Source organism: Oncorhynchus kisutch, linkage group LG13 (genome assembly GCF_002021735.2).
Source record: "Oncorhynchus kisutch isolate 150728-3 linkage group LG13, Okis_V2, whole genome shotgun sequence".
Lineage (NCBI taxonomy): Eukaryota > Metazoa > Chordata > Actinopteri > Salmoniformes > Salmonidae > Oncorhynchus > Oncorhynchus kisutch.
The window spans coordinates 61,999,956-62,286,146 of record NC_034186.2 but is presented as its reverse complement, the minus strand read 5'-3'; the positions used below and the strand labels follow the sequence as shown (position 1 = coordinate 62,286,146).

The 286,191-nt window shown below is 41.8% G+C and overlaps 15 protein-coding genes, 5 long non-coding RNA genes and 5 other non-coding genes across 45 annotated transcripts in view; 10 read left to right on the top strand and 15 right to left on the bottom strand.

Moving 5' to 3' along the window:
- The window catches only part of ccne2 (cyclin E2), a 5,553-nt gene extending 3,845 nt beyond the window's left edge, over positions 1–1,708 (bottom strand). Inside the window, exons 1-4 of one of the 2 annotated variants that reach the window (XM_020498001.2) lie at positions 1,626–1,708; positions 691–752; positions 486–564; positions 318–368 (exon numbers count right to left, since the gene is read on the bottom strand). In XM_020498001.2, coding sequence (XP_020353590.1) covers positions 318–368; positions 486–564; positions 691–710 — 150 coding nt within the window. In that variant the 5' untranslated portion in view covers positions 711–752; positions 1,626–1,708. Of the gene's footprint in view, positions 1–317; positions 369–485; positions 565–690; positions 753–1,455; positions 1,563–1,625 lie in introns of those variants that run through there. The other variant, XM_031786840.1, reaches the window with a different exon arrangement.
- Positions 1,709–4,739: 3,031 nt separating this feature from the next.
- On the bottom strand, positions 4,740–16,699 carry tp53inp1 (tumor protein p53 inducible nuclear protein 1). The gene is made up of 4 exons (XM_020498004.2): positions 16,466–16,699; positions 14,017–14,334; positions 8,770–9,229; positions 4,740–7,589 (listed from the first exon to the last, which is right to left on the bottom strand). Exons 2-4 carry the CDS (start codon positions 14,222–14,224, stop codon positions 7,328–7,330), a joined length of 930 nt encoding a protein of 309 aa, XP_020353593.1. The 5' UTR covers positions 14,225–14,334; positions 16,466–16,699; the 3' UTR covers positions 4,740–7,327.
- A 4,896-nt stretch (positions 16,700–21,595) lies between these two features.
- On the bottom strand, positions 21,596–41,645 carry nagpa (N-acetylglucosamine-1-phosphodiester alpha-N-acetylglucosaminidase). 2 transcript variants are annotated; one of them, XM_020498005.2, is made up of 12 exons: positions 41,451–41,645; positions 39,443–39,654; positions 39,026–39,293; positions 37,798–37,937; positions 37,222–37,330; positions 36,471–36,599; positions 36,080–36,285; positions 35,906–35,953; positions 35,367–35,495; positions 34,515–34,646; positions 26,514–26,592; positions 21,596–25,788 (listed from the first exon to the last, which is right to left on the bottom strand). In XM_020498005.2, exons 1-12 carry the CDS (start codon positions 41,531–41,533, stop codon positions 25,542–25,544), a joined length of 1,782 nt encoding a protein of 593 aa, XP_020353594.1. In that variant the 5' UTR covers positions 41,534–41,645; the 3' UTR covers positions 21,596–25,541. The 2 variants fall into 2 exon arrangements, with proteins under 2 accessions (XP_020353594.1, XP_031642699.1); XM_031786839.1 differs by lacking the exons at positions 21,596–25,788; positions 26,514–26,592 and adding an exon at positions 33,776–33,934.
- A 140-nt stretch (positions 41,646–41,785) lies between these two features.
- ndufaf6 (NADH:ubiquinone oxidoreductase complex assembly factor 6) lies at positions 41,786–54,793 on the top strand. 5 transcript variants are annotated; one of them, XM_020498006.2, is made up of 9 exons: positions 41,843–42,084; positions 42,409–42,512; positions 47,210–47,343; positions 47,667–47,723; positions 47,819–47,921; positions 50,671–50,804; positions 52,167–52,268; positions 53,499–53,555; positions 54,319–54,793. In XM_020498006.2, exons 1-9 carry the CDS (start codon positions 41,894–41,896, stop codon positions 54,445–54,447), a joined length of 1,011 nt encoding a protein of 336 aa, XP_020353595.1. In that variant the 5' UTR covers positions 41,843–41,893; the 3' UTR covers positions 54,448–54,793. The 5 variants fall into 5 exon arrangements, with proteins under 5 accessions (XP_020353597.1, XP_020353595.1, XP_020353598.1 ...); XM_020498007.2 differs by having other exon boundaries at positions 41,846–42,084; positions 42,409–42,508; positions 47,210–47,332; XM_020498010.2 differs by having other exon boundaries at positions 41,849–42,084; positions 47,210–47,332.
- Positions 54,794–70,474: 15,681 nt separating this feature from the next.
- Positions 70,475–94,179, top strand: plekhf2 (pleckstrin homology domain containing, family F (with FYVE domain) member 2). 2 transcript variants are annotated; one of them, XM_020498014.2, is made up of 2 exons: positions 70,475–70,633; positions 90,660–94,179. In XM_020498014.2, exon 2 carries the CDS (start codon positions 90,671–90,673, stop codon positions 91,415–91,417), a length of 747 nt encoding a protein of 248 aa, XP_020353603.1. In that variant the 5' UTR covers positions 70,475–70,633; positions 90,660–90,670; the 3' UTR covers positions 91,418–94,179. The 2 variants fall into 2 exon arrangements, with proteins under 2 accessions (XP_020353603.1, XP_020353602.1); XM_020498013.2 differs by lacking the exon at positions 70,475–70,633 and adding an exon at positions 76,837–77,190.
- Positions 94,180–95,503: 1,324 nt separating this feature from the next.
- LOC109901718 (serine/threonine-protein kinase pim-3-like) lies at positions 95,504–106,429 on the top strand. The gene is made up of 7 exons (XM_020497691.2): positions 95,504–95,573; positions 101,621–102,004; positions 102,090–102,184; positions 105,102–105,152; positions 105,300–105,678; positions 105,883–106,059; positions 106,205–106,429. Exons 1-7 carry the CDS (start codon positions 95,504–95,506, stop codon positions 106,294–106,296), a joined length of 1,248 nt encoding a protein of 415 aa, XP_020353280.1. The 3' UTR covers positions 106,297–106,429.
- A 9,226-nt stretch (positions 106,430–115,655) lies between these two features.
- Positions 115,656–129,505, top strand: LOC109901719 (T-cell differentiation antigen CD6). 8 transcript variants are annotated; one of them, XM_031786836.1, is made up of 14 exons: positions 115,656–115,764; positions 115,884–115,972; positions 117,699–117,779; positions 118,796–119,095; positions 119,362–119,676; positions 122,551–122,610; positions 122,756–122,899; positions 123,414–123,527; positions 123,654–123,770; positions 123,914–124,060; positions 124,306–124,389; positions 124,512–124,640; positions 124,842–124,943; positions 128,718–129,499. In XM_031786836.1, the coding sequence occupies exons 2-14, from the start codon at positions 115,921–115,923 to the stop codon at positions 128,858–128,860; spliced, it is 1,788 nt and encodes a 595-aa protein (XP_031642696.1). In that variant the 5' UTR covers positions 115,656–115,764; positions 115,884–115,920; the 3' UTR covers positions 128,861–129,499. The 8 variants fall into 8 exon arrangements, with proteins under 8 accessions (XP_031642696.1, XP_031642693.1, XP_031642697.1 ...); XM_031786833.1 differs by having other exon boundaries at positions 122,753–122,899; positions 124,506–124,640; XM_031786835.1 differs by having other exon boundaries at positions 115,657–115,764; positions 115,862–115,972; positions 122,753–122,899; positions 128,718–129,505.
- Positions 128,904–133,431, bottom strand: cfap418 (cilia and flagella associated protein 418). The gene is made up of 6 exons (XM_020498015.2): positions 133,082–133,431; positions 132,725–132,821; positions 132,365–132,414; positions 131,850–131,915; positions 131,272–131,367; positions 128,904–130,251 (listed from the first exon to the last, which is right to left on the bottom strand). Exons 1-6 carry the CDS (start codon positions 133,261–133,263, stop codon positions 130,092–130,094), a joined length of 651 nt encoding a protein of 216 aa, XP_020353604.1. The 5' UTR covers positions 133,264–133,431; the 3' UTR covers positions 128,904–130,091.
- trnas-aga (transfer RNA serine (anticodon AGA)) lies at positions 132,194–132,275 on the bottom strand. The gene has a single exon. It is a non-coding gene; the product is annotated as a tRNA-Ser (tRNA).
- On the bottom strand, positions 133,425–133,506 carry trnas-aga (transfer RNA serine (anticodon AGA)). Its single transcript has one exon. It is a non-coding gene; the product is annotated as a tRNA-Ser (tRNA).
- Positions 133,507–134,488: 982 nt separating this feature from the next.
- Positions 134,489–134,560, bottom strand: trnae-cuc (transfer RNA glutamic acid (anticodon CUC)). The gene has a single exon. It is a non-coding gene; the product is annotated as a tRNA-Glu (tRNA).
- An 861-nt stretch (positions 134,561–135,421) lies between these two features.
- Positions 135,422–146,329, top strand: LOC109901977 (uncharacterized). Of its 2 annotated transcripts, none has more exons than XR_002256806.2 (5): positions 135,422–135,653; positions 143,650–143,742; positions 143,826–143,908; positions 144,020–144,179; positions 144,685–146,329. It is a non-coding gene; the product is annotated as an uncharacterized LOC109901977 (long non-coding RNA). The 2 variants fall into 2 exon arrangements; XR_002256805.2 differs by having other exon boundaries at positions 135,423–135,653; positions 144,020–144,175.
- trnas-aga (transfer RNA serine (anticodon AGA)) lies at positions 137,292–137,373 on the bottom strand. Its single transcript has one exon. It is a non-coding gene; the product is annotated as a tRNA-Ser (tRNA).
- On the bottom strand, positions 137,953–138,024 carry trnae-cuc (transfer RNA glutamic acid (anticodon CUC)). Its single transcript has one exon. It is a non-coding gene; the product is annotated as a tRNA-Glu (tRNA).
- A 19,366-nt stretch (positions 146,330–165,695) lies between the features above and the next one.
- Positions 165,696–167,954, bottom strand: LOC109901978 (CD83 antigen-like). The gene is made up of 5 exons (XM_020498017.2): positions 167,829–167,954; positions 167,599–167,735; positions 167,212–167,449; positions 166,963–167,063; positions 165,696–166,826 (listed from the first exon to the last, which is right to left on the bottom strand). Exons 1-5 carry the CDS (start codon positions 167,854–167,856, stop codon positions 166,674–166,676), a joined length of 657 nt encoding a protein of 218 aa, XP_020353606.1. The 5' UTR covers positions 167,857–167,954; the 3' UTR covers positions 165,696–166,673.
- Positions 167,955–179,846: 11,892 nt separating this feature from the next.
- Positions 179,847–180,365, bottom strand: LOC116353115 (uncharacterized). Its single transcript, XR_004202492.1, has 3 exons — positions 180,250–180,365; positions 180,115–180,150; positions 179,847–179,888 (listed from the first exon to the last, which is right to left on the bottom strand). It is a non-coding gene; the product is annotated as an uncharacterized LOC116353115 (long non-coding RNA).
- Positions 180,366–184,068: 3,703 nt separating this feature from the next.
- LOC109901981 (CD83 antigen) lies at positions 184,069–187,119 on the bottom strand. Its single transcript, XM_020498021.2, has 6 exons — positions 186,920–187,119; positions 186,548–186,728; positions 186,321–186,457; positions 185,934–186,171; positions 185,681–185,781; positions 184,069–185,544 (listed from the first exon to the last, which is right to left on the bottom strand). The coding sequence occupies exons 2-6, from the start codon at positions 186,573–186,575 to the stop codon at positions 185,392–185,394; spliced, it is 657 nt and encodes a 218-aa protein (XP_020353610.1). The 5' UTR covers positions 186,576–186,728; positions 186,920–187,119; the 3' UTR covers positions 184,069–185,391.
- A 13-nt stretch (positions 187,120–187,132) lies between these two features.
- On the top strand, positions 187,133–192,418 carry LOC109901982 (uncharacterized). The gene is made up of 4 exons (XR_002256808.2): positions 187,133–190,348; positions 190,661–190,792; positions 190,969–191,103; positions 191,207–192,418. It is a non-coding gene; the product is annotated as an uncharacterized LOC109901982 (long non-coding RNA).
- A 540-nt stretch (positions 192,419–192,958) lies between these two features.
- Positions 192,959–212,651, bottom strand: LOC109901985 (collagen alpha-1(I) chain). 2 transcript variants are annotated; one of them, XM_031786828.1, is made up of 33 exons: positions 212,546–212,651; positions 211,882–212,351; positions 209,258–211,207; positions 207,468–208,975; positions 207,230–207,351; positions 207,025–207,128; positions 206,741–206,900; positions 203,443–206,569; positions 200,858–200,942; positions 200,508–200,573; positions 200,270–200,403; positions 200,030–200,167; positions 199,765–199,818; positions 199,612–199,665; positions 199,320–199,373; positions 198,974–199,027; positions 198,188–198,241; positions 197,847–197,900; positions 197,521–197,574; positions 197,334–197,387; positions 197,127–197,171; positions 196,740–196,793; positions 196,586–196,639; positions 196,346–196,399; positions 195,805–195,876; positions 195,670–195,705; positions 195,395–195,439; positions 195,240–195,272; positions 194,781–194,927; positions 194,457–194,633; positions 194,275–194,365; positions 194,044–194,121; positions 192,959–193,837 (listed from the first exon to the last, which is right to left on the bottom strand). In XM_031786828.1, exons 8-33 carry the CDS (start codon positions 203,461–203,463, stop codon positions 193,626–193,628), a joined length of 1,974 nt encoding a protein of 657 aa, XP_031642688.1. In that variant the 5' UTR covers positions 203,464–206,569; positions 206,741–206,900; positions 207,025–207,128; positions 207,230–207,351; positions 207,468–208,975; positions 209,258–211,207; positions 211,882–212,351; positions 212,546–212,651; the 3' UTR covers positions 192,959–193,625. The 2 variants fall into 2 exon arrangements, with proteins under 2 accessions (XP_031642688.1, XP_020353612.2); XM_020498023.2 differs by lacking the exons at positions 211,882–212,351; positions 212,546–212,651 and having other exon boundaries at positions 207,468–207,971; positions 208,325–208,405; positions 208,539–208,975; positions 209,258–209,539.
- LOC109901462 (U11/U12 small nuclear ribonucleoprotein 48 kDa protein-like) lies at positions 206,549–209,401 on the bottom strand. The gene is made up of 8 exons (XM_031838089.1): positions 209,258–209,401; positions 208,862–208,975; positions 208,539–208,599; positions 207,468–207,659; positions 207,230–207,351; positions 207,025–207,128; positions 206,741–206,900; positions 206,549–206,569 (listed from the first exon to the last, which is right to left on the bottom strand). Exons 1-8 carry the CDS (start codon positions 209,399–209,401, stop codon positions 206,549–206,551), a joined length of 918 nt encoding a protein of 305 aa, XP_031693949.1.
- Positions 212,652–212,842: 191 nt separating the features above from the next.
- On the top strand, positions 212,843–215,808 carry sri (sorcin). The gene is made up of 8 exons (XM_020498024.2): positions 212,843–213,126; positions 213,927–214,037; positions 214,178–214,247; positions 214,390–214,433; positions 214,750–214,897; positions 214,990–215,103; positions 215,198–215,256; positions 215,380–215,808. Exons 1-8 carry the CDS (start codon positions 213,079–213,081, stop codon positions 215,404–215,406), a joined length of 621 nt encoding a protein of 206 aa, XP_020353613.1. The 5' UTR covers positions 212,843–213,078; the 3' UTR covers positions 215,407–215,808.
- A 16,282-nt stretch (positions 215,809–232,090) lies between these two features.
- On the top strand, positions 232,091–242,633 carry LOC109901987 (atrial natriuretic peptide-converting enzyme). Of its 3 annotated transcripts, XM_031786826.1 has the most exons (11): positions 232,091–232,621; positions 232,834–232,923; positions 233,026–233,199; positions 236,760–237,122; positions 237,376–237,393; positions 237,582–237,645; positions 237,738–237,781; positions 238,003–238,153; positions 239,956–240,069; positions 241,952–242,028; positions 242,199–242,633. In XM_031786826.1, the coding sequence occupies exons 1-11, from the start codon at positions 232,244–232,246 to the stop codon at positions 242,220–242,222; spliced, it is 1,497 nt and encodes a 498-aa protein (XP_031642686.1). In that variant the 5' UTR covers positions 232,091–232,243; the 3' UTR covers positions 242,223–242,633. The 3 variants fall into 3 exon arrangements, with proteins under 3 accessions (XP_031642686.1, XP_031642685.1, XP_031642687.1); XM_031786825.1 differs by having other exon boundaries at positions 232,834–233,199; XM_031786827.1 differs by lacking the exons at positions 237,738–237,781; positions 238,003–238,153 and having other exon boundaries at positions 232,834–233,199.
- A 1,643-nt stretch (positions 242,634–244,276) lies between these two features.
- LOC116353114 (uncharacterized) lies at positions 244,277–245,191 on the top strand. Its single transcript, XR_004202490.1, has 2 exons — positions 244,277–244,586; positions 244,757–245,191. It is a non-coding gene; the product is annotated as an uncharacterized LOC116353114 (long non-coding RNA).
- Positions 245,192–249,408: 4,217 nt separating this feature from the next.
- LOC116353113 (uncharacterized) lies at positions 249,409–250,348 on the top strand. Its single transcript, XR_004202489.1, has 2 exons — positions 249,409–249,698; positions 249,869–250,348. It is a non-coding gene; the product is annotated as an uncharacterized LOC116353113 (long non-coding RNA).
- A 10,219-nt stretch (positions 250,349–260,567) lies between these two features.
- herpud2 (HERPUD family member 2) lies at positions 260,568–274,810 on the bottom strand. Of its 3 annotated transcripts, XM_031786822.1 has the most exons (9): positions 274,685–274,810; positions 273,546–273,930; positions 267,956–268,033; positions 267,416–267,532; positions 266,589–266,746; positions 266,305–266,430; positions 265,851–266,171; positions 261,483–261,594; positions 260,568–261,252 (listed from the first exon to the last, which is right to left on the bottom strand). In XM_031786822.1, exons 2-9 carry the CDS (start codon positions 273,690–273,692, stop codon positions 261,076–261,078), a joined length of 1,236 nt encoding a protein of 411 aa, XP_031642682.1. In that variant the 5' UTR covers positions 273,693–273,930; positions 274,685–274,810; the 3' UTR covers positions 260,568–261,075. The 3 variants fall into 3 exon arrangements, with proteins under 3 accessions (XP_031642682.1, XP_031642684.1, XP_031642683.1); XM_031786824.1 differs by lacking the exon at positions 267,416–267,532 and having other exon boundaries at positions 274,685–274,796; XM_031786823.1 differs by lacking the exon at positions 267,956–268,033 and having other exon boundaries at positions 274,685–274,796.
- Between the last annotated feature and the right edge of the window lie 11,381 nt (positions 274,811–286,191).

Here is a 286,191-nt window from a genome sequence, read left to right as displayed (position 1 = left end):
GTATACATATGAACTTAACATAGAAGAGAAAAATGATTGACAGAAACGGGTATTTATGAGAGGTTCCATAGTGTATACAAAGCATGTGATGTGATTTAGATTAGGCGGGTAGAGGAGAAAGGGACAGACAAAACGCGGGGTTATTGCGCAGTCTAACCCACTGACACAGTTAACGCAGCTAGTTTATTCTCATCAATAATTACTTCGACATCAATGCGAATTTGACCATAGTTCACCCCTAAATTCTCCCACATGATTTACAGTCATCAATCACTGGCACAACTTGGTAAAGTTAATTGAATAAACAAGCAACCAACCTGAATTTCATAGCTTTGTTTCTTCACTGCGGGTGGAATCTTTTTGGATGGCTGAAAAGTGGACAATACAGTTAGTTAAGATTATAGTTCTTATTTGACGACAAACCAATAAAAACAATACCGCTACACTAACAGTTAAAAATAACACAGCTAGCTAATTGAACAAACCTCAGATTTTCTTTTTCGTCTGATCTTGACATTCTCTTCTGGTGCGTTCTCATCTCTTGCTTTCAATGTGATGCGACCACTGAAAGGACAGAATTTTTAGCGACATAAAGCAGTCACCATACCAATTGTTACAAACATGTACAAATAAGCAATGTTATAGCTAGCTTGCAATCATGCTTGTTGATAACATGGCTTTATCCCATACCTGCGTCTAACGTTAGCCATTCTGTCAATTGAAGGCTTCAGAGTTCCACCGAAAATGATCCACTGAAACGGAGACAGGGCGAAAACATTGTTAAAATGGCAAAGATACTCATCTTTACAAGTTCAAAACACGATTGGATAATAAAAGGCTGTTTTTTCCGGCGGTAAAATGGCATGCCAAATGGGTTGAGCTTGTGAGTACCGTCATTTCATAAAGAAATCTACCACAAATTGCATAAAGATCAACTTTATGCGTAGTCCCAGTGTTATGTCAGAAGCCCTGGTAGTAACTTACATGGTTATTGTTAACAAAAGTAACCATACGATAATTATTTGATGGTTTGTGAAACCCAACTACGCGCCAATTTCTCGAAGCGGGAGGATTTGGACAGTCACTATGGCTAGCTACAGTAGCTCACCAACTAACCAACTGAGCCAACTAACTCTAATACAGCAACATAAAAGTTTAGATAAAGGATATAATACTTAAAGAATGTATTGCCGCAGCAATAATTCAACATTGGTAGGTATAATTTGCATGAGGATGTAGTTTGCTGGCTAGCAAAGTTAGTTGCTCAGTATCTTTATGCCACGTCCCTGAAAAGCAGTGGTTGCTTCTATGTTAAAAGTTAAATATCAATCCAATTTGATAAAAAGAACAACGTAAAAACAACGTGAAGAAACAGATTGTATTGTCTTATCAAATACACCAACTAATGTTAGCCAGATAACATTAGTTTGCAACCAACTTGTTTGCTAACGTTACCGGTCTCTCTTGCTATTTGGTTCCTTTTCAATATTTTAGACCAAAAAAAAAATTGCCCAAAAAACTAAATGTTACTCATCGACATAATAGCTTTACCACACAATTTCAGAATAAACTCCTGAGATATATAGCTAGTTAAATAAGCAAACAATTACTCTCCAGCTCCTTACCCTCAGAAATGAATGAACGAATAATGATCAGCTGTCGCGCCGGCGCCAATCTTTATATATCTGACCATTCCATGGCGAGTGCGCATGTGTGTTCCCGGTTCATTTAAACGCGCTAAATGTTCAAATCTGAATTCCATTTATTGCAAATAAGAAAGCGAACATTCTGTTTTATTTCCCGGGAGTTAATACATTTGATCACGTGTTTGCGATCATTATTAGAGACTAGCACTCATCGACTTTGTATGGATGGCGGATCTACTTTGCACAAGAGGGGTTTCATTTATATTTTTAGGAAAAAAGGACGCTTTCCTTATTTCCCGGTTAACCTTAAATGACGCAGTAGGCGCTGAGTTAGCCTTTACACTTGGTCAAGTATATATAAAAAAACGTTTATGCTCTATTTTCTTATTTTTTCGCTGCAAGAAAAACACTTCCGTATAACAGGTCCACCTATGGGAGGGGTTTCAAACTCGCTTAGCCAATCAGAGGAGGGTCTGGAGAAACAACGTGGTCTTCCTTCAAAATGTAAACAACCCGATATTAAGATAGTGTGGAGCGCTGTCATATTGAAACAGGAAGATTTTTACACGTTTCAACGCAGAGATTATATGCTTATTGTTATTGTACATAGATTGAGCTAGGTTGAAGCGTTCTTTTTTTCACTCCTCTTCTAGCTAATGCATTATTTGTCATACCAAGATAAGACTACTGGACCCGTCCAAATAGTGACATCGACCCCCATGTATACCTATACCACAGTTTCTTACTAAACCATGTTTGCCTATACCGTAAAGCAGGATCAAGGAGTTATATGCCGAAATATTCTGAAATAACTTATTTAATTTTTTAAAAGTTATGCTTGAAATGGGCATTGTCTAATTGACTCAACAACCAAAAGCATAAAGTTAAGCCTTTTTAATGAATCAGAAAATCAACAGTTATTTCTGGTTGCCTAGCTGGCCAGCTGATTGATCCCACTTCGTACAATACCCCTCAGATTTCAACTCACAATAAACATTAGTCATTATTCAATTTTATAGCCTTTAAAACAAGTGTATAGGATTATTTTATCAGAGTTATTATTTTCTGGGTGACTTTATTTCCTAAAGTGTTGAATCGGTTGTTTGTTTGTAATAAACTCAGCAAAAAAAAGAAATGTCCTCTCACTGTCAACTGTGTTTATTTTTTTTACCTAACGTGTAAATATTTGTATGAACAAAGCAAGATTCAACAACTGAGACATAAACTGAACAAGTTATACAGACATCTGACTAATAAATAGTGGAACAATGTGTCCCTGAACAAAGGAGGGGGGGGGGGGTCAAAATAAAAAGTAACAGTCAGTATCTATTGTGGCCCCCAGCTGCATTAAGTACTGTATTAAGTGCATCTCCTCCTCATGGACAACACCAGATTTGCCAGTTCTTGCTGTGAGATGTTACCCCACTCTTCCACCAAGTCACCTGCAAGTTCCCAGGCATTTCTGGGGGGAATGGCCCTAGCCCTCCGATCCAACAGGTCCCAGATGTGCTCAATGGGATTGAGAACCGGGCTCTTCACTGGACATGGCAGAACACTGACATTCCTGTCTTGCAGGAAATCATTCACAGAACGAGCAGTATGGCTGGTGGCATTGTCATGCTGGAGGGTCATGTCAGGACGAGCTTGCAGGAAGGGTACCACATGAGGGAGGAGGGTGTCTTTCCTGTAATGCACAGCGTTGAGATTGCCTGCAATGTCAACAAGCTCAGTCCGATGATGCTGTGACACACCGCCCCAGACCATGATGGGCCCTGCACCTCCAAATCGATCCCGCTCCAGAGTAAGAGGCCTTGGTGTGATGCTCAAATCAAATCAAATCAAATGTATTTATATAGCCCTTCGTACATCAGCTGATATCTCAAAGTGCTGTACAGAAACCCAGCCTAAAACCCCAAACAGCAAGCAATGCAGGTGTAGAAGCACGGTGGCTAGGAAAAACTCCCTAGAAAGCTCATTCCTTCGACGATATACGCAAATCCGAACATCACCCCTGGTGAGACAAAACCGCAACTCGTCAGTGAAGAGCACTTTTTGACAGTCCTGTCTGGTCCAGCGACGGTGGGTTTGTGCCCATAGGCGGCGTTGTTGCCGGTGATGTCTGGTGAGGACCTGCCTTACAAGCCCTCAGTCCAGCCTCTCTCAGCCTATTGCGGACAGTCAGCACTGATGGAGGGATTGTGCGTTCCTGGTGTAACTCGGGCAGTTGTTGTTGCCATCCTGTGCCTGCCCCGCAGGTGTGAGGTTCGGATCTACTGATCCTGTGCAGGTGTTGTTACACGTGGTATGCCACTAAGAGGATCATCAGCTGTCCGTCCTGTCTCCCTGTAGCTCTGTATTAGGCGTCTCACAGTACGGACATTGCAATTTATTGCCCTGGCCACATCTGCAGTCCTCATGCCTCCTTGCAGCATGGCTAAGGCACGTTCAAGCAGATGAGCAAGGACCCTGGGCATAATTCTTTTGGTGTTTTTCAGAGTCAGTAGAAAGGCCTCTTTAGTGTCCTAAGTTTTCATAACTGTGACCTTAATTGCCTACTGTCTGTAAGCTGTTAGTGTCTTAACGATCGTTCCACAGGTGCATGTTCATTAATTGCTTATAGTTCATTGAACAAGCATGGGAAACAGTGTTTATAAACCATTTACAATGAAGATCTGTGAAGTTATTTTAATTTTTAATAATTATCTTTGAAAGACAGGGTCCTGAAAAAGGGACGTTTCTTTTTTTGCTGAGTTTAGTTATTGAAGATCTTCCTGCAAACTACTTTGCTCTGTTGTGATTGGTCAAACATTTGTGATAACTTGTTCTCAATTGTTTGATGAAGTCCATCTTTTAAACATTTTAATAGGCTTTAATATTGCTGTGCAAAGCGGTTATGTGCTCTTTATTCAGAACTCATGAGAATGTCATACTGAAAGTAACATCATAGCTGTCTCAGCTCAGTGCTATAAAGGGCTTGTTTTGGAAATAAAGTCTAGGCTGGCTGGTGGGTCTTTCTTGCAAAAGACATTTCATCATAGTTTAATAAACCTGGTGGAAAATGTTAAATGGATCAAATGGACAGAAACGGAAGAGTATGTGTATGAAAACATTTATTGTAGACTGTGGCTTACATCATGACAACAGATCATGTATTACAGTTTTAGAACAGACTACCACATTCTCATTTGCAAATTTTGCTGACCATAAAAACAGAGTGAATTGATCTCTCATACATCCAAAATAAAATAATGCAATCAGTAAAGTAGATAAATAACAGTTAACGCTCAAATTCCTACACTTTTTTGGCAAAGTGCTGTATTATTCCAGTAAACTAAATCAAAGCAAAAGTCCAAAAAAAATGCCACCAAATATTCTTCACACAGGAGAAAACAGGTTTGCTACATTTGTGTATAAAAGCTGTACATGGGCTGGGTGGTTCACGAAGAGAAGCTACCTCCTGTGTGCATAGTTGATTTGCTTTTGTATGTGTTGTCCTTTTGGGACAACAGTTCAAGTTCTTCATTAATGCATTGTCATTATACTGTTTAACCTGGAAGGCACGTGATCCACAACAAATTCAAGGCATAAAAACAAAATACAAATCCCTGTTATTATCATCAAGAGCTCATACAGACAGCTGAGGACAAAACAGAATGTCTCCTTCCAGCTTCACACATCAAAAATGAGGACTTTGCCATCTCCTCCATTCCCTTCGTCCTGTTGCCCGTGTCACAACAATGCAGTACAAAAATTGACGCGTCAAATGATGCAAGTTTTGCAATCTGACACATCTGAAAATAAAAAAGATACACAAATACAATGACTAGGCTTAAATCACTTCACTATAATCAGTTTACAACTATATAGACAAAACCAAACAAAACCACTTTAGTGCTTCTTAATGCTACCATGCTAAATACATCTGAGTATGTATGTATTGTGTATTTCCCCCAATAAGTACAAAGAAACAGGTGATATTAGGTCATAACATAAGGTCATAATAATATTAGGTCATGTAAATGATTGAGTTTGCCCTGGATACTTGACTTTTAGAGGTTCTGTGAAACTTAAAATAGGCTACTTAGGTGTTTGAATTGTGTCTCTCTGTGCTTTCTTACCACAAGAGCGCGCAGGTTCATGTTGTCACAAACTTGACCATTTCAGAACAAAGTCTTCAATTTGCAAACATTGTTAAAGTAAAGAAGAATATACTGTAAAAGCAAAAACAATAGTAATATAAACTATTGCAAGGTTAGAGTTTGCTGCTACTTTTTTGGTTGACATTTTAACATAATATTACTAAGTTATGTAACTAAGCAAATAAAGAACAGGGTAAATATCTAACTCAAAACAATGGAAAGTACACAGAAAAAAATATATAAACAAAAATGAAAAAAGACAGTTTCACTCCATCTTGGGGTTATAACAGTCGATTGAGAGAGTAGGAGTTCATTTTCACAGTCCTTGGACAAGCAAACGTTCAAATTCCATTTTCTCGAGACGCACACACGATTCTTTTAAAAAGGTCAATCATTGATCACAAACATTACCACAAGGCAAAGCACACTATGACAAATTTGGAAGGTCTCCAGTATGTACAAAGACAATTAACATCCGTCAAGTAATCTGCATTGTAGTAAAGTGTAAAGGTGATTGGCTATGACCCTGAGAAGTGGACTGCAGATTTAGAACAAACAATGAGAGATAAGATACAAAAACACATTTTTTTCTGTTTTCTAGCGCTATACAACCATGCAACAAATCACACACTAACATAGTCACACCACTGCTTACAAACATACCTATGTAGATAAACGCTCATACTAACTTCATACTGATATGTAATACGTTTTTTCTTTTTAAAAATATTTTTGATTTTTTTTTTATAATACATTTTACATTTATTTTTCATCTTAAATTCTACTTTTATAACAAGGCGTTAAGTGATATTTAACCCAGTATTTGACCAACATTTCCTCAATCAATATTGTGAAAGTACTGAATTACTAAGTTCAAGGCAGGTTCACCCTTAATCAAGAGAGGGGGGTGATGATTTTGAAAAGTAAGTTGTGGCCATCAGAATGACAAATTATATTAGTTTGTCATGAAGTGATAGAGGAAGCAATTTCATTGGAGGAGCAATTTCATTGTTTCATTAGAAACAACTTTGTTAATAAACTGTCCTAATTACAAGTGAAAGACATGCTCCTTTTCTAAATGCCTACTCAGACATCACAGTCATTCTATTAAGACACAAACCCTCTTCTGATAGCACACAACCACTCTATGACAGCATACAACAACTCAATGACATCACTTACAATGTCACTACGACAGCATACTAGCAACTCCATGATATCAATCAATGACATCACACAACCATTCTATGGCAGCATACAGCCACACTATGACATCACACAAACATTTCAGTGTGGTTGAAAGCGGAGAGTGTCGCTACAGGTGTAATATCTGATTGAACCAGTCTCTCCCAGTTACCATGTGGTGGTGGGAACCTGCAGCGGAGTAAAGTGACCTATGGCATTGATTCTAAAGGAGTCTCTTCATTCCAGAGTGGAGGATCGGTGGATGGAGGGAAGATGGAGAGCATGTTGCAGGATTAACTCTTTTCGTGGATCCAGGTTGAGACAGATGGATGGAGGGTAAGGGATAGGGCCAGGACCTCAGTAGTTGAGGTGCCTCTGGCCAGGCTGGTGTAGATAGGTGGTGGTGGTCTTGGCCTGCTTGGCCCCTCTAGTACGCAGCAGGTTGAGGCGGCGTAGGGCGTTGCGGGAGAGGAGCTGGTGCTGGGCGGCGCCACGTACCCTTTGGGCCAGGCGTCCGTGCTGCTGGACCTGGTCTAGGAGGCCTGAGGCCCGGGCTGAGATGGCTGCTGCATAGCAGCCAGCATGGAGCCCGGCTCTGCGCTGCACTACCATCTCTGGCCTATAGGGGGAGACAGGAAGGGGGCTGGACTGGTTAATCCATGTTTTTTTTCTTCTTCAATTTCCGCCAAATGACAAATCTAACTACCTGTCAGGACCAGAAGCTGAAGGATATGCATATTCTTGATACAATTTTAAAAGGAAACACTTTTAAATGTGAAATTAATGAAACACTTTTAAAATGTGAAATTAATGTAGGAGAATATTTTTTACATTCACATTTTTTCATTTAACCTTTATTTAACTAGGCAAGTCCGTTAAGAACAAATTCTTATTTACAATGACGGCCTACCAGGGAACAGTTGGTTAACTGCCTTGTTCAGGGGCAGAATTACAGATTTTTCCCTTGTCAGCTCGTGGATTTGATCCAGCAACCTTTCAGTTACTGGCCCAATGCTCAAACCACTAGGCTACCTGCCGCCCCAAAAATATATTATATAACACATTAGATCTAACGTCTAAAAAATATAACACCTTAGATCTGGTAAAAGATAATACAAATAAAGATAATAATTTTCTTTCTCCATCATTGAAATGCAAGAGAAAGGCCATCATATAATATTGCAGTTTAGGCGCAATTAGCAGTGTGTGTGCAACGTTTCAGATTGACCCAGTGAAGCATTGCAATACTGGACAATATTTTGCATCAAGTCTGCCCAAATGTGCCAAATTGGTTAATTGATACATTTTGAAGTACATAACTATAGAAAACATAATTTTTTTTTGTTTACACACTCCCAGGAATGTCATACATGATGGATCATTAGCTTACACACTAACTTTCACACATCTGGGACCCTCAGGATGACAAATCAGAGCAAGATTACTGAATGTAAGTACATTATTTACCTTCAGAGGTGAATGTATCAAACCAATTGCCGTGAAAAGTTTGTTGTTGTGCACTCCTCAAACAATAGCATGGTATTTTTTCACTGTAATAGCTACTGTAAATTGGACAGTGCAGTTAGATTAACAAGAATGTAAGTTTTCTGCCCATATAAGACATGTCTATGTCCTGGGAAATGTTCTTGTTACTTACAATGTCATGCTTATCACATTAGTGCACGTTAGCTCAACCGTCCTGGAATAGGGACACCGATCCCGTAGAGGTTTAAGCATAAATTCACTAAATGTAGGTGATGAAACACTACTGCCAGAATTTTTGCAGCAACAAGTCCTACCTGTGGCAGGGGGTGTCAAGCGAACGTCGACCCGGCTCCTTGACTACGGCGGCAGGTACGTCAACAAGGGGGAGGCAGAGATTGAGGGAGAGGTTGAGGGAGATTCGTGGGGGACAGTGGGTGGTGTACACAGACATGCTGGGGTGTTCTATCAGCAGGTTCTCCAGGGGACTGGTCTCTAGCACCATAGGCTTGCCCCTCCTCCCCCCGCTGAAGCAGGGTGGGGGAGTGACGAACCAGCTCTCCTCTAGAGAACAGGCCTCCAGGCACTGGAAACCCCCCTCTTCCTCCTCGGGACCCCCATCCTCGATGTCGGCGGTGGAGTCCAGGGAGGAGCAGGAGGCATAGCGGATGGGGGAGCTGGCGATGGGAGAGGGGACGACCACAAGGTCCTCCTCCTCCTCTGAAGTCAGGTCCATCTCAGACAGGCCATCACCACAGGGGCTAGAGCAGGCCTCGGCTGGGGAGAAAGGCAGGGATTGGTTAGGATACATCAGCACAATTAACATTTAAATAAGAAATGGAAAGTTTCTGTTTGCCAAAGCATGTAGGGTAAATGTGTGAAAATGTGCTATACAACCATTGAGTTTTATAATTGGAGATAAAAAAAAACTCCCCGTATCAAAATATAAAAATGCAATATGATGGTCTTGAGCTCAACCTGGGTGGGGTAACAACTCACATGCAATACCCTAACATGACTTTAGGGGGCAATGTGACACAGAGAAAATGGCTTTAGCAATCAAAACAAAAACCATCTTTCCCCCGATGAATAGGTGTCAAAGCCCTACAGGCACAGCGCAGTGTTCTGTCTGTCAGAATAACATGCCTGACCCAAGATACTAGTGTGTGTGCGCAAAAGCTGTCACTCATAGGATCAAGCAGCTTCAGCAACTCCCTCTACCAAACTGCTGCCAAATGCTTTCCAGTCTTTCCCAACTCTAGAATGCACCAAAACACTTTTTTTCCCACTAGCTAACTATCTCAAAAGGATAGGAGAGAAACTAAGTTTCAATAGAATAAATCTAATCAAGTTAAATGAGGTGGTTTGGCTGGAGCGAGAAGTTGCATTCACTGCATCCCTGGGCAATACAGCATGTCTTGCTTTGAGACTTGGTGGTGTTACTGTAAATAGTGCACTAAAGTCAGAATAATACACTGCCATATGGGAAGTATGATGGAAAAAGCAACTTGATACCAGATGGGAATCAAAGCCAGCAGATTGCTGTTTGGTTTCCCATTATACTAAAAATAGCCTGCACGGACGTCTGGCCAAAACTTAATTCCTGGCCAAAGTTTAAACCTGACTGTCTGTCTTTTTTTGGACAGAATCTCTGATAAACAGCTGAGTGTGTGCATGTACGTGTGTGTGGATGTTTTCCTCTGTGTTCTTTGTGTATTAACAGTGTTCTTTGTGTATTAAGTGTTCTCTGTGCATAACAGTGTTCTCTGCGCATAACAGTGTTCTGTGTGTGTATTGGATGTGTTCCCTTGTGTGCATGATCATGAAAGTTTTCCTCTCTTTCCTTTTCAGATGATGTGTGCATAGATGTGTTGTGTTCCTCAGAGTGTGTTAATTTCTGAGTGTGTTATGGTGTATATATGTGTGATATAAATACACCCACTCCCAAGGACACCAGTTCCCATCCTCATCTTTCTCTGTCATGCATGTCAGCTGCAGTGCAGCCACCTTGTTTACTCCAAAAAATAAAAATAGTAAATCTCATCTGTGCCGACACACACCCTTAGTTTAGCTGCTAAGCAACACAGCAGAACACTAAAACGGCTTACATTCATCATCACTGCCTCTGTAAGGCTAATTGGGACCTGTAATCCTCTCACCATCCACCTTGTGTTTGTTTGTGTGTGTGTGTGTTTGTGTACTGTATGTGTGTGCGCACGCAGGAAGGGGGAAGGAAAGCAGTCCACGCTATTAATATAATAGATTAGCAGTTTAGAAGAAGTAGGAGACTAGTGCAACTTGAGGTGTTGAAGTGTGCCAGGAATACAGCTCGTACACACTAAGTAGTACACACTTTAAGTGTGTGGAATCAATCCCTACTGTAAAATAGGTCACGGTACTGCAATCTGTGCAAGAAAGAATGTTTCAATGCTTTCAGAGACAAAACATCTGACCTCAAGTGTCTGCTTACTGCATTCACTCTAACAGTTCTATAAAACAGACACATAATAAAGGGTTTATGATACCATGTATCATCAAATATTAGAGATTCACTGTGATCAGATGAATCATTATTATATCATACTGTTCTATGATCACATAACAGTTTGGGTAAGGCTACAGAGTGCTTGGACTGTAGGGTAATATATCAACCACCTGTTTGTAAAGCATTATGAATGCTTTTATAGGTATTCAAGCATTTACATGGAACACCTGTAATGAATGATGTGTCACATGGTTTATGAACACATTGTCAGCCATAATGCATTTCCCAAAGGTTGTCGTAAGAGGCCATGAGCTACATATGTAAGACAAGTCCAATAACGAATTATGGCGTGATAAACGACGCTATGAATGCATTAATCCCAGGTGGTTTGGGACATAGACCGTGTTACCGACCGGGGACAGTTCTAGAGGGGAATTCTGCTGGGCTGTCTGCCACACTTCTCACTCCTCAGAACCCAGAAGGGCAACTCTACTGGGCCTATTTTTATCTTCCTCCCCTTAGCCCCACATGCTTTTGTTTGACCCGATTACAGACATATTGCCCATATACTGCCCCATATCCCTTCCACCACCCTCCCCTCCCCCATACAGAAGTGGGCCAGCAGGATTCAGTCTCTCACACCTTGAATATTCACACACTTGTGGAATATGAGTTCTATCAGAGACAGACGGGCTGGATGCACTCCCTTCCCCCAAAAGAACAAGTGTGTGTGTGTTATTGAGCAGCATTTATATACTGTATATGTATAGAACCATGCATGTATGGGCACACGTGTATTTGTTTTTGTGTGTATGGATATTGGGAACCTTGCCAGGGCTTAGAGTAGCATCCTTGTGTCTGCATTTGTGAATACAGGTGAACCTAGGTTGCATCGGTTTATAGAGACTATAAGGCACCTAAGGACTGCATAGCCAAGCAGTTGGATAAGGTCATTTCATAGATGTTTATGAGATGTAAAATCTGATAATATGCTCACATGGAAAAACAAACGCTGCAGTGGCATATAATCATACTATAACGGCTCCGACACTCGTCGGATGTGGCAGGGCTTGCATACTATTACAGACAACAAAGGGAAGCACAGCCGAGAGCTGCCCAGTGACACGAGCTAAATAACTTCTATGCTCGCTTTTAGGCAAGTAACACTGAAACATGCATGAGAGCATCAGTTGTTCCGGATGACTGTTTGATCACACACTCCGCAGCCGATGTGAGTAAGACCTTTAAACAGGTCAACATTCACAAGGCTGGAGGGCCAGATGGATTACCAGGACGTGTACTCCGAGCATGCGCTGACGAACTGGCAAGTGTCTTCACTAACATTTTCAACCTCTCCCTGTCAGAGTCTGTAATACCAACATGTTTCAAGCAGATCACCATAGTCCCTGTGCCCAAGAACACTAAGGTAACCTACCTAAATGACTTCCAACCCGTAACACTCATGTCTGTAGCCATGAAACGCTTTGAAAGGCTGGTCATGGCTCACATCAACACCATTATCCCAGAAACCCAAGACCCACTCCAATTTGAATACAGCACCAACAGATCCACAGATTGTCATCCCTATTGCACTCCACACTGCACTTTCACACCTATGTGAGAATGCTATTCAATGACTACAGCTCAGTATTCAACACCATTGTGCCCTCAAAGCTAAGGACCCTGGGACTAAACACCTCCCTCTGTAACTGGATCCTGGACTTCCTGACGGGTCGCCCCCAGTTGGTAAGGGTAGGTAACAACACATCCGCCACGCTGATCCTCAACACGAGGGCCCCTCAGGGGTGCGTGCTCAGTCCCTTCCTGTACTCCCTGTTCACTTATGACGGCACGGCCAGGCACGACTCCAACACCATCCTTAAGTTTGCTGATGACACAACAGTGGTAGGCCTGATCACAGACAATGATGAGACAGCCTATAGGGAGGAGGTCAGAGACCTAACCGTGTGGTGCAAGGACAACAATCTCTCACTCAATGTGATCAAGACAAAGGAGAGGATTGTGGACTACAGGAAAAGGAGGACCGAGCACGCCCCTATTCTCATCGACAGGGCTGTAGTGGAGCAGGTTGAGAGCTTCAAGTTCCTTGGCGTCCACATCACCAACAAACAAACATGATCCAAGCACACGAAGACAGTCGTGAAGAGGGTACGACAAAACCTATTCCCCCTCAGGAGACTGAAAAGATTTGGCATGGAACCACAGATCCTCAAATAGTTTTACAGATGCACCATTGAGACCATCCTGACGTGTTGCATCTCTTCCTGGTACGGCAACTGCTCAGCCTCCTACAGAGGGTAGTGCGTACGGCCCAGTACATCACCAGTGCCAAGCTTCCTGCCATCCAAGACCTCTATACCAGGCAGTGTCAGAGGAAGGCCCTAAAAATTGTCAAAGACTCCAGCCACCCTAGTCATAGACTGTTCTCTCTGCTACTGCACGGCAAGTGGTACCGGAGCGCCAGGTCCAAGAGGCTTTGCATTGCCCCCCCCCCCCCCCCCCCCCCTTCTACACTGCTGCTACTCTGTTATTATCTAACTCTACCTACATGTACTACATGTATTATCTAACTCTACCTACATGTACATATTACCTCAATTACCTCGACACCGGTGCCCCCGCACATTGACTCTGTACCGGTAGCCCCTGTATATAGCCACGCTATTATTATTTACTGCTCCTCTAATTATTTGTTATTCTTATCTCTTACTTTTTTAAAGGTATTTTGTTAAAACAGCATTGTTGATTAAGGGCTTGTAAGTAAGCATTTCACTGTAAGGTCTACCTATACTTGTTGTATTCGACGCATGTGACAAATACTATTTGATTTGATCAGTTGACTTTTAAAAGGTAGTGAAGTTCCCACCATGTGACTGTATGCAAATGATGCTCACTGTTGAACCCATCTGACCTGTTTTGTACATGTATACCAGGAGGTTATGGTGTGTGAGGGGTTGATTGTGTTTAGAGTATGTATTTGCATTTTTGTTTGTGTATTTTAGTGTTTATGTCTGTGTATGTTTTGTCTGTGTGTGTCTGTGTATGTTCTGAAGCTCACCCAGATAGTCCACCAGGATCCACTCTTCATCCTCCTCCTTCTGGCCAAAGCCCTGTTCTCCAGGGCCTCCCCCGCTCACCTCCTCCACATTGTCCCCGAACAGGACACTGGTGAGCCTCTGGAACATACTGCAACTCCTTGGGGGGGCACAGAGGGACCAAGGGGGGGGCTGAGCGGTGCGAGGACGGGGAACAGGCGTTTTGGTCATCAGCTGCAGGAGCTAAAGTGCTTCAATAAGGTACGGATGTCTATCATCTGAGGGGAGCTGTGTAAAGTCTGGTCATAGCTCACCTCGACGTGTGCAAAATTACAAAGGACCTGAGAGACAAAAGGGGAGGGGGAGAAAGAGAGATAATACGTCGTTGTGATCTTGAGTGACACATTTGAGACCATATACATGAGCTTATAAAGACCTGTGTGAAAAGGGAGGGGGAGATGCATACAAATATCCTTTAACTTTTGGGCAATTGGCAGGAGGAAAACATGGTTCAGACTGAACTGGAAGGACATCCATGTTTCGTTCTGGCTTACTAGTTTTAGAGTACACTCCAATATAAACACTCTCTGCCAATAAATAGGTTTTCTATACCTCTAATACACAATAATAAAACATATAAAAGGGTAGCCAGATCATTCACAACTGTCACAAACTTCAAAGAGGCACCCGTATGTGGTCATAAATGTTTACAGGTGTGGGTATTATTTGCCTATCTACCAGACATCCCTCATACAGGCAATTATGGAAATAGACCCATCATCAACTAGCTGCCAACTGACATAGACATACTGGCCAAATATGTGTGGGCCTAATAGGTCTGTAACCTAGCAGCTTGTTCACTGATAGGGTGGTCCTTTTTAGAACACACACTATAGTGCTGATTATGCTGTATCTTCACCTAGGGGTCAACTCTCTGTGGCCTACAGTCCAGTATTGGTGGAATTGGCCTGACCTTTCTTTGCAATTAGACCTCCAGTCCCACTGACTAGAATGTTAAAAGCCAGACAGCATTTGTCTGCTGATAAAGTTAACTACTGCCCCCACACTGACACACCAGGGATACAGCGAAGCAGTGACACTGTTTTCAGGTCATACATTATGACCCCTGACCTGAAGCAAGATCAGTGATACACAACAACCAATATTCTGCCAGACAACATTGAATTCCTGCTGTGAAGCCACATTTGTCAGTGGAATTGTAAACTATGAGTTGTATGCATGTACACATGTATGGTAAACAAATACAGAGCTGTGCAGCCAATAATTAGAGATCTGTGGGTTTGTAAGATCTGAAAAGCTGAGAGAACTACAGTAGCTTCTTTATGATAATGTTCAAAAAGGACAAGATAGTTGTTTGGTAGACCTGACACAAAAAAATGAAACCTGGTCTGCCAGATAGGCTACAGGCAAACACACGTTATGCCAGAATTACAGGTTTGTCATATATTACCTAACATCAGACATATTCGTCAGAAGATGTGTAGGATGCAAGCGATTGCAAACAAGTCGTTCTTTGAGTCAATGTCCTCTTATTTGTTAGATTCAACGACAAATAAAGTGAGCAGCTGTGCTATGAGGTTGAGGGACTGAGGGCTTTTCTATGGGACACTATCTACAGTATGTCCAATACGCAACCGGGTTATAATCTCCTGCACCTGTTCGTCCTCAACAAAATATCGCTTGCAAGCATTTTCTTCCCAGAACGGTGGCTCTATTCAGATAGCAAACACGGAGGGGGGATGAAAGCGTAGCGATATTGGCAACATTAAAAAGGCAGAATATTATTATTTACGGAATGAAACGGTAGGTTAATGTGAGAGCTCACTGGATAATATTTTCTTGTCGTATGTATTTGGATGGTTGGTTGGAGGCCTGTCGTCGAAACCTTGGAATAGAGAACGTTAGGAGCCGTAACGATTACACCCAGAGCAAAATGCCTGAAATTGTCTCTGTAATAAAACACATAAATCCCAGAAAATGTGAATTAAATGTTCAGTTAGTGTCTGTGGTAGGCTGTCTGCTTGCGGGATGATTTGTTGACTAGCATACAAGCGGAGGGTGTATTGCGTAACCCTACACCTCTTAGGCGGGTCGCAGCTCCTACAATGTTCGTCTGCCAGCAAAATTGAACTTAAAAAGTACAATTCTGTTTTGTGCATATAATTAGCTCCTCCCTCAATAGATAGGTAGACATCTAGACCTTGCCATTTTAATAACTTTTCATTAGACTGCGGTCTGACTCTTATTTGGCAAAAATTGGGCCGAGAATCTTATTTTTGCTACACAAAACACTGTTGGTGCATAAAAACAGTGGAAATAGGCTATGTATTTGTGCTAAACTGTACTTGTGTAAATAAAGTAATGTCAACAATGGCCTACAATTAAAATGCAAAAGAGAACTCTGTGTTCTTTCAACAACAGACAACAAAGAGACCCCCCAAAAAAACTCACCTGCGGCAAGAAAAAATGTGAACAGCAAAGGACGGATAATTTAGTGATAAAATCCTTAAGACTTTGAGGTAGATTGTATCTTTTCGAGAATATAAAAAAAGTTTTCTTCGCGGAAGAAATTTAGTACATGGACCTTTGTTTTCGGAACAACACAGTTCGTTACTTTTCCGAGCCTTTCCGAGGTCCCACTGTTCCCTTTGTTATTGTTGAGGCGAACTAACAGCTGATCGGAGTGACGTATTTTCGGGCAGCCTATGGGAGAGCCCTGTATTACATCTGTAAGCCAATCATACGCCGCCGTTGACTCTGACAGACTGTCACCAACGCACGTGACCCACCCCAGAGAAAGACAAGACTGGGCTAGACCCAGCCCACACGTTTTTGGGAGTGCTTTTCAAAAAGTGTCTTCAAACTTGTCAAAATATTTGACTAGGCACCCTTACCTCCTGTGATGTGTAAAATATCGCCCATGTGTTTCCTTTTTTTCTTTTTACCATTTCCTAGCTTAATTAAGCAAGCTTTATGGACAGCAGGCTATAAATTAAGAATATTGTAATATACTTATACCATGTTAATACAATGCTTATAACCCTATGTTATATAACTGTCTATAAAGGGTCAATGAAGCCATCCTGTAACATTTCCTTCGCTCAATAAACATCTCCCGGTAGTCCAGTGACAGTCAAATGCTCTATTAATGGGAAGGTGAAATTATCAAAATTACCAAAACACAAAATTTCATCCTGAGGTGACTAAAATCCTTCTTTACATGCATAAGAATAAAAGCACATTTAATAGTGTGGGACCATGTTACAAAGCAATGACAGCTCTGCACCCTCCCTAAAAGGATACATTCAATAATGAAAATATATAGATTTGAACCTTATACCAAGTTTTTTGTTGTTGCAATCACTAAAATTAGATGGACGGATGTCTTCTCTGTTGGGACAGAATGGGCCATTGGCTTCACAAACAAAAAGGATCCAGACAAAGGAATAGGGGATAAAAATATGAAAGTGCACTCAATAAATAGTATGTAGGTCACCAGTGAGGGGTACAACAATGCACCCCATTCCCTCAAGCGGTGCAAATTGGGAAAAGGGACCTGACCCAAGACATGGCACACCAACCCCCATACATAAACCGGATTAAGGACAGTTTGTACAAAGGACCTCCTGGGGCTGGTTGCACCAGTTGGTTGTAACTCTTCGTCCGATGTAAAATGTTCTGGATTGCTGGCCCAGTATTCCATTAGGGTGAAAGTAAGACTGAAATTCACAGTGGGTTTATAGACAGACATATAAGTGTCTTCATTGCCTAATAAGTAAGCCAAACACAACTAATATAAAATAAATACCAATAGCAAATCGTTATTGAGGCTAGAAAACACACCTCAATTTGGCTAACATTTTCCGAGCCTTATAGACTATTCAAACGGACATTCCGTGAAAACCCCCCAAAATTACTGTTTTATCAAGACGAGTCCCCACGTTTTGTATTAAAGCAGCACAATAACGCTGAAATTATTACTGACCCCACACACACACACGCCATTTAAAACAGTTGGACGACTGGGAGTTTCTGTAACAATATGATAAATGTCTTCAATGGCATTAGCCTACTTTACTCCAATATCCCCTTCATTCAGTGATATTCATTCCCAGAGTAATTATTGATTAATCCATCCCATTGTGGTTAAGAAAATGTGCATGCATAGTGATGAGCTTTGTGAAGTGATGGGACGGACATGCCCTGCAAAGTTTAGAACCAATTAGGTGTTTAAACCCTGAATGACTAACAGGGGCCGGTGTATTGAAACCTGCGCGCAGCCATCATGGCACTCCTCAATTGTAAAACATTTTGGAAGCTATAGAAATGCATTTATTAATGTCTACATTCGTTTTCTATAATAGACACCTTAATGCATACTTTTAAATTATGTGAGCCAAAACATTTTCATTAAAAGTATTTTTGTTGTTGCGAGTACTAATGTTACTGTCCCCACTACACATTTTTGTTTGTTAAATACATGGAATTTTGTCCTTGAAAAACTTAATTGAAATACTGTAGAATTCCACTCATTCCTATGGAGGACTGCTCCTAATCCAGAGCGCCAATATGGCAGACCAGGGGCTTCGAAGCCTCTCAATGGCCAATATATAGCATCAGTAATCCAGGCTTTATATAAATCATTGTTTAGAACTGCCATGGCCTACCAACCATAATTATGAAACATCAAAATCTCATGAAGTCGCATTGCTTAAGCCGGATATAGCTACGACTAATCTTATTTTTGGTTGGTGCAACCTAGCATTTAACACCAATTATTTTTTTAACACCCAACTGGTGCAATCTGCCCCTGGACTGCTGTCCAAGTATTCCATTGTGGTGTAAATGGAACTGCATTTCAGTGGGCATATAGACTGACATAGGAAGTAAAAAGACACTGGTCTAAGTAAGCCATACACAACTAATATGTAATAAATAACAAATAGTTTGAGGCGGCTAGAAGAATATCTACATGAAAGTATGTAGATTGAAAGTGTTTCTAAATATACCCTAACCCCCAAAACAAAGATCCATGTTGAAATGAGGAAGTGTCTTGTCAAAGGGCTGAGTAGGATGAGGCCATCATAAAAAATGTAGAGACCATAAACTGAGTATGTGTTGTCTTATGCCACAGCCACCCTGCCCTCTCCCTTTAGGGCAGTCTGGTTTGTCTACACTGGACCATAGGGCACAGCTACCCTGCCCTCTCCCTTTAGGGCAGTCTGGTTTGTCTACACTGGACCATAGGGCACAGCTACCCTGCCCTCTCCCTTTAGGGCAGTCTGGTTTCTCTACACTGGACCATAGGGCACAGTTGGTGTTTATGTGAGCACCAAGAAACTCTTCCAGGAAGGCAAATATTTTCCCCATCACCCCATCTTTCAGAGGTGAAGTTATCGAAGTGTGAATCAGTCATACAATTGAAGTCGAAAGTTTACATAAACAAGTTTTAATGACTCCAACCTAAGTGTTTCAACCGCTCCACAAATGTCTTGTTAACAAACTATTGTTTGGGCAAGTCGGTTAGGACATCTACTTTGTGCATGACACAGGTAATTTTTCCAACAATTGTTTACATACAGATTATTTCACTGTATCACAATTCCTGTGGGTCAGAAGTTTACATACACTAAGTTGACTGTGCCTTTAAACAACTCGGAAAATTCCAGAAAATAATGTAATGTCTTTAGAAGCTTCTGATAGGTTAATTGACATAATTTGAGTCAATTGGAGGTGTACCTGTGGATGTATTTCAAGGCCTACCTTCAAACGCAGTGCCTCTTTGCTTGACATCATGGGAAAAATCGAAAGAAATTAACCAAGACCTCAGAAGAAAAAAAAATTGTAGACCTCCACAAGTCTAGTTCATCTTTGGGCGCAATTTCCAAATGCCTGAAGGTACCATGTTCATCTGTACAAACAATAGTACGCAAGCATAAACACCATGGGACCACGCAGCCGTCATACCGCTCAGGAAAGAGACGCATTCCGCCTCCTAGAGATTAACTTACTTTGGTGTGACAAGTGCAAAACAATCACAGAACAGCAAAGACCTTGTGAAGATGCTGGAGGAAACGGGTACAAAAGTATCTATATCCACAGTAAAACGAGTCCTATATCGACATAACCTGAAAGGCCGCTCAGCAAGGAAGCCATTGCTCCAAAAATGCCATAAAAACACCAGACTACGGTATTTAACTGCACATGGGGACAAAGATGGTACTTTTTGGAGAAATGTCCTCTGGTCTGATGAAACAAAATAGAACTGTTTGGTCATAATGACCATCGTTATGTTTGGAGGAAAAAGGGGGAGGCTTGCAAGCTCAAGAACATCATCTTAACCGTGAAGCACGGGCGTGGCAGCATCATGTTGTGGGGCTGCTTTGCTGCAGCTTTGCTGCACTTCACAAAATAGATGGCATCATGAGTTAGGAAAATTATGTGGATATATTGAAACAACATCAAGACATCAGTCAAGAAGTTAAAGCTTGGTCGCAAATGGGTCTTCCAAATGGACAATGACCCCAAGCATGCTTCCAAATTTGTGGCAAAATGGCCTGAGGAAAACAAAGTCAAGGTATTGGAGTGGCCATAACAAAGCCCTGACCTCAATCCTCTGGAACATTTGTAGGCAGAACTGAAAAAGCATGTGAGAGCAAGGAGACCTACAAACCTGACTCTGTCAGGAGGAATGGGCCAAAATTCACCCAACTTATTGTAGGAAGCTTGTGGAAGGCTACCTGAGACATTTGACCCAAGTTACACAATTTAAAAGGAAATGCTACCAAATACTAATTGAGTGCATGTCAACTTCTGACCCACTGGGAATGTGATGAAATAAAAGCTGAATAAACTATTTTAAGAATGTGAAATGTCAATAATAGTGAAGTGGTGATCCTAACTGACCTAAGACAGGGAATTTTTACTAGGATTAAATGTCAGGAATTGTGAAACGGAGTTTAAATGTATTTGGCTTAGGTGTATGTAAACTTCTGAATTCAACTGTACGTGTCCATGTAAATGTTTTTTCAAAATCTAACCAGCTCTTTCGGTAAATTTCCAGGCCCAAAAACAGCCACACCTGTGCTGTTTTAGTTGGCTACTATTGCATAACTGATAAGATGCAGCTTTCAGCACAACTCCGTTTCCTTTTTTCCACAACAGTGTTACATCACTCAAAATCAACCCGAGTGTTCTTGACCTACAGAACTTGAGGTCAAATTTGACTTGGATAAACAAATTAAAACATACTATTGGGTTTCTATTCTATTAAGAACATGTTTTTCAGAAACAAATATGGATTATATTGATAAAATGTTAAATTACCATCAGGTGTAAGTAATGTCAATCCGCCTAACATCAAGTAGACTTTCTCAGATACCACAGCCTCTCTTTGTCAATATATTGAGTGCAATATAAACATTCATTGTGTCATTTAAATGGACCATCGTCATTGTATAAAAAAGACAATACATGTTCCCTTTCACGTGAAGAAACCACATCCTTACATAATGTTGCTAATGTTTTTTTCAAAGTGGGCAATCCTTTTTGCAATAGCTACAAGGGGACACAGTTCATTGATGACTTTGTCATAATTTCAGCAGTTTAATAATCAATAACGTACATTTTATTACAGAACAATTTAAGTGTGGTAGGCTACAGGCCATTTCATTCAGCCACATTCTGTGGTTGGATTGACACTGTCTATTGATAGGCAGAGGGTGACGTTTCTATCCCTCGACAACTTATGTCAAGTCAAAGCACTAGGAAAGATTAATATGGAAAAATGGGTAAAAAAACAAAACAAATGAAATCAATGTGAAATAGGTTATTCGTTTTTTTTTCTTCTCTCCGGTCCCTTAGGAATGGACAAACATGTACATCAGAAGACAAAGACGGACACATAGCCTGCAGTATGTTTGACACCCAAAATAACCTGCGATAGGATCGATGATTAGGTGAAACACAGAATTTAGGTCTGGTTCTGATTGATTAACATTGACCCAGGGTGTGACAGTTCACAGGCAAACAAGTGAATTCTAACCAACAAAGAAACCGTGGGAGGGCAACCTTTCCTGCCAGTCTACTTTAAAAAGAAAAACACAAACACTCAAGCGAAGGCACACACAGAAATTCAATATTTACAATGAGTGCTTAAGTTATTGTTTTGAAGTAGTCACGAACACTCTAGGTAATGTGGGTAAGGTATGTCATGAATGGAGATAAGAGGGAGTAAGAACATGATAGGACAACAGAGAGAGGACATTGAGGGAGCAGAAAAGAGGTGGACAGGGAACAAGCAGGATAAGGAGCAAAGAGATGCAGGGAGGGAGAGTGACATCCCTCTTAAGAATTGCATCAGCTGAACAGGACAGAGAAGGCGGGGCAGACATGGGTGAGTCAGCAAGTGATCGGGTGGGCCATCCAGTCAGTCGCTCCCATGGAAAATAACCTTGTTGACTGTTGAACACCAACATGTAATGGATGCATGAGATTATAAAAATCAATCAAATGAGTTAATTGCGGTTGTGGAGGCAGCCTACAGACTAGGCTACTTCCTTTGTCCACCAAAATAAACCACTTGTGAATGAGGTGATAATAAGTCCTAAATAGTTCCAACCTAGCCCAGAGAATACATTGATACTGAAAAAAAGGCTTTATTGGTGAAAAATAATCTTTACTAAAACTCAGCAGTGACATGCCAACCACCTTCAACAAAATGCAGTTTCTCAATTCTTGACATTTGCATATTAACAGCAAGAAGTTTCAAGTAGACAAGGTATGCGAGTTGTCATTCACCACAATGACAGTAAAGGAAGCACAATCATGGGAAACTTTTACACCAGTTTCACTTCATTGACTTTAGTTTGTGATTAAACACTATACATGACTATAGTGCATCAAATACGTTCCTTGACAAATATTAACACATTATCAAACTTATAAATATTGAAGTATCAATTCCTGACCCTTATTGGAAGGGGACTAAACATAATTATGTCCTTGCCTGAGTAAAACACAGAGGAAGTCCAATTTTTAACAAATCTATATTAAATCAACCCCCAATCATTTGGGATTATGCTAGGTGCACTTCCTGTTTATGTAAAGGAGCTCCCTTTTTCATCGCTCAGTCATTCTTCCTCCGGCTGGCTGAAATTCAGAGGGCCCTCAAGTCAGTGGTCACTACAAAGCACAGCTAGCTTACACAATGCGCCTTTCAAAATAAATACAAACCGAACAGATTCTACATGTAGAATTGGTTTGCAAATTATGTCCGGCACTCTCCCGCAAACTATACCGTTGTGTACCGCAGGCTGGCTCGTACTCTGGCTAGGGCTGGTTTGTTGTGAACACAGACAATAACAACCCATGCTGGGCTACAACTGAACAATATAAAAACAATTAAATACTTTTTTATAATATGCCAAGACTATTACAGCAAAAGGATGCAAAAAAAAAAAATACATTCAAGCAACAGACCCATTAATTGCAAGCGTACAGTATGTAATAAAAATAATTTGGTGGGTGCTTATATTTGTCCTATTAATACACGTGTGTGATTTGGAAATTCATTTTTTGCATATCCCAACTCTTCCCAAGACACCCTTCAGAGAGTGGGGTCACAGCCAGTGTGACCCTGGAGCAATTCAGGTTAAGTGCCTAACTAAGGGCACAGAGATTTTTCACCTTGATGGCTAGCAAGGAACTAGCAACCTTTCGGTTACTGGCCCAATGCTCTAACCGTAAGGCTAACCTGCCACATATATGTCCCAGGGTAGTGAGGCCGGGCACCTCTAGTTGTCCAGCTAGCTCATAGAAGCTGCATAATAAAACATCTACAATTTACCAAACAAAACCAGTCTCGCAACTCTACAACAGGCAAATGTATTGAAACAAACATCTACTCAAGCAATCACCCTGATTTGCATTTTGCCTTGCCTGAAGGGAGAGCGCAAATCCTCAATTTTCTTCACCAGTTCAAGGAAGTGCGAGTCAAGATAGGTAACTATACAAACACAACAGCATCGCTAGCACACAGTGAGTCATTGTCACTGTATAAAGTCCTTTCACTGTTTTTGAGCACAAGTCATTAGTAGTCTCAGTGGGACAATCCAACTCCCTAACAGCCTCCATATAGACCACAATCTGGTAACCTGCATGTTAGATCAACAACAAAACACATTTCCCATCAAGTGTTCTCCCACAGCCTTGTAATATAACAACCCCTGGTATTTCTCAAAGTGAATCCTATCCTTAGTCTGAGAGATATAGATAACTCCACACACAGTTTGATTGAAATTAAACAATATCCTTCTTTACATCCCCACTCTCCCAACATAATTACACCCCCCCCCCCCCCCCCCCCCCCCTCACTCATCTCCACACAATTCTCATAATATGGAAAAGAGAAAGGATTATCTCGTCTGAGAAGCCTCAACTGAAAAATAACTAGAATGAACTTTGTTAAATAATTGAGATTGGGGTCAAGGAGCGGTCAACAAACAATCTGTCAGACAAAAAAAATATACTCACTCAGGTCCTGTCAAACTAGTTTGGGTACATGCTTATTTCTGCATTCAAATCCCTACTGCTGCCTTAGACATTTTTGGCTGAACCAGAAGCACACTTGGCACCCAGACAACCTTTAAACATGATTTCAACAGTTCGTCTGAACAGTTACAAAAATGGGTGCTTCACAGGGCTGGTGGAAACAGGACTTCACAGAAAGAAAATAGTTTTATATATTAATATTAATATTAAAAACAATCCCAGTGAACCTGGGTGCATTCACATTGAATCATTTGATAAAGTGGACTCCATAAATACAAGGTTCAGTGGGTTGGAGCGTTGGGGATTTCCTGGCTAGGGTTCAAAGTTCTTACCTTGTCTGTTCTCATGGCAACAAGTGGAGAAATCCATCCCATGCTTGTGGAACAGGATGGCAAACAAAGGCCTTCTCTGTTTATGTCCCCTTAAAATAGCTATTCTTATATGGAAACATACAGTCTACGGTTGATATTAGTCACGATTAAATATTTTGGCATATTGTTTCTTATTTGTCACTTAGAAAAATCTAGAGTGGAGGACAATAAAATAGTCATTTAGTTTAAAAAAAACAGTACAAAGGGTGAGAAGTTATTTTGTTCCTCTTACTTCTATGCCTCTTTCTTTTCAGTCTGTTTTTCCTCTTTACATCCACTCTGGATAACGAGATGGTGGCTGATGAGCCGGAGGGAAAATACAAAGAGCCCTCTTCAAATAGGGGATAGAGTTTGAAACATCCGGTGGCCTCGTCATCACACCCCCCCCCCCTCCTTCTCTTGGATCCCTCTCTCTGCACTGCACTCCCTCCAGCTCTGACCTCTTTATGCTCTTCTCTATCCCTGGCTCCATCTCTTCCTCTCCATTGATTGCAACCCATTCTCTATATAAACCTTACTCCCCTCTTTACAATATGTTAGAGATAGCTCCGCCAGACGGTCCTAACAGGGTAGGATCACTCCCACCCGTCCCCCATCACCCTCCCTCAGCGCGGACCCGACCACAGTTCATCCTGGGAGTCTGAGTCCATCTCGAATACGCCTCTGCTGGGTTGCGACCCTTTCCCTCGGTCCCCTGAACTGCACGCACCACCAATCTCTGTCAGTGGCACGTAGGAGTAGTCCACACGGCCGGGGTGGTGAGCCGGGGACCGCCAACACATGATCAGGTGACCCACCAGGCTGGACAACAGCAGAGAGGTCAACAGGCCAGTGACGATGAGCCAGCACTGCCTGAGGAGAGATGGAGGGATGAGAAGAGAGAACAGGGGAGATAAATGGAAGACATCAGGTACTAGGCATCGGAAGTGAAATAGGTATATTTGCTGTGTGTAGAGCGCTTGGAAAATGTACATATCCAATCCAAAGCAAACCCATTTTTATCATTATTATCAGAAGAGGATTCATTGATATTAGTATGGTCCCCAAAAAGGAACATATGTAGGACAATGAGTAAAAATGTGAGGAGGAATTGAGAACGGGAGAGAAAGATGATCAATGAATAAATCAATTTCAACCTCTCACTCCATCTGTGGATGAAACCATAGCAACTCAAAACAATCCCTCACTAGCATGTGAAGGGTAAGGGGGTTAATAAATGCGTATGGCTCCTGCAGTCTGTGACGTGTTTACAAGTATGGAGGGGTCAAGTCCGCTAAATACAGGTCTAGACCTGTTGGTCCATGCAAATATTAGCACATCACCAAACATAGCAGTGGACATGCTGTTCTAGTCACACGAGGGGATTAAGTGATGAATTTCTCTGTCTGAGCAAAGCTGTGAAAAAATAGAAAGGCTGTGTTTTGCACAATGTTCATCTGCATTAATTTACAATAGGAGAGTGACGGAGGGATACAAAGGAGGGAGCGTGGCAGTGCATGCGAGGAGGGCGGTTAGATTGATTTGTAGGTGGTTAACAGCAGGGAGGGGTTTCAGCTGAAATGACCTTTGGCACTTACTCGGAGAGATAAGGCTTGGATTTGTGTGCCTCCTCCTCGCTCCATGTTGCAAACATCTGATTGGCCAGGCAATGGCCAGCTGTGGAAACAGTGGAAACAGCAATTACAGAAACCACTCATGTCTAAAGTCTCATCCACACACACACAATATCATACCAACTATAGATGGTCGCTTAGGCATCCTTGTTTGACTGCACTAGCTGTGACAATTTCTCTCTCCATAAAAACAGGAATCAAAATACAAACAACAATTTGTTATTTCTCAACATTGCCTCAAGCGAATAGTGCCTTCAGAAAGTATTCAAGCAACACGTGACCTACACATTTTGTTACAGCCTGAATTTAAAATGGATTACCTATAGAGTCACTGGCCTACACACATTTAAAATTGAAAATGCTGAAATGTCTTGAGTCAACAAATATTCAACCCCCCCTTTTTTTTATGGCAAGCTTAAATTAGTTCAGGAGTAACAACTAATTATCTTAACTCACATAAGATACATGGACTCACTGTGTGAAATAGTGTTTCACAAGATTTTATTTCTACCTCATCTCTGTACACCACACATACAGAGAATTAAGGTCTCAGTTGAGCAGTGAATTTTAAAAACAGATTCCCCCACAAAGACTAGGGAGGTTATCCAATGCCTCACAAAGGGCAACTATTGGGAGATGGCAAAACACAAACTCAGCAAAATAAAGAAATCCTCTCACTGTCAACTGTGTTTGTTTTTAGCAAACTTAACATGTGTACAAGTTCCACAGACGTGACTAACATAAATGGAATAATGTGTCTGAACAAAAGGGGGGGGGGTCAAAAGTCAGTATCTGGTGTGGCCACCAGCTGCATTAAGTACTGCAGCGCATCTCCTCATGGGCAACAGATTAGGCAACAGAACTGACATTCCTGTCTTGCAGGAAATCATGCACAGAATGAGCAGTATAGCTGGTAGCATTGTCATGCTGGAGGGTCATATCAGGATGAGCCTGCAGGAAGGGTACCACATGAGGGAGGAGGATGTCTTCCCTGTAACAGTGTTGAGATTGCCTGCAATGACAACAAGCTCAGTCCGATGATGCTGTGACACACTGCCCCAGACCATGACGGACCCTCCACCTCCAAAATCGATCCCGCGCCAGAGTACAGGCCTCGGTGTGACGCTCATTCCTGCGACGATAAACACGAATCCGACCATCACCCCTGGTGAGACAAAACCGCGACTCGTCAGTGAAGAGCACTTTTTGCCAGTCCTGTCTGGTCCAGCGACGGTGGGTTTGTGCCCACTGGCGGTGTGATGTTCGAATGTATTGATCCTGTGCAGGTGTTGTTACACGTGGTCTGCCACTGCGAGGACGATCAGCGGTCTGTCCTGTCTCCCTGTAGCGCTGTCTTAGGCGTCTCACAGTACAGACATTGCAATGTATTGCCCTGGCCACATCTTTAGTCCTCATGCCTGTAAGGTGTTCATGTCTTAATGACCATTCCACAGGTGCATGTTTATTAATAGTTTGTTTATGGTTCATTGAACAAGCATGGGAAACAGCATTTAAACCCTTTACAATGAAGATCTGTGAAGTTATTTTGATTTTTACAAATTCTCTTTTTAAGACAGGGTCCTGAAAAAGGGACTTTACTTTTTTTTGCTACGTTTATATAAGGTACAGATTGAATATCCCTTTGAGCATAGTGAAGTTATTAATTACACTTTGGATGGTGTATCAATACACACAGTCACTACAAATACACAGGTATCCATCCTAACTAAGTTACCAGAGAGGAAGGAAACGGCTCAGGGATTTCACCATGAGGCCAACAAAACAGTTGGAGTTTAATGGCTGTGATTGTTGTTGATCCATCCTCAGTGTTCACCATTGTAGATTCTCCACAATATTAACCTAATTGACAGAGTGAAAAGGAAGCCTGTAAAGAAAAAAATATTCCAAAACATGCATCCTTTTAGCAACAAGGCACTAAAGTAATACTGCAAAGAATGTGGCAAAGCAATTAACTTTTTGTATTGAACACAAAGTGTTATGTTTGGGGCAAATCCAATACATTACTGAGTACCACTCTCCATTTTCAAACAGTCATGGCTGCATCAGCTTATGAGTATACTTGTAATAGTTAAGGACTGGGGGACCTTTTCAGGATAAAAAAATAAAACGGAATGAGCTTAGAACAGGCAAAATCCTAGAGGAAACCCTGGTTCAGTCTGCTTTCCACCAGACACTGGTAGATTAATTTCCCTTTCAGCAGGACCTAAAGTACAAAGCACTGGAGTTGCTTACCAAGAAGACAGTGAATGTTCCTAAGTGGCCGAGTTACAGTTTTTTAATTAAATATAAAGGCAACACCTGAAAATTGTCTGGCAATGACCTACAACAAATTTGGCAGCGCTTGAAGACTTCTGAAAAGAATAAATGGGCAAATACTGCACAACCCAGGTGTGGAAAGCCCTGGGTCTGGGTTAGTCTCACAGCTGTAATCACTGCCAAATATGTTTCTACAAAGTATTGACTCAGGGGTGTGAATAGTTATGTAAATTAGATTTCTGTATTTAATTGTCAGTACATTTCCAGAAATGTCTAAAAATATGTTTTCACTTTGCCATTATGGGATATTGTGTGTAGATGTTTGACAACAAAAAAAAGTATCATCAAGCCAGTTTAAATTCAGGCTGTAACAAAATGTGGAATAAGTCAAGGGGTATGAAAACCTCCTGAAGGCACTCTACATTTACATACTAGCGTAAACACAAGGAACATTGTAAACAAGCTATTAAGAAATGAAACTTGATATGTGCAGTTGAAGTCGGAAGTATACATACACCTTAGCTAAATACATTGAAACTCAGTTTCAGTTTCTGACGTTTAATCCTAGTAATAATTCATTGTCTTAGGTCAGTTAGGATCACCACTATTTTAAGAATGTGAAATGTCAGAATAATAAGAGAGAATGATTTATTTCAGCTTTTATTTCTTTCATCACATTCCCAGTGGGTCAGAAGTCTACATACACTCAATTAGTATTTGGTAGCATTGCCTTTAAATTGTGTAACTTGGGTCAAACATTGTGGGTAGCCTTCCACAAGCTTCCCACAATAAACTTGGGTGAATTTTGGCCCATTCCTCCTGACAGAGCTGGTGTAACTGAGCCAGGTTTGTAGGCCTCCTTGCTCACACACACCTTTTCAGTTCTGCCCACAAATTTACAATGGGATTGAGGTCAGGGCTTTGTGGTGGCCACTCCAATACCTCGACTTTGTCCTTAAGCCATTTTGCCACAAATTTGGAAGTATGTTTGGATTCATTGTCCATTTGGAAGACCCATTTGCGACAAAGTTTTAACTTCCTGACTGATGTCTTGATGTTGCTTCAATATATCCACATCATTTTCCTACCTCATGATGCCATCTATTTTGTGAAGTGCACCAGACCCTCCTGCAGCAAAGCACCCCAACAACATGATGCTGCCACCCCCGTGCTTCACGGCTGCGATGGTGTTCGTCGGCTTGCAAGCATCCCCCTTTTTCCTCCAAACACAACGATGGTCATTATGGCCAAGCAGTTCCATTTTTGTTTCATCACACTAGAGGACATTTCTTCAAAAAGTACAATCTTTGTCCCCATGTGCAGTTGCAAACTGTAGTCTGGCTTTTTAAATTACTTTTGGAGCAGTGGCTTCTTCCTTGCTGAGCTGCCTTTCAGGTTATGTCGATATAGGACTCGTTTTACTGTGGATATAGATACTTTTGTACCCGTTTCCTTCAGCATTTTCACAGGGTCCTTTGCTGCTGTTCTGGGATTGATTTGCATTTGTCGCACCAAAATGCGTTCATCTCTAGGGGACAGAACGAGTCTCCTTCCTGAGCGGAATGACGGCTGCATGGTCCCATGGTGTTTATACTTGCGTACTATTGTTTTTACAGATGAACCTGGTACCTTCAGGCTTTTGGAAATTGTGCCCAAGGATGAACCAGATTTGTGGAGGTCTACAATCTTTTAGCCTAATTAGCCTATCAGAAGCTTCTAAAGCCATGACATTATTTTCTGGAATTTTCCAAGCTGTTTAAAAAGGCACAGTCAACTTAGTGTAGGTAAACGTCTGACCCACAGGAATTGTGATCGTGAACTTTAAGTGAAATAATCTGTCTGTAAACAATTGTTGGAAAAATGACTTGTGTCATGTACAAAGTAGATGTCCAAACCGACTAGCCAAAACTATAGTTTGTTAACAAGAAATGTGTGGAGTGGTTGAAAAATGAGTTTTAATGACTCCAACCTAAGTGTATGTAAACTTCCGACTTCAACTGTACATATGTAAAGGACTGGGGATTTATTAGGGTTACTCTAGTTTGTGACATACATCCCAACACAGCTTGATTAAGCCCCCCTTAACCCTCCTCTCTTTTACAAGGGTATTAATATTTTAAACTCCTACACGTGTGTTGTAAGTGGCAGCCAGGCAGTCAGTAGACTGTGGTGAGGGCCAGTCAGCCCATCATCCTGATAAAGAGCACTGTCCTGGGCTATGCTCAGAGAGGGAGATCAACCTTGGAGGACATGGGATGAAGGACTGCGGGAGGGGGTGAGTGAGAACACACTAGAATGAGAGGGAATGAGTCAGTGTAGTGTGGCGTTGATGTTACAACCCCCACACATAAAAACGCCACCAACATAGAACCAGAGTAAATAGAGGTGGTGGATCCCACAGAGATAACTAAAGTAAAACAAAGTGGTGAGATTAGAGTTTGCACGGGCCTGTCATAGTTTAGTAGAGCTCATGAACACATCCCTACTATGCCCTACATATGGACACAACCAGCAGAATAAGGGAGGGGGAGATGCAGACAGAGAGCGAGTGATTACCAAACCTTCCATAACAAAGTCATCCCCTACACAGACATTAACATGGAGAAGAGTCCCCCAAGCCAGCTGGTCCAACACAATTAGACCCAACCAAATCAAGAGAACTAAAATAATTATTTCCAATGTGTCTAAACAGAATACAGAGCGGCAGAATACCGGACCACTGACTGACCTAAAATGAAGGAAAGCTTTGAATATGTGAACATAGCCTTGCTACTGAGAAAGGCCACCTTGGCAGACCAGGCTCTCAAGAGAACACACGCTATGTGCACACTGCCCACAAAATTAAGTGGAAACTGAGCTGCACTTCCTAACCTCCTGCCAAATGTATGACAATAGAGACACATATTTCCCTCAGATTACAGACCAGCAAAGAACAAGAAAACTCAAATTGATAAACTCAAATCTACTGGGTGAAATACCACCGTGTGCCATCACAGCAGCAAGATTTATGACCTGTTGCCACAAGAAAAGGGCAACCAGTGAAGAACAAACACCATTGTAAATGATTATTTCCCCTTTTGTACTTCGTTACAACACTGCATATAGCCAACAAGTAACGAACAAGAAGGGATGTAAAATGACAGACAGGAACAAAAGAGAGGGGAAGAGAAAATGAGGTAATACATGGAAGGGAAATGAGTCTGGGTGTGCTGGGACAGCTGAGATCATCTCAGAGATAAACCTTCCTGATTTGTACTACAATGAGAACACTAGACACACGGGGCGACTACATTAGGGTGCCCCCCCCAATTAGTTGACAGGCTGTTGGTCAACCAAGATTTTTTTTTTTTGTCGACCAGTAGCATGCGTGTATCACACACACGGCCATCTCAGTGAACTAATCTATTGCGAAGGCCTAGACAAAAAGCCAATTTATGCTAGATCCGAGATGTGGTCGGAGGCGCCGTATGGAGGGTGTAACGCAATTACGGTGCCTCCAGAGGCATGCAGCAGCCTCCCAGATGAACCAATGCGGAGGGCCCTGTATAGCTCCGCATTGACATTATTGGTTGACGGTAGATGGGAGCTGTACTACCTCCTTTACAACAGCTCTGCACTGCGCTGCGAAGCGTGAATGCCATGACTTCTGCAGAGGCCGATTCACCATAAATGCTGTATGGCCAATGCAGACGTCGGATTGACCATGACTCGCCCAGATGCACAATGCACTTCTCTCCAGAATGCACTTTCTCCCACCAATTTGTGCACATTCATTGTGTGATTTTTTTGCGTTTGATTGTTAGCGTCTATCAGTTCCACATTAAAGATATCACCAGTAGTACATTTACCGTTAATTCTTAATCTACAATGTTTGTTCAGCTATGGTCATTTCTGTTAATGCATTCAATATATTATTCCTTTTACCGTTCTCATTGTCGGAGTGGACACATTGTTTGCAGAGCACACAACCTATGCAACACTTGTGAGGAACAAGTTGGTTTATTTCTTTACGAATTTTGCCAATTCAATTTAGTCATTGACAGGAGTGCTCCAGACAAAAGACAATGTTGAGTAAGGACACGCACCTGATTACACTTAGAAGTAGGCCTATAGGCTACCTGGCCTGCTCACAAATGTAAGCATATAAAATGTGCCCATTTGGGGATCTGATAGTATTTCTGATTGTCTTAACACATCACGACTAATGAGCTGTGGAGCTTCTCAAAGTTATGTTTTCTTCACCTCAAACAGCAAGCAAAAAAAGTATGTTTTAACATCCATTGAGAATGACAGTAATACCTTAAATGTATTTGAAAAATCCAGCGCTCTCCCTTTCAAAGACCACTCAGTGTGAATGGAAAAATGTCATGCTCTGATCCAGTGGAAATGTCACTAAATAGGCCTACCTGATCACTTCTCATCAGTGGTTGACTTAGACTGAAATAGGTCCCGGCCCCATTTTGGGTGCTGGTGCTGTTTATATTTAGGTGCATGAGCTCCACAATAGTTTTTAGCTAATATTCTATAAGAGGTACAGGAGCTCAAGCAGTAGGACATTTGAGGTGTCGGTACTCCGCACCGGTGAGCTCCTGCCCAAGTCAAGCACTGCTTCTTATCACTTGCGCAAATAGCCTACAGCGGTGTCTGTCCCATGCTCACTGGAGCAGGAACCTGAGGGCCCAGAATATTTTATACAATGCTGCAAGTTTGCTAGAGCAAGCTTCAGACCAGACTCAAGTTAATAGTTGATAGAAATGTTTCAAGTTCATTGCAGACAGGCCATGCATAACCAGTGTGATTTATAGGATATTTTATATCAGTAGGCTGCAATGTTTTTATTTGTTGGCTTTATGTAGGCTATTTTTAGTTGGCCAACAGCAATAGAAGTTACTTTTTAGGTTTGTATCATTTTAATTTAGATATAATTTTGAGTAACCACATGACAATGATTGAGATATGAAGACTTTTTTATAAATGTGCATATGAAAACCATAACTGGCACACAGATCGGTAGAAATGGTAAGATAAATTGGCATGCCACATGAAAAAAGGTTGCCGACTCCTCGTGTAGCCAATTACCAGCAACTTCGGGAGAGTAATGGCAGAATCTGCAAAAGCCATCAGGAGAGGGAAGAGGATGGTTGGGTCAGGTTAAGATTTTTCTTCTGGTTATCTAGATCTATGACTCCCTCTTGAGTCATGTGTCTTATTTCAAACAGTGAGCTAAAAGCATCAGACAAGCTCAATGCATATAGTTGATTTTAACAAACTACATAGGATGTGTCTATATGGAGAAATACACATTTAAAAATGTCAACCAATCGATTTGGCGAAAGAACAGACTTCAGTCGACCAAGATCTTTTTAGTTGGGGACAGCCCTAGACTACATACAGCCAACTGAAACAAATCCTGAATGTCTGTACCATGTAATGATGGGTAACCAATAAAAACAGACAAGTCATGTTTGGGAGAAAACCTATGCTAGCAGGCTTAGAATGAAGTGGTCCACATACTGTACAAGACACTTTACAGGACGACAACTATGAAACTATTAGTACTTTTTAGAGGCCGAGGTGCAGAAATCATGAAGATGCTTGTAACCTCTTTATGCAGTATGTTGTGATCCATTTAGTTACTGCAACTACTAGTGCTCTGAGTAGGTGGGGGAGTAACAGGTGGTTCCATACCTCTGTGTATGCTCTGGTTCTTCTCTCCCTGGAACAGGGCATTGCAGCTTCCTGTGACCGGGTCACATGGGCACATGTCCTGGCACTGGCACTCCTGCCCACAGTCCAGCCCGTACAAACCCAGAGGACACTCTGAGGAGAACACAGGAAGTGATGCGAGACACCAGGGAAACAGGGTGAGATGTCACTGGAAAATACAATAAAGCTTTAATGTAAAGAAACTTCCCTGCTGAAAACTACTGCTTTAGCTTGCAACATCCAGGGTTCGTACCAATGTTTTAGTTTCCTAGACCTTCTTAGGGATTTTAAGATAATGTTCCCAATATGTAATTGTCACACATAAGCTAGTCCATAATACATGGGAACTACAGCATTGATGAACATGAAGAGTTTAACAGCTCTGACAAGACAATAAGACATCAACAATAGCTTAATTTAATCTCCAACGCCACAGGTATTCAGTCCAGGATTTGGGCATCAGAGTGCCAAGGAAGTGATATAACGAAGGCTTAGCATATTAGGGCTAATGTGTTCCAGCAGTTCTCATTCAGAGATTTGGAGCAAGACTATTGGCAGAAGTCGTACAGAGGGGGAGAATGTTCTAGCCAGACCACTGGGAAAGCTTTTGTTGCTCACCGTTATCCCTGTGAGACTGGGAATAAGGCATAACATTGGAAGCACTCCAAGGTGATATTGCTAAAACAGGTGAGGGGAAAGTCTGGGAATGTGAAAGAGAAATTAGGGATTGATAGGGGATTACGAATTTGCTTTGGAGGGTCATAAAGGTTGTTTTAGGTGTACACCAATCAATCAGGGTTACACACTTATCCTGCTGCACTACTAGCAACACACCTTGTTCACAGGAGTCGCCACGGAAACCAATGGGGCAGCTGCAGTCACCGTGAACAGTGTCACATAAGCCCCCGTTAGTGCAGTTGCATGTCTGGTTGCAGCCGTCTCCATAGAAACCCAAATCACACACTGAGCGAGACAGAGAAAATAAGTTAAAATACACTAGTAAGCTGTGATAGGTAGACGGTCAGATACTGTAGATTTTGGAGGGAGTATTACAAGACATGAGGACAATATGTCATTGTATACAGTTATGTAGGACACAGGTTTGGTCAGGAAGGTAAAGAGTGTATTATAGGGCCATTGGGTTGGGAGAAGGTGCAGTGAGTGAAAGAAAATGTGAGGTCTAGGAGGTGTTAAAGTACTGCCCTGGAATGTGAAAGTTATAACTACCAACCGTAATTGCCAAAGCTCGACAGAGCACATTCTTCACAAATCATAGGGTCCTGGGGACAAGCAACATGTTTCACACCAGGAGAAATGACAGACTTGTTGTGTAAACAAACCAAGCCAGAGAGAGAGACAGAGAGGCTGATTACCTTGGCTGCAGTTCTTCCCTCTCCATCCAGCGTCACACGCACAGCCATCTGCACCAGGAGAGAGATGAGATGAGAGAAAGAGAATAGAGAAATAGGAGAGGCATTTCATTGTAACCTCAGAGAGCTGGTTCAGACCTCGAGAGGAGAGAAAAACTGTACCCACTCCTCACTCACCCTGTGTACAGACACCGTGGGCACCACAGGCGGGAGGTTGGCACACCAGGGTGTCACAGCCAGTCCCACTCCTACCCTCCTGGCATTGGCAGTGCCCATTGATGCACGTCCCGTGCCCGCTGCAGTCCTCAGGCTGACACTGGGGCTGGTGGACGCACAGGATGGTGGAGACCCGCCGAGGGCAGCGCCACATGGGGTTTGAGAGACTGAAGGAGGGAATAGAGGAGCATGGAGACAAAGAGCAGGTGAGAGAATGAATATCATGAATATTATAATTTACAGTGTGTCAAACAGCAACAACATATGACTAAAATAAAGCCACAAAAAGCAGCTCCATAAACCTTGTAATGTCATTGCAATGAATATGTGGTGAGCTTTCTGATTGGCTTACCAGTGGTCCGAGGGGTAGCTGGCCAATGAGCCGTTCGCCACATAAGTGGAGGAACCACCCCCATCCAGGTTGATGGCATTGATGACCCCCTGACCTTTCAGAAAATCTGCCACCTCCCAAAGATTCATACTAGAGAGAGGAGAAACCACTAGTACAGTACTGTACCATAGGGCCATATAGGAGGAAGGTGCTTGCATTTAAAGCAAAACAAATCCATAAGGACTTCTGAAGCAATGTTAATTGTGTGACAAATAAGGTCAATTCATTGGAGTAGGTCAATGGTTGGTATGATTTGCACCGAGAGACTGCGCTTACTAGATAAGATTTATTGACTTTATATGGCCTGATAGAGTGGAGAGGCCATGGACATGAACAGACATGTCCCCTTGTGGTCTTTCCAAAGCAATGTCTTAAACTCATGAAACTCTAGGTTAACGAGGTAATTTGTTCATTGCACTGGTGCAGAGAAAGCCAGATCAATAGAATTGATTAGAGCCTTTTTACTTAGCCCCATCTCTCTTCATATGCCTAAATGGCCCCACTTCTGCCTCCAATCAAACCTGCATTGTCTCACATTCCTTTCACTCTCCATCACTTTGACCAACCAATTCTCCCCCCCCCCCCCCCCCCCCCCCCCCCACACACTTTTTCACCCTCCCCCAATTACACCTGTATTATTTTCCACCCTTTCTATCTCCTTACCCTCTTCTCCCTCCCTTTGCTCAACTCCTCATCTCTTGTCCATTCTTACCCTCTCCGGTCAGTCTGTCCGTCTATGTGGAACAGGATTAGTTTCCCCTCCTGATCGTGACCAACCGCTGTCCTGGCTGATACTACGTCCACAAAATGGCGGAAATTCCCTGCGGAATCAAAAGCATGAAAATTTAATTGAAGCATACTGGCTGAATTTGATAAAAACAACAATGATGTATTCTACATAATCCGAATGGGCAAACAGGGTTTCACCATATGCATTTGTCAATTGTGCCAAATGCAATTTCTCTTCATATTTCTAAATGTATTTTTTATGATGTATTTTGACAACTCCCTGATGATTTAAATGGCCATGTTATATGAGTGACGTGAAGCCAAAAACAGATTTCTACATCAAGTCTAGGACAAAGTTACCACCAAGTGCTGACGTAAGGCCAGTCCTGCTTTTTACTTCCTAATCTAATGGTTGAGTAAGCCGATGCTAGACCTGCATTTAATGGAGACTTTTACCTAAAGTAATATTAAAATATGTCAATACTAACTACATATATCTCTAGCATTTTAAGTAAGTATGCCTAAGTTGAAGACATCCTCAGTATCCTGCAGTAGCTACCTGTCTCCTGTGTCGTGTCACACTCAGCCTCTATGCTCTGGTTAATGTAGACCTGGCTGTTTCGGAGCAGCCACACCACCCCACTGACCAACTGCACAAAGGGGTTGGCTTCATCCTGAACGTCCTCCTCAGAGAGATAACTTGAGACAAAAAGAAGTAGAGAAACAGGATGTAGAGAGGGTAAATCAGGGACAAACATGAGGAAAAAGTCAAGTTACCCCCAAACAGCATCAAATAACACCAGTCAGTCATATCTCAAGAAAGGAATAACCAACTGTGGAACAAGGTACTCATGAGATCACATGCTTTGATACTCATGTTAAAAAGGGTACATTCAGCAATCTAGTGAGATAACACATGGCTTAGTCAGCCAAAAAGCTCAAGTGCATCCTGAATCTCTGTACACAGTGTTTTCACCTGGCTAGCTTTGTTGGCCCCACAATAAATGTTTGTACTTCAATTTGTGACAGTTAATTAAATAGCTTAGTGTTCAAAGCCCTCGGACTCTAACCTAAGAGAAATCTATGGGGGGAATGAGATGTGGGGGGCACATTGGACACAGTGAATGGTTTGGTGATTCTGCCATTACAATATTACTTGGCTGGTTTTATCGGTTTAGGGACCACTGCTTTTTTCACTGCTCTTAATTTTCCCCATCAAACGTACCTTAACGTAAACACCATTATCTGGGAAACAGGAAAATTCCAAGGTAGAGCCAATACTCTACACGGAATGACTGACCGGTCAACACAACACACTTCTCCAGGGAACAGGGAGTACCGTCCTAATCTAACTGGTTATGTTCCAAAGTAGACGTCATTTACGCGATAGGGTTATTGTGGCATGTGCGTGTGTTTTCATTGGGTGGCTTAATTTGGGCATGGAGGTTTGGCTAGCGGAAGTTCATTAAAGTTTCATATGGAGAAACAATAATAATAATTGCTGTTAGGGAGATGAGATAAGACTTGCGATAATTTAGAATGAGTAATAATCGTAGCATGTAATAAAGGCCTTTGTGTTTGAGCAAATAAACATAAGATCTTTGTATTTTATGATAACAGGATCAGTGTTTCACAATCTCAAATACAAGCCTTGACAGCATGTCTAGAAAAAGTTATGAAGTCCAAATTTCTGTTAGAAATTATACACATTACAACCACAAATGGAGCTCAAGTTGAGGTACAGAGAGATAATAAGAAGGAAATTCAACGAGACCGGCAGCTCTTACCCAAACACCAGCGTCCCGTCCCTCCGGATGCCAAACTGGGCATTCTGCAACCCTTTGCTGTCCCTCACTTGCACCCCGTCACTCACTAGATTCCCCAAACACTCCCCGGTCCTAGTATCAAAGAAACCTCCATTCTGGGCATAGAGACAACTGCCGGCTCTAGCAGTTTCCTCCACCGCCTCCCTCTGGTTCATCCCACACCCTCCCGGCCCTCCAGGCTCCAGCACAGACACCGTCCTCAGGGGGTCGTGGACCACTGTAATGTGACCTGTGGCAGGGAGGAAATCATTTCTTAATTTTAGACAAAAAATTGGAAAAGAATCTCACTTGACAAAAGCCTAATATTGTAAGGGTATGGTGTTTAAACTGCTGAATAGCATATGGCTATATGGCTATAGGGGTATTTTCTCCACTGACCTGTGACCCATCGGGTTGTGCCAGGGACGTCAGAGATGAAGACTTTCGACTCAGCCACGGGCACCCCAGTGTGGTTGCTGGCAGGCCAGGTCTGGTGGGTGACGTTGCCATGGACAACAGACTGGCAGTCTCGGACATGACGGTGGGAGTGCGAGGGTCCATGGCTATGGCCGTAGGGGTACGGCGATAGGAGGTCATCGCCCAATGAGGGACTGTGGAGAACAAATATCCAGTTGTTTCAACTTTATTTACTCATGATGATGCACTTCTCCTGAGTCCATATTGCATTAAACCTGATGCAAAATAGACAAACTGCATTCAAAGAAATCAAGATCTGCAGTGAAAATGTTTATAAATGTTTTCTTTAAAGTAAAAGTACTTGTGACACATTTATTGAGTTGAGTCCAAAAACACTCAAACAATTGACTTATTATCAGTGCGTCAATGTGTCAAAAGAGTGTTGGTCATGTGACTAAATGTTTTCCAGAAGAAAAAGCCTTGGCCCACTTCAGACCAAGTTCTTTGCTATCCGGGATCCTTGGTACGTCTTAATGCTTGTCACCAAATTGAAGTTGAAATGGCTACGGTAAGGGTTAATAAAGATGCACTATGCAAGATACAATATGCAGATATCACACCTGATTTCAGTTAAAGTAACAAAACAGGCAAGTATAGTGTAGAGAATCATTGTACCATCTAAACCACTGTGAAATATATATTCCATAACCAAAAATATTGTATTTTTAGCAGTTTGAAGCTGGTCGTACAAAAACAATAGTAAAAGACGCAAAAATGTAACTTTAAAACAGAAAGCATAGAAATAGGGCACATAACAGATCTCCCGCTTCATAGACATGCTTTCAATGAGCTCTATAACTCACATTGCTATGTGAATTTTGTGGGGTCGCCCAAAAAGTTGCATTTTTGCAGCTTTAACTTGAGACCTTCAAATGGGTATTCTATGACATTAGACAACATATGACAGCTTATGCTAGTTGATAGGATGAGAGAAATGCTGGAGAGGTTGTTGTAACAAAGTAAAGACAGGGTCTGTAAAAAACAGACAAACTTGAGAATTGATTACTAGGAATTGATTTATATAATTTGAGATACAAGCACAGCACTATACAATACTGCTCTCTAGTGTTGATTATATCCAACTACCCGGAAACTTCAAGATGGGTGGTGACCAAAGAAACATCTCTGCCTCAATGCAATGACGTGTACTTTACCGTGGACTTCAGATTTGTACTTTAAATAACAATATAATTTTGTCAAGAATAGGGGAGGAGTTATTTCATGCATAAAATGTTTTTAACATTAGCAACGTACAAAAAAATACTAATATGAAAATGTATGGACTAAAATGTCAAATGTATGAGGGTAAAATAGTATTCCCTACCTATGTTCTGGGATTATAAACTAACCAACTAATGCATTCATAATTTGGTCAGTTATAATAAACACACACACACAGTGTATTTCAGATGGGTCCTCAGCTTGCAGTGAAGCAACGTGTGCGTGCCAAAGACTTCGTCACTTGACTATATTCACAAATGGACAGCATGCCGTTATCTCTGTTGTCAGAGACAAGAATGACATTGCACTTTACTGCTGCCACTGCAATAGATAAACATTATAATCAAGCAACTGGCTTGCTATAACTGACCAAATTATGAATGCATTAGTTGGTTAGTTTATAATCCCAGAACATAGGTAGGGAATACTAATTTACCCTCATACATTTAACATTTTAGTCCATACATTTTCCTTGGGAATAGAACCCACAAATCTGGAACTGCATGAGCCATGCTCTACTAACTTAAATACACGGGACTACGAAGTCAGATAAATGCTCCTCACAGGATGTCCTAACAAGATTATTGTCTGCCTCTTTTAGACAGCAGCACAAGCACAACCAACCTAGCTAGCGAGCAGGCTAGCGCTTGTTAACTTCTTAGTCTGATTGTGAAAGTTTTGCTAGCGAGCTAGAAACGACGGCCCTTACCCAATATTGTTGCACTCCGAAAGCCAAATACCAATCCATATCAGGAGCAACGCAAAATGACCATTCACTGAAAGTGTTGCCATATGATAGCATAGACATTGAAAGTGTACGCCTGCCTCACTCTACTTTTTAGCTACCATAATCAACGCGAGGGAAGTCATATGACTTGTCCAAGACAAGAAGAGCACATGATGTTCTGTTTACTTTGCCTGCTGAAAACGTCCACTATAAATGACACTGAAATGCACAGTTGTAGCTGCTACATATTGTTCGCTAAATTAGCAAAGTTAACCAATAATTAACTAACTTGAGACAAATACTTTACCTAAAACGAGTGTTCTGTATTTAAAAATACAACAGAAAGCGGAACACAAATTAAATAGGGAGGAAGACTTTTGTTGCGACACAAGGTAAGGGTGAAAGTTGAAGGGTATGTTGTCAACATGGCATCTGGTATTAGTGCAAAGCATGGATTATTAACCACAAAATGTTCGGTGTTTCGCTCACTCCAAAGAAAGATATTGCCACACGCTATTTGCATTCAACGACCTACAGAAGTGAAATGTCTACGAGCTTCAACAAACTCGACTATAGAGTCGCAGCACAACGAAAAATACTGTATCGATATTGTGAGGTAAGCAAGCCAACTTGCTAGTTAGTTAAATATGGCTCTAAATGGTATGACTTGCAAGCATCCTTCTATGCACAAATTGCATGGGCCCTCTGTGACTGGCTACATTGTCCAAATGTTCCTCAATGAAATGCTTTGAAGAGAATTGGACTTTCACTGTATATACTGAATTGAAATGGAATTGACCCCAACCCTGGCTAGTTGTTTGTTTTTGTTACGTGTGTTACTGCATCCAATGTTTTCATTGTGAAGAAGTTAGTCCACCACTAGCATTACACTTGACTTGTTTTGATTAACTTGCCTGTGTTCACTGCCTTGTTTCCCCAGGTCTCGGGACTATGACGGTTTTGTGTCCTCCCTGCTTCTCCCTGAGGATGCCCGACGCTCCTCACTGGCCCTGAGGGCCTTCAATGTCGAGCTGGCTCAGGCAGGTATTCCAGCAAGCTCAGTACTGAGTACCCTTGACTTGTTCTACATTTTGTGTTACAGCCTGAATTCAAAATGGAATATTAGCAGGCTTCCAGCCCACAGAGAATATTTTTTAAATATTTAAATATCACTCATCTTAACACAATACTTCATAATGACAAAGTGAAAAGATTTTTTCAAATGCATTTAAAATTAAATACAGAAATATCTCGTTTACATAAGTATTCACACCCCTGAGTCAATACTTTGTAGAAGCACCTTTGGCAGTGATTACAACCCAGTCTTTCTGGGTAAGTCTCTTAAGAGCTTTGAACACCTGGACGCAGCCACCACCATGCTTGCAAATATGAAGAGTGGAACTCCGTGACGTGTTGTGTTAAATATGCCCCAAATATAACACTTTTTATTCAGGACATAAGGGTAATTTCTTTGCCACATGTTTTGCAGTTTTACTTTAGTGCCTTATTGCAAACAGGATGCCTGTTTTGGAATATATTTATTCTGTACAGGCTTCCTTTGTTTCACGCTTGTCAATTAGGTTATTATTGTGGAGTAACTACAATGTTGTTGATCCATCCTCCATTTTTCTCCTATCACAGCCATTAAACTCTGTAATGGTTTTAGTCACCATTGGCCTCATGGTGAAATCCCTGAGCGGTTTACGTCCTCTCCGGCAACTGAGTTAGGAAGGACACCTGTATCTTTCTAGTGACTGGGTGTATTGATACACCATCCAAAGTGTAATTAATAACTTCACCATGCTCAAAAGGATTTTCAATGTCTGCTTTTAAAAAAAAATTGCCATCTACCAATAGGTGCCCTTTGCGAGGCATTGGAAAACCTCCCCGGTCTTTGTGGTTGAATCTCTGTTTTAAATTCACTGCTTGAACTAAGGAACCTTACAATTATCTGTATGTGTGTGGTACAGAGATGAGGTAGTCATTCAAAAATCATGTTAAACACTATTGCACACAGTGAGTCCATGCAACTTATGTGACTTGTTTAATACATTTTTAACCCTGAACTTATTTTGGCTTGCCATAACAAATGGGTTGAATGCTTATTGACTCAATACATTTCAGGTTTTTATTTTGTATTCATTTGTAAACATTTAGAAAAACATAATTCCACTTTGACATTATGGGGTATTGTGTGTAGGCCAGTGACCAAAAAAATCTCAATTTAATCCATTTTAAATTCAAGCTGTAAAACAAAATATGTAAAGAGTTGAGGGGTGTGAATACTTTCTGAAGGCGCTGTATGAAGATACAGTGGAGAGAACAAGTATTTGATACACTGCTGTTTTTGCAGGTTTTCCTACTTACAAAGCATTTTTTTATCATAGGTACACTTCAACTGTGAGAGACGGAATCTAAAACAAAAATCCAGAAAATCACATTTGTATGATTTTTAAGTATGACATAAGTATTTGATACATCAGAAAAGCAGAACTTAATATTTGGTACAGAAACCTTTGTTTGCAATTACAGAGATCATACGTTTCCTGTAGTTCTTGACCAGGTTTGCACACACTGCAGCAGGATGTTTTGGCCCACTCCTCCATACAGACCTTCTCCAGATCCTTCAGGTTTCGAGGCTGTCGCTGGGCAATACGGACTTTCAGCTCCCTCCAAAGATTTTCTATTGGGTTCAGGTCTGGAGACTGGCGAGGCCACTCCAGGACCTTGAAATGCTTCTTATGGAGCCACTCCTTAGTTGCCCTGGCTGTGTGTTTCGGGTTGTTGTCATGCTGGAAGACCCAGCCACGACCCATCTTCAATGCTCTTACTGAAGGAAGGAGGTTGTTGGCCAAGATCTCGCAATACATGGCCCCATCCATCCTCCCCTCAATACGGTGCAGTCGTCGTGTCCCCTTTGCAGAAAAGCATCCCCAAATAATTATGTTTCCACCTCCATGCTTCACGGTTGGATGGTGTTCTTGGGGTTGCACTCATCCTTCTTCCTCCAAACACAGCGAGTGGAGTTTAGACCAAAAAGCTATATTTCTGTCTCATCAGACCACATGACCTTCTCCCATTCCTCCTCTGGATCATCCAGATGGTCAATGGCAAACTTCAGACGGGGCTGGACATGCGCTGGCTTGAGCAGGGGGACCTTGCGTGAACTGCAGGATTTTAATCCATGACGGCGTAGTGTGTTACTAATGGTTTTCTTTGAGACTGTGGTCCCAGCTCTCTTCAGGTCATTGACCAGGTCCTGCCGTGTAGTTCTGGGCTGATCCCTCACCTTCCTCGTGATCATTGATGCCCCACGAGGTGAGATCTTGCATGGAGCCCCAGACCGAGAATGATTGACCGTCATCTTGAACTTCTTCCATTTTCTAATAATTGTGCCAACAGTTGTTGCCTTCTCACCAAACTGCTTGCCTATTGTCCTGTAGCCCATCCCAGCCTTGTGCAGGTCTACAATTGTATCCCTGATGTCCTTACATAGCTCTCTGGTCTTGGCCATTGTGGAGAGGTTGGAGTCTGTTTGATTGAGTGTGTGGAAAGGTGTCTTTTATACAGGTAACGAGTTCAAACAGGTGCAGTTAATACAGGTAATGAGTGGAGAACAGGAGGGCTTCTTAAAGAAAAACGAACAGGTCTGTGAGAGCTGGAATTCTTACTGGTTGGTAGGTGATCAAATACTTATGTCATGCAATAAAATGCAAATTAATTACTTAAAAATCATACAAATGTGATTTTCTGGATTTTGTTTTAGATTCCGTCTCTCACAGTTGAAGTGTACCAATGATAAAAATGACAGACCTCTACATGCTTTGTAAGTAGGAAAACCTGCTAAATCAGCAGTGTATAAAATAATTGTTCTCCCCACTGTATATGCATATATTGGAAATGATGATACTATAATCCTCAATGGGGTGGTCATACACTGGGGCAAAAAAGTATTTAGTCAGCCACCAATTGTGCAAGTTCTCCCACTTAAAAAGATGAGAGGCCTGTAATTTTCATCATAGGTACACTTCAACTATGACAGACAAAATGAGGGGGAAAAAATCCAGAAAATCACATTGTAGGATTTTTTATGAATGTATTTGCAAATTATGGTGGAAAATAAGTATTTGGTCACCTACAAGCAAGATTTCTGGCTCTCACAGAATTGTAACTTCTTCTTTAAGAGGCTCCTCTGTCCTCCACTCGTTATCTGTATTAATGGCACCTGTTTGAACTTGTTATCAGTATGAAAGACACCTGTCCACAACCTCAAACAGTCACACTCTACTATGGCCAAGACCAAAGAGCTGTCAAAGGACACCAGAAACAAAATTGTAGACCTGCACCAGGCTTGGAAGACTGAATCTGCAATAGGTAAGCAGCTTGGTTTGAAGAAATCAACTGTGGGAGCAATTATTAGGAAATGGAAGACATACAAGACCATTGATAATCTCCCTCGATCTGGGGCTCCACGCAAGATCTCACCCCGTGGGGTCAAAATGATCACAAGAACGGTGAGCAAAAATCCCAGAACCACACGGGGGGACCTAGTGAATGACCTGCAGAGAGCTGGGACCAAAGTAACAAAGCCTACCATCAGTAACACACTACGCCGCAAGGGACTCAAATCCTGCAGTGCCAGACGTGTCCCCCTGCTTAAGCCAGTACATGTCCAGGCCCGTCTGAAGTTTGCTAAAGAGCATTTGGATGATCCAGAAGAAGATTGGGAGAATGTCATATGGTCCGATGAAACAAAAATAGACTCAACTCGTCGTGTTTGGAGGACAAAGAGTGCTGAGTTGCAACCAAAGAACACCATACCTACTGTGAAGCATGGGGGTGGAAACATCATGCTTTGGGGCTGTTTTTCTGCATAGGGACCAGGACGACTGATCCGTGTAAAGGAAAGAATGAATGGGGCCATGTATCGTGAGATTTTGAGTGAAAACCACCTTCCATCAGCAAGGGCATTGAAGATGAAACGTGGCTGGGTCTCTCAGCATGACAATGATCCCAAACACACCGCCCGGGCAACGAAGGAATGGCTTCGTAAAAAGCATTTCAAGGTCCTGGAGTGGCCTAGCCAGTCTCCAGATGTCAACCCCATAGAAAATCTTTGGAGGGAGTTGAAAGTCCGTGTTGCCCAGCAACAGCCCCAAAACGTCACTGCTCTAGAGGAGATCTGCATGGAGGAATGGGCCAAAATACCAACAGTGTGTGAACCTTGTGAAGACTTACAGAAAACGTTTGACCCCTGTCATTGCCAACAAAGGGTATGTAACAAGTATTGAGATTAACTTTTGTTATTGACCAAATACTTATTTTGCACCATAATTTGCAAATAAATTCATTAAAAATCTTAATGTGATTTTTTTTATCTCATTTTGTCTGTCATAGTTGAAGTGTACCTATGATGGGAATTACAGACCTCTCATCTTTTTAAGTGGGAGAACTTGCACAATTGGTGGCTGACTAAATACTTTTTTGCCCCACTGTATGTCCAATACTTGTCCAGAGCTACGTGTTGATGTTCAGGCATCCTGCTATTGAAGATAATGCTGTTATGGCAAGAATAACACATCAACCTATAGACCTAGATATGAACATGGATAACAGTGAGGGAAGGGTCTAGTAAAGCAATACATTTTTTGTGCAACTCTATATGCCTAACAGTTTAAACTCATTCAATGAAGTCTTCTGAAAGGGATTGAGAAAACCCTCGTTTTTTGTTTCTCTCCAAGGTGAAGGACTCTGTTTCCCAGAAGACTATAGGTCTGATGCGGATGCAGTTCTGGAAGACTACAGTGGAGGAGATCTACAGGGACGACCCCCCAGTGCAGCCTGTCAGTGCAGAACTATGGAGGGTCTGTCTGAAGTAGACATCTTCTGTTTTCATTTTCAGTGCTGTATTTTCAACTGCGGCTATTACAGTCGCCTGTATATCGTTTGGACTTTGCATATAGCCTGGTTTCTTCCTAGGTTCTGGTCTTTCTAGGGAGTTTTTCCTAGCCACCTTGCTTCTACACCTGCATTGCTTGCTGTTTGGGGTTTTAGGCTGGGTTTCTGTACAGCACTTTGAGATATCAGCTGATGTAAGAAGGGCTTTATAAATAAATTGTATTTGATGCATAGCATTAAACATAGTACACATCCATTGGAAAAGCTGTTTTAAACATCTTCAAATATCTCCTTTTGCAGGCGGTGAAGAAACACTACCTGACAAAGAGGTGGATGCTTAGGATAATCTCTGAGAGAGTAAGCAAATGTTGCATTTTAGGTCATGGATTTGTGTGGATTCAATTCTAGTTCCGTTTAATTTATTTGATATATGTCTCTACTGTTGCCAACAGGAGAAGGACATGGAAGACCGAGCTTATAGAAACCTCCAGGAGTTGGAGGCCTATTCAGACAATACCCAGTCCTCACTACTGTACCTTCTTCTGGAGAGTTTAGGTGAGCAGGTGTATGTGTGTTTTGTGCTTGACTCCACTGACTGAAGAGTGTACAGCATGTGCATTGTTCTGTTCCTGAGGGGGGGACTTCCCAGTGTTCAAGTACCTCTTTTAGAAATGATGAGGATCGTGCTTGCCAATGCAGCACATTGACTAAAATGAGAAAGATGAGAATTGCAGCCACCGACTGGAACATTGCCGGGAACTTTTAATTGTGCCTTGTTTAATGATACCATGTCCGCCATGGTGTTACAGAGCGCTCTATGCATAATTGCACTTTGAAAATGCCATCAGAATGAATCAATATAGCCACTGATCTCCAGTAGATTTTTGTTGAAAGGCTGGACAACAGAAACTACCCATAATTTCCCCTCTACATGAAATGAATGACTGATTATTTTTAATTAAAAAAAATGTTTTAAACCTTTTATTTAATTAGGCAAGTCAGTTAAGAACAAATTCTTATTTTCAATGACGGCCTAGGAACAGTGGGTTAACTGCCTGTTCAGGGGCAGAACGACAGATTTGTACCTTGTCAGCTCGAGGATTTGAACTTGCAACCTTTCGGTTACTAGTCCAACACTCTAACCACTAGGCTATCCTGCCGCCCCATTATGACTCTGCTCCTTCCCTATTTGGAAGAATCCTGACAGGAACAGTCACATTATATTGTGGATGTACAGTGCATTCGGAAAGTTTTCAGACCCCTTAACTTTAACCACATGTTACTTTACAGCCTTATTTTAAAATGCATTAAATAAAAATGTTCCTCCTCAATCTACACGCATAATGACAGTGACATTATGCGCGTCATTAAACGTCCATATTTATTAAAACAAATAAACAGAAATGCCTTATTTAGATAAGCATTCAGACTCTTTGCTATGAGAGGTGAAATTGAGCTCAGGGTCATCCTGTTTCCATTGATCATCCTTGAGATGTTTCTCCAACTTGATTAGAGTCCACCTGTGGTAAATTCAATTGATTGGACATGATTTGGAAAGGCAGACACCTGTCTATATAAGGTCCCACAGTTGACAATGCATGTCAGAGCAAAATTGTCCGTAGAGCTCCGACACGTGATTGTGACATGGCACAGATATGGGGAACGGTACCAAACATTTCTGAAGCATTGAAAGTCCCTAAGAACACAGTGGCCTCCATCATTCTTAAATGGAAGAAGTTTGGAACCACAGAGGCTCTTCCTAGAGCTGGCCGCCTGGCCAAACTGAGCACTCGGGGAAAAGGGCCTTGGTCAGGGAGGTGACCAAGAACCCGATGGTCACTCTGACAGAGCTCCAGAGTTCATCTGTGGAGATGGTAGAACCTTTCAGAAGGACAACCATCTCTACAGCACTCCACCAATCGGGCATTTATGGTAGTGGCCAGACGGAAGCCGCTCATCAGAAGGCACATGACAGCTCGCTTGGAGTTTGCCAGAAGGCACCTAAAGACTCTCAGACCATGAGAAACAAGATTCTCTGTTCTGATGAAACTAAGATTGAACTCTTTGGTATGAATGCCAAGCGTCACATCTGGAGGAAACCTGGACAAAATCCCTACGGGGAGGTTTTCTGTGTCAAGGACTGGGAGACTAGTCAGGATCGAGGGGAAGATGAATGGAGCAAAGTGCAGAGATCCTTGATGAAGACCTGCTCCAGAGTACTCAGCACTTTAGACTGGGGTGACGGTTCACCTTCCAACAGGACAATGACCCCAAGCACACAGCCAAGACAACGCAGGAGTGGCTTCGGGACAAGGCTCCGAATGTCCTTGTGGCTCGGCCAGAGCCTGGACTTGAACCCAATTGAACATGTCTGGAGAGACCTGAAAAGAGCTGTGCAGCGATGCTCCCTATCCAACCTGACATAGCTTGAGAGGATCTGCAGAGAGGAATGGGATAAACTTCCCAAATACAGGTGTGCCAAGCTTGTAGTGTCATACCCAAATAGACTCGAGGCTGTAATCGCTGCCAAAGGTTCTTCAACAAAGTACTGCGTAAAGGGTCTGAATACTTATGAAATATTACATTTACATCAAACATTTCTGAAAACCTTTATTTGCTTTATCAGTATGGGGTATTGTGTGTAGATTGAGGAAAAAACAACAATTTAATAAATTTTTGAATAAGGCTGTAACGTAACAAAATGTGGCAAATCAAGGGGTCTGTATACTTTCCTGAATGCCTTGAATACAAAATAATGATTACTTATGCAGATTGTTTTATGACTTGAGAGGGAGACTTAGAAGCAGGTCCAGCTGTATTCACTTGCGCGATTAATTAAGTGGCATTTCTGCATCGCAAGTACCTGCGTTTCTGTCAATCATTTGCATGTTCTTTTGTGGAATGTCATTATTTTGTCCCCCTCTGCAAAGGAACCTGTCACACTTGTTCCAGTTTAATTGACTAGAAGAGACATCTGACTCAAAGCCTCAACCTGTTTCAAGTACTGGACATTCAGCATGAAAGCATTTCCCAGTTATTAATATCAAAGTGTGTGCACTTCATTGTTGTGATAAATGATGTATACAAGAGAACAGTGTCTGCTTAAGGTTTTAGCATGGCCCTAGTCAATCAAAAACAGTAACTATGTTTGAGGTAAACTAGAAGACAAATTGTTCTTGTACCTAGACAAAGTGTATTTAATACAATAGTTTATTTTTTTTGTTTTAAAAAGGGGTGCAATGTTTTAACTTTAGTTATTTTCTGCCTTCTCTGATTCCCTTTGTGTGTGGTGTTTTTTGTCCAGGTGTGAAAGATGTCCATGCTGATCATGCTGCCAGCCATATTGGTAAGGCCCAGGGGATCGTGATGTGCCTAAGAGCCACGCCCTACAACAGCAGCAGACGCAAAGTCTACCTACCTATGGACATCTGCATGCTGGTGAGTGACCATATCTGCAGCAGAGGTATCAAAATGATGACTTTCCTGCTAGTGACGTTTGGTACAGATGGGATGCCATTCCTGATCTATCTCAGGCCTTTGTCACATGATATTCCTGCTAGACCGGTTTGGCATTATCAACACAGTGAGGGAGTGTGTCACTACTCCAAATGAAGTATGCCAGAGGCACAGTTATAATGAAACCCCATGACAAATGCACTGGCTGTAGTTACAAGTCAAATTCACAGCTTTGTCTGATCATCTGTCAACAAGACCTCTGAGCCACAGCTGGAGTGACAGGGGACTGTGTGCAGCTGGTTTATGATGTGACATCAGGAGATGTTTTTACCCCTACTAGTCCAGTGTGTGTGACATTAGTGACCTCGTCAGGTTTGTGGAGGCCTCCAGGTCATTTGCCTATCACTATTGTTTTGGCACCTGGGGGCGCTATTGTAACATCATAAAGGTCTGAGCACAATTGAAGCTCCCTAGAGTTTCCCCCTACAGTCCATCTATGATTCACCCCCCCCCCACATTAAAGCTCGCTAAAGCCTGGTGGGTTTCCTCCACTTTCTGTGTCATTAAGGGACAGTGAGTGCTTTGCAATTTCCCAATTATTTTCATCCGGTCATAAGTTAATTGCTCTGGTCAGAAGCAGAAGGGACTATTGGTATCCAGGGGTTTAACTACTGCAGCCTCTGTCTGTGGTGATGTTACATTTTATACAGGCTTTGGCATTGGACCCTCTGTATGTTTGTGTTTTGTTGTTGCTCCCATTGCTTGACAGCAGCTTCTAGCTGAGCTAATAACTTGCAATACCAAGCTTCATTGTATTGAAGTTCCCTGACTTGATTGTTTAGTTTGTCAAGCTAACATGTGTAGCAGCATGTCTACAGACACCGACTGCCTTGTGTTTTTGGGCAATACAAATCTCCTTGTCCTCATATTATTGTTAAACTATATCAAACTAAACTCCTTATTTGTGTAATAAGATTCAGATTGCCCGTTATATAAATAAATATATATATTTATTTATATATATTTTATTTATTTATATATATATTTATATATATTTTTGCTGTCAAATTATCCGACTTCTACTCAGTTTCTAAACAACTTCTGTCTATCAGGGGGCTGACCTGAGGCCAACAGTTTAAAGGAGAAAGAACTGAGATCTGACAATCGCTATACATGCCGTGAATAATGAAGATCATTATTGGGAGCTTCACTTTATTCACCCCATTTAGAGGCCATATGCTCTCAGCATGAGCAATCGGTTCGCTCGGCTAGATTAGTGGTTTGAAGGAACAAATCTCTCCTGTGTGAATAAGTGGTGTGAACAAAGGTGTGTGTCACAACCAGCACAGAGCCTCCCAGGAGGACTTCATCCGAGGAAGCCGGGAACAGAATGTGAGAGACGTGGTTTATGACATTGCCAGCCAAGCCCACGTACACCTAGAACACGTACGTACCCTTATGAAATTAGGACAGTGTTCCTCCAATGTTATTTGATGGGCTGTTCTTGCTGAACAGATTTACTGCTTTAAAAACCCCAGTCTTCAATAAGATTTGATTCAATTACATCCAGTCCTGGTAAAAAAAAAAAATGGAGGGCTCTGACAGTTTGTTCTCATGTGCGTTTTTACAATGCGTTTTTTTTACCCGTACGACACACACACTACCGTTCAAAAGTTTGGGGTCACTTAGAAATGTCCTTGTTTTTGAAAGAAAAGCTAATTTTTTGTCCATTTTAAAAGAACATCAAATTGATCAGAAATACAGTGTAGACATTGTTAATGTTGTAAATGACTATTGTAGCTGGAATATCTACATAGGCTATCTACATAGGTGTACAGAGGCCCATGATCAGCAACCATCACTCCTGTGTTCCAATGGCACGTTGTGTTAGCTAATCTAAGTTTATCATTTTAAAAGGCTAATTGATCATTAGAAAACCCTTTTGCAATTGTTAGCACAGCTGAAAACTGTTGTTCTGATTAAAGAAGCAATAAAACTGGCCTTCTTTAGACAAGTTGAGTATCTGGATCATCAGCGTTTGTGGGTTCAATTACAGGCTCCAAATGGCTAGAAACAAAGGACTTTCTTCTGAAACTAGTCAGTCTATTCTTGTTCTGAGAAATGAAGGCTATTCCATGGGAGAAATTGCCAAGAACCTGAAGATCTCGTACAACGCTGTGAATGCCAAAGGTCTGCAAGGCTGTAATTGCTGCAATCGAGAATTCTTTGTTGAAAGCAAAGTTTGAAGGACACAATTTATTATTTAAATTAAAAATCATTATTTATACCTTTTTATATCCTCAACCTTTATAACCTCAACGTCTTGACTATTTCCTATTCATTTTGCAACTAATTTCAAGTCTGTTTTCCATGAAAACAAGGACATTTCTGAGTGACCCCAAACTTTTGAACGGTAGTGTACTTAATCAATTAACGTTGGTGACACTTGTAACTTTGTTTTATTGTGAGCTTTGAGTTTGTTTTTGTTTTTTAGTTTTGAGTTTGTACAAAAAAGGGATTGAAAAGAGAAGCAGTCCGAAATTAAGTAGCTACTGGTGTTTTATATGCGCGTCATTGATTTTGCATGTCTACAGACCTTAATCTGTTATAAAACAGATTATAGCTTTATTAGCCTGTGTTGGTCATTTTACTCAGTTTGAACCTTTGTCTCCACAGGCCAGATCATTCAGCAAGAACATACCAGCTTCTGCTTTCCCTGCCTTCCTCCAGACGGTGGGTGGTTGTTGTTATTATAAGAATGATTAGCATTTATTGGGTTAGGTTGTGGTCACTGTGACTGATGTAACATCATGAAAAGGGTCATTTTGTAAAGCGTTGACCAAAGACAAGACTCGTGAACTGATCTATGGGGCTTCTTTAGTCTTGGCACCAGGGAAGAGGCCAGGTCTGTGTGTTAGTTTCACTTCGTTCTCTTATCATTTGATTATATATTTTTTTTCATGAATCCTCCAATCAGGTTCATCTGAACCTAGGTAAGGAGGAGCAGCATCTGTTGAACGATCCTTTCTCCTCCTCAACCACCTCCCAATATCCTGACATGGCTGTCTAGCCTATCCCTCCCTACCATCACAGCACGCTCCCCATCAGTTTGCCAGACAGACCTTTTTAATGCTCCAATTTAATCGCACCAGACAGACCACCAAGGACTGCATTATGGGCTCTTATCACTGGCAGTCTGATTCCCACAGAGAAGGAGCATGAAAGAGGGCAATAAAGGAAGGGCAGAGCATATTAACCAGAGCCTTGAGAATGACGCAAAGGTGAAGAATTTGAGGTAGACCAATGCCCCGCATCGTGTGTTATGTTTTAAAGGGTGGATGGTCACAATGCGTCTAGGGCAAAGAGGAAGCACTTTCCTGAGCTCAGATAATGCTCACGCTAGCTACCACATGTAGCGAATAAGGACTGACACACACACACACACAGTGTGTTGATGCTGTGGATGCTGTTTCCCTCTTTCTGGCTGCTGTTCTAGGTGGTGCTGGAGGACTACCTTCAAAGGGTGCGGCGGGTAGACTTTGATGTGTTCCATCCCAGCCTACAGAAAAGAAACCCACTGATCCCCATCCAGCTTTATATTCGCTCCTGGAAGAAGACCTATTGACCTGTATGGTGGGACCTTATCGTTTGCCCTATTGTAATTTATACCAGGTTTAAACATCCGGTTTCCCAAAGTCCCGCTCTTGTATGTTGGTTTCTAAGTAGACCTATCTACAACAGTGGATTTCAAGAGACTCTTCCATCTATGATGTCAGCACTCCCCAGAAAAGGATTCTGATCTAAAACATGCCTCTGCCATCTAAACCAGTTCACCTGTGTTATTCCCTGTTGTAGACTAGACAGCTGAGGACCACAGACAGATTATTGTAAAGCAATAACTACAGTACTGGAGACTGAACTGCTGCCCTGATATATTGAGTATTTTCAGTAATAAATCATGTAGCCATGTTGGTCTGTGTTTTCTCTCCTTTTTAAAGCTTAAATAAAGATGTCACAACCATAATAACAGTAGTGTATGTCATTGTGAATTATGATGACATTTAAATCAAATCTAGAGCTTTTTACATGACTTAAGTGTAATTATCACTGTCATATTTGTGGAACAGGCTGTATACATTCACAACATAGCTTTTTACCAGCACAAAATTATATGTTACTGTTGCTCCTGACAACCGTTTATAGCCAAAGTAGGATGCAAGTGTGTAATTAGCATAGTGCTTAGTTTACCAGAGAATTTCTGCCTCCAGTTGATTGTTTTGATCTGGACCAGATGCCAGGTTGTGGAGTTGAAAAGAAAAGGGCCATTTTGAACAGTTTATATACGTTTAAGTTTTATTCCTCAAAAGCAGGAAACTCTAAGGCTTCACCTTAAAGAATGTCACAGAGAGGGCCAGGTCGTTCACCCAGGGTAGTTTTATTTATGAAAAATTATGTATTTTTCTCCCTGTTGTGAATCATTACAGTCAGTGTGTTCCAGACCCTGATGATGACCTCTTCAGACTAGGCTACCCTAGCCCTTCTGCCCTTAACAGAAGGGAAAGTCCTCCCATCACTTTTTTCTGGCTGGTCTCAATGATGCAGAGAGCTGTTGCATTCCAGGGATTCATTGGGTTCTATGTTCCCAAGCAACCCTCTGTGCTACTTCTGTCCCCTTAAGGCTGTTTCTCATTTATGCAAATCCCTGTGGCCATTCGTTATATCGATGTTTCATCCTACCATGGAAATCTTGATGCAGTCAATGGACTACTGATCAAATTAAGTTGGTATCATTCACTGGAAGCAATCCAGTAAAGTCCTGGACAAGTGCCATGTTTTGATGAGAAGGGTACTTTGTACTTCCAAAGGGAGAGACAGTGAGAGGGAGAAAGAGGCTAGAAGAGACCTAGGATCAAAGGATGTTTGATATGTTGGTTTATACCTTCACCCAAGATGAGCGAGCATTGTCACAATTTATCGATTTTTTTTTTTTTGTCGCCAAGCCTGTGACGGCCAAAATAAAATAACATGCACACAGGCAGAACTCAAATCAAATGCACCTTTTCTTTTGAACCAAGATGCCAGCAATGTGATGGCCAAATATGGTGTGTGATGGCCAGTCAGTTCTCTAGTACTACTACTGTCTCTTTCAGAGAGAGAACACTGGTATCATCCAAAGTGTTCTATTCCACATTGGTTCAGCGTCATTTCGTTTTATACACACATTTATTCAACCAGTGTGTGCCCAGTGGATCAGAATTAAACCAACTTGATTGTCACCTCGCCATTTGACTTCCTGCATTGTGCCGATGTGTCCTCTTGAAAACCGTTTGTTTAATAATGTAGGAATTATGACTTTGTTGAAAAGTGACTTGCAGTCTGAAGGGTGACCTATAATATGTTTAGGAAAGATGTTTCTTCCAGTAGATGCCACTTTTCTTGTCTTACTAAGTATTGCTAGAATGTCAGTGGGGTGGTTCAAGGCTAACTGAACTGTGAATCTAGAACGATTGGTGTAGTGGCACTGCTGCTGGTACAAAGCATCTGGTCCTGTTATACCTCAAAGGAGGAGAGCATGAACCAGGTATGAGTCATCAAGCCCCCAACTAGAATGCTAATGAACTAGCATCATTAATAGGTCGTATTATGATCTGTTGCTGTGGAAAACTGCTCATCCTTCCAAGACTGATAAATTGTGTCAATGGTAAAGATGTTGATTGTTATTCTAAGTACTATAGGCACACTAATCCAAGAGATGTTGACATGTGGTCTAGATGTACAACTTAATTGCATCAACATGATGCCAATTTTACTTTTATATAACCATTTAGTGTCTAAATGCAGAATTGCATTTAATGGGATTTTCAAGCTAAATAAATTGCTGTGATGCACAATATATTGAGATTAAATTTAAATTGTGTGCTGAACCCTGTGTGACTTGACAAGGTTCCTTGTAGTCAAAAGCCTACTAATTCCATATTGCAGGAAATATAGGTCCATCCCAGCACTTGAACCGTTCTGTACCAAACAAAAATATAAATGCAACATGGAACAATTTCAAAGATTTTACTGTGTTACAGTTCATCTAAATTAGATTAAGACCTAATGAAAATAAATTCATTAGGTCATTAGATGACTAGGAATACAGATATGCATTGATTGGTCACAGATACCTTTAAAAAAAGTAGGGGCGTGGATCAGAAAATCAGTCAGTATCTGGTGTGACCACCATTTGCTATTTACCTCTTGAGCTGTCTATCCTCCTGACTGGTGTTTCTTTTTTTTTTAAGAAACTTAATATGCTTCCCTGCATCTCTGCTAAAATCTGGGTAAAAGATTGAAAAGAATGTGAGTCTTATCCAGTACATTTAGTAGTTGCTTTCTTTTCTAAAGTCTACCAACCTTGCCAGCAGGCATGCCAGCTAAAATACAGGTAACTGCCAAAATAATGGAAACACTTGAGTAAATGAGAAATACAAAATATATTGAAAGCCGGTGCTTCCACATGTGTGGTTCCTGAGTTAATTAAGCAATTAACATCCCATCATGCTTAGGGTCATGTATAAAATGCTGGGCAGGCCATTATTTTCACTATTATTTTGGCTACCATGGCTCTGCCCCAATAGGATGACAATGCCCCAATCCACAGGGCACAAGTGGTCACTGAATGGTTTGATGAGCATGAACACGTTGTAAACCATATGTCATGGCGGTCTCAGTCACCAGATCTCAACCCAATTGAAAACTTATGGGAGATTCTGGAGCGGTGCCTGAGACAGCGTTTTCCACCACAAACAACAAAACACCAAATTATGAAATATCTCGTGGAAGAATGGTGTCGCGTCCCTCCAATAGAGTTCCAGACACTTAGAATCAATGCCAAGGTGCATTTAAGCTGTTCTGGCTTGTGGTGGCCCAACACCTTATTAAAACATTTTATGTTAGTGTTTCCTTTATGTTTGGCAGTTACCTGTAGTTGGACAAGCTAGCTACTGTAACTTTGATAGCCTGAAATGTCTTTTTGGTAGCTAGTTATGAGGTTGGCAGATAGGTTTCCAATCTGGGCTATGGGCATGACACCTCTGTATATGAACATATGCCCAGTCACACCCAGAAACACAGACAGTTATCTAATTCTGGAGGATCTATTGGATCTATTGATAGGAAACATGATCATGTAAAGTGTGAGGAACAAGGGGTTAAGAGGAGTAACTCGAAAACAACTCCTGCTGTTCTGTTCAACTTCTTCAAAGGAAGTGGTGGGTGAGTAGGGAGGCTCCTGATGCTTACCAACTTGAAAAGATGCACAATGGCTTCTGCCCTGTGTGTGCGCGCGTGGGGGCAGACTGGTTAGCTAATTGGAATTTTCGTGACTGATCCAGAGTCATGCCAGATAGGTTCATGCCAACATCAGATTGAAGACCTTTTTACAGCCACATTCCCTCAGCAGGGTTGCATAATGAGACAAGAGGGTAAATCATCAGAGAAGAGTATGCTGGGAATAGATAATGGAATAAACAGAGTTTATCATTTCTCTCATGTCAAGTCCACTATTCACATTTTATCCTTTGAAATGACTGGCAGGTAGAGATAATGAATATGTCACCCATACCAGTTACAGGACTTCTGTTGCTTCAAGCAGGTCCAAATAAACTGCATACTCAGGCCCTAGACATATTTAAATGAATGCAGTTTAATACATCTGGTCTCCTTCTGTAAACAGCATTTTTATGAGTACATGAATCCTAGAGTGTTATGTAGCATAAGAATTATATTTCTGACTTATCCTGCTGGACACACTGTTCCGGGTTTCGATTCATTAAGGCGTTCGGTTTTTATGGAGATTACAAAATGTATCTCTGGGAAGTACTTAATACTCCCTGGTTCCCCCACAATAGATGTTTACAGAGGAGCTGTAAAGGACTAACTCTTAAACCACCTGAAAGGCCCTCCCACATGCACCGAACAAACACTACAATTCTTTTAGCCATAGATTTGATGTACTTCTTAAAGCAACTTCCCCTCTTCTATTATTTTCCATGGCAACCTACTGTAGATATTATGTCATTACTGTGATGTTACATAAGAACCTCAAGGTTGTATGGGTTTATTCAGAGAACTTGGGTATTTCATGAAGTTCTACTGTTGCGTGGTTTACTGGTTGGAAACACTTGGTTAACATTATGGACTTGATGTAGCCAAAAAGATAGAAATGACAATCACAACAACCGTCTGCTGAATATACTGTAAATAACGCTGAAGGAGACTGCAAACACGTCAAAAAAGGGGCAACCGAATCAATATCATTAATATTTCATAACTACTTAATGAGAAAGACAGAAACATCAACTTACACCCCTTAGTCATGGCATCTTGCTTCTCAGATGTTCATATCTAGAGGCAATTACGTTAGTAAATAGAGAGAAACATGGGGAAATATAGTACATTGTTTTTTATAAGCACTGGACACATACACTAAGTCTCTAAAGCTGATAGTGTTTTGTCAAATTAAGAAAATTAAGAAATGGAAATACTGGATGAGCTCCTTTCGCCTGCTCCGGGGTTATGAGTGTAATGAAAATGGCTCTGCGTTCTGCTAATTTATTTTTGTCACCTAGTATGCCTACTTTTCACATAATTGTTGTCAAAGTGGACTTCACCCCATTGTAACACTGTATGTGATAGGCTGTGAAAGTGCTTGACAGAAAGCTCAACTTTTATTTTTGAACTGTTACTCTTTTTAGCTGTTGTGTGAATAATGTAGAAGCCTGCTATGGCCTGCTATAATCACTTTAGATGCTACTTCTTGATAACCAATTTGTTCTTATTTTTCCAGTATCAGCATGAAGCTCATGATGGTTAGGCTAGTTAGTTAAGCTAGTTATAGCCATGGATAATGAAGGAAGAGTGGAAAACAAAATAATGACATGAGAGAGGGAAGACAAAAGCCTTTGGACTCTCTTAGATTAAGGTCAATCTTATTCACTCAGCTGAAGAAAGGATCCTTATTCCCATCATGTGTTTTGCACTTCACAGTTTAAAAGCTATTTATTGAAGTGACGTAAACATGAGTCTTTTCATGTAAACAGCAAAGGTAATAATGCCACAAATTTAGTCTGAGGTATGTCAGCGCCGTGTTGCCTGTTAGCTACTGAGAGACCCATAATCAAAGGTTATTTCAGTAGAACTATTGTGTCTTTCTAAAGAGGACTGTAGGTAACTTCAATGTGTGTATGTGTGTGGTGTGTGAGAGAAAGAAAGAGTGTGTGCATGTATTGCAGTGCAGTCACTCACTCTCTCTCCCCCTCTCTTTGCGGTGACGTACACATGTCAACCTCACCATGTATTGCAGTCTCTCTTTGTCACCTTCACCATCCAGATGCCTTAGTAACATATGTAATTCTGAGAAGAGGATATACAGTATACTGAACAAAAATATAAACACAACATGCAACGATTTCAATGATTTTACCTAGTTACAGTTCAAATAAGGAAATCTATCAATGGAAATAAATTAATTAGGCCCTAATCTATAGATTTCACATGACTGGGCAGGGGCACAGCCATGGCTGGCACCTGGGAGGGCATAGGCCCACCCATTTGGGAGTCAGGCCCACCCAATGGGGAGCCAAGCCCAGCCAATCAGATTGAGTTTTTCCCCACAAATGGCATTAATTACAGGCAGAAATACTCCTCAGTTCCATCGTCTGTCTGGATGGCTGGTCTCAGACGATCCCACAGGTGAGGCCGACTGGACTTACTGCCAAATTTGATAAAACGACCTTGTAACAAAAAATATAAAGGCAAAATGTAAAGTGTTGTTCCCATGTTTCATAAGCTGAAATAAAAGATCCCAGACATTTTCCATACACACAAAAATGTATCTCAAATGTTGTGCACATATTCTCTAAAACCACATTGTAGCCAAAAATATTAAGGCAACATTTAAAGTGTTGTTCCCATGTTTCATGAGCTGAAATAAAAGATCCCAGACATAGAGAAATGGTAGAGAAATTAACATTAAGAGCATTTTAAATTGCGCGATGGTTCTCATGTGAATGGTCAGTCGCCACGAAAAATAGTGGCAAGCGCAAGGCTGGATATCAGGGAAGAAACTCATGATTGCAGCTCCGCGGAGCCGTAATCCCCAAAACGAAATTTAAGACCGTTTTAGAAAAATTCCAACTCTGCTCAAGATTACCACTGGCAACGTTTGAATATTTTCTCCATGTGTGTTTGTGCGTGCGTTTACGAGTGGGTGTGTGCGTAATCAGATTGACAATGATGGACACTTCGGCCTGCCTATAGGACACCTATAATAGAACAGACGCATTACACATTTTCATCATCATTGTATTCATTCCTTTCAGGCTACCATTTTAATATCCAACTACTATAATGGCTGCACAAAACAAATTCATATGCTGCCATGTTCTTGTTAATGTTGAGATTGACCCTCTGCGCCCTCACACGCCGCTCTACCCCAAAGTAGCCTATCAGAGTGAGGTGAGGTGTAGCTCCCGTCTGTGATTATGGTGTTAATAGAAAGTGCAACTTCCACCCATATGAAAAGGCTCCATAAATTGTATTTGTAACAAAAAATACATGTATTTTTAATAGTCAGCGAACACATTGTGTCAATAATACCACATATTTGAGCAAGTGTAGTACACACAGTTTACACGTTGACAAGTATTGCTGACTAAAAACAATCATTTCACATAATGGCTAAGTGTGCACTGAACATGACATAACCTAAGACACAGCTGCTATACCATCATATTTGAAAACGTGTTATGCTTTTATGATGTCATTTTATTTTTTATTTTTGGACATAAAATACTGGGAAAACACCGGCAAATCAGCTCCAAGTGATTTGAATGTTTGGTGTCTGTTCCGAAGTATTCCAAAAATCGGAGAAATATACACTGAGTAGACAAAACATTAAGAACACCTCTTTCCATGACATAGACAGACCAGGTAAATATAGGTGAAAGCTATGATCACTTATTGATGTCACTGTATTAAATCCACTTCAATTGGTGTATATAAAGGGGAGGAGACTAGTTAAATAAGGATTTTTAAACCTTGAGACATGGATTGTTTATGTGTGCCATTCAGAGGGTGAATGGGCAAGACAAAAACATGTAAGTGCCTTTGAACGAGTTATGGTAGTAGTTGCCAGGCGCACCGGTTTGTGTCAAGAACCACAATGCGGCTGGGTTATTCACGTTTAACAGTTTCCCTTGTGAATCAAGAATAGTCCGTCACCCAAAGACATCCAGCCAATTTTACACTGTGGGAAGCATTGGTTTTCCCAATGTTTGGTATACTCAGTGTATGTGATCGTAAACAAATGTAAGCAATGTTTGAAATTATTGTAATAGTCAAATATGATCTATTTGGGCTTCATGCGGTAAATTTGTAGTCGACACATTATTTGTAATTATGTTCCTGCACCTTGACCAAAAAATCTGCCTGCGGGCTGAACCTAGTTGATGATCCCTGCCCTAACAGGTGTGGGCGTATAGCATCGATTACATAGATACTATAGCCTAGCATTTCTCTGTAGGCTGCTTTGCTTTCGTTATTACATTGTCTTTGGTACCATTATCATAAATCCGTCATTTCGACATCTACAGAAATGTCAAAATACGATTAAGACAAAATGTCCACCGTTTTTGAGGTCTTGGAGACATTCTTGATTTGGGAAGGAATCAGAAGCTTGTGCGCGCGCAGCCTAAACTTCTGGTCTCTCACACTGTATATTATAACATTCCAACAGCTATTCGTAGTCAGTATCCAAAAAGCAAAAAGCGAAAAGTTGCACCATTCGTTTCCAATAACATTTCCCACGACAAAGACAGCAATGGGGGTGAAGGATAACGTAAAAGCCAGCGTTAAGGTCCCTATCGTTTTGGCAGCCTTGATATCGGAGAAAGTGGGTTTGGAGCCGCTTTCGCTTTCAGCCAGATGTTTTCTCTGCTTTGAGTTCTGGCGTATGCTAGACAATGAAATTATATTTATCACCACGGTTCCACCAAGGAGTGTGAAATCAAACGCGGGAAAGAGCAGGAGAATGTTCCATGCCTGGGAAGGAAACGTGTCGATGGTGCCCAGTGCGTAATTGCACATTCTACTACAAAGGTTATATTCGAGGGCAATTTCATTGCTGAAAATCATCGGAGACACAGCCAGAAAGAAACTTCCCATCCATGAGAAGAGTATGAGGATAGTGGTCCGTTTGCGCGTAATGACTGATTCCTTGTGCAACGGCCTCAAAACCGCGATGCTCCGTTCGATAGTAAGGAAAAATATAGTCGTAATGGACACAAAGGTGCAGCCAGCGAAAATGGGGCCAATGAAATTGCACGGGTGAAAAGTTGTTGCTTGTGAATTGTTCACGATCCATTCTGGCGCGGAGTTGTTCAACATAAGCGACACCTCTGCGTAAACGGAGACTGGCACCACAAATATCCCTACCGCCAAGTCAGCCACCGCTAGCGACGCTTTCAGATATCCCTGGGGCGTATGAAAGTGCTTAGTCCCGCACAGTACGGCTAATGTCACCGAGTTGCCGAACAGGATAGCAAAAATCAAGATGACCATAAAAACTACCATCAAAATCTTGTTGGTCACAGTCCAGCAACACAGAGTACAGTTTGTCGGCTCGGTTCCCTCCGGCAGCATGATTGGTCTATATGAGAAACAGACCATGAACTGAAGTTACTGTAATAAGGATGACTATCCTCCTCTCTTCAACTGCATGTTACAGCAAGAACAGCTGTGGTAAACAGATTTGACTCCAGGACAGCGCACACGCTGTGCTGTCTCGCGTCGAGCTGTCACTACGAGTAAGGCAATGACGTCTATTTAGTCATGACTGCAGCTGGAATAGTAAATACAAATTGTATTATTGGTAAAGTGGATTTCATAACTGAAGTCTTGCAACCCTAATATTTGATATGAAAAAAGGACAATAAAATGTACTAAAAACATAATATTCTAGGCTATTGTTATACAGTAGGCCAATCGCTATTATAAGAGTCGTTATTGCAGATGGTAGAAACAACTCACTTACTTTAAATAGATTTTCAAATGATTAGATATACAATTCACCAATATGCTTTATTGGGCGCACATAGGCCTACACAGTGGCTGCATCTTTTGCTCCAATTTAAATATTCCATATATAATCCCTCTCATAAAATAATGAAATATGGCAGATTACTATTCTCAAACCCACTTTTTCAGATGACTCTTGGAGACGAGGACCAGACCCAGTCAGTCCGGGACGATATGACTGGACAGGGCTTGAAGTCAGTATGACTGTATGTGCACTGCACTGCATGGTCGAATATTATAGGCAGAGCTAGAGATTACATTTTTACGCAGGCAGATTCAACCCCATTGGCTGATGTCCTTGATGACAATATTTATGTTTAAATTGACTTTTTGACATATGACGTTTGCTTTGCACACTTTTGGGATGGCAAACCTGCTAATTTACAGTTGAAGTTGGAAGTTTACATACACCTTAGCCAATTACATTTAAACTCAGTTTTTCACAATTCCTGACATTTAATCCAAGTAAAAATGTTTTAGGTCAGTTTGGATCACCACTTTATTTTAAGAATGTGAAATGTCAGAATAATAGCAGTGAAAATGATTTATTTCAGCTTTTATTTCTTTCATCACATTCCCAGTGGGCCAGAAGTTTACACACACTCAATTACTATTTGGTAGCATTGCCTTTACATTATTTAACTTGGATCAAACGTTTTGGGTAGCCTTCCACAAGCTTCACATAATAAATTGGGTGAATTTTGGCCCATTCCTTCTGACAGAGCTGGTGTAACTGAGTCAGGTTTGTAGGCCTCCTTGCTTGCACACGCTTTTTCAGTTCTGCCCACAAATGTTCTATAGGATTGAGGTCAGGGCTTTGTGATGGCCACTCCAGTACCTTGACTTTGTTGTCCTTAAGCCATTTTGACACAACTTTGGAAGTATGCTTGGGGTCATTGTCCATTTGGAAGACCCATTTGTGACCAAGCTTTAACTTCCTGACTGACCTAAGCAGAATTGTGGCTGTAATCACTGCCAAAGGTGCTTCAACAAAGTACTGACTAAAGGGTCTGAATACTTATGTAAATGTAATATTTCATTTTATATATTTTTTTTACTGCTTTTTCTTTGTCATTGTGGGGTATTGTGTGTAGATTGATGAAGGGGATTTTTTTTTTGGGGGGGGGTCCATTTTTGAGTGGGGCTGTGGCTTAGCAAGGTGTGAAGGAGATCAAGGGGTCTGGATGCTTTCCGAAGGCACTGTATAACATTCTATAGGCTACACATACTGAGACAGAGAGGTGCTGTTTCACTGTCCAGACAGCAAAAAAAAGAAGAAAAAAAGACTTCCTGACTGATGTCTTGAGATGTTGCTTCAATATAACCCCATCATTTTCCTACCTCATGATGCCATCTATTTTGTGAAGTGCACCAGTCCCTCCTGCAGCAATGCAACCCCACAACATGATGCTGCCACCCCAGGTTTCACGGTTGGGATGGTGTACTTCGGCTTGCGAGCCTCCCCTTTTCCCTCCAAAAATAACGATGGTCATTATGGCCAAACAGTTCTATTTTTGTTTCATCAGACCAGAGGACATTTCTCCAAAAAGTACGATCTTTGTCCCCATGTGCAGTTGCAAACCGTAGTCTAGCTTTTTCATGGTGGTTTTGGAGCGGTGGCCTCTTCCTTGCTGAGCTGCCTTTCAGGTTATGTCAATATAGGACTCGTTTTACTGTGGATATAGATACATTTGTACCTGTTTCCTCCAGCATCTTCACAAGGTCCTCTGCTGTTGTTCTGGGATTGATTTGCACTTTTCGCACCAAAGTACGTTCATCTCTAGGAGACAGAACGCGTCTCCTTCCTTAGCGGTATGACGGCTGCGTGGTCCCATGGTGTTTATACTTGCGTACTATTGTTTGTACAGATGTACATGGTACCTTCAGGCGTTTGGAAATTGCTCCCAAGGATGAACCAGAGTTGTGGAGGTCTACAATTTTTTTTCTGAGGTCTTGGCTGATTTCCTTTAATTTTCCCATGATGTCAAGCAAAGAGGCACTGAGTTTGAAGGTAGGCCTTGAAATACATCCACAGGTACACCTCCAATTGACTCAAATTATGTCAATTAGCCTATCAGAAGCTTCTAAAGCCATGCCATCATTTTCTGGAATTTTCCAAGCTGTTTAATGGCACAGTCAACTTAGTGTGTGTAAACTTCTGACCCACTGGAATTGTGATACAGTGAATTATAAGTGAAATAATCTGTTTGTAAACAATTGTTGGAAAAATTACTTGTGTCATGCACAAAGTAGATGTCCTAACCGACTTGCCAAAAATAGAGTTTGTTAACAAGAAATGTGTGGAGTGGTTGAAACACAAGTTTTAATGACTCCAACCTAAGTGCATGTAAACTTCTGACTTCAACTGTATATCATATCCAGTGGAGAGATGAGGAGGAAAGTATCAGTTGGTTGTGATGATGGTAAGTGACCAGGTTGGGAATTTATAAAGGACTATTAAAACCCCTATTTGTCATAAAACTCCACTATCACTGCCCTGTGGTGTTGGAGTCATCAGATTAATGGCCCTAGTTTTCCAACAGCAGCAACCTGATTCTGTCTACCCATCCATCTCCCTAAAGTCTACTAGGTCTGACCCTGCTAGATGAAAACCAGTAGAAGGACAGAGGTTGGTGTGGTTTGGTTGACTAAAATCATACAATACTGCACACTGATTAAACGTGATTGTCTAAGGAGTCTGTAACATGGATGTTCGGTTTTTTCTCTGTTTGGGATTTAGCTTTGATTGGGTAGAAGTAGACACAAAGAAAAACAAAACAATAATCTCATGCCATAGTGGGTGTAGTGTAGTGGTAATGCTCCCTAATCCAGGGTCACCCACGTGTGACTCAGGTCCCAGCTCTGCAAAGCTCCATAAACAGAGGACGACATGCAGCTGGCATCATGCCCATCTCACCAGATGCAACAGTCAATATTTCCTTTATCGCAATTCAACAGTGATAGGAGAGTACCTACCACTGTTGAACAACAACAGCGCCTCAAAACACATGTGGAACGTCAAAAATGGAAAACTTAAGAAATCTTATCACGGAGATGAGATAAAAATAAATATAAGGGATTTAGAAAACACAAAAACATGGCTTTGGTGAGAAAAAAAAGTACTTTGTGTAAATTCCTTTAATGTCCATTAGTAGCTAGCTACCTGGAGAGACCAAGAGTCTCGAGAAAAGGTATTCACTTCCTTCTGTTTTTCTGTTCTACCTGATAATTAATTGCAGACACCCAGTGTCCCAGGTCTAAATCAGTCCCTTATTAGAGGGGAACAAGTAAAAAATGCATGAAACTGGCTTTGAAGTCCAGAGTTAAATTTGACTGGTCTAGAGGATGAAGCTGGGATTGAACTAAATCTCCTTGAGGCCACTCGAGCTGATAAGAATGTTTATTTCTCTCTTTGCTCCCAATTTGTTTTTTGGAACTTGCCCAGAGGAGTCTTTTCCTTGTAGTCACCAGAGTACACACTTCAAATGAACAGACTTTCTAGTCTCTACACACCAGGTTTTCTGGACTACAATTTAACCTGTTGTGTGTGTTTATGATCAGTCAATGTAGTTCAGATGATAATCAGTGCATTATCATTGTGCTCTAACTCCTAGTCTGGCTCTATGCTCTAACTCCTAACCTGGGTCAGAATCAGCTGCTAGAGACTAAGGAATATGCTCCTCATAAAAGTGCGAAACATTCAGGTGCACTGAATTAGATATACAAGTAATTGTACAGGAACATGTTTTCTGAGTGTTCTTGGATATCCCTGACCTACTAGTGCTATGTCTGTGTGTACTAGATGGTTGTCCATGCTTACATGATCCTCCAGGCTATATTCACCTCTATTAAGAGTGGGTTCCTTATTTAAAGATCTAGGCATTGGAGGATAAAGTTTAGAGAGGAGCAAGGATGTGGCATTCTCCTGATCCTCTTAACTACACAAAAATATAAATGCAACATGTAAAGTATTGGTCCTGTGTTTCATGAGCTGAAATGAAGAATCACAGAAATGTCCATACTCACTAAAAGCTTATTTCTCTCAAATTTTGTACACAAATTAGTTTATATCCCTGTTCGTGAGAATTTGTCCTTTGCCAAGATAATCCATCCACCTGACAGTGTGGCATATCAAGAAGTTGATTAAACATGATCATTACACAGGTGCACCTTGTGCTGGGGATAATAAAAGACTACTCTAAAATGTGCAGTTTTGTCACACAACACAATGCCACAGATGTCTCAAGTTGAGGGAGAGCTCAATTGGCATGCTGACTCCACCAGCGCTGTTGCCGGATAATTGAATGTTCATTTCTCTACCAAAAGCCGCATCCAATGTCGTTTTAGAGATTTTCAACAGTACGTCAAACCGGCCACACAACCGCAGTATCCTGAGGAGTATTTCTGTCTGTAATAAAGCCTTTTGTGAGGAAAAACACATTCTGATTGACTGGGCCTGGCTGCTAAGTGGGTGAGCCAATGCCCTCCCAGGCCAACCCATGGTTGCACCCCTGCCCAGTCATGTGAATTCCATAGATTAGGGCCTAATTTATTTATTTAAATTGACTTATTTCCTTATATGAACTGTAACTCAGTAAAATCTTTGAAATTTTTGCATATTTTTGTTCAGTATAGAAGAGAAAGCAGATCGGCTTGATGGGAAAGTGATGTATGTTAGGCCGTTCCTGACTTAATGCTGCGTTCAAAAACAACTGGGAACTCGGAAATCTCAGACTTGCAACTTCAATGCGTTCAAGACAACTGGGAATTTGGGGGAAAAACTAGCTCCAACTGGGAAAAATAGTTTTGAATGGTCATCCAACTCGGCATTCCAAACTCTGGCATCTTTCTAGAGCTCTGACTTTCTGACCTGAAGATCACTGACATCATGATTTTACCAGTTTTTTTTTTCTAAGTTCCCAGTTGTCTTGAAAGCACAATAGAGGCAAAGCAAAAAAAAATAATGGTTGCGTGCCATCGACTGAAACATTGCTATAACATCTGGGACGCGTTCCTCTGACCAGGTGTTGGTGACGCATGTCAAATCTTACAATGCCTGGATAGGTACACTATATGACCAGAAGTATGTGGACACCTACTTGTTGAACCTCTCATTCCAAAATCATGGGCATTAATATGGAGTTATAATAGCATCCACTCTTATGGGAAGGCTTTCCACTAGATGTTTTAACATTGCTGCAGGGACTTGCTTCCATTCAGCCACAAGAGCAAGTGCAGGCCAGTCAAGTTCTTCCACATCGATCTCAGCAAACCATTTCTGTATGGACCTCGCTTTGAGCCAGGTGGTAATTGTTATGCTGAAAAAGGAAAGGGCCTTCCCCATACTGTTGTCACAAAATTGGAAGCACAGAATCGTCATGTAATTGTATGCTGTAGCGTTAAGATTTCCCTTCACTGAAACTAAGGGGCCTAGCCCAAACCATGAAAAACAGCCCCAGACCATTATTCCTCCTCCACCAAACTACAGTTGGCACTATGCATTTGGGGAGGTAGCGTTCTCCTGGCATCCGCCAAACCCAGATTCGGACTACCAGATGGTAAAGCGTGATATTTCACTTCAGTTTCCTCTGCTCCAGAGTCCAATGGCGGCGAGCTTTACACAACTCCAGCCGACGCTTGGCATTGTGATCTTAGGCTTGTGTGCGGCCGCTCGTCCATGGAAACCCATTTCATGAAGCTCCTGATGAACAGTTCTTGTGCTGACGTTGGTTCCAGAGGCAGTTTGGAACTCGGTAGTGAGTGTTGCAACAGAGGACAGACAACTTCGCGACTGAGCCATGTTGCTCCTAGACATTTCTTTCTCGCAATACCATCACTTACAGTTGACCGGGGCAGCTCTAGCAGGGCAGAAATTTGACTAACTGACTTGTTGGAAAGGTGGCATTCTATGACAGTGCCACGTTTAAAGTCACTGAGCTCTTTAGTAAGGCCATTCTACTGCCAATGTTTGTCTATGTAGATTGCATGGCTGTGTGCTCGATGTTATACAGCTGTCAGCAACAGGTGTGGCTGAAATAGCCAAATTCACTAATTTGAAGGGGGGGGGGGTCCACATACTTTTGTATATATAGTGTACTTTAAGTATTAGCCAACCACACTATATGTTATAGTAATCTGTCAGTCAATGACGTGACACGCAACCATTGGTTGATGCGTGCAACATATGAGCAGGGGAACACAACCTATATGTGGTTAGCTGATAAACACCTATCATGCATTGTAAGATCTGTCAGGAGTCAGAAACATCTAAGCAGTGGAACATGACATAAGTATTTACTCAGTAGGGAGTCCATCTTCTCTACTATTGTTAGATCCCAGTTTACTAGTGGAGTAGCCTGCCTACTTTTACAACAGGGTCTGTTGACTAATCCTAAAACAAATTATGGATAAGACAAATAAAGACCAAAAACCATTGTACGCCAGTGAGCCACAATATCCCCGACTCGTCCTGTTTATGACTGCACGTCCCAGTTCAGCACTCACTCCCATATTTTTTTGAACAAGTCAAGTGACGCCACTACTCCCTGTAGCCATATTGTTATTACTTTCAAGGCAACGAGTGAGCCGCTACCCGCGGACAGCAAGGTAGAGGGCGACTGACAAGTGTGGAATTTCATTAAAACGAAGCTACAAGTTACTTGTAAATTGCTGGCCGAAGTTAAAGTCGGGTATGTGCTTTGTTGGAATGATATCTCACTATTTGTGTTATATTCTTAGCCATAGTCACAGCTACTGTAGCTAGCCAAAGTTAACTCACCACTTGTCCACTGCACTGCGCTAACACTACAGCAGCTAAGTTAGCTAGTAAGTTGGAAACGGGACCGAATGGAGGATTTAGCTAGCCTTTGCATTAACATTGTGGCTAATGAGCTTAGCTAGCAACTAACTAAGTTGATCTATACACCAATTATGAATTATATTGAGAACATTAGCCAAGTTAAACACGCGAGTCATCTTAAACTAGTAGCTAATGTTAGCTAGTTAACCAGTACACCATAGACGTCGTTAGCGAACTATCTTATTAGCGCCCATTGACGATAGTATCGTCTGACTGGGGGTGTTTTGTTTAAGAGCCCCGACGCTTGTTCTAAACGTTAACGCATCGTTTGCGGTAGGGTTTTGAAAACACAAAGTACGTATCTTTCATGTCAGCAGGTGGAAAAAAGTACTCAATTGTCATACTTGAGTAAACGTAAATATAGCCTAATAGAAAATGACTCAAGTAAAATGGAAGTCACCGAGTAAAATACAACTTGAGTAAAAGTCAAAGTATTTGGTATTAAATATACTTAAGTAGCTATCAAAAGTAATTTGAATTGCCAAAATATCAAATCAGAGACAGTAGGGATGAACAGGGATGTTCTCTTGATAAGTGTGTCAATTGGACCATTTTCCTGTGAAAGTGTAACGAGTACTTTTGGCTGTCAGGGAAAATGTATGGAGTAAAAGGTACATGTTGTTCAGGAATGTAGTTTCGTAAAAGTTGTCAAAAATATAAACCGTAAAGTACAGATACCCCAAAACTACTACCGTAGTACTTTAAATTATTTTTTACTTAAGTACTTAACACCACTGTATATCATCGAGAAATAATTTCCTACAAACAAAGGTTAAATTACACACACCTTTTATAGGGTTATGGCTCCCACAGAGACATATTTCCATGTTACACCGCTTGTTTTCAGTAGTGATGGGGAAACAAAGCTTCCTGAAGCTTTGCACATTTCCAGCCAATTGTGTCATAGGTTCATTACTCGAGGCTTTGATCGACACTGCATGCACACTAGTGGCACCTGGTAGTCAAAACAATTTAGCACAGCCAATTTATTATAGATGACATCCCACACAGCACGGCACAGTCTAAGCTTTTTGTCATCTCCCAAAACAATCAGGTGTTTGGCGCCAGGTAGCCTAATGGTTAGAGCGTTGGGTCAGTAACCAAAAGGTTGCTTGGTCAATCCCTGAGCTGACAAGGTAAAAATCTATCGTTCTGCCCTTGAACAAGGCAGTTAACACACTGTTCCCCGGTAGGCCGTCATTGTAAATAAGAATTTGTACTTAACTGACTTACAAATTATTATTTGTATTTAATTAGGTATGATGAAAAGAAGCTTCGGACGTCATTGATCACGTGCCTTTGATAAAGCATCTGCACACTGCTTCAAAATAAACTGCTTAGCGATTGCCTTGGCGCGCCAGTATTAAACGTAACATCACTAGTTTATGGAAGACAAGAGTGGACTAACAACTTGTGCTAATTAGCTATCTGCATCACTGACATCTGTGTGTAACAAACATCTTGTCACTGAAAAATACTGTCGGGTGCAAGCAACTGTGTTAACCGGTTAAAACATTGTACAGTAAGTGTGTATTTGTGAAATTATTTTGTTGTGAGATGTAAATAGAGGGATTTCTGTTTCTAGAACCGTACTGCAATTTAGAATCAATGCTTTCTTAAGGGCCCTTCCCAACAATGCAGAGAGAGAAATTGATAAACAATTGAAAAATTGTAACACGAGGAATAAATACATAATGAGTAATGATAACTTAGCTATATACATGGGGTACCGAGTCGATGTGCAGGGGTACGAGGTAATTGAGGTAGATGTGTAAATTTACTATGCAACGGGATAGATAATTAACAGTAGCAGCAGCGTATATGAGTCAAAAGAATTGGTGTAAAAAGGGCCAATGCAGATAGTCCGGGTAGCCATTTGGTTAAATATTTACCAGTCTTATGGCTTGGGGGTAGAAGCCGTTCAGGGTCCTTTTGGTTCCAGACCTCGTGCATCGGTCCTGCTTGCTGTGCAATAGCAGAACGAACAGTCTATGACCTGGGTGGCTGGAGTCTTTGACAATTTTTTTAGGGACTTGGATGGCAGGGAGCTTGTCCCCAGTGATGTTCTGGGCCGTACGTACTACCATTAACACCTTGCACTTGGATGCCAAGCAGGTGCCATATTCAGTCACTAGGATCAGGATTAAGAAATTGTGATTACGACATTAGCTAGCTATATTTTCACCAGGTCGGAGCATCAGCGTTGTACAATTATGTTAAAATTAGAGGTATCTAGCTGTTGCTTTTACACACACACACACACACACACTACTGCCCAGTGCCTGATACTGCTCACTTTACTGTAGAGTAGCAAAAGGACAATGTTGTGCAAGTGTGTCAATAGGCTATTGCCTATTGAATACAGATGCTGTCATATTTTTCCCCTCGTAGTTTCGCGTGGTCAGAGGCAATGCATGAAATGTGCATCTGCAAAGAAGCACCTACAAGTAGTCTTTTGACAGCGGTTTTGTCCCTTGTTTTTTTTTTTTTAGCTTAACAGTGTAAAAAACGTATTCTATGAGCTAGGCCTAGGTGAGGCTAAATGCAATCGACTTGCCCAGGAGGACTCATCCCAGCCTCAGGTAACTAGCTGCTCTGCCACACAGGATGTTGCTCTGGTTTCTGTAATCCAATACATTTAATCCAATATGACCCTGTTTATAAATGGATGCAGATTAAATACACTAGAATACTTCCCACTCTGAAACAAATAGGTTGCAGTCGCTTTAGCAGCTCACAAATATTGTTAACTTGCTAAAGTGATGGATGCAGTGTAGTGTATGTCAATTGTGCTCATCTTTCTCACCAGAAAGTAGTTCTGTCACAGAAAGGCCTATAATGTATTGGTAAATAGTTTCCTGTCCCAACAGGAGGGTTCTTCATATTATGCGTTTCACTTCTGCATTTGTTGTGCCTGCCTCCCACCTGATGTTTTTGAAAAGGCACAATTCAGACTCACTTTTGCAATGCCTTTTACTTCTGATTTATTGTCTTTGTATGTCTGTGAGAGGATTTCACTTGAGAGCTTCACTTCTGTGAGAGGATTTCAGTTGTTAGAACTTCACTTTTATCCAAATGGGAGGTAAGCAAACAGTTAGCAAGATGGGACATGAGTAGCCTAGTTTTTTATTGCTATTAGAAGACAGTTTTATTCAAAGTGGCTAACTGCAAGCCGTACCACTCAACTTTTTACCGTTCTCTGCTACCTTTTGTATTAAAATGTCCCAGGAGTGAATATGATGAACGAATGAGCACATCTGAAGGAGTGTAACAGATGTTGTTATGGTGCATTCCTGTGTAGCCAAACTCCTCGCTCTTGCTGGTTCTGCTCCTATGGTTGAGTTTAACGAGCGCTACCAAAAACCTGGAAAGAGTTTGGAAGAGCAGCCATTTCACATGTCATCAGAAAATAGCATGTGTTAATACTCAAACCGCATATGGAGAGCAGCTACCCTTTTTTTTCACTCTAAACATCAATCTGTAGTGAATGCTGTTGCCTGCTGCTGAGGGAGCGATCATAGCTTTCTGAGTGAGTGGTATGAGTAACAACTTCTCCACATAGAAGCAGAGAGCTTAAGGGTCAACCACATGACACAGTACCCTTTGACCTGTACCACAACTCGGTCGGAAAGAGGCGTGTCAGTCGGACTCTTGATCTCCATGGTGATTTTACAACCCCGTGAGCGGTATGATGCTGAGCTAATGCATAGACTTACTAAAGCTCCCACGCTTCCTGTACTGGAAATTGTAGTGCTGGAAATTATGTTGTCAGCCTATTGTTGTCAGCCTAAAAAATAATTTTGAGACAAAAAGGTACTTGGATCATACAGTTGAAGTCGGAAGTATACATACACTTTGGTTGGAGTCATTAAAACTCGCTTTTCAACCACTCCACAAATTTCTTGTTAAACTTTAGTTTTTGCAAGTCGGTTAGGAGATCTACGTTGTGCATGACACAAGTAATTTTTTCAACAATTGTTTACAGACAGATTATTTCACTTATAATTCACTGTATCACAATTCCAGTGGGTTAGAAGTTTACATACACTAAGTTGACTGCGCCTTTAAACCTCTTGGAAAATTCCAGAAAATTATGTCATGGCTTTAGAAGCTTCTGATAGGCTAATTGACATAATTTGAGTCAATTGGAGGTGTACCTGCGGACATATTTCAAGGCCTACCTTCAAACTCAGTGACTCTTTGCTTGACATCATGGGAAAATCAAAAGGAAATCAGCCAAGACCTCAGAAAAAATATTGTAGACCCCCACATGTCTGGTTCGTCCTTGGGAGCAATTTCCAAACACCAGAAGGTACCACGTTCATCTGCACAAACAATAGTACGCAAGTATAAACACCATGGGGCCGTCAAAACGTTCAGGAAGGAGACGTATTCTGTCTCCTAGAGATGAACGTACTTTGGTGCGAAAAGTGCAAATCATTCCCAGAACAACAGAAACGACCTTGTGAAGATGCTGGAGGAAACGGGTACAAAAGTAAGGAAGGAAGGAAGAAGCCACTGCTCCAAAACCGCCATAAAAAAAGCCAAACTACGGTTTGCAACTGCACATGGGGACAAAGATCGTACTTTTTGGAGAAATGTCCTCTGGTCTGATAAAACAAAAATAGAACTGTTTGGCCATAATGACCATCGTTATGTTTGGAGGAAAAAGGGGGATGTTCGCAAGCCGAAGAACACCATCCCAGCCGTGAAGCACGGGGGTGGCAGAATCATGTTGTGGGGGTGCTTTGCTGCAGGGGGGACTGGTGCACTTCACAAAGGGAACATTTATGTAGATCTATTGAAGCAACAAATCTCAAGACATCAGTCAGGAAGTTAAAGCTTGGTCACAAATGGGTCTTCCAAATGGACAATGACCCCAAGCATACTTGCAAAGTTGTGGCAAAATGGCTTAAGACAACAAAGTCAAGGTATTGGAGTGGCCATCACAAAGCCCTGACCTCAATCCCATAGACATTTTGTGGGCAGAACTGAAAAAGTGTGCGAGCAAGGAGGCCTCCAAACCTGACTGTTACACCAGCTCTGTCAGGAGGAATCGGCAATTATTCACCCAACTTATTGTAGGAAGCTTGTGGAAGGCTACCTGAAACATTTGACCCAAGTTCAATTTTAAAGGAAATGCTACCAAATACTAATTGAGTGCATGTCAACTTCTGACCCACTGGGAATGTGATGAAATAAAAGCTGAAATAAAACATTCTTTCTACTATTATTGACATTTCACATTCTTAAAATAAAGTGGTGATCCTAAGAGTGCATTTTTACTAGGATTAAATGTCAGGAATTGTGAAACTGAGTTTAAATGTATTTGACTAAGGTGTATGTAAACTTCCGATTTCAACTGTATATAGCGTGTCAACTTTTGGCCTGAGAGGCAGCTGACGTCAATTTGGGTCAGTCACTTAGTCAAAGACAATCTTTCAATGATTTCAATCAATTCAAATCGAATCCCATGGTCCATTTCCTGCTCCATTAAATTGATTCAGAGGTTTTATATAGCCTAGCCCACAACACTGGGGGATGGCTTCCCCTCCTCTAGTCAAATTTAACATACTTTCTGCTTAATGCTTTTTTTTTTTACTAGCTTCTGAGTCAGCAAGTTATGGCAATGACTAAAGCTTTCCCTCCAAGGTTCTCAGTAGAGAATAGTAGCTGAATAATTATTTGCCATTTTAAGAGTAGGGTGTTTCTTTTTGTTTTTGTCCCTCCATAACCAGTGTTTATTTTTTTAAACTCTCACCTGCGCAAGGTTATAATTTAGCCTATCACCAGGTGGCTTCACTGTAATAGTTTACACCGTGGAATGTCCCACTCCACACCTTCACCCAAAGGTAGAGGTCCCCTAACAAAGGTTAGACTGAAATTCAAATAAAACCTTGTTGCTATTGGAAAAGCCACGGGATATATTTGTAGATACTTTTTAAGTAAATACCTGCAGTTAACTTGTGCAATACTATAGGAAATAAAGAACATTGCGTTCTTCAGTTCGTCTGTCACATTCTTATGAAGTTTACGGTAGTCCCCAGTCACGTGTCACATGGTGTTTGTTTACAAGAAAACGACGAGAGACTGGACCTTTGTGAGTCACTCACTGTTGTGCAGCATGCGCCAGGGGATCTAATTACAGTATGGAATTCACAGCTAAATGTTTGCCAGCTAGATATATTTTATAACGTATGTTACATCTAAAATGTGCTATATGTCTGCAGTTGTGCATTTGGTGGGCAAATTTAGTAGCTAGTTAGCTATCTAGCTAAGTGGTTAGCTTATTCCTAAATCAAGCATTCGCTTGGTAACAGCAGAGAATCCCCTCCTGGATCAAGAGCCTTGTGGGCAAATATTAGTTTTGTGCGTGCAGCAAAATGAGTGAGTAGTATTTTTGAGTTACTTCTTTAGGTCCGAAACTGTACAAAATGTTTACAATGCGCTCTTTAGCATTTAGTTGGCATTCTCTATTGGGATTTCACAGTGCATTCAGAAACTATTCAGACCCCTTCCCCTTTTCCACATTTTGTTACAGCCTTATTCTAAAATGGATTATGTACATTTTTACTCATCAATCTACACACAATACCTCTTAATGACAACGAAACAGGTTTTAAGTAATTTTTGGAAATGTATTAAAAATAAAATACAAATCTTATTTACAAAGTATTCAGTCCCTTTGCAATGAGACTCAAAACATCCTGTTTCCATTGATCATCCTTGAGATGTTTATACAACTTGATTGGAGTCTACCTGTGGTAAATTCAATTAATTGGACATGATTTGGGAAGTTGTGCACACCTGTCTATACAAGGTCCCACAGTTGACAGTATATGTCATAGCAAAAACCAAGGTTGAAGAAATTGTCCGTAGAGCCCCGAGACAGGATTGTGTCGAGGCACAGATCTGGGGAAGGGTACCATATCAACTGTAGTACCCGAAATGTGAAGTGAGAATGCCATCATGCCACTATATCATCAGAGGCTATTAGGTCCAATGGCTTGTTTTGAAAGGTCACCCCCTATATTTGCAGTGAGGGGTTTGACCTTAACTTAGCCCTGTCCTATTCAACAGGTGGATGTGGCTGCACTGCACACCTGTTTAGATATCACATAAACGGCCACTTGACACAATATATTTACAACCCCCTTATCTCATATTGAGATCATGTAATCCTCTGTGTAGACATGCTGTGCTCATGGTAAGCCAGGAGTGTGTCCTCTACAAGGCTGAAGTTGTTTGTTGTAAGCTGATGATAACACAGTGCGGTAGTGTTGTCACGATGCCAGAATTTTTTTGACTTAGTTACTCGATACCACAACAAATAAAGAAGGCATATCAGCCAAAGTCACAATGTCACTTGACCTAGACAGATCTTTTGAGTTCAATATCATTGCATTACAATTTGAGTTTTGGTAAAAAAAATAACGAATTACCTAAAGGTAATCATTTATTTGAATGGTAAATCTTAGGGATGTGCAGCTTTTTTTGGTTTTAAACGATTTGGTTTGATTAGAGAAACAATTCGATGCACTAACATTTGTTGTATAAGCACATTCGTTTTCCATTCTAAATTCTAATGGAGTTTGAGCTGGGTGCCTTTAAGCTGAATCTGTCTGAGCTGACCTCTCACTGTGTCTGTGTGTGTGTGTGTGTGTGTGTGTGTGTGTCTATGATTTATGTCGGCATCTACCACCCCACTATCAGATAATGGGGATAATGTTTGCTTTTTGTCCCTAAACATTAGATCTGAAATCCCCATCACCCACTAATTAATTTGTAATTTTTGCAAATTCAAAGTGTTTGACCTAGTAATGTATCAATATTCATGGTTACAAATTAGCTATGACATAGCCAATGACTATATAGCACAACTTTGGATTTCAGCCGTGTCTCAATTGAATGGTTAGACCTTTTTTGATAAAAAAAAACAAAATTAAATATGTATCTCCTGCCGCTTTGCCCATGCAGTGCGGGTAGCAAAATTATTGCAAACATCGTTTATGCAGGATAAAGTTTATAATATCATATCTAAAAATGACCATATACATTGATTTTGTTTAAAGAAAACTATCAAAACTGTTGCTGATGGTGAACCTGAACAATCAATAAAAAATCTAGCTTAAGCCCCGATCAGCAGGTTGGCTATAGTCAGCAGGTTGGCTATAGTCAGCAGGTCTGCTACTTTATTCCGGTAAAACACTGTTTTCAACAGCTCATTTGATTAACAATAACCTAGCAAATTACATTGGTGGTCAATCAACTAAAAAAGCCTAATATAGCACAAGCCAGGCCTCGCGGGACGCAGTGTACACAGTTTGACTAATCTACTGATATTGCCTGGGGTTGTTGGTAATCCATAATGCGATTTTAAATTGCCTTTATTGATGCGATTAAATACAACAATACATTTCAAACATGAATGTGAACAAGTTTTTTATAAATTTTTTAAACTTTAAACTACAGCTACTAGTTTTATGGTTGCAGCCATCAATTGTTCCATTAGCGATCACCTATATTGGCAAACTTCACATTTCTCTAGTATAGGCTACATATCGTAATGAACGATATCAGCGAAATGCCTGCGATAAGTGATTGGTATGGTCGGCTTTGATTATTTTCGGTTTACTGTCCCAGCTCTGGTTGTTCGGCGTGCAAAATTACTTGTTGATCAGTGATTGTCAACACCGTTACATGCTCGACACTGAAGGAGAGGAGACATCAGTTGTCACAAAGATTAGGTATTTTTGGAAGGTAAGAAGAAAGTAATGGCCTTTGATCAACGTTTTAATGGATCTTCTGACCGGTCGGTTTGGGGTCCCTCCAACCGATGCAGTCATATCTTAAACATTTAAACCGGGGATCAATGCATGTTTAGATCCCTAGTAAATCTCTATTCCCAGGGGTATTCAACTCGTACCCTACGAGGTCCAGAGCCTGCTGGCTTTCTGTTCTACCTGATCATTAATTGCACACACCTTGTGTCCCAGGTCTAAATCAGTCCCTGGTTAGAGGGGAAAAAAGCAGTGGAACTGGCTTCAAGCTCCAGAGTTGAATTTGAGGTCTTTAGATTATTGATAGACTGGGTAAATCAAGATGTAACCTAGGCCTATCCACGGTACAGGTTAATGCATATTCAATAGGAGTGTGTGCATGCAAGAGTTATTGAGCTTATTTTTGGCTGATTCCATGCGGCTACAGATGAAAATCATTTGGGGCATATTTTATTATACTGATCAACATTTGCTGCTTTTTATTTATATAAAAGTCTCTTAAGACTCTTGACTTCATTCACACACAGTCAGTTCGAGGCTAGAGAACAGATATGTGAATCGGGGGAGACAATGAAAATGTAAAGTTATTCGTGTCAATCAGCTTTGAAATCAGCAATATTTTGCCTTAACGTTTACATATTATCAGAAGCATGTTACTAAGGTAGTGAATTGATGTTTGCTTCAGCTAGCAAGGAATGTTGGCCTATAATTTGTAGTTATTTAACTAGGGAAGTCAGTTAAGAACAAATTCTTATTTACAATGATGACCTACCTCAGGCCAAACCCTAACCCGGACGACGCTGGGCCAATTGTGCGCCGCCCTATGGGACTCTCAATCACAGCCGGTTGTGATACAGCCTGGAACCGAACCAGGGTCTGTAGTGATGCCTCTATCACTGAGATGCAGTACATTAGACCGTTGTGCCCCTCGGAAGTATCTTCTTGCAAGTGTTCTAGCCTGTAATGCTAATGAGTGCAGTGGTTCCTCAGGCCAGGCTAGCGAAGAGTAAGTGGAGCAGGCACGGTGCTCTCCCGCTATAAGGGGACATCTGCTGCCCTGATAGACATACTTTATCCTCTCTCAATCAGTAGACGACATGAGGCACGTTTGAGACTGACAGAAGTACCGAAAGTAACAAACTGGTTTTCATGTTCTATTATTGAAAAAGTACTGAAAGTTTGGTGTACTGTGCTACACTACAGTGCAGTGGTACTTCTCAGTCCCAAGGACTCAACATATTTTTTTCTGGCTGTCTGGTAAGTTCTGTCCTTGGTGATTGGGCCTGGCTGTGGAGTGGACAGCTCGTGGTCCTCTGGTTCTTGGACTTCCTGCCATCCTTAAAATGAGGAGAATTTGATACCAAATGGAACAACTCTGTGAAATTGAGTCTACTACTGTTACCAAAAAGCAGTGACGCTAGTAGAATCACCTCAGCACGATATAAGAGGAGATTTGGATTGGAGGAGAAGGAAGAGCAGAGTTGGGTGTAGTGAAGTAGTAGCCTAAATTATTTTGGAGGTGTCTGGTCACTGGTGACATTCGTTCTCAGTGAGGAGGCATAGGCCTATAGCTGTACTGTACTTCAGCTTACATAAACACCTGCTGCTGGTGGTGGGGAAGTCAAATGTGTCACATATACAGTGAGGGTGTGCTTATCCTCATACAACCTGTGCTACATGGTCCAAGGTGTTGTGAATCATGAGCTTGGCAGACATACTTTCACTTTAATAGCTGAAATGCTTGAGGCGGATATTCTCTTCCTGTCTGGTTGAATTATGCTATCCTCCATCTTTCATCCAATGCAATGCTTCCTTCAATTAAAGGGGTAATCAGCAATTTCTACATCCATTTTAGACTTATACACTGAGTGTACAAAACATTAAGAACACCTTCCTAATATTGTGTTGCACCCCCCCCCCCCCCCCCCCAGAACAGCCTCAATTTTGCCCTCAGAACATGGATTCTCCAAGGTGTCGTAAGGGTTCCGCAGGGATGCTATGCCGTTTTGACGCCAATATTTTCCACAGTTGGCTAGATGTCCTTTTGGTGGTGAACCATTCTTGATACACACAGGAAACTATTGGAAAACCCAGCTGTGTTGCAGTTCATGACACAAACCGGTGCACCTGGCACCTACTACCATACTCCGTTCAAAGGCACTTCAAACTGTTGTCTTGCCTATTCACCCTCTGAATGGCACATACACAATTCATGTCTCAATTGTCTGAAGGCATAAAAGTCCTTTAACCCATCTCTTCCCCTTCATCTACACAGATTTTGAAGTGACATCAATTAGGGATCATTGATTTCAACTGGATTCACCTGGTCAGTCTGTCATGGAAAAAGCAGGTGTTCTTAATGTTTTGTACACTCAGTGTAAATTTAATTTTATGTACCCATTTAATTCTTGAAGAATATAACTTATAAATGACTTAAGTTCAACTGTCGTGCCCTATCATAACCCCAAATATAAACATGTTTTACTCCCAATCTTTGTCAACAAAGTAAATAAAAACCCTATATAGCCTTAACATGGTTAAAACTATAATTTTGACATCATGGATGGTGAATCCTTGCATCCATAGCTCTGAATTTGAGTGGTTACATTTCTCATGCCCTATCCCTTAACTTTTTACTGAAACTTCTGGGGAGGTCGCTTTATTGTTTTAACTGCTGGTTTCTGCTTTAAGGTCATGAATTCGTGTTTTGGTGAAAGGTATAAAAATAACTTGATGCTCATCTCTTTAGATTAATGTGTGCAAGGTAATTACTTCCTCTGTAGGAGGCGGCTGTGGCAAACAAACTGTGCATAAAACATGTGCATAAAACATAAAACAAACTGTGCATAAAACATGAGCCCCCCCCCCCCAACAGTGACGTTGTTAAGCTACCACGCCACAAGAGTTTCTTGCACCCAGAGGTGCAACATTGCGAGGCTTCCAGGAACGCTTGCGAAATAGACTGAGCAGGGCGTGGTTTGGTGTTTGAGAAGTCTTAATTAGTAGTTGAACATGTTATTACTCCAACCTTGTGAAAGTGACACACGTTTTCATTTTCGTCAAAAACAACTTTATATTGAAGGAGTACCTTTACTTTGATGGCCTGCACATGTGCAGTTGTGCACCAGACGACTGTTAGAGCCGCTGACGTGTTTTTACGCATGAGCTTAGCTAGCCAATGTTGCCATGACGTCACCTACTAGCGTGATCGGGGATTTCTATTGGCGAAGCAGTTTCTGCCTGTCTTTGACCTCTCATATGCAAAAGCAGCAGCATCCTTGTCAGCAACTGAACCCTCTTAATCGATTTGCTTGTTTTGGAGGTTTCTGTTTGGGATAGAGCTAGAGATCGACCGATTATGATTTTTCAATACCGATTATTGGGGGGACCAAAAAAGCCGATACCGATTAATCGGCCCATTTAAAATAATAATAAATAAATAAATAAATAATACTTTAAAGGTTTTTTAAATTACAATGTATTTGTAATAATGACAATTACAACGATACTGAATGAACACTTATTTTAACTTAATATAATGCATCAATAAAATCAATTTAGCCTCAAATAAATAATGAAACATGTTCAATTTGGTTTAAATAATGCAAAAACAAAGTTTTGGAGAAGAAAGTAAAAGTGCAATATTTGCCATGTAAGAAAGCTAACTTTTCAGTTCCTTGCTCAGAACATGAAAACATATGAAAGCTGGTGGTTCCTTTTAACACGAGTCTTCAATATTCCCAGTTAAGAAGTTGTAGGTTGTAGTTATTATAGGAATTATAGGACTATTTCTCTCTATACCATTTGTATTTCATTAACCTTTGACTATTGGATGTTCTTATAGGCACTTTAGTATTGCCAGTGTAACAGTATAGCTTCCGTCCCTCTCCTCGCCCCTACCTGTGCTCGAACCAGGAACACATCGACAACAGCCACCCTCGAAGCAGTGTTACCCATGCAGAGCAAGGGAAACAACCACTCCAAGGCTCAGAGCGAGCGACGTTTGAAACGCTATTAGCGTGCGCTAACTAGCTAGCCATTTCACTTCGGTTACACAAGCCTCATCTCGGGAGTTGATAGGCTTGAAGTCATAAACAGGCAATGCTTGACGCACAACGAAGAGCTGCTGTCAAAACGCACGAAAGTGCTGTTTGAATGAATGTTTATGTGCCTGCTTCTGCCTACCACCGCTCAGTCAGATGCTTGTATGCTCAGTCAGATTATACGCAACGCATGACACGCTAGATAATATCTAGTAATATCATCAACCATGTGTAGTTAAGTGATTATGATTGATTGTTTTTTATAAGACAAGTTTAATGCTAGCTAGCAACTTACTGCATTCGCGTAACAGGCAGTCTCCTTGTAGAGTGCAACAGGTCGTTATTGCGTTGTACTAGTTAACTGTAAGTTTGCAAGAGTGGATCCCCCGAGCTGACAAGGTGAAAGTCTGTCGTTCTGCCCCTTTTTTTAAAAAAATATTTTTTTTTACCTTTATTTAATAGGCAAGTCAGTTAAGAACAAATTCTTATTTTCAATGACGGCCTAGGAACAGTGGGTTAACTGCCTGTTCAGGGGCAGAACTACAGCTCGGGGATTTGAACTTGCAACCTTCCGGTTACTAGTCCAACACTCTAACCACTAGGCTACCCTGCCGCCCCTGAACGAGGCAGTTAACCCACCTTTCCTAGGCCGTCATTGAAAATAAGAATGTGTACTTAACTGACTTGCCTAATTAAATAAAGGTGTTTAAAAAAATATGTTTTTAATCTGTAGAATTGGTGTCCAAAAATACAGATTTCCGCTTGTTATGAAAACTCGCAATCGGCCCTAATTAATCGGCCATTCCGATTAATCGACCTCTAGATAGAGCATACAAATGGCTCTTTCTCCTTTTCTTCCTTCTGACACTTTCATTCTCTTAGTATCTGAGTCACTTCTCTGTCTTGCCAGAGTTCATGAGACGTGGGCCGGTATAGAACTGCATTGCACTTTCAGACTCGGTGGTCCTCAGAGTATTCTAGTGTCTGAAAGTTAGTTAGGTTAAGAAATGTTGTAGCTCAGCACTGAGGAGAAAGGTTGAATGTCCCCTGCTGCCTCCCTCCATCTGCTTCATGAAGACAATTGTTTTGCAATGGTGACCCATCTGGGGAAACCTTGGATTATTTTTTAGATGAACTGTCTCCCAATTTGAGACTGAAAGAAGACTGTTTTGCATGCAGTGCCTCTTCTGTTCAACGTTACAGGAAGGGAAGGGCAAGGAACCATTCATTATGAGAGCCAGGCCTTTTTAAACCTGCTGTTTATTGGCAGTGTCTCCTCCTATACCATTAGTTTATTATGACCATTACACCATGTGTAGCTTGGATGCCCTCCTGCCTATGGAAAATGTTAGCATTATTGGCCTTCATGTTGCCTCACAAAGATGTAGGGTGGCAACTGTGTTCATTGGGCCCTCCCCACAAACTCATATAAACTTCACATAGAAAATGTTGTGGGGAGAAGAAGAAGAACTAACATCATGAGTGTTGACTTTCTGAAGAAGTCCTGTTTTCATGTCTGCATAATGTTGGGTGTATTTTCACAACCTCAATCTGATTCTGGGCAAAATGGCTAGAAAAATAAACCTGACAGGGCTCGTAATCTATTAATCATGGGTTTATCTTTAGCTACTGCTTCTCCCGTAACCCGAGGTAGGCTATAGCAACAAGTGTCGGCGTCAGCTAACCGTGCCATTCAAAATTAAGTCTTTAGTCCTGTTACTCCAGCATCTAAAACTATGAGGAGTGCTCTGTAAAAGGTTGTCCTTTTTCCCAACCTGTCCAAGATCTGGTGTCGCTGATGGCGGAGGGAAAGTTTGAGGGTCTGAAAGGACCAGCTGGTGATGGGGAAGCCCATAGTCAACCTGGTGCTGGGATAGAGGTGTTTTCACCACCTTGCTACCTGGCAACCTTCTCCCATCTGTCAACTTGGCAACCTGTACGTCCACTCAGAGACAAGAGGCACAAGAGCAACAAATCAGCACATGACGACCTAAAACACTCCCAAGTGTTGTTGCCACCTGTTGCATGGTGTCTGACCGGATTCTAGATTTGTGTGAGGAGGTGGTTATCCTGTATGTGTTTTGGCTTGGTAGTTCTTTTGCAAAAAATATTTTTGTTGTTGTTGTTGTTGTTGATATTACTCTTGAAATCGAGTCTTTTATCTGTCATTATTAATAACAGTACTAAATATTTTGTGGATATACGCATGTGTTTGATTCGATGACTCATGAGTAATTACCCTGTTCCAGTGCATATTTTCTTTTGTCACTAATCATTTGGACAAATCACGATTTCACAGGTGTGCGTGCACATCTTTAAAATTTCAGAGAGGGGAGGGGTCATTTGGCCCATAAACTTGCCTGTAACCTGCAAGGAGAGGGGGTGGAGCTACAGCTCTGCTTCCCCTCGTTCTAGTATCTTTTCTGGCAAGTCTGCAACCAGAACTTAATCAAGCATCTGATGCAATTACGTGGGATTTTAGTTATGGATTTCCGAGATTACTTGATACTAGGTAGTGGACCCTGTGTACCCTAACCTATTTGACAGCAGAAGTACATGCACGCACATGCATAGTATTAAAAGGTCTAAATGAGTTCAGTCAGTATGTGCTTACTCTTTCAGGCAGTGCACTGGTTGACCCGTTGAGCTGAAGGTGGTGTATGGCCCGAGCTAAGCTGAAAGAACATGAAATGTTTTTCTGTCTTCCCCATCTGTTTACTGCGTGTCACACTGAAGAGGAGGCGGTGTGAAAGTGAGACTGAGGTCATTCTGCTGTTATTTTGGATGAGAGCTGAAATCTGCATCTTCGGAACTAAATCTATTGAATCCACTGAAGCACTACATGTACTATAGGCCTAAGACACGTTAGGCCTGTTACTGTATAAAGTTAATGCAAAATCTATAGCCTCACTGAAGCACTTTTCTCTGAAATGGCATAGGCCTCCCTCTCCACTCTGTGTTTAACTTTGCAAAGCAGAGGTGAGTCACAGTAGTTCACACAGTCACAACCAGGATTGGCAGTTGGTTTTGTCCCAACATGTTGGGCCCTTCAGATGAAAACCACCACGCCTAACCTGGTGGGCGCAGAACCTTGCGCCTCAATGCTAAATGTCAAAGCGTCCTCGTATGCCTTTGCCATTTACATGTAGGTGTTTGAATCGATGCCTCCATGCAGCCTCACCACCGCAAAGTATTGAATTTTTTGTTGACAGTGTAACGAGATCAAGATCATGTGTTGAAAGGTTTAGGCCTTCTCTCTTTCTATTGGGCATTAAGTACCAATGAAGAGACCAAGCAGCCTTGTATCTTTCTCTTAACCTAACTCCCTATGATTAATTTCCCTGACACAATCCTTCATCTCCTTTCCTTTTCTCTTGACTGCAGCTGAAGCTTGTCGTCATGGCAGTAGGCAGAGAGGCCTCACTAACAGGGCTAATATGTCTCTAAACAATATCCCCTCCAGGCAGGGGCACACAAGGCCCTATACTCCATGGCTCCATATTACCTGTCGTCAATAGTGTTAGCTCTCTGGGCTATTTGGCTAATGCACAGAAAACTGTGAGCCTGTGTGCCCTCCCTGCCTGTAGCTTGGCCCCAGTGCTTATGTTAGTGTTAGCTTCTGCTGCTAATTAGCACAATCCCAGAGCAGCAACAGTGGAGCCAGGCCTGGAGTGGCATTGTGTTGCTATGATCCACTCCATATTACAGATCTGCCAGAGGTGTGTACCTAGGTTTGAATTTGTCTTGGTATCAACATCAAGAGATGGCCTAGTTGAGTAGACTGTATGCAATCTGTAGGCTTGATTTGAGATTGAGTGATCAAAAATAATGTGCCTATAGTATTGTATGCATCAGATGCATGTGCATCAGATGCATGTGCATCACCAGTTCAAACAACTGAAGTCTGTCCCTCTTGCAGGGTACAGGCCCACAGGGCAAACACAGCCCATCGTCTTTCTCATCAATTACCTTTGACCTATATGAATGTACAATTACAAGCTCCCGCTCAGTGCTTTTGTTGGAAGTTGGGTCAAAGCAGATTAACTTATGTGTTTGCTTTGCTAGTTTTGGATTCACTCCAAAGAGTGGGAGAGATGAGGGTAGCATTGTATTTGTCACATACGCCAAATAGAACAGGTGTAGACCTTACAGTGAAATGCTTACTTACAAGACCTTAACCAACAAAATGAGAGGTATAAAATAACAGTAGTGAGGCTACATACAGGGGCACCGGTACAGTCAATGTGCGGAGGCACAGATTAGTCGAGGTAATTGACGTAATATGTACGTAGAGTTAAAGAGACTATGCATAGATAATAGAGTAGCGGGAGGTAGCCTTTTGACTAGCTGTTCAAGAGTCTTATGGCTTGGGGGTAGAAGCTGTTAAGAAGCCTTTTAGACCTAGACTTGGCACTCTGGTACAGCTTGCTGTGTGGTAGCAGAGGACATCTATGACTAGGGTGGAGTCTTTGACAATTTTTAGGGCCTTCCTCTGACACCGCCTGGTATATAGGTCCTGGATTGCAGGAAGCTTGACCCCGGTGATGTGCTGAGCAGTTGACATACCAGGCAGGGATGAAACCCTGGTGCAGCTGTATAACGTTTTTAGGCTCTGAGGACCCATGCCAAATCCTTTCAGTCTCCTGAGGGGGAATAAGGCTTTGTTGTGCCCTCTTCACAACTGTCTTGGACCATGATAGTTTGTTGGTAATGTGGACATTAAGGAACTTGAAGCTCTCAACATGCTCCACTACAATGAATAGCATTCTCATGTAGGTGTTCCTTTTGTCCAGGTGGGAAAGAGCACTGTGGAGTGCAATAGAGATTGCATCATCTGGGGATCTGAGGCGGTATGCAAATTGGAGTGGGTCTAGGGTTTCTGGGATAATGATGTTGTGAGCCATGACCAGCCTTTCAAAGCACTTCATGGCTACAGACATGAGTGCTACGGGTCGGTAGTCATTTAGGCAGATTACCTTAGTGTTCCTGGGCAAATGGGGCTTTCTGGTTTCATGCCATGGTTCTGTGAAGCTGCAGATGGAAGTGCCCTAAGGATAGAGAGAGTGAGGGAATTAGATTGGGAAAGACAGATGGTGTTTTCTGGGCAGAGAGCGAGGTTAAGGAGGCGAGCGAGTAACGGAGGTTGTCATCGTTATGAAAGTTAGATAGGAGCAGCTTGGTTTTTCTACTGGTACGTCAGAACCTGTTAGAATATAATGTCCCAGTGCAATTCTCTACTGGTACATCAGAACCTGTTAGAATATAATGTCCCAGTGCAATTCTCTACTGGTACATCAGAACCTGTTAGAATATAATGTCCCAGTGCAATTCTCTACTGGTACATCAGAACCTGTTAGAATATAATGTCACAGTGCAATTCTCTACTGGTACATTAAAGGGATAGTTCACCCAAATGACATATTGGTTTCCTTACTCTGTAAGCGGTCTATAGACAAGGTGAAAAGCACAGCAATCTATGCTTTGGTTTAGTTTCAACATTTTCCAAGTCATGGGACTGATATTAGCATTTTTCGTGCTTCATGTTCAAAGCATCAATAAGTGACTTTATTGAGCTTTACAATCAATGTAGGATACTTTCACATGATTTGGATATGATGCGTGTGGGGAAAAAAGCTATCAGTCCCATGACTTGAATGGGATTTGTGCCACAAATGCTAAAACATTAGCATGTGGAAACCGTGCCAGACGAACTAAACCAAAGTATGGGCTGTCATACCTTCTTCATCGACTGCTTACAGGGCATAATTAAGTCATTTCAGTGAACCATCTCTTAAAGACCCATATTAAACTCTTTCTCTTTTTTAACACCCATCTTCTGTGGACATCATTAATCTGCAGCTATCAACCTTCATTAAAATGGTTGTCCAGATTATTTTGTGGGGACGATGGGAGTTATTAATACTAAGCATTTGCTTCTCTGTGTGTGTGTGTTCCTTGAAGCAGTGTTTCCCCTATATTAATTTAGCAGCGGTGCCGCTACTGAAAAAATAAATATAAATAAAATATAGATTTCTGCCGAGACGCACTTTTTAAGATCAGAGTGACAAGTTACAACAAGTTGCTTATCTTCCTCAGATTTTCAGTAGCTTGCCCGAGAACCTCCAAGGTAACTTGAAATCCTGGAAGTGTAACCAACCCATAGAGAGAGAGGATTCGAGAGCCCAAGAGCCCGTTTTAGCATGGGCAGCGCTATTGATGACTTTCACCATTTTGAAGTAGTTAGCAGGGTGGGACTTCTCATGAGTAAAGGAAGGATCACATAATTCCATCCAGGTCATCAGGAGGCATCAGCCAGTGAATTATACTTGTGTGAAAAGGTGGCAGTAAATGTATACCTGTTCAAACAGCACACTTCAGGTGGCAGTATGCACCCTTTCACTTTGTTTACCATCTCATAGGAGTAGTAGAGGAAGAACATTTGACTACTTCAAAATGGAGATGGCCTCAATGGCGCCGCCCATGCTCTCACAGTTGCCGTAATGGGACAAATACAATGTTGCGTCCTCTAACTATCTTTTAGCCAACCTTATTAATAGCTGTATATGATAATTGTTAACTAAGATAGTAACATTACACTAGCTAAATTACTTTTTGGGTTAATATAGAATGCTCTGGTGGTGTCATTGAGATCAAGAGAGAGAATGAAACTGTCCTCGATTTTCAGAAGTGTTTTAAAGGAAGATAACATAATTACATGTTCATGTATTTTGGAGTAGGATGTCTAATAAAGCTCACTCAAAAAGGAGGATTTTCATCTTTTATTAAGTTAATAAAGCAGCTAAGTGAATGAGGACTCAGGACTTGTTCATGGACATTTTTCAGAGGTTCTCAATTGAAATTCGTCTGTATTGCCTGACATATTTCCAATATTGCTTTTCATATTCTTAAAATACAATGAGGATGAGACTTTTTTTCCACTTTCAATATTTGTATCACAGCTTTGAAGGGGTATTTGCAAAACATTCAAATACAATAGTTTTCTCTCTCTCCCTCCTCTCTCTGTCTGCTCCAGGCGAGGCTAAGATGGTGGACCGGCTGGCGAACAGCGAGGCCAACTCCAAGCGGATCCAGGTAGTCGAGGGCTGCTTCGGCGCAGCGGGCCAGCCACTGGTCATACCGGGCCGCGTACTCATCGGTGAGGGTGTGCTCACCAAGCTGTGTCGCAAGAAGCCCAAGGCACGCCAGTTCTTCCTGTTCAACGACATCCTGGTGTACGGCAACATTGTCATCCAGAAGAAGAAGTACAACAAGCAGCACATCATCCCATTGGAGAGCGTCACCATCGACACGGTGGCTGACGAGGGCGACCTGCGGAATGGCTGGCTCATCAAGACACCCACCAAGTCCTTCGCTGTCTACGCCGCCACCGCTACTGAGAAGTCAGAGTGGATGAGCCACATCGGCAAGTGCGTGGGCGACCTGTTGGAGAAGAGCGGCAAGGCGCCGACTGGCGAGCACGCAGCCGTCTGGATACCAGACTCAGAGGCCACCCTCTGCATGCGCTGCCAGAAGATCAAGTTCACGCCCCTCAGCCGCCGCCACCATTGCCGCAAGTGCGGCTATGTGGTTTGTGGCCCGTGCTCTGACAAGAAATTCCTGCTGCCCAGCCAGTCGTCCAAACCGGTCCGTGTGTGTGAGTTCTGTTACCTGCAGCTGGCCTCCGCAGGAGGGGGGATGGGCTTAGGCCCACACTCGGACTCCTACAGCCGGTCAGGGTCAAAGTTCAACAACGTGTCGGATGACGAAGATGAGGAGGACAGCAGTGACTGAGGAAGGCCCTCCTGACAGCCTTCCATCTTCCCCTTTTAGTAATCAATTAGCAATATTCCACTTATAATTATAGTTTTTTTCTCTCCACAGCAGGGTTTTGAAGAAAAGTTGTTTTTTTCTTCTAGCTGAAATTAATGCTTTTTAATGATAATATAGTGAAATACCTGATGGGAATTGTAGTAAGTTTGGTAAAAATATCCCACACACTATTTGTAGTATGGCTGCTTCCTGTATGGCGTGCTCCACAGTCATCCTCTTTGTTTTCCATTAAACAGTGGACCTCACTACAGGAGAGAATGATGCTAGGAGTCATGTAGCACCTCTCATTGTCCTCTCATTGTCCTCTCATTGTCCTCTCTGTTAATGTCATCCTCTTCTATTATAGTCTTGATTTCATTTCCCCTTTTTTATTTTTTTTTATATATTTTTTTACAGATGAACCTTAAGAGGTACATGCCTCAATGCTGATATTTCTGCAGGGAGAAGCGATTAGCATTCAGTCACACGTCACATGGTCTACCTACCCATTTAAATATTTCAGGTAAAATACCTATAGGTGCTTTTTTTTCTAGGTTTGTAGCTGCTTCATTATTTTCTAACCTAAATAACCCCTCCTTCACTAACCTCTCAAATGACAAATCAGCTAAAGCGTTATGATTGTATGGTGAAGCTCCTCTAGGTGTGTATGTCTTAGTATAGAGTGGTGGCCAACTTTCAGTTTTGAAGTTGAAGTGTTTTTCTCCACAGCTTAACTTGTAATAGCATGTATTTGAAATGGACATATTCAATCATCCCAAAAATGTACCTCACACAGACCTTAATTTTCACACAGTGCCTTCTGAGAAAGTGAGTTGTCTGGGCAGCCCTGTTTTAATGAGATATTGCATCAGACCCTAGTACTGTAACTTCTATTTTGAGGCTGTGTTCTGTCGGTATAACCCTAAGCTGAATAATGGCTGTAGGGAGAAGTTTGTGTGATCATTGTGTTGGTGTGTGTGAATGCACTAGAAAGCTTTACTTCAGATATTTCTTACTAAATCATAGAAAACATGCACCTAAAAATATTGTCATGCTTTATAGAGTACTGTCCAGTGTTGGAGATATGGGTTTATCTAAAGTATTTGGCAAGTTCCTGGCTGGAGTCTCCACTGAGTGCCTCTAGAGTGCTGTGCGAGCAGAAACTTGACCTGTGGAGATCAGGAAATCAGTCCATTGTCTTACTGTGGTCTCCTCAGTATGTGACTGCTTCCTAACCTGCCCTCAAAGTTCCAGGGTATCCTGACCTGTCAGAAAATAAAGCTGAACTGAACTTGCCTGAACAGAGAATGGGAAATCATTGCATAACGCACAGGAACTGTACAGGAAGTGTCTACCATCGACTTCTCTCAGAGGAACCAGGACTGTCCCTGCCCCCCTGTGGCCCTCTTCCAACTGTATTTCCCTATAAGGTATGGCCAGTCTGTGTCAGCTGACACTGACATGTGAAAGGCTTGTTGGAGGACTAATGATGACCTACCCGCAACCACCATCACTTTTTCACGCTGTGAAGCGAATGTCAAATGCACTAACCATTTCTGGTTTTACACTCTGGGACAGACAGATCTAATTCAATCACTTTCAGTCTGGGCATAGTTTATCTTCCTGTGTTTCCATGGGAATCCTTTCTCTCCTTTTTTTTAAAGCAACTTGTTTTTACATCTAAGCAGTCAGGCTCACAGGTGGCAAAGACTTGAACTAATCTGTAGTCTTTCAGTGTAATATGGAACGTTTATCCTGAGATGTGTGTGTGTGTTTGAGTGACAGAACTGACAAAAGGGATCATTTTTCTTTCCTTTTTTTCTTTTTTAGCTTCTCTAAGAAGTAACTGTAGAACCCTATAAAAGTCCATCTCTTTGGCAAGCAATAAGACATGAGACGTCATACAGTACTTCGATGCAAATCTCCTACCCCATTGTCTTTGATTATCAGGTTGTATTGTTGCAGATGCTCAAAATACTACATCCCTCACTCTTGAAGGTTTATCATTATACTCAAACAACATACTGATATTGGGCACAACTATATTAATGCAAATCCTACCATAATCTGTAGTTTCCTTAATCAACTATTTTTTTCTTCTTTCACCTCACTTAAGGAATATTTTGAAATGACTTCTGTTGATTTTGTATATTTGTATAGTGTTTGGGGTTTGTTTTGTACAGTATACTATGTAGTTATACAAATGCCGCTGTTTCAGGTCTCTTGTGCTCGTCTTACCTTCATGTATGGACCGGATTAAACACCAGCACTTTACTCTCTTTCTCTGGAGAGAGGTCGTAAACAAGAGCTACATTACCGCTGAGACCGTAAACTGACAGGACTGGATTTCCTGTCTGACATCACCTCAGGAGAGTGAGCTAGGGGTACCTACACAACCTGAGATTTAACATTGTACACCCGTTAAGCAAAAATTATGTCTGAACACAGAAATGAGGGAACAATGTGAGATTTCTGAAAAGGAGCATACCATACTTTTTTGTTTGTTTTCTTTGCCTGCTTATCTGGTTTGGTTTGTTAACCTCTCAAGCCTCATGGAATTGAAGTTCTCTCCATTGCTATCGGGTGGTGTTTTTTGTTGTCTTTTCTAAGATTTTTTTTTTCCTGTTGCCATTTAAATTCTCGTTATGAAAGTCTTAAGGGCTTAAACCTGAATGTAATACAGCATATCATTGGATACTAATTTTCTCTGAATTGAAATATATAAATACCATATTGCCTAAAATCTGTCTCTTCTTTGGCTTGCTGGAAAAAGTCCTCATGGCTTCAGAGGGGAATGACTATTTACTATGGTGTTTAGAGGGAGCTTGCTAGGTGGTGGCGACAGTCTTCTCGGGGAGCTGAGAACTGACTGCTCCATGACCTCATAGGCTGCCTGATAGTCACATGGCCTGTAGTGCTCGTAATAATCATGCCATAATCCAGCAGCCAAACTGCTCTGTTTGTCCAGTGACTCAATGGGAAGCCCAGAAAATTTTGTTTTCCTTATGCATATCTTAACATTCGTGATCAAGTCACTTTTAGTTATGTAGAAGAATTTAATTAGCCACTGCTTTCTATTCCGAGCATCGCAGAATTCCTTGTGTATTGTGCAACGTAACCAATTCTTACACAATGTTGAGGAATTCTGCCAGGCTCTGCACCAAGCATTTCTGAATGCTATTTTACTCATTCTGAAGATGCCATGTTCATAGCTGTCCTTTCATTTATCTGTTCGACATCTTACATTCATCCATTTCTGATGAATTATCAAGAGGCCCTCAACTGAGCCTGTGGTGTCTTGACAAAGTCAAATAAAGTTAAGATTATAGGGATGGTTGTTTGTCACATTTACCATTCCCTGAAACAATAAATTATGTATGAAGCTTAACTTGTCCAACAAGTGCAAAAAGCGTTAAAAGAAATCTGGAATAGGAATATTTTACTGTCCATCTCCCCGCAGTACAGGTCTATCAAAACGTTCAGGTTGAAGTTGGTTAAATGCCTCCAAATCCCTCTTGATACACCATCCAGCCCAAGTCTTTCTGATACACCATCCAGCCCACGTCTTTCTGATACACCATCCAGCCCACGTCTTTCTGATACACCATCCAGCCCAAGTCTTTCTGATACACCATCCAGCCCAAGTCTTTCTGATACACCATCCAGCCCAAGTCTTTCTGATACACCATCCAGCCCAAGTCTTTCTGATACACCATCCAGCCCAAGTCTTTCTGATACACCATCCAGCCCAAGTCTTTATTATACACCATCCAGCCCACGTCTTTCTGATACACCATCCAGCCCAAGTCTTTCTGATACACCATCCAGCCCACGTCTTTCTGATACACCATCCAGCCCACGTCTTTCTGATACACCATCCAGCCCAAGTCTTTCTGATACACCATCCAGCCCACGTCTTTCTGATACACCATCCAGCCCACGTCTTTCTGATACACCATCCAGCCCACGTCTTTCTGATACACCATCCAGCCCACGTCTTTCTGATACACCATCCAGCCCACGTCCCACTCACTACAGCCCCTGGCTAATCTCCACTGTACAGTTCCCATGGAAACCGCAGAGGGCTGCAGCCTGGCTGTGATTATGACCCGTTGTCGCAACTTTGACCTCCGTCTGGGTAAGTTTAAGTGCTATTGAGTTTTTACTGAGACTTCACAGCAAATAATTATTTTGAAATCCTATTGAGAAAATAGGAAGGTTTAGTATTTGTATGTTGATACTTGAGATTTTTGTGGTAATGTTGCAGATGGTGTTATAGATTGACTCCTTTATCAGGCCAGTATAAACTTGTGGTAGTTATACATCTTAAGATTTTTCTTACTAAAATGGGACCAAACTAAACCTAATAGTCCAAGCTGGGGGGGGGGGATTCAGCCCCAGTATGGCAACAACAAATAGTTTACAACATCTTCAGAAAAGCACTATTGATTGCTTAAAACCTACGACATCAAGCTGAGGAAACAACGGACAATCAGACGGGGAGCCATCCGCACTGATGTCCATCCGGCCTCTAAAGACTGGCAGGTGGACCACCCATGACTGGTTGGAGGAAGAGAAGAGGTATTAAGCTAGCTGCCAGTGGGATGTGGCAGTTTAACACGCCACTAAGAAAGCAAGATGTACTAGGTCAGGTTGGGTGTTGTGATCAGCGGGGAAGCTAGACTGCTTTGTCCATGAACAACATGCAATAAATGCACAGACAACCGTTGAGTGGGGAGTTCGGTGTAAAGGTGAGAACTGCTTGTGTGTGACTACTCTCTTACAGATGGGAGCGATGGCTGGTCCTGATGCTGTAACTTCAAAAGCTGCATGGCACTTTCTACTGGCAGATGCTTAAACTGGACGCATGTAGCCTACTGTCACAGTCTTCTACTAGGGACAGTGTTCCTACTGAGAATAGAAATTGACATTACCGCAGAAGGCTGGTGTGTTGGACAGTTTATGCCACACATGCTATACATCCTCTATTGCAGCGGTTTTGAACTGGAGGAGGTTGGAATGCCTTCTCCTGGCGTTCTCCTTTTCTACTTTCTTTTTGACATAGGGGTGCTACAAAATGCTATATTTAAAACTCATTTTCATTTTCTATCTGAGAGTACCTTATTCATACTGCTTTGTATGAGAAACCGATTTCAAATGAATGATGGTGGAAAAGCTGTTTTGAAGAGCAGCTGTAATGGTCCATGTGTCATTCTACAAAGCCACGTTGTTTCACTCCACAGGTATTAATAGCCTTACTGTTGTAACTAAACACCTGTGCTCAGTTAGCCTGCCTTGCCTCTCCATGGTGGGGGGGTCTGTGATGAACTACCCTGCATCGGAAACCGAGGTGCATTGTTTGAATAGTGCTGGCTGTTATCGGAAATGTTTTACTTTAAAAGTGACTTTTATTGTGAGACCCCAACGGGCAACTTCCTCAATTATTTTAGTGATAGGAGAAGCATGAACATACATGAGGAAGTTACCCGTTGGGGTCCCACAAAAGTCACTTCAATAATATGTCAGATACATTTCAAAAGACAGGGGCCTAGAGAACAATGCAAAAAGACAGGGGCCTAGAGAACAATGCAAAAAGACAGGGGCCTAGAGAACAATGCAAAAAGACAGCGCATAGCTGTCAGAAAAGCTTCAGCTGTGCAATTATGATCTTAACGATGTTCTTTACTGACAGAAATACAATGGAACGAACTTGTAAAAGAATGCATTGACCATTAATAAACAGATGATGGTAATGGTGACTATGATTGTGTAATCAGCAGTGCTTCACAATGATGAATCCTAGCTAACTGAACACAGTAGGAGGTACAATGGCAAGAGAATGTTGTACTTGACCTACAACAGTACAACCCTCCCCACACATTTTAAATATTTCAAACATCTTGCATAGATTTAATTCCCTGTTTTCTGTCCATCACACTGATCTGACTTGACAGGTAACTGGCAAATAATGTATGTCTGTCCACCTCCGTATGAAGCAAATCACTGCAAAGCCAGGATCAGCAAGAGTGAAGCTGTTGCAGATCATTGGGGCACTAATTTCTATAGAAATACAGTAAATCAAATTCAATGTAATTCAAAGTTAAACTTCCACTTTCAAAGAGTTGCTCTGTCTCTGTCAAACAGGTCACATTTGATTAAATGGAGTGCAAAGATGTGTGAAGCACCCACAATCACCCTTCGCCTGTCCTTGTCCATGAGCTCCAGTGAGCAACAGTAACAAGACGACTAGAGAGAGAGAGAGTCTTGACTTAGCTATTGCGAAGAAGACAGTCAAAAAAATAACATTCCTCTAAGTGATCGTTTACTCTGGTCTTGTTCTGTGTCGAGTGGTCAGAATAACTTCACAGCAACAGTTGGTGAAAGTGAGAATTGCTGTTGAGCCAAAGTCCCTTCTGTAGTTCTGTAGAAACCCTACGTCATCTATCTGGGCATTAATTTTTTAATTTTTTATTATTTATTTCACCTTTATTTAACCAGGTAGGCTAGTTGAGAACAAGTTCTCATTTACAACTGCGACCTGGCCAAGATAAAGCATAGCAGTGTGAACAGACAACACAGAGTTACACATGGAGTAAACCAATTAACAAGTCAATAACACAGTAGAAAAAAGAGTCTATACATTGTGTGCAAAAGGCATGAGGAGGTAGGCGAATAATTACAATTTTGCAGATTAACACTGGAGTGATAAATGATCAGATGGTCATGTACAGGTAGAGATATTGGTGTGCAAAAAAGCAGAAAAGTAAATAAATATAAACAGTATGGGGATGAGGTAGGTAAAAATGGGTGGGCTATTTACCGATAGACTATGTACAGCTGCAGCGATCGGTTAGCTGCTCAGATAGCAGATGTTTGAAATTGGTGAGGGAGATAAAAGTCTCCAACTTCAGCGATTTTTGCAATTCGCTCCAGTCACAGGCAGCAGAGAACTGGAACGAAAGGCTGCCAAATGAGGTGTTGGCTTTAGGGATGATCAGTGAGATACACCTGCTGGAGCGCGTGCTACGGGTGGATGTTGCCATCGTGACCAGTGAACTGAGATAAGGCGGAGCTTTACCTAGCATGGACTTGTAGATGACCTGGGGCCAGTGGGTCTGGCGATGAATATGTAGCGAGGGCCAGCCGACTAGAGCATACAGGTCGCAGTGGTGAGTGGTATAAGGTGCTTTAGTATATTGGCCTTGTACTGTGTGTATAAAGGACACATTTTTGACAAAAGCACAAGAGAAATGGACATACATTGTTGTCTTCCTGGATCTGCTACAGCTTGTCAAATGAGTTTGGGCCAAGTTCTGGGCCCAGGCCTTCTACAGGCCCTTCAGACTGAAGGAGTCTGTGTGTATGGTGCAACCACGTCAATCTCATGGTCAAAGGATTCATGATCAACTGAGGAGAACATCAGGGGAGTAATCATTAGTCCAAACAGTTTCTATTGGACAGATTCCAGTAGGTCCCTCCCTGTTTCATTCCGTACTGGTTGTGGGCGTACTGGAGGAGGTTTAATCATGTTGTGTATTCAATGACACCCATAGGATAGGATATTATTTGGTTACGAAATCACACACTTACTCCCTCCTTGGGCATTCGGTCCGAGGCTATATCGAACACTATACCTGAGGTCTCAAAGTGGTTTTGGTTGTGGTGGGAAATGCATCACAGAATATATATATATATTTTTGTAAACAGCCAGACTTAGCAGTCCTGTCTGCAGTCTAGCTGTTTTAGAGGGAGATGATAATGGTTTGTTGTGGTAAAAGTGCATTTGTAAGTTGCTTGTCAATGTAGTAGGTAGTATATGAATGTGTTACCGTTGAAAAGGGTGTCTGTAAATATGCAAAACTATTCAAACCAATAATTGACACATTAATGAAATGTCTCATTAGATTATATAGGCACGTCTTCTATAACTTTCTCCAATTATAGCAAATTACGACCTTATGCCTCATGCAAATCAGTCTGTTGACATCCACCCGTCCCTCGAGTGGTTCAAGTGGCTTTCCTGTTCAAACCAGAAGCCCCGTGGCGATAGAAAATATTTAGTTAGGGGAAAACCCTGAGTCTGATATCCACCCAGGGCTGAGTGTCATTCCAAAAACTGTGGCCTTGTCCATCTGGCCTTAACCAACCTCTTTCACATTGGAAAAGACTGGACATTTGGCACAGGGGCATTGTCATGCTGAAACAGGAAAGGGCCTTCCCCAAACTGTTGCCACAAAGTTGGAAGCACAGAATTGTGTAGAATGTCATTGTATTCTGTAGTGTTAACATTTCCCTTCACTGGAACTAAAAAGCCTAGCCCAAACCATGAAACACAGCCCCAGACATTATTCCTCGTCCACCAAACTTTACAGTTGGCACTATGCATTGGGTGGGGCTGCTCGGCCATGGAAACCCATTTCATGAAGCTCCCAACTAACAGTTATTGTGCTGACGTTGCTTCCAGAGGCAGTTTGGAACTCGGTAGTGAGTGTTACAACCGAGGACAGGCGATTTGTACCCACTTCAGCACTCGGCGGTCCCGTTCTGTGAGCTTGTGTGGCCTACCACTTCGCGGCTGAGCCGTTGTTGCTCCTAGTCGTTCCCACTTCACAATAACAGCACTTACAGTTGACCAGGGCAGAAATTTGACCAACTGACTTGTTGGAAAGGTGGCATCCGTTGACTGTCACTGAGCTCTTCAGTAAGGCCATTCTACTGCTAATGATTGTCTATGGTGATTGCATGGCCGTGTGCTCGATTTTATACACCTGTCAGCAACGGGTGTGGCTGAAATGGCCAAATCCACTAATTTGAAGGGTTTCCACATACTTTGTATATATAGTGTATGATAACCACTTATTACTAAGAACAACAGCAGTTTGACTTCCTCCTCACTTTATATTTAGATCGCTTGGAGGGTGGAAACTGTTTGAACTGTGTTTGGAGGGAGCAAATCACAGGTGTCTTTGTCCATAAACACACACACACACACACAAACACACACAGCTGTTTTTAATCTCTCTCCACTGCTTTCTTTCATCCTTGTCTGAGGGTCATTGCCAACAAAGTGCAAATTGATATTTGGCCAATTTTCTCAAATGTTTTCACATTGGGTGTTTATGCAGAGCTTAAAAGGTATTGAAAAAAAAATCCATACCTAACTTATTTGTTGTGGATTCAGAGAGTTTAGGGGCATTTTTCTCAAAAACACTGAATTTACAAATATATATATTTTTTTACAAAAATGTGAGATAAAGTAGGCCTAATGATGATGATTAAGTTTGACTATATAGTGTTAGGTCATATTAAGCTTTTTGTAACTGATTAAATGTGTCAAGGTTTTGTTGTTTCATCAATTGGTATGGATTAAAACAAAAGCCTGCACAGTATGTGGGTCTCCACTCTCCATGGACCAAGATTTCAAAAACAGTTGTAGGTGTGTGAAGATTTCGACATTTATAAAAAAAGAAATAAAAAGTATGTGATATTGTTAGCATATGGCGTCACAAAATGCAAGGTATGGCTGCTTTTATCTTGGCTTTAAACCTTTCTCTTCGTTTCTAACCCATGAAATAGAGGAATGGGTCATCTCAGAAATTTTAGGTAAAAGCAACAATTTAAGGCGCTTTTGTAAGAGCTAGCAGCGCCCTCTTTTGGATTTGCATGTACAGGCACAATTGAACTCGTAAAGCAGGCAGTCATTGCTTGCAATAGGTATGGGACACTTGGCGCGCACAACTCTTTGTTTTACATCATGGCACGTCATAATTGTCACTGTACATTACGTCAGAGCAATAGTGTTTTTTAAGGCCATGTGACAATCTGTCAGACGCAAATATCTGGTTTGATATCCGTTTCAGCCTACCTAAAATCATGGCTGATTTAAGAGGATAGAATTCAACCATGATTACTCGTAGCTCCCAGGAAGTTCTCTCTCCAGGTAAACGAAAATAAAAAAAAGTAGTCTGGGTGCCTAGTCTTGTAAAGTAGGCTAGATAAATACATTTAGGCTATATTGTAAATGGGTATATGGAAGGAGATGGGATGGAAATGACAGAAGAAATGTTATAATCAAACTACATTGACCTTGTTGTTGTTATTATCAAAAAAGTTAACCTAATATTTAAATATCTGTTTAAAAGGATGTTATCATTAACTGTTTGCCCCTCTCTGTTCTTCCTATAGTCCCCAACAGCTCTGACCAGGGTTGCGGTCTGAATGGAGGCGGCAGGCGGAAGAGGAAAAGGTCTGGGTTCCACAACGCCAAAACTGCTTCCCCCGACTTAGAATGTAGAGGGTCCAAGGAGCCAAATGCTTTCCAGGAGCTATTTGCTGCGCCGGCTCCCCCTGCACCCAAGGTCCTGTGCCGGCGTACAGGGAATGTTAGCCAGAGATGCAATGCTGTGACCTCCAGGGCCTGGGCCCCAGGCAGGGGGGGTTGGATGGAGCCTGTAGGCCATGGTCCAGCCCTGAACCAGACTCAAGGCCCCTGGCCACTGTGCCTGGTGGGGGCAAAGGATGACTGCCCCTCCACTTCCCGTCCTAAAGCCACTAAACGCCACCGCAAAGGTAAAAGTGACCACCAAACAGATTCAGAAATAATTTCCGGTCCCATCAGGAGGGAATGAATTTTCACAGCTTTGTTTCGTTTCAGCCCGACTGGAAAAGCTGTATGTAAAGGGGCCGTTGCTGGGGAAAGGGGGCTATGGCTCTGTCTATGCAGGGACCCGCAAATCTGACGGCATGCAGGTGAGACAACACACAACTCTTCCCTCTCCTGTGAAAACACATGTTGTCTGTGTGACACTTAATATTGTTTTAGTGTCATACAAAATCTTAAGCCAGTCTGGTTACCCAGTCTGTTTCTGCCTCAGCCAACTTGTTGTTGTCCTGCTTGTTTGGCAAAGCAACAAATAACTGATATATTGTTGAAAGCAGAAACTGACTGGTAGTCTTATACATGTTTCTACTCTCACTTTCTCAATCTTACACACTCGCAGAGTCGTCCTACTCGCACACTCGCAGAGTCGTCCTACTCGCACACTCGCAGAGTCGTCCTACTCGCACACTCGCAGAGTCGTCCTACTCGCACACTCGCAGAGTCGTCCTACTCGCACACTCGCAGAGTCGTCCTACTCGCACACTCGCAGAGTCGTCCTACTCGCACACTCGCAGAGTCGTCCTACTCGCACACTCGCAGAGTCGTCCTACTCGCACACTCGCAGAGTCGTCCTACTCGCACACTAGAGGGATCTAACCATCATAGAAAGCCTCACGCCCTTGCAAATTCTTACATTCTTATCGTTTGAGACATTCTGTCTCATTGATGCTATAGCTTTTGATTGTCGGCGCTCTATGGCGGTAGACTATTGATTTGTGTACCTTTTGCACAGCGCTTGACTTGGGCAGGAGCTCACTGGAGCTGAGTACCTGCTCCTCACATTCTACTGCTTAAACTCCTTTTTCTTTTATAGAATATTAGCTCAAATGTATTGTGTTGCTCCTGCACCTAAATGCAAACAGTAACGGCACCCAAAATGAGTACCGGCACTTCTGCATTTCTGTCCAAGTCAAGCAGTGCTTTTGCATGAAGCTACTGTAGCTTATTTAAAGGGCCAAGGGTATTTAAAACAAAGAGGCTGCTCTCGATTCCATCTTACACCTAAACTCCCATAACTCTTGTCCAGTGTCATGGGTCAAGCACACACTCACCTTCCTTGGCCCACCAGGGGGCAAGATTCAGCTGAGGCTGGTCTTCTCATACAGTTGCAATGGTGGTCTGAGATATTTTCTTGGTGAGAGAATGGATACAAAATATTCCTCTGGAGCAGTGGTTCACACTCTTTTGTACTGTGACATGGCCACCCAAAGTCAATGTGACCTGACACAGGAACAAACCCAGGGCCCAGTATTGAGCTATAACTCAATTGGACTGAGTTGTGACTCAGCATTTGAGACTGCTCTGCGGTAATACATGCCTTGGGCATGACAGGCCTATTCTCACCTAGGTCCTCCTGTTACAGTACATCTTATTTCCCTGTGGGCTGTCAGTCAATATAATTGCCCCCCCCCCCCCCCCCTCGCTCCATCTATCCTCCAGATTTAGCCCCTCTCCTAACAGTGGCAGTGTAGGAAGGTAGTTACCCAACCTCACTAAACTTTCCTTTTCAATAGAAAATCTCTACTTTCTTTGCATTTAGTGAGATCTTGCGCTGCTCCCTTGCAAATCAGGAAGACTGACCCAGTCATTAAACAAGCCTGTAATTATACTGAGCAAATATATAAATGCAACAGGCAAATATTTCAATGAGTTACAGTTCATATGAAGAAATCAGTCAATTGAAATACATTCATTAGGTCATTATGTATTTCACATAACTGGGCAGGGCTGCAGCTGTGTGTAGGCCTGGGAGGGTATAGGCCCACCCACGTGGGAGTCAGGCCCACCAACTGGGGAGCCAGGCCCAGCCAGTCAGAATGAGGTTTTCCCCCCATAAGGGCTTCATTACAGACAGAAATACTCATCAGCTGTCCTGGTGGCTGGTCTCAGATGATACCGCAGGTGAAGAAACCAGATGTGGAGGTCCTGGGCTGGCGTGGTTACACGTGGTCTGCGGTTGTGAGGCTGGTTGCACATACTGCCAAATTCTCTAAAATGACATTGAAGGCTTATGTTAGAGAAATGAACATTCAATTATCTGGCAACAGCTCTGGTGGTCATTCCTGCACTCAACATGCCCATTGAGCACTCCCTCTAAATTTGGACATCTGTGGCATTGTGTTGTGTGTCAAAACTGCACATTTAAGAGTGCCATTTTATTGTCCCCAGTACAAGAACCACCTGTGTAATGATCATGCTGTTTAATCAGCTTATATGACACACCTGTCAGGTGGATGTATTATCTTGGGAAAGAAGAAACGCTCACTAACAGGGATGTAAACACATTTGTGCACAACATTTGAGAGAAATAAGGTTTTTGTGTGTAATCAATTAATTTCAGCTCATGGAACATGGGACCAACACTTTACATGTTGTGTTTATATTGTTATTTAGTATATTTGACGTAAAATTAAGCAATAAGGCACGAGAGGGTGTGGTATATGGCCAATATACCACAGCTAAGGGTTGTTCTTAGGCACTCCGCAATGCGTTGTGCCTGGATACAGCCAATAGCCGTGGTATATTGGCCATATACCACAAACCCCCGAGGTGCCTTATTGCTATTATAAACTGGTTACTAAAGTAATTAGAACAGTAAAAATAAAAATAAATTGTCATAGCCGTGGTATATGGTCTCATATACAACAGCTGTCAACCAATCAGCATTAAGGGCTGGAACCACCCAGTTTATAAGGGAAAATAACTCATGTCTGCTTTAATTGTACAGTGCAGCTAAGCAGCCTGACAACATTCCTTCATAATGGCTTTTTATGATGGTGTAACTGATTTTCCTTTAATACCTTTCATATATCTTCACCTGGCCATTTACTTCTGAAAGGCCCTTCGTCATACCTGACCAGCCTCAGCTGTCTCCTGTATGAGTTAATTTTGTATTATTCTCATGAAAGCACTGAGAATGTTATAACAACACATTTCTTTTTTAATTGTATTTTTTTTACATGTAACAGCTGTACTTAGACTGTTGTTGCTATTCCTGTCCCACAGGTAGCCATCAAGTATGTGTCCAAGGCCCAAGCTGAGGAGGAGCTGGACATTGTGAGTGTTAGTCTACTGGTTGATTTTACTGTAGGGGGTATATCAGTTATCTCTACTAATGCTAGCCTAACTGCAATTGATAACAGCAGTTCCCTCTCCCCCTCCTCCTTTGCACGCACACACACACACACACACGCACACACACAGCCTGGACAAGAAGGGCCCCTGCCCCTGGAGGTGGCGTTGATGAAGCAGGTGAACGTGGCGCCACAGTGTCCCTACATCATGCAGCTGCTGGAGTGGTTTGACCAGCCATCGCGCTACATCATGGTGCTGGAGCGCCCCGAGCCCTGCCAAGACCTTATCGCCTTCTGCCAGGACCGGGGAGGCACCATGAGCGAGGGCTTAGCGCGCCAGGTGATGGTGCAGCTGTTGAGGGCGCTGAACCACTGCAGCGAGCGAGGGGTCCTGCACCGGGACGTCAAGCCAGAGAACCTGCTGATCCAGACTGACTCGCAGCACGTCAAGCTGTTCGACTTTGGCTGTGGAGACCTGCTGAAGAATACGGCCTACAAGGACTTTGCAGGTTAGAGACCTTAGAGAGTGTAAGGGAGGGAATGTGGTGGTTGAGAGAGCAGATCACTAAGAATTGCTCAGTGAGAGTGGAAGCAATATGACGGAAACTCCACTTAGCCCTATTGTTGATTTCAGCATGCAGCCTACGCTCTCAGTATGCTTTCAAAAAGGCTACTGAATAATACGTTTCCTGTGTCTGTCTGCCTCCTCTCAGGCACCCTGGAGTACACCCCTCCAGAGTGGTTCCTACATAGACAGTACCTGGCAGGTCCAGCTACTGTCTGGTCGGTGGGCATCACCCTCTACAACCTGATATGTGGCTTCCTGCCCTTCAGCACCATCCGAGAGACCATCAAGGGCCGCGTGCGCTTCACCAAGGGACTGTCCCCCGGTCAGAGAAAGAGGGATGAGGGTTGGATGAAGTAGGGGAAGAGATTTCCATAAAGGGGTAGATGATGTAACCTCATACTACAATAGATGATTATGGAATTATCCTCTGTCTAATCATATACCTGTTGTTACTTCCTCTCCACCAGAGTGCCGTCAGCTGATTCGCTGGTGCCTGAGCACTAAGGCAGCAGACCGACCAACCATGGAGCAGATCCAGCTCCATCCCTGGCTCTTGTGAGGGGCCACCCAGGCCAATGAAAAATACAATTATAATCTCAGTTCATTCTTGTCTTAGTCATTTGAGTCACTTTTAAGCACTTTAACCGAGCACTTTATAGCGTGGTTTAAAACCCCCACCCCAAAAGACTAATAGCGAACGTGTATAAAGATGGCATTGTTTTAGCACCATCCAAAGTTTTTCAACAAAACCTGACACAAACGAAGATGGGTTTGGTGGAACGACTGGCGCTGCAGTTAAATGCTATACTTTTGATTTATTTACCCTGGAGTCTTCCATTCTGAAAATATCAATATTTATAGGCTTAGTGCTTCTACTTTTCTTTAAAAGTAAAATTTTTACAAATATCAAATTTTTTATCTTTTTATATGAATGAAATCCTGAAAGCTAAGCTTTCAGAGTTTTTTTTTTAAATAAAAGGAAACATGTCTACTGTCACTTCAATCCTAATGACTGTGGGCACTTACTCTCCAAGACACCCACCCACCCATCCACCCACACACAGGAAACAGGCAGGCCTAGGACATAGTTACACACAGACTGAGAAATTACGGGATGAACAGGAACAGAAGATGTGTCAATAAAATACCACTCTTATATCTGTCTTTCTTTTTCCCATACACCCACCACTACAATCATTTTAGTTCAGTCTTCATTTCATCTCCACCATCAATTCAAACTCCCACTGTCAATTACAATCCCCATCAATTCACAGCAACATCCAATAAACTGTCTTTACAGACTGCAGTGAAAAAGTACTCAATTGTCATACTTGAGTAAAAGTAAAGATACAGTACCTTAATAGAAAATTACTCAATTAAAAGTGAAAGTCACCCAGTAACATACTACTTGAGTAAACGTCTAAAAGTGTCTGGTTTTAAATGTACTGAAGTACAGTGGTGGAAAAAGTATTACATTTTCATACTTGAGAAAAGTAAAAAGTAAATGCTATACATCAAATTCCTTATTTTAAGAAAACCACAATTTGCTTATTTTTATTATTATTTACGGACAGCTCACTCGAACACTCAGACAACATTTACAAATGCATTATTTGTGTTTAGTGAGCCCTCCAGATCAGAGGCAGTAGGGATGACAACCTGTTATAAGTGCACCATATTGCTGTCTTGCCTGAGCATTCGCAAATGTAACGAGTACTTTTGGGTGTCAGAAAATGTATGGTAGTAAAAAGTACATATTTTCCTTAGGAATGTAGTGAAGCAAAAGTTACAGTAAAAAAGATATATAAATAGTAAGGTAAAGTACAGAAACCCTAGAAAAATGACTTAAGTAGTACTACAACATCACATATAGATGCCAGGGGGAAATAGTTTCAGGGCCGGGATGGGGGGAGATGTCAGAGCTTTGACTGGTGCTCCCCAAAGCTGAGGGGAGAGACAGACGTATCTGCTCTCTGCAGTACTGCAGTACAATATAACATCAGAATGTGAGAGGGAAGCCTCTTGAACTGAGGATGTATAGAGGGTGGGACGGGTCTCTAACAACAGTCCGTGCCTTCCTTTTGGTTGCCCTATGGAAGAGGCTGTTCCTGTGGCTGACCGATGATTTTGCTGGCTGACAATTGTGGCCAGCTTGTTTTTACTCCTCACATTCAAGTTGCTGTATCAGACTGTCATGTTGGTTAGGATGCAAGAATATCTTGACCATCTTATTACCTTGCTCTCTTTCTTCCTATCCTTTAACCCAGATTTCTAGTTTGCAATAAACATTCTTCACAAAACAGACTATGCATATGTCTGAAAAGGGGAAGAATTAAGGTAAAACAAAGTACATTTTGACCTCAGTTTGAAAGTCTGGTAAATTATCTAGACGTATTCAGAGTGTAGACCGAGCTTGGAAATTTCTCTAAAATGTTTGTTGGTTATTCAAGCATGACATGGTTCCAATCTCTACTGTTTTCTGATAAGTACTAACCCTCTGCAAATGCTGGGGCTAGTTAAAAAAGTGAGATGTATCTGTAAAATTAATGTTTGAGTTGTGAAAGATTATGTGCTTTATTTAAATGTCTATGTAAAACTTCCAAAAAATAAAGATTGAGTCAAAAAGACAAGTTCCAAAAAATCTTAAGTTCTCTGTGAAACAAATTCTTTACAAAACAAATCAAAACATGAATGCATGGAAGAGAGAGTTTTTCTCTGAAAGGAGAGTGTAATCAACTCCTTTCATTTCTTTTTTTAGATTCTATTCCATGCATTTAATTTTGCTGAATCTCGTTGATAATTCTTTTGTTCGTATCCTCGTACTTGGCAACATATTAGCTGCACTACCAAACCAACATGCTTGGTATTCAGTCTGTGTCCAAAATTATCCATTTAATTTCAGTTGAGATGTTCCTCTGCCAGATGAGTTGATGATTTATATTAATGGCATCTCTGTGTATCTGCCTTCTAGGTTACTGGCATTTTGTGAAGCATACATTTCCCAGATATTGCCTCAGAAATAGTTTTCCCATCAAAAACTGGAGAAGTTAGACATCAAAGCTACACACAATTAATGTATTTCCTAGCAGATGGCTGTCCTCTAGCACAGCAGAGAAGACAACCAAAGAGTTCTTACCTTCATGCATTTGAGTTTCTTCAAAACATTGTTTAGTTTTGGGAACAAAACAATTCTGCCAGTGCAAGAGTTGTTTTTATTAATACAATTATGTGATTGAATAGGGTTCCTAAGTTTACAAAGGGACACCAAAAGTAAGATTAAATGGGGGGTGAAAGAGGCTAATTGGAACATAAATAATGAACTTGTCAAAACATTTGATTTCATAATGCTGTACTATGTTGAATGCAATATTCAACCTGTTTGGGGTTTTGTTCATTTTGATTAACATGAGTTCGTCTAAATTATCACTCTGAAGCTGAAACACTGTTTCTTTCATTAATCAATAGGAATGGCAGGAACAGTAATAATAATTGTAATAAAAGAGACAAAGTGACCATAATACCAATGTCATTGGGAGGAACAGTGATAAATTGAATAAGATGCTCAAGCCCAACTCTGTGACAGGTAATCTCCATTGCCCATTGTCTGATTGTGACCACATTATGCTAATGACGGGTCGGCATTGCTTTATGCAAGGCCGAGAGGGCAGTGGGAGGCGATGAAGTCACCAGACTGGAAAGGTAGGTAGGAATCATATCATATAAAAAGGAAGAGACATTTAGTCATGGGAACTAACCTTCATGGCATCATTTGGAGATACTCTGCAGGGATAACAATAAAAGGTAATGTTCGAGACAGCCTATAGGGAGGTCAGAGACCTGGCTGGGTGGTGCAAGAATAACAACCTATCTCTCAACGTAACCAAGACTAAGGAGATGATTGTGGACTACAGGAAAAGGAGGACCGAGCATGCCCCCATTTTCATCGACAGGGCTGTAGTGGACCAAGTTCCTTGGTGTCCACATCAACAACAAACACCAAGACAGTCGTGAAGAGGGCATAACCAAGCCTATTCCCCCTCAGGAAACTAAAAAGATTTGTCATGGGTCCTGAGATCCTCAAAAGGTTCTACAGCTCCAGCATCGAGAGCATGGTTGCATCACTGCCTGGTATGGCGATTGCTCGGCCTCTGACCACAAGGCACAACAGAGGGTAGTGCGTACAGCCCAGTACATCACTGGGGCTAAGCTGCCTGCCATCCAGGACCTCTACACCAGGCCCTAAAAATGACTGTTCTCCAAAAGCTTTCAATTAGGATTTTAGCTGCAGATTTGAATACAACATTCTAGGTATGTTCTCAGTCTATGACTGGGGTGGCTGGGGTCTTTGACCATTTTTAGGGCCTGTTCTCTCTACTACAGCATCGCAAGCGGTACCGGAGTGCCAAGTCTAGGACAAAAAAGCTTCTCAACAGTTTTTACCCCCAAGCCATAAGACTCCTGAACAGGTAGTCAAATGGCTACCTGGACTATTTGCATTGTGTGCCCCCCCAACCCTTCTTTTTACGCTGCTGCTACTCTTTGTTTATCATATATGGATAGTCACTTTAACTATACATTCATGTGCATACTACCTCAATTGGCCCGACCAACCAGGGCTCCTGCACATTGGCTAACCGGGCTATCTGCATTGTGTCCCACCACCCTCCCTTTTTACGCTACTGCTACTCTCTGTTCATCATATATGCATAGTCACTTTAACCATACCTACATGTACATACTATCTCAATCAGCCTGACTAACCGGTGTCTGTATGTAGCCTCGCTACTGTATATAGCCTCGCAACTGTATATAGCCTCGCTACTGTATATAGCCTGTATATAGCCACGATAACTTCCTGCCTGGCCCTCAGGTTTGTGAGGTGTCTTCAAGGACTGGAGAAATGTTTTTTATTTCAAATGAAATTACCTTGATGACCTTTGGTAACATGGGTACTCAATTATATTCCATTCAAGTTAAGTTCAGTTGCCTCACATAAAAGGAAACTTTTACTTGTTAGAGGTAGTCTTTATTGGTAATAATGGTGGCCTTTGCGTACTGAAGTTCAGGATGTTTGTGAAGTGCTATCATAAAATAGCCTTAAATAAATCAAATCAAATCAAATCAAATTTTATTTGTCACATACACATGGTTAGCAGATGTTAATGCGAGTGTAGCGAAATGCTTGTGCTTCTAGTTCCGACAATGCAGTAATAACCAACAAGTAATCTAACTAACAATTTAAAAACTACTGTCTTATACACAGTGTAAGGGGATAAAGAATATGTACATAAAGATATATGAATGAGTGATGGTACAGAGCAGCATAGGCAAGATACAGTAGATGGTATTGAGTACAGTATATACATATGAGATGAGTATGTAAACAAAGTGGCATAGTTAAAGTGGCTAGTGATACATGTATTACATAAGGATGCAGTAGATGATATAGAGTACAGTATATACGTATGCATATGAGATGAATAATGTAGGGTATGTAACATTATATTAGGTAGCATTGTTTAAAGTGGCTAGTGATATATTTTACATCATTTCCCATCAATTACCATTATTAAAGTGGCTGGAGTTGAGTCAGTGTCAGTGTGTTGGCAGCAGCCACTCAATGTTAGTGGTGGCTGTTTAACAGTCTGATGGCCTTGAGATAGAAGCTGTTTTTCAGTCTCTCGGTCCCAGCTTTGATGCACCTGTACTGACCTCGCCTTCTGGATGATAGCGGGGTGAACAGGCAGTGGCTCGGGTGGTTGTTGTCCTTGATGATCTTTATGGCCTTCCTGTAACATCGGGTGGTGTAGGTGTCCTGGAGGGCAGGTAGTTTGCCCCCGGTGATGCGTTGTGCAGACCTCACTACCCTCTGGAGAGCCTTACGGTTGTGGGCGGAGCAGTTGCCGTACCAGGCGGTGATGCAGCCCGCCAGGATGCTCTCGATTGTGCATCTGTAGAAGTTTGTGAGTGCTTTTGGTGACAAGCCGAATTTCTTCAGCCTCCTGAGGTTGAAGAGGCGCTGCTGCACCTTCTTCACGATGCTGTCTGTGTGAGTGGACCAATTCAGTTTGTCTGTGATGTGTATGCCGAGGAACTTAAAACTTGGTACCCTCTCCACTACTGTTCCATCGATGTGGATAGGGGGGTGTTCCCTCTGCTGTTTCCTGAAGTCCACAATCATCTCCTTAGTTTTGTTGACGTTGAGTGTGAGGTTATTTTCCTGACACCACACTCCGAGGGCCCTCACCTCCTCCCTGTAGGCCGTCTCGTCGTTGTTGGTAATCAAGCCTACCACTGTTGTGTCGTTCGCAAACTTGATGATTAAGTTGGAGGCGTGTGTGGCCACGCAGTCGTGGGTGAACAGGGAGTACAGAAGAGGGCTCAGAACGCACACTTGTGGGGCCCCAGTGTTGAGGATCAGCGGGGTGGAGATGTTGTTGCCTACCCTCACCACCTGGGGGCGGCCCGTCAGGAAGTCCAGTACCCAGTTGCACAGGGCGGGGTCGAGACCCAGGGTCTCGAGCTTGATGACGAGCTTGGAGGGTACTATGGTGTTGAATGCCGAGCTGTAGTCGATGAACAGCATTCTCACATAGGTATTCCTCTTGTCCAGATGGGTTAGGGCAGTGTGCAGTGTGGTTGAGATTGCATCGTTTGTGGACCTATTTGGGCGGTAAGCAAATTGGAGTGGGTCTAGGGTGTCAGGTAGGGTGGAGGTGATATGGTCCTTGACTAGTCTCTCAAAGCACTTCATGATGACGGAAGTGAGTGCTACGGGGCGGTAGTCGTTTAGCTCAGTTACCTTAGCTTTCTTGGGAACAGGAACAATGGTGGCCCTCTTGAAGCATGTGGGAACAGCAGACTGGTATAGGGATTCATTGAATATGTCCGTAAACACACCGGCCAGCTGGTCTGCGCATGCTCTAAGGGCGCGGCTGGGGATGCCGTCTGGGCCTGCAGCCTTGCGAGGGTTAACACGTTTAAATGTCTTACTCACCTCGGCTGCAGTGAAGGAGAGCCCCCCCAGTGAATAGATTCCATTACTGTGTATGGGGACAGCTTCTACACAACTCCTTTAATTGCTCCGACTGTCGAGGCAGACAGGCAGACCTTCCATGCCTTCCCCTACTCTGGGCCTATAATTTACCAGCTGAATGGTATTGGAGTTGGTCTTTGTTCACAATCACACAAACAGTGCTTAAATTCTTCTCCAGCCCATGTAAAACACTGATGAAAATCTCTTTGCTTCGATCAATGTTTAATTTAGATAGTAATAATGCAGGTTTAGTATTGCCAGCGGCTACAGATTCTCTAAAAAATGTTCTGGCATATAAAGCTTTTCAAGTAAATCAATCAAAAATATTTATAAAGCCCTTTTTACATCAGCCAATATTACAAAGTGCTGTACAGAAACCCAGCCTGAAACCCCAAACAGCAAGCAATGCAGATGTCTAAGCATGGTGGCTCTGCAAACTCCCCAGAAAGGCCAGAACCTAGGAAGAAACCTAGAGAGAAACCAAGCTCTGAGGGGTGGCCAGTCCTCTTCTGGCTGTGGCCCTGTGGAGATTATAACAGAACATGGCCAAGATGTTCAAACGTTCATAGATGACCAGCAGGGACAGATAATAATAATCACAGTGGTTGTAGAGGATGCAACAGGTCAGCACCTCAGGAGTAAATGTCAGTTGGCTTTTCATAGCCGATCATTCAGAGTTCGAGACAGCAGGTGTGGTAGAGAGAGAGTCCAAAACAGCAGGTCTGGGACAGGTAGCACGTCCAGTGAACAGGTCAGGGTTCCATAGCCGCAAGCAGAACAGTTGAATCTGGAGCAGCAGCATGACCTGGTGGACTGGGAACAGCAAGGAGTCATCATGCCAGGTAGTCCTGAGGCATGGTCCTAGGGCTCAGGTCCTCCTAGAGAAGAGAGAGAGAAAGAGAGTGAGAGAAAGAAAGAAAGAAAGAGAGAGAAAAGTAGAGAGAGAATTAGAGGGAGCATACTTAAATTCACACAGGACACCGGATGAGACAGGAGAAATACTCCAGATATAACAGGCTGACCCTAGCCCCCCAACACACAAACTATTGCAGCATAAATACTGGAAGCTGAGACAGGAGGGGTCGGGAGACGCTGTGGCCCTGTCCGACGATACCCCCGGACAGGGCCAAATAGGCAGGATATAACCCACCCACTTTGCCAAAGCTCAACCCCCAAACCATTAGAGGGATATCTTCAACCACCAACCTACTACCCTGAGACAAGGCCGAGTATAGCCCATGAAGACCTCCCCCACGGCATGGACCCGAGGGGGGCGTCAACCCGGACAGGAAGATCACGTCAGTGACTCAACCCACTCAAGTGACGCACCTCTCCTAGGGACGGCATGGAAAAACACCAGTAAGCCAGTGACTCAGCCCCCATAACAGGGTTAGAGGCAGAGAATCCCAGTGGAGAGAGGGGAACTGGCCAGGCAGAGACAGCAAGGGTTGTTCGTCGCTCCAGTGCCTTTATGTTCACCTTCACACCCCTGGGCCAGACTACACTCAATCATAGGACCTACTGAAGAGAGCAGTCTTCAGTAAAGACTAAAAGGTCGAGACCAAATCTGCTTCTCTCACATGGATAGGCAGACCATTCCATAAAAAATGGAGCTCAATAGGAGAAAGCCCTGACTCCAGCTGTTTGCTTAGAAATTCTAGGGTCAATAAGGAGGCCTGTGTCTTGTGACAGTAGTGTACGTGTAGGTATGTACGGAAGGACCAAATCGGAGAGATAGGTAGGAGCAAGCCCATGTAATACTTTGTAGATTAACAGTGAAACCTTGAAATCAGCCCTAGCCTCAACAGGAAGCCGATGGCTAGCACTGAAGTACTATGATCAAATGTTCTGGTTCTAGTCAAGATTCTAGCAGCTGTGTTTAAATAAACTTCAGTTAGTGCTAGTGCTTTATCTGGGTAGCCGGAAAGTAGAGCATTGCAGTAGTCTAATCTAGAAGTGACAAAAGCATGGATACATTTTTCTGCATCCTTTTTGGACCAAAAGTTTCAGATTTTTGCAATGTAGATGAAAAAAAGCTGTCCTTGAAATATTCATCAAAAGAGAGGTCAGGGTCCAGAGTAACGCAGAGGTTCTTCACAGTTTTATTTGAGATGACTGTACAACCATCAATATTAATTGTCAGATCCAACAGGAGATCTCTGTGTTTCTTGGGACCTAGAACTAGCATCTCTGTTTTGTCCGAGTTTAAAAGTAAAATATTTGCCGCCATCCATTTCCTTATATCTGAAACACAGGCTTCCAGGGAGTGCAATTTTGGCGCTTCACCATGTTTCATTGAAATGTACAGCTGTGTATCGTCCGCATAGCAGTGAAAGTTAACATTATGTTTCCCGAATGACATCACCAAGAGGTAAAATATATAGTGAAAACAATGGTGGTCCTAAAACGTAACCTTGAGGAACACCGAAATTTACAGCTGAATTGTCATAAGACAAACCATCCACAGAGACAAACTGATATCTTTTCCGACAGATAAGATCTAAACCAGGCCAGAACTTGTCCGTATAGACCAATTTGGGTTTCCAATCTTTCCAAAAGAATGTGGTGATCAATGGTATCAAAAGCAGCACTATGGTCTAGGAGCACAAGGACAGATGCAGAGCCTTGGTCTGATGCCATGTATTATTGTGTTCTCATGAATCCTAAAACAGAGTTATTTGGGCCTGATTCTTTTTACATGCTCCTCTTTATCAACATAAGGAGATAACAGTAAGCCTTTTTAAAATTGCATATGAATTTGAGTTTGTTTGTTTATTCAACCTTTTTTGTGTGTTGCGTTGGGAGGCTAAAATCAGTTGTTGAGGGTGTTAGCCAACAATTGAACCTCTTGTAGTTGTGTGTACGGCAGTGGGTGTATCTCACAGCCAGTCTGTGTCTGAGAAAGTAGTGTGCTCTACAGACAGAAGCCTATGTGATTTTGTGTCAGAGACGATGCTCATGGAAACCACAAGTTGCAGCAGTGCAAACAGAGTGAGTACACAAGTTCTGACATATAGAACACTGCTTGACTCATGATAAGATCAGTAACGTGCATTATTTCTCATTTGATTGTTATTAATATTAAAAGAACAAAGTTGTTTCCGGTTGAGGAGCTCAAAGGACCCCGGCCTGACTGTTTTCTGTGTGATGGAACTGTTCAGGACGACAATACTTCTGCCAGTTCTGGTCCTCTCTCAAGGTAACACAGTTTAATCTAATATTTCAATTATAATTTTTTCTAACCGTATTTTTATTGGAATTTCACAATTTTCACCCATATTAAGAGATACAACAACAGAGACAAAGCACACAAAAAAACCCTCAAAAAACAGCACTCACTTACACATATCTACGCATATATATATATATATATATATATATATATATATATATATATATATATACATACACACACATACATATACATACACTCATGCATATACACATATATACACACACATACATACGTACACCATTTTCCTCTTCCCGCTCGGTGCTTCTCTCACCCCATCCCCATCATTGCGTCTCTCAATACATACATTTTAAACAAACTTACAAACAGAAATTAAACAAAAAATCTCTGTTTAAACCAAGAGGTTAGGTTCCACACATGGAATGTACAGTGTAGTTCTGAAATACATAGATCCCCGCCATTCTAAGAGAATCCTTGCAGCATAATAGCAGATACCTCAGGTTCTAGGTAATTTAGATAAGGTTCCCATACTTCTGGTCTGTTTTAGAATGCAATGTACATGTCAGGCACCCATTCAAATAGTATCTTATGCCAATCTTTAATAGAAGGAACCTTATCACTAATCCACTGTAAAAGGATGTTAATACTTCGACTTTGATTGTATTCAACTATATACTTTTGATGGAAAGTATGACGGATGTACTCTATGTACATCAAACACAGCATCAAATGTATTTTAGAATAGTTTTGAATGAGTTGTTGGATAATACTGAAGATATGCACATCAAAATAGTCGGCAGTGGAGTCACATTTGGTTTTTTATTATGCTTCTACATCACCATATTATTTTATGAATTTCTGTTTGCTGCTTATTCATGTCTGAATGTACAAGAGCATGTCGTTTTATTCTACTTGTTGACAGCACGTGTTGGTGTGTTCAAGCAAATGATAAAATATTCATACAAAAAGGGTCTGACCGTAGTAATGCCAACTAGGTGTAGGCTAAATGCTGCATAATCCTACAGAAGATTACTTTACTTCCCAATGTAAGGTGTTTACTGCGACAAACAATACGATTCATGAAACACTAGCTAGCTAAAATTCAAAGACTGCTTGAAGCAACATAAAAGTGCAGGGAATTCAAACCAATCATAGTCAACAATGATTGGCTGAGGCGTAATTGTTTTTGTATGACTCACTAGTTTGTCACAGAGTGATACATAAACAAAGCGATAGTTCAAAATGAATTGCTTTCTGAGGAGGAGAGCTGTGACATGGGTTAAAGCATGAACAAACTATTATTTTGCTTGACAAAGATGATGCATTATCTGCATCGATTAATTCAACAATGAGCCACAGATGTTATTCATGGCATACCCATCTAACAACTAAATTAACCAATTGAGGCAGTTGATAATAGCTGTTGTGAAAACCAGTGTAAATATAGTGATTTACAGACTCCATATTATATCAGTCTAATGGGACTATTGTGCAGCCACCTTGAAATACCACCAACAGACAGTTTACAAAATGGAAAAGATGATTCTAATTAGAGCCAAATTCAATAACTTGTTTGTAATGTACGTGCCCAGGGCTTCATGTAGAATTGGCAACATGAAGTAGGCTGAAATAACTGATTGGACAGTTGCATGAATACTCCCATCTACACATAACTACAATAATGTTTCATTTATCTTAGTTTAGTTTGTTGTTGTTGTTTGTCATATTTCAGCCTTTCTAAATAAAGACCACTCTGTTCCGGGGAACTTCTCTGGGTCGAGAGAGACTGATGAGCAGCAGACATCCAATCTAAGTGAGTTCCAGTTTTATTTAAATGGTTGGTATTATGCTAAAAAGATCCTCAGAACCCGAGCCTCCAATCAAGCTTCATTTGGTTCCGGAGGCACTGCAATCTACATCGATCTTACTCTCTGAATACCACCCCTAATTCCTTCCTAAACCCCAAATTCCAATCCCTCGTGCCCATCCAGTCAAATTGCTAGGTGCAAAAATAGAGGGATGAATGGGTAAGGTGTCTGTGTGCTTCTTAGAGGGAGGAGACACAACCTCAAGCAACGATCCTGCAGAGAACTTGATTGCTCACAAGTCATTATACAGAGATCGGAATGAGACGAGGCAAAGGCTTTTTTTTTTACTATAATGATACAGGTCACCAGCAATTAAGCCATAGTGAGACGATATTTTCACTGTTCCCAGGGTGATGGTGATGCGTAAGGCTCCACTAGTGCAAAGTGGGAGGAACATCCCACACAAACATAAAATAAAAATAATGGGTCAATTGTCATTCGTGTCATAGAGGATATCAAATGGTCCAGTGGAGTCAGATTATTAAGGAAAATACTATCAATCAGTTATTCAGTTATAATCATACTACACTAACCTGGTTTTCATTCTCTATTTGTTGAACCTCAATGAAGTGCAATTCCATCCACCACATTTAAACAGGGAAAAAAGTGAAGACTGAAGAGTGAAATGCAGTACCAAAGGCTCCAGTGTCACATGGTTTGGAACCACTGAGAGTATTTGGTCCCGTGGTGGTTCTAGAATCAGGTTGGTCGACTTCAGTGTCCCCCTCCGAATTCACCACCCAGTGACATTTCCACAGGACATGACTCACAGGATGTGGCTGCTCTGCTGAACATCTGCAAATAGCACAGAAACCGATTGGCCAACAAACAGCTAGGGCATTCAATGTGTGTGGGTATGTGTGTGTATTATGCTGTACATGTGACTACACTACATGGGGAAATATAAACAGTAATCTGTATTTCACTCTCATATTGATTCTGCATCTCTCCATCCCTCCAGCCATATCTCACCCCCTCAGGCTATCTCAGCACTGCTCTGGGGTTGTCGAGGTGCTCCATCGAGGGCTGTGGAGGCCAGTGACCTTTGACCTTGGGTCTGCAGAGTGGGCCAAAGTGGTGGAGGACATATGTACCAACCTGAGCTGCGGGGCAGTGTACGAGCGCCGACAGAATGGCACAGCTACATTAAACTACTCCAGCTCAACGTGTCTGAGCCAGTGTGTCTACAGAGACCTACTGGTGGAGAACTGTACAGAGCTCTCATACACAGACTGCTCTAACCTGACTGAGATAACCTGTGGTAAGACCGTCATTGCAAAGCTTATGCTTGGAACGGCAAGCATCTTGAGCAACCACAAACACGTTGTTGCAGTAACGCCTGCAAATTGCATGCAATGGAGAGCCATCGTATGGGCTCTCCAAGTGTTTTGTGGACGCTTTGCAACAAGTTCCTCCTTCCAGCGCGATTCCATTTTCAAGCTGCTTTTTAATGATGAGTGAGGCCCAGCTTCTACCGAGGTTAACTGATTATCTATGAACTGATTGGTTGATCTGTCCATTCCTCAGGGCACCAGGCCGTGCGATTGGTTGGAGGCTCACACCACTGTGAAGGACGGGTGGAGTTGTGGAGAGAGGAAAAATGGGGAACGGTGTGTGACGATAGTTGGGACCTGAGAGATGGGGGCGTGGTCTGTGCTCAATTGGGCTGTGGCCCTGCCCTAAATGTGAGTGGGCAGGACGGGTCCTTTGAAGCGGGTGTTGGTCTGGTTCTCTTAGATGAGGTGAACTGTGGGGGGAGCGAGAGGAACCTATGGGAGTGTCCCTCCCTGGGGACAGTCAACGACTGTGGACACAAAGAGGACGCTGCAGTGGTTTGTTCAGGTAAGCCTGCAGCTATAATATTATCATTGTCAGTTACTGGTTTACTGTTCTCCTTAGATTGGTCTGAATACGGATAGTGCAGTAATAACATGTTAAACACATTACCATGACTGAACATCCGGTGTCTTGGTGGCGAACCAAGTCCCCATCATCATAACGCTGATTTTCAGCATGCTAAACGCTGTCGACAATCAGGGTTCTGATGATTGCGAATCAAGAATGATTTGGCTCCTGACCTTATCAGCATGTCTGAATGGATAGCAGAGTCTCAGTCACGCTCAACACTGATACTGACGAACAAGCTTCAAATCCTCCTACAGTAATGCAGAGATCAGGTGATGTGAAAGGTCATAAGCCGAAAAGAGACAGCTGCTTTGCATATTAATTATTGTTATTTTTATTAACGGGAAAAGAAAATGAAACACACAGGCAGCACAAAAACACACAGGCCAAAGTAATGCATGTCACTCAGAAAGTAGACAAACCATGTCAACCCATAGCTCTGTCTGAGGAAGACCCTCAATGAAAGATGTTCAACCTGGGAGCCAAGTTCAAGAGTTCCTTGGTGAGAACACATCCAAACTGCCTTGACCTCAACATAACAACAGTTGTTTGGCACTTCCATGGGTTTTAAATCTTGCATCTAAATGAACCATTTTTTTGGACCATGTTTAAAAAAAAAATCTATCATTATTTATTACAAAAAAAACACAAGGGGTAACATTAAAGTAATAGAACATGAAGGATAAACAATACCGCATCAAGACACTATCAAACATGTATCAGTCTTTCCACAACAGAGCCATCCTTATGTGTGAGGGAACGTGTGCATGATAGTGATATAAAATATATGTCATAGTTTCCTTTTTCATGATCACAATCATGTGAAATCCAATCCCTCCAAGATCCCCCCACAGTTCCCCAATAGCTGTCCCTCAACCATTCGTCCCCCCCCCCCCAACTCCAATGCACCAACAACCAAGAGAATGAACTAAAGAGAAAGAGAGGAAGAGACAGAAGAAAACAGCAAGCAACAATGCAAATTATTTCTTTTTTAAATACTACATTTAAAACAAAGGACATCAAGAACAACTGAAATCATAACAGCAATGCCTACTTTATATGTTTGTGTGCATGTCTGGCACTATTACATGTATGTGTTATGTGTTCTTGTATGTGTTCATTTGAATGAGAGTGTGTGTATATGCATGTGTACAAACACCTTCACGGCATCAGCCTCAGGCAAACCGGCATTAGTTGTAAAAACACTGCCACTTAGTGTCATTCACATGTACTTTCATTATGTTTTATTTTGACTTTTTTTCTCCTTTATCTTTTGACCATCATTCTCTCTCTCACACAGCAACTCCACTCCCACTTGTCTCCAGTTCCACATACCAACCATCAGCTTCCCTCAGACCATTCCATCTATCTCTGCTGCCCACCCACTTCGTGTTTCTATGCAACACATATCTTTCAACTATGCTATGATGTTTAATGTACAATTTCAATCTATCTAATCGAATAGAATCTACAGATTGCGAGTTGAAGATAATTGACTGACCCGGTCTCTCCAGATCTCCTAACAGTACTACTTCTAGGGTCAGTTTTAGATCAATGCTATGCATTTTCAGCCATTCCTGAACCTGAGAGCAGAAACAGACTACCTGAGGGCAATACCAAAATAAATGGTCTATTGATTCTGTATCTTCACAACAAAATCTGCAGAGCTTCGATGATTTTATGCCCCAAATATTCAACATTTTGTTAGTGGCAAGAATTCTATATAATAATTTTAGTTGAAAAGCACGAAGTCTTGAATCTTGCGTTGTTTTATATATCAACTCATACACCCTGTACCATGGAATCAGTACATCAAAAATCTCTTCGCAACTATTTTGCAATCTGTATGGCACAGTTGTCCTCAAATGAAACTGGTATACTTTCCTATTTATGCTATTTTTATTCCTCCGCCAGTTTGTATCCTTTATATTGGGCAGACAGACCAGTTCCCTACCTCCTCCCTCTGCCACCTGCCTCCTCCAGTTTGTATCCTTTATATTGGGCAGACAGACCAGTTCCCTACCTCCCCCAGCTGCCACCCGCCTCCTCCAGTTTTGATCCTTTATATTGGGCAGACAGACCAGTTCCCTACCTCCCCCAGCTGCCACCTGCCTCCTCCAGTTTTGATCCTTTATATTGGGCAGACAGACCAGTTCCCTCCCTCCTCCAGCTGCCACCCGCCTCCTCCAGTTTTGATCCTTTATATTGGGCAGACAGACCAGTTCCCTACCTCCCCCAGCTGCCACCCGCCTCCTCCATTTTTGGGGCAATGCTGTAATCAATTGGTTGCACTCTTGGATTGAGCAGACCTTCCCGAACAACTCCATGAAGGACATAACTCTACCATTACAATATCATTTAAGAACAAAATACCCTTTTCAAACATCTTTCCCATAAATACAGGTATTTTATCAACCAGCACATTAGTTGACCATGCACATCAGAACACCTCAAGTCATTTATTATGTAGGCCTACTCAGAAGGCTACATCCATCAATCTGGGAGTCCTACACATTTCAAGTACATTTTTTAAGAAACACACACATCCCTTGCAGTAATTGCCAAATGACTGACTGCAATGTCTAACTCTTGAATAAGAGTCAGATATTAGTTCAGTAGATCATTAGATACACAGATGGACAAACACAACACCTCTTGGATTTTCAATTTTTGAGCAAATGTTTTTGTTAAACAAACCTTTTCCCCGTCTTTCAAACAAGAGTGCCTTGATTACTCAGGAGAAGTGAGCCATGCATCTGTTATACATTCTAGTTCTCTAACACCCCTAGGACTTTTCCATTTCCCTGACAGGAATTCCATCTCAACCAGGCAACGAGACGTCAGAACAGAACACCCAGACTTCAACCACAGGTACATTCAATAGATGCTGACACACATGACCCTCCATCTGTGTAATAATACACCAAGAGTGTCTGCTCTGCTCATTAGAACATGTCAAGAAGAATTTGTTATCTAGTCTGTACTCTGCACTATGATTTGTTCTTGTTTCCAGCAGGCTCAGTTCTACTAGTCACCAGTGCAGAGAGCCGGTCCTCTCCTCCTGTAGCTGCTGTCTGGGGCTGCATCGCATTGTCTATAGCCCTCCTCCTCACACTCCTCTCCAATGCTTCACTCTTCCTGTCTTACAGGAGGAGAGCTGGTGAGTCATTGTTTTTCTCCATTGCCTCAGACTCAACTGTCACTCTCCCCATTTGTTCACACCAACAACAACAAACATGCTATCATCAATGAGCAGTAATTAACACTGAGAAACTGCTTTGTCTGAAGGGTATTACATATTCTTCTCAATGGTTTGCCAATTATGATAATACAACAACACAATGCAATGTGATTCAATACAGTACACAAAGCAAATCACTCAACTGGAACAGTATTCATACCCCTGGGTTGGTTGATTGCTCATTAAGAGAGTCTCACCACCAGTGTTGTTTTCACACCAACTTAAAAAAGCAGCATATTTTATTTCACAGGGATGATAATGCTTTGAATATGTGCCATATGTGACGGTGGTCTAATTAAAATATTTAATTGGTTTTGAGATGTATTGTCCTTTTTTTCTTGTCCAACATCAAAGACAACAAAGGCCAACAAATCTATTATCCTAGTTTCGGGAAAGATGAGTTTCAAAGGCAAAACTTTCCCTTCATTACTAGCACTTCTGGTTCACCAAAGACAAGATGGCCGTCTGCTGTCCATCCAGTCTCAACACACTGACCGAGGGGAGAGAGTCAACCTCCTCACAGTCACCACAGACACAGCTGATTACAGTGAGTTCCTACTGATGCACTTGTCCTCTCTGTGCCCATTAGTTATTTGCAATTTCAGGAAATGTCTTATTAGTTCAAGTGTCCCATTTGTCAGAATACATTTTCTCTATGTGACCTTTCATGCAGCTCCACAGTACCTTTCCCAACAACCCACTCAGAATGACACCGATGCCTCATGTGACTCTGACTATGAAAACTATGACTTCAATGACAAACCCTCTGTTGCCATGGCTACTGCACTTGGTCAGTTCATCTTCATAGTTTTGGATAAATAGTGCAATTCTAAAAGAAAAAAAGATGGGAAGTGACACATGGCTATTAAGGGAGAAAGTGGTCCAAGGACTTGCTCACAGTGCCAACCAAATGGTCTTTTATGTTTTCATTAGTCAGGGTCCTTGACAATGGAGTAAGCACAAGCAGAGAGCCATGTGAAACCACGCAGACAGCAGAGACTTCTGACGCTCCTGAGAAATATAATATTGTTGCTGAGACAATCAACGGCATTGAGAGAAAAAACCCTGCCACCCAAAGTCGTAAGTTACTGTCGGGTTGGGTGAACCAGATTTTTACCATGATCATATTGTGTCCATGTCCGACAGGTTTCTTCTTAGTCTTAAAAGGACATAATGTCCACTTAAAATCTGAGACTTTTCTACAACCGTTTGCAGGACAAGGAATCAGAAAAGGTATAATTTGCTGAAACTTGCCATGGTGACAGAAAAGATGAATAAGAGCCCTATCGTAACATACTAACACTAACAACCATTTGTATGTCCAGTGCATTCGCTGGTGTCATCCAGCACGTCTTCTGGGGAATGCTATGAGAACATTGAGACACTGGAGAAGGAGCTGCTGGACTCAGGTCAGTCCAAAATGCTCAATGGCAAATGCTGCAACAGACTCAGTCAGTGCATCTATGAAATCCATTCTCATGAATCAATGATAACAGAGTAACTGTGTGGAATGCTAACCACCCATGTCCAGATTTGAGAGAAACTGCCCTCACAGACTTGATCTGTGGAAGAGAGCCATCCTTGGGATCGAGTAGCAGTACATCATCAGGGGAATCCTACTACAACGTGGGGATGGCAGTGGAACAGCATCTACAGTCAGGTCCGTTCAAGTCAAATACACAGGAACAACAACACACAATTCATCTGGCTGTGTCTAAACACTGGATGGGGAAGACACAACAGCAAAGGCTTTTTGCACTACAGAACAGTACATGAAAGTATTGTCTTGAAAGTTTTGGGGAGAAAGTATGTAGATTCGTAATTACTTCATTGGGAGCACATTTTCTCATTTTCTCCTCAGAGAACACCTATACACATTCCCCTGTGCAATCAACCAGTGCACACCAGGATCAGCAACAGCCTGTGAACAGCAACTGCCACCTACCGAGCAGTCAAAATCAAGGTACCTGATATTTCTGATGAGTCTGTGCATGTGTGTTTCAAAGGTGGACAGAATTTCCATTGAACCGTGTAATGTTCCCTGCAGAGACTAATTCTCAGTCTCCTTTCTTGTGTCATATTGTGTTTCAAAACCTGCCAAATGAATTTGACGCCACCGGTGTAATCTCTGAAAGAAACAGAACAAATCATATTCAAAGGTTTCTCTAAGTTTATAAGCCAATGTGATTTCAAGTTGTGTCAAAACTCAATTCAAAGAGCTAAGGTAGTCTGGCAGATGGAGCCATTGGGTATGGGGCATAAACATCTGTGAGGATTTAAATTGTACTTAATTCCTTTAGTTTTCGCCAGGTTTACTATCACAGTGAATAATGGAAAGGGTAGTATTTCTGGCAGGCACATGCTTGAATCCAACAGAGGGAGGGAGAGAGAGTTGAAGAGAGAGACGGTCCTCATTCAGATGGAGGACATTGCCTGGCTCTGTTTTTCACTCTAATCTGCCATTAAGCTATGGAGAGCTACACCTCAGAATGACAGAGTCAATTAGATTACAGACACTAATATCCGTTATAGACAGACTTTAAGGTATTTTGCCTGTATTTTAATTTATTTATCTGGCAATGTTTTACAGACCCAATTCACAGTCCCATTTTTACCACATTCTTGCCGAGATAAGCCTTTTATATCTCCCATGCACATGCCGGCATAATTAGGAGTGGGAGTAGATGTGGGTGGATGTCTGTTTTAATAAATCAATTAAATATACACCATCACAAAGAAATCCATAATGAATGAGTTTTTTGGCAGGTCCTAAGAAACATTATAGGACCAATACAATTGATTTTCAAAATAATAGAATGCCATATTTTGAGTTTAATGATGTTTACTGGTCTGTGCAGCCGATAGGCTACATGGCTGTGCCATGCATATAAAATCAAGTTATTTTGTTCCTTAAACAGACAAGACACTTGGGCTACACTGATCACAGTCAACACACATATCTTTTTTTAGTAGGCTGAGAATATAATGAAATATAACAGAATAAAAGACATCATATTTTTCCCACACAACTTGCATCACAGCAACGTGTAGAACAGCTGTCATATAAAAAAAGTGATTTTGAAACAGAGCCCAAGGCAAGCCCATGCTTTTTTCATCCACGTTTCATCTATTTTCTACCCTCCCTCCACTTTGATAGGGAGCAGGCGTAGGGTCTTACATTGAGAGTATCTTCATCATGATACTGATAGAGAATAATAGCAATCTATATTTTCAAAAGCATGATTCTCCTGTTCATATTTCACAACCTCTGCAGGCTTTTGGAGTTGCCTATACGCTATTGAGCATAATAGGCCTACGCTTGATTTAAGGCACATTACTGCATGCTAAATGTTTCTAATCAGTGATAGATGAGCAAACAAATAGATGAGTTACCACCTCTACTTATTTGCCCAGACAGAGAATTAACCAAATATACAGATGGAGTCAGTTAAACAAAATCACATTGACAAGTCACATGCTTTCAGTTGGGAGTAGGTCTAGGCTGCTATGCGACTGTGAGTAAAGAGGAGTGCTTTTCTCTGCTCATACAGGAGTAATTAAGCCCTAGTTCTCTAATTGTGATTTTTATGTACGTATTATTTATGACTTCATTTCAATTTATTAGGGGGTGCTGCAGCACTATTAGGGGGTGCTATACCACTATTTGCTGTGGCTATGCCGTTCATGCAAAGGGGTGATTGAAATGTTCAAACATTGATGCATTACGATTAAGGGTAGGTTCCCTTGAGAAAGATTAAGCCTAGTCCTTGACATTAAGTCATGTTCAATGGAGGCACCAGGTACACATATTCCCCTACATGGATCACAACTGTGCAGTAGATTCTAGAGTCATGTACTGTCTGTAATGTACATTGCCTTCATAAAGTAGTCATACCCTTTGACTTATTCCACTTTGTTACAGTCTGAATTCAAAATGGATAAAACAAATTAAAAACACATACCCCATAATGACAAAAGTGAAAACATGTTTTTAGAAATATATATATACATATATATTTTTTAAATAAATAAATATCTATTTAAATAAGTATTCACACCCGAGTTAATACATGTTAGAATCACCTTTGGCAGTGATTACGGCGGTCGGTCTTTCTGGGTAAATCTCTAAAATCTTTGCAACACCTGGATTCTACAATATTTGCACATTCTACTTTTTTAAATTATTCAAGCTCTGTCAAGTTGGTTGTTTATCATTGCTAGACAGCCATTTCTATAAGGGCACAAGGCGAGACCCAGATGCAGACACAGGAGGCATAAAGTTTGAGTCTTTGATATTTATTAATAATCCAAAAGGGGTAGGCAAGAGAATGGTCGTGGAGAGGCAAAAAGTCAAAACCAGTTCAGAGTCCAGGAGGTACAGTGTGGCAGGCAGGCTCGAGGTCAGGGCAGGCAGAATGGTTAGGCAGGTGGGTAAAGTCCAGAAAACAGGCAAGGGTCAAAACCGGGAGGACTAGTAAAAGAGAATAGAAAAGGCAGGACCACAGGGAAAACACACTGGTTGACTTGGAACATACAAGACGAACTGACGACAGACAGAAAACACAGGTTTAAATACCCAGGGGAAAATGGGTGACACCTGGAGGGGGTGGAGACAAGCACAAGGATAGGTGAAACAGATCAGGGTGTGACAATTTCCAAGTCATGCTATAGATTTAAGCCAATTTAAATCAAAACTGTAACTAGGCCAATGTATATTTTGCCTTGTTTTAGGTTTTTGTCCTGCTGAAAGGTGAATTTGTCTCCCTGTGTCTATTGAAAAGCAGACTGAACCAGGTTTTCCTCTAGTATTTTGCCTGTGCTTGGCTCTATTCTGTTTATTTTTATCCCAAAAAAAACTCTCTACTCCTTGCTGATGACAAGCATACCCTTAACATGATGCAACCACCATACTTGACTAAATTAAGAGTGGTACTCAGTGATGTGTTGGATTTGTCCCAAACATAACACTCTGTATTTAGGACATAAAGTTAATTTCTTTGTCACATGTTTTGCAGTTTTACTTTAGTGCCTTATTGCAAACAGGATGCATGTTTTGAAATATATTTATTCTGTACAGGTTTCCTTTTTTCCCCCATTTAGGTTAGTATTGTGGAGTATGTTGTTAATCTATCCTCAGTTTTCTGCCATCACAGTCATTAAACTCTGTAACTGTTTTAAAGTTACCATTGGCCTCATGGTAAAATCCCTTAGCGGTTTCCTTCCTCTTCGGCGGAAGTAGGAGTAGGAAGGATGTATGTTTGTAGTGACTGGGTATATTGATACACCATCCAAAGTGTAATGAAAAACTTCACTATTCTCAAAGGGATATTCCATGTGTGCTTTTTTATTTTTACCCATCTACCAATAGGTGCCCTTCTTTACGAGGCAATGGAAAACCTTGAATGTCTTTGAAGTTGAATCGGTTTGAAGTTCACTGATTTACTGAGGGACCTTACAGATAATTGTGTGTGGTAGTCATTCAAAAATCATGTTGAACACTATTATTGCACATAGTGTTGCTACAAACATAATTCCACTTTGACATTATGGGGTATTGTGTGTAGGCCAGTGACACAACATCTAAATGGAATCCATTTTAAATTAAGGCTGTGTAACCACATAATATGGAAAAGTCAATGGGTGTAAATACTTTCTGAAGGTATTGTAGATGCAAATTTCTGAAAACATGTAGCTTATTGTGGATGTATGTAGATGGTAATGTGAGTCTTTTATACAGAAGATTCAAGCAGCTCATCTTCCTCTGAGCTTTATGAGAACATAGAAGTCCAAGATGAAGAGGGGATTGGTGATGCTACCGTGAAGGAAGTCCCGGACCAGTCTCTTTCTGACAGTGACTACGATGACATAACAAATTACTAGCCTTTCATCAAACATAGCAGTGAAATGAGAACTATAAAACAGATTCATTTACATATTAGCAGTTGTTATTATCCAGAAAGACAAACAGGAGCAATTTTGTTTAATTGCCTTGCTCAAGAGCGCAGACATATTTTTTTCTCTCACCTCGTTAGCGTGTGGATTCAAACCAGCGACCTTTCGGTTACTGGCCCAACAGTCTTAACCACCTTCGCTTCTCCACTGCACAGAATGACCAGCATTGTGAACAAACAGCACTGTCACTGATATTGATTCATACGGTGACCTGAGCCACACAACGCACAGTCAAACTTTTTAAACTTGAAATTCAATTGTGTTAATATTATCAAGGAGAAAAAGCAACAAAAATGAAGTGCATACAACATTTATTCAACTAAGACTTGATGTGAATAGCCTAGTGTATAAACGCATATGCAGATGCTTTGTACATAATATGAGCACATGTTTTGCAATCCAAAATATCTACTTCTGACTAGGCTATCACAACAAATGTCTTTGGAAGTTAAGCTTTTTTTTGGGGTGGGGGGGCTTCCCTAATGAATGAATTAGTAGATATTTAATCAACTATCCACAGACTACTTAATTTGATTATGATTCATTTATAAAGTATCAACTACTAGACTGTCAGAGTGAAGTGATTATTTTATGTTCGAGCACAGATGCAACAGGAAAGGTTTGGGTCATTTAACTTCACACTAACCTCACCTTCATACTATACACAATACATGAATGGTAAGATCAGAAATCCCTTAAAACAGAGAACACATTTGACTCAAAGGGACAGAAGAGGAAATAAACAAAAGGACAAGGGAATTAGAAACTAAGACAGAAGGAAAGGCTACAGAAAAGCATGTAACAGCATTGTATATGAAATACTACCAGATAATGGAATGTCTTCATTACTATTTTTATTTTATACATAAAAGACTCTATTCAATTTAGCCTCATCTTTCCTAAGTACCGTTTTCACACAAGTATGGTCTGGCATATACCTGCTCTTAAAACTGAGCTAGCTAAAATCACATCTCTAAAGATAGCAGAAGACCTACCTTGTTCATTTACATTTAAACCCAGAACACACTAAATGTAATGCAGAGAAAGACCTACATCATTCTCAAGGCAGAAAAATGTGTGTTGGGATGTCTATAACAAGAGGACATTGGTTTTCAAGTAACTGCAAAGTGATGGTGTGTGTGTGATAGAGAGAAGGCTGTCATACTTCATGCTTCCCACAGACCCACTTGAGCTGGTGCTGTTCTCTCAGGTCTGTGAGGTCTCGAGCAGAGTGCCAGCTACACTGGCAGGCGTACGCCCGCGCCCCTTTTCTTCTCCTCAGCTTAGCCCGCAGCTTCTGACAGTCTGGCATGTTGTTCCTGCAGAGATACAAAGAGACAAGGCTGGTTAGCTAAGCAATGAGCAGTAGGTGAATATCTCTCACAGTATTGGCATGTAGAGTTATAGATAGGTTAGTAGTACTAAATTCACAAAGTACTTGATTATTTAAGTTGGTCATGTGCATGGAACAAAACCAGCCTCCAAGAACCCCTGAAAGATTGTGGAATGATTGGAAACATCACACATATTCAAGAGTTAACCTGCAATTTACAGCTGAAGGAATTCATCTGAGTGGAAGCATCATTTGCACAATACATTACGTTGCATTTAACAAGCACATTTGAATGATAAATGAATCCCCATGTCTTGTAGAGGATCCCTGGGCTCTCAGACACTTAGTAACCTCTATACTTCAGCACAAAGCCTGAAACCACCCAAGTGTCCACCAGAACAGATAATTAGTTCACTGCTGTGATAACACCGACAGCAAAACCCACATGCTTGGAACATGCACCAAAACACCAACAACATTGTGGTTGAGATAGCCTTCTTTGTTTTTCTATTTTAAAATGTTTTTCTCCCATATGAGCACAGCCCTTCTGTCTGTTGTCTTTCTTAGTTTGCATTTCAAGTGAACTCTCACCAATTGTATCAAATTCATGTAGCCTAGAATAATTGAATTACTGTCTTGGTGTTAAGAGCACCAAATACCCATGCCTGCATACTCACACCGCTACTGCTATGAGGTCTTCCACTTCACTTCCTTAACTAAGCTTAAGTGTCAGTCTTTGTTATCATGGGCAAGCTCTCTGTCAGTGAAACAACACAATATTGAACCATTTTACATTAAGAATCAAATGAAGACTATTCCAGTTTATTTTCACGAAGTCCCAAAATAAAAAGGTTTACACTGCCCTCTTCTGTTCAAATCTGAGAAATTTGGGATTTTGTTTTCTGTATCAACTTCCAACTTGTTTCAAGATAATAACAATATTTAAATTCCGCAAATAGTTTGTTACCCCATAAAGATACATCGGGCCCAATGAGAGGTTGCTCACCTGAAGAAGAGGTACTCACAAGAGGGGTCCCATTCATGATTGTCAAACATGGCCACCCGAAAGTCACAGGAGATACATCTCAGCTGATCACACGACCTGTCAGCACATGTTACATGTTAAACAGTGAGTCAAATTAAAATGTGATCCATGCTTTTACACACACAATTACAACAGGGTTCCCCAACTGACGGCCCTTAGGTGATTTTATTTGGTCCCCCGCATTTTTTGAGCAAAATAAATAAATACATTTTATCATTTTATTGTTGGACATAAGACTGTAAAAACACCAGCAAATCAGCACCAACCAAGTGATTTTAATTTAGGAAATCTGTTCCAAAGAATTCCCACGCATAATATAGAGAGATACAGTATGTGATCATACACAAATGAAAGCAGGGTTTGAAATTAGTCTGTTGTAGTTAAATATTATATCGGTTTGGGGTTCTTGCAATCAAATTGCAGTTGACTAATTATCCGTAATTATGTTCTGGCCTCCTGACCATCCTCTCAAGAAAAAAAATGGCCCTCGGCTGAATCCAGTTGATGATCCCTGCACTACAATTAAACAGCACTTTTACCTTTGTGAAACAGCTGTTCCTACACCATTTGCAATGGAGCTTCCACCAAGGAAAACTGGGCAGCACCTGCTCACATAAGAACAAATGGAGATCAAAAGAGAGCTTTTATCAAATACATGCTCACTACTAGATTTTATGGCTCCCTGTGAATTACCATTTTGGTCTGCCTAAAATAATGACAACTGTAACACATACAATTACATTGACTGCATGGAACAGAGATATACAGATGTCTTAGATAACATTTACTGAGTTTCAATTATAACGTCATATGAACACATTTACTTTTTGCAGTATACCACAGCCAGATTTTATGATTCAACAGGCTGCAACACAAAATAAACCGTTGTCGGCAGGATTCGAACCTGCGCGGGAAGATCCCAATAGATTTCTAGTCTATCGCCTTAACCACTCGGCCACGACAACTGCCTACATGTTCGAAGACTCAGCCAGGACAACTAACTATGTTTGCATGAATAAGTTATGTTTTTTTATAGGGTTGTGAGAAAACTTACTTTCTTGTGGACTGTGGCAATGTCTTCGTCATTTTAGGAAGCTGTCCAGTCTGCAAATGTGTAGAGTTAAGCAAATATGAGACCAACCAACTACGGGCCAGCCCTTTTGCAATGTAACGTTAGCTAATGCATTGGAGTCAGAAGGACAAAAATGATAGCAACCTTTCCATTGGAAACAGGCTAAAAACAATCAAACATAGCCTCATATTTATCTCATTATAGCTAGCTAATACATCCGTGTGATATCCAGACAGCTAACTTTAGCTAGCTACTACTACTGGACAGTAGATGCTGTTAGCAACAACAACAAAAAACTGCATTCAACATTGCAAGGCGATGTAGCTAAGGTTATTTACTCACGTTTAGCGCAAAGGAATCGAAATCATCGTCAAGTATGTCCTCAAGAAGGGCATCTATATCTTCGCTGTCCGTTTTTCTGGGTGTATCGTCAGTGGTGCTGACGGTGTGAAGCGAGGAACAGTTTTAGCAAGCTAACGTTACATAGCTAACTACGTGATTTAGCTAACATGCTTGATGGAATAACAATGCATTTTAGGAAGGCTGGCGTTTGCAACTATGTTACATAGCTATCGTCGTTAGTTACGTTGCATAAGCTTCCACTGTGTCAGTCATGGTCAACAACTTGATTTGCTAACCTTGCTTCCATTCCCCCGTACTAACGTTAGCTATCGTTAACACTTGCATTTTACTACGCACCAGTGTTTTCTTTCTTTCCCAGTTTGCGTTAAACATTTCCCAGCCGTCGATAAATCTGAGGGAGCTTGAAGTTGTGGCGTCAATGAAACATTGCGACAGAACTTGGTTTCAACCTCATCTAGCAATTCGTCCAAATCGTCCGCCATAGCTTCAGGGTACTGCTGCTTATTGACTGTTGTCATGAAAAGGAGTGCTTGATTGACAGGCGTAACCTAATTTCAAGTAAGTAAAGATTGATACCGTGTAGCTAGCGATTTATGTGTAGTGATACAATAACAGATACTGGCTATCTATGATACAATGTAAACGCCTGGGCATTACCAATCACAGGAGAAAAATATCACGTTGTCGGCAGGATTCGAACCTGCGCGGGAAGATCCCAATGGATTTCTAGTCCATCGCCTTAACCACTCGGCCACGACAACTGCTGATTCTTTTGAAGACAAAAAACGGTAATAGCCAACATAAAATTACAAATATATCAGAAACTGACTGATATTATGTTTTAGCAAAACTCAAATGACGTTGGTAACCATTTTTTCCCAGGCTGTATCACAACCGTTTATCAAAAGTGTTGGAAAACTTGTCAATAATCAATTGACTGGCTTTCTTGATGTCTATTCTCTCTGGTATGCAATCTGGTTTTTTCGGCTCAGGTTATGGATGTGTCACTGCAACCTAAAAGGTCCTCAGTGATGTCACCATTGCCCTTGATTCTAAGCAATGTTGTGCTGCTATTTTTATTGACTTGGCCAAAGCTTTTGATACGGTAGACCATTCCATTATTGTGGGCGGCTAAGGATTATTGGTGTCTGAGGGGTCTTTGGCCTGGTTTGCTAACTACCTCTCTCAAAGAGTGCAGTGTAAAAAGTCAGAAAATCTGCTGTCTCAGCCACTGCCTGTCACCAAGGGAGTACCCCAAGGCTCAATCCTTACTTATTGTTTAAACAGAAAACAAAAGGAGATTGGTGGCACCTCCTAGTGGTTAAATCGTTGGACTTGTAACTGGAAGTTTGCCAGTTCAAATCCCCGAGCTGACAAGGTACAAATCTGTCGTTCTGCCTCTGAACTGGCAGTTAACCCACTGTTCCTAGGCTGTCACTGAAAATAAGAATTTTTCTTAACTGACTTGCCTAGTTAAATAAAGGTAAAATAAAATAAATTTGGGAGGAGGAGCTTGTGGTAATGGCTGGAAGCGGAATCAGTGGAATGGTATCAAATGCATCAAACACATAGTTTGATTCCATTCCAGACATTATTATGATTATATATATATATATATTATTATTATTATATCCTCCCCTCAGCAGCCTACACTGATATAAAATTATCATAGCATTATAAAGAGAACATTGGTGCAAACTGTTAGTACAGAAATATCTGTTCAGAGCAAAGAAAAACAGTATGTTCCCTGACCGGGAATCGAACCCGGGCCGCGGCGGTGAGAGCGCCGAATCCTAACCACTAGACCACCAGGGACCAGTTGTATAGCTCATGTCAACGCTTCGAACTTAAAAGAAACAAAGCTTAGCAATGCTGCCACAAGCCCCACAATGGAAAGAACTAGGATTGTAATTGCTTTCTGATTGGTCTGTGAACTTATTGTAAGGGCAACCTGCAAATGAAAAAATAATACACAAATCCTTGAGCACCACTGGAAACTTTAAAAGAGTATATATCAGCACAGAGGAACTCTCTGGGGGTCCAATTTAAAACATCCACATGCAGTATACAGTTTGTTTACATACCAAAACAAGCACACAATGAGAATAGAACACACTCACCTGTCACTCTGAGGTGAACCTGCCCCTCCTGGTTCTGGAAGTTAGGATAGCCTGAACATGTGAAAGATGTTTTGGTGTCTCTATTTTAATGTGGTGTCTCATAATTATGTGAGGTTTTATGTGTTGTTGGAGGTGCGTCTCGGTCAGTTTAGCTCTGAAAATGTCGCCCTCATCAATCCGCCTAATCCTGCCTATTATGAGCGAACAAATGTTGTGCTGAAAATCTCCCCCCAGTCAGAATTCTCCCCCTTCTAATTTCCTTAATTTTGTGACTAGAGTCAAATACTTTCTGTGGCACACATCAGAGTCAAATACTTTCTACAGAACAAACTTCAGGCAACCAAAATGAATAATTAATGTATATGCGTTATATTAAACATAGAAGGAGTAAAATGTTGGCAAGCAATAAACATTTCAGAACAACTATGGCTGAATTATTATCCTTACGCTTTAAAAAGTACTAGTCGAATAAGACATGGGAGAGATGACGAATTTTGGCAAAGAGATTTATTAAAAGACCAATACCAATCAGTAGCGGATTTAGGTACGGGTGAAATGTAGGCTAAACTGACAACGGGGTGAAGAGCAGAAAAGCAAGCAAGTCGCAGCAATGAAGAACGCGAAGGTGGGGGGAGAATTCTGACGGGGAGATTTTCGGCACTATACCAGCCCTGAGGACTCTGATCCAGGGCTTTAGTCAGCATTAGCAAGCCACACTACTGCCCTGGAAAAGAGCAACGCAAAGTAGTTTACCTTGTACCACCTCACTGACCGCTACTTGACCCCAGGTAAAGAATTTTCTTGACATCTCAGAACCGAATCCTTGCCGCATATTGACCTTGTATTTTCAGCATCCTTCATAATCCTGCTGTGTACGCAAACTGGAAAAATGGAAGGCAAATGTAAAAACGAACCTTGATGGGCAGCCCTTACGAAAAAAAGATGGCTGTCAGAGTGCAGTGTAGTATGCTGCAAATACTGCATCCAAAATAACTTTTTTTTTTTACTGCAGTAAATTTGCAATGTAGCTGCAGTTAGAGTGCAGTATAACTGCAATTTTGCAATTACTGCTTCCAAAATACCACAGTCGACTGAAGTTACTGCAGTTTCAAAACTGCAATCTTTTTTTGTAAGGGAGGACATAAAGCCTTGTTAGCCCTAAAATGACATTTGAACTTACCTAGTGCAAAGAGAAAGACTAGGGTACGCATTTTTTGTTCAGCACCAACGCGTTTTCTATATTTCGTTGTCTAATTCAAGGCGTAGATTTATCCTACTAGAATATAAAAGTAAAAGTAGCCGTCAAAGTGAAAGTATACTGGGCTATCTGTTGAGGAAGAGAAAGGGCCAAATCGGCTGGGAAATCTGTTTCACTCCAGCAGGTGGCGGTTTTTCGTTGTCTTGCCCACCAAGCAAAGAGTGTTGGTATAGAGATCAATGAGAGTGTCGAATTTGTCACATACACATGGTTAGCAATGTTAATGAACAGGGAGTACAGGAGAGGGCAGAGAAAGCACCCTTGTGGGGCCCCAGTGTTGAGGATCAGTGGGGTGGAGATGTTGTTTCCTACCCTCACCACCTGGGGGCGGCCCGTCAGGAAGTCCAGGACCAAGTTGCAGAACGACAGATTTTCACCTTGTCAGCTCGGGGATCCAATCTTGCAACCTTACAGTTAACTAGTCCAACGCAATAACGACCTGCCTCTTGTTGCACTCCACAAGGAGACTGCCTGTTACGCATGCAGTAAGCCAAGGTAAGTTGCTAGCCGGCCCTTTTGCAATGTAACGTTAGCTAATGCATTGGAGTCAGAAGGACAAAAATGATAGCAACCTTTCAATTGGAAACAGGCTAAAAACAATCAAACAGCCTCATATTTATCTCATTATAGCTAGCTAATACATCCGTGTGATATCCAGACAGCTAACTTTAGCTAGCTACTACTACTGGACAGTAGAGGCTGTTAGAAACAACAACAAAAACCTGCATTCAACATTGCAAGGCGATGTAGCTAAGGTTATTTACTCACGTTTAGCGCAAGGGAATCGAAATCATCGTCAAGTATGTCCTCAAGAAGGGCATCTATATCTTCGCTGTCCGTTTTTCTGGGTGTATCGTCAGTGGTGCTGATGGTGTGAAGCGAGGAACAGTTTTAGCAAGCTAACGTTACATAGCTAACTACGTGATTTAGCTAACATGCTTGATGAAATAACAATGCATTTTAGGAAGGCAGGCGTTTGCAACTAATTAGTTGTTGACTGTTGTCATGAACAGGAGTGCTTGATTGACAGGCGTAACCTAATTTCAAGTAGGTAAAGATTGATACCGTGGAGCTAGTGATTTATGTGTAGTAATACCATAACAGATACTGGCTATCTATGATACAATGTAAACGCCTGGGCATTACCAATCACAGGAGAAAAATATCACGTTGTCGGCAGGATTCGAACCTGCGCGGGAAGATCCCAATGGATTTCTAGTCCATCGCCTTAACCACTCGGCCACGACAACTGCTGATACTATTGAAGACTGAAACCGGTAATAGCCAACATAAAATTACAAATATATCAGACACTGACTGATATTATGTTTTAGCAAAACTCAAATTTCGTTGGTAACCATTTTTTCTAGGCTGTATCACAACCGGCAGTGATTGATAGGCCCAGAGGGCAGCGCACAATTGGCCCTGCGTCATCCGGGTTTGGCAGGTGTAGGCCTTCAATGAAAATACGAATTTGTTCTTAACTGATTTGCCTAGTTAAATAATAAATAAATAAAAATAGCAATAAGGCACCTCGGGGGATTGTGGTATATCGCCAAAGGGGGATATCAAGCTGATCCTAACTGTTATAGGCCTATTTCTATTTTTCCTCGTTCATCAAAAGTGTTGGAAAACTTGTCAATAATCAATTGACTGGCTCTCTTGATGTCTATAGTATTCTCTCTGGTATGCAATCTGTTTTTTCGGCTTTGAGCCAACCTCCCCTCAGCAGCCTACACTGATATAACATTATCATAGTATTATGAAGAGAACATTGGTGAAAACTGTTAGTACAGAAATATCTGTTCAGAGCAAAGAAAAATAGTATGTTCCCTGACCAGGAATCGAACCCGGGCCGCGGCGGTGAGAGCGCCGAATCCTAACCACTAGACCACCAGGGACCAGTTGTATATCTCATGTCGACGGCCCACAATGGAAAGAACTAGGATGGTATTGCTTTCTGATTGGTCTGTGGACTTATTGTAAAGGCAACCTGCAAATGAAAAAATAATACACAAATCCTTGAGCACCACTGGAAACTTTAAAAGAGTATATATCAGCACAGAGGAACTCTCTGGGGGTCCAATTTAAAACATCCACATGCAGTATACAGTTTGTTTACATACCAAAACAAGCACACAATGAGAATAGAACACACTCACCTGTCACTCTGAGGTGAACCTGCCCCTCCTGGTTCTGCTCTCCTACAGGTGCTGCCAGGAGACACTTGTACCTCCTGCTATCAACAGCCGTTACATTGGGCAGGAAGATATCAAAAGAATGATCAGCCAAAAGTTCCACTTTACGCTCCAGGCCTGCGTACCATTGGGTGGTGCTGTTAGGTGATAGCCTCTTCATCACTAGGCCAGACACCTTATTAGAGGGCTCCTCATTGAGCTGGGAAAAAAGGGTGTGAGGTTACTTTATGCCTCTAACAGCTGGTCTTAAAGCATTTAATTTTGTACATAAATCCAAGACACTACATTTTTGTTAAATCTTACCTTTATGTAACTAGGCCAGGTAAGAACAAATTCTTATTTTCAATGATGGCCTGGGAACAGTAGGTCAACTGCCTTGTTCAGGGGCAGAACAACATATTTTTACCTTGTCAGCTCAGGGATTCAATCTTGCAACCTTTCGGTTACAAAGCCAACGCTCTCAGCACTAGGCTACCTGCCGCCCCACATTAAGTATGATGTTACGTTTTGTATGGTATATATTAATTTGTGGATGTCAGTCACCCATTTTGTATGTTAAATTACTATTCTTATTATATGTTACAAATTTGCCAAATGTATGTATGATATGTTATGAATTCTGGCTATTTTAGCTAATGTTATGTTATAAATTACAGGCATTTCTCATCTTTTTATGTGGGAGAACTTGCACAATTAGTGACTGACTAAATACTTTTTTTCCCCACTGTAAGATCTTATTTTACTGGAATACCATAATATGAAGGTGTCACACAATCTTTGACAGCCATGAGTTCATATTTATTAATGTGAAGATATAGACCAGATGCTTTGGAAAAGGAAAAGTATTTCAGAAAAAGTGTAGTATCGTCAGCCATCTGGCATATAATAATTTCTTTACCAGCTATGGAAATACCTTATACAGGACTATTATTTAAAGAATTTGCAAGAAGTTGGGTGATTAATAAAAACAGATATGGAGAGATAGGACAACCTTGCCTAATTCCTCTCTTTAACTCAAATTTAGGTGAGGTGCCATATTTCAATTGTATAGACCTGTTACCATTTGCATAGAGAGTCTTAATAGCCTTACAAAAAACATCCCCAAAGCCAAGTCTCTCATGGGAGTGGAAGAGGAACTGATGCTCTACTGTGTCAAATGCTTTATAAAAATCTGAAAAATAATATGAAGCTAATACTAGCCTGACATTGTTAGAAATATGTCTGTTCCTCATGAAGCCAGACTGTGTTTCCTCAATGATTGCATCTAGGACTTCTTTAATTATTTTTGCAAGTAGTAAGGCTAATATCTTATAGTCATTATTAAGAAGACAAATTGGTACCAGTTATCGATGAGCAGCACTTCTTTTTTAGGTGTAGATATCAGTGTTATTAACCCCTGTCTCATTAACCCCTGACTCACAATTTGGGGTGGCAGGGTAGGCTAGTGCTTAGAGCATTAGACTAATAACCAAAAGGTTGCAAGTTCAAATCCTTGAGCTGACAAGTTACGAATCTGTTTCTAGGCCTTTGTTGAAAATAAGAACTTGTTCTTAATTAAAGGGAAAATAATAATTGTAGGAGGGAAAACAATGTTCTTCCTCCTAAAATTATTATTTTACCTTTATTTAAGTAGTCAGTTAAGAACAAGTTCTTATTTTCAACAAAGGCCTAGAAACTTTGGGTTAATTGCCTGTTCAGGGGCAGAACAACAGATTCGTACCTTGTCAGCTCGAGGATTTGAACTTGCAACCTTTTGGTTACTAGTCTAACGCTCTAACCACTTGCTTAGAAAATAATAAGTAAAATTCTGACACCTGGTGATTTATTGTTCTTTAGATGTTTGATAGACTATAATCTCTTCAACTGTTTAGATTCCATATCACTGATTAACTCATTATTCAGTGAGTTAAAAAAAACATATCTGTGCATTCCTGACAGTACGTAGTGTTTAACTTATGGATAGTGTTATTTTTAGAGTGAAATTTCTCAAGGCTAAAGAAATAGGAAGTTGGCATCAGCTGAAATTGAGTGACTTGAAAAAAGAAAAAATCTGTTCGAAATTCTTTAGCAAATATAAATAAGGCCTTGCGCTTCGCATTGTTTTCGTAACCCCCTTGCATTAAGAGAAACTATAGACAAAACAAAGATTATATAAAAGTATAAACTGTAGTAGGATGAGTCAAAGACGTAGGAGCAGTGAACATAAACGATAAGGATCCGAGATCTGCACCATTTAAGTCCATTTTAAGTGAAAATAACTTATTCCATAACCTTTGAGCTAGACGTTTTCTGGCTTTAAAATTCAACTCAACTGAAAATTATGTTCAAGACCAAACCAAGGGTTCTTGTAGTAAGAGAGACTAAAAACCCTCTTTTGTGTAATCAGGAACTATTCTCAGAAATAAAATACAAAATAATAATTTAAATAAAAGGGTACCTACTATTTTAAGTGCATATTAAAACTGATCATAAAAAAATTGAATAAAAAACTGGTTTAAAAATGTTCCTAAGACCTTTTTCACTTGGAAATAAGTATTAATAACTAAATAGAACAATACCCATGTAAAGTCAGAGCAGACCTGTATGCCCTTTAAAACAGTATCTTAGTTACTGGGTACATAAAAAATAAATACTGCTTTCAGTCTTCTTTGTAAGGTTGTAAACAAAATAGGTCTTCTGGTCATACAAGAACAAACTAGAGGTCGACCGATTAGGATTTTTCAACACCGATACCGATACCGATTATTGGAGGACCAAAAAAGCAGATACCGAATAATCAGACTATTTTTTAAATGTTTTATTTGTAACAATGACAATTACAACAATACTGAATGAACACTTATTTTAACTTAATATAATACATAAATTAAATCAATGTAGCCTCAAGTAAATAATGAAACATGTTCAATTTGGTTTAAATAATGCAAAAACAAAGTGTTGGAGAAGAAAATAAAAGTGCAATATGTGCTATGTAAGAAAGCTAACGTTTCAGTTCCTTGCTCAGAACATGAGAACATATGAAAGCTGGTGGTTCCTTTTAACATGAGTCTTCAATATTCCCAGGTCAGAAGTTTTAGGTTGTAGTTATTAAAGGAATTATAGGACTATTTCCCTCTATACCATTTGTATTTCATTAACCTTTGACTATTGGATGTTCTTATAGGCACTTTAGTATTGCCAGTGTAACAGTATGGCATTCGTCCCTCTCCTTGCTCGAACCAGCAACACAACGACAACAGCCACCATCAAAGCAGCGTTACCCATGCAGAGCAAGGGGAACAACTACTAGAAGGCTCAGAGCGAGTGACGTTTGAAACGCTATTAGCGCACGCTTTCACTTCGGTTACACCAGCCTCATCTCAGGAGTTGATAGGCTTGAAGTCATAAACAGCGCAATGCACCCCCCCCCCCCCCCCACACACACACACACACACACATTAATGTTACTTACCTTACAGATCACAAAGTGAGCTAATTTCCACTACATTCATATACATTTGATTCATACACTGGCTTGTCTGGCTGGCATGTTTTCATTTTAAACAGGCATTCCCTTATCTATACTGAATTTTTTTTTGTCCTCAATTATGATTTAAAAAAATCATAGCTCTTTAGTACACCCTTGTGGTTGAATATATATCTATTATATGTCTTACGATACATTTAATAATGTTGAACTAAGAAATACCATCAAGGGATACATTACAATAAAGAACACCTTATGAAATAGCTGTGAAAACCAATCTAGCAATATTTTAGATAACATTTATATTTTTTTGCCACGTGTCAATTTACTTTCAGATTTGTTGTACACTCACATGGCAATCAGACTGAAATACAGAATTATGGTGTGTGGAATAGAGAGGAGGTGGATATTGTGTGGATGGGAGGTTCTGCCTGTCACTTGTTTTTCAACAGGTAGTTAGTTTTGGAAGGTGGACTCGAATAGGGAAACTGCAAATTCCAGGCGCTGCTGCCCTCTTTGTTCTGAGTGTTTGCAGTGCTAGTGTTTTTAGCTAATCTGTGTATCTCACATTATGTTCCCAGTATGATAGTGTTTTTGCTCTTTCTTAGCAGATAATGACAACATGACATTAACAGTAGCTGTAGATTATGTAATGAAAAGTTGGAGGGTGGTTGGTAATGGAGGACATCAGGTGGATCCATGTCTGAGTGGAGAACAGGAGCAGAGTAAATGGATCAGGGTACATAAGCAAACACACAGGTTAAATGATTATCAGGTATGTAAAAATTAATTAAAATGTTTGATTAGACATGCAATAATGTTAATGGCAGACAGAAAAGAAAGGATACCTATCTAATATTTGATGGCAGTGGGGTTATAAGGGATGGTCCCTGGAAAAGATCGAGAGATGAGTTGTGAGAGAAACTCCAGCGTGGGGTCATGACCACTGGAGTCATACACCTTAACAGTACCTACCTGGAAGTGGTGGTTACTTAACGTGACCCAGTGGTTAACCTTGAGATTGACTATTTGGAGAAACCCCTGTGCCAGTGTTGGTACTGCTGACAGAATGGTGATGCCGCCCACCACGAAGCGGCAAATGCAAATAGTTATCATCTGAGATTTTTATAATCACCTTAACGGATGGTGACCCCAGCTAGGAGCGAAAGAGAAGCAAGGTTTCCCAGTTCTCGCCTTCCTTTCATCTTTTTTCCAAGCCAAGTCATTCTCCCGGATGTCGAATCACTTGGTTCCCATGATTCTCCTCCGGTGGCCCTCCTTCTGTTTCTCCTGCGCCTTGTCCATGTTCAGTCTCACCTTGATTGATAATTTAAATAAATGCAATTATATTTCATATTATTACAACTGCATCTCTTATGTATCTCTTGGAAGGCCTGAAAATAAATTAACAGCGGACAATAATGTTGACCTGGTAAAAAAAAACACATCCTTCTCAGTCCGTGCCTGAAGGTGGTCCTTGAAGGTGTTCTGATCTGGTTCGACAACTTCCACCACATCTGGTGGAGTATCAGTGACCACAAAGTACGTTGTACAAAAATAGCAATAGAAAAACACAAAGTCAATCACACATGTTTTAGACTACAGTATAGGCAATCATTTTATATACAATTGCATTGTATACCTCAGTAAACAGCTGCAACTCCCATCCTTACAGTAGGTGATAGGGTGAGTACTCTGGAGGCCTGGAAGATGCTGTTGTGTGCAAAGATAATTACGATATAATTTAAGATATTGAAATGTCTGATTATGTACCATGGAAAAACAAAAACTAATTGTAAAAATAAACTAACACAAACCATTGCTGACAGAAAATAACCTATAACAACTCTACCTTGTTCCAGAGTTTACGACCTCGGTTACTCAAGATGACCTCAGGAGAACCATGGGTGTTTGAAGATGTCCATCATCGCCTTGGAGGTGGCCTCGCCAGTCTGGTATCATACAAAATAAAATACATTTTTGGTTCCAAGAATTACAGAAGGGAATTTAGAGTTAAGCACGTTCTCTTCATTTGCAGAGCTTAATGGTTATTGCCTCCACCCAATTGGTAAAATAATCGGTCGCCATCAGGCTAGACAGGTACTCATCTTTATGCACAAGGTGACAAATTTAAACATTGTGTTCTCTCTGATATGACATTCATTGAAATCAAAATTATTTCAGATATAATAGAATGTGATCGATAAACAAACTGTTGTTTCACTTGCCCAGCTGTCCACTTCCTTGACAATCCCATGCCAAAAGAAGTGTCTGTAGATTTTGGCAATCATGCGCTTGACTCCGAATGGCCAACATGCATCTCGGTCAGCATGGTCTCCGTCTCCTCAGTGAAAAGTACCCTCCTGTGTGGCTGGCCATCCTTCCCCCGTAGGTACATGTGATTGCCTAACAAGTTTGAAGACAAAAGTTGTTGAAATACAAAAGTCTATGTAATTTTGCACGCACAACTTACTTTCTCTGCCTCTCTCTCCCCCCACCTCTCTCTTTCACTCTCACTAGCAATGTAAAAAAGCTTAAATTATTTATTCCTATTTCACAATACTTTGTTATATAAAGACATATATGGTAAAGAAAAATAAACACTCCTCTTCTTCTAAAATTTGCTAGACTACATACGGGTCTTCTTTGATACTATCGCAGACTGCAAACAAATGTCACAAGTGCATGCCGCCACCCACTGCCCTGGTTGTATATCAGCCCAAATAATTAACAAAATACAAATAAACAAAAACAAAACCCAACATATTCCTTTATTCAGATTCAACTGCCAATGCCCATCTCACAAGCTCTGGGGCATGAGAACGAAAAGCATCTTCAAACAGTATTCTTCATAATGTTTCGGCAGTCCTGTAAACCTAATAACCGTTTTTTTGCAGGGGGACACTATTTGGCATGACAGGCTCTTTGATTTTTCATTTGTTTTCCATAAATGACGACTGTAGTGGAAGGATGAGAAGGGTGATACTCCTGACTGGCTGGCGTTCCCATGGAAGTCCTGGGGTCACTGACGATATGAAAATGTGAATCAACTAAATTAATGTTACTGTGTGAATTATATTGTCATGTTTGGATTGTTAAAGAGTTCGTAAAGAGCTATGAATGTTGATATATTTTTTTGCACTGTTCATAGTGAGCGACACAAGGGTGCGCTCCTATCATTTAAATATAGCTGATTAGATTAGAATCTTGTTGTGTTTTCCTTTCTTTGACTTCCCCGCGCCTTATGTGTACACAATTCTTCTAAATGTAATACTATTAATAAGCTTGAAATGTTTTCCTATTATTTCGCATAGGTTAATCACTGTGATGAATTATATTTACTATCTTCTGCTGTTTTATGAATAAACAGGCATGGGTAAAAACAACAACAAAAACGTTTCGATGCTCCGCATAGGCCCTTTAATTTTTCATTTGTTTTCCATGAATGATGACTGTATAGTGGAAGATTGAGAGAAGATGATATACTCGCGACTGGTGACTGGCTGGCGTGCAAAGCCCAGCATGATGACTCAATCATGATTTATTACATTGTCTGGATGGCAGACCACCTGTGGGCTATCACAAGGTTCAAACATACCTTATCTGTGGCGATCTCTAAGAAGAGGCCTTCTCATGGAAGTCCTTGGGTCACTGGACGCCAGGGGAGGTGCGAAGACAGATCAACGAAATTAATGTTACTGTGTAAATTAAATTGTCATGTTTGAATTTCTCAAGAGTTCACAAAGAGTCACGAATTTGTATATATTTTATTGTACTGTAAGTGCTATGGATATATTGTTACACGGAGTGTTATTTTGTTCGTCGGGCAGCCGATAGTTCAACGAGGGAGTGACACAATGCGCTCCTATCATTTACATTGAGTTTATTAGATTCGAATCTGGCTGTGATTTCCTGTCTTTCGTTAAAACTAGCATAGTGCAAAGAAATGTTAATTCGAGTTGTGCGTGAGTTTCTGATTGAATTTGGTTAAAAGGACAGTGAATTTGTTCATACTTTGAGAACTTGCTACCAAGCTCGTGTGTATCAGAAAAAAACATTGTGTTTTCTCTTAGAGACTATTCTGAACTGAAGACGTGTTACCACGTTGTTTTAGCCTATTGGTGATAGTCATATACTCTGTAATTCTGTAATGTATAATGTATTTCATGTACACTGTAATTGTCTGAGTGTCAATTCTTTCATCCTATTAGTTAAATAGAGTAACTGCATTCCTCGTTTTACAGAGTAATTATTTGATTGACCAAATGCTTATAATTTAGAAGGTCTATTGGTAGTTGTTATTTACACATACCGTAGCATACTCTTGGGTACCACCTTGACATCTCTGATCTGCTTGCCTCAATTAATTAATATTAGAACATTGGTTGCCAGGATTAGTTATTTGTATCAAGTCTCTTAATAATTGCATAACGGTGTAAGTTAGAAATGTTCATTATAGTCATACTGAGTCAGTGATACAATGATTCACTATCTTGCTAGATCCTCCAGAGATGCACAGGGCCTGTGGATTTTTTTTTTTTTACAGAAAACCACGGCAATAAAGGTGCTATCTAGATCCTAAAATGATTATTCCGCTGTCCCCATAGGAGAACCCTTTTTTTTCCAGGTAGAACCCTTTGGTGCCTAGGTAGAACAATGTTGTGTTCCATCCTACAGATGGTTCTACATGGAACCCAAAAGGGTTGTTACTCGATCCAAAAAGGGTTCTTTAAAGGGTGCTCCCATGGTAACTGCCGTATAACCCTTTGGAACCGCTTTTTCAACGAGTTCAACCTGTTCAGTTTACACCATTTCATGTCTACTCCAACATCTGCCTGGTATTCAAAATAAAACGACATAAACACCACCACCTTTGAACGTTTTCGTCAACCTCTGCTCAGACTTAAATAGCAGTGTCCCAAGAACCTCCTCCTGTAGTGACTGTAGCATCCTCAAACTGTCCACCTTCTTCTACCAAACTGCCTTCTCATACAAAGCAATAAATACATGAAATGGCCTCATCTGAACATGGATCAAGTCCAATCAGACGTGCGCACACTGAATTTGATCTAATAGGTAACAGTGATATTTTTAATGCAATAGAATACACACTAAAAACACATTACATTTCAATAGGTGCAATAAGTTAGTTTGATTACTTTGATTAGATTATGTGTTTGTGTCTTTTACAAGTCAAATGTACACTAGCCTACTCCACTATCGACACAGTAAATAATATTGCCTACGTGCTTTCGACAATGCGTTATCAACTCGTTATCAACAAAAAAGTACTTGGACTTATAAACACAGTAGGCCTAGATATTTCCTAACGATATCACAACTTAAATATAGCCTACTTAGTCCTCAATTGGATCAAGGACATCTTGGTCATTCTTTTCATCATCTCTAAAGAAACTATCTTGGGCAGACACTCGAAAATAAATTAATGTCTGTGTCGCTGCTGTGCTCTCAAATACCGTGCCCGTCTCTCACTCTATCTGGATTCCCTGGGAAGTCCTTACCCTAAACCATAAACTAACATTAAACTAAACCATGTTACATTTATTCTTGCCTCGTAGCCTAGTGGTTAGAGCATTGTGCCAGTAACCAAAAGGTTGCTAGATTGAATCCCTGAGCTGACAAGGTAAAAAAAAAAAATCTGTCGTTCTGCAACCTGAACAAGGCAGTTAACCCACTGTCCCTAGGCCATCATTGTTAAGAAGAATTTGTTCTTAACTGACTTGCCGAGTTAAAAATAAAAAATAAAAAAAAAATAGAGGTAGGAACATCCCAAGGATTCCGAATAACACGGACCCTCTGGGAAAGTCTATGAACTGCTCTATTCGACTGAAGGGACATCCCAAGGATACCAGATAGCAACTATGAACTCCTCTGAAAGCTGTGGACACAACTCTTATTGGTTGGGAACTGGTAACAACACAGTCTGTGATTGGCTAACAAAGTTTAGATCTGTATACAGCGAGATAAAAAACGGGAAAGACAGATATTTTTTTATTTAACCTTTATTTAACCAGGTAGGCAAGTTGAGAACAAGTTCTCATTTACAATTGCGACCTGGCCAAGATAAAAGCAAAGCAGTTCGACACATACAACAACACAGAGTTACACACGGAGTAAAACAAACATACAGTCAATAATACAGTAGAAAAATAAGTCTATATACAATGTGAGCAATTGAGGTGAGATAAGGGAGGTAAAGGCAAAAAAATGGCCATGGTGGCGAAGTAAATACAATATAGCAAGTAAAACACTGGAATGGTAGATTTGCAGTGGAAGAATGTGCAAAGTAGAGATAGAAATAATGGGGTGCAAAGGAGCAAAATAAATCAATACAGTAGGGGGAGAGGAAGTTGTTTGGGCTAAATAATAGATGTGCTACAGGTGGGTGCTGCTATGGTGACCAGCGAGCTGAGATAAGGGGGGACTTTTCCTAGCAGGGTCTTGTAGATGACCTGAAGCCAGTGGGTTTGGCGACGAGTATGAAGCGAGGGCCAGCCAACGAGAGCGTACAGGTCACAGTGTTGGGTAGTATATGGGGCTTTGGTGACAAAACGGATGGCACTGTGATAGACTGCATCCAATTTGTTGAGTTGGGTATTGGAGGCTATTTTGTAAATTACATCGGCGAAGTCGAGGATCGGTAGGATGGTCAGTTTTACAAGGGTATGTTTGGCAGCATGAGTGAAGGATGCTTTGTTGCGAAATAGGAAGCCAATTCTAGATTTAACTTTGGATTGGAGATGTTTGATGTGAGTCTGGAAGGAGAGTTTACAGTCTAACCAGACACCTAGGTATTTGTAGTTGTCCACATATTCTAAGTCAGAACCGTTCAGAGTAGTGATGTTGGACGGGCGGGCAGGTAGCGATAGGTTGAAGAGCATGCATTTAGTTTTACTTGTATTTAAGAGCAATTGGAGGCCACGGAAGGAGAGTTGAATGGCATTGAAGCCCGTCTGGAGGGTTGTTAACACAGTGTCCAAAGAAGGGCCAGAAGTATCCAGAATGGTATTGTCTGCGTAGAGGTGGATCAGAGACTCACCAGCAGCAAGAGCGACATCATTGATGCATACAGAGAAGAGAGTTGGTCCAAGAATTTAACCCTGTGGCACCCCCATAGAGACTGCCAGAGGCCCGGACAACAGGCCCTCCGATTTGACACACCGAACTCTATCAGAGAAGTCGTTGGTGAACTAGGCGAGGCAATCATTTGAGAAACCAAGGCTATCGAGTCTGCCAATGAGGATGTGGTGATTGACAGAGTCAGGTCAATGAATACAGCTGCACAGTATTGTTTCTTATTGATGGCGGTTAAGATATAGTTTAGGACCTTGAGCGTGGCTGAGGTGCACCCATGACCAGCTCTGAAACCAGATTGCATAGCGGAGAAGGTATGGTGGGATTCGAAATGGTCTGTAATCTGTTTGTTGACTTGGCTTTCGAAGACCTTAGAAAGGCAGGGTAGGATAGATATAGGTCTGTAGCAGTTTGGGTCAAGGGTGTCCCCCCCTTTGAAGAGGGGGATGACTGCAGCTGCTTTCCCATATTTGGAATCTCAGATGACACAAAAGAGAGGTTGAACAGGCTAGTAATAGGGGTTGCAACAATTTTGGCAGCTAATTTTAGAAAGAAAAGGTCCAGATTGTCTAGCCCAGCTGATTTGTAGGGGTCCAGATTTTGCAGCTCTTTCAGAACATCAGCTGACTGGATTTGGGAGAAGGAGAAATGGGGAAGGCTTGGGTGAGTTGCTGTGGGGGGTGCAGTGCTGTTGACCGGGGTAGGGGTAGCCAGGTGGAAAGCATGGCCAGCCGTAGAAAAAGGCTTATTGAAATTCTCAATTATAGTGGATTTATCGGTAGTGACAGTGTTCTTATTCTCCATGGACTTTACAGTGTCCCAGAACTTTTTTGAGTTTGTGTTGCAGGAAGCAAATTTCTTCTTGAAAAAGCTAGCCTTGGCTTTTCTAACTGCCTGTGTATATGTTTGATGCTAATGCAGAACGCCATAGGATGGGATTTTACCCCATTTTCTCCCCAATTTCGTGGTATCCAATCTTTTTTTAGTAGCTACTATCTTGTCTCATCGCTACAACTCCCGTACGGGCTCGGGAGAGACGAAGGTTGAAAGTCATGCATCCTCCGATACACAACCCAACCAAGCCGCACTGCTTCTTAACACAGTGCGCATCCAACCCAGAAGCCAGCCGCACCAATGTGTCGGAGGAAACACCGTGCACCTGGCAACCTTGATTAGCGCGCACTACGCCCAGCCCGCCACAGGAGTCGCTGGTGCTCGATGAGACAAGGATATCCCTACCGGCCAACCCCTCCCTAACCCGGACGACGCTACGCCAATTGTGCGTCGCCCCACGGACCTCCCGGTCGTGGCCGGTTACGACAGAGCCTGGGCGCGAACCCAGAGTCTCTGGTGGCACAGCTGGCGCTGCAGTACAGCGCCCTTAACCATTGCGCCACCCGGGAGGCGCCATAGGATGTTTTTGTGTTGGTTAAGGGCAGTCAGGTCTGGAGAGAACCAAGGGCTATATCTGTTCCTTGTTCTAAATTTCTTGAATGGGGCATGCTTATTTAAGATAGTGAGGAAGGCATTTAAAAAAGATAACCAGGCATCCTCTACTGACGGGATGAGATCAATATCCTTCCAGGATACCCCGGCCAGGTCAATTAGAAAGGCCTGCTCGCTGAAGTGTTTCAGGGAGCGTTTGACAGTGATGAGTAGAGGTCGTTTGACCGCTGACCCATTACGGATGCAGGCAATGAGGCAGTGAAAGACAGATTACCTATAGATTGGCCATCATCTTTTCTAGGCTATTAGCGATAACAGAGATACACTATATATACAGTGGGGCAAAACAAGTATTTAGTCAGCCACCAATTGTGCAAGTTCTCCCACTTAAAAAGATGAGAGAGGCCTGTAATTTTCATCATAGGTACACTTCAACTATGACGGACAAAATGAGAAAACAAAATCCAGAAAATCACATTGTAGGAGTTTTAATGAATTTATTTGCAAATTATGGTGGAAAATAAGTATAGAAAAGATTATGTCCAATCTATAGTGCAAATCAATCCCAGAACAACAGCAAAGGACCCTGTGAAGATGCTGGAGGAAACAGGTACAAAAGTATCTATATCCACAGTAAAACAAATCCCATGTCGACATAACCTGAAAGGCCGCTCAGCAAGGAAGAAGCTACCGCTCAAAAACCGCCATAAAAAAGCCAGACTACGGTTTGCAACTGCACATGGGGACAAAGACGGTACTTTTTGGAGAAATGTCCTCTGGTCTGATGAAACAAAAATAGAACTGTTTGGCCATAATGACCATCGTTATGTTTGTAGGAAAAAGGGGGAGGCTTGCAAGCATCATGTTGTGGGGGTGCTTTGCTGCAGGAGGGACTGATACACTTCATCATGAGGAAGGACAATTATGTGGATATATTGAAGCAACATCTTAAGACATCAGTCAGGAAATTAAAGCTTGGTCGCAAATGGGTCTTCCAAATGGACAATAACCCCAAGCATACTTCCAAAGTTGTGGCAAAATGGCTTAAGGACAACAAAGTCAAGGTATTGGAGTGGCCATCACAAAGCTCTAACCTATAGAAAATGTGTAGGCAGAACTGAAAAAGCGTGTGCGAACAAGGAGGCCTTACACACCTGACTCAGTTACACCAGCTCTGTCAGGAGGAATGGGCCAAAATTCACCCAACTTATTGTGGGAAGCTTGTGCAAGGCTACACAAAAACGTTTGAAGTTAAGTAAAAAAATGTAAAGGCAATGCTGCCAAATACTAATTGATTGTATGTAAACGTCTGACCCAGTGGGAATGTGATGAAAGAAATAAAAGCTTAAATAAATCATTCTCTATACTGTTATTGACATTTCACATTCTTAAAATAAAGTGGTGATCCTAACTGACCTATAACAGGGAATTTTTACGAGGATTAAATGTCAGAATTGAGAAAAACTAAGTTTAAAGGTATTTGGTTAAGGTGTATGTAAACTTCTGACTTCAACTGTAGCTAGGCAGGCTAACGTTAGTTAGCTAATTAATATGCTAGCTATAATACAGTAGGCGTATATTAATAATTATATACACTACAGTTCAAAAGTTTGGGGTCACTTAGAAACGTCCTTGTTTTTGAAAGAAAAGCAAAACATTTTGTCCATTAAAATAACACAAAATTGATCAGAAATACAGTTTATACATTGTTAATGTTGTAAGTGACTATTGTAACTGTAAACAGCTGATTAAAAATAAAAATGAATATCTACATAGGCATACAGAGGCCCATTATCAGCAACCATCACTCCTGTGTTCCAATGGCACGTTGTGTTAGCTAATATAAGTTTATAATTTTAAAAGGCTAATTGATCATTAGAAAACCCTTTTGCAATTATGTTAGCACAGCTGAAAACTGTTGTCCTGATTAAAGAAGCAATTAAACTGGCCTTCTTTAGACTAGTTGAGTATTTGGAGCGTTAGCATTTGTGGGTTTGATTATAGGCTCAAAATGGCCATAAACAAAGAACTTTCTTCTGAAACACGTCAGTCTATTCTTGTTGTGAGAAATGAAGACTATTCCATGCAAGAAATTGCCAAGAAACGGAGGATCTCGTTCAACACTATGCACTACTCCCTTCACAGAACAGCGCAAACAGGTGTGAACTTGATCCCATAGGATGACATTCTGGGTGTGATCGTCCCAGGTGCGCGTGCACTCTGCACGTCTGCAAATGACTAAAAACAAGGCATGTGCTTCGTCACAGTGGGTGTAGATAGAATTGCACCCTGCACACACACACCTGAGACGATCACACCAGAATATGTAATTATATGGGATCACATTGACCTTGGCTGTCCCGTCATAATTTCTTACTGAAGCCGAAGTGCCCGTTCACACCCACTGTGACGAAGCACAAGCATTATTTTAGTCCTTTGCTTTCGTCACTCTACGGGAATCCCCAGTGTCACTTCCATTTTAGCCTATTGTAACGACCCTGGGTTTATAAAGGCAGATATCGACTCTGCCGCTTGAGCATGCTTTTGCGGAACAGTCGATAGCGCGCCGAACCTCGTGCTAGAAGGTCGAGGGTTCTGTTATGGGTGTATAAACTGATTGACTTCTGTTCTGGATCGTCTTCATTGCTGTAGTTCTACAAATATGTTTTTTCAACTCGTCTGCATTCTAGGTATGTTGTCACTTATTTTAAACAATGAGACTGATCTCAAACTGTGCAGGCTCACCTAAAATTATGATTTACTTTACTTGTCAATAGAGTCTGTGGACCTTTTTTATAGATACTTTCTCAATGTAGAAATAACCTTTTGACGAACAAAACAGGTTTTTTTCTGGTTAGCCATTATATTGTTACATTTCCATAAATTCTATTGTGTTAATTGATTTAAATCAGGTGTGCAAACTCTGGAACAGCTGAGGGATCCTGAGGAGTGGTTTGAGAACTGATTTAGACCACAGTTCTCATTTGATGCAAGGTGTCTGTGTAACAGTATAACTTTAGACCGTTCCCTCGCCCATACCCAGGCGCGAACTCTGCACACATCAACAACAGTCACCCACGAAGCCTCGTTTACCCATCGCTCCACAAAAGCCGCGGCCCTTGCAGAGCAAGGGGGAACTACTACTTCAAGGTCTCAGAGCAAGTGACGTCACCGATTGAAACGCTATTTAGCGCGCACCGCTAACAAAGCTAACCATTTCACATCCGTTACATCTGTCACAAGACACCTTCACTGGCCATATTTTTATTTATTTATTTTCTTCCCAATTTCGTGGTATCTAATTGGTAGTAGTCTTGTCTCATCGCTGCAACTCCCGTACGGACTCGGGAGAGGCGAAGGTCGAGAGCCATGCGTCACCCGAAACACAACCCAACCAAGCCGGCGGTTGCACAAAAAGAGATCTGAGCAAACCACACCCCAAAATATTTAAATGAGCTGCCGCCCCTACAGAGAGGAAGAGGCAAAGCGAGAGGTTTCACTCGCCAAAATCTGTCCAAAATAAACCCAATGCCCAACGACTCCCATTGTTAGGGTGGAAACATGAGCGTCTCGCCATTATTAACAGATATCTGTTATCACTAAAAGAGCAAAAACACTTTTTGTGAACTGCAAAGAACCATTGAAGGGCTCAAAGGGTTATTTGTCATTATGGTTCCACACAGAACCATCACCCAGTTTCTTAGTGTGTGATTTTGGTAGTTCGAGTAATTGGGCTGTGTCAGATTAGGTTACATCTCACGCGCGCGTTGGTAGGCAAATTCATAAAAAAATACATCCCGAAAATAGTTCACGCATGCTGAAAAGGGGATATCAACAGCCGCCTAGTCATACCTAATTTAGGACATGCCGTTTGCATTGTAATGTAGCTAATCTCATTCTCAGACACTTCCGCCCAAATGCGCGAAGAGTCTGGTGGACCAACGCGTCAAATTTGGCCTTCATTAGCCAATACAGAAATATTGTGATAAACTCCTGACACAGGCATCGGTTTAGTTGGCTTAATCCACCAACCAATCATCTCCTACAACACCTTCCCCCTAACCCTCCATGTACACGTCTTGTGCGCACCACAAGTTCCTGCCAGGTGTAATGATACTGATGGTTTGTATGGTTGTTGCTACTTTTTATTTTATTTATCTGTTATTTTACCAGGTAAGTTGACTGAGAACACGTTCTCATTTGCAGCAACAACCTGGGGAATAGTTACAGGGGAGAGGAGGGGGATGAATGACACAATTGTAAACTGGGGATTATTAGGTGGCCGTGATGATTTGAGTGCCAGATTGGGAATTTAGCCAGGACACCGGGGTTAACACCCCTACTCTTACGATAAGTGCCATGGGATCTTTAATGACCTCAGAGAGTCAGGACACCCATTTAACGTCCCATCCGAAAGACAGCACCCAACACAGGGCAGTGTCCCCAATCACTGCCCTGGGGCATTGGGATATTTTTTTAGACCAGAGGAAAGAGTGCCTCCTACTGGCCCTCCAACACCACTTCCAGCAGCATCTGGTCTCCCATCCAGGAACTGACCAAGACCAACCCAGCTTAGCTTCAGAAGCAAGCCAGCAGTGGTATGCAGGGTGGTATGCTGCTGGCCAGTATGAGTTGTTGACAACTGTAGCATTTTAACTATGCCTAACCCCAACTCTTTTCCTAACCTTAACCCCATTCTCCTAACCCGCTATGTTAATTATCTTAACCTGCCACGTTAGTTATCCTAACCTGCTATCTAGACAAACCTTCAGTTTGTGATTTGCAAAAATTCAATGATGACAACTACTTTACTCAGTAAAGTCACTCCCTCTATTCCACATCATATAACTCAGTCAAGCAGTAAAATCAGAATTTAAAAAACGACAAAACAACACTTTATGCAACAGCGCTGTGAAGAGACACAGGCACACAAACAGCATTCACAAACACATGCTAACACGGGCACTCTACACACACATCAGAATATTGTTATTTTGCTGTATTATGGATTTTGTATTGTAGATGTATTATGGTAGAGTAGTGTGTTGTATGTATTTGTGATTGGACCCCAGGAAGAGTAGCTGCTGCCTTGGCAGCCCCTAATGTGGATCCAGAATAAATCCAAATAGACTATAGTGACCACCTCCGTTAAGCTGACACTGCCTAGTATGCTGCATAATACAGTGGCTTTAGGTCGACATGATCCTTTCTTGGGGTGAGGTGGATTCCCATCCCTCATGTCCTTTTTCTTTATTCACTTTTCAGTCTCCGTATTCTCAGTCTCAGTGTGCGCAGCCTCAGTAGGGGAGAAGCTGGTTTCCTACACATGTCAAGAGGGTACAAACACACTTGAAGCACCATTTGGAGCAGTGGATCCCCAATGTGATCAGAGCTGGACCACTGGCAAAAAGGTAATCTATTTTCTACAGTATATAGTCATGACAAGTAGATACAATGTGATAAAGATATCTTTTATTAGAGCCATTTTTTTTCACATATCACCATTGACAGTACGAAAATTGCTGCACTCACTACTGTAATTCACTCTAGATAACAGCGTCTGCTAAATGACGCATGTTATGGCAGGGGCCATGTCAATTGAGACATGACATGTGATAGATTATTTATTCACTACAGCCCATTGCCTACTATGAAAATGGCAAAGGTGAATGCAGTTTTTCATGCGAAGAAGTGATCTCTGGCAAAGTCATCCTCCGTGAATGTCCCAATGTCACATTAATTATTGGTTGCACCACCAAGGTAGGTCAACTCATACAATTCACCTTCCTCTTCTCTGTTACTGCCTACCAAATGTCAACCTAGTAAACATTTCTAAATATTTCCACCTTTCTCTTTCACAGGATGGGGTATATGAAGAGACCAGGCTGCACTTCTCAGGTGTGGTTGCTCCTGATGTTATTGGTGTATAACACAACATACCATTGATGTTCATATAAAGGATTGTTGTCATCATATTGCTCATGTCACTCTTTTTGCTCCATCAGCGATAAGCAGACCAGCTGTCTCTATGACAACCACTAACACTGCAAACAATCATATCGCACATTATGGTAATGTATATATATTTTTTAAGATAATGAATTATGTGGTATTCTGGGTTCGAGCCCAGGCTCTGTCACATTCGGCCGCGACCGGGAGGCCCATGGGGCAATGCACAATTGGCCCAGCGTCGTCCGGGTTAGGGAGGGTTTGGCCAGCAGGGATATCCTTGTCTCATCGCGCACTAGCGTCTCCTGTGATGGGCCGGGCGCAGTGCACACTGACCAGGTCGCCAGGTGTACGGTGTTTCCTCCAACACTTTGGTGCGGCTGGCTTCCGGGTTGGATTTGCATTGTGTCAAGAAGCAGTGCGGCTACGTTGGGTTGTGTTTCGGAGGACACATGGCTCTTGACCTTCGCCTCTCCCGAGTCCGTACGGGAGTTGTAGCGATGAGACAAGACTGTAACTACTACCAATTGGATACCACGAAATTGGGGAGAAAAAAATACATTAAAAATAAGGAGAGCATGTCACACCACAGACACAAGTGAATGATGTATGTGCTCTACAATAACGATTGCTGGTCGAAGAACCACACTTAGATGATTCGTTGAGAGCCATGAGACAAAGAATACAAACTTTTTATTGCAAAGATACACCCCCTTAGTCTACATGACAAACAACAGATGTGTGGAATGGGTCACAAGGTTAGGATTCGTGTAAATTATTAGTATCTGCTGTAAAGACTGTTCTCATTGTGTAGTAACCAGGGTCTGGCCCCCAAAACAAGACACAATACAGTTCTAAGAGACCCCTATTCTGTTGCATAAAACAACCATTTGATGCAATAACAGTTTTATAACAATCTTGTAATTTCGTTCTCACAAGAGTCACTCTACAAATTATCAAAAACCCAAACGGGTCTATAATAGATTAAAAGACTAAATGTGTTACAACTTCCCACGGTCTACCCTTATTAATAGTGAGCGTACAACTTTCAAACAATATCCCCTACTCTTCCCAACACCGAATCATCTAAATTCTGATGAGCACGATAAAATTAGGATATTTTTCTATAAAAATAAAATACAGTTACTTTACGAGTAAAGTAGGAAGCCCAGGTTGCAATAGGCAAAAATATATTGTGTCATGTAAGGAGTGTAGATATTTGGCCTGGCGAAGCGGTTTTATGGGCTGACTGAATGGGAGCTGATATTTGAGTTTTTCACTCTGCTGGTCTTGGCAGATTAGCAGTCCTCATTGTCCAAGACAGAATCAAGACTGAGTAAAAATGTATCCGACACCGAGACAATCAATACAGATGTAGGATCTTAATTGTATCACTTTTTTCTTTGCAGAGGATTTGCATGTACAGCTTGTAATTCCCACTTTTAAAATGTCAACTTCATTTTCCCTAACAAAACATGTATAAACCCCTACAGAAAAGGTCAATTTAATTATAATCCACATTTATAATCCACATAGTTCAAATTCCCTGCTGTAGCAAACTGGCTCAAATTTAAGATCCTAAGGTCCAGACCAGACTCAAGTTCTGTTCCAAACACAAAAACCGAATATACAAAACACAGTGGGATATGAAGTGGACAATACCAGGTGGGAGAACGACACACTTCTTTTGAGTTTAAAATAAAGACAAATTGTAGGAGGAGACCCTCCCACAGTTCAGAATCATTAGCATATTTAAGCAATAATGCCTGAGGGTTGTCTAGGGCAAGAAAGTTGTCTCCACTTCTCTGGTAAGGTTTCCTTCGATTTCAGTGCCTTATACCATTAGCCATTATTTTATCATATTGCTCATATTATTTATTTTCTCCTTTTTATAGGGATAAGTGTCAGCAACCAAGCTTTGCCTCTGAAAACTGCCAGCACTGCCTCTACAAATGTTCAACATGCTCATTATGGTTAAGTATAGAGTTTTATTTTATTCGTTACACCAGTGGTCTCCCAACAGGTCGATCGCCAAACAATTCTTAAAGTACATGCAATTTTCACGTGTTCCACGGCAAACTGTTATAAACAAATCTCACAAGTATCAGACACTGCAAACTCCCAGCTACTTACTATCTAACAAATGCAACATTGACATTATCCAACACCTGGTTATCCACTATTGTCTTAAAAGCCAAACCTAACACAATATATGCCTATTACCTTAGCCCCAGTCTGTCTATTTGGTGCTCGAGTTTGTCTATCGTGTGTAGTCAGTGGATGTGATACAGATATACTTTCCCCAAAACCTTCTCAATGAAATTAACTGCAAAGTAGGCTTACCTGGCAGACTAGTCTATACCATGAGTAAGTACAGTGCATTCGGAAAGTATTCAGATGCCTTGACTTTTAAGGCTGTAAAGTATTATTTATTTTTTATTCTAAAATGTATTCAATATTATTTTCCCCTCATCAATCTACATACAATACCTCATAATGACAAAGCGAAAACAGGTTTTTGGAAATGTTTGCTAAAAATAAAAAAATAAACCGATACCTTATTTACGCAAGTATCCCTTTCCTATGAGACCCGTTTCCATTGATAATCCTTGATGTTTCTACAAATTGAAGGTCCCCAGGAACACAGTGGCCTTCATCATTCTTAAATGGAAGAAGTTTGGAGAGCCTTCCAGAAGGACAACCATCTCTGCAGCACTCTACCAACCAGGCCTTTGATGGTAGAGTGGCTGAGGAGTGGCTTCCGTCTAGTAGAAGGCATATGACTGCCCCCTTGGAGTTTGCCAAAAGACACCTAAAGACTCTCAGACCATGAGAATCAAGATTCTCTGGTCTGATGAAACCAAGATGTAACTCTTTGGCCTGAATGCCAACCGTCACGTCTGGAGGAAACCTGGCACCATCCCTACGGTGAAGCATGGTGATTGCATCATCAGCAGCAAGGACTGGGAGACTAGTCAGGATCGAGGGAGAGATGAACGGAGAAAAGTACAGAGATCCTTGATGAAAACCTGCTCCAGAGAGCTCAGGACCTCAGACTGGGGCAAAGGTTCACCTTCCAACAAGATAACAACCCTAAGCACACAGCCAAGACAACGCAAGAGTGACTTCGAGACAAGTCTCTGAATGTCCTGATTTGAACATCTCTTGCGAGACCTGAAAATAGCGTCGTGCCCCATCCAACCTGACAGAGCTTGAGAGAATCTGCAGAGAAGAATGGGAGAAACTCCCCAAATACAGACGTGCCAAGCTTGAAGTGTCATACCCAAGAAGACTTGATGCTGTAATCGCTGCCAAAGGTACTTCAACAAATGACTGAGCAAAGGGTCTGAATACTCATGTAAATGTGATATTTCTGTTTTTTATTTTTAATACATTTGTTAACATTTCTAAAAACCTGATTTTGCTTTGTCATTATGGGGTATTGTGTGTAGATTGATGAGGAAAAAATATTAAATCAATTTTAGAATAAGGCTGTAACAAAATGTGGAAAAACTAAAGGGGTCTGAATACCTTGTGAATGCACTGTATATCATTTGTATCTAATGTGTTATTTGCCAACTTTACCATTAAATGAGCAGCAGCAGTACTGAACTATTGATTGACCAGCACATTAGATGGCACATTCCTCACTTGCTAGATGCACAATTAAAGAGCCAGATGTGCAATAAAATGGGGAATTACACTCAACAACAAAAAGTTTGTTTTCTACATGACTTTAAAAATCATGATCTTCTGATGTAAGGTAATCATTGACATGGAATCAGAACATCCAATTGTATTGTTTCTCTATGAATAATTGTAATTTTGTGAGTGAAAAAGCAAAACAAATCTAAAACCAGGAGGGGGTAGGGTGAAGAAATCACACATTTTGTAGGGCCCCCCTTAGAGTTGTTTATTAACCATTATTTTACCATGTATATTGACAGAAAAACAGTGCACTACTTTCTCTTGTACACTAAGGACCTGGGGAAGAGTTGCAGGGTAGAGGAAAAGAATGTGCCTATTTTTGAAAGCTAGAAAAAATGAGAAGCTCATGACTTGTTTTATTTTCCAGAAAGTTTGGAGACTCATGCTTTTTACATTTGGGGATAGATTGATAGCACAAACATGTGGAACTGTTACATAAATATAAGTGGAATGCAACAATGTGACTATCAGTTTTACAACCATCTACTGTATTGTGTATCATGAATCAGCTCCACTCCAATATCTCATAAATTCTTGATGTTCTTCACATGGATATATTAAAATGAGATGTTTTTAAATACCATACAAGAAGCCTGTTTGGAAAAACGTTGTACTGTCATAATAATAATAATAACTTAAGTGCTTTTCATACACTATGCTCAAATCGCAATGTTACCTTATTTGCGGGTGTACTTCCTCTCTTGAAGCATCTCCAGTTCCATTTCCCATTCATTTATTGACAAATGTTATGCTCTGTTTATATTTCAGGATTAATGATATTCTCGGTCCTGTCACCTCTGGTTATTGTGATCAGCGTGATCATCAGCCGTTACTGCAGATCTCGTCCAAATAAAGGTGAGGAGGCTTCATCCATGGTGTTGTAATCCCCCCAAAGGACCTAGATGACATCTATCCTGCCAATGAAGAATACTGAATCAGGCATTATCTTAAAATTGAGCCAGTAGGATTATTGACAGGTAATCCTTTCGGGACTGCTGCTCTACCTCTCAAAAGGGAAAGAAAATGAGCTTTTAGACCATGTAGGTTTTTAGTTTCATTGCAGACAAATTAAAATGATGTAGTTCTGTGAAGCACTCAATGTTGTACACTTTCCTGCATTCTCTTTAAATTCCAATACTCGAATAACCCCCTAAACTTGTTTACCAGTGATGCAGGAGACGTTGGCAGTCTTTTCACCTAAGACAGGAAGGAGAAGATAGATCTTTTTTTGTGAAAATGTGTTCTTGCTGCTAACATTTGAAACTGCTCTGCATCACAATGCTGGGACATACAGCTAGTGTTGTAGTATTAATGTAGTAACAAGTATTCCCAATCTATTTATTGCTGACAGATGTATAAGTGTAAAATGAGGAAGGTATGGTATTTCTAGGTATTTTTGCCAACAGTACAGTAATTGTTACACTGTACGTTGCCATTTCTCTCTTACATATTTGTGAAAAAACTGTTCATATGACAGTTAGCTACAGTAGATGGTAGCGATGCCAAGCAGTAACAAAAAGCACTCAATGTTCATCAGTTCACCTTGGGCTTGGAAGTGATTAAATGAACCAGCAATTGAAATCCAAATGCTATTGAGTAAGGTACTCAACCTGTGGGACCAGTGTCTATGGCAAGACTTGAAAATGGCTGTCTAGCCATGATCAACAACCAACTTGACAGAGCTTGAAGAATTTTAAAAAGAATAATGTGCAAATATTGTACAATCCAGGCGTGCAAAGCTCCTAAGAGACTTACCCTGAAATCGCTGCCAGAGGTGAAGCTAACATATACTTATGTAAATGAGATATATCTGTATTTCATTTATTTATTCTAAAAACAGGTTTTACATTTGTCACTGTGGGGTATTGTGTGTAGATGGGTGAGAGAAAAAAATCAGGCTGTCACAACAAAATGTGGAATAAGTCGACAGTGCCTAAAGTATTCATACCTATCGATTTTAGAGATGCGGTAACAGAAAGTGCTCAAGGTTAATCGTTCATCTTGGGCTTGGAAGTGATGATATGTGCTGGCAATTGGAGAATTACTGGTCTGAAATCCTAATGATATTGTGGCATGAGAAAGGTGCTGTGGGACCAGTGTGAAAATTAGCAAGGATAAAAATGTTAAAAGCATTTTATTATTGGTTGATATCACATTTCATGGACACTTACCAAACATCTGTTATTCTAATTCTTCTTATATTAACTGACAAACTGAATTTGATACACACTAGTATTACATGAGCTGCAAATAAGCTCTTATTTCTTTTTTAGGTCTGTTGCTTTGCATTTATATGCATTTGTATTAACAACTGCTAACCATGTGTATGTGACCAATAACATTTGATATGATTTAATTCTGTTAAGATTATTATTATTATTGTGAAATAATGTGTTGTGTGCTATGATCACACGGGTGTCATGAAAAAATTTCGCTGTTATTGTATATGACCCATATCCATGCACTCCTCATGTCAAACCTGTCTTGTGATATGGTGATGCAATAAAAAAACAAATATTTTGTTCTATAGTATTACATTTTTTTAAGCTACATGGAATTTTGTAAAGGATTTTCAATGTTTAGATCAGTGGTGTAAAGTACTTTAGGCCAGGCACCACAGGTGAATAGGCATTTTTTAAAGTATTTTGTCTCATCAGACTTAAACTTTACCAGTAGAAAGTATACATAAATCCAATATATTATTGTATTACAAGTTCTAATTATTTTAAAATAAAATATGTAAATGAGGCAAACCGTCCTTAAATATGCACTAATTTGCATATTACGAGAATCCGTTTTTTTAACACATTGCTTCAAGGTAGAATGTGTTTTTTTTATTATTGTGATAAGACATTCAATGGTCAGACTTATGGATCAGTTCATCAAAATATTGTCATTTCATGGAATTCTTTAAACACTTTGCATGTATGACGGGTGAATATTTTGCATATATTTAAACAAAATGACACAAGATTAAAACGACACAAGATATTTAAAAAAAAACAAAGTCTGACTATAAGACCTAAGAACCTGTGTGTGGAATAATGTGAATGTACGTCCTTTGAAGACTGAGAAAAATGAATTGGTGCACTGGGAACATGTCATTTTGAGAAAATGGCCGATACAGATAGGCTAATGGAATTCAAATGTACTTTCCATAAATATAATCATTTGACACATTAATTAAAAATAAACAAAATATACCTTTTATGTTTCAAGCACACCTGTTACCTCCTTTTCCTGTACTGCCACTGCCTCGATCGGCGGATCAGGCTATTTTTTTCTTACATTCACTACTTTTCTCGGATTGGCTAACTGATATCGCCTATTTGTATTCACATACTGTAGGTATATTCTTCGAGATTTTCTCATTTTGTCACTATTCACGTGGATTCTTCGCGGTAGATATTTTGAAACAAGGAAGTGCTGTGGGGCACGTTTTAACCAATCAGGTTGCCAGAAAGGGCCTTTAAATGCCGGTAACCAATCGGATGTCAGGAAATTACTCATCTTTCAGCACGAAGCACTACGTCTACAAATGATATAGCCATGTATGGACTAGCTAACGATAAGCTTTTGAACGTTGTATGATTCAACATGGAGAGTTTTAAAAATAGCGGTTGAAGTTCTTCATGAAACATGCTATCAAGAACGACATTTATGGTAGGTGTAGTTGACGGATTTGGGATAAAATGATACAAATAAAGTATGTATATATTTGTACATGTTGTGAAAGTATACAGTTGCAAAATATCAAAAAATCTGAAAATTGACAGGTGAAAGCAAAATCACAATTTTTTCCTGTGTTGTCGGCCTTGAGTAAAAATACTTTAAAGAAAGTATTGTGCTTTTTACTCCATACATTTCCCCTGACAAATCAAAGTACTCGTTACATTTTGAATGCTTAGCAGGACAGGAAAATTATGAAATTCACGCACTTATCAAGAGAACACGTGGTCATCCCTAGTACCTATGGTCTGGCAAACTCACTAAACACAAATGCATCTTTTGTAAATAATGTCTGAGTGTTGGAGTGTGCCTCTGGCTATCCATGAATTTTAAAAACAAGAAAATGGTACCGTCTGCTTTGCTCAATATAAGGAATTTGAAATTATTTATACTTCTACTTTTGATACATAAGTATATTTTAGCAATTACATTTACTTTTGATACTTAAGTATATTTAAAACCAAATACTTTTAGAATTTTTCCAAAGTAGTATTTTACTGGGTGACTTTCACTTTTACTTGAGTAATTTTCTGTCAGGAGAATTTTCAATCCAAATGATAATAACTGACAATCAATAGCTCTGGCCAATCCCTGAGATCTGTAAAACCATGGGTTTAATAATAATTAGTCAAAGACTCAGCTTTGGCAAAAAGATAGTACAGTTTATTCAGAGAACGTTCTAAAGTCCATTATACAAAGGCATCCATTTTATTATTGGGCACATACTTCCACACAAACAGTAGGTATCCTACGCACATACTTCCACACAAACAGTAGGTATCCTACGCACATACTTCCACACAAACAGTAGGTATCCTACGCACATACTTCCACACAAACAGTAGGTATCCTACGCACATACTTCCACACAAACAGTAGGTGAGTTTTATCCTCCTCTATAGTTCTCACCACTGTGTATCACTGCCCAGCCAACAGTTCCATTCCCCCGAGATTAGGGAAACCTTGAGAAGTACTACCTATGCTATCATAGGTTCCTCAGAGGCCTAGCCAGGTCGGTCCAAACACAGTTTAACTGTTCTAATTTTTTTCTTCTTCGGCACACACATACAAGTTCAAACCCTAAACTACGCCTTGCTCAGACAGCCTGTGTTTTTCCACTATACAGATACATTGTTTAACCTAATTCTGACTAAAACTACACATATCATCAGATTATAATTTTATGATTCTAATCAATTTCATACAGTTTAGAAGGTTTCAGAGTGGAATTATTTTATCAATATATTTCAACATATACATTATTTTATCATTTTTTATTATGGTATCTATATACTTTTACTCAAGTATGACAATTGGGTACTTTTTCCACCACTGGTTTTTGTTTCGAATGTAACCTGGCTTCCATTTGATGCTGTATGATGTTATTACTTTGTAATGTGTTTGGGGTAATGTGATTGTCGATCACAATGACAGAGACTTCACAGAATTGTTGTCACTCAAAAGATTAGTGATATTTATGTATTTAACAATAACAGCTATCCAAAAAAAGACTTTGTGTTAACCCTTGAGGATAATTGTTATCATCCCTTTTAAAATGTGCACATTACAACATTGACAGGTGATGGAAATTACTAATATCAAGGTACAGTATATGTACCATGTGTAACTCTGTGTTGTTGTGTCGAACTGCTTTGCTTTATCTTGGCCAGGTCGCAGTTGCAAATGAGAACTTGTTCTCAACTAGCCTACCTGGTTAAATAAAGGTGAAATAAAATAAATAAAAAACTAGTATAAAATATTACAGAATGTGTTGTGTGAAATAGGTAGAGATTTTTTTGCCAGACATTTAGCACCTCAAACAGTATACTATGCAGAAAAATAGTTATGTATCTAGTTTGTAAGCCTCTGTAAAATGGTAGGGGAAATCATTTATCTTAATAACATGAACTATTCTGAGTAACAATCAACTTATCTAAGAGAAACATCACTACTGTGGTGACTAAAAAAGTGAGGACTCGTCTTAAGAAAAAGTTAAAGAACATTTATCTAAGAACCATAGCACATGTACATCAGATACATTACGTTACAATATGATTTACGACTATTTTCAATGTGTACACACAATTGCTGATCATGTTCAAAAAACAAATATTCACCAAAGCCCACTTTCATAATGCTTGGAGGAAAATAATATTTTTGGGTTCTGCATACAAGATTAATAAAATACTGTTTTGGCCTCACAAAATAACAAAAACGTATCAATAATGCCTGAACATTAGAGTTCGTGTGAGATTTGCTTGGCTCATATGGAATGCCGTATTGGTTGGTTTCATCTCTCTGTGCAGAGTCCAGCGTGTCCCACCAAATCCTTCCAACACGGGAGCCCCATAAAACAGTGCTCAGATCAATTCCATGTCATTACCAGTCAATACAGGAATTTAATTAGACATGAAATGCCATGTAGTACACATTGGTAATTTTCCAGTTCAACATCAATGTCAACTTCAATTGACTGCAATGCAAATGGAATTAACCCCAACATTGCCATGGAGCGACCCTGCAGAATGACACCTTATCATGAATTATTCCTTCTCCCTTTCCTGAAGTTCCTTGTTGGGGTTAGATCTTGGGACTTAGATCATGGAGTCCCCTCACAAGGCCCTGCTCTTTGCGCATCACAGACACGTGGATTCTGCAGACAGGCACTCGTTGCTGGAGAACTGCTGCTCTAGCCTGGCTGTACTGCTGTTTGGCTGCCTGAGTGAAAGGGTGTAGGTTACTGTTTCTGCTTCATTTCTTTGAAAAGCGTAAACATCTTAGTTCTACAGGACCGGCCAGAGGGTTGTCTGCCTCCATCTGCTCTAAAGATGAATTCTTCTCTTGGAAAGTAGACATAACTCTTAGGCTCCTTGCACAGCTTCAAACGTGCCCTAGTCTTTCTCTGCATTTCCTCTTTACGTTCAAGTATACAATGAGCCCAAACTAGCAGAACAGGCTCTCACACACAGACATGTTTTATGGAACCCTGTCTCGACCAGTTTGGCCCCAGAGTGTAAATCAACATTAAATCTTTCTTCTCAAGGGGTGCATCTAGAAGTGGTTCTTGTGGATACTTCTTACTCCTTTGCAATAACATATTCCTTAGGATGACCTATGGTAAAGATGAGGATTATTAAGTAAATAAGGAAAATAAAATATATGGAAACCATCACCATAAAATGTTAGTTTCTTTCATCTGTTTAAAAAACAAATAACTCAGAGGAACAGCTGGCAGTGTTGTAACTCACATAGCTGATGGTGAATATCAGCAATGCCGCCACAATCCCCACAATGGAAAGAACTAGAATGGTATCCCTTTCTTCTGATTGGTCTGTGGACTCAAGGCAACCTGCAAAACAAGTATCCACAAATCCTTGAGCATCACTGGAAATGTTTTAAAAGATGAACTCTCTGGATCCAATTTAAAACACCTACATACATTATACAGTAGGTCTACATACCAAAACAAGCACACAATGAGAGTAAAACACACTCACCTGTCACTCTGAGGTGAACCTGCCCCTCCTGGTTCTGCTCTCCTACAGGTGCTGCCAGGAGACACTTGTACCTCCCGCTATCAACAGCCGTTACATTGGGCAGGAAGATATCGAAAGAATTATCAGCCAAAAGTTCCACTTCACGCTCCAGACCGGCGTACCATTGGGTGGTGCTTTTAGGTGATGATAGCCTCTTCATCAATAGACCAGACTCCTTATTAGAGGGCTCCTCACCCAGCTGGGAGAAGAGGGTTTGAGGTTACTATATGCCCTTAACAGCTGGTCTGGGACCAGTGCTGTATGTTTTTGGCATATATTTCACTTGTACAGAAATTGGTCAGATGGTTCATAACACAGTTTGTGCTATCACAATAATAGAAAGCTTACCTTGTACCACCTCACCGCCCGGTATTGGACCCCAGGCTTACATATTGCTTTACATTTCAGAATTGAGTCCTCTCCACAAACTGACTTCACTTCATGGGTAGGCCTATCCTGTGTGAGCCCACATTGCACGGAGGCAGCTATAGAAAAACACAAAATAAATTATAATTTCAAGTGAGCCTGCCCAGCTGGACTAATATCAAACTCGTTTAAAAGAATAAATGACAACATACCTAGAATCCAGACGAGTTGAAAAAACATATTTGTAGAACTACTGCAATGAAGATGATGATCGAGAACAGAAGAGTGGCAGTTTATATAAAGCCAAATGAAAGTGAAACTATAAGGCTGGGGATTTCCCATACCGAGTGCCGCCTTGAGTTCCGTTCGTTTAGTGGGTGTGGCCTGGATGTGACCATTTGAAATCGCAAAACTCGTAGCACCATACAATCTCCCTCTGGTTCACCATAATCATGCTGTTCTTTCGTACTCAACGGATCCCCGACATTTCACTAAATTGAAGGTGCTACGTCACAGTACTTGTGTGCATATCATTTGGAATAAGCGGCGAGCCTCTCAGTTGCGCGTGTACTCTCTTCACAGGCTCGACTGCAATTGGTTATATTGACCATCATGTTGATACGTCGCGGCACTCTCCTGATGTGTTTGGGTAGGCTATGATTCTCATACATTGTTCAACTTAAGCAAACGTAAAATGTACACCGAGTGTAACAAACATGATGAACACCTGCTCTTTACATGACAGACTGACCAGGTGAAAGCTATGATTCCACTTGTTAAATCCTCTTCAATCAGTGTAGATGAAGGGGAGGTGACTGGTCAAATACGTTTTTTAAGCCTTGAGACAATTGAGGCTTGAATTGGGCATGTGTGCCTTTTAGAGGGTGAATGGCCAAGACTAAGTGCCTCTGAACGGCGTATGGTAGTAGGTGCTAGGTGCACCGTTTTTTTGTCAAGAACGGCAACGCTGCTGAGTTTTTCACGCTCAACAATGTCCCATGTGTTTGAAGAATGGTCGACCACCCAAAGGACATCCAGCCAATTTGACAACTGTGGGAAGCATTAGTCAGCATGGGCCAGCTTCCCTGTGTAACGCTTTTATTATGTGTCTGCCTGCTGGCGTTAAGCGGGTTTATCTGTAGTGTAGAAGAGAAGGCGTTAAAATTTGATTAGAAAAAATACATAATAGCCTACATATAAAGATATAACTTATTTTTGCAAACTGAAAGATAAATTCACGGTTGGCCATTGCCTGAAAATCCCCTAAACTCCCCTGGCTGATTTGAGCATCATAAAATATTATAGGGAATCCCCAAGCCAGAGCCAGGAATCCCCTGAACCAGAATTACATTGTTTATATGGCAACTCTCCTTTATACACAGGAAGCAGCCGTTCAACTTGGCATTCACCAGCCTTTAAAGTTTAATAATGTAAAAATACAATCGTTACTCACGAAATATGGAGTTAAGATTAGCAACTATTGTCATTTAGGCCTACAGAAGGCTGCAGACACGGCCGGTATGTAAACATCCAAAAACACAAGCAACAGAAAAAATGCCCATTCGGCACCTCCATAACAAGGTATAAGCATCCGAAAAATACATGAGGTGCCGAAGAGGCATTTTTTTCGGTTGCATCGAACTTTTTATTTAGACCTTTTTTGGAAGTACAAAAAAATGTCTTATTTCAAATTTGTTTAATTACAAGATGTCAACAGACATGGTTGGTATGTGTCTTGTCAAGCAGTGCAAAGTGGGTGTCAGTCCCCATTTTGGATATGTTTGGTTACATTTAGAGATATTCACTGATACAAATTATACAAATATCAGTTTAAGCAAAAACATCACATAGGATTATCAGCTATTAACCACTTCCTCTCCGTTTGATGCGTTTAAAAAAAAATGGCAACGTTAAATGGAGATACTCCTCATTTCAATAACTAGGCCTAACGGAATGGCATTTCACAGTGGCCATGTCCCTACTGGGGTACAGACTAGTTTTCCTTTATTTGATTTAGAACATTTTCTTCCTTTATTTTTTACTCTGCATTGTTGCTTAAGGGCTTGTAAGCATTTCACTGTAAGGTCTACCTTGGGGTTACAGCAGTTGTATTCAGCAGATGTGACAAATAAAACGTGATTTGATATTTCACAGCGGTTTAGATGTTAAAAATATTTTCTACACAATGGCTGCTTGTTTTGTCACATTAACAAAAATTAGGTGAACTATTAGAATTTTAGCAACCAGGAAATGGTTGAGCGATTTCTGCATATTGCATCTTTAAATTAAACACCATGACTGTTTTCTCATTAACTGTGAATGCTGTTTGAAATGTCCAATACAACATATGTTGGTGATATCGTTATCAACCAACTGCATAACCCTTAAAAAAAACTAAGATGTTCATGTGCAGGGTATGCAATTAGCATTCCAAGACTCATTAAATGGTGACTGTACTACCTGAATTGGCCTCGTTTTGAAGATGGCTCATTATGAAATGCTAGCTGCCATGACTAAAGCCATACAAGAGTAGTCTTTGAGGTGTGGTTTGATGTGGGTGTGTTATGTTTGCATATCATACCCTGGTAGGTACTGTTTGTCCTTCCTAAGGCACCGTAGCATCAACACAGCGACTTCCTCAAAATAGTCACTTCCTTAAAACGGTCAGAATTAATCTAAGCTAAATCAAGAAATCTGTAATTCATTTAGATGCTTTTGCAGATGTCTTAGTCACACTTTTGAATCTAGCTAAGCTGTTTGGTGCAGTATTTTTCAAGTAAAAAATGTTGCATGAAAAACTAGTCTGTGCATACAGTCTATTGGGTAGGGAAAGTCTGGCTGCATGCAGGACTGATGCTCAGGACTGATTTTGAGAACAATAAAATGTATACAATTTCATAATCCGCAAACTGTCAAACTATCATCAATAAAGCACAAGCTACACACTGTTTATCAGTGCCCCAAATCACTTGCTAGCTAGCTAAGTTACAACTCTGTGTTTGTCAATTAAGCTAGCAAGTAGTAGCTAGCAGGCACACAGTAAGCTTATCAAGTCACTAGCTAGTGGTGACGTGTGTGCTTCGGTGCTGTTTTATTTACACATTTCTCACTACTACCAGAGTGTAAGTCTGTCTGGCAGTGTTTCATAGGGAATCATGTTACAAAGCAGGTCTCGGGGGGGGGGGGGGGGGGGGGGGGACACACAAGATGCTCGCAAATGGGTTTTGGAATATTGACAAGTTGCACTTGGGATACAAGTGCGCTCTGAATGTGTCAATTCTAATTTTGCCCAATAAAGTGGCAGACTCAAGTGATTGATACTATCAAACACATCAGCAAGTGCCACTCCATAAAGGGCTTAGGGCAAAGAGTTATTTCAGCATAACATTGGCCATGTGTTGTCTTATGTAAACAAGTCTGAGGTGCTGTGTAATGGGCAGGTCTGCCTCACTGTCTGGAGGTTCTGGCTGCTATGATTGGATAGTGTGCACAGCTAATGGAGTGCAATCAGTACAGCTGCTTCTCTCGTGTGAGTGGGCAAGTGGGCATGACCATAATCTATACCCAACCCTTGAGTAAGTGGTGACAAACTCACTTACAAAACTTTCATTGGACGAGACTAAATGACACAAATTATCTGTCAATTTTCAACTTTGACACGAATGAATGTTTCTGAGTCCTATCAATGCCACATAGGCTGTTTAAAACCACAGAAGTTGGTTTTAAGGGGCAGTTGACCTTTAAGACAGACTGGTAGGATAGTTAGACATTGCTAGAATTCAATGGTGGAAGTAACATTTGAGTGTAGTAGAGTTGACTGATGACAATGACATGAATACTGTGTACACTCAGTGACCAGCTTATTAGTACACCCATCTAGAACCGGGTCAGACCCCTCTTTGCCTCCAGAACAGCCTGAATTATTCAGGGCATGGTGTTCAATTGTTTCTCAATTGGTATCAAGGAACCTAATGTGTGCCAGGAAATCATTCCCCACACCAGTACAGGCGTGGGTGGGACTGGGTGGACACAGGCCCACCCACTGAGGAGCCAGGCCCTGCCAGGCCCACCCAATCAGATTGAGCAAAAACAAAACAATTATGCATTATTTATTTTTTTAACTCCTCAGCGCTTAGGTCAATTGTTTTGCCCATTTTAACATTCAATCAAACAGTAACTGAATGCCTTTCTGCCTGCTTTATACAGCAAGCCACGGCCACGTGACACACTGTCTGTAGAAGAGAACCGGGTGGTGTACCCAATTAACTGGCCAAGGAGTATGTATAATACACGACATTTGGATGAGAGCTATAATCCAGTTATATTGCTTGAAATCAGGCATGGCAGCTTTAAATGGGGAAAGATTGCTTCCGTACCCCACTTTTCCCCACTTGCGTGAATTTCATTGGAAAAACGTCACTTTGCCGTGTGTACCCGTGTGCTGATATGCAACTGGTATTTGAGCCTAGGTTGTTTTCACATGACTAAGTTAGCCCTCTAAACTTATCGCTTAGCTTGGGGGAGCAAGCACATGTTTTAAGGTCTCAGGAAAGGTCATCACACTATAGTGACCATCTCTGAATGTCCAATACAGCTGTTTTTAACTCCATATCAAATCATTTCTAGGTAACATTTCTGGGTACTGTGATTTATTTTCCATTTAAAAGGGCCAAAAATAAACAAAAATAGCTTCTTAGCAAAGCGCAATTTCTGGGAGTGGTCTGAGTGGGGAGTGGAAAACTAGCTGTTATTGGCAGAGAGGTTTGGAACCCTCTTTCTTAATGGTCTAGTCATTAATTTACTGCCTAGATGTCACCAGGCAGGCCAAAACACCATACCACCAATTTCAGTCCGTATTTTCAAACATTAAAAGGGCATTATCATAATTTTCACAATTTCACAGTATTATTCGAACCTCATAGTATGGAAATGCATATAAAACACAGGTGAATCATGTTTTTCACTGCACTGGACCATTTAAACTGACACTTTGCCTAGTATGCTGCATAATACAGTGGATCTAGGTTGACATCCTTTCATGGCGTAAAGTGGATTCCCAATCTCACTCATGTCTTTATTTATTCACTTTTCAGTTGCTGTGTTCACAGCCCCTGTAGTGGAGAAGAAAATTGCCTACACATGTCAAGAGGGTACAAACACACTTGAAGCACCATTTGGAGCAGTGGATCCCCAATGTGATCAGAGCTGGACCATTGTCAAAAAGGTTATCTATTATACAGCACCAGTCAAAAGTTTGGACACCTACTCACAAGGGTTTTATTTTTACTATTTTCTACATTGTCGAATAATAGTAAAGACATCAAAACTATGAAATAACACAAATGCAATCATGTAGTAAAAAAAGGAAACAAATCAAAATATATTTTACATTATTCAATTAGCCACCCTTTTCCTTGACAGCTTTGCACACTCTTGGCATTCTCTCAACCAGCTTCACCTGGAATGCTTTTCCAACAGTATTGAAGGAATTCCCACATATGCTGAGTGCTTGTTGGCTGCTTTTCCTTCACTCTGGGGTCCAGCTCATTCAAAGCATTCTCAATTAGGTTGAGGTCAGGTGATCGTGGAGGCCAGATCATCTGATGCAGCTCTCCACCACTCTCCTCCTTGGTCAAATAACCCTTACACAGCTCTTTTGAATAAAACCCCCACCTTGAGAATTTCTCAACAGACCATGTTTCTCTCAATTACAAGTGGACAAAGGTTGCAGACCAGCTTACCTCAATAACGAGAGGGCCAATGTTTGAGACCAGACTGCTAAATCTTTTAATCATCCCACATGGTTAAACTCTTAAGACTATATATATATATATATATATATATATATATATATATATATATATATATATATGAGAGAGAGAGAGATTTTTCTCCCCCTTGGTGCCCCGACTTCCTAGTTAATTAGTTATTTGATAAATAAGTCATGGTTTTTGCGACTGCACTTGAAGAAACTTGAAATTTTCCGTATTGACTGACCAGCATGTCTTAAAGTAATGATGAACTGTTGTTTCTCTTTGCTTATTTAAGCTGTTATTGCCATAATATGGACTTGGTATTTTACCAAATAGGGCGATCTTCTGTATACCACCCCTACCTTGTCACAACACAGCTGATTGGCTTAAATGCATTAAGAAGGAAATAAATTCCACAAATTAACTTTTAACCAGCCACACCTGGTAATTGAAATGCATTCCAGGTGACTACCTCGTGAAGCTTGTTGAGAGTGCCACGACTGTGTAAAGCCACGAGGCAAAGGGTGGCACTTTGAAGAATCTCAAATATAAAGTGTTTAACACTTTTTTGGGGTTACTACATGATTCCATGTGTTATTTCATAGTTTTAATGTCTTCACTATTATTCTACAATGTAGAAATAAAAACCCTTGAATGAGTAGGTGTGTCCAAACTTTTGACTGGTACTGTAAATGTGGTTATGACAAGTAGATACAATGTGAAGTCAGACATTTTTATTAGCACTATTTTTATTTAATTTTTTACATATCACCATTGATAGTATCATCAACAGTATGCAGAGGGGCAGGGGCCATTTCAATTGAGACATGACGTGAAATATAATTTTATTCGCTACAGCCCATTGCCTACCACAAAAATGGCAAAGGTGAATGCAGTTTTCCATGTAAGGACGTGTTCTCTGGCAAAGTCCTTCTCAGTGACTGTGCCGATGTCATATTAACTACTGGTTGCACCACCCAGGTGGGTCAACTCATACAATTCACCTTCCTCTCCTCTGTTATTGCCTACCAAATGCCAACCTAGTAAACATTTCTAAATATTTCCACCTTTCTCTTTCACAGGATGGGGTATATGAAGAGACCAGGCTGCACTTCTCAGGTGTGGTTTCTCCTGATGTTATTGGTGTATAACACAACATACCATTGATGTTCATATAAAGCGTTGTTGTCATCATATTGCTCATGTCACTCTTTTTTTCTCCATCAGTGATAAGCAGACCAGCTGTCTCTATGACAACCACTAACACTGCAAACAAACATATCGCACATTATGGTAAAGTATGTTTTTTTATTTTATATAATGGATTACATTTTGATTGCACAAATAAGTGGCACTGTTATCAAAAAATACATACTAGCAGCACCCTGCCCTTAAGGGCGGTAAATCATTGCAAATTAGTATATTGATTTAATGCAATTCCCCCCTCCTGCAAAACAAATAGCCTATCAACCTTCTCAACTCCGGAGCAACTTGTTGGAGGCTACTGTTTTTGTAGGCACTTGCTTTCTGGACCGTTACAGAAGTCAGTGAGATGTGCGATATTCCCTGGCACATGTTTCGTCAGGCTTAAACCATGTTATCCATATCTGTTTAAACAGTAGCCTACAATAGAAAATAAATTTTGCGATGCGTAATGATGTACCTTGCTTTATTTGATCTCCATTATTTCAAAGGATTTGAGCCTTAGTTTAAGAGTTGGGAAAAACAGGACTACGGGTCATGAGATATGCTGTTGAAGATTTTCCACACAGGCCTTCCATAGACTATAAGTGCTCCGGCGCAGTTGATAGGATACTGTACCTTGGATACCGCAGATTGCATTAATACTAGTATTATGATGCATAATTGCCATGGTAATTTGGAATGTCCAGTCCGTAGGCGTGAGACTCTGTTTGGACACGGCCGTGGTGGCAGGCTGGCGCGCAGTACGCACCTTACGACTTACCACATCATCATGTCATCTTCTCTTGGGCGCCCCTTTAGTGGCCTCTTATTGTTATACCCAGTGAGTGGCTGGACCTGCACTTTTATAGGCCTAGGCTTTGCCTTGGAAGTGAAATGACGTCATAATTGCATTGACAAATCAAATGTATTTATATAGCCCTTCGTACATCAGCTGATATCTCAAAGTGCTGTACAGAAACCCAGACAAAACCAAGACAAATCGAATCTGAGTCAAGACCAAGACCAGGAGGGGGGTTAGGGGTCCGATACCAAGACCAGAAAAATGCGAGTCCAATTCAAGACCATTAATTGTGTCAAATCTCCACCATAATAAAAGCTCAATGTCCAGTATTTCTGTGTTGATATGTATTCTTTAGGCATTCAGAATGGTGAAAAAATGTGGGCTGAAGGCAAATAGAACCACTTTACAAATGATCACAAACCAAACAGGTCTATAATAGATGAAAAGACAAAATGTGTTACAACTTCCCTCAGTTTCCCCTTACTAGTGAGCATGCAACTTTCAAACAATGTCCCATACTCTTCCCTACCAGCGAATAATTTCTGACAAGCGCGACAATATTTGAGGATACATTTCTATGAATGTAAAGGACATTAGTGTTATGAGTAAAGTAGAAAGCCCAGGTTTCAATAGGCAATAAGATATTAATGTGTAATGAAAGGAGTGTGGCTATTTGGCCTGGCGAATGGGAGCTGATAATTATTTATCATGAGTTTTTTCACTCTGCTGTCTCGGTTGGTCTCAGCAAGAAATGATGAGTCCTCACTGTCTGAGACAGAATCAAGACAAAGTAAAAATGTATGTGACACCGAGACAAGACAGAGACTCTCAATACAGATGTAGGATCTTCATTTGATCACTCCTTTGTTGCTGAGAATGTACCTGCACAGCAGGACATTCAAACTTGTGTATTCAAGGTTTAAAAAGCATTCTAAAGTTATTTCCAGATTTGATTTGCCCTAATGAAGAATTCATCAACCCATCAATTCATCAACCCTGTCCATTAATTATAATCCACATAATAATTCACATTTCCTGTTGCTGCAGGATTATTTTACTTCTGTTGCAAACTGGCTCAAATTAATATCCTACATCTGTATGTGGTCTCGAGACCAGACTGTTTGGAACTACTTAACAACAATACAAAACACAGCGGAATATAAAGTGGACAATATCATGTGGGAGGACGATGTACTTCTTTTGAAGCTTAGAATCATTAGCTTATTATAATATAGATCAGAGCTCTATTACTAACAAAAACAAGTTTTGTTGTTACAGGAAAATGCCTGATGTTCTAACTACAATGAGAGATTTTTAAAATAAACAAAATAACTTATTACTTAACCGTCTTCTGTTTATATTTTAGGACTTTGGGCATTCCTGATCCTTAGGGTCCCTATGATCATACAATTTGTACTGTAGATGTGGTCTGAGGGGGCTCTCGCATTGGGGACCAACAATCTAGAACCAACAAAGAACCCAGATGACATCCTTTATCCTGCCAATGAAGAACAGTTGGGCATTTGTAGTTGGTGGGACACACTACACCAGCTAACATCAAAGTTAAGCAAATAGTATTATAGACATCTATCTGCTCAGGACCTTGCTTTTTAAAGGAAGAATATGACTTCTTCCGCCATGTCCAGACTCTAATTGCATGTTTTAGTCTCATTGCTACCTTCTACGCACTTTTCTACCTTTTTGTCTCAGTACTCTGCTAACTAAACCAAGTGTACCTGTGGGATACATCATGTAGTTTCACCTAAGAAAGGAAGAAAGAAAGCCATAGTGTTTTTTTGTTTGTTGACAGAACACAAAATTCAACAGAAAATGTTTGTTGCTGCTGACCACCTACAGTATAATCTGCTCTGCCTCATCATGCTGTGCCATGTAGACAGTGTTTATGAAATATATTTATTAAGCTATTTATTACCTATTCATTCTAAAAAGCACAAATGACGGAGTATGAATGTACAATTAGCTAGAAAAACAAGCTGTGAACTTGTCCGTTACAAGCCAATCATCTCTCCCATGGTCCATTTGTTGTCACAAAATGGCAGTACGTCACTATGCCTTGGGACCAATGTCAAATTGTATGTGTTTTTATGTCCCATCAAATTAAGGAATATATTTTGCAAGATTTTAAGAATATATATTTGAAAGTAGTGTCCTTTTAAAAAAGAATAATACTTTGCCTTGGACCATTTCGTATTGGTACAAATATAGCTACACCTACTCACCCCTAGATCAGAGAATAAGCTTAGAGACGAGTGACTCGATTGATTTCACTAGAGATGTACTGTACAATAGTGTAAACACTTGGTAATAATAATTCTTCTTACTTCCTTCGTCCATAAAACCAAACACTTTTATATGAACTGACAACCATCATTTTACACACGAAGAGGAGCCCTTTTGAACACGAGCAGCATTTAAACATTTTAACAAGGTTTATTTTCTTGTGTTCATTCATGTGTACTTTCGTAGCAGAGTTGTATACCATCATGCTTTTGATGAGAGATAATCACCCATTTTCATGCTCTGCTCATTTTCTAATCTGTCCTGTGATGTGGTGATGCATTAAAAAGAATTGTCTCCAAACATTGTGACACTTTTGTATCAAAAACAAAACCTGACTTGTAGCCAGATACTCCTGCCAGTTTCTCAAGCCCCTTAAAGTTTTGCTTGGCGGAAGACTATTTTCTTTCTTGTTTCTGCATGAAAAAAATCATAATGTATTGTTTTTGCCTAGCAAAAAAAAAGTTATAAATTATGCCTAAACAGAGGTCATTGAGAGCCTTGCTCAGATGGAATGCAGTCAAGGTTGGTTTCATCTCTCTGTGCAGAGTCCAGCATGTTTCACCAAACAGTTCCAACATTGGTGCGCTGTGGAACAGTGCTCGGATCAATTCCATTTCAATACTAGTCGATACAGCAATTGAATTAGGAATGAAATTCAAAAAGATCAATGCTGTACACATTGAGGTTTGGTCTGGGAATGGAGCAATGTCAAGCGAATCTGGAAGTGATTTACAGATACTTTCCAACAATTCTAAGACAAGCAATTTTGAGGTAGACCTGAGAGTTTCACACCAGTGGAAACAGTGTCCTACCTCTGAGGCCTTGATGCCCATCGTGTCCTGGCAGTCTTTTACCAGGCTCACCTCCTTTTCCTTTTGGACCTTTTATTCCTGTGGAGTAGAACAGAGATCATGCTGAATTCAACTCTGAAGCTATGCCACTAAAAAGGTGCTCCACTCATTTTCACTTGAATTAGCCTTAGTGATCAGGGTTAGTTTACCTGGAATCAAGTTTGGAAGAACTGTCTATTGGTTGGATTTACATACCTCTATCACGCTCTGTCCCCTTCTGACCATCCACTCCTGTGTCCCCTTGGATGCCCCTGCCTCCTTTGACTCCAGCTTTGCCCGCTTTACCCTGAGAGAGAGAGAGAGAGGTCAACAGAACGTATAATTTGGAATAAAGGCCTTCCTTAGTAGATAGGGGTTGGTTTGGGGGCTGTGTGACTCACGGGTTTGCCTGATTCTCCAGTTGGTCCCCTGGTTCCAATAAGTGTGCGGTTGTTGATGGGGCAGCCCTGGGAACACTTGACCCGGATGGAAGCTGCATACTGGGAGATCTGGGCTGTCACCACTCCTTTACACAGCTGCAATACCTGCTCATCTGTCAGCCCAGGGCCCTGAGGTCAAAAAGCTGGCAATCAACCAAGCAAGTAATCAATCGATCAATCATTCAGTAAATGTTCTTGCTAGATATGTGTCAATGTAAAATAAGGGGGAGTCCCTTCCTCCAGGCAGACTGGAGTTGGCTCCTGATACGCACAGGGGCACCTAGCACTCCTTTAGGTCCAGAGCAACCTTTGAAGCCCAGGTCACCGCCTGGACCTGGCTCTCCTCTGGAGCCTGGGATGCCAGGGGGTCCATTTAGTCCAACAATGCCATCAGGGCCGATGGTACCTCTCCCCTTGCTGCCATTCAGAGATGAGGGGAAGGAGAGAGACAGACAAAGGGGGGACATTGTTCAGTCACTAAACACAAAAATTCACGATTTAAACTCAATTTCACTACTTGTACCAAATCAAATAATTTAATTCTCAATACTTATACCTAATTAAAGAATGTAATTATCAATTCTTCTACTTGATTAAAACAGTTCTCTTAGGATATTATGATATAACAGGAACTCAACACTACAGTATGTGCTGTTGTATCTGCTGTCATCTAGGAACAGCATAAAGTGTCAGTATTGTGGTTTTTACATGACATAAAATGAGTTGGGGTGAAAAAACTCATACTTTTACAAAATGGATTGTAGAAACCTGTCCTTTGTCACCACGTGCTCCAAAACTTCCCTGTTTGGAAAGAGGAACAAACATGTTTGGTAAGAAGAAAAACAGTCCCACTACATCAATGGAAACAGGAAGTAGATGTGAGAGTGACGTAGCCTCGGCATTGTCAAATGATCACCGTGTCTCCTTTCTCTCCCTTCACACCAGTTCTTCCAACCCCACCCTGAGGAAGGAACAATCAGCACATTAGATAAGTCAGTAAGATGCCATGGCAATGATAGGACTGCTTATTACAGCTTATCAGTCACAAAGGAAAGACCCAAACATAAACAGTAGATGACCAATACACATCCACTTTCACTTACTGGGGTGTGTGTGTGTGCTTGATTAACTGTGAGAAATCGACTGGTAATTTAGCAGTGTGATGGGGAATGTAAATAAAAGGTTACCTTCTCACCATCAGGTCCTGTCTCCCCTTTGGCTCCCTAGAAACAACGTATTAAATCAACAATTGTATAATCACAAAAGTCAATGATGATAATTGTAGTGGTAATGACAATGTTGGAGTAACGACATATACACACAGGCTGGGCCTGCAGGCCTTTAGGTCCTGGTTTCCCTGGAATTCCTGCATCTCCTCTCGCTCCTTGAGGACCCTGTAATATGAAACACACACATAGGTAAACTGCTGCAAATACACACACTTTATAATGAGAATCTTTGTTCAAAAAGAGTAATTTTGTTAAATTTCAATGAATGCCATAACATCTCTGACAGTTTTTCTCTTTAAAAAAAAGAATATTAAAACCAGCATGACCATCTGTGGTTTTACATGACACTGAAACCTTTTTGGGGACTTTACTAACATATCTGTTACCTCCCTTGTTTAAATGTCAACAATGTCACATGGGTGTCTGTCCACCCACACGAAATGCTCAAGCAACATTACCACCAACCCCGGACTGTCTTGTCTCATTACGCACACGTGGTTCCCATTCCCCCTGATTAGCAAGTGTATATACAGTGCCTTGCGAAAGTATTCGGCCCCCTTGAACTTTGCGACCTTTTGCCACATTTCAGGCTTCAAACATAAAGATATAGTTAATACTTTGTAGCGCCACCTTTTGCTGCGATTACAGCTGTAAGTCGCTTGGGGTATGTCTCTATCAGTTTTGCACATCGAGAGACTGACATTTTTTCCCATTCCTCCTTGCAAAACAGCTCCAGCTCAGTGAGGTTGGATGGAGAGCATTTGTGAACAGCAGTTTTCAGTTCTTTCCACAGATTCTCGATTGGATTCAGGTCTGGACTTTGACATTCTAACACCTGGATATGTTTATTTTTGAACCATTCCATTGTAGATTTTGCTTTATGTTTTGGATCATTGTCTTGTTGGAAGACAAATCTCCGTCCCAGTCTCAGGTCTTTTGCAGACTCCATCAGGTTTTCTTCCAGAATGGTCCTGTATTTGGCTCCATCCATCTTCCCATCAATTTTAACCATCTTCCCTGTCCCTGCTGAAGAAAAGCAGGCCCAAACCATGATGCTGCCACCACCATGTTTGACAGTGGGGATGTTGTGTTCAGGGTGATGAGCTGTGTTGCTTTTACGCCAAACATAACGTTTTGCATTGTTGCCAAAAAGTTCAATTTTGGTTTCATCTGACCAGAGCACCTTCTTCCACATGTTTGGTGTGTCTCCCAGGTGGCTTGTGGCAAACTTTAAAAAACACTTTTTATGGATATCTTTAAGAAATGTCTTTCTTCTTGCCACTCTTCCATAAAGGCCAGATTTGTGTAATATACGACTGATTGTTGTCCCATGGACAGAGTCTCCCACCTCAGCTGTAGATCTCTGCAGTTCATCCAGAGTGATCATGGGCCTCTTGGCTGCATCTCTGATCAGTCTTCTCCTTGTATGAGCTGAAAGTTTAGAGGAACGGCCAGGTCTTGGTAGATTTGCAGTGGTCTGATACTCCTTCCATTTCAATATTATCGCTTGCACAGTGCTCCTTGGGATGTTTAAAGCTTGGGAAATCTTTTTGTATCCAAATCCGGCTTTAAACTTCTTCACAACAGTATCTCGGACCTTCCTGGTGTGTTCCTTGTTCTTCATGATGCTCTCTGCGCTTTTAACGGACCTCTGAGACTATCACAGTGCAGGTGCATTTATACGGAGACTTGATTACACACAGGTGGATTGTATTTATCATCATTAGTCATTTAGGTCAACATTGGATCATTCAGAGATCCTCACTGAACTTCTGGAGAGAGTTTGCTGCACTGAAAGTAAAGGGGCTGAATAATTTTGCGCGCCCAATTTTTCAGTTTTTGATTTGTTAAAAAAGTTTGAAATATCCAATAAATGTCGTTCCACTTCATGATTGTGTCCCACTTGTTGTTGATTCTTCACAAAAAAATACAGTTTTATATCTTTATGTTTGAAGCCTGAAATGTGGCAAAAGGTCGCAAAGTTCAAGGGGGCCGAATACTTTCGCAAGGCACTGTATCTGCAAGAACCCTGGCTAACAAGTTGAATCAGCAATACAAAATTGGGTTTAATGATTTATTTACTACATACCTAACTAATTACACATAAACATAATTAAATCATAACTTGATTATAAATTACGTCATAAAGGAAAACGTCCCTAGCGGGCGGAACAGATATGACAGCTTGTTACACAAAAGAAAAGGGGTTGGGTTTGAGTGAAAGAGCGGGAAGACTGAGGAACAAAGGGCGAAGCTGTGCTATCGTAAATACAGTATCTTATGCATTCTAAATTACCGGCCATTTGGAAAAGGAAAATGCAATAAATATTTACTCTGAGCTGCGCTTCGGTAGGTTGGTGGTAGATGCAAGGCCATGTTGCCCAACCGAGTCCTTCGTTCTTTGAAGAATGTCTCTGCTGGTAAATCGAATACGTTGTAGTAACGTCGTTGTGTGGTAGACGGGATACTCTGTCTGTTCCTTCCTAACCCTCGTTTGCAGCGGCGGTTGCTAACTCAACGGCTAGGAGGTATCACTTCTGTAGTGAATAAGAGTTCAAAGTTCATACCATTCGCAACCAAAGCTCACGCTGATGTTGGCTTCGTTCTGTAGTTATTATCTGAACCATTCTGACATCGGACCGTCGTCCTCACGTCCTCGGAACAGGAGGTTATATTGTCGTCAAGGGCTTATATGGGAAGGGAGAGGAAGGCGTGTTTGAAAGGTTTTATAGCCCATGTCCCTTCACAGGGGCGGGCCACTGATTGAGCAGAGCCCAATCAATTATGAAAACCCAAATCACACATTTTAGAAGCTAAAATCACATTTCATCCCATCACAAATAATTTCATATTCAAACATTTAAATTGAATAACAATTCCATGTGAATCCAATAACTCTGTGTAGACTTTCCACTGTAGAGTTTATGTCATCTTATCATTGATGAGAATGTCTCAGATGACAACCGAACTGACATCATATTCATTAAGTACCACCGCATATGTTCAATTGTTCGGATTACGAGAATATAGTTCATTTCCCCCCACCTTCTGATGTTCCCAGAATCTCTACGTTAACCAAGGGTTTTGTAAATGTAACATCAGTAGGGTAGAGAGAGGAAAAAGGGGGGAAGAGGTATTTATGACTGTCATAAACCTACCCCCAGGCCAACGTCATGACACTGTACATTGCCATTTCTCTCTTCCATATTTGTGGTAAAAATTTTAATATAACAGTTAGCTACAGTAGATGTTAGAGATGTCGAGCAATAAAGCAATAAAGCGCTCAAGGTTCATCAGTTCATCTTGGGCTTGGAAGTGATGAAATGAACTGGCAATTGGAGAATTACTGGTCTGAAATCCTAATGATATTGTGCCCATGAGGAAGGTACTCACCTAACCTGTGGGACCAGTGTCAAAATGAACAAGGCAAAAAAAATAAAACGTTTTTTTATAGTGTCCACTATCTACTCTGTAATGTGTTATTGGTACAGAAATACATTTCTTGTTGAAGTTACAAGCTACACTTAGCCCTAGATCAGACGATAAGCTTTGAGACAAGTGATTACATGAATATGTTGATATCAAGCTTATTATTATTGTGCAATAATGTATTGAGTGCTATGATCAGACAATTGTCATGAAAAAGGTCACTGTTATTGTATATGACCCATATCCATGCACTCCTCATGTCCAATCTGTCCTGTGATATGGTGACGCAATACATTTTGTTTAGTTATTCTATAGTATTAAATGTTTTTTAACTACATGGAATTTCATGTTTGTAAAGGATTCACGTGTTCAATGTTTAGATCATATGGCTTAACCTGGCTTCCATTTTATGCTGTGTGATGTTACTTTGTAATGTGTTTGCCGATGACAGAGACCTCACACAATTGTTTGTCACTCAAAAGATTATTAGCAAAGAGGGATTTATTTATTTAACTATTAAAACAGCTATCCAAAAATTTAATTGTGATCATCCCAATAATTGTGATCATCCGAGCTCAAAATTTGCACATTAGTCATTTACGTCACCTGTCAATGTTGTAAAGTCAAGGTACAGTATATAACTAAAATAAAACATGACAGAATGTGTCTTGTGAAATAGGTAGATTTGTTAAAAGCCATTTAGCACCTCGGACAGCATACATCAGATACAGTTAGTTACAAAATTATTTACAAGGCTTCTTTATTTTCAATGTATCCACAGAATTGCTGATCATGTTTAAAAAAACAATACAAGTTAATTTTCTGCCAATTACTTTTCACCAAAGCCCACTTTCATTTTGCTTAGAGGAAAATTACACATTGGTCATTTCCCAGTTCAAAGTCAATGTCGACTTCAATTCCTGGGTTGACTCAAATGTAAATGGGATTAACCTCCACGTTGCCATGGAGCAACACTCCAGAATGACCCCTCATCGTGGACCATTCCTGCACCCCTTCCTGAAGCTCCTTATTGAGGTTAGATCTTGGGGCTTAGATCGTGGGTCACTTCAGCAGGCCCTGCTGCTTGCGCATCACAGGCGAGTGGATGCTGCAGACGAGCAATCATTGCTGGAGAATTGCTGTTCTAGCCTGACTTTGTACTGCTGTTTGGCTGCCTGAGTGAAAGGGTATAGGCTACAGTTTCATTTCTTTGAAAAGCCTACACATATTGGTTCTATAGTCCTGGCCAGAGGGTTGTCTGCCTCCATCTGCTCTAGAGGTGAACTCTTCTCCTGGAAATTACAAGTATTGGGTTGTTAGTTTACCTGAAATGCACAAGGTCCTCTACTCTGACAATTAATCCAGAGATAAAAGGGTAAACTTAGTTTGTTTCTAGTAATCTCTCCTCCATCAGTCTTCTGACTTTATATGGCGTTTGACAACCAACTTTAATGTGCATTACCACCACCAACTGGGCTGGAGTGTGGATCGCAGTTCATCTTTCAATCACCCATGTGGGTATATGCTCTGAAAAACCAATGAGGAGATGGGAGAAGCTGGACTTGCAGTGCATAAAGCGTCTATTTTAGCGCCTGGCTACGCAGGCGCTCGTTGATGCGCGCGAGCAGTTTGGATGAAATTGCTGAATAACAGATATGTGTACATTTATTTTGCCACGCTCACAACGCAAGCGGTGTGGTCAGCATGATAAGACTCGTTGCTCAGCTTCAAATGTGCCCTAGACTTTCTCTGCATTTCCTCTTTACGTTCAAGTATACAATGAGCCCAAACTAGCAGAACAGGCTCTCACACACAGACATGTTTTATGGAACCCTGTCTCGACCAGTTTGGCCCCAGAGTGTAAATCAACATTAAATCTTTCTTCTCAAGGGGTGCATCTAGAAGTGGTTCTTGTGGATACTTCTTACTCCTTTGCAATAACATATTCCTTAGGATGACCTATGGTAAAAATGAGGATTATTGAGTCAATAACTGTAACATTTCAAAGAAAATTAAATACATGAAAACCATAAAATGTTTGTTTCTTTTATCTGTTAAAAATAATAGAGGAACAGCTGACAGTGTTGTAACTCACATAGCTGATGGTGAATATCAGCAATGCCGCCACAATCCCCACAATGGAAAGAACTAGGATGGTATCCCTTTCTTCTGATTGGTCTGTGGACTCAAGGCAACCTGCAAAACAAGTACAAATCCACAAATCCTTGAGCATCACTGGAAATGTTTTAAAAGATGAACTCTCTGGATCCAATTTAAAACACCTACATACATTATACAGTAGGTCTACATACCAAAACAAGCACACAATGAGAATAGAACACACTCACCTGTCACTCTGAGGTGAACCTGCCCCTCCTGGTTCTGCTCTCCTACAGGTGCTGCCAGGAGACACTTGTACCTCCCGCTATCAACAGCCGTTACATTGGGCAGGAAGATATCGAAAGAATTATCAGCCAAAAGTTCCACTTCACGCTCCAGACCGGCGTACCATTGGGTGGTGCTTTTAGGTGATGATAGCCTCTTCATCAATAGACCAGACTCCTTATTAGAGGGCTCCTCACCCAGCTGGGAGAAGAGGGTTTGAGGTTACTATATGCCCTTAACAGCTGGTCTGGGACCAGTGCTGTATGTTTTTGGCATATATTGCACTTGTACAGAATTTGGTCAGATGGTTCATAACACAGTTTGTGCTATCACAATAATAGAAAGCTTACCTTGTACCACCTCACTGCCCGGTACTGGACCCCAGGCTTACATATTGCTTTACATTTCAGAATTGAGTCCTCTCCACAAACTGACTTCACCTCTTGTGTAGGCCTATCCTGTGTGAGGCCACCTTGCACAGAGGCAGCTTTAGACAAACACAAGGTAAATCGTTATTTCAGGTGAGCCTGCCTCATTGGAATATCAAATTCATTGTTAAAAATAAATGACAACATACCTAATATGCAGACGAGTTGAAAAAGCATAATTGTAGTACACAGCAACGAAGATGACGATTTAGAACAGGAGGGTAGCAGTTTATATACTTCTCGAGAGAGAAGTTAAACTGGGATTTCCCCGACTGCGTCACATTCTGAAGTGCGCGTGCACTCCCTCCACCCACATGACCGATTGCGAATCTGCAGACATGAGACATGCTCACCACCGTTCTTTGCAAAATAAATGTACACACAATATACCCACATGGGCGATTGATAGATGGGTTGAGGTCCACACCGCCAGGTGGTGGTGGTAATGCACCTTAAAGGTGGTTGCCAACCGCCATATAAAGTCCAAAAATAAGAGATTCTTAGAAATGTACTAGGTTTACCGTTTCATCTGTAGGTTAATTGTCAGAGTAGAGGATCTTATGCATTTCAGAGATATTAACAACCCAATGTTTATATCCCAGGGTAAATTAGGTAGCTAAATTGGCATGAATGTTTCAGGCGTTTTCCACGTGCGTGTCCTGATCAAGTCTGGTGCGGATGGACAAAATTAACACGTGCACATGGATGTACGAGCGCGCCGGCTCTGTCATCATGAGTCAGTGGAGATATGATGGCGATGCGTTGGCTCATTCTCCAGATGTGTTTGGGTATGTTTTTTTCCAATGAATCTGGCGTTAAATTTAAAAGAAACCGGAATTTTAGTTACTGGGAGTCGTTGTTATTTCAGAACGTTAACTCAATACTTTATTTACCAGTTTATTAGTTGTAGCCTATATCATTGCATCATATCCTGATTTGTAGAAGGCAATTAACGTGCTTGTAATGTATGGCCGTAACGTTAGTGTCGTGCCTATGATTTTCTTTCTGTTGAAGAAGGTGTTAAAATATATAGAAATACAACATTACAATATAGGAAAAATATTAAGATAGGTCTACACTATATTAACCTTTGGACTGGTTTTTGCTACCTGAAAGTGAATGTTTGGGGTGGGGGAATTCCCAGTGAATTCCGCGATCAGACTTCCTCAATTAGATTTGGTTTATTCGTAACGTGTCGAGTGGGTCGTTGGAGTAATTATAGATGTCTGTGTCAAATTAAATAACGTCTCTTATAGTGTATTAGGTATTTCAGTTAAAAGACAATCATGGAAATACACACTTCATTGACAAGTATGTGGGCACCTGCTCATCGAACACCTCATTTCAAAATCATGGCCATTTAATATGGAGTTGGTCCCCCTGTTTCTGATAAGATGTTGGAACATTGCTGAGGGGACATGCTTACATTCAGTCACAAGAGCATTAGTGAGGTCAGGCACTGATGTTGGGGATTAGGAGTCTGCGTTCCAATTTATCCCTAAGGTGTTAGATGGGGTTGAGCTGCTCTGTGCAGGCCAGCTAAATTCTTCCACAACGATCTCAACAAACCATTTATTTATGGACCTCGCTTTGTGCACAGGGGCCTTGTCATGCTGAAACGGGAAAGAGCCTTCCCCAAACTGTTGCCACAAATTTGGAAGCCCAGAATTGTCTAGAATGATATTCTATTGTGTAGCGGTAAGATTTCCCTTCACTGGAACTAAGGAGCCATGCCCGAACCATGAAAAACAGCCCCAGACCATTATTCCTCCTCCACCAAACTTTACAGTTGGCACTATGCATTGGGGAAGGTAGCATTCTTTTGGCATCCACCAAACCCAGATTCTTCTGTTAGACTGCCAGATGGTGAAGTGTGATTCATCACTCGCGAGAACATGTTTCCACTGCTCCAAAGTCTAATGACGGCGAGCTTTACACCACTCCAGCCGACGCTTGGCATTGCGACCTTAGGCTTGTGTGTGGCTGCTCTGCCATTGATACCCATTTCATGAAGCGCCTGACGAAAAGTTATTGTGCTGACTTTGCTTCCAAAGGCAGTTTGGAACTCGGTAGTGAGTGTTTTCTTTTTGCAACATGTGTGACTGAAATAGCCAAATCCACTAATTTGAAGGGGTGTCCCCATACTTTCGGGCGTGTAGTACAGTTCACTCCTGGTACATGGTGATATCATGTACTTTTTGACCAATAGTTTTTTTTTGGCTTGTTTCTTCCATTTTTTTCTGTTTTTTCCTTTAACCAATGTATGTTAAAATAAATAGCTTAGATACAATAGTGAAAACAGATAAACAGTTCTACAACTGAACATCAGAAATCAACAAAGTGCCTACCCTGACACGAAAGGCTGAGGTATATGAATGGCGCTGGAGAGAATGGCTGCCGTTTTACAGTATCCTAACCAATTGTGCTATTGTGTTTTTTTAAAAGTTGTTTGTAACCTATTTTGTACATAAAGTTTCTGCCACCGTCTCTTATGACCGAAATTATGCCACTGTCTCTTATGACCGCTTCTCGAAATTAGGACAGCTATTACTCACCTCGTATTGAAAGACAATTTTTTTCTTTAACGAGTCGGACGAGAGGGATTTACTCCAGACACCCGACAAGGCCCTCATCCCCGTCATTTGCAGGAGACAGAGATATTGAGAATGAAGATCGGGAAGCCTTGTAAGTATCCGGTGGCGAGTGGGTAATTTGCCTTTGTAGGTCGGCTAAGAGGACCGATGGTAATCATTGGATAATAAAATAGACGAACTACAAGCACGTATATCCTACCAATAGGACATTAGAAACTGTAATATCTTAAGTTTCACAGAGTCGTGGCTGAACGACGACATGATAACATACAGCTGGCGGGTTATACACTGTATCGGCAGGATAGAACAGTAGCCTCTGGTAAGACTAGGGGTGGCGGTCTATGTATTTTTGTAAACAACTGCTGGTGCATGATATCTAAGGAAGTCTTGAGGTTTCGCTCGCCTGAGAGTATCTCATGATATGCTGTAGACCACACTATTTACCAAGAGAGTTTTCATCTGTATTCTTCGTAGCTGTCTATTTACCACCACAAACCGATGCTGGCACTAAGACAGCACTCAATGAGCTGTATATGGCCATAAGCCGTATAGGAAATTGCTCATCCAAAGGCGGTGCTCCTATTGGCCGGGGACTTTAATGCAGGGAAACTTAAATCCGTTTTAGCTAATTTCTACCAGCATGTTAAATGTGCAACCAGAGAGAAAAAAACTCTTGACCACCTTTCCTTCTCACACAGAGACGCATACAAAACTCTCCCTAGCCCTCTATTTGGCAAATCTGACTATAATTCTATCCTCCTGATTCCTGCTTACAAGCTAAAACTAAAGCAGGAAGCACCAGTGAATCGGTCAATAAATGAGTGGTCAAATGATGCTAAGCTACAGGACTGTTTTGCTAGCACAGACTGGAACATGTTCCGGGATTCTTCCGATGGCATTGAGGAGTACACCACATCAGTCACTGGCTTCATCAATAAGTGCACCGACGACGTCGTCCCCACAGTGACTGTACGTACATACCTCAACTAGAAGCCATGGATTACAGGCAACATCCACACTGAGCTAAAGGGTATAGCTACTGCTTTCAAGGAGCAAGACTAACCCAGAAGCTTATAAGAAATCCCGCTATGCCCTCCGACAAACTGTCAAACAGGGAAAGTGTCAATACAGGACTAAGATGGAATTGTACTACACCGGTTCCGACGCTCGTCAGATGTGGCAGGGCTTGCAAACTATTAGACTACAAAGGGAAGCACAGCCGCGAGCTGCTCAGTGACCCAAGCCTACCAGTCAAGCTTAATAACTTCGATGCTCGCTTCGAGGCAAGTAACACTGAAACATGCATGAGATCATCAGCTGTTCCGGGCGACTGTGATCACGCTCTCCGTAGCCGATGTGAGTAATACCTTTTTAAAGTTGTGCACATTTTTCAGGAACTTATTTTCGCTCGTGAGATCTAATTTCAAAACCATTGTTTTTATAATTTAAGCCATTCTGGAAAATTGATTTTAAAGCTTAGCTTTTGGGATCTAACGCAAGTTTTTAGGTCTCAGGAAAGGTCATCGCACTATTGTGACCACATCCATTAAACTGACACTAGTCAGTTTAGTATGCTGCATAATACAGTGGATTTAGGTTGAAATCATCCTTTCTTGATGTTAAGTGGATTCCCAATCCCACTCCTCATTTTCTTTGTTCACTTTTCAGTTTCAGTGTCCGCAGCCCCTGTAGAGGATAATCAAATTGCCTACATATGTCAGGAGGGTAATGTCACACTAGAAGCACCGTTTTAAAGAATTGGATGCCCAATGTGAGGAGAGCTGGACCATTGGCAAAGAGGTAAACTATTGCATATATGCTTATGACAAGTAGATACAATGTGAAGTCAGGCATTTTCTATTAGCATTATAATTTTTTCACATCTCACCATTGATAGTATCATCAACAGTATGCAGAGGGGCAGGGGCCATTTCAATTGAGACATGACATGTGATAAGATATTTTTCTTTCTGCAGCCCATTGCCATTTATAAAAACGACAGGGGTAAAGTAAGGACAAAGGATTACATTCCTCCATGCAAGGATGTGTTCTTTGGAAAAGTCATCCTTAGTAAATGTGCCAATGTCACATTAACTATTGGTTGCACCAAGGTAGGTCAACTTTCTGAATTACAATTCACCTTCCTTTCCTCTGTGTCTGCAAAGTACCAACATAGTACAAACCTTTATTTTTATTCACCCCTTCATTTTTTAGAAACAGGATGGGTTACATAAAGAGACCAGGATCCACTTCTTAGGTATGGTTTCCCCTGAAGTTATTGGTGTATTACACAACATATCTACCATTGAAATAAATATTAAGCATTGTTGTCATCATCATTGCTCATATCACTCTTTTTGCTACTTGGGGACAAACGCTATCGCTGCCACCGCAAACGCTCAACTAGCTCATTATGGTAAATTATGCTTTTTTTAGACCATGCACTACATTTGGATTGTACTATTATCAAAATAGAATATACTTTACAGCTGCAGATGATCAATTTCTATAACTATCAGAACAAGTTTTGTTGCCACAGGGAAATTATTGTTCTTTTAATTTTATTACAATGAGAGATTTTGAAATGAGTGTTAGACAATCAGCATTTTTCAAATAATGCAAATAATTAATTTAACAACTCTTTTCTTTTTTAAATTTGAGGACTTTGGGCATTGATGATGCTTTTGGTCTTTTTGATTGTACTTTAAATGTCATCTGAAGGAAGCTAAAGCAACGGGACTCCAACGATGTTGGTCTCACCCAGATGACACCCCTTAACATCGATCCAGCTGATAAAGCACAGTTATGCCCACTTTTTCAAAGTTAATCTACTATAAGCATGATGTAATTAATCTAAGGGAAACAAATGACTTCTACAGCTTTTAGTTGTATGGTTTTTGTCTCATTACTGTTTCTTTCTTTCTTATGACCACCCATTTTTTAACACCTGTACAGAACATAGTAAAACTCAACCAAGTAAACCAGTATGATGGGTGAAGTTCACATCTTTTAACCTAAGAGAGTAAGAAAGTGTGTTGTGTCTTAAATGAAAATTCAACCAAACATTTCTCACTGCTGACCACTTACAATTAACTGCACTGTATCATCATGATTTCACCAGAGAGATGTATTGTACAATAGTGTTTAACACTTGGTAATAATTCTTACTTCCTTCGTCCATAAAACCAAACACTTTTATATGAACTGACAACCATCATTTTACACATGAAGAGGAGGCCTTTTGAACATGAGCAGCGTTAAACATTTTAATAAGGTTTATTTTCTTGTGTTCATGCATGTGTACTTTCGTAGCAGAGTTGTATACCATCATGCTTTTGATGAGAGATAATCACCCATTTTCATGCTCTGCTCATTTTCTAATCTGTCCTGTGATGTGGTGATGCATTAAAAATAATTGTCTCCAAACATTGTGACTCTTTTGTATCAGGGTTCTGATTGCCAACAAAAGTACAAATGTTAAGAACACGTGTGTGTGATATACTTGAGTTTACAGGGCTATGTTTCCGCCTTGTAATGTGTTGGAATGATTCTCCAATGAAGATTGACAAGGACAAAAATCTCAATTAAGAGTTTAACATCCTGTTCATGTGAAAGTTATTTATGCAAAATAAATGTACATAAATCTATTTAAAATCAAAATTGCCTTCCAATGAATATAGTAAATGTATTTAATCGTTGGACATTTTGTGCTGTCCTACAAATCATTGCCAGATTATTTAACTATAGAAATTCCAAATACAATATACTGTATAACACATTTCAATATGAAATAATATCAAATAGTATGTTATTTTATATTGATCAATGTTATCTCGACTGTGAACATCTGTTAATGGGGGGGGGGATAAGTTATTTAGATTGACCCAAATATGAGATGACTGAAAGAGACCACACATTCTCAGAAACACGCTCAAACTGTGGCGACTAAAAAAGTGAGGACTCATCTTAAGAAAAAGACAGAATTTATCTAAAACAGTGATATTTCAGAACACACAGTACATGTACTTGCGATACTTTACAAAATTATTTACATCACTTTTTATTTTCAATGTATACCCATCATTGTTGATCATATCAAAAACAAAACCTGACTGGCAGCCAGAGACTCCTGCAAGTTTCATTTTCTGCCAATTTCTTTTAGCCAGTTTCTCAAGCCCCTTTACTTATGGTTTGCATGGAGGAAGACTATTTCATTTTTTGTTTCTGCATAAAAAAATCTATTTTGGCCTAACAAAAAAGGTATCAATTATGCCTAAACAGAGTTCATTTGGAGCCTTGCTTAGCTCAGATGAAATGCGTCAAGGCTGGTTTCATCTCTGAGCAGAGTCCAGCGTGTCCCACCAAACCCTTCCATCACTGGTGAGCCCCATTGAACAGTGCTCGGATTAATTACATTTCAATACCAGTCAATACAGGAATTGAATTAGGCATGAAATTCAAAAAGATCAATGCTGTACACATTGGTAATTTCCCAGTTCAAAACTCAATGTCAATTCCTGGTTTGGCTGAGATGTGAATTGAATTAACTTCAATGTTGCCATGGAGCGACCGTCCAGAGTGACCCCTCGTCGTGGACCATTCCTTCACCTTTTCCTGAAGCTCCTTGTTGGGGTTAAATCTTGGGGCTTAGATCGCGGGGTCCCTTCACTAGGCCCTGCTCCTTGCGCATCACAGGCGCGTGAATGCTGCAGTCCCGTGCCTCACAGAAGCCGGGCACTCCTGCGTTGCCTGCCATGCCAGGCTGGCCCAAAGCGCCTGTGAAACCACGGGGCCCTCTGTGACCTGCCAAACCATTCTTTGGCTCTGCTGGGTGGCCTGGCAGCCCTGTGGGGAAATGTTTTTAACAATTGGAGGTGGCGTCTTAAAAGTTCACTTGAAAAGACTTCCTGCTAACATCAATGTTGAATAAAACCACACAATGCCTATTCCAGTGAATCTGGATGTGAGTTACAGATACTTTACAACAATTCTAAGACAAGCAATTTTGAGGTAGACCTGAGAGTTTCACACCAGTGGAAACAGTGTCCTACCTCTGAGGCCTTGATGCCCATCGTGTCCTGGCAAACCTTTACCAGGCTCACCGCCCTTTCCTTTCGGACCTTTTGTTCCTGTGGAGTAGAACAGAGAGCTTAGGGGTGCACTCTGAAGCTATGCCACTACAAAGGAGCTCCACTAATTTTCACTTGAAATGAGCCTTACCGATCAGGGTTTAGTTTACCTGTAATCAAGTTTGGTTGAACTAAGACATTTGGATTACATACCTCTTTCACCCACTGTCCCCTTCTGACCATCCACTCCTGTGTCCCCTTGGATGCCCCTGCCTCCTTTGACTCCAGCTTTGCCCGCTTTACCCTGAGAGAGAGAGGTCAACAGAACTTATCATCGTTTGGAATAAAGGCTTTCCTTAGTAGATAGGGGTTGGTTTGGGGGCTGTGTGACTCACGGGTTTGCCTGATTCTCCAGTTGGTCCCCTGGTTCCGGGCGGCCCAATAAGTGTGCGGTTGTTGATGGGGCAGCCCTGGGAACACTTGACTCGGATGGAAGCTGCATACTGGGAGATCTGGGCTGTCACCACTCCTTTACACAGCTGCAATACCTGCTCATCTGTCAGCCCAGGGCCCTGAGGTCAAAAAGCTGACAATCAATCAACCAAGCAAATAATTGATTGATCAATCATTCAGTAAATGTTCTTGCTAGATATGGGTCAATGTAAAATAAGGGGGAGACCCTTCCTCCAGGCAGACTGGAGTTGGCTCCTGATACGCACAGGGGCACCTGGCACTCCTTTAGGTCCAGAGCCACCTTTGACGCCCAGGTCACCGCCTGGACCTGGCTCTCCTCTGGAGCCTGGGATGCCGGGGGGTCCATTTCGTCCAACAATGCCATCAGGGCCGATGGTACCTCTCTCCCCTTGCTGCCATTCAGAGATGAGGGGAAGGAAGGAGAGAGACAGACAGAGGGGGGACACTGTTCAGTCACTGAACACAAAAAGTCACGATTTAAACGCAATCTCAATACTTCTCCCTAATCAAATCATTTAATTCTCAATACTTTTACCTAATTAAAACAGTTCCTTTAGGATTTTATGACATAACAGGAACTCAACTCTCTACAGTATGTGCTGTTGTGTCTGCTGTCATCTAGGAACAACCTATGGTTTTTATGTGACATAGAATGGGTTAGGGTGAAAAAACCCACATACTTTCACAGAATGGAGTATACAAACCTGTCCTTTGTCACCACGTGCTCCAAAACGTCCCTGTTTGGAAAGAGGAACGGAAACATTTTTGGTAAGAAGAAAAACAGACCCACTACATCAATGGAAACAGGAAGTAGATAGATGAGAGAGTGACGTCGCCTCGGCCTTGTCATATGATTTACCTTGTCCTCTTTCTCTCCCTTCACACCAGTTCTTCCAACCCCACCCTGAGGAAGGAACAATCAGCACATTAGATAAGTCAGTAAGATGCCATGGCAATGATAGGACTGCTTATTACAGCTTATCAGTCACAAAGGAAAGACCCAAACATAAACAGTAGATGGACAATACACATCCACTTTCACTTACTGGTGTGTGTGTGTGTGTGTGCTTGATTAACTGTGAGAAATCGACTGGTAATTTAGCAGTGTGATGGGGAATGTAAATAAAAGGTTACCTTCTCACCATCAGGTCCTGTCTCCCCTTTGGCTCCCTAGAAACAACGTATTAAATCAACAATTGTATAATCACAAAAGTCAATGATGATAATTGTAGTGGTAATGACAATGTTGGAGTAATGACATATACACACAGGCTGGGCCTGCAGGCCTTTAGGTCCTGGTTTCCCTGGAATTCCTGCATCTCCTCTCGCTCCTTGAGGACCCTGTAATATAAAACACACACATAGGTAAACTGAATGAGAACCCTTGTTCAAAAAGAGGAATTTAGTTAAATTCCAATGACAGATCATTTTTAATTGTCTCAACTTATAGCAAGAGACACGGTACTCTTGCCACAACATCTCTGACAGTGTTTTTTTATAGCTAAAACCATCTGTGTTTTTAACTGGCACTGAAACCTTTTCAGGGACTTTACCAACAGATCTGATGTTTTCAGGGACTTTACTAACATATCTGTTACCTTCCTTGTTTTGACTGTCAACAATATCACATGGGTCTGTCCACCCACATGAAACCCTTAGGCAACATGGCATTTACATCTGATTAACAACACTGAGGGGACTTTACTGAGGAATGTGGAAGTGACAGTGTCTGTATTGTGATCTGTAGTCTACTGTGCACATGTGATTGAGATTAGAGCACCTCATATAGTGGTTATAAAGCCTGTCTTACCCCAGCTCCTACTCTCCCAGGAGGTCCCCTCACACCACGATCCCCGCTCGTGCCCTAGGAGTGAAGACCATTATTCACAAAGTATTCATTTAAGTATTAAAAGTTCATGTCCACTTTTAGTTTATTTAGTAAATATTTTCTTAAAACTGCATTGTTCGTTAAGTGCTTGTAAGTAAGCATTTCACGACCATTGTGATGATGTCATCCTGATACCCAGCATGCAATTTTCCTTCACTTTACCTTTTGTCCAAACTCTCCAGGAAAGCCGATCACCCCAGGAACTCCAAGAGGACCCTGGAAAATAAACAGTAAATGTAGTTTGTTAGGAGAAATCCCATCAACAGATTCCTTATCTATTTATTACTAATTTAGTGGTTATCATACTGATACTCACATCCTCTCCAGGCTCCCCATCACTGCCTGGCATGCCCCCTGGGCCTTGGTCACCCTGAGAGAGAGGAAAGAGAGAGATACAGAGAAAACAGAAAGTAGAAGAGAAGAGAGCAAGGGAGACATACTACAGTATCAATCTAATCTCCCACGTGGAGAAGGTGCTATCGTTATGGCCAAAAGTGTTTAACAGCCACATGACTCACAAAATCAACAATAGCAAAACCTTCAGTGAAAATAACAGTATGCAGTTTAGGGAAAACACCCATGAACACACATACATCTTGGGGGAACCAGAGTAGTTTCTGTGAAGAGGAAGGGCCAATGACTTTTGAAAGCAACCACAGTACTTTCTGTGAAAACAACATAACTCCTGTCCCCCTAAACATACCTTGTGACCGGTCTCTCCTCTGCCTCCTGGCTCTCCAGGATACCCCTATAAAACACAGAAAGAAAAAGCAAGTTAGGATTGGTCTCTCTCCATGTAAAAAAAGATTTAAAAAATGTAGGGAATAGCATAGTCTTAGTAGATAAGGAGAAACAAGAGATCCAAATGGAGAGATGAATGGTGTGATGGATAGACAGACATCCATCTTACATTATAGCCCATCTCCCCATGGTCTCCTGAGAATCCAGGTGCTCCAATCTGACCCTGTGGAAGAGAACGGATGAGATGGAAGACATTTTAGACAGGAAATAGAAGTTATACGATTTGTTTTAAATAATGAGTTATTGAACCCCGGTTTAATTAACCATGGTCACAAAGCAAGGTTGAAAGGCGTTACCTTTTCCCCGTCTGTTCCCTCAGGACCCTGTTTCCCTTCTGCTCCAGTTGATCCCTGAGAAGGTCGGAAAAAAATATGTCTCAACATGGCCAGAACAAATTACAATAATTTGTATGTTGTTTATATGTTAAATGGAAATGATCGCATCACAGCCTGTTTGAGGCTTTCACGTCACAAAGTCTTAGTATTGCTTCTAGTGAGAGCTGTGTAAGGAGCTGAGTGAAGAATTGATTTGAGCATGTTGAGAATGTGCTGAGTTGTGGTAGCAACACTGAGCGGTGGCAACTGAGTGGACGGTGTTGAGTTGTGGGAGCCACCATGTTTACCTTGATACCTCCAGTTCCATCAGGCCCACCAGGCCCTGCCTCACCAATTGGACCCTAGAAAAAGACAAAGAACTAAACACATGAGTAGGGCCAGACTGAAACATGCTGGAGATTTAGCATCACATTTCCTTACACTCATTTGAGGAATAACTTTATTTTACGCTACAGAAATGACCAGGTAGTGCATTTCCTTAGAAAATCCAACAGTAATTGGTAATTACACGATAATAACCTATGTATTGTTTCTTTGTTTCTGTCAGATTAATTGAAATAAAATCCCTGCTATCAAACCAAATATGGTTACCTACAAAACATAACAGCTACATTGTGTCAATACTCACAGTCTCACCCGTTACCCCCACTCCTCCGCGTGGCCCCTCCATACCGATGTCACCCTGTTGAGGATAAGGAACACACTCAGGCATAGACAGCTTCAAATTGTCAATGAAGATTTTTTGGGTGTAATTAGCGAATACTTGTGATGGCATAATGGTATTCTATGATGCCATGCTGGTACTCTGTGATGTCTCTGTGGAACAGTGGGGGTTGATAATGTCATACCTTTTTGCTGGTTTTGGGGTCTACCTTTATAGATGCGGTAAAGGAGTCAATGAAACACAGACCGTTCCATTGACCATATCTGTGGTGTCTTTCAGTACAACTCGGAAACTCAGAACCTCTGAGTTAAAATGTACCTACGTTTTTGCGTAGAGCTTCCTGCTGGTCAATTCTGATATTTTCCAAGTGGAAAACTCTGGCCCCATCTTTCTACAATACCTTTTTAAGAGTTTCTGAGTTCCGAGTTGTCTTGACCGTGGCAATACGGGTTTTCTGTAATGTCACACTGGTTCCCTGTGATGTCATACTGGTCCTATGTGATGTCATATTGGTTCTCGGTGGTACAGCAGGGGTTTTATGTGATGTCATGCTGTTTCTTGTAGGTTTAAACTTTAGACGAACATTATGGTGGCTTGGGCTGTTATTAGTGAACATTCAAATAAGATTTTGTAAAGGGTCACACTGTTTTTGATATGGGGTTATAATGGCTTTTTAAGGAAAAGAGTGATTTTGTTTGATGTGATACATATTTTGTAGGATGCCGGACTGGTTTAGAGGAAGGGTCTTACCTTCAGTCCTAGAACCCCTGTCTCACCTGGATCTCCAGGAAGACCAGGCAAGCCCTGTAGGAGAGAGAAAGAATGAGAGACAAGGTGCAAAAGAATGGAATAAAATATAGACCAAGAGAGAGAATGAGAAAGAGCTATCCTAGTTGATGGAGCTCAGCCTTTCACCTCAACGACACAACATAGCCACTCTCCAGTTCTGAGTAATAAAGAGATCGCCATCTACTGGCCATAATCAATATAGAAAAACGTTACATTGCTTGTGCCATGTTGCAGAATTTAGACCAGAGCAAAACAATGAAAGAGAGATACATTACATCTGTGATATCCTTTGGACGCCTATTATTACCTGGGCTCCAGAGAAACCAGAGGCACCGCCCTCCCCATCAGGCCCGGAGTCACCCTGTAGAGAAGGCAAAGGTCAATACAGCTGTTGAGTCAAGTTCAAGGGTAATGTTGATGCCATACTTTTTAAGTTACAAACATTCTTCCCAGGGAGATACTGTTTCTCTTTTGAGGTCGTGGCAAGCCTGTTTGCAGTGGGGTTGGGCAACCTGGGTTCAAGCCTCGCTTAGGGAGATGGATAGTGTCTAAGGCTGATTTGGGTGAGGTCTTTTATTTGACTTTTTTCACTTCCTCACCTCAGGCCCTGTGTCTCCTCCTCTTCCTAGAACTCCTTTGAATCCTTTGTACCCCTGAACACAACACACAAGAACAATATCAACAGCATTACTCCAATAAGGATATGAGCACTATGAATTTGATTTAGTGACTATACAGTGATTAACACTCACCTCCCGTCCCTGAGCCCCAGGGAAGCCATCTTTACCTTGCAGTCCTCTGGCTCCCTAGATGGACAGACAGATATTTTGTTTAGTCCAGAAAACAGAAGGATACCACAGGATGATGGTGGATGGGGTGAGTTACCCCCATACAACGCAAATCACTTAAGGACCCAGTGAATGCTATATAAATGCCATTTAATCAGTATTAATCAGCAAAGTAAATGGATGTTTGCTGTTTATAAGGTTCTAAATTACATTTGCACCTTCGTCCTACCTTGGGCCCTGCAAACCCAGCGAACCCTGGCTCTCCAGGCTCACAGTTACAGTCTGTTGGCCCCTCCTCCCCCAGAGAAGCCTCCCCACCACCAGGGGCCTGGAGCGACTCTTCGTAGGGCTCCTGCTCGTATGGCACCTGCAGTTATAACATGATATCAACTTACATGACAGAACACAATGTTACATGCCATTACTAAACATCACACATAACATACTTTCCCCCTTGACTTCCCCTCACCTGTGTGGTGGTGGTGTAGGGGTAGGAGTCCTCTGTGATCATGCTCACACTGGTGGGGGCTGGTGCATAGGGGTCATATCCAGATGAGGGTTGCTGCTCCTCATAGCTGTGAGTGGGCTCTGGTGGGTATTCCTCTGCCAGCGAGGAATGGGGAGCAGTGGAGGGGTTTAAGTGAGGGAAACGTTTGCATTCTGGCTTTTGACTAGAAGGAGGGACTTTGCTATGTTGTAGTTATTACCTGGCTGTGGGTATCCTGAATGCTCATAGTTGTCGACCAATGAGCCCTCATAGGTGTGTTCGTCACCTAATATGACACAAAACAATAATTGAACAAGCCTGAAACCTTCCCAGTAAAATGATAGTCTGTTTACAAAACAAAATAGCCTGTTATTAGATAGATAAACCAATGTAATGTTTGTAAGCAAATATAAAAAATGTTTCATTGTGGTGGCATGAGAATATATGTCTATAACATTTTAACCGCAATCTAGGTCAACTAAAAATAAAATCAAGATATAGCCTACTGTTTTAGCTTACCTCTAGAAATGCAAGGCTAATGGCGCTAACAGTGCACGTCAGGCAGCTCACCTGAGTGGTAACCAGAGTACTCGTCCTGAGCGTGGGAGGGGAGGATGCACAATAGGAACACGAGCAGCGGAGAGATAACCAAAACCTGTAGAAAAGGCGGGAAAACAAAGCGAGATTAAAACGACCATTTAGGCTGTAGCCTATTTCTTCGCCGCTATAACGATAACAGAAGGTAAAGGTTGGAAGACCTACCTTTGTTGGAAGATGGAAGACCTCTCAGCTCAAAATGAATAGCCTACAGGCGCTCTTATTTCGTTACACTTTTAACTCCTTCTTAAATTAATAACTGTTTTGAGGACGAAAAAGTAGGTGACTGTAGACGTCTAGGCTAATTAATGAAGGCTAATGGATCACTAAGAACATTTTATACCCAATAATCATGGGCCTTTTAAAATGTCAGATATATCTCCCTCTGGTGGTGGTTACGCACATTATAACAACTCATTAAACGCAAGCCTGTTTTCTTGTCTTGGCATTCCAGACATGTATTAATTGCCCACTTGTAGGCTATGTAACACTTGTAGGCTATGAATAATATTCAACATTTATATGGTCTATATTTGACTAATTCCTTGACAAACATCAGATTTCATATCAATCATAATATGACATCTGCAAGATCATAGGTCTGTAGTTATATATCATATAGGCCTGCAGTAAGCCTAGGCTACAGTTGGAGTAGGCTAAATGACTACATTTAGGCCTGCCAATAAGGCCTATGATTAATCTGATAAATAAGAAAAATGCAAACTTTATTTTCATAAAACTGTATATACTGTATGACAAGCAGCAAGAGTATATATCCTACTTCAAAATGAATTCACAAAAAGCAACAATTTGTTGAGTTGTTGCTTGGGGTTGTTGAAATAAAAATTGGGCTGCAAGGTGGCATATTAGACCATCACTAGAAAAGGCTATATGTTATTAGGGGAGATGACCAAAGATGGTCTGTGGTTGGGTAGTTTGACGGAATATTTGGTAAATATTTGTTAAAAGACACGCTGGACATGTCACGAAGCAAACATTTCTGGTATTGAGGCATATGGCTAAATCATGTCCAAAAATAGTCGCTTCTTCTTGTTTTCCAGAAAGAAAATGGGCCAATAAACTGAAGTCACTTCCTTGGATTAACAGCAGCCTATTGGATGTCACATGACATGAGACATGTGGGAGGAAATTCTGCAGGTATCAGCCATCCAGGTGATAGGGTTGTATTATGCTCTGTAGATTTAGGCAAGAGCTCATCTGCGCCTTGAACAAGATAGAGATGAGAAATACAGGCTCAAAACACTCTTTGTTAAGGTAAAACCACAAGGTGAGCCACAGCAGTTCTCAGGCCCTTCTCACATTCCAGGGCACTTTCTCTGTACTCTAAAGGCGCTCTTCATCCCACTCCTCTGAGAAGGTAAAAGGCCTTTTCTCTGTTTGCTGTGATGTCAAGCAGCCGTCTGTCCACCATGAGTCCACCACTTTTCATCCATGCCATTTCCAGCTTTTCATTCAAAACTCCAGAGGACATCAATAAAACACATGTGCAGTAGTCTATAATGGACTTAAATCAATTATTAAGACTATGAATAAGAGCACCTGATCAATAAATTAATGTCAGTGTATACATGACAAATGGTGCTCAATGATAACGCAGATAATTGAGTATATCTGTTGAAATAAACCAATTGATTTGGAGTATTCCATACATTACCTGGGCAAGTACCCAGAATGTAGAGTTGACGCCATACGTCTGCCTGGTGGTGAAATCAGTGATCACCACCGACCTCCAGGCCCCCTGGGACACTGAGGTGCAGTTTGGGATATAGACTGCTCACCTCCACTAACCCTAATCCTTCCATTTGAACAGTTAGTAGTCATGAAAAAGCTATTCATTGAATAGTAATACACTATCCACAAAGAATTGCTGCAAAGAAATAAGAAATGTAACTGCTTCCATCTGTACCCAGAGTGTAAAATGAGATCCTGGAATTCTTGATTGATGCAAATTTGATTTTGTTCATTTATATTTAGCTACCGTTAACAAAGAACAAACATACATTTACCCAAATTTTCAAACAACAAAATCACCTCTCAAAGTTGTAAAGTGCAATGTTTCAAGCCTTGTCGGTTGACTTGCTGTTGTGTGTAGTGGAGTGCTCTCTAAGATAAAGTCAAATCGGCACATTCCTGAGAAACGTAGACTAAAGTAATTACCCTTAATTCAGAGGGAACTCAAACACTGTTAGGGGCTGCATGTGAACCACTAGGCTAATCATCCTGAAAATAGGTCACATAGTATTTAAACGCCAATGTATATTTAGGTTTCTTTATGCTCACAACCCACCAGTTAAATCAGTCCATGTCAAATACACTCTCACACAGTACCAAAAATAAACCCTCATTACCGCATCATTACACAACCAATAGTTAGATTAGGTTCCTCAATCCAGCAGCACGAGTACACCACCTGCGGACCAGAGAACCTAGGCCCAAGAACCACACTATTGGACCAAATACAGCATTCACATCCAGAATCTGGCATAGCAACATCTCAGAAACCTTGTTAGACCATGATGCCTGCTCTGCTTACTTACCTTTACCCTGGGGGCTCCCATGGTGCTGGTTCTGTCTGTTTGGTTCTGTATAATCCACTGAGACCCTCACTCAACGTATCAGATAGCCCACAGTAATTTTTTTTTTTTTAAGACAGAAAAGTCCAGTTTATTTCCTCCCTGAACTGTACTCCTTACAGCATTCTCGCTCCCCACTCACAGCACTGGTCCCCCTTCCTCTCTCTTACTCCCTTGCTCTCCCTCTCTCAGGGATCCATAAGGTTCTCAGGCAGCCACGGGCTCGGCTCCCTCTTCTCCTCGACAGGGTGAGAAATACCTAAAACTAACCCTAACCCCAAATACAAACAGGGGCAGAGACCCAGACAGAAGAGAGGGATGAGAGAGTAAGGAGAAAATGATAAATACAGAATTAGAGAGGGAGGGTTTAAAACAGATGAGACTAGTGCAGGGTCCATTTTGTTGTGACCATTTCAGTATACTGACACAGTTGTGCAGGTCGTGAATACCCCAATAACTAAAAACATTAAAAAGTTGACATTTGGAGCTGTTCAAGTAGTACAGTTAAGGTCAATTCTATAGTCATTCAGTCAAAAAAAAAGCTATTGACATTCTGATTATGAATTGAATACCCATTTAAAGTAACAGTTTAACAGGTGATCAACCTCAGTACCAATTGACTAGTGTTGTGACAGATATTGAAAAGTATTTTTATCCCATCATTAAAAGACTACAGATGCACATTGACCCCAGGCCTGACCTTTTTACCTGCTGGCAAAAGTGTGCCAACTATGGACACTCTTGTCCAACATTCAATACAATACACACTGAGAAAGGCACAAACTGCCCTGAGGGGTCTCAACCAATAGGGTTGGCCTGGGAGGGGCCATTTACACCTAAATGATTACATTAATATACATATCTGATAGAAATGTGTAGATATTTCTGACCATTTCTAGTCGCAACATGGAAAGACTGACAATTGTTCCATGAAAATCCATGAATTCTAAAGTAATTGTGGCTTTACAACAGAAGTAATTTTTGTGAGAATGAAAGGTAACCTTAAGGGCCATCACACAAAAGCTTTTACACAGATTATGACCATGATCATTAAAGTACACATATGAAGCTTCTATTCAAAGTTCAAACACAATGCTGTTTTAACTTTAAACATCAAACCGTTTTTTTGGAAGTGAGTCAAATACAGGGGTAATTATGAATGTACAACAGAATTCTGAGAATCGTGTTCTAACAGTTTATTTACATTCTGTAATCTAATACAACAGGCATTTAATAACCTCTAGTTTAAGACAGTTGTTTAAAGCTACACTGTTGCTTTAAAATATCATCATTAGATTACATCAAAGAAAGATTTGTCTGTGAGTCAAACTACAATTTCTACACACGCATACCACTTAGTATGAAGCCATGAATTGGGCACTTAGTGTGAAGCCATGGATTGGGCACTTAGTGTGAAGCCATGGATTGGGCACTTAGTGTGAAGCCATGGATTGGGCACTTAGTGTGAAGCCATGGATTGGGCACTTAGTGTGAAGCCATGGATTGGGCACTTAGTGTGAAGCCATGGATTGGGCACTTAGTGTGAAGCCATGGATTGGGCACTTAGTGTGAAGCCATGGATTGGGCACTTAGTGTGAAGCCATGGATTGGGCACTTAGTGTGAAGCCATGGATTGGGCACTTAGTGTGAAGCCATGGATTGGGCACTTAGTGTGAAGCCATGGATTGGGCACTTAGTGTGAAGCCATGGATTGGGCACTTAGTGTGAAGCCATGGATTGGGCACTTAGTGTGAAGCCATGGATTGGGCACTTAGTGTGAAGCCATGGATTGGGCACTTAGTGTGAAGCCATGGATTGGGCACTTAGTGTGAAGCCATGGATTGGGCACTTAGTGTGAAGCCATGGATTGGGCACTTAGTGTGAAGCCATGGATTGGGCACTTAGTGTGAAGCCATGGATTGGGCACTTAGTGTGAAGCCATGGATTGGGCACTTAGTGTGAAGCCATGGATTGGGCACTTAGTGTGAAGCCATGGATTGGGCACTTAGTGTGAAGCCATGGATTGGGCACTTAGTGTGAAGCCATGGATTGGGCACTTAGTGTGAAGCCATGGATTGGGCACTTAGTGTGAAGCCATGGATTGGGCACTTAGTGTGAAGCCATGGATTGGGCACTTAGTGTGAAGCCATGGATTGGGCACTTAGTGTGAAGCCATGGATTGGGCACTTAGTGTGAAGCCATGGATTGGGCACTTAGTGTGAAGCCATGGATTGGGCACTTAGTGTGAAGCCATGGATTGGGCACTTAGTGTGAAGCCATGGATTGGGCACTTAGTGTGAAGCCATGGATTGGGCACTTAGTGTGAAGCCATGGATTGGGCACTTAGTGTGAAGCCATGGATTGGGCACTTAGTGTGAAGCCATGGATTGGGCACTTAGTGTGAAGCCATGGATTGGGCACTTAGTGTGAAGCCATGGATTGGGCACTTAGTGTGAAGCCATGGATTGGGCACTTAGTGTGAAGCCATGGATTGGGCACTTAGTGTGAAGCCATGGATTGGGCACTTAGTGTGAAGCCATGAATTGGGCACTTAGTGTGAAGCCATGAATTGGGCACTTAGTGTGAAGCCATGAATTGGGCACTTAGTGTGAAGCCATGAATTGGGCACTTAGTGTGAAGCCATGAATTGGGCACTTAGTGTGAAGCCATGAATTGGGCACTTAGTATGAAGCCATGAATTGGGCACTTAGTATGAAGCCATGAATTGGGCACTTAGTATGAAGCCATGAATTGGGCACTTAGTATGAAGCCATGAATTGGGCACTTAGTATGAAGCCATGAATTGGGCACTTAGTATGAAGCCATGAATTGGGCACTTAGTATGAAGCCATGAATTGGGCACTTAGTATGAAGCCATGAATTGGGCACTTAGTATGAAGCCATGAATTGGGCACTTAGAATGTACGCCTTCATACTAAGTGGTACGCTATTATGAACATTGGATCGTAGCTTTGGTTGGCTCCTTGACCTAATCTCTGGTTTTCCAAGCCAAAGTACTAAACATGAAAATCACTTATCTTCCTTTTTCTTCTTCCGATCATGAGGTCTCTCATCCGGCGAGCAGGAATCCCTGTGAATGTCCACACACATTCAATTCATCAAACATGTTTACAGCCAAAGCATTCATCAACCACTAAATGTCTGCAACCAGCCTTGATGGTGACTTCATACAATTAAACACGGTCAGATTTGAATGCATGAGACAATTGATATTCAGTCAATCCACTACTCTCTGACTCACCTCCTTCTCTCGGCTGCACCCCTGGCCCTGCTCTGGGCTGGGGTCTTTTCTGCGCTCTTCACTGCGGTGGCGTTTGTGGTGGGAGACGTGTCCATCCCTGGAGCTGGCGTGAGATTGGCGGGACTCTATGGAGGCAGACCGCCTGTCCTCAGAACTTCTCCTGAGAAACAAACGGTTCAGGGGAGTCTGTTTTTATTTTTTACATGCTCCTTAAATAAGTATTACAGTACTAACTGGATTTTGTATGAGCTATCATGTAGGTAAGAAGACAATGGTTGGATTACCTGTGAGGGCCATGTTTGGACTCTCTAACCTCTTCCTTCCTCTCCTCCTCTTTCCACTGACTGGACAGTTCAACAGAGTGGACATTAATCACATCCCGAATCACCTGCAGGATTGATGAAATACATATCCAGATATAACACACACCCACATCAAAGTCAAGTACATCCATTAACATTCTATTGAAACAGTCACACCCCCACACACCTCAGTGTAGGACTTCTTGGTGTTATGGACGTTCTTGGCTCTGTAAGACTGCCGCCGTCTCTTGTAGTCCCTCATCTCAGCCATCAGCTCCAGGTGAGACTTGTGCTCGTTCTGATCGTTACCTAAAGAACAGAAATTAACACAACAGACTCACTGGAATGGATTTAGAGGAGCAATTCATAAGAAATGTGGCTTAAACCACACTACTGATCTCAATAGTTCATGTTTATAGGCCTACCCTTTTTGAGCTTGGCCACCAAATCAACATAAAGGTCCTCGTTGTTGGTTGCAACAGCTTGATCCTTCTGTTTGATGCCCTCCCTTGTCACGTGATCAAAAAGAGCCAATCTGTCTGCCACAGTAAGGTCACAGATAGCTCGCTTCTGGTTCTGGTTCTGAGGAACTTCTGTAGGGTCTGTGGAGTATTCACCTGCAGCACAATGAAAAGGGCTTTACACACACTCACATCCTACAACAGTATCACACAGAGTAGAGTCATGAGAAGTCATTCATTCAAAAGCTTTTCAGAACACATTGATTACATTGAGATGATCACTCACACCTTCAGTATGAAAGGGTTAAAAAAAAGAGGCATTTCCCCAACAGTTACAGGGAAAACGTGTGTGTGAAGCACCGCCAACAGAGGCAGCATGTTTGAAAGGATATGGCATTAAAAGGATACTGCACGTAATCAGTAAGCCTGAACGAGGGAAGAACCTCCTGTAATTACTCACCCCTGTCACTGAAAACAAAAACACAGAACATGTATAGATGACAAATTCAAAGAAACTATATCAAAAACAAACAAAAAACACAGCCACCATATTTAGCAGTGTTTATAATGAATTAATGCATGTTAATTGAGACCTTTTTAGATGTGGGCAAGGCACTGAAGACCTACGAGCTTGGTAAAAAAAAAATCTAAACATTGGTTGCTCTTTGGTGAAATGACCGTTAATTGCTTCTCCAGAATAAAAGCATAAATATTTTGTGGGGCATGTCTACCACAGAGTCTAACTAATGTTGATGGCCATGAATACAAGCATAGGGTTTTATCAGTGACCTAACACTAATGTAAGGGTGTAAAGATCTTACTTTGGCTGTACAGTCCCTCTGTCCTAATTGGCGGTGCACTTGCTCTTGCTTGAAGAATCACTTGTTGCTGTGTGTGTTTGTCTACAGGTGAGGCAAAACACAGAGAAAGATGTGAGATAAGCAGTAGGCTTCCCCAACCCAGGGTCAGTCCAGGGAATTTTGACTACTACATTAAGTTGAGATTCACTTTGCAGTGGAATAGTGTGACACTCACCCATTGTGAAGCTGGTAATGCTGGCATTCTCATAACACAGAGAGGGGTCATACATCTCAGCCTTGGGAAAGGAATTTACTTTTTATAAAAGCTTTTAAGAACATAATAGATAAGGTTGTTGTATAATTAGGGTGGAGAGTTTTTCCTGATCATTTGACCTCACCACTTTGGTCCGCTCTAGTTATAGGGTCCAGTTTTTCTAGGTCTGGTCCTATGGTCAGGAAAAACTCCTTACCCTAATGACAAGCTACACCAAAAAGTGTTGATGGCTCAGTTGATATTTCAGTTGAGTATGTGTGTGTGATACTGTATAGCCCTTTAACCTGTTCCTCATGGGAGTATCCAATCTGGCTGAGTTGGCAGGTGGCTTTGTGTCTCTCCATGCTCCTGCTTGGCACTCTGTGGTTCGGGTCATAGGGGCACATCTCCATCGGCTCCTGTGGAAAGTCATTTACAAGTTATAATCTCATCTCTGCTTGTTGTAGCATGCATGTCATGTATACAGAGACTTAATGAATCACCCATCATCTAGGGTTTTCCCATTTATTTGGAGGCCTCATATCTAGCTAGCTACACATACACAACAGATGGTGCACATTTTTTATATGGATATTAGCTCAGGTAACGTTATGAAAACATTGATTATGGTGTGAACTAGTCCTATAAAGAACGCCGTAGTTTCAGGGCTAGGAGAACCACTAACTAGCTTCCTGACCTACCTGAACTGGGCCGTTATCCTGGTCATGTCTCCATCCCAGCGTCTCGAACAGCTCATTCAGTTGTCTCTGGCAGTTCTCGGTGAACTCCGTCAACTCTTCCAAACTTCGCAGACGAGCCTGGTGATTTTCTGGTGAGTCGCACATGTCGTAGTTAGGTAAAACCTAAATTGTGTTTACATTAAAAGGGGATTCCTTACATTTTACTAGTTAATGTCCAACCCATATTTGATACGGAGATTTTCGATCGTTGTTCAGCACCACTGTCGCATTTTAAAAGCGTAGGCTGTGTGGCGCATGTAGATGACGTAAGCCTTACTGAGGTGAATTCGTGGTAATTGAATAATAAAAATACATTTAAGGGTTAGTTTTGAATTGTACACATTTGCCGCTAAAAGCTTAATTGCAGCATACGTAAGCCTACGTAAGTAAGTAAATAAAATAAAACATATGAGATGTAGTATACAATATTACAGTTAAACAGCTTCACAAAGTAAGGCATTGGGCTGTTGTAGTATCTGTCTGTCCGAATAGGGGGAAGGACTAGATGGGTAGATCTGACACTGACATGTCCTATCGTCTGAGGCAGCTAACGTTATTTGTTGCTGGGATTTTGCGAGCTTTTGGACAAAGGATCTGCAGTGGTGGGACTGCAAGCCCAGGTCATTGCATGCAGAAGGTGTAGGTGGTGCCCATGATGATTTTGGTTGCATGTCGTTGGATCTTCTCAAGTTGGTTGTGTTGGTGGGCTGTGAGACCTGGGTGCTATACTGGAGCACTGGATGGACAAAGCAGGTGTAGACTGTCAGAAGGTCTTGGAAGTTACATACACTATATTTTCATTGGGGCGCCAGGGTAGCCTAGTGGTTAGAGCATTGGACTAGTAACCGAAAGGTTGCAAGTTCAAATCCCCGAGCTGACAAGGTACAAATCTGTCGTTCTGCCCCTGAACAGGCAGTTAACCAACTGTTCCTAGGCAGTCATTGAAAATAAGTATTTGTTCTTAACTGACTTGCCTAGTAAAATAAAAATTAGAAGATCAAGACAACAAGCAAAGGTTTTCTTATTTTATTGGGTAAATCTTTTTTAAATTAATGTAACGTCACTTACATAACACTGACATATAAAAGGCCTTTAAACGGTATTTAAAATACATTTTAAGATTTAAACTACATTTAAATACGTTTAAAATACATTCAAACGACAAGGCTGACATTTAAAAACACAAAGTTCCCTTGCAAACAACTTTTGAAGGAATGCAGGTTTAGGTGGGGAAAAGCTGGTCATCGTGCAGCAATATGGTTTCCATCAAATAATTTGGATAGACTCCTGATCTAAAAACAAAGACAGACAAACATTATCTACTGCATAGCCCTACTTTGTTTATGTGGTTCAGCAATGTGTAAATAAACCATGACCTTGAATATTTTAACTACTTACATTACTTCAAGTGTCTCTGTGTCCTCATAGGCTACTTCCTCCACTATTTCCACCTCAACTCCTACCATTATTGTCTTCCTCACTGGGAAACAGAAGTATTTGATTAGAGAAAAATACTACATAGCAGCCATACTGGATCACCATAGAGAATTACCCTCTTTCACATAAACAGACACATACTCTTACTTCTGAAATAGAAGAGAGGGGAACCAGCACAACTGTGGCAACATCTTCCTGGTTCACTTGGTCCATGCACACAAGCACAGCCATGGCCCTCTGTCCTGTGGCTCCCCCATTGACTGTCTAAACAATGCTGGGATGATTCTTCTCCATCAGCCCCACCCAAGGAAGGCTGGTGTGGGGGGACATCCATCCACATTTCAGGGGCATCTAGCCCTGTGTCACTCTGGCTTTGGATGCTAACTAGGTCTGTGTGGACAGGGCCAAAGGGACTCTCGGTACCAGCCCAGCCCCAGTGGTTCTGAACACACTCTTGGGTGAGGCCATGGCCATCTGAAGACACAGGGGACAGAGGAGAGAAGGAGAGAACCTAAGAACATTTGACAAAAAGCTATTCTGTTCATACCACTGATGATGTCTAAAGGGATTCATGTGAATGGAGAAACCAAGCAAATGGCATTATGTCTATATGTTGGATGGCACTTTAATGAGCATACAAAAAAAATGGGAATAGGGGAGATGAAGACTTAAACGTGGATAAAGAGATACAAGGAGAGGAGATAGAAGGCTGAGAGAGGAGGGGAAGGGATGAGATGGAGGAGCGATAACAGTGAGGTGTGGTGAGAAGGGATGATGGAAGGTTGGATGCTGTTCTGTTGCAGTCTGTCGTTGTATCACGTGTTTGGTCCTGCTGTCTCTTTGGCCTGCCAATGGGCCTGCTGAGTTTGGGCAAGGCTCTTAGTCACAAGTCATCTGGCCACACTGGCAAGCACTGAGGGAGTGGTACGTAAGCAAAACCAGAATAGCACCATTGGGAAAACAATGTTAATTGATACAAACCAGCATAAACCCTGTTTACCCCAAGACAACAAGGCATGCCATTTGAAAACAAACCTAAAACAGGAAAAACAGGGTTGAAACAGACAAGCAATGAAATAGTCCCCTGTACTATTTTGCAATGAGCCTGCAATATTCTTTCACAGTTACCTCATACACCTCACTCTTACTTGTAGTATAGCAACAGATTGCTGGATGCTCCCTGGTCCAAATTGCATGTTCTTCCTCTTTTCCTTCTTCCTCATCCTCCCATTGCCTCGGGGTTGCTGAGCCAAGTCTGCCCAGGTGCCCTTGGTGGCGTAGAGGCGCCCCGTTCGACCACAACCAGTTAGGGTTCTGTCCATACATCTCAGTCAGGGCTTCTACTGTATACCAAGGCAAAGAAGAATCACTTTGCGTGTTTGATTCCCTAGTCGATAAAGGCAGGTCTATAGGCTAGAGATGAGCCAGATTTGTCCATGGACTGGCGCTGCATGGGCTCCGCAGCAGTGCCCTCTGATCCGGTCAGCCGCAGAATAGCTTTTCAGTGGAGGCACGATTCAGCGTTTCCTGTCCAGAAAGGAAGCGCACCCTAATGGTTCTGAGACGAGAGTGTTTCTGATCTTGTGTAATGATGTAATGATCACTCTTGGTGGTCTTTCTGTATTACAATACAACACAAATACAATACAACATTATTAGCCTGTGGGACAGTTAATGCTGTGCAGTAGCATTAGGAACATGCACACTCACACATAATATATACAAAAAATACAATACCCAATGCAATGGCTGGCCTGGTGAAAGTAATGTTTAGCACAATAGTAAGACATAGTAACAATTGAGACAACTCACAATTTGGCATCATATTCACTTGTTTAAATTTATCTATATGCAATTTATCTATAAAATCTATATGCAAATCTATTACTATAAGCACAACTACTATCTATAGTATTACTTTATTAGTCAGCGTTGCATTTATCTTCGTTGACAAGTATTATTGTTACATGATTGGCAGGCAGCTGGTCACATGTTAATGCAAGGCCAATCAGGGACTAGTGCGTTGAGGTGATGGGCGTGAATGAAACATAAAATACTGGAATGTGCCTGGAATATACCATTTACTTCCTCGAGTGTTCATTTCATTTTAGCAAAACATACTCTGGTAAAAGTTTATACTTTGACTTCTGTTCAACTACATCCACTCTTTTACTCCAAATAAAGGTTCCCAAAGACAACAGCTTAGAACTCAAATTCATCCCTCCCATTGCTTATTGTAAAGCAGGACATCCGACACTCCCCTTGTGTGTCAAGAAAGGCAAGTCAGGGAAGTGGATACTTTATTGCCAGTTGGTATCACAGTCTTATTCTTTTCATTCATAGAAATGAGTTATCCTGGATATGGTGCTCCCGCAGGCGGATACCCAGGAGGGGTAAGATCTTACATACAAGTGTCTTCTACACAAATATGAAAATAAATGGGTATCGGCAGGACCGTTTAGTTGTCCGGAAGTAGAACTGCAAATCGACATAATATCCTACATAATATAACAAGCGTATATTGCACAGTGTTTTCCGAGTACAGTAGAGTATTTGTTGTATCTAATACAATTTGTAGGCCTGCCTGCCAACGAATCTCTACCATTGGCAAGCCGTAGCAGATATGTTATGCTTTATGCGCTTTAGCCTCCAGGGAGGCCTGTTGTTCCCGGAGTGAAGAGGAGGCTTGTTGGATACAACAGAGACACTCTTACAATGTAACAATCTGAGCTGATCAAAAGATAACATGAAGTGCAAATGTTAGCTCTACTATGATTGATTATAGGGCCTATACTTTGTATAACAAGTTCAGTAGTGTATAGGTCTATTGAAGTACTGGTTTTGAATTAACTCAGTTCACCCAACCCTGGGAGTGGTCAGGTTCACATAATAACTGGGACTCACTGTCCTGGTGTTGCTGGCCGAAGTGCAGTTTGGGACTCTTGCTGATTGGAATAAATAATCTATATGAAATAATTCTCAGCACCTTGCACTGATTTGAGACACAATTGTCTTTTGACTATTGGTTAGGTGGTTCAGAGTGAGCCATTGGGATGTTAAACTTTGGTCACTTTCATGGCACTTGACCTATGTTGTCACTAACTGTTTCATAGTAACCTTATGGTGTTTACTGTTTCTCTCTCTCTCTCTCTAAACCATTGTCTCTCTAAATCATTGTCTGTCTGTCTCGCAGTATGGAGGTGCCCCTGCTGGTGGCCACCCCCCTGGTGGCCCTGGCTTTGGAGGATACCCTGGTCAGCAGCAAGACCCTCTCTATGGATATTTTGCTGCTGTTGCAGGCCAGGTAATAAGACTTACAGATTGACATATTGAGCTATCTGCTAGTCTCAACACAGTCAAAACAGCTTACTGTCATCTAAAAATGTATAGCATTGTTTTGCTCTCAGTAAGTATTTTTTCCCCTCCATCTTTTGACATTGGAAGGATGGGCACATATCAGCGGAAGAGCTCCAGCAATGCCTCACACAGGCTAACTTCTCTGGTGGCTACAAACGTAAGAGTGACACCATGTACAAGACCGACGGGAACCGCAAACTCCCAGCCATTTTTCAATGCAGTATTTTGTTTTATTCTATTCTTTACACTGTATGGAGAGCTGACTGTGGTTTGATTAACTGTTATCTTATCTCTGACAGCTTTTAACCTGGAGACCTGCAGACTGATGATCAACATGCTGGATGTATCCTTGACTAACCAGTCAGTACAGACACACAGGTTTTTAAAATACTATGGTCCCTACTAGCTACCAGGACAATAATATGAGATGGAATATGAGTAAGTGACAGTTTTTTGTGCATTCAGAGTTTGCAGAAAGTCCTCTCACATTGTATGACTGTGTTCCATGGATTTTTCTTGAATGGGAAAAAACAACTAGATATATCAGGACAACATAATCTAAATATTGAAATTATTCAGAAAACCTTTAGCTGTCTATATTCATGTTTGAGGTAAGGTTGTGAGGTCACTGCTGTTCCTTGACTGAAGCGACCCCTCAGAGAGACATGTCATGTACTATGGGCTTCAACGAGTTCAAGGAGCTGTGGACAGTGCTCAATGGCTGGAAGCAGCACTTCATGTCCATTGACCGTGACCAGAGTGGGACTGTGGACCCCCAGGAGATGCACCAGGCAGTCACTTCCATGGGTACGTACAAGCACAAAGGGTGTATTCGTTTATATGTGTATACACAATAAGTGATGATATGTTCATTTGACATGTTTGTTTGTGTGTTACAGGCTACAGGCTGAGCCCACAAGCCATGAACTGCATCATCAAGAGATTCAGTTCTCAGGGGAAGATCACCTTTGATGACTACGTAGCTTGTTGTGTGAAACTCAGAACCCTGACTGGTGAGTGGACTGTTTTGATCACTTGTCCATTATCAGTATGACTATTGTATATGTGGTTGTTTGGTAATAGTTTATCTCTGTATGTTTGCTACAGATTTGTTCCGAAAGCGGGACCAAGCTGGACAGGGAATGGCCACATTTCCATACGATGATGTAAGTCTTTCAAATCTCTTAAATTTTTTTTCAGATCCTCTTCCTTGTTGTAAGCACTTACTGTAAATGGCCCCTTCTTAAATGTAAAGTATTATAATCACTCTCTTTCTCTCTCTCTCTCAGTTCATCCAGTGCACGATGAGCACATGAAGAGACAGAGCAGAAGAAAATCTGAGGGACTACCTCTTAACTCTCATAATATTTACAATTTAGCATGTGTAAAAATGAATTCTGACATGTATTTTTGATACTCACAAATCACTTGCTTTTTTTGATTGCTTTTATACAAACATGACTAAATAGGAAGTTTTGAAATAGGAAGTTGCTATAAAATTGTAACATTACCTTAGGAAACTGGAATATTTGCCAACTTTAACCACTAGGTGTGCCTATAAACCCGTGTCACCACTGCATGTTCTGTATGTTATGTCACTGTTGAAAGTCTTTACTATTCATCATGATAATCAAGATATCCCTAAATATAGCTGGGAGTAATTTTGTCTGTATGTGAAAGATAGTAATAAACACAACCATATATGTGGAATACACCTCTGATCTGCTGTTTTCCTATTAGGTCTTGGTGACAGTTCAATTAAATCGAGTGAGCATTATCAGCATTTCACACTGTAGGTCCACATGCACTCTCCATGGGGAAATAAGAGTAATAGAACAAGGTATGAATTCAGAAAATAATTGATTTAACTTACGAGTGATTTTATGCTTTCTAAAATGTCAACATCACTCACTTCTGACCATCACTCTTGTCCACTTGGAGAGAGACTGAGGAGCCAGAACTTCCACTCTGTCGTTTCCTGGAGGTCCAGTCTGCCCACTCCTCACATCCAAAGTGGAAAGACTGGGTCCCATATTGAGCTAGATGTAAAGACCATTTTTGTTGAGTTCTTTACAGGAGAAATTGCGGACCAAGATGTAGAGCTTTTCCTAAACCTGCGAAATTATACAACCTGTCTACAAGCAACTAGACAAGTTTGGGATCTGGTATGGGGTCAGAAGGTACAAAGTACATTTGTGGAAAATCAACAGATTTCCAGTACAGATCCTTAACTCAACCTCAATGGGTCCCTACATTGAGAGAGTCAGTTATCAAGGTCCGACCCATCACTGCCACATCTGTCAGAGTCTGGACCATCAGGTCAGAGATTGTCATAAAACATTATGCGCTGGACTGGGCCACAAAGCAAAATACTTTACTGAAGAAGCGATGTACAGCCAATGTGGAGGTGAAGGTCACACCTCCAGTGTCCTACGCGGGCATGGTAAGAAGAGGTCCAGCCTCTAATCCAAGGCTTGACAAAACGGGATAAAGAGAAAGTGAGCCCGCAGCATTAGACCCAGCACCCTAGACCATCAGCAAGACTACAACTCGCGCTGTGGCACTGTGTGCCGTCACCCGCTGCTTCTCCAGGAGCTGTGACAGAGAGTGAGCCCGGGAGAGAGAGAGTTGAGACGGCATAAGAAGAAAGAAATGGAACTAGTAAGGTCGTCCACCCGAGCGCTGAAGTAGACGTCACCCACCAGTCTTCCCACTCCATCCCGAGCGACGGTGAAGAAGAAAGTGACAGCAGTGAGCGTGAGGGCAAAAGGGAACATGAGAGAGATGAAGACGACACCAATGAAAGTGCAGCGAATACACCGACCCAGTGAATACCGTGCCCCTCTTCTCCTCCATCACTACCACCCAATGATAGCCCTTAATGTGAAATGTCTAGAAAACAAAGATATGATAAATGAATTGAAGTTTGAAATATGTGAACTGAAAATTTTATTAAACTGACATTGACTTGTCGGACATTATGAAGTCCAGAATAACAGGATTTAAAAAAAATGTAATGTAAGTATTTAGATAGGCCTACGCGGAAATATTTAAATTATACGGAAAACAAAAATATAAACGCAACAATTTTAAATATTTTACTGAGTTATAGTTCATGTAAGGAAATCATTAGACCCTAATCTATGGATTGCACATGACTGGGAATACAGATATGCATCTGTTGGTCACAGATACCTTTAAAAAAAAGGTAGGGCAGGGACCAGAACCTGTCAGTTTCTGTTGTGCAGCGCAACACATCTCCTTCGCATACAGTTGATCAGTCTGTTGATTGTGTTCTGTGGAATGTTGTCCCGAACATCCAGAACATCCCAAACACGTTCAATGGGTAACATGTCTGGTGAGTATGCAGACCACTGACATTTTTTAAAACATTTTCAGCTTCCAAGGATGATCAAATCAAATTTTGTTGGTCACATACACATATTTAGCAGACGTTATTGCGGGTGTAGTGAAATGCTTGTGTTACTAGCTCCAACAGTGCAGTAGTATCTAACAATTCACAATAATACACACAAATCTAAAAGTAAAAGAATGGAATTAAGAAATATATAAATATTAGGATGAGCAATGTCTGAGTGGCATTGACTAAAATACAGTATATGAAATTAGTTAAACAGTATGTAAACATTAAAGTGACTAGTGTTCAATTTAAAGTGACCAGTGATTCCATGTCTATGTAGTACATAGGGCAGCAGCCTCTTAAGGTGCAGAGTTGAGTAACCGGGTGCTAGCCGGTAGTCATGGCTATTTAACAGTGTGATACTGTAGAAGCTGTTTTTCAGTCTCTTGGTCCCAGCTTTGATGCACCTGTACTAACCTCGCCTTCTGGATGATAACAGGGTGAACAGGTAGTAGCTCGAGTGGTTGATATCCTTGATGATCTTTTTGTTCTTCCTGTTACATCGTGCTGTAGGTGTCCTGCAGGGCAGGCAGTGTCCCCGGTGATGCGTTGGCCATACCCAGCGTCGACCAGTCATTTAGATTTTTTGGGGCTTGCCTGTTTTAAATGTTATTTTGGCATTAATATGTGTCACATATCAGTTTGCAAACAATTAAAAATATATATAAATCTTTGAGTTAATAAAGCCGCATACAAACACGGTCTCTTTTTTGTTTTCTTGAGTAAGGCAGCTCCAAAATACAGGTGTTTCAGCCTAACTCAGTGCTTTCTGTGATGGTGGGGCAAGCCAGCAGAAAATACGGAGCTTTGCGCCATGATTGGCTCAGTGTTCTGTCACTCATGAGGAAACTACGTCACCGCATAGTCTAAGGGGAGACCTCGAAAATTCTAGACCTTTGGGTATTGACATAGAGATACATTAGAATTGCCCATCCAAGAAGGCTCAAGGTCATTGGCCACAGATAAAATGACGTCAAATCTCGTTATATGTATAGTAGCTTTGATTGGACTGATCATGTCAACATCATACTTTCAAAATATTAGCTAGCAGTCATCATCATGAATCAAGTCGACAATCTACAGGCAAATCCCTTTAAACCCTTGTCATATGAAGAGAAATAATGAAGAGAAATTATAGATGAAACGAATCGGTGCTTATCGGCCATTGGATATAAACATTACACAACAAGATGTAAATTGCAAATTCAACATTGAGTGGTTTGGAAGGAAGTGAGCACAACAAGATGAGTCCAAAAATGTATTGTATGCTGCTGCATAAATGATGTAATATGCCAGGGAGATATGCATACTGTAGCTAAGAAAGTAATACTAATGTTGTGTATGTTATCTATGTTGTGTAGTAAGCTGTTAGTAGCCCATGTGCCTCGCGCTAATAATTTGGTCCCCTTTCCCCTCTTTTCCCTACTGTTCTGACTTGGTGGTGCACGTGCACATGTAGCCTATAGCCTGTTTTAGAGAAATGTAATCATCAAATATTGTAAGAGCTTTCATTGTCTGCTTATATGGCACCGTTATTTATCCTACAGTTCTGACTTGGTGTACTTTTTTTACATTTTTTATTTTAATTTTATTTCACCTTTATTTAACCAGGTAGGCTAGTTGAGAACAAGTTCTCATTTGCAACTGCGACCTGGCCAAGATAAAGCATAGCAGTGTGAGCAGACAACAAAGAGTTACACATGGAGTAAACAATTAACAAGTCAAGAACACAGTAGAAACCAAAGGGGGAGTCTATATACAATGTGTGCAAAAGGCATGAGGAGGTAGGCAAATAATTACAATTTTGCAGATTAACACTGGAGTGATGAATGATCAGATGGTCATGTACAGGTAGAGATATTGGTGTGCAAAAGAGCAGAAAAGTAAATAAATAAAAACAGTATGGGGATGAGGTAGGTGAAAAAGAGTGGGCTATTTACCAATAGACTATGTACAGCTGCAGCGATCGGTTAGCTGCTCAGATAGCTGATGTTTGAAGTTGGTGAGGGAGATAAAAGTCTCCAACTTCAGCGATTTTTGCAATTCGTTCCAGTCACAGGCAGCAGAGTACTGGAACGAAAGGCGGCCAAATGAGGTGTTGGCTTTAGGGATGATCAGTGAGATACACCTGCTGGAGCGCGTGCTACGGATGGGTGTTGCCATCGTGACCAGTGAGCTGAGATAAGGCGGAGCTTTACCTAGCATGGACTTGTAGATGACCTGGAGCCAGTGGGTCTGGCGACGAATATGTAGCGAGGGCCAGCCGACTAGAGCATACAAGTCGCAGTGGTGGGTGGTATAAGGTGCTTTAGTGACGAAACGGATGGCACTGTGATAGACTGCATCCAGTTTGCTGAGTAGAGTGTTGGAAGCCATTTTGTAGATGACATCGCCGAAGTCGAGGATCGGTAGGATAGTCAGTTTTACTAGGGTAAGCTTGGCGGCGTGAGTGAAGGAGGCTTTGTTGCGGAATAGAAAGCCGACTCTTGATTTGATTTTCGATTGGAGATGTTTGATATGAGTCTGGAAGGAGAGTTTGCAGTCTAGCCAGACACCTAGGTACTTATAGACGTCCACATATTCTAGGTCGGAACCATCCAGGGTGGTGATGCTAGTCGGGCATGCGGGTGCAGGCAGCGACCGGTTGAAAAGCATGCATTTGGTTTTACTAGCGTTTAAGAGCAGTTGGAGGCCACGGAAGGAGTGTTGTATGGCATTGAAGCTTGTTTGGAGGTTAGATAGCACAGTGTCCAAAGACGGGCCGAAGGTATATAGAATGGTGTCGTCTGCGTAGAGGTGGATCAGGGAATCGCCCGCAGCAAGAGCAACATCATTGATATACACAGAGAAAAGAGTCGGCCCGAGAATTGAACCCTGTGGCACCCCCATAGAGACTGCCAGAGGACCAGACAGCATGCCCTCCGATTTGACGCACTGAACTCTGTCTGCAAAGTAATTGGTGAACCAGGCAAGGCAGTCATCCGAAAAACCGAGGCTCCTGAGTCTGCCGATAAGAATATGGTGATTGACAGAGTCGAAAGCCTTGGCAAGGTCGATGAAGACGGCTGCACAGTACTGTCTTTTATCGATGGCGGTTATGATATCGTTGAGTACCTTGAGTGTGGCTGAGGTGCACCCATGACCGGCTCGGAAACCAGATTGCACAGCGGAGAAGGTGCGGTGGGATTCGAGATGGTCAGTGACCTGTTTGTTGACTTGGCTTTCGAAGACCTTAGATAGGCAGGGCAGGATGGATATAGGTCTGTAACAGTTTGGGTCCAGGGTGTCTCGCCCTTTGAAGAGGGGGATGACTGCGGCAGCTTTCCAATCCTTGGGGATCTCAGACGATATGAAAGAGAGGTTGAACAGGCTGGTAATAGGGGTTGCGACAATGGTGGCAGATAGTTTCAGAAATAGAGGGTCCAGATTGTCAAGCCCAGCTGATTTGTACGGGTCCAGGTTTTGCAGCTCTTTCAGAACATCTGCTATCTGGATTTGGTTAAAGGAGAACCTGGAGAGGCTTGGGCAAGGAGCTACGGGGGGGGTGGAGCTGTTGGCCGAGGTTGAAGTAGTCAGGCGGAAGGCATGGCCAGCCGTTGAGAAATGCTTATTGAAGTTTTCGATAATCATGGATTTATCAGTGGTGACCGTGTTACCTAGCCTCAGTGCAGTGGGCAGCTGGGAGGAGGTGCTCTTGTTCTCCATGGACTTCACGGTGTCCCAGAACTTTTTGGAGTTGGAGCTACAGGATGCAAACTTCTGCCTGAAGAAGCTGGCCTTAGCTTTCCTGACTGACTGCGTGTATTGGTTCCGGACTTCCCTGAACAGTTGCATATCACGGGGACTATTCGATGCTATTGCAGTCCGCCACAGGATGTTTTTGTGCTGGTCGAGGGCAGTCAGGTCTGGGGTGAACCAAGGGCTGTATCTGTTCTTAGTTCTGCATTTTTTGAACGGAGCATGCTTATCTAAAATGGTGAGGAAGTTACTTTTAAAGAATGACCAGGCATCCTCAACTGACGGGATGAGGTCAATGTCCTTCCAGGATACCCGGGCCAGGTCGATTAGAAAGGCCTGCTCACAGAAGTGTTTTAGGGAGCGTTTGACAGTGATGAGGGGTGGTCGTTTGACTGCGGCTCCGTAGCGGATACAGGCAATGAGGCAGTGATCGCTGAGATCCTGGTTGAAGACAGCGGAGGTGTATTTGGAGGGCCAGTTGGTCAGGATGACGTCTATGAGGGTGCCCTTGTTTACAGAGTTAGGGTTGTACCTGGTGGGTTCCTTGATGATTTGTGTGAGATTGAGGGCATCTAGCTTAGATTGTAGGACTGGCGAGGTGTTAAGCATATCCCAGTTTAGGTCACCTAACAGAACAAACTCTGAAGCTAGATGGGGGGCGATCAATTCACAAATGGTGTCCAGGGCACAGCTGGGAGCTGAGGGGGGTCGGTAGCAGGCGGCAACCGTGAGAGACTTATTTCTGGAGAGAGTAATTTTCAAAATTAGTAGTTCGAACTGTTTGGGTATGGACCTGGAAAGTATGACATTACTTTGCAGGCTATCTCTGCAGTAAACTGCAACTCCGCCCCCTTTGGCAGTTCTATCTTGACGGAAGATGTTATAGTTGGGTATGGAAATCTCTGAATTTTTGGTGGCCTTCCTGAGCCAGGATTCAGACACAGCAAGGACATCAGGGTTAGCAGAGTGTGCTAAAGCAGTGAGTAAAACAAACTTAGGGAGGAGGCTTCTGATGTTGACATGCATGAAACCAAGGCTTTTTCGATCACAGAAGTCAACAAATGAGGGTGCCTGGTGACATGCAGGGCCTGGGTTTACCTCCACATCACCCGCGGAACAGAGAAGGAGTAGTATGAGGGTGCGGCTAAAGGCTATCAAAACTGGTCGCCTAGAGCGTTGGGGACAGAGAATAAGAGGAGCAGGTTTCTGGGCATGGTAGAATATATTCAGGGCATAATGCGCAGACAGGGGTATGGTGGGGTGTGGGTACAGCGGAGGTAAGCCCAGGCACTGGGTGATGATGAGGGAGGTTGTATCTCTGGACATGCTGGTAGTAATGGGTGAGGTCACCGCATGTGTGGGAGGTGGGACAAAGGAGTTGTCAGGGGCGTGAAGAGTGGAACTAGGGGCTCCATTGTGAACTAAGACAATGATAACTAACCTGAACAACAGTATACAAGGCATATTGACATTTGAGAGAGACATACAGCGAGGCATACAGTAATCACAGGTGTTGAATTGGGAAAGCTAGCTAAAACAGTAGGTGAGACAACAGCTAATCAGCTAGCACAACAACAGCAGGTAAAATGGCGTAGACTAGGCAACGGGGCCAACAGATAGAACAAACAAGCAGAATGGAGTACCGTGATTAATGGACAGTCCAGCGTGCATCAGCTATGTAGCCAAGAGATCAGTGTCCAGGGGGCAGCGGTGGATGGGGCAGGGAAGCTGGCCTGGCGAGTGTTATCCAGGTAAAAAAAAAACTAACAATGACTAAATAGCTTGTAGCTAGTTAGCTGGTTAGCTTCTGGAGGTTCTTGAGTGTGTTCTAAAAATAAATAAAAAATAATAGCGATTCCGTATCACATTGGGTGAGGCAGGTTTCCGGAAGGTATAAACAAATTAAAAGTCAAAAGAGATAGAAAGTAAATATGGGTCCGGTGAGCGTTTGAGACGCGGCGATTCAGGCGGTTAGCAGGCCTGTGCTAACAAGCTAACAGTTTGTAGGCCCGGGCTAGACAAGGTAGCAGTTAGCGGGCCGGAGCTGGACAAGCTAGCAGTTAGCAGGCCGAATTAGCAAGCAGGGAGATAGCGAGGGCTAGAGAGTTAGCCTTTGGGGGACGTCGCGATGGGGTGAGTCTGTTTATTCCTCTTCATGCGATGACATCGGTAGACCGGTCGTGGGCCCGGGTATTGTAGCTCAGGAGTATGCTACGGTGGTAGCACAGGTGCTACGGCCGGGCTAGCTTCAAGCTAAGTGGGTGGAAACGCTAGCCAGGAGTAATCCGAGGTTGCGGTTTAGCTAGATAGCTAGTTGCTGAAAAATCCAGCTGAAAGATGTTCCGTTTGCGGTGGGAATCCGGGGATGAAAAATAAATAGGTCCGTTGTGCTCTGGTTAAAGTCGCGTTGTACGAACAGGCGAGAGCTTTCCGAACTACAGGTTAGCTGATGACCGGTTAGCTGGAGACCGCTAGCATACCCGCTGGTTAGCTGGCTAGCTTCAGTTGAGGGGTCCCGAAGTAAATATAAATACTTTAGGAAAAATAGCTACATTGGGTGAGTCGGGTTGCAGGAGAGTATTTGGAAGCTTAGGGTTTAGCAAAATGTTTTCAAAGAGATATGTGGAGAAAATATGTAAAAAACGAAAAATAAACGATATATACAGGGACACGACAGGACAGGACGACCTACTGCTACGCCATCTTGGATAACAGTCAAGGGAGAATACGGTAAGAATTCGGTAAGAACAGCCCATGTTCTGAATTCTATCGCTGTACATTTCAAAAGTGCTGAACAAATAGTTATATTGACAACATCCATCCTAGCTCGCTCATTAATGTCTCAATTGAAATTACGGATTGTCCTTCCCTTATGTCATAGTCTATACTTCTCAATTGTCAGTAGAAAACACAATTTTTAACAGGTCAGCCATATCAGCTATGTTTTTAAAAAGGCAGTAAATGAGGCAGAATTAACTGATTCGCTACCAGACAAGGCTCCGCTGATAGCCAGGTGTAGCAGTGGTAAGGTGTTGGGACTGCTGTTGGGACAGCTTTATGTAGGTCCTAACTGTTTGTGGGCACCGTTTGTCACCGTTATAGTACAATGAATGTATTGTTTAGTGTTGTGTTGTGTAGTGCCTTTGCTGGCATGCATACATTTATTTATACATTTTTTTGCCCCACCAAGATTTACAGTGCCTTGCGAAAGTATTCGGCCCCCTTGAACTTTGCGACCTTTTGCCACATTTCAGGCTTCAAACATAAAGATATAAAACTGTATTTTTTGTGAAGAATCAACAACAAGTGGGACACAATCATGAAGTGGAACGACATTTATTGGATATTTCAAACTTTTTTAACAAATCAAAAACGGAAAAATTGGGCGTGCAAAATTATTCAGCCCCCTTAAGTTAATACTTTGTAGCGCCACCTTTTGCTGCGATTACAGCTGTAAGTCGCTTGGGGTATGTCTCTATCAGTTTTGCACATCGAGAGACTGAAATTTTTTCCCATTCCTCCTTGCAAAACAGCTCGAGCTCAGTGAGGTTGGATGGAGAGCATTTGTGAACAGCAATTTTCAGTTCTTTCCACAGATTCTCGATTGGATTCAGGTCTGGACTTTGACTTGGCCATTCTAACACCTGGATATGTTTATATTTGAACCATTCCATTGTAGATTTTGCTTTATGTTTTGGATCATTGTCTTGTTGGAAGACAAATCTCCGTCCCAGTCTCAGGACTTTTGCAGACTCCATCAGGTTTTCTTCCAGAATGGTCCTGTATTTGGATCCATCCATCTTCCCATCAATTTTAACCATCTTCCCTGTCCCTGCTGAAGAAAAGCAGGCCCAAACCATGATGCTGCCACCACCATGTTTGACAGTGGGGATGTTGTGTTCAGGGTGATGGGCTGTGTTGCTTTTACGCCAAACATAACGTTTGCATTGTTGCCAAAAATTCAATTTTGGTTTCATCTGACCAGAGCACCTTCTTCCACATGTTTGGTGTGTCTCCCAGGTGGCTTGTGGCAAACTTTAAACAACACTTTTTATGGATATCTTTAAGAAATGGCTTTCTTCTTGCCACTCTTCCATAAAGGCCAGATTTGTGCAATATACGACTGATTGTTGTCCTATGGACAGAGTCTCCCACCTCAGCTGTAGATCTCTGCAGGTCATCCAGAGTGATCATGGGCCTCTTGGCTGCATCTCTGATCAGTCTTCTCCTTGTATGAGCTGAAAGTTTAGAGGGACGGCCAGGTCTTGGTAGATTTGCAGTGGTCTGATACTCCTTCCATTTCAATATTATCGCTTGCACAGTGCTCCTTGGGATGTTTAAAGCTTGGGAAATCTTTTTGTATCCAAATCCGGCTTTAAACTTCTTCACAACAGTATCTCGGACCTGCCTGGTGTGTTCCTTGTTCTTCATGATGCTCTCTGCGCTTTTAACGGACCTCTGAGACTATCACAGTGCAGGTGCATTTATACAGAGACTTGATTACACACAGGTGGATTGTATTTATCATCATTAGTCATTTAGGTCAACATTGGATCATTCAGAGATCCTCACTGAACTTCTGGAGAGAGTTGGCTGCACTGAAAGTAAAGGGGCTGAATAATTTTGCACGCCCAATTTTTCAGTTTTTGATTTGTTAAAAAAGTTTGAAATATCCAATAAATGTCGTTCCACTTCATGATTGTGTCCCACTTGTTGTTGATTCTTCACAAAAAAATACAGTTTTATATCTTTATGTTTGAAGCCTGAAATGTGGCAAAAGTTCGCAAAGTTCAAGAGGGCTGAATACTTTCGCAAGGCACTGTATATGCTAAAATCGCCACTGGGCAGACCGTACCATCCTCTGGAGAGTCCTGTGGTTGCAGCAGTGCAGTTGTCGTACAAGGCGGTGATACAATCCGACAGGATGCTCTCAATTGTACATCTATAAAAGTTTGGGAGGGTCTTAGGGGCCAAGCTGAATTTCTTCAGCCTCCTGAGGTTGAAGAGGCACTGTTGCGCCTTCTTCCCCACACTGTCTTCTCCACTGCCATCCCGTCAATGTGAATAGGGGAATGCGCTCTCTTGTCTCCTGAAGTCCACGATCAGCTCCTTCGTTTTGTTGAGGGAGAGTTATTTTCCTGGCACCACTCCGCTAGGACCCTCACCTCCTCCCTGTAGGCTGTCTCGTCATTGTTGTAATCAGGCCTAATACTGTTGTGTCGTCTGCAAACTTGATGATTGAGTTAGAGGCGTGCGTTGCCACGGAGTTATGGTTGAACAGGGAGTACAGGAGGGGGCTGAGCACCCACCCGTGTGGGGCCCCTGTGTTGAGGATCAGCATAGTGGAGGTGTTGTTTCTTACCTTCACCACCTGGGGGGCGGCCCATCAGGAATTCCAGGACCCAGTTGCACAGGGCGTGGTTCAGACCCTGGGCCCCGAGCTTAATGATGAGCTTGGAGGGTACTATGGTGTTGAAGGTTGAGCTATAGTCAATGAACAGCATTCGTGCATAGGTATTCCTCATCCAGATGGGATAGGGCAGTGTGTAGGGCAATGGCAATTGCATCATCTGTGAATCTATTGGGGGAGTATGCAAATTACAGTGGGTCTAGGTTGTCAGGTAAGATGGAGGTGATATGATCCTTAACTAGCCTCTCAAAGCACTTCATGATGACAGAAGTGAGTGTTACAGGGCGATAGTCATTTAGTTCAGTTACCTTCGCTTTCTTGAGTACAGGAACTATGGTAAACATCTTGACGCAAGTGGAGACAGCAGACTGGGATAGGGAGAGATTGAATATGTCCTAACGACTCCGGCCATATGGTCTGCGCATGCTCTGAGAAGTGGCAAAGGTTACAGTCTGAGCCAGTAGCCTTGCGAATGTCTTACTCAAATCGGCCACGGAGAACGAGAGCCCACAGTCCTTGGGGGCGGACCACGTCGGGGGCACTGTGTTATCCTCAAAGCTGGCGAAGAAGGCGTTTAGCTTGTGTAGCTTGTGTACAAATCCTTGCGACATGGGGGTAGTGCATTATGCTGAAACAGGAGGTGATGGCTCATTCCGGCGCCGACAGAGATGGCCGCCTCGCTTCGCGTTCCTAGAAAACTATGCAGTTTTTTGTTTTTTTACGTGTTATTTCTTACATTGGTACCCCAGGTCATCTTAGGTTTCATTACATACAGTCGAGAAGAACTACTGAACATAAGAGCAGCGTCAACTCACCATCAGTACGACCAAGAATATGACTTTCGCGAAGCGGACCCTGTGTTCTGCCTTTCACCCAGGACAACGGAATGGATCCCAGCCGGCGACCCCAAAAAACGACTTCGAAAAAGGGGAAAACGAATCGGTCTTCTGGTCAGACTCCGGAGACGGGAACATCGTGCACCACTCCCTAGCATTCTCCTCGCCAATGTCCAGTCTCTTGACAACAAGGTTGATGAAATCTGAGCAAGGGTAGCATTCCAGAGGGACATCAGAGACTGTAACATTCTTTGCTTCACGGAAACATGGCTCACTGGAGAGACGCTATCGGAGACGGTGCAGCCAGCTGGTTTCTAAACGCATCGCGCGGACAGAAACAAACATCTTTCTGGTAAGAAGAGGGGCGGGGGCGTATGCTTTATGGTTAACGGGACGTGGTGTGGCCAAAACAACATACAGGAACTCAAGTCCTTCTGTTCACCTGATTTAGAATTCCTCACAATCAAATGTAGACCGCATTATCTACCAAGGGAATTCTCTTCGATTATAATCACAGGCGTATATATTCCCCCCCAAGCAGACACATTGATGGCTCTGAACGAACTTTATTTGACTCTTTGCCAACTGGAATCCATATATCCGGAGGCTGCATCCATTGTAGCTGGGGATTTTAACAAGGCTAATCTGAAAACAAGACTCCCTAAATTTTATCAGCATATCGATTGCGCAACCAGGGCGGGAAAAACCTTGGATCATTGCTATTCCAACTTCCGCGACGCATATAAGGCCCTGCCCCGCCCTCCTTTCGGAAAAGCTGACCACGACTCCATTTTGTTGATCCCTGCCTACAGACAGAAACTAAAACAAGAAGCTCCCGCGCTGAGGTCTGTTCAACGCTGGTCCGACCAATCTGATTCCACACTCCAAGACTGCTTCCATCACGTGGACTGGGATATGTTCCGTATTGCGTCAGACGACAACATTGACGAATACGCTGATTCGGTGTGCGAGTTCATTAGAACATGCGTTGAAGATGTCGTTCCCATAGCAATGATTAAAACATTCCCAAACCAGAAACCGTGGATTGATGGCAGCATTCGCGTGAAACTGAAAGCACGAACCACTGCTTTTAATTAGGGCAAGGTGACTGGAAACATGACCGAATACAAACAGTGTAATTATTCTCTCCGCAAGGCAATCAAACAAGCTAAGCGTCAGTATAGAGACAAAGTAGAATCTCAATTCAACGGCTCAGACACAAGAGGTATGTGGCAGGGTCTACAGTCAATCACGGATTATAAAAAGAAAACCAGCACTGTCACAGACCAGGATGTCTTGCTCCCAGGCAGACTAAATAACTTTTTTGCCCGCTTTGAGGACAATACAGTGCCACTGACACTGCCCGCAACTAAAACATGCGGACTCTCCTTCACTGCAGCCAACGTCTGCAGGCCCAGACGGCATCCCCAGCCGCGCCCTCAGAGCATGCGCAGACCAGCTGGCTGGTGTGTTTACGGACATATTCAATCAATCCCTATCCCAGTCTGTTGTTCCCACATGCTTCAAGAGGGCCACCATTGTTCCTGTTCCCAAGAAAGCTAAGGTAACTGAGCTAAACGACTACCGCCCCGTAGCACTCACTTCCGTCATCATGAAGTGCTTTGAGAGACTAGTCAAGGACCATATCACCTCCACCCTACCTGACACCCTAGACCCACTCCAATTTGCTTACCGCCCAAATAGGTCCACAGACGATGCAATCTCAACCACACTGCACACTGCCCTAACCCATCTGGACAAGAGGAATACCTATGTGAGAATGCTGTTCATCGACTACAGCTCGGCATTTAACACCATAGTGCGCTCCAAGCTCGTCATCAAGCTCGAGACCCTGGGTCTCGACCCCGCCCTGTGCAACTGGGTACTGGACTTCCTGACGGGCCGCCCCCAGGTGGTGAGGGTAGGCAACAACATCTCCACCCCGCTGATCCTCAACACTGGGGCCCAACAAGGGTGCGTTCTGAGCCCTCTCCTGTACTCCCTGTTCACCCACGACTGCGTGGCCACGCACGCCTCCAACTCAATCATCAAGTTTGCGGACGACACAACAGTGGTAGGCTTGATTACCAACAACGACGAGACGGCCTACAGGGAGGAGGTGAGGGCCCTCGGAGTGTGGTGTCAGGAAAATAACCTCACACTCAACGTCAACAAAACGAAGGAGATGATTGTGGACTTCAGGAAACAGCAGAGGGAACACCCCCCTATCCACATCGATGGAACAGTAGTGGAGAGGGTAGTAAGTTTTAAGTTCCTCGGCGTACACATCACAGACAAACTGAATTGGTCCACCCACACAGACAGCATCGTGAAGAAGGCGCAGCAGCGCCTCTTCAACCTCAGGAGGCTGAAGAAATTCGGCTTGTCACCAAAAGCACTCACAAACTTCTACAGATGCACAATCGAGAGCATCCTGTCGGGCTGTATCACCGCCTGGTACGGCAACTGCTCCGCCCACAACCGTAAGGCTCTCCAGAGGGTAGTGAGGTCTGCACAACGCATCACCGGGGGCAAACTACCTGCCCTCCAGGACACCTACACCACCCGTTGTCACAGGAAGGCCATAAAGATCATCAAGGACAGCAACCACCCGAGCCACTGCCTGTTCACCCCGCTATCATCCAGAAGGCGAGGTCAGTACAGGTGCATCAAAGCTGGGACCGAGAGACTGAAAAACAGCTTCTATCTCAAGGCCATCAGACTGTTAAACAGCCACCACTAACATTGAGTGGCTGCTGCCAACACACTGACTCAACTCCAGCCACTTTAATAATGGGAATTGATGGGAATTGATCTAAAATATATCACTAGCCACTTTAAACAATGCTACCTAATATAATGTTTACATACCCTACATTATTCATCTCATATGTATACGTATATACTGTACTCTATATCATCTACTGCATCCTTATGTAATACATGTTTCACTAGCCACTTTAACTATGCCACTTTGTATACATATTCATCTCATATGTATATACTGCACTCAATACCATCTACTGTATCTTGCCTATGCCGCTCTGTACCATCACTCATTCATATATCTTTATGTACATATTCTTTATCCCCTTACACTTGTGTCTATAAGGTAGTAGTTTTGGAATTGTTAGCTAGATTACTTGTTGGTTATTACTGCATTGTCGGAACTAGAAGCACAAGCATTTCGCTACACTCGCACTAACATCTGCTAACCATGTGTATGTGACAAATAACATTTGATTTGATTTGATTTGATGGTGATGGATGAATGGCACGGCAATGGACCTTAGAATCTCATCACGGTATCTCTGTGCATTCAAATTGCCATTGATAAAATGCAATTGTGTTCGTTGTCCATTGCTTATACCTGCCCATACCATAACCCCACTGCACTCTGTTCACAACGTTGACATCAGCAAAACGCTCACCCACACAATGCCATACAGGTGGTCTGCGGTTGTAAGCCACGTTGGATGTACTGCCAAATTCTCTAAGAAGACATTGGAGGCGGCTTATGGTAGAGAAATTAGCATCCAATTCTCTGGCAACCGCTTTGGTGGACATTCCTGCGGTCAGCATGTCAATTGCACGCTCCCTCAACATGAGACATCTGGGGTATTGTTTTGTGTGACAAAACTGCACAGTGGCCTTTTATTGCCCCAAGCACAAGGTGCACCTGTGCAATGATCATGTCGTTTAATCAGCTTCTTGATATGCCACACTTGTCAGGTGGATGGATTATCTCGGCAAAGGAGAAATGCTCACTAACAGGGATTTAAACACATTTGTGCACAACATTTGAGAGAAAAGCTTTTTGTGTGTATGAAACATTTCAGGGATATTTTATTTCAGCTCATGAAACATGGGGCGAACACTTTACATGTTGCATTTATATTTTTGTTCACTATATATTTGAATCTGAATTGTAAATGAAATACAGCTACATTTGAAAAAATATAATTTATATGAACTGGAAAATGAAATAGGCTGGATGGAGGATTCTTGACTGTGATGTCATGTATTGTATGTTTGTTAATCACCTCTTTTTGATCCGAAACAACTAGCAACATGTAATCAACAATATGAAATATGGAATAAAGATATTCTATTTTTTAAACAATAAAAAAACCCAACAAAACAAGAGATGATTCAAAACAAATGTCTGTAACTCATGAAAGAGAACAGGAACAGAGAGATATAGTTTATAAAGCAGATTGCAAAATAATGAGGACTGGCAGTTGTCACGCCCCTTAGCAACCTATCAGTGGCCTGAGATTTGAGGCGCAGATTGGGGGATGGGTAGAGTGAGCTGCATGAAGTGATTAACTTCACTTTCACAGGAATCCGTAACACAAACACAGTTCTCACAGTCTAATGCACATAATGATTGCTGGCCTCATGTTAATAGTACATTGCAAGTGATCCATTTGTTACTGTTTGTGTGTTTTTGTGGTTTCGATTCCTTGATTCAAGTTCTTCTCCAGATATTGCAAAACCCCCAAAAAGCAGGCACTCAATGTCCAAGGAGACACAATCATAATCACTTCCTGATGTGGAGTTTCACATAAATAAAGGTCTGGACTCAAAACAGTGAAAACACACCCACTTGAATATTCTACAGCAAAGCAGTGCACTCCAGAAATACATCTTAGGTCGGCTCTCCAAACCATTTTGGATTCATTTGATCAGCATTTAGGAAACTTTGAGGTTAGCTACTACTGTAGTTGTTATTACAGCACAGGGTCATGGAGACTTGGGTCCTGTTGGTCTTCAGATTGTTGCTCTTTGTGCAGACTGCACACAGCAAGCAGTCCTGCCATCCAGTGACCGTGGACTTTTGTCAAGATGTTGGTTACAACACGACCATCAATCCAACCCACCAAACCAGGGACTACGACCTGAGGCAGCTTCGTCAGATCGTGAAGACTGGCTGCTCTCCAGAGGTCACAGTTTTCCTATGTGGCGTTGTCTCACCTGAGTGTGTGTTGGATGACAAGATTCCACCCTGCAGTTGGCTCTGTGAGAGGGTGAAGAATGAATGTGAGCCTGTTCTAAGAGAGAAGGGTCTAAACTGGCCAGAGAAGATCAGATGTGAGGCTTACCCCAAACAATCCTGTGCCAACGTAAGTAGCCTTAGGAGGTGTTCATCTTGTCATTGTAGGGACATATCTGATTCAGGACTGCTGTATGCCTGTAGGCTGTCCTGCATAGAGTAGCAGGAAGTGGATTTTTGAAGTATAATTCTGGTTCTATAACTGAAAACCTTCCCAGATGTTGTGTCATTCCTCGCCATAATGCATATAGCATATGACAAAATGATGTTCATTGCTTTCAGGGCCAAGAGATTATCCCTGCACCAAACCCTGCAGGAACCTGTGAGCCAATCATCCTCCAGCTCTGCAAGGACCTGCCCTACAAGGACACTGTAATGCCCAACCTATTAAACCACTCCACACAGGAGGTCGCTGGTTTAGAATTGTATCAGTTTTACCCTCTGGTAAAGATGCAGTGTTCTCCTCACCTTCAGGCTTTCCTGTGCTCCGTCTACATTCCAGAGTGTGTTTCAGGGAAAGCCCGCCCACCCTACAGAGCTCTGTGTGAGCTAGCCAGAAAGGACTGTGAGGTGCTAATGAACAGGTTTGGTTTTCAGTGGCCCAGTCAGTTGGAGTGTGACACCTTCCCAACGGAATCTTGTGAACATGTAAGTCACTTTCCAGCATGTACACTACATGCCCAAAAGTATGTGGGCACCTGCTCATTAAGTATCTAATTCCAAAATCATGGGCATTAATATGGAGTTGGTCCCCCCTTTGCTGCTAGAACAGCCTCCACTCTTCTGGGAAGGTTTTCCACTAGATTTTGGAACATTGTTACAGGGACTTGCTTCCATTCAGCCACAAGAGCATTAGTGAGGTTGAAGGCTGAGTTATAGTCAATGAACAGCATTCTTACACAGGTATTCCTCTTGTCCAAATGGGATAGGGCAGTGTGTAGTGCAATGGCAATTGCATCGACTGTGGATCTATTGGGTCAGTATGCAAATTACAGTGGCTTCCAACACTCTACTCAGCAAACTGGATGCAGTCTATCACAGTGCCATCCGTTTTGTCACTAAAGCACCTTATACTACCCACCACTGCGACTTGTATGCTCTAGTCGGCTGGCCCTCGCTACATATTCGTCGCCAGACCCACTGGCTCCAGGTCATCTACAAGTCTATGCTAGGTAAAGCTCCGCCTTATCTCAGCTCACTGGTCACGATGGCAACACCCATCCGTAGCACGCGCTCCAGCAGGTGTATCTCACTGATCATCCCTAAAGCCAACACCTCATTTGGCCGCCTTTCGTTCCAGTACTCTGCTGCCTGTGACTGGAACGAATTGCAAAAATCGCTGAAGTTGGAGACTTTTATCTCCCTCACCAACTTCAAACATCAGCTATCTGAGCAGCTAACCGATCGCTGCAGCTGTACATAGTCTATTGGTAAATAGCCCACCCTTTTCACCTACCTCATCCCCGTACTGTTTCTATTTATTTACTTTTCTGCTCTTCTGCACACCAATATCTCTACCTGTACATGACCATCTGATCTTTTATCACTCCAGTGTTAATCTGCAAAATTGTAATTATTTGCCTACCTCCTCATGCCTTTTGCACACATTGTATATAGACCCCCCCTTCGTTTTCTACTGTGTTATTGACTTGTTAATTGTTTACTCCATGTGTAACTCTTTGTTGTATGCTCACACTGCTATGCTTTATCTTGGCCAGGTCGCAGTTGCAAATGAGAACTTGTTCTCAACTAGCCTACCTGGTTAAATAAAGGTGAAATAAAAAAAAATAAAAAAACAGTGGGTCTAGGGCGTCAGGTAAGATGGAGGTGATATGATCCTTAACTAGCCTCTCAAAGCACTTCATGATGACAGAAGTGAGTGCTACGGGGCAATAGTCATTTAGTTCAGTTACCTTCGCTTTCTTGAGTACAGGAACAATGGTGGACATCTTGACGCAAGTGGAGACAGCAGACTGGGATAGGGAGAGATTGAATATATCCGTAACGACTCCAGCCATATGGTCTGCGCATGCTCTGAGAAGTGGCTAAGGATACCGCCTGAGCCTTGTGAGGGTCAACATGCTTAAATGTCTTACTCAAATCGGCCACGGAGAACGAGAGCCCACAGTCCTTGGGAGCGGACCACGTCGGTGGCACTGTGTTATCCTCAAAGCTGGCGAAGAAGGTGTTTAGCTTGTGTACAATTCCTTGCAACATGGGGGTAGTGCATTATGCTGAAACATGAGGTGATGCTGGTGGATGAATAGCACGGCAATGGACCTCAGGATCTCATCACGGTATCTCTGTGCATTCAAATTGCCATTGATAAAATGCAATTGTGTTCGTTGTCCATTGCTTATACCTGCCCATACCATAACCCCACTGCACTCTGTTGACAACGTTGACATCAGCTAAATGCTCGCCCACACAACGCCATACACATGGTCTGCGGTTGTGAGCTACGTTGGATGTACTGCTAAATTCTCTAAGAAGACGTTGGAGGCGGCTGGTGGTAGAGAAATTAGCGTTGTGCCAGTCTCTGGCAAACGCTTTGGTGGACATTCCTGCAGTCAGCATGTCAATTGCACGCTCCCTCAACTTGAGACATCTGTGGCATTGTTTTGCGTGACAAAACTGCACAGTGGCCATTTATTGTCCCAAGCACAAGGTGCACCTGTGTAATGATCATGTTGTTTAATCAGCTTCTTGATATGCTACACTTGTCAGGTGGATGGATTATCTCGGAAAAGGAGAAATGCTCACTAACAGGGATTTAAACACATTTGTGCACAACATTTGAGAGAAAAGCTTTTTTGTGTGTATGGAACATTTCAGGGATATTTTATTTCAGCTCATGAAACATGGGGCGAACACTTTACATGTTGCATTTATATTTTTGTTCACTATATATTTGAATCTGAATTGTAAATGAAATACAGCTACATTTGAAAAAATATAATTTATATGAATTGGAAAATGAAATAGGCTGGATGGAGGATTCTTGACTGTGATGTAATGTATTGTATGTTTGTTAATCACCTCTTTTTGATCCGAAACAACTAGCAACATGTAATCAACAATATGAAATATGGAATAAAGATATTATATATGAAAAAAAAAAGTTTTTAAAGCATCAAAACAAGAGGTGATTCAAAACAAATGTCTGTAACTCATGAAAGAGAACTGGAACAGAGAGATATAGTTTTTAAAGCAGATTGCAAAATAAGGAGTTGGCCCTATGTATTGGAGCAGATAGCATTCTCCTGGTATCCGCCAAACCCAGATTCATCTGTTGGACTGCCAGATTGTGAAGCGTGATTCATCACTCCACAGACAAGTTTCCACTGCTCCAGAGTCCAATGGCAGCAAGCTTTTCACCACTCCAGCCGACGCTTGGAATTGCGCATGCTGATCTTAGGCCTATGTGCGGCCATGCAAACCCATTTCATGAAGCTCCCGATGAACAGTTCTTGTGCTGACGTTGCACTTCAGCACTCAGAGTCCCGTTCTTTGAGGACAGATGATTTTTACCTGCTTCAAGCTTCAGCACTTGGAGTGCCGTTCTGAGCCTTTGTTGCTGCTTCTAGAAGTTTCCACTTCACAATAACAGCACTTGCAGTTGACCGGGGCAGCTCTAGCAGTGCATAAATTTGACGAACTGACTTGTTGGAAAGATAGCGTCCTATGACGGTGACACGTTGAATGTCACTGAGCTCTTCAGTAAGGCCATTCTACTGCAAATGTTTTCCTATGGAGATGGCATGGCTGTGTGCTCAATTTTATTGTCAGCAATTGGTGTATCTGAAATTGCTAAATCCACTAATTTGAAGGGGTGTCCACATACTTTTGTATACATAGTGTATCAACTTACAGATTCAATACCAGGCTCCAACCAGCACACCACTACACTGCATCGTTATTTAAACAACTATGATCAGGGCAGGCAAAGGTTAGGAAAATTTATTTCAGTTTCCTTTGCCTGCTCATAGTTGGTCAAAGTCACATGATGCACACCAGATGATAAATGAGATGTTTAAAAAGGGTAAAGTGCCCCTTTAAACATAAATTGTCAATATCAAAATGTTTGGCGAGGAAAGGAAAGAAAGGAAACCTCAATCAGTTTTGCCTGGTGAAGTAAAGGTAAACATCCTTCAATAATAATTATTGCTGATTGGTGAATATGAGGTATTTTGTTGTTTCCTCTTCAGTGTGGGGTGACCAGTGCTCCGTCCCCTGAGGGCCCCTGCCAGCCAATCACCATGCCACTGTGCCAGGGCATCTCCTACAACCTGACGGCCATGCCAAATCTGCTGGGGCACAAAAAACAGGCGGAGGCGGCCGTTAAGATGGCTCAAATGGAGTATGTTTTGAAATTGACTTGTTCTGTGGATATCCGCTTCTTTCTGTGTTCTGTCTATGCACCCCAGTGTGTGGAAGGGGAGGTGCAGCGCCCTTGCAGATCCCTTTGTGAGAGAGCCAAACTGGGGTGTGACAGTGTGTTTAATAAGTTTGGGATGTCCTGGCCTGATGATCTGAGCTGTGAATCCTTTCCAGAGGAGTCATGCGTGAGAGTAGGTACCGATACTCTAGTCATTTTTTAACCCTTATTAAGTCACCACTTTTAATAAATCAGTAGTTTCTCCAAGTTGTTTAATTCAGTAATACCTTGCAATAAGTACATGGGCCAGTAGTGGCTGCAACAATGATTTGGCTTTCATTATTTTGCTACAGACCCAACAGGGTGCATGCTAGCAGTATCGTCACCTTTGTTTGAGATGTGTACAAAACAATTTACTCTAAAATATTGTCTACTTCTTTTCACAGGGGGACAGTAATCCCGAGGTGTGTTTAAAATATTTTTCTCCGACAACTGAAGAGTGAATATTTATATGTAGCAAGTGAATGATACCTAGAATGTGTTTAATGAGGAATGTATGAAGTGAAGTGGGAGTAGGTGGATAGGTGGCAAGTGGAAATTGGAGAATATTACCGTCATCCTATCAAATGCTTGTGTGTTTTGGTCTCCACAGCAACTCACGGCTGAGGAACTCTTGGTCAAGCTGAAAGAACTTGGTCACTCTGTTCGGGACCAATGTTAGTTGTGGTTTCTTGAATTTAAAGCATTATATATGACGTATGTGTGCATTTAATTTATACATATATGTTCTTGTCTACTTCAATTGTAGCACTAAGTCTTCAAACTGCCCACATATTGTTGGTTCTAGAAGATGTATCCTTCACCTGTTTCTGTTTTTAGTTCACTTTTATATGAGTTTATTCATTCATATTTCTTCCCCCAAAACCATTTTTTTGTGTTTCCTGCCAATTCTTGTATTTATTTACTTCTTTCTGAGCTATTTTGTAGATCAACTGAGGCCCCAGTCCCTGGTTGACAATGGTTTCAATACTGTATCAGCCAACAACCCTTTCTCCTTAACCAGCTCCTTTCAGAAAGACAAATCAGGCAAACTGGATGTGAAAGAATTCCACAACCTAAAGCACTATGTGTCTGTTACCAAGAGAGAGTACTCAGAGTCCTATGAGTGGCAGAACCCAGGGTTCGTCACAGAATACCAGATGAAGAATGCCCTTGATGTCCGTGGTTAGTCATGTATCACGGTTACGATCAAAGGATATATTTACAGTGGCAAGAAAAAGTATGTGAACCCTTTGGAAATACCTGGATTTCTGCAGAAATTGGTCATCAAATTTGATCTGATCTTCGTCTAGGTCACAACAATAGACAAACACAGTCTGCTTAAACTAATAACACACAAACAATTACACGTTTTCATGTCTTTATTGAACACACCATATAAACATTCACAGTGCAGGGTGGGAAAAGTATGTGAACCCTTGGATTTAATAACTGGTTGACCCTCCTTTGGCAGCAATAACCTCAACCAAACGTTTTCTGTAGTTGCAGATCAGACCTGCACAACAGTCAGGAAGATTTTTGAATCATTCCTCTTTACAAAACTGTTTTAGTTCAGCAATATTCTTGGGATGTCTGGTGTGAACCCCTCTCTTGAGGTCTTGCCACAGCATCTCAATGGGGTTGAGGTCAGGACTCTGACTGGGCCACTTCAGACAGGTTATATTCTTCTGTTGAAGCCATTCTGTTGTTGATATACTTCTGTGTTTTGGGTTGTTGACCTGTTGCATCACCCAACTTCTGTTGAGCTTCAATTGGCAGACAGATAGCCTAACATTCTCCTGTAAAATGTCTTGATAAACTTGGGAATTCATTTTTCCGTTGATGATAGCAAGTTGTCCAGGCCCTAAGGCAGCAAAGCAGCCCCAAACCATGATGCTCCCTCCACCACACTTTACAGTTGTGATGAGGTTTTGATGTTGGTGTGCTGTTCCTTTTTCTCTCCGGTGTTGTGTGTTCCTTCCAAACAACTCAGTTATAGTTACATCTGTCCACAGAATATTTTGCCAGTAGCGCTGTGGGACATCCCTGTGCACTTTTGCAAACTTCAGACGTGCAGCAATGTTTTTTTGGACAGCAGTGGCTTCTTCCGTGGTGTCCTCCCATGAACACCATTCTTGTTTAGTGTTTTACATATCATAGACTCGTCAACAGAGATGTTAGCATGTTCCAGAGATTTCTGTACATCTTTAGCTGACACTCTAGGATTCTTCTTAACCTCATTGAGCATTCTGCGCTGTGCTCTTGCAGTCATCTTTGCAGGACGGCCACTCCTAGGGAGAGTAGCAACAGTGCTGAAATTTCTCAATTTATAGACAATTTGTCTTACTGTGGACTGATGAACATCAAGGCTTTTAGAAATACTTTTGTAACCCTTTCCAGCTTAATGCAAATCAAGAATTCTTAATCTTAAGTCTTCTGAGATCTCTTTTGTTTGAGGCATGGTTCACATCAGGCAATGCTTCTTGTGAATAGCAAACTCAAATTTTGTGAGTTTTTTTTATAGCTGCAAGGTAGCTCTAACCAACATCTCCAATCTTGTCTCATTGATTGGACTCCAGGTTAGCTGACTCCTGACTCCAATTAGGTTTTGGAGAAGTCAATAGCCTAGGGGTTCACATACTTTTCCCAACCTACACCGTGAATGTTTAAATTATGTATTCAATATAGACAAGAAAAATCCAATAATTTGTGTGTTATTAGTTTAAGATCACTATATTTGTCTATTGTTGTGACTTGGACGAAGATCAGATCAAATTTGACAACCAATTTATGCAGAAATCCAGGTAATTCCAAAGGGTTCACATACATTTTCTTGACACTGTATATTTTGTTGATTTTCTCTTAATTTACCACACAATGATTTGGTTTTGATTGTGAACATCCTGACCTGATAGTAGAACTGAACTCTCGGTAGAGTATATTTGCAGATTTAAAAAAGTAAATGATAAAAATCCTCTGTCATATAGATCTTAGTTTGGACGATGAAACGTTCAACACACTATGGCACCGGTACAGCTCTGGTGGAGGGATCAAATACGATGACTTTATGGCCATTCTCACAAGGCTCAAGATCCTGAAGGGTAACTCTTTACTCACTATATAACAAATTCCTGACTCTCCAATCAATCTACTACATCTAAATATATATATATATATAGTCACATACTGCACACATACTGTACACCAAATAGGTGCATTAAAATGTGCTGTTTTACAATGTTTACAATGTACAGTGGGGAGAACAAGTATTTGATATTTTGCAGGTTTTCCTACTTACAAAGCATGTAGAGGTCTGTCATTGTTATCTTAGGTACACTTCAACTGTGAGAGACGGAATCTAAAAAAATAATCCAGAAAATCACATTGTATGATTTTTAAGTAATTAATTTGCATTTTATTGCATGATATTTGATCACCTACCAACCAGTAAGAATTCCGGCTCTCACAGACATGTTAGTTTTTCTTTAAGAAGCCCTCCTGTTCTCCACTCATTACCTGTATTAACTGCACCTGTTTGAACTCTTTACCTGTATAAAAGACACCTGTCCACACACTCAATCAAACAGACTCCAACCTCTCCACAATGGCCAAGACCAGCGAGCTGTGTAAGGTCATCAGGGTTAAATTGTAGACCTGCACAAGGCTGGGATGGGCTACAGGACAATAGGCAAGCAGCTTGGTGAAAACGCAACAACTGTTGGCACAATTATTAGAAAATGGAAAAAGTTCAAGATGACGGTTAATCACCCTCGGTCTGGGGCTCCATGCAAGATCTCACCTCGTGTGGCATCAATGATCATGAGGAAGGTGAGGGATCAGCCCAGAACTACACGGCAGGACCTGGTCAATGACCTGAAGAGAGCTGGGACCACAGTCTCAAAGAAAACCATTAGTAACACACTACGTCGTCATGGATTCAAATCCTGCAGGGCACGCAAGGTCCCCCTGCTCAAGCCAGCACATGTCCAGGCCCGTCTGAAGTTGGCCAATGACCATCTGGATGATCCAGAGGAGGAACGGGAGAAGGTCATGTGGTCTGATGAGACAAAAATAGAGCTTTTTGGTCTAAACTCCACTCGCCTTGTTTGGAGGAAGAAGAAGGATGAGTACAACCCCAAGAACATCATCCCAACCGTGAAGCATGGAGGTGGAAACATAATTCTTTGGGGATGCTTCTCTGCAAAGGGGACAGGACGACTGCACCGTATTGAGGGGAGGATGGATGGGGCCATGTATCGCGAGATCTTGGCCAACAACCTCCTTCCCTCAGTAAGAGAATTGAAGATGGGTCGTGGCTGGGTCTTCCAGCATGACAACGACCCGAAACACACAGCCAGGGCAACTAAGGAGTGGCTCCGTAAGAAGCATCTCAAGGTCCTGGAGTGGCCTAGCCAGTCTCCAGACCTGAACCCAATAGAACATCTTTGGAGGGAGCTGAAAGTCCGTATTGCCCAGCGACAGCCCCGAAACCTGAAGGATCTGGAGAAGGTCTGTATGGAGGAGTGGGCCAAAATCCCTGCTGCAGTGTGTGCAAACCTGGTCATGAACTACAGGAAATGTATGATCTCTGTAATTGCAAACAAATATTAAGTTCTGCTTTTCTGATGTATCAAATACTTATGTCATACAATAAAATGCAAATTCATTACTTAAAAATCATATATAATTTTCTGGATTTTTGTTTTAGATTCCGTCTCTCACAGTTGAAGTGTACCTATGATAAAAATTACAGACCTCTACATGCTTTGTAAGTAGGAAAACCTGCAAAATCGGCAGTGTATCAAATACTTGTTCTCCCCACTGTATATGTTACAATGTTTTACAATCTACAATGTTGCATAGTGCCTTGAGAACAAGTGCTTTATGAATACAATGTATTATTGTTATGATCAGTGTTGCAATGATCTATAAACAAATAGAACACAGTGAGATTTGTATATCTTTTTTGTTCTCCTGCTCCAGCTCGCTTTAAATCCCGACTCATTTCACCCTGTGATGCTGCAACAGACTGTGAGGTAGCCAGTTTCTCCTTCAGTCAGGTGAGTTTGCTCTGGCAGAGTTATCAAGCTTTGAAGCTTTGTCTTTAGCCACAGTGACTACATCTATCTCTACCTAAAGAAGAACAGAATATGAATAAGTAATCACCACTGAGAAGCCTTTTTTTTGTGGAAGATGATACTCATGTCAAATTTTTCTCCCCCTGTTCCAGTTAATCCAAGTTACCATTATGTAGACCAGCGGCAGCTGTCCAGTCACCAGCAGGAGTTCAATTGACCTGGAATGCAAAGCAATGCAGTAACCTGTTTTGGACCAAAAAAACTACATTCTACTGCCTTTTAGTACATGTCTGTCAAAAATGATTGTCATAGTGCTGTATAATTTGTGACTGATGTCCACCTGAATATGATGGCTGTTTCCTCCTGGTCTGTTTGAATCTCTTTCTGTACATTTTCTTGCTACATTGTTTATAACACATTTACACACATATTTTTTGGGACTCAGTATTCTATCGTGCTTGTCAGTTATACAACAAGACTAGAGACTTTCTTCTCCATATCGTCATTTTTTCTTAAACTTTTATCGCATGTTTCTTTTTCTTTCTTTTGTCTGTATACTGTCATTCAGCTTTTAGCTGCAGAGTTGTTTACTCACTATATAACAAATTCCTGACTCTCCAATCAATCTACTACATCTAAATATATATATATATATATAGTCACATACTGCACACATACTGTACACCAAATAGGTGCATTAAAATGTGCTGTTTTACAATGTTTACAATGTACAGTGGGGAGAACAAGTATTTGATATTTTGCAGGTTTTCCTACTTACAAAGCATGTAGAGGTCTGTCATTGTTATCTTAGGTACACTTCAACTGTGAGAGACGGAATCTTAAAAAATAATCCAGAAAATCACATTGTATGATTTTTAAGTAATTAATTTGCATTTTATTGCATGATATTTGATCACCTACCAACCAGTAAGAATTCCGGCTCTCACAGACATGTTAGTTTTTCTTTAAGAAGCCCTCCTGTTCTCCACTCATTACCTGTATTAACTGCACCTGTTTGAACTCTTTACCTGTATAAAAGACACCTGTCCACACACTCAATCAAACAGACTCCAACCTCTCCACAATGGCCAAGACCAGCGAGCTGTGTAAGGTCATTAGGGTTAAATTGTAGACCTGCACAAGGCTGGGATGGGCTACAGGACAATAGGCAAGCAGCTTGGTGAAAACGCAACAACTGTTGGCGCAATTATTAGAAAATGGAAGAAGTTCAAGATGACGGTTAATCACCCTCGGTCTGGGGCTCCATGCAAGATCTCACCTCGTGTGGCATCAATGATCATGAGGAAGGTGAGGGATCAGCCCAGAACTACACGGCAGGACCTGGTCAATGACCTGAAGAGAGCTGGGACCACAGTCTCAAAGAAAACCATTAGTAACACACTACGTCGTCATGGATTCAAATCCTGCAGGGCACGCAAGGTCCCCCTGCTCAAGCCAGCACATGTCCAGGCCCGTCTGAAGTTGGCCAATGACCATCTGGATGATCCAGAGGAGGAACGGGAGAAGGTCATGTGGTCTGATGAGACAAAAATAGAGCTTTTTGGTCTAAACTCCACTCGCCTTGTTTGGAGGAAGAAGAAGGATGAGTACAACCCCAAGAACATCATCCCAACCGTGAAGCATGGAGGTGGAAACATAATTCTTTGGGGATGCTTTTCTGCAAAGGGGACAGGACGACTGCACCGTATTGAGGGGAGGATGGATGGGGCCATGTATCGCGAGATCTTGGCCAACAACCTCCTTCCCTCAGTAAGAGAATTGAAGATGGGTCGTGGCTGGGTCTTCCAGCATGACAACGACCCGAAACACACAGCCAGGGCAACTAAGGAGTGGCTCCGTAAGAAGCATCTCAAGGTCCTGGAGTGGCCTAGCCAGTCTCCAGACCTGAACCCAATAGAACATCTTTGGAGGGAGCTGAAAGTCCGTATTGCCCAGCGACAGCCCCGAAACCTGAAGGATCTGGAGAAGGTCTGTATGGAGGAGTGGGCCAAAATCCCTGCTGCAGTGTGTGCAAACCTGGTCATGAACTACAGGAAATGTATGATCTCTGTAATTGCAAACAAATATTAAGTTCTGCTTTTCTGATGTATCAAATACTTATGTCATACAATAAAATGCAAATTCATTACTTAAAAATCATATATAATTTTCTGGATTTTTGTTTTAGATTCCGTCTCTCACAGTTGAAGTGTACCTATGATAAAAATTACAGACCTCTACATGCTTTGTAAGTAGGAAAACCTGCAAAATCGGCAGTGTATCAAATACTTGTTCTCCCCACTGTATATGTTACAATGTTTTACAATCTACAATGTTGCATAGTGCCTTGAGAACAAGTGCTTTATGAATACAATGTATTATTGTTATGATCAGTGTTGCAATGATCTATAAACAAATAGAACACAGTGAGATTTGTATATCTTTTTTGTTCTCCTGCTCCAGCTCGCTTTAAATCCCGACTCATTTCACCCTGTGATGCTGCAACAGACTGTGAGGTAGCCAGTTTCTCCTTCAGTCAGGTGAGTTTGCTCTGGCAGAGTTATCAAGCTTTGAAGCTTTGTCTTTAGCCACAGTGACTACATCTATCTCTACCTAAAGAAGAACAGAATATGAATAAGTAATCACCACTGAGAAGCCTTTTTTTTGTGGAAGATGATACTCATGTCAAATTTTTCTCCCCCTGTTCCAGTTAATCCAAGTTACCATTATGTAGACCAGCGGCAGCTGTCCAGTCACCAGCAGGAGTTCAATTGACCTGGAATGCAAAGCAATGCAGTAACCTGTTTTGGACCAAAAAAACTACATTCTACTGCCTTTTAGTACATGTCTGTCAAAAATGATTGTCATAGTGCTGTATAATTTGTGACTGATGTCCACCTGAATATGATGGCTGTTTCCTCCTGGTCTGTTTGAATCTCTTTCTGTACATTTTCTTGCTACATTGTTTATAACACATTTACACACATATTTTTTGGGACTCAGTATTCTATCGTGCTTGTCAGTTATACAACAAGACTAGAGACTTTCTTCTCCATATCGTCATTTTTTCTTAAACTTTTATCGCATGTTTCTTTTTCTTTCTTTTGTCTGTATACTGTCATTCAGCTTTTAGCTGCAGAGTTGTTTACTCACTATATAACAAATTCCTGACTCTCCAATCAATCTACTACATCTAAATATATATATATATATAGTCACATACTGCACACATACTGTACACCAAATAGGTGCATTAAAATGTGCTGTTTTACAATGTTTACAATGTACAGTGGGGAGAACAAGTATTTGATATTTTGCAGGTTTTCCTACTTACAAAGCATGTAGAGGTCTGTCATTGTTATCTTAGGTACACTTCAACTGTGAGAGACGGAATCTTAAAAAATAATCCAGAAAATCACATTGTATGATTTTTAAGTAATTAATTTGCATTTTATTGCATGATATTTGATCACCTACCAACCAGTAAGAATTCCGGCTCTCACAGACATGTTAGTTTTTCTTTAAGAAGCCCTCCTGTTCTCCACTCATTACCTGTATTAACTGCACCTGTTTGAACTCTTTACCTGTATAAAAGACACCTGTCCACACACTCAATCAAACAGACTCCAACCTCTCCACAATGGCCAAGACCAGCGAGCTGTGTAAGGTCATCAGGGTTAAATTGTAGACCTGCACAAGGCTGGGATGGGCTACAGGACAATAGGCAAGCAGCTTGGTGAAAACGCAACAACTGTTGGCGCAATTATTAGAAAATGGAAGAAGTTCAAGATGACGGTTAATCACCCTCGGTCTGGGGCTCCATGCAAGATCTCACCTCGTGTGGCATCAATGATCATGAGGAAGGTGAGGGATCAGCCCAGAACTACACGGCAGGACCTGGTCAATGACCTGAAGAGAGCTGGGACCACAGTCTCAAAGAAAACCATTAGTAACACACTACGTCGTCATGGATTCAAATCCTGCAGGGCACGCAAGGTCCCCCTGCTCAAGCCAGCACATGTCCAGGCCCGTCTGAAGTTGGCCAATGACCATCTGGATGATCCAGAGGAGGAACGGGAGAAGGTCATGTGGTCTGATGAGACAAAAATAGAGCTTTTTGGTCTAAACTCCACTCGCCTTGTTTGGAGGAAGAAGAAGGATGAGTACAACCCCAAGAACATCATCCCAACCGTGAAGCATGGAGGTGGAAACATAATTCTTTGGGGATGCTTTTCTGCAAAGGGGACAGGACGACTGCACCGTATTGAGGGGAGGATGGATGGGGCCATGTATCGCGAGATCTTGGCCAACAACCTCCTTCCCTCAGTAAGAGAATTGAAGATGGGTCGTGGCTGGGTCTTCCAGCATGACAACGACCCGAAACACACAGCCAGGGCAACTAAGGAGTGGCTCCGTAAGAAGCATCTCAAGGTCCTGGAGTGGCCTAGCCAGTCTCCAGACCTGAACCCAATAGAACATCTTTGGAGGGAGCTGAAAGTCCGTATTGCCCAGCGACAGCCCCGAAACCTGAAGGATCTGGAGAAGGTCTGTATGGAGGAGTGGGCCAAAATCCCTGCTGCAGTGTGTGCAAACCTGGTCATGAACTACAGGAAATGTATGATCTCTGTAATTGCAAACAAATATTAAGTTCTGCTTTTCTGATGTATCAAATACTTATGTCATACAATAAAATGCAAATTCATTACTTAAAAATCATATATAATTTTCTGGATTTTTGTTTTAGATTCCGTCTCTCACAGTTGAAGTGTACCTATGATAAAAATTACAGACCTCTACATGCTTTGTAAGTAGGAAAACCTGCAAAATCGGCAGTGTATCAAATACTTGTTCTCCCCACTGTATATGTTACAATGTTTTACAATCTACAATGTTGCATAGTGCCTTGAGAACAAGTGCTTTATGAATACAATGTATTATTGTTATGATCAGTGTTGCAATGATCTATAAACAAATAGAACACAGTGAGATTTGTATATCTTTTTTGTTCTCCTGCTCCAGCTCGCTTTAAATCCCGACTCATTTCACCCTGTGATGCTGCAACAGACTGTGAGGTAGCCAGTTTCTCCTTCAGTCAGGTGAGTTTGCTCTGGCAGAGTTATCAAGCTTTGAAGCTTTGTCTTTAGCCACAGTGACTACATCTATCTCTACCTAAAGAAGAACAGAATATGAATAAGTAATCACCACTGAGAAGCCTTTTTTTTGTGGAAGATGATACTCATGTCAAATTTTTCTCCCCCTGTTCCAGTTAATCCAAGTTACCATTATGTAGACCAGCGGCAGCTGTCCAGTCACCAGCAGGAGTTCAATTGACCTGGAATGCAAAGCAATGCAGTAACCTGTTTTGGACCAAAAAAACTACATTCTACTGCCTTTTAGTACATGTCTGTCAAAAATGATTGTCATAGTGCTGTATAATTTGTGACTGATGTCCACCTGAATATGATGGCTGTTTCCTCCTGGTCTGTTTGAATCTCTTTCTGTACATTTTCTTGCTACATTGTTTATAACACATTTACACACATATTTTTTGGGACTCAGTATTCTATCGTGCTTGTCAGTTATACAACAAGACTAGAGACTTTCTTCTCCATATCGTCATTTTTTCTTAAACTTTTATCGCATGTTTCTTTTTCTTTCTTTTGTCTGTATACTGTCATTCAGGTTTTAGCTGCAGAGTTGTTTACTCACTATATAACAAATTCCTGACTCTCCAATCAATCTACTACATCTAAATATATATATATATATAGTCACATACTGCACACATACTGTACACCAAATAGGTGCATTAAAATGTGCTGTTTTACAATGTTTACAATGTACAGTGGGGAGAACAAGTATTTGATATTTTGCAGGTTTTCCTACTTACAAAGCATGTAGAGGTCTGTCATTGTTATCTTAGGTACACTTCAACTGTGAGAGACGGAATCTAAAAAAATAATCCAGAAAATCACATTGTATGATTTTTAAGTAATTAATTTGCATTTTATTGCATGATATTTGATCACCTACCAACCAGTAAGAATTCCGGCTCTCACAGACATGTTAGTTTTTCTTTAAGAAGCCCTCCTGTTCTCCACTCATTACCTGTATTAACTGCACCTGTTTGAACTCTTTACCTGTATAAAAGACACCTGTCCACACACTCAATCAAACAGACTCCAACCTCTCCACAATGGCCAAGACCAGCGAGCTGTGTAAGGTCATCAGGGTTAAATTGTAGACCTGCACAAGGCTGGGATGGGCTACAGGACAATAGGCAAGCAGCTTGGTGAAAACGCAACAACTGTTGGCGCAATTATTAGAAAATGGAAGAAGTTCAAGATGACGGTTAATCACCCTCGGTCTGGGGCTCCATGCAAGATCTCACCTCGTGTGGCATCAATGATCATGAGGAAGGTGAGGGATCAGCCCAGAACTACACGGCAGGACCTGGTCAATGACCTGAAGAGAGCTGGGACCACAGTCTCAAAGAAAACCATTAGTAACACACTACGTCGTCATGGATTCAAATCCTGTAGGGCACGCAAGGTCCCCCTGCTCAAGCCAGCACATGTCCAGGCCCGTCTGAAGTTGGCCAATGACCATCTGGATGATCCAGAGGAGGAACGGGAGAAGGTCATGTGGTCTGATGAGACAAAAATAGAGCTTTTTGGTCTAAACTCCACTCGCCTTGTTTGGAGGAAGAAGAAGGATGAGTACAACCCCAAGAACATCATCCCAACCGTGAAGCATGGAGGTGGAAACATAATTCTTTGGGGATGCTTCTCTGCAAAGGGGACAGGACGACTGCACCGTATTGAGGGGAGGATGGATGGGGCCATGTATCGCGAGATCTTGGCCAACAACCTCCTTCCCTCAGTAAGAGAATTGAAGATGGGTCGTGGCTGGGTCTTCCAGCATGACAACGACCCGAAACACACAGCCAGGGCAACTAAGGAGTGGCTCCGTAAGAAGCATCTCAAGGTCCTGGAGTGGCCTAGCCAGTCTCCAGACCTGAACCCAATAGAACATCTTTGGAGGGAGCTGAAAGTCCGTATTGCCCAGCGACAGCCCCGAAACCTGAAGGATCTGGAGAAGGTCTGTATGGAGGAGTGGGCCAAAATCCCTGCTGCAGTGTGTGCAAACCTGGTCATGAACTACAGGAAATGTATGATCTCTGTAATTGCAAACAAATATTAAGTTCTGCTTTTCTGATGTATCAAATACTTATGTCATACAATAAAATGCAAATTCATTACTTAAAAATCATATATAATTTTCTGGATTTTTGTTTTAGATTCCGTCTCTCACAGTTGAAGTGTACCTATGATAAAAATTACAGACCTCTACATGCTTTGTAAGTAGGAAAACCTGCAAAATCGGCAGTGTATCAAATACTTGTTCTCCCCACTGTATATGTTGCAATGTTTTACAATCTACAATGTTGCATAGTGCCTTGAGAACAAGTGCATTATGAATACAATGTATTATTGTTATGATCAGTGTTGCAATGATCTATAAACAAATAGAACACAGTGAGATTTGTATATCTTTTTTGTTCTCCTGCTCCAGCTCGCTTTAAATCCCGACTCATTTCACCCTGTGATGCTGCAACAGACTGTGAGGTAGCCAGTTTCTCCTTCAGTCAGGTGAGTTTGCTCTGGCAGAGTTATCAAGCTTTGAAGCTTTGTCTTTAGCCACAGTGACTACATCTATCTCTACCTAAAGAAGAACAGAATATGAATAAGTAATCACCACTGAGAAGCCTTTTTTTTGTGGAAGATGATACTCATGTCAAATTTTTCTCCCCCTGTTCCAGTTAATCCAAGTTACCATTATGTAGACCAGCGGCAGCTGTCCAGTCACCAGCAGGAGTTCAATTGACCTGGAATGCAAAGCAATGCAGTAACCTGTTTTGGACCAAAAAAACTACATTCTACTGCCTTTTAGTACATGTCTGTCAAAAATGATTGTCATAGTGCTGTATAATTTGTGACTGATGTCCACCTGAATATGATGGCTGTTTCCTCCTGGTCTGTTTGAATCTCTTTCTGTACATTTTCTTGCTACATTGTTTATAACACATTTACACACATATTTTTTGGGACTCAGTATTCTATCGTGCTTGTCAGTTATACAACAAGACTAGAGACTTTCTTCTCCATATCGTCATTTTTTCTTAAACTTTTATCGCATGTTTCTTTTTCTTTCTTTTGTCTGTATACTGTCATTCAGCTTTTAGCTGCAGAGTTGTACAAGACAGCCTAACTAATAAAATATATGCCCTGGCGGATATTCATACTTGTGTGTGTGTGTGTGTGTGTGTGTGTGTGTGTGTGTGTGTGTGTGTGTAAAATTCTGAATTATAAGATGATTTTGCCAGCCTATTCTCTCATCTTTTCAGTAAACAGTAGCTACTATCCTCCATCATACTACTTCACCAGTATAATGTATCCAGTTGATTTCCTGTTGATAGAGTAGCATGTTATTTATCATTCAGACCACCTCCCTCAATAGACTTCACAATATCCCCTTTTCTTAAGTAATGATGTTTATTATGTTCATGAATAGCCATTAATTCACTCAAAGACCCATATATTTAAATGTAAACGAGAAGCTAGATAGTGATTAGTTCTATTGGAATCTGCGTTGTGTTCTTGAGGATTCGAGTGGTGTCATCTGTTAAAAGCAGACTGGCTGATAGCCAATGGACTTTCCATTTCAAGGGAGGGATTTGAAAGAAAGTCACAGGCACAGGACTCACCTCCCGAATAACAGTGAGAGTAGTGATAATGTGGCAACAATATTGAAAGTTCAACTTTTGGACCAAATTCATTGCATTATCCTCCCTCTGGAAGTGCATCCCTGTGTTTCAACTTTCTTTCAAACTCCTCACCCACCAACATCTCTCATGGCCTACACGATCATGACATAAGACTTCTGATAACAACGCAACACATTTGGGGTGATAATGGGCCACAACATTGTGAAGTGCTATAACCAATGGTAGATAAGTACAGTAAGCTCCAAAAGTATTGGGACAGTGACACATGTTTTGTTGTGCAGACTGTCAGCTTGTATTTGAGGGTATTTCGATCCATATCGGGTGAACCGTTTAGAAACAACGACACTTTTTGTACATAGTCCCCCCATTTTATTGTAGCAAAAGTATTGGGACAAATTCACTTTGGTCCCATATTCATAGCACACAACGTCTACATGAAGCTTGTGACTCTACACATTTGTTGGATGCATTTTCTGTTTGTTTTGGTTGTGTTTCAGATTATTTTGTGTCCAATAGAAATGAATTGTAAATAATGTATTGTGTCATTTTTTTGTAACTTTTATTGTAAATAAGCAGTGGTGGAAAAAGTAACCAATTGTCATACTTGAGTGAAAGTAAAGATACCTTAATAGAAATTACTTGAGTAAAAGTGAAAATCACCCAGAAAAATACTACTTGAATAAAAGTCTAAAAGTATTTGGTTTTAAATATACTTAAGTATCAAAAGTAAAAGTACAAGTATGAATAATTTCAAATTCCTTATATTAAGCAAAGCAGCACATTTTCTAGTTATTTACAGATAGCCAGGGGCACACTCCAACACTCAGACATCATTTACAAACGAAGCATGTGTTTAGTGAGTCCGCCAGATCAGAGGCAGTAGTGATGACCAGGGATAGTCTCTTGATAAGTGTGGGAATTGGACCATATTCCTGTCCTGCTAAGCATTCAACATGTAACGAACACTTTTGGGTGTCAGGGAAAATGTATTGGAGTAAAAAGTACATCATTTTCTTTAGGAATGTAGTGAAGTAAAAGTAAAAGTTGTCAAAAATATAAATAGTAAAGTACAGATACCCCAAAAAACTACTTAAGTAGTACTTTGAAGTATTTTTACTTAAGTACTTTACACTACTGTAAATAAGAGTAGAATATGTTTCTAAACACGTCTACATTAATGTGGCTGGTACCATGATTACGGATAATTCTGAATGAATTGTGAATAATGATGAGTGAGAAAGTTACAGATGCACAAATATCATACCCCCCACCCTGATAACGACTTCCTCTTCCTCATCACTGCTGTCATCAATTATGATAATTTGTCTTAAGACCTGAGGAATACAAATTAGACAAAAAAATCACATGACAGTCATAATCCCTGGTGGACAGACTACGTAAACATAAAATCTGACCAAATTACATAACATTTTGGTTCTGGGTTAACTGAGATTATGACAGTCCACAAAACCACTTTGATCAGTTCTGTATTGTTTACACCTAAGTATATCCATGATATAATTGTCAACATAGAGTACATCAAAATAACAGTCCCCAGGACGGTTCAACCTAAGCCCAGGTTTATAACGTGGAGGGATCATATTATCGATGGACACGGTCGCTGCATTCAAAACCAAATGTAGGCTATTGGGCTCCTGAGTGGCGCAGCGGTCTAAGGCATTGCATCTCAATGCAAGAGATGTCACTACAGTCCCTGGTTCAAATCTAGGCTGTATCACATCCGGCCGTGATTGGGAGTCCCATAGGGTGGCGTACAATTGGCCCAGCGCCGCCGGGGTAGGCCGTCATTGTAGATAAGAATTTGTTCTTAACTGACTTGCCTGGTTAAATTAAATACTAAAGATCTCAACAGCTCTTTCTGAAGTTGGATATCTCAATGAAGGTAGTGTTGTCATCAATCTGTCATTGGAGTGACTTCTACCATTGTTGCCAATGATTAGGTAACTGATGGATTCCATGATGATGGTTTTGTGACATCATAACACATGCTGTTACAGGCATATGATTACATTCCATTTGAAAAGGATCTCTATGGTTACAGGGCTCTGTTTGGCTGATACATTTCCCACTGTTGCTATGTCGCCTGTACCTGCACCAGATGAAAAAGAGCACTGAAGCGAATGCACTCGGTTACTACCAAAATCTACGTATGAGTTTGTCCACTGAGCAGTGCCACGAGTCACATTTCTCCTGCACCTGACATTGACCGCATGAAAAATAGGAAGAGTCTGACAGGCCATGTGTGCCTTGTTGAACTTTTTTTAAAGCACCGATCCAGCCTGTAGGTCTACTGAGAACCACTCAGGCTCAGAAGACACCGACAAAGCCCAGCATTCACTGATCACCCACAGACAGCTAAACAGTACCGTTCTAAAATCACAAGCTTTTTATATTTTGTTTACAATTGTACCACCTGCAGGCCAATTAGAGAACATCTCTCAAGTGTCATTCAATTGAAACAATCAAATTGAACCAAATCAAATTTTATTTGCCACATGCGCCGAATACAACCAGTTTAGACCTTACAGTGAAATGCTTACTTACGAGCCCCTAACTGACAGTGCAGTTTAAAAAAATATGGATAAGAATAAGAGATAAAGGTAACAGGTAATTAGAGGAGCAGTAAAAAATAATAATATATACAGGGGGGTGCCGGTACAGAGTCAATGTGCAGGGGCACCAGTTAGTTGAGGTAGTATGTACATGTAGGTAGTGTTGATTAAAGTGACAATGCATAGATGACAACAGAGAGTGCCAGTGGTGTGAAGAGGGGAGGGGCAATGTGAATAGTCTGGGTAGCCATTTGACTAGATGTTCAGGAGTCTTATGGCTTGGGGTAGAAGCTGTTTAGAAGCCACTTGGACTTAGACCTGGTGCTCCGATACCGCTTGTTGTGTGGTAGAAGAGAGAAAAGTCTAAGGAGGCTGGAGTCTTCGCCAATTTTCAGGGCCATCCTCTGACACCGCCTGGCATAGAGGTCCTGGATGGCAGGAAGCTTGGCTCCAGTGATGTACTAGGCCGTTCGCACTACCCCTGTAGTGCCTTGCAGTCGGAGGCCGAGCAGTTGCCATACCAGGCAGTGATGCAACCAGTGATGCATACTCTCAATGGTGCAGCTATAGAACCTTTTGAGGATCTGAGGACCCATGCCAAATATTTTCAGTCTCCTGAGGGGGAATAGTTTTTGTTGTGTCTGCTTCACGACTGTCATGGTGTGCTTGGACCATGTTAGTTTGTTGGTGATGTGGACACCAAGGAACTTGAAGCTCTCAACCTGCTCCATTACAGCCCCTTCGATGAGAATGGGGGCGTGCTCGGTCCTCCTTTTCCTGTAGTCCACAATCATCTCCTTTGTCTTGATCACGTTGAGGGAGAGGTTGTTGTCCTTGCACCACACGGTCAGGTCTCTGACCTCCCTATAGGCTGTCTCGTTGTTGTCGGTGATCAGGCCACCACTGTTGTGTCATCGGCAAATTTAATGACGGTGTCAGAGTCACGCCTGGCCGTGCAGTCATGAGTGAACAGGGAGTACAGGAGGGGGCTGAGCACGCACCCCCGAGGGGCCTCTGTGTTGAGGATCAGCGTGGCGGATGTGTTGTTACCTACCCTTTTATTTATTTATTTTTTATTTATTTTACCTTTATTTAACCAGGTAGGCAAGTTGAGAACAAGTTCTCATTTACAATTGCGACCTGGCCAAGATAAAGCAAAGCAGTTCGACAGATAAAACGACACAGAGTTACACATGGAGTAAAAACAAACATACAGTCAATAATGCAGTATAAACAAGTCTATATACAATGTGAGCAAATGAGGTGAGAAGGGAGGTAAAGGCAAAAAAAGGCCATGATGGCAAAGTAAATACAATATAGCAAGTAAAATACTGGAATGGTAGTTTTGCAATGGAAGAATGTGCAAAGTAGAAATAAAAAAATAATGGGGTGCAAAGGAGCAAAATAAATAAATAAATAAAAATTAAATACAGTTGGGAAAGAGGTAGTTGTTTGGGCTAAATTATAGGTGGGCTATGTACAGGTGCAGTAATCTGTGAGCTGCTCTGACAGTTGGTGCTTAAAGCTAGTGAGGGAGATAAGTGTTTCCAGTTTCAGAGATTTTTGTAGTTCGTTCCAGTCATTGGCAGCAGAGAACTGGAAGGAGAGGCGGCCAAAGAAAGAATTGGTCTTGGGGGTGACTAGAGAGATATACCTGCTGGAGCGTGTGCTACAGGTGGGAGATGCTATGGTGACCAGCGAGCTGAGATAAGGGGGGACTTTACCTAGCAGGGTCTTGTAGATGACATGGAGCCAGTGGGTTTGGCGACGAGTATGAAGCGAGGGCCAGCCAACGAGAGCGTACAGGTCGCAATGGTGGGTAGTATATGGGGCTTTGGTGATAAAACGGATTGCACTGTGATAGACTGCATCCAATTTGTTGAGTAGGGTATTGGAGGCTATTTTGTAAATGACATCGCCAAAGTCGAGGATTGGTAGGATGGTCAGTTTTACAAGGGTATGTTTGGCAGCATGAGTGAAGGATGCTTTGTTGCGAAATAGGAAGCCAATTCTAGATTTAACTTTGGATTGGAGATGTTTGATATGGGTCTGGAAGGAGAGTTTACAGTCTAACCAGACACCTAAGTATTTGTAGTTGTCCACGTATTCTAAGTCAGAGCCGTCCAGAGTAGTGATGTTGGACAGGCGGGTAGGTGCAGGTAGCGATCGGTTGAAGAGCATGCATTTAGTTTTACTTGTATTTAAGAGCAATTGGAGGCCACGGAAGGAGAGTTGTATGGCATTGAAGCTTGCCTGGAGGGTTGTTAACACAGTGTCCAAAGAAGGGCCGGAAGTATACAGAATGGTGTCGTCTGCGTAGAGGTGGATCAGGGACTCACCAGCAGCAAGAGCGACCTCATTGATGTATACAGAGAAGAGAGTCGGTCCAAGAATTGAACCCTGTGGCACCCCCATAGAGACTGCCAGAGGTCCGGACAGCAGACCCTCCGACTTGACACACTGAACTCTATCAGAGAAGTAGTTGGTGAACCAGGCGAGGCAATCATTTGAGAAACCAAGGCTGTTGAGTCTGCCGATGAGGATATGGTGATTGACAGAGTCGAAAGCCTTGGCCAGATCAATGAATACGGCTGCACAGTAATGTTTCTTATCGATGGCGGTTAAGATATCGTTTAGGACCTTGAGCGTGGCTGAGGTGCACCCATGACCAGCTCTGAAACCAGATTGCATAGCAGAGAAGGTATGGTGAGATTCGAAATGGTCGGTAATCTGTTTGTTGACTTGGCTTTCGAAGACCTTAGAAAGGCACGGTAGGATAGATATAGGTCTGTAGCAGTTTGGGTCAAGAGTGTCCCCCCCTTTGAAGAGGGGGATGACCGCAGCTGCTTTCCAATCTTTGGGAATCTCAGACGACACGAAAGAGAGGTTGAACAGGCTAGTAATAGGGGTGGCAACAATTTCGGCAGATAATTTTAGAAAGAAAGGGTCCAGATTGTCTAGCCCGGCTGATTTGTAGGGGTCCAGATTTTGCAGCTCTTTCAGAACATCAGCTGAATGGATTTGGGAGAAGGAGAAATGGGGAAGGCTTGGGCGAGTTGCTGTTGGGGGTGCAGTGCTGTTGTCCGGGGTAGGAGTAGCCAGGTGGAAAGCATGGCCAGCCGTAGAAAAATGCTTATTGAAATTCTCAATTATGGTGGATTTATCAGTGGTGACAGTGTTTCCTATCTTCAGTGCAGTGGGCAGCTGGGAGGAGGTGTTCTTATTCTCCATGGACTTTACAGTGTCCCAGAACTTTTTTGAGTTAGTGTTGCAGGAAGCAAATTTCTGCTTGAAAAAGCTAGCCTTGGCTTTTCTAACTGCCTGTGTATAATGATTTCTAGCTTCCCTGAACAGCTGCATATCACGGGGGCTGTTCGATGCTAATGCAGAACGCCATAGGATGTTTTTGTGTTGGTTAAGGGCAGTCAGGTCTGGGGAGAACCAAGGGCTATATCTGTTCCTGGTTCTAAATTTCTTGAATGGGGCATGTTTATTTAAGATGGTTAGGAAGGCATTTAAAAAAAATATCCAGGCATCCTCTACTGACGGGATGAGATCAATATCCTTCCAGGATACCCCGGCCAGGTCGATTAGAAAGGCCTGCTCGCAGAAGTGTTTCAGGGAGCGTTTTACAGTGATGAGTGGAGGTCGTTTGACCGCTGACCCATTACGGATGCAGGCAATGAGGCAGTGATCGCTGAGATCTTGGTTGAAGACAGCAGAGGTGTATTTAGAGGGGAAGTTGGTTAGGATGATATCTATGAGGGTGCCCGTGTTTAAGGTTTTGGGGAGGTACCTGGTAGGTTCATTGATTATTTGTGTGAGATTGAGGGCATCAAGTTTAGATTGTAGGATGGCTGGGGTGTTAAGCATGTTCCAGTTTAGGTCGCCTAGCAGCACGAACTCTGAAGATAGATGGGGGGCAATCAGTTCACATATGGTGTCCAGAGCACAGCTGGGGGCAGAGGGTGGTCTATAGCAGGCGGCAACGGTGAGAGACTTGTTTTTAGAGAGGTGGATTTTTAAAAGTAGAAGTTCAAATTGTTTGGGTACAGACCTGGATAGTAGGACAGAACTCTGCAGGCTATCTTTGCAGTAGATTGCAACACCGCCCCCTTTGGCAGTTCTATCTTGTCTGAAAATGTTGTAGTTTGGAATTAAAACTTCAGAATTTTTGGTGGTCTTCCTAAGCCAGGATTCAGACACAGCTAGAACATCCGGGTTGGCAGAGTGTGCTAAAGCAGTGAATAGAACAAACTTAGGGAGGAGGCTTCTAATGTTAACATGCATGAAACCAAGGCTATTACGGTTACAGAAGTCGTCAAAAGAGAGCGCCTGGGGAATAGGAGTGGAGCTAGGCACTGCAGGGCCTGGATTCACCTCTACATCGCCAGAGGAACATAGGAGGAGTAGAATAAGGGTACGGCTAAAAGCTATGAGAATTGGTCGTCTAGAACGTCTGGAACATAGAGTAAAAGGAGGTTTCTGGGGGCGATAAAATAGCATCAAGGTATAATGTACAGACAAATGTATGGTAGGATGTGAATACAGTGGAGGTAAACCTAGGTATTGAGTGATGAAGAGAGAGATATTGTCTCTAGAAACATCGTTGAAACCAGGAGATGTCATTGCATGTGTGGGTGGTGGAACTAATAGGTTGGATAAGGTATAGTGAGCAGGACTAGAGGCTCTACAGTGAAATAAGCCAATAAACACTAACCAGAACAGAAATGGACAAGACATATTGACATTAAGGATAGGCATGCTTAGTCGAGTGATCAAAAGGGTCCGGTGAGTGGAGAGGTTGGTTGGTGATTTAGACAGCTAGCCAGGGCATCGGTAGCAAGCTAGTATAGGATGGAGGTCTGTTAGCCACCCCTTACGTTCCGTCAGTAGATTAGTGGGGTTCCGTGTGGTAGAGGGGATTAATCCAAATCACACAACAACAACAAAAATAAAAACAATAGATATAGTTATAGAGGCCCAAGAAGAAAAGATAATAATAATAATTTAAAAAAATAATTAAAAAATAATAATAATAAAAAAATTGTCCGATTGTCTATTCAGATAGCAGCCGGTAAGACAGCTAACGGTTAGCAGGCCGCAGATGGGCGTTCAGGTAACGTCGCGACGGAGGAGCCGGCCGAATAACTCCTTCGGGTAGATAACGTCGGCAGTCCAGTTGTGAAGGCCCGGTGGGGCTCCGCGAAGGCAGTAAAACGGGTCCGGATAGGTGACTGCAGCCCAGGTGTGATTGATGGAACTCAGGAGTGATTGTCGGAGCTTGCTAGCTCCGGAATAATTGATGTTTGCTCCGGAATCGACGAAGGCCGATGGTCACACGGATAGCAGCTAGCTAGCTGTGAGATCCGGGTATGAATGTCCAGGGACATGGAGAGAAAAATTGGTCCGGTATGTTCCGTTCCGAGCCGCGCTGCGCCGTACAGAACTGGAGATAGATTTTCGAGCTAAAGGATAGCTGATGACCACAAACCGTGGTTAGCTGAATATTAACGATTTGCCAGTAAAGGAGCTAACTAGCTTCTGAACTAGCTTCTGGATTAGCTTCTGGCTAGTTTCAGGCTAGCTTCTTGGAGTTTCTGGCTAGCTTCTTGGAGGATTACAGATCTGAGGTAAATAATACTTTTTTATAAATATACATTGGTGAGGCGGGTTGCAGGAGAGTGTTTTGAAGATGAGTTGATGGAAAATAAAAATAAAATGTATGTGAAAAAGTTGTAAATATATATATATACAGGACACGACAAGACGAGGACAAAAGACGTCTGAACTGCTATGCCACCTTGGAGGAGAGCCACCTGGGGACGGCCCGTCAGGAAGTCCAGGATCCAGTTGCAGAGGGAGGCGTTTAGTCCCAGGGTCCTTAGCTTATTGATGAGCTTTGAGGGCACTATGTTGTTGAAAGCTGAGCTGTAGTCAATGAACAGCATTCTCACATAGGTGTTCCTTTTGTCCAGGTGGGAAAGGGCAGTGTGGAGTGCAATAGTGACTGCATCATCTGTGGATCTGTTGGGGCGGTATGCAAATTGGAGTGGGTCTAGGGTTTCTGGGATGACGGCGTTGATGTGAGCCATGACTAGCCTTTCAAAGCACTTCATGGCTACAGACAGGAGTGTGGATCGAAGTTGTTTTATTTGGAGATTACCAACATTGCCTATAGAAATGTATCCGTCTCATATTAGTTGAGAGAGACACATTTCTCTTGCAAAATGCACTAACACAATCAAAACTAAAAAGCCTACCTGTCACAAAATGTAATAACTCTGAAAACAGGGTCATTTGTCGTCTGGAAAGATTATCAACTATCACCCTCAGAATTGAGAAAACATGTCACAAGCATAGTCACGGGAAGTAGGGGTGCTGCTGTTGCACCCCCTGAAAAAGTAGAATTTAATAATAATTTATATTCACAAAAGTAGTGCACTGGGCCTTTGCTAGTCCTGTATTAGCAGACCAATATAGCCTTCTGTAATGCGGGCAAAAATGTTTTTCCAGACCCTAATCTCTGAACTGATCAATTAGCTCAGTTGGTCAGGTGTGGTGCCTAGTTGGAGCAAAATCCTGCAGTACTCCAGGAACAGGGTTGCCTACCCGTCATAGAGGTTAAGGTGGCTAGAGGTTTCTTCAGCTTCCAGAGACCCAGGTGGTGGTCTCAAAAAAGGCCTCAGAATCTGTTAGCGATTCTAGGTTGAAGTAACCACAATCATGCCATAGGTTCTCACGTTCCTCCTGCTGCTGCTCCTCTACTTTAACATCATAGTGCCCATTGGGTATGATGTGTATTACTAGGTGTTACTGCACTGTTGGAGCAAGAAATACAAGCATTTCTCTGCACCTGCGATAACATCTGCAAACCTGTGTACGCGACCAATAAACTTGATTTGAGTAGTCATCAAGCAGCCATCTTGGAGGATGAAGTAGAATTCCTGAGTTATCTAAGCTGTATCATGCATAGACTACTCATTATAGGATATCTATGGTTACAGGGCTTTGAACGGATGATTCAATTCCACTACGTCAACTGCACCAGATGAAAAAGAGCATGAACTTCCACTTAGTGACTCCCAAATAAAGTAGGTCAAATAGAGAACATCTCACTTGCCCTTCAATTGAACCAATCATAGAAGACAGTTCACACACACGAAACCACAAGGCTTTTATTCAAAAACGCATTTTGTCAGGAATTAAGATGTATATATTTATATGTAACTAGATAATACTCATATACACAGAGAGAATCAATGTGCTAGAGTCATTGCAATATTCATACACATTTAGATGTGTATGTCCTTTCATCTATTCTCCAAAACCAAAACGATAAATGCAATGGCTGTATCACTGCTTACAATGGATGACCTTTCAAGGCCCTTCAATGCCACCAAAATCTGAATGAGCAGACATGATCAAAGGTAATAAAGTGTGTGTGTACCGGTTTGTATGATGAAATCAGAGAAGCCTCTGTAATATAAAGCATTGTTAGCTTGTTTAACATGGCATAACATGTTAGCTTGTTTAACATGGCATAACATGTTAGTTTGTTCGATGCTCATTGATTTATTCAAGACTTCCCCCACACTGCAGCTCTTTTTACAGTCTGGTAGTTGGCAGCATGGGAGGTTGTTAGAGGGGGGGGTCTCCCTCCCTGATTTAGTTGGCGGGGTGGGGGGGTCCCTCTGGGATGAGGGAGGTGAAGAAGGTGCTGATGAAGGACCAGGCGGAGGCCAGGAAGCCGTGGTGGCGGGGGGCAGCGGGAGCTGCCGGGTCCTCTGGACCTTCCTCTCCACTGTCACCCTCATCCTCCAGCCCTTCATCCATCATCCGCTCCTGAGATGGAGAGAAACAGGACGAGAAAATGAGAGAGAATAAGAGAAGGACCATCGGTTTAAAAAGCAGAGACGGAGAGAGAATGTGGCAGAGAGAAAGGAACAGCTTGGACAGACAGAAAAACAACCACACAGACAGACAGAAAAACAACCACACAGACAGACCGATCAGACAGAAAAACATAACCACACAGACAGAGATGGAGTCCATCTTAAACAAGGAGCACCTACCATCTCCTGGATGTCCTGGTGTCTCTCTGCCTCGTCCTGATGAGCTAACCCCGCTCCTTCTCCTCCGGGGTTCTGCAGCTCTGGCCTAAAGGGGAACCAACCAGCCCTGTGCCTAGTTAACACCACAAAATTAGTATCTCACACACAGACACAGTGGGCTCCAAAATTACTGTCACCCCTGACTGACAATGCACAAACAATACTTTAACAAATATAAATAATATAATTATAGAGAGACTCAAAATACCAACATGTGAGAAATACAGTACTTTATTAATGTTTTAATGGAACCCACCAAAATCATACAATCATTTAACACAAATACATTTAATCAAAATCAAGGTTTCATAATTATTGGCACTCCTCATTTAGTACTTAGTGCATCCACCTCTGGCAAGGATAACAGCATGGTCTTTTCCTGTAATGTTTGACAAGGTTAAGGAACACATTTGGAGGGATTTTGGACCATTTCTCTATGCAGATCCTTTCAAGATCCTTCACATTCTTGGGTTTGCACTTATCAACTGCCCTCTTCAACTCAGCCCACAGGTTTTGGATTGGATTGAGGTCCGGCGACTGAGATGGCCATGGCAGAACATTGATTTTGCTGTCACAGAAGCATTTCTGTGTGGATCTTGAGGTATGTTTTGGGTCACTGTCTTGTTGGAAAGTCCACCTACGGCCAAGTCCAAGCCTTCTGGCAGAGGCAACCAGAATGTCAGCCAAAATTGCCTGATTCTTGGTGGAATTCATTATGCCATCAATCTTAACCTCTGGAATTAAAACAGCCCCAAAACATCACTGACCCACCACCATATTTCAAAGTACGAGGTGCCTCTCCTTGTATGCATCTCTGTTTCGACACCAAAACCTTACATTTTGGTCTCATCTGACCAGAGCACCTTCTTCCAGTCATAATATAAATTACGTTTGGCTCCAAGCACTTGCGTCTGTGTCTCTTGGGGTCAGAAAGGGCTTTCTTATGGCAACCCTTCCAAAGAGGCTGTGGTTGTGGAGGTGGCGTCTGTTGGTGCTTTTTGAAACCTGGTGACCCCAAGACGCCACCAAGGCCTGCAATTCTTTCACAGTAATTCTTGGGGATTTTGTTGCTTCTCTCACCATCCTCCTCCCTATCTTGGGGGGCAAAATGCATTTGCGTCCTCTACCTGTGAGGTTTTCAACTGTTCCATATCTTTTGAATTGTTTAATAATTGCCCTGACAGTGCTCAGTTATATATTCAATTGTTTGTGGACCTTCTTGTAGCCATTAACAGATTCAAGCTAAAGATCCTGGGACTAATCACCTTCCTCTGCAACTGGATCCTGGACTCCCTGACGGGCCGCCCCCAGGTGGTAAGGGTAGGTAACAACACAGCCGCCACGTTGATCCTCAACACAGAGGCCCCTCAGGGGTGCGTGCTCAGTCCCCTCCTGTACTCCCTGTTCACACACGACTGCGTGGCCAAGCATGACTCCAACACCATCAATAACTTTGCAGACGACACAACGACAAGAAGGTCGGAGACCTGGCCGGGTGGTGCCAGAATAACAACCTATCCCTCAACGTAATCATGACAAAGGAGATGATTGTGGACTACAAGAAAAGGAGGCTTGAGCACGCCACCATTCTCATTGATGGGGCTGTAGTGGAGCAGGTTGAGAGCTTCATGTTCCTTGGTGTCCACATCACCAACAAACTAGAATGGTCCAAACAGACCAAGACCGTCGTGAACAGGGCACGACAAAGCCTATTCCCCCTCAGAAAACTAAAAAGATTTGGCATGGGTCCTCAGATCCTAAAAAGATTCTACAGGTGCAACATCGAGAGCATCCTGCCTGGTATGGCAACTGCTCGGCCTACGACCGCAAGGCACTACAGAGGGTAATGCGTAGTACATCACTGGGGCCAAGCTTTCTGCCATCCAGGACCTCTACAACAGGCGGTGTCAGAGGAAGGGCCTAAAAATTGACAAAGACCCCAGCCACCCTAATCATAGACTGTTCTCTCTACTACCGCCTGGCAAGCGGTACCGGACTGCCAAGTCTAGGATCAAAAGGCTTCTCAACAGCTTCTACCCCCAAGCCATAAGACTCCTGAACAGGCAATAAAATGGCTACCCGGACTATTTCCATTGTGTCCCGCCACCCCCTCTTTTACGCTGCTGCTACTCTGTTTATTATCTATGCATAGTCACTGTAACTATACCTACATGTACATACAGTGGGGGTGCCACCAATTGTTCAAGTTCTCCCACTTAAAAAGATGAGGCCTGTACTTTTCATCATAGATACACTTCAACTATGACAGACAAAATTAGGGGAAAAATCCAGAAAATCACACTGTAGGATTTTTAATGAATTTATTTGCAAATTATGGTGGAAAATATGTATTTGGTCACCTACAAACAAGCAAGATTTCTGGCTCTCACAGACCTGTAACTTCTTCTTTAAGAGGCTCCTCTGTCCTCCACTCGTTACCTATCTTAATGGCACCTGTTTGAACTTGTTATCAGTATAAAAGACACCTGTCCACAACATCAAACAGTCACACTCCAAACTCCACTATGGCCAAGACCAAAGAGCTGTCAAAGGACACCAGAAACAAAATTGTAGACCTGCACCAGGCTGGGAAGACTGAATCTGCAATAGGTTAGCAGCTTGGTTTGAAGAAATCAACTGTGGGAGCAATTATTAGGAAATGGAAGACATACAAGACCATTGATAATCTTCCTCGATCTGGGGCTCCACGCAAGATCTCACCCCGTGGGGTCAAAATGATCACAAGAACCGTGAGCAAAAATCCCAGAACCACACGGGGGGACCTAGTGAATGACCTGCAGAGAGCTGGGACCAAAGTAACAAAGCCTACAATCAGTAACACACTACGCCGCCAGGGACTCAAATCCTGCAGTGCCAGACATGTCCCCCTGCTTAAGCCAGTACATGTCCAGGCCCGTCTGAAGTTTGCTAGAGAGCATTTGGATGATCCAGAAGATTGGGATAATGTCATATGGTCAGATGAAACCAAAATATAACTTTTTGGTAAAAACTCAACTTGTCGTGTTTGGAGGACAAAGAATGCTGAGTTGCATCCAAAGAACACGATACCTACTGTGAAGCATGGGGGTGGAAACATCATGCTTTGGAGCTGTTTTTCTGCAAAGGGACCAGGACGACTGATCCGTGTAAAGGAAAGAATGGGGCCATGTATCGTGAGATTTTGAGTGAAAACCTCCTTCCATCAGCAAGGGCATTGAAGATGAAACATGGCTGAGTCTTTCAGCATGACAATGATCCCAAACACACCGCCGGGGCAACAAAGGAGTGGCTTCGTAAGAAGCATTTCAAGGTCCTGGAGTGGCCTAGCCAGTCTCCAGATCTCAACCCCATAGAAAATCTTTGGAGGGAGTTGAAAGTCCGTGTTGCCCAGCAACAGCCCCAAAACATCACTGCTCTAGAGGAGATCTGCATGGAGGAATGGCCCAAAATACCAGCAACAGTGTGTGAAAACCTTGTGAAGACTTACAGAAAACGTTTGATCTCTGTCATTGCCAACAAATGGTATATAACAAAGTATTGAGATTAACTTTTGTTATTGACCAAATACTTATTTTTCACCATAATTTGCAAATAAATTCATAAAAAATCCTACAATGTGATTTTCTGGCTTTTTTCCCCTCATTTTGTCTGTCATAGTTGAAGTGTACCTATGATGAAAATTACAGGCCTCTCATCTTTTTTAGTGGGAGAACTTGCACAATTGGTGGCTGACTAAATACTTTTTTGCCCCACTGTATTACCTCAATTAGCCTGACTAACCGGTGCCTGTATATAGCCTTGCTACTGTTATAGCCTCGCTACTGTATATAGCAATTGACCTTTTTACTGTGGTTTTTTATTTCTTTACTTATATATTGTTCACCTAATACCTATTTTTTTACTTAAAAATTGTACTGTTGGTTAGGGCCTGTAAGTAAGCATTTCACTGTAAGGTTGTATTCAGTGCACGTGACAAATACACATTGGTTTGCTTTATGAAGGTCTATGACCATCTGTCTCTTTTGAACTGCCAGTTCTTTTGTTTTTTTTCATAGTGTTGGATGACAAAGGGATATTGCATTACCTCATTTATTAAATCAATAAATTACTTTGGTGGGTTCCATTGAAATATTAATAAAATAGAGTATTTCTCACATGTTGGTGTTTTGAGTTTCTCTATAATTATATTGTTTATATTTTTTCAAGTATTGTTTGTGCATTGCCAGTCAGGGTTGCCAGTCATTTTGGAGACCACTGTACAAAGTAAACAGGGTCCTTCAAAAGTATCCATTCTAATGTCAAACTGATAGTGTACAGAAGAGAACTCACAAAAAGACGAGCAGCATGGCGCCTATCACCATGACGAAGCGGCCAAAGGAGGAGTAGAAATACACAATGCTGAGCAAGATGGCAGCGCGGGAGACCGCGTACATCCAGTCCAGCCAATCCCGGTTCAGTTCATCCTCATTTAGCACGGCCCCGCCCTGGGCATTCATCTGGATATTGGGATTGGCCGGCCTGTCCTCTTGAATGGGGTTAGGTCCCAGGGGAGGTGGAGCTTCATTGGGCTGTGCGGGTTGGGGGGAGTGGGTGGGACTGGGGGAGGAGGGAGGGGTGGAGGGGGGCTGTGAGGCTGCCACTGCTGCTTGACTGGAAGAGGGAGAGAAAGAAAGACATAAGTATTAGCGGATAGAAGCCAGTGAATATAACTAATTCCAACAGAAATGTCTGTGGTCCTTATGGGTTGTTAGGATTGGGCTCTAAATGCAGACGACTGACTTACTATTGCATGTAGTAGTGGCGTGCATACATTTGCTGCCACCAGAGGACCTGCATGGGCATGTACATCGGGTGGGGGGGCACACCTGCAGCCATACCCCCCTGTACTGGGACCTGCGTCCCATCTGGCCTATGGAGGAAAAACAGTAACACATGCAATAAAAAATCATGTGCACACAATATTTTCTGCATTATTCCCACCATTTTTTAAAATTGAATTTCACTTATTTTCCTGACTAGGTAGAAACGGAACTAGAATTGATCCCAATACATGAGAACAGTGCTTACCATTGCATTATACCAGTAGAGGTAGGATTTTGAGGGTTAAATTGGGGGAAGCCTCCACGATGCCTTAGTCCATCATAACTTCCTGCTACTGAGGCAGCGGACTGACCGTCCTGATTTGGTGTTGTGGCTTGGGGGGTGGAGCCAGCACTGTCTGAACTCTGAGTGACAAGACATACACCAATCATAAACCAGCAAAGGAATATATAGGTTTAAAAAAACAATGCACCTATGGGAATAAGTACAGCTGCAAAGTAGGGCTGGGCGGTATAGAGTAATTTACTAGAAACACACACACAAGCTTGGGTTTTTACTTTACCTTGTATAACGGTATTTCAATGTTTGGTTTGTTAAATGTGTTATGCCACTGTGTGTAATGTCGGTTGGTTCCTACCCTGTCACAATAACCTCCCCCTCGCTTTTTCATTCATTGTGTCAATCACTGGATTCAAAGTGCCCACTATATTCAAACTTTTGGTTGAAGTTTCTTGAATGTCCAAAGCCCTATTAAAAACCCTTAGAACGTATGTGTTGCCACCCCAGGGTCATGCACTACAAATAAAGCATATTTAGAACTTGTAATGTTAAAAAACTCAAATACCGCAAGAAATTGGAAAAATATCGTGATATATTTGGGTCATGTCGCCCAGCCCTACCGCAAAGACACCAAACGGATACTTTCCAAGTCACCGAGTAGAAATGTAACGTATAGACCACATCCCACTTTCCATTCCAAATGACAGAGCTTTCTGTTATGTGTTCTAGGCATTTAATTTCTATCTGATTGAATTGTTGAGCTCCACAGAATGACTCCACACCATTAGACGTACCCCAGAGCTGGAGCTGGGGTCAGAGGTCACCGAGCTGGGGGTGGAGCAGTGGGGCGTGGGCGAGGTTGGTGGGCTACGGGAGGCACACACCAGGTGCATCATGTGATAACCCTCCTGCTGTAGGCAGAAATAGAGGGTTGGATGTGGGGGAAAAGGAGAAGGGCATAATTAATCATTTGATTCTGTTTTGGTGATTGGAGGACGTGAGAGTGAGAGCGAGCAAGAGCGAGGAATTTCAGGGAACAGGCTAGAATTCAGGGACAAAGCCAATCTCAACAATGTTGCTTACTACATCGGATCAACTATTGTTATACCGTCACAGTCTCTGCCTCACGTTCACCCTCTCTCTCAGACACACAAGGGGGTGGGCCCTATTCAATAACGGCTCAGGAGTCAGTTGTCTGTTATGTTGAGTGAGGTTTCTGTGATATTGCATACCAATTCTAACATTGCAGATATAGTGTTAGTCCACCATACTCCAAACCTCTCGACCATATGCCACAGCAGAAAAACAGAGACAAGGTCGAGGGTGGTCTTTACCTTCCTGAGGACATCCCTCAGTTGCAGGTGGTCCTGGAGGAGATGGCCCGAGTATACCAGCCGCTGATCCTTGGATGACTAAAACAACACAACTGTCATTCTGAGAAAGCCTATGTTGCAGAATATGCTACTAGATCATAAAAAAAAAAAAATCACATAGTTTGGGTTGATAAGCCCTAAGTGCAAAAATTATGGAAATGTTACATGCAAGAACAATGGCGCTGAAAGTATATCAACAAGGTGGTAGGGCAATATTACATTTATTAATACAGAAGTACTATTGCAACCATAGACCTAAATGTTTGATTGATCCGATACAGTGACAGAACATGACATCAGTAATATCTCTGGTTGGAAAACATGTGCATTGTTTTTATGTAGATTTTAGAATATTTGCATGAAAATCTGGCACCAATTGGATGGAAACCTAGCTTGTGTTCCAGAGAGACTAAGCATTTTCAGATTAGATTATTTTCTACAATGTAGAAAATAGTTCAAATAAAAACCCTTGAATGAGTAGGTGTCCAAACTTTTGACAGGTACTATATGTAAATGTAGACCTACGTACATGTAAAAGCAAGCATTTCAAATCCCCAAAACGTAGTCTATGCTCAGAAGGAATAGTTGGGTTTTGATGGTCAAGACACAGCAAGATAGTGCTCACAGATAAACAACATGGCAGAGAACCCAATGTGTCATTCATTTTGGAAAACCTGACAAATGAACTATTAAGATAATATCCCTTAACTAATCCCTTCATTTAGGATGCTTGGTTGGTTGCTGTGGTTACACAGTTTTGTTCTGCTTTCCCAGGTGGATGTCCAGTTTTGAGATTTACTCAACAGCTGTCACATCTTTCAGTTTATGGAGCTCAGCTAGGAAACAATTAGACTGTCTACAGCTTCCTCTGGTTATAGAAAATGCTAAGATTAACAACACAATTGCAATTACCTCACAAGTGTATAACATGAAAAATCATGGCTTGTTTCTTACTCAAATTCTGGAGAAGTCTACTTCAAAACTATATTGAACAAAAATATAAAACGCAACATGTAAAGTGTTTGACCCATGTTTCAGGAGCTGAAATAAAAAGGTTGCAGAAATGTTTCATAAGGCCACTCTAAAATGTGCAGTTGTCACACAACACAATGCCACAGATGTCTTAAGTTATGAAGGAGCTTGCAATTGGAATGCTGGCTGCAGGAATGTCCACCAGAGCCATTGCCAGTGCAAGCTTTAACTTCCTGACTGATGTCTTGAGATGTTGCTTCAATATACCCACATCATTTTCCCCTCCTCATGATGCCATCTATCCTGCAGCAAAGCACCCTAACAACATGATGCTGCCACCCCCGTGTTTCACGGTTGGGATGGTGTTCTTTGGCTTACAAGCCTCCCCCTTTTCCCTCCAAGCATAATGATGGTCATTATGGCCAAAGAGTTCCATTTTTGTTTCATCAGACCAGAGGACATTTCTCTAAAAAGTACGAGCTTTGTCCTCATGTGCTGTTGCAAACCAGTCTGGCTTCTTTTATGGCAGTTTTGGAGCAGTGGCTTCTTCCTTGCTGAGTGGCCTTTCAGGTTATGTCGATATAGGACTCGTTTTACTGTGGATATAGATACTTTTGTACCAGTTTCCTCCAGCATCTTTACAAGGTCCTTTGCTGTTGTTCTGGGATTGATTTGCACTTTTCGCACCAAAGTACGTTTATCTCTAGGAGACAGAACGCGTCTCTTTCCTGAGTGGTATGATGGCTGCGTGGTCCCATGGTGTTTATACTTGCGTGCTGTTGTTTGTACATATGAACGTGGTACCTTCAGGCGTTAGGAAATTGCTCCCAAGGATGAACCAGACTTGTGGAGGTCTACAATTTATTCTCTGACATCTTGGCTGATTTCTTTTTATTTTCCCATGATGTCAAGCAAAGAGGCCTTGAAATACATCCACAGGTACACCTCCAATTGACTCAAATTATGTCAATTCGCCTATCAGAAGCCTCTAAAGCCATGACATAATTTTCTGGAATTTTCCAAGCTGTTTAAAGGCACAGCCAACTTAGTGTATGTAAACTTCTGACCCACTGTAATTGTGATACAGTAAATTATAAGTGAAATAATCTGTCTGTAAACAATTGTTGGAAAATGTACTCGTGTCATACACAAAGTAGATGTCCTAACCTACTTGCCAAAACTATAGTTCGTTAACAAGACATTTGTGGAGTGGTTGAAAAATGAGTTTTAATGACCCTAACCTAAGTGTAAGTAAACTTCCGACTTCAACTGTAGGTGGGGGCTTCGTGACTATGCATAGGTAACAAACAAGCAGCGAGTAGCAGCAGTGTACAAGGGGTGGGGGGGTCAATGTAAATTATCTGGTGGTGATTTTTATGAATTGTTCAACAGTCTAATGGCTTGGGCGTAGAAGCTTTTGAGGAGTATTTTGGTCCTAGACTTGGCGCTCCGGTACCACGTGCCGTGCGGCAGCAGAGAAAACAGTCTACAACTTGGGTGACTGAAGTCTGACAATTTTATGGGCTTTCCTCTGACACTGCCTATTTATAGGTCCTGGATGGCAGGAAGTTTAGCCCCAGTGATGTACTGGGCCGTTCGCACAACCCTCTGTAACTCCTCACGGTCAGATGCCGAGCAGTTGCCATACCAGGCACTGATGCAACCATCAATGGTGCAGCTGTCAAACCTTTTGAGGATCTGGGGGCCCATGCCAAATCTTTTCACTCTCCTGAGGGGGAAAAGGTTTTGTCGTACCCTCTTCACGACTGTCTTGGTATGTTTGGACCATGATAGTTCATTGGTGATGTGGACACCAAGGAACTTGAAACTCTCGACCCGCTCCACTAATGGGGGCCTGTTTGGCCCGCCTTTTCCTGTAGTCCACGATCAGCTCCTTCGTCTTGCTCACATTGAGGGAGAGGTTGTTGTCCTGGCACCACACTGCCAGTTCTCTGACCTCCTCCCTATAGGCCGTCTCATCGTTGTCGGTGATCAGGCCTACCACTGTTGTGTCATCAGCAAACTTAATGGTGGTGTTGGATCGTGTTTGGCCACGGGTGAACAGAGAATACAGGACGGGACTAAGTCCACACTCCTGAGGGGCCCCAGTGTTAAGGATCAGCGTGGCAGAGGCGTTGTTGCCTACTCTTACCACCTGGGGGCAGCCCGTCAGGAAGTCCAAGAACCAGTAGCAGAGATAGGTGTTTAGTCCCAGGATCCTTAGCTTAGTGATGAGCTTCGTGGGCACTATGGTGTTGAACGCTGACTTGTAGTCGATGAACAGCATTCTCACATAGGTGTTCATTTTGTCCAGGTGAGAAAGGGCGGTGTGGAGTGCGACTGCGTCATCTGTGGATCCGTTGGGGCGGTATGCCAATTGGAGTGGGTCTAGGGTGTCCGGGAGGATGCTGTTGATGTGAGCCATGAAAAACCTTTCAAAGCACCTCATGGCTACCAGCGTGAGTGCCAGGGGGCGGTAATCATTTAGGCAGGTTACCTTCGTTTCCTTGGGCACAGGGACTATGGTGGTCTGCTTGAAACATGTAGGTATTACAGACTCCGTCAGGGAGATGTTGAAAATGTGAGTGAAGACTAGAGGTTGACCGATTAATCGGAATGGCCGATTAATTAGGGCCGATTTCAAGGTAACTTTTTTTTTTTTAACACCTTTATTGAACTAGGCAAGTCAGTTAAAAACATATTCTTATTTTCAATGACGGCCTAGGAACGGTGGGTTAACTGCCTCATTCAGGGGCAGAACGACAGATTTTCCTCTTGTCAGCTCGGGGGATCTAATCTTGCAACCTTAAAGTTAACTTGTCCTTGTGCACTCCACAAGGAGACTGCCTGTTACGCGAATGCAGTAAGCCAAGGTAAGTTGCTAGCTAGCATTAAACGTATCTTATAAAAACAATCAATCATTATCACTAGTTAACTACACATGGTTGATGATATTACTACATATTATCTAGCGTGTCCTGCGTTGCATATAATCTGACTGAGCATACAAGTATCTAAGTATCTGACTGAGCGGTGGTAGGCAGAAGCAGGCGTGTAAACATTCATTCAAACAGCACTTTCGTGCGTTTTACCAGCAGCTCTTCGTTGTGCGTCAAGCATTGCACTGTTTATGACTTCAAGCCTATCAACTCCCGAGATGAGGCTGGTGTAACCGAAGTCAAATGGCCAGCTAGTTAGCTCGCACTTATAGCGTTTCAAACGTCACTCGCTCTGAGCCTGTGGTCGTTTCCCTTGCTCTGCATGCGTAACGCTGCTTCGAGCGTGGCTGTTGTCGATGTGTTCCTGGTTCGAGCCCAGGTAGGTGCGAGGAGAGGGACGGAAGCTATACTGTTAACTCTGGTAATACTAAAGTGCCTATAAGAACATCCAATAGTCAAAGGTTAATGAAATACAAATGGTATAGAGGGAAATAGTCCTATAATTCCTATAATAACTACAACCTAAAACTTCTTACCTGGGAATATTGAAGACTCATGTTAAAAGGAACCACCAGCTTTCATATGTTCTCATGTTCTGAGCAAGGAGCTTAAACGTTAGCTTTCTTACATGGCACTTTTACTTTCTTCTCCAACACTTTGTTTTTGCATTATTTAAACCAAATTGAACACGTTTCATTATTTATTTGGGGCTACATTGATTTTATTGATGTATTATATTAAGTAAAAATACGTGTTCATTCAGTATTGTTGTAATTGTCATTATTACAAATAAAATAAAATAAAAATTGTCCGGTTAATTGGTATCGGCTGTTTTTTGGTCCTCCAATAATCGGTATCGGCGCTGAAAAAAATCATAATCGGTCGACCTCTAGTGAAGACACTTGACAGTGGGTCCGTTGACCTGTTTAAAGGTTTTGTTCACATCAGCTACCGAGAGCGTTATCACACAGTCATCCAAAACAGCTGGTGCTCTCGTGCATGCTTCAGTGTTGCTTGCCTCGAAGCGAACATAAAGGCATTTAGCTTGTCTGGTAGGCACGCATCACTGGGCAGCTGCGTCTGGGTTTCCCTTTGTAGTCAGTAATAGTGTTTGAGATGCTCTGGATCGACATGTATTATTGCATGTTCCAGTTCCCACCAATATCCAGCAACTTTGCACAGCCATTGAAGAGGAGATGGACAACATTCCACAGGCCATAATCAACGGCCTGATCAACTCTATGCAAAGGAGATGTGTCGTCCTGCATGAGGAAAATGGTGGTATCACCAGATACTGACTAGTTTTCTGATCCACACCCTACTTTTCTTTTAAGGTATCTGTATTACAGTCATGTAAAATCCATAGATTAGGGTCTAATTAATTTATTTCAATTGACTGAATATATGAACTGCAACTCAGTAAAATATTTGAAATGGTTGCATTTATAGTTTTGTTCAGTATACTTTGCAGATACTTTTACTGTGGTTATTCCTTTGAGAGTTAGACCTAGAGCTGAGCTGGAGCAAAAGCCTGCACACCCAGTAGCTCTCCAGGCGGACGGTTCCCCCGTCCTATCCACTCCCCTTAGTTAATGGAATGGTGGGGATGAGGAAACCAAAAAATGGCAGTACCAACTCACCGGCTTGCTTGGGTACACATTCGAGATGTGACTCTTCAGTTTCTCTACCGTCCAGTTGAGAAAACAGTTTATTGTCTGGTCGTCATACTTCTGGTTGGGGGCCTTGATGACTAAGGTGACGGGACTGTCAACTGCTCCTGGGTCCATGGTTCATATTAATGGGTGTGTCAAGGGGATGGGAAAGGACAGGGCTCGCCTCCTACACCTGAGGAGGAAGACTCCCTCAGATCCTCTTCATCATTGTGATCTCAAGTCCAGCTCAGCCAATGACTGTGGTGGACAGGGTATTTTCTCTCTAAAGAGCTGTCATTGGCAGGGAGATGGTTCTGTGTCCAATCACGATGTAATCCTGGTGGAGAGTGAAGCAGCTATGTTTCTTGGGGTTCTGTCAAATAGAGAAAGTGATTAAGACAATGCTTCTCAAACAGTTATGAATCTGAACGTTTTGAATGTCCTTACTTGTGGTACTAACTAGGCTACTCAAATGTATTGACACATGCACAGATTGACAGTCTCTGGAATTGTTTATGTTAATTTATCATTAAAAAAAAGGGGGATATTGGCTAGCTAGCTAATACTTTTATAATGTAATTAATGAGTGAGACACAGCCAGTCCTGATGATTACTATGTAATCCTATGTATGGCCAGTTGAAGAAAATATTAGTGCTCAAGAGCGTAGTCAGCATGACTATATTCAACAGACAGGTCGCGGATAAACATAAACAGACACTAGATCTCTGACACCCCTGACCTAGCTAGCAACAATTCAGGGGGAGACATTCCAGTCTTCAGAACACCTGTCGCGTTGCGTCATACAGCCGTCAAAACGAGCCATCCAGCCAGACTAGTTAGCGACCTACTTGTTTATTGTTTACACTAACCACCAAAACTAGTCTATGTAGAAAGTAATTGTATGATGTTAACTACTTTAGCATATTTGACAAATAGACGTTCGTTTTACGAGTGCTGTGCTATCAAAGCTCCAGAGATTAGTGTTGCTAGTTAGCTAGCTACCTATTAGCCATGCTAACATTACGTTAGCATATCGTGAAATGCTGGTTTGCTACTTCTCTTGATAATACGAACGACGTGACAGTATCGGGGACAGGAGGTTTATTCATACACAACGTTAACTTACTTTAGATTATTTGAGTATTTTCGACCCCTTTTGACTGCTCCTTCCCAGTTCGACAGTTTTTTTTGGTGAGTCGGGCGTAATACCGGAAACTACGTCATAATATTCCACTGACAGCTAGTGGGTACCAGTCATAGAGATAGATAGAGGACACTATAATAACTCACGGGTGTTAGTCGTCCACCGAAAGTATTTGTAAATATATTAGAAATATTGATGAGAAATGTAAATTTTGTCAATCTGGGAAATAATCAATTGAGCATTTGTTTTTCCAATGTGTGTATAAAACATGTTCTGGGTGGATCTTCTGATTTGGTAGGGACATCCATCTGCAAGCTTGTGCTGTTCTTTTTGATAGTGCAAGATTCTCAACTGACGACAAGTATGTGATGAATTTCATTATAATTCTTACTAATTCTTCTTAAATTTATTAAATTGTCCCCCCCCCCCCCTCATCAACCTACACACAATACCCCATAATGGCAAAGCAGAAACAGGTTTTTAGACATTTTTGCAAATGTAGAAAAACATTTTTTTAAATTAAATATACATTTACATTATTCAGACCCTTTACTCAGTACTTTGTTGAAGTACCTTTGGAAGTGATTACAATCTTCAGTCTTGGGTATGACGCTACAATCTTGGCACACCTGTATTTGGGGAGTTTCTCCTATTCTTCTCTGCAGATACTCTCAAGCTCTGTCAGGTTGGATGGGGAGCTTTGCTGCACAGCTATTTTAAGGTCTCTCCAAAGATGTTCGATTGGGTTCAAGTCCGGGCTCGGTCTGGGCCACTCAAGGACATTCAGAGACTTGTCCTGAAGCCACTCCTTTGTTGTCTTAGCTGTGTGTTTAGGGTAGTTGTCCTGTTGGAAGGTGAACAGATGGTGGCAGACATTTTTTTTGTAACCTTCCCCAGATCTGTGACTTGACACAATCCTGTCTCGGCGCTATTTTCCTCAGCATAAATGAAATATCTTATAGAATTCTACAGTCTGGCCACACAGCAATGTTGTTTGTAATTTACAGATTTTTTTTACCATGTCAATGTTTTGACTGAATAGTTGAATAGGGCCATAAATTCACTCCATTGTTTTTGTGTGACAGTGCTCTCTTTCCAGGGGCTGGAATTAAATTTCAATTCCATCAAGTCAGGAGATAAATTGAAATATAAGAATGAAAAGTGTCATTCCTTTTCAATGAGAAAGTTTTCCATTTTGGATCTGGAATTTAAATTTGCTTTCACCGGGTGTCATGGAGGACAGGTATGTTTATCAGGAGGGGTGGAGGGGGTATTACTGAAATAGACCCCTGTAGTTAGTGGGAAAGTTTGTTGGTCAACGTGACTCCTGCAGGAGCTCTCCTCCCGATGTAGTGATGACCTCATCCTAGGGAAAATAACACAGCAGTGAAGAATAGATATTGGATATTGAGACAGAAATATGATTTACACAGATTAATTTAGCGCAGACACAGCAAATGCGCATAGACAAGTGAGAGCTAAATCAAGCCCAGACAGGCAGACATGACAGACCGATAGACAGAGACCAAAGACAGACAAGAAAAGAAAGACGGACTAAAAAGAAAGACCTTGTGGAATTAAATGAGGTTGGCCAGAGTGAAAAAACCTGTTCTGATCAAGCTTTCTCCAAAGACATCCACCAGGAAGTGTTTGAAGCCACAGGTGGTGCAGTTGCTCAGGGTGTAACCCATAGAGATTGATAGAGGACTCAACATAGGCAAGTCGATTAAGAACAAATTATTATTTACAATGACAGCCTACCACAGCCAAAGCTGGATGACACTGGGACAATTATGTGGTGCCCTATGGGACTCCCAATCACAGCCAGATGTGATACAGCCTGGATTTGAACCAGGGAGTGATGTAGTGATGCCACTAGCTTGTTTTCGAATGGACATTGCCATTGAGGGCGTCCACCATTTTAAAGTAGTCAACTGGCTGGGGGTTCCTTCGGGTTGGGAGCAATCAGCCAATGACTTCCAATTTAAATTGGGTGCTATGGTATGTAAATGGCTTTAAGCTATAAAACCACTATCTAGTGGCCACAATAAATTAATGACACACAATATTTGGCTTCAGGACTAAATCAGCAATATTAGCTTTACACTTTATTTAAACACAAATTAGAAGAAAATTGATTACTTTAAAATTGAGATGTCAATGGCGCTGCCCATGCTGTTGCATACGCTATAATAGCAGGTATGCAAAGATGAGTCTTCTATCTAGCTCTATGGTGTAACCCCAGATCTGCTCCCTGGTTCGAACCAGGAAGCATCTCTCTAAAGCATTCATCAGCAAAGACTCAGACTCCTGGCAAGAGATGATGCCTACAGAGAGAAAGAGACAGCCAGCTATGACTTTATATCTGTAGTTATAGGGCCAGATTACAGTAATTTCCATGTTTATCTTCTTGGGAGTGTACTGTCAAGGGTGGGTATCAGTGCCTTTCAAAGTGGTCCTATATAGGCTAATTAAGAACCAGTAGGCCTACACTACACATATGCAAAAACGTACACAGACATACATGCACATACATACATTTGTCTGATGTCTAGTGAAGGCAGAAGAGTAGGGCTCATGTGAATATTGTTGAAAACTAAGGGGTGTGTTCATGAGAGAGCAATGTTACAGAATGTTCAGAGAAAAAAGTTAGAAAAAAATCATATTCAGATTCAAATATTTTGTGTGGAGATACATGATTATCTTTCAGGTAGAATAGGGAATCATGTTAGCTCTATCCATTACCGTTCAAAACATTTCACCTCACTGAATAGACCCATGACTCCTTACCCAGTGGGCAAAACTGGTTCAAATGATGTCATAATGACGTCGAACCAAGACAGAGGGAGGAAGCTGGAAGATGTTGGTTCATAGGTGAATGGCAATATTGTGCTACATTGTTGTGATATAATAAATGCAGAAGGAAAACCATGTGGAATCATCATACACCAATCACAAGAGATAATCCATTTGTTTTGATTAAGACATCATTCATTTTGTTTAGAATTGTCACGTCTTCACCAGTCCTGGTAACCCATCTATATGCACACCTGTCAACCTTCATTACGCACAGCTGCGCCTCATCATTGGGCACACCTGGACTTCATCAACTCCTTGATTATTTCCTATTTATCTTGTACTCCATTGTTATCACCCACCAGGCAATATTGTTTATGTTTCCATGTTAGACGCATCTCTTGTTTTGTACTGTCTTAGTCATTAAACTCCCTAACTGCACTTGCTTTCTGACTCCCTGCATCTACGTTACAAGCATTTAATCAATAAAGTAGCCCGGCTGTATCCTGGCAAACAAGCTTTCAAAGTCATTTTTTGAATGTCATGAAAACACTTGTGCTTAGATATAAGTTATGATACTGACAAGTCTTCTTGCAAAGTTGTTTATACTGCTTGGTCAATGTTTATTACTGTAAGTGTAACATTTTATATTATATAATATTAATGCAAACTTTTCCAAACCCACCTTTTTCTGAAAGAAATAAAAAAATTCAAGAGTTGGCTCAACTTAATAAAAATGTCCTTCAAAATAAGCAATTAAGTTAAACTAAATTAGGTTTATGTATTTCATTATTCCTTTTTACCCATGTCTTATGTAATGTATCTTGGCCCTCTTTTACATATTCCTTACCAGTGTCGTATCTTGTCTTATCTTGTGAACACTATTATGCCTCTTTGGGGGTTTAATTTAACATGTTTATAACTTGAACGAGTTTTGTAATAAGATCAAAATGAATAAAAACAAAAGTCATGTGACCTGTGACCTACCGATGAGGTGAATCAACCTGCTTGTCATGCTAATGTCCGTGCGAATGACTGACAAAACATCACTTAAATTAAATGCACTAATCTTCTAAGCCTGTGAAATAGTCCACGTGACTCTGTGATAATGTGACACTTATAGCTCAGACACACTGGTAGGATTGTCAAACGTTTGCCTGCCAACAGTTCTTAGCACCTCTGAACAGTGTCAGCAGTCAATAGCTTCTGTGTTCACACAGCAAAGACCTTGAATTCGTCAGCCACCTTGTTAAAATACTTCAAACCAGAAGGTGGCAGTAGCATTGTATGGCAATGCATGTCTGTGTGTGTTGCTTATGCTTTAGATTGAGCTAATGTTGTTATTTTGTAGAAAGCCTTGTTTATACAAGCCAGATGGCCACAGCTAGATAACTACCTAGCAAGATGATGAAGAAATAATTTAATTAAATCTCCATAATCCCATACTGCCAGTCCATAGCTGAATGTTTAGCTAGCTAGCTAGCTAACGTTAGCATATTCGCTAGCTATCACAACATAAAGGACACCACTAACTCGGCATCTAACACAGGCAGCTGTTTCATAGAAACTAGCTAAGTAATAGTGATGTAATTATAATGTCAATACAAGCCATAGTGGTTTGCTAGCTTGGAGGAAGTATTTAGTTCAGATTCCGGCGCCGACAGAGATGGCCGCCTCGCTTCGCGTTCCTAGGAAACTATGCAGTTTGTAGTTTTTTTACGTGTTATTTCTTACATTAGTACCCCAGGTCATCTTAGGTTTCATTACATACAGTCGAGAAGAACTACTGAATATAAGATCAGCGTCAACTCACCATCAGTACGACCAAGAATATGTTTTTCGCGACGCGGATCCTGTGTTCTGCCTTACAAACAGGACAACAGAGTGGATCCTATGCAGTGACCCAAAAAAACGACTCCGAAAAAGAGGGAAACGAGGCGGTCTTCTGGTCAGACTCCGGAGACGGGCACACCGTGCACCACTCCCACTTCTTCTTGCCAATGTCCAGTCAGGTTGATGAAATCCGAGCAAGGGTAGCATTCCAGAGGGACATCAGAGACTGTAACGTTCTTTGCTTCACGGAAACATGGCTCACTGGAGAGACGCTATCCGAGGCGGTGCAGCCAACGGGTTTCTCCACGCATCGCGCCGACAGAAACAAACATCTTTCTGGTAAGAAGAGGGGCGGGGGCGTATGCCTTATGGCCAACGTGACATGGTGTGATGAAAGAAACATACAGGAACTCAAATCCTTCTGTTCACCTGATTTAGACTTCCTCACAATCAAATGTAGACCGCATTATCTACCAAGAGAATTCTCTTCGATTATAATCACAGCCGTATATATCCCCCCCCCAAGCAGACACATCGATGGCTCTGAACGAACTTTATTTAACTCTCTGCAAACTGGAAACGATTTATCCGGAGGCTGCATTCATTGTAGCTGGGGATTTTAACAAGGCTAATCTGAAAACAAGACTCCCTAAATTTGATCAGCATATCGATTGCGCAACCAGGGGTGGAAAGACCTTGGATCATTGTTACTCTAACTTCCGCGACGCATATAAGGCCCTGCCCCGCCCCCCTTTCGGAAAAGCTGACCACGACTCCATTTTGTTGATCCCTGCCTACAGACAGAAACTAAAACAAGAGGCTCCCACGCTGAGGTCTGTCCAACGCTGGTCCGACCAAGCTGACTCCACACTCCAAGACTGCTTCCATCACGTGGACTGGGAGATGTTTCGTATTGTGTCAGATAACAATATTGACGAATACGCTGATTCGGTGTGCGAGTTCATTAGAACGTGCGTTGAAGATGTCGTTCCCATAGCAACGATTAAAACATTCCCTAACCAGAAACCGTGGATTGATGGCAGCAGTCGTGTGAAACTGAAAGCGCGAACCACTGCTTTTAATCAGGGCAAGGTGTCTGGTAACATGAGCGAAAACAAACAGTGCAGCTATTCCCTCCGCAAGGCTATCAAACAAGCTAAGCGCCAGTACAGAGACAAAGTAGAATCTCAATTCAACGGCTCAGACACAAGAGGCATGTGGCAGGGTCTACAGTCAATCACGGACTACAGGAAGAAATCCAGCCCAGTCACAGACCAGGATGTCTTGCTCCCAGGCAGACTAAATAACTTTTTTGCCCGCTTTGAGGACAATACAGTGCCACTGACACGGCCTGCAACGAAAACATGCGGTCTCTCCTTCACTGCAGCCGAGGTGAGTAAGACATTTAAACGTGTTAACCCTCGCAAGGCTGCAGGCCCAGACGGCATCCCCAGCCGCGCCCTCAGAGCATGCGCAGACCAGCTGGCCGGTGTGTTTACAGACATATTCAATCAATCCCTATACCAGTCTGCTGTTCCCACATGCTTCAAGAGGGCCACCATTGTTCCTGTTCCCAAGAAAGCTAAGGTAACTGAGCTAAACGACTACCGCCCCGTAGCACTCACATCCGTCATCATGAAGTGCTTTGAGAGACTAGTCAAGGACAATATCACCTCCACCCTACCTGACACCCTAGACCCACTCCAATTTGCTTACCGCCCAATAGGTCCACAGACGATGCAATCTCAACCACACTGCACACTGCCCTAACCCATCTGGACAAGAGGAATACCTATGTGAGAATGCTGTTCATCGACTACAGCTCGGCATTCAACACCATAGTACCCTCCAAGCTCGTCATCAAGCTCGAGACCCTGGGTCTCGACCCCGCCCTGTGCAACTGGGTACTGGACTTCCTGACGGGCCGCCCCCAGGTGGTGAGGGTAGGCAACAACATCTCCTCCCCGCTGATCCTCAACACTGGGGCCCCACAAGGGTGCGTTATGAGCCCTCTCCTGTACTCCCTGTTCACCCACGACTGCGTGGCCACGCACGCCTCCAACTCAATCATCAAGTTTGCGGACGACACAACAGTGGTAGGCTTGATTACCAACAACGACGAGACGGCCTACAGGGAGGAGGTGAGGGCCCTCGGAGTGTGGTGTCAGGAAAATAACCTCACACTCAACGTCAACAAAACTAAGGAGATGATTGTGGACTTCAGGAAACAGCAGAGGGAACACCCCCCTATCCACATCGATGGAACAGTAGTGGAGAGGGTAGCAAGTTTTAAGTTCCTCGGCATACACATCACAGACAAACTGAATTGGTCCACTCAAACAGACAGCATCGTGAAGAAGGCGCAGCAGCGCCTCTTCAACCTCAGGAGGCTGAAGAAATTTGGCTTGTCACCAAAAGCACTCACAAACTTCTACAGATGCACAATCGAGAGCATCCTGGCGGGCTGTATCACCGCCTGGTATGGCAACTGCACCGCCCTCAACCGTAAGGCTCTCCAGAGGGTAGTGAGGTCTGCACAACGCATCACCGGGGGCAAACTACCTGCCCTCCAGGACACCTACACCACCCAATGCTACAGGAAGGCCATAAAGATCATCAAGGACATCAATCACCCGAGCCACTGCCTGTTCACCCCGCTATCATCCAGAAGGCGAGGTCAGTACAGGTGCATCAAAGCTGGGACCGAGAGACTGAAAAACAGCTTCTATCTCAAGGCCATCAGACTGTTAAACAGCCACCACTAACATTGAGTGGCTGCTGCCAACACACTGTCAATGACACTGACTCAACTCCAGCCACTTTAATAATGGGAATTGATGGGAAATGATGTAAATATATCACTAGCCACTTTAAACAATGCTACCTTATATAATGTTACTTACCCTACATTATTCATCTCATATGCATACGTATATACTGTACTCTATATCATCGACTGCATCCTTATGTAATACATGTATCACTAGCCACTTTAACTATGCCACTTTGTTTACATACTCATCTTATATGTTATACTGTACTCGATATCATCTACTGTATCTTGCCTATGCTGCTCTGTACCATCACTCATTCATATCCTTATGTACATATTCCTTATCCCCTTACACTGTGTATAAGACAGTAGTTTTTTGGGAATTGTTAGTTAGATTACTTGTTCGTTATTACTGCATTGTCGGAACTAGAAGCACAAGCATTTCGCTACACTCGCATTAACATCTGCTAACCATGTGTATGTGACAAATAAAATTTGATTTGATTTGATGTTAATTTCCTACTTGTAGTGATTTTTCACCGAAAATGTACAACCACTGTTGCTTGTGCTTTAGCTTCCACCTTGATATATTGGCTACGCTAGCTAGCTGACTACTTCCCTCGCCGTAGGGTTAAAGGATCTGTGGGAAAGCTGTGCTCGGCAGGCGGGGGCGAAGGACACTGTCCCGGTGTTGTGAAACACCTGCTTGCCATGCGTGCTCTCCCCACTAGACTATCACACGGTGACATCCAGGAAGTTACCAATATAGTTATTTCTCATAAAGGCTGCTATCCTACTTGGAATTTAAAAAACTTGTAGCAAAACATTTGGCTACGTTAGCTAACATCAGCAACACTGTGATATAGCTGCCCAGTGGGAGGCACCTCGATACAACACCGGTGCACTGGTCATTCGGTACAGGCTTGTTGACTTGCATCCCAAGGCATGTCACTGTGACATCCATGGTGACCAATATTACAAGTTTATTTCTCGCTCGCCCATTAGAATAAACATATCTCTTTAACTAGTGCCCAGGATTTAATGAAGGCAACTTTCCACACTGCGTGGACAGTAAAGTTTGTCTAAATCTAATTTCACCACCTGTGCTGTTGGTGGCGTTTACGCTCCATCTTCTCTGGCACCATTTGACATCCGTCCTCAGCTACAATGTCTCACAGCGTCTGTAGTATGAAAAGGTATCTGCTGAAGCCAGACTATTGGCCTGGTTGGATTCTGAACCTCTGACCTAACCCTTGACCCTTTCTCCCCCCTTGGCAGCCAGTTGTGCGAGTGCAGCGCCACTTCAACAAGCTGCACATCCCCCGGGAGCTGCAGAAGGCATTGCCCTTCAAGAGCAAGCCCAAACAGGACCAGCCCAAGGGCAAGACGCCCAAGGACCTCCAGAGGCCTGCTGTCCTACGGGAGCCCCACGAGAGGAAGGTAAGGGTCTCCTTAAGGAATCGATAATGAAAAATCCCATTGAATTCTGGGATGTTTGTCAGATTTACTCATTCTTTTCATCTCTGATGTACTAATATTCTGTGAAAGCGAAAAACATAAATCACCACCTTATTTTATCAGAAACCGGACTGGCCGAGGTGCAGACTTTTGTTCTAGCCCAGCACCAACACATTTGATTCAACAAATGGTGGTCTAGATGATCTAAATCTGTGTAAAAGCTGGGCTGTAACAAAAACCTACACACTGTCGCCACCCCACCAATAACGGTATATATGAATGGACAAAGCCATTGATCACGGGAGGCCATTCATTCCTATGTGAAGACTCCATAGCACATTGAAGCCAAATTTAAGTCGGTTAGGTTACAGTGCTGCTCCCTCATTGAGTAACTCCAGTTGAAGGACGACCCAGGTACTGCAGGCTGCCATTAGCAACTAATTTCTTCTGTGTGAGATTTTAAAATAGTTTCAAGGACATACAACTGGTGTATTAAAGTAATTATTGGTACCATGATTGTCTTAGAATTTGATTTTTTACAGTAAGATGGACCATGAAGACTACCATTTTTTAATGCCAACAATGCCTGCAGTACCGCTATCAGCCTCGAACATTTGTGGCTTCAATGACTGCCCCTGACGCGCGCACACACACACACACACACACACACACACACACACACACACAGGAATGACACTGCATTTGAAATCTGACCATGTGCCCTCTCTTGTCCACCAGGTGGCGGCACTGCTCAACGCGCTGAGCGCGGTGCACAACTACAAGAGCAAGAAAGCGCACACAGTGCAGCACGCTAAGCACAAGGACTTCCTGTGGCAGCGGAGCAAGGCGGAGGAGGACAAGCTCAAGAGGCAGAAGGAGGCAAAGAAGAAGCTTTACCGTATGATGGGCCAGAAGGAGAAGAAGAGTCAGAGGTCCAGTCTGAAAGGGGCGCCACAGGATGACTGATTTTAAATCAATATGACTCTTAAAGACCAGTGTAATAACATTTCGGCCTACCAATGGATTGGAATAACCCTGTTTAAGCATAATCTGTTGGGCTGCAGTGGAGTAGGGGGAAATTGCCCCTAGATGCTGATCTTGGGTCAGTTTAGCATTTTCCCCGCTAATGGTTAGTGATATTTTGGCAATTAAGCCTATTGTTTACTTCCCTAGTCAGAGAAACTCATTCATGGATACCATTTCTATGTCTCTGCATACAGTATGAAGGAAGGATTGGGGGAGGGGAAGCTGATCCTAGATCTGTACCTAGGCGAGTCTTCAACCAGAGCGTCTTTAGTACTGGGTAGGAGAGTAAATGCAAGGAATGGATGAACATCCTTCAGCTTCTGTAGCCTGGTTGTGTAATGTGGTTTTTCAACCCCAGTTATTGACACCTCATTTCGAGTGGTTCCATAGAGGAACCAGAAAGAACTGTATATTAGTCATATCTACCACTCGTCTAGCTTCAATCTTGTGTGGTGTTTTAATAAAAATAACAAAGATATTACAAAACTGTGAGTACCTTAACTCTAAAAGAGCATAGAAGTCAAGTAAGTGTAATTCTATAATATATTTTGATCGAGTAGAAGTTTCATAATGGCTAGGTTGTTTCAAATGCACTGATAAGTGGAAGCACATGGCATTTCAGCAACTTTGAAGTTGTGCCTGTCAGAGCGAACTCATCATGGATATAACCCATTTTAGCATGGACATTGCCATTGAGGACTACCACATTTTTAAAATAGTCAACTGGGTGGGATTCATCCACAAATTAATAAAAATGTACTACTTTAAAATGGAGATGGTCACAATGGCGCTGCCCATGCAGTCAGACGCTATAGAGCCCCACAGCGGAGGTGTCATAATACCCTAGTGGTCTAACGGTAATGGTAATCGTTTTTCCAACATTCATTTTTCCCATAAGGAATTTTAGAAACACTTAAAATAAGGGCTGTGTTTCGTGTAGGTTTAACCTGGTCGGACGTTTTGATATCATGCAAGGTGATTTATCAATATATTTGGCTCTATTTACTCTGATTCTAAAATGCTAATTAGACCTCATGCAAGACTAAAAAGCCCTGCAAGATCCTGCACGTCATCTCTAGCTGACATCTTTGCTAACAGGTATTGTGTCAATTTAAAACTTGTACAAGACAGCTCACAGAAGTGTCAATTGTGAGGACATTTATTCATTACTAAATGTAATGAATAAATAGTTAATCCAGAGATTCTTACTTTTGCCACTGTTCGGCAGTCTCGTTCAGATCATCGTGGCAATTATTTCTTTATGATGGCCACATTAGTGCTTAAATTCTAATATATTGATAAATTCTAATATATTGATAAAAGCCACCTTGTCCTAGACTTGAGAGATTTACATGGTTATCAAAATATCACTCCAGGATAAACCTACATGAAACACGGCCGTTATTATTTTCTAAAACCCCTATGGGGGAAAATGAATGATCGAAAAGCGATTGGAACCATTTCCTTGTTTGACCGCTAGGTTTTATGGGTATGAAGACTCAACCTGGGGTACTTTAAAGTCAGATACAAAAGAGTCCTCTGTCTCTATGGCCTGTTGTCATACATCTGCCCTCTCATTGGCTAGAATGGTCCCACCTGATCT

What these genes read in the sequence shown, in the direction of transcription:
- tp53inp1 (XM_020498004.2), bottom strand. Translation starts at nt 14,224, where the DNA reads ATGACCAAAACGCCTGTTCCCCGTCCTCGCACCGCTCAGCCCCCCCCT. An exon ending in GATCCTGGTGGACTATCTGG is followed by an intron (nt 9,230 to 14,016) that starts GTGAGCTTCAGA and finishes CTTTCTCCCCAG; the next exon opens with CCGAGGCCTGCTCTAGCCCC. An exon ending in CTTGACACCCCCTGCCACAG is followed by an intron (nt 7,590 to 8,769) that starts GTAGGACTTGTT and finishes CTCCCCCTATAG; the next exon opens with GCCAGAGATGGTAGTGCAGC.
- nagpa (XM_020498005.2), bottom strand. Translation starts at nt 41,533, where the DNA reads ATGGCAACACTTTCAGTGAATGGTCATTTTGCGTTGCTCCTGATATGG. An exon ending in TCGGAGTGCAACAATATTGG is followed by an intron (nt 39,655 to 41,450) that starts GTAAGGGCCGTC and finishes TGTTCTCCACAG; the next exon opens with TCCCTCATTGGGCGATGACC. An exon ending in AGCTACCCCTCGGACCACTG is followed by an intron (nt 36,286 to 36,470) that starts GTAAGCCAATCA and finishes TCCCTCCTTCAG; the next exon opens with TCTCTCAAACCCCATGTGGC.
- ndufaf6 (XM_020498006.2), top strand. Translation starts at nt 41,894, where the DNA reads ATGGCATCTGGTATTAGTGCAAAGCATGGATTATTAACCACAAAATGT. An exon ending in TTAGGATAATCTCTGAGAGA is followed by an intron (nt 47,724 to 47,818) that starts GTAAGCAAATGT and finishes TGTTGCCAACAG; the next exon opens with GAGAAGGACATGGAAGACCG. An exon ending in CCCACGTACACCTAGAACAC is followed by an intron (nt 52,269 to 53,498) that starts GTACGTACCCTT and finishes TTGTCTCCACAG; the next exon opens with GCCAGATCATTCAGCAAGAA.
- LOC109901718 (XM_020497691.2), top strand. Translation starts at nt 95,504, where the DNA reads ATGGAAACCGCAGAGGGCTGCAGCCTGGCTGTGATTATGACCCGTTGT. An exon ending in CACTAAACGCCACCGCAAAG is followed by an intron (nt 102,005 to 102,089) that starts GTAAAAGTGACC and finishes GTTTCGTTTCAG; the next exon opens with CCCGACTGGAAAAGCTGTAT. An exon ending in CACCAAGGGACTGTCCCCCG is followed by an intron (nt 106,060 to 106,204) that starts GTCAGAGAAAGA and finishes CCTCTCCACCAG; the next exon opens with AGTGCCGTCAGCTGATTCGC.
- LOC109901719 (XM_031786833.1), top strand. Translation starts at nt 115,921, where the DNA reads ATGGAACTGTTCAGGACGACAATACTTCTGCCAGTTCTGGTCCTCTCT. An exon ending in CCTGACTGAGATAACCTGTG is followed by an intron (nt 119,096 to 119,361) that starts GTAAGACCGTCA and finishes TCCATTCCTCAG; the next exon opens with GGCACCAGGCCGTGCGATTG. An exon ending in AAACCCTGCCACCCAAAGTC is followed by an intron (nt 124,061 to 124,305) that starts GTAAGTTACTGT and finishes TTGTATGTCCAG; the next exon opens with TGCATTCGCTGGTGTCATCC.
- cfap418 (XM_020498015.2), bottom strand. Translation starts at nt 133,263, where the DNA reads ATGACAACAGTCAATAAGCAGCAGTACCCTGAAGCTATGGCGGACGAT. An exon ending in TTGCCACAGTCCACAAGAAA is followed by an intron (nt 131,916 to 132,364) that starts GTAAGTTTTCTC and finishes TTATGTGAGCAG; the next exon opens with GTGCTGCCCAGTTTTCCTTG. An exon ending in GGAACAGCTGTTTCACAAAG is followed by an intron (nt 131,368 to 131,849) that starts GTAAAAGTGCTG and finishes ATGTGCTGACAG; the next exon opens with GTCGTGTGATCAGCTGAGAT.
- LOC109901978 (XM_020498017.2), bottom strand. Translation starts at nt 167,856, where the DNA reads ATGTTTTTTCAACTCGTCTGGATTCTAG. An exon ending in TCAACTCGTCTGGATTCTAG is followed by an intron (nt 167,736 to 167,828) that starts GTATGTTGTCAT and finishes GTTTTTCTATAG; the next exon opens with CTGCCTCCGTGCAATGTGGG. An exon ending in GGGCGGTGAGGTGGTACAAG is followed by an intron (nt 167,450 to 167,598) that starts GTAAGCTTTCTA and finishes CTCTTCTCCCAG; the next exon opens with CTGGGTGAGGAGCCCTCTAA.
- LOC109901981 (XM_020498021.2), bottom strand. Translation starts at nt 186,575, where the DNA reads ATGCTTTTTCAACTCGTCTGCATATTAG. An exon ending in GGTTCACCTCAGAGTGACAG is followed by an intron (nt 185,782 to 185,933) that starts GTGAGTGTGTTC and finishes CTTGTTTTGCAG; the next exon opens with GTTGCCTTGAGTCCACAGAC. An exon ending in TGATATTCACCATCAGCTAT is followed by an intron (nt 185,545 to 185,680) that starts GTGAGTTACAAC and finishes TTTTTACCATAG; the next exon opens with GTCATCCTAAGGAATATGTT.
- LOC109901985 (XM_031786828.1), bottom strand. Translation starts at nt 203,463, where the DNA reads ATGGGAGCCCCCAGGGTAAAG. An exon ending in AGGGAACAGACGGGGAAAAG is followed by an intron (nt 197,388 to 197,520) that starts GTAACGCCTTTC and finishes TCTCTTCCACAG; the next exon opens with GGTCAGATTGGAGCACCTGG. An exon ending in AGGGAGAGAAAGAGGACAAG is followed by an intron (nt 195,273 to 195,394) that starts GTAAATCATATG and finishes CTTTCCAAACAG; the next exon opens with GGACGTTTTGGAGCACGTGG.
- LOC109901462 (XM_031838089.1), bottom strand. Translation starts at nt 209,401, where the DNA reads ATGTGCGACTCACCAGAAAATCACCAGGCTCGTCTGCGAAGTTTGGAA. An exon ending in CATTACCAGCTTCACAATGG is followed by an intron (nt 207,660 to 208,538) that starts GTGAGTGTCACA and finishes ATTGTGCTGCAG; the next exon opens with GTGAATACTCCACAGACCCT. An exon ending in CCAAGAAGTCCTACACTGAG is followed by an intron (nt 207,129 to 207,229) that starts GTGTGTGGGGGT and finishes TCAATCCTGCAG; the next exon opens with GTGATTCGGGATGTGATTAA.
- sri (XM_020498024.2), top strand. Translation starts at nt 213,079, where the DNA reads ATGAGTTATCCTGGATATGGTGCTCCCGCAGGCGGATACCCAGGAGGG. An exon ending in CAGGCGGATACCCAGGAGGG is followed by an intron (nt 213,127 to 213,926) that starts GTAAGATCTTAC and finishes TCTGTCTCGCAG; the next exon opens with TATGGAGGTGCCCCTGCTGG. An exon ending in TTGCTGCTGTTGCAGGCCAG is followed by an intron (nt 214,038 to 214,177) that starts GTAATAAGACTT and finishes TGACATTGGAAG; the next exon opens with GATGGGCACATATCAGCGGA.
- LOC109901987 (XM_031786825.1), top strand. Translation starts at nt 232,244, where the DNA reads ATGGAGACTTGGGTCCTGTTGGTCTTCAGATTGTTGCTCTTTGTGCAG. An exon ending in TATTGTTGGTTCTAGAAGAT is followed by an intron (nt 237,782 to 238,002) that starts GTATCCTTCACC and finishes AGCTCCTTTCAG; the next exon opens with AAAGACAAATCAGGCAAACT. An exon ending in CCAGTTTCTCCTTCAGTCAG is followed by an intron (nt 242,029 to 242,198) that starts GTGAGTTTGCTC and finishes CCCCTGTTCCAG; the next exon opens with TTAATCCAAGTTACCATTAT.
- herpud2 (XM_031786822.1), bottom strand. Translation starts at nt 273,692, where the DNA reads ATGGACCCAGGAGCAGTTGACAGTCCCGTCACCTTAGTCATCAAGGCC. An exon ending in ATGTGTACCCAAGCAAGCCG is followed by an intron (nt 268,034 to 273,545) that starts GTGAGTTGGTAC and finishes GTGTTGTTTTAG; the next exon opens with TCATCCAAGGATCAGCGGCT. An exon ending in GCCATGCTGCTCGTCTTTTT is followed by an intron (nt 261,595 to 265,850) that starts GTGAGTTCTCTT and finishes GGTGTTAACTAG; the next exon opens with GCACAGGGCTGGTTGGTTCC.